The 260,630-nt window shown below is 44.6% G+C and overlaps 8 protein-coding genes and 2 long non-coding RNA genes across 22 annotated transcripts; 7 read left to right on the top strand and 3 right to left on the bottom strand.

Annotated features, from left to right (window-relative positions):
• The first annotated feature begins 31,599 nt into the window (after positions 1 to 31,599).
• LOC101389288 (polyunsaturated fatty acid (12S)/(13S)-lipoxygenase, epidermal-type-like) lies at positions 31,600 to 63,408 on the top strand. Its single transcript, XM_087440243.1, is given in 26 exon segments — positions 31,600 to 31,634; positions 32,436 to 32,489; positions 32,491 to 32,574; positions 32,798 to 32,808; positions 33,015 to 33,121; positions 33,124 to 33,217; positions 33,424 to 33,482; positions 33,484 to 33,506; positions 33,593 to 33,719; positions 33,812 to 33,908; positions 34,053 to 34,213; positions 35,037 to 35,180; positions 35,917 to 36,049; positions 36,052 to 36,125; positions 43,579 to 43,585; positions 45,006 to 45,085; positions 45,365 to 45,407; positions 45,410 to 45,533; positions 45,654 to 45,760; positions 55,177 to 55,334; positions 55,777 to 56,155; positions 56,892 to 56,896; positions 58,548 to 58,604; positions 62,639 to 62,749; positions 62,851 to 62,973; positions 63,394 to 63,408. Coding segments are annotated over 26 exon segments (2,412 nt in total).
• Positions 63,409 to 64,841: 1,433 nt separating this feature from the next.
• On the bottom strand, positions 64,842 to 150,125 carry LOC106802266 (uncharacterized). 2 transcript variants are annotated; one of them, XR_015554641.1, is made up of 4 exons: positions 149,762 to 150,125; positions 147,543 to 147,623; positions 69,408 to 69,543; positions 64,842 to 65,231 (listed from the first exon to the last, which is right to left on the bottom strand). It is a non-coding gene; the product is annotated as an uncharacterized LOC106802266 (long non-coding RNA). The 2 variants fall into 2 exon arrangements; XR_015554642.1 differs by lacking the exon at positions 69,408 to 69,543.
• ALOX12 (arachidonate 12-lipoxygenase, 12S type) lies at positions 136,216 to 149,319 on the top strand. 4 transcript variants are annotated; one of them, XM_014789605.2, is made up of 14 exons: positions 136,216 to 136,448; positions 137,076 to 137,277; positions 138,395 to 138,476; positions 138,576 to 138,698; positions 138,815 to 138,918; positions 139,156 to 139,316; positions 140,528 to 140,671; positions 141,493 to 141,702; positions 144,211 to 144,297; positions 144,515 to 144,684; positions 145,194 to 145,315; positions 147,217 to 147,317; positions 147,557 to 147,610; positions 147,733 to 149,319. In XM_014789605.2, exons 1-14 carry the CDS (start codon positions 136,314 to 136,316, stop codon positions 147,910 to 147,912), a joined length of 1,875 nt encoding a protein of 624 aa, XP_014645091.1. In that variant the 5' UTR covers positions 136,216 to 136,313; the 3' UTR covers positions 147,913 to 149,319. The 4 variants fall into 4 exon arrangements, with proteins under 4 accessions (XP_014645091.1, XP_087296674.1, XP_087296676.1 ...); XM_087440548.1 differs by having other exon boundaries at positions 145,230 to 145,315; positions 147,440 to 147,610; positions 147,733 to 149,318; XM_004433182.3 differs by having other exon boundaries at positions 136,217 to 136,448; positions 147,440 to 147,610; positions 147,733 to 149,318.
• Positions 150,126 to 150,127: 2 nt separating the features above from the next.
• Positions 150,128 to 151,841, top strand: RNASEK (ribonuclease K). The gene is made up of 3 exons (XM_004433181.3): positions 150,128 to 150,326; positions 151,013 to 151,089; positions 151,500 to 151,841. The coding sequence occupies exons 1-3, from the start codon at positions 150,249 to 150,251 to the stop codon at positions 151,639 to 151,641; spliced, it is 297 nt and encodes a 98-aa protein (XP_004433238.1). The 5' UTR covers positions 150,128 to 150,248; the 3' UTR covers positions 151,642 to 151,841.
• Positions 151,842 to 151,924: 83 nt separating this feature from the next.
• BACC1 (BPTF associated chromatin complex component 1) lies at positions 151,925 to 154,888 on the top strand. 4 transcript variants are annotated; one of them, XM_014789603.2, is made up of 6 exons: positions 151,925 to 152,173; positions 152,358 to 152,452; positions 153,078 to 153,179; positions 153,870 to 154,060; positions 154,274 to 154,378; positions 154,626 to 154,888. In XM_014789603.2, exons 1-6 carry the CDS (start codon positions 152,153 to 152,155, stop codon positions 154,628 to 154,630), a joined length of 519 nt encoding a protein of 172 aa, XP_014645089.1. In that variant the 5' UTR covers positions 151,925 to 152,152; the 3' UTR covers positions 154,631 to 154,888. The 4 variants fall into 4 exon arrangements, with proteins under 4 accessions (XP_014645089.1, XP_004433236.1, XP_014645090.1 ...); XM_004433179.2 differs by having other exon boundaries at positions 154,622 to 154,888; XM_014789604.2 differs by lacking the exon at positions 153,078 to 153,179 and having other exon boundaries at positions 154,622 to 154,888.
• A 6,133-nt stretch (positions 154,889 to 161,021) lies between these two features.
• On the top strand, positions 161,022 to 166,330 carry BCL6B (BCL6B transcription repressor). Of its 2 annotated transcripts, none has more exons than XM_004433178.3 (8): positions 161,022 to 161,266; positions 161,490 to 161,711; positions 161,821 to 162,171; positions 162,480 to 162,604; positions 163,166 to 163,330; positions 163,424 to 163,554; positions 163,670 to 163,807; positions 164,206 to 166,330. In XM_004433178.3, exons 1-8 carry the CDS (start codon positions 161,088 to 161,090, stop codon positions 164,320 to 164,322), a joined length of 1,428 nt encoding a protein of 475 aa, XP_004433235.1. In that variant the 5' UTR covers positions 161,022 to 161,087; the 3' UTR covers positions 164,323 to 166,330. The 2 variants fall into 2 exon arrangements, with proteins under 2 accessions (XP_004433235.1, XP_087296672.1); XM_087440546.1 differs by having other exon boundaries at positions 161,050 to 161,266; positions 166,184 to 166,330.
• Positions 166,331 to 166,415: 85 nt separating this feature from the next.
• Positions 166,416 to 171,986, top strand: SLC16A13 (solute carrier family 16 member 13). Of its 2 annotated transcripts, XM_087440545.1 has the most exons (6): positions 166,416 to 166,589; positions 168,252 to 168,307; positions 168,918 to 169,116; positions 169,254 to 169,397; positions 170,058 to 170,795; positions 171,493 to 171,986. In XM_087440545.1, exons 3-6 carry the CDS (start codon positions 168,918 to 168,920, stop codon positions 171,690 to 171,692), a joined length of 1,281 nt encoding a protein of 426 aa, XP_087296671.1. In that variant the 5' UTR covers positions 166,416 to 166,589; positions 168,252 to 168,307; the 3' UTR covers positions 171,693 to 171,986. The 2 variants fall into 2 exon arrangements, with proteins under 2 accessions (XP_087296671.1, XP_087296670.1); XM_087440544.1 differs by lacking the exon at positions 166,416 to 166,589 and having other exon boundaries at positions 167,484 to 168,307.
• A 678-nt stretch (positions 171,987 to 172,664) lies between these two features.
• On the bottom strand, positions 172,665 to 174,580 carry SLC16A11 (solute carrier family 16 member 11). Of its 2 annotated transcripts, none has more exons than XM_087440547.1 (4): positions 174,331 to 174,580; positions 173,960 to 174,103; positions 173,028 to 173,795; positions 172,665 to 172,940 (listed from the first exon to the last, which is right to left on the bottom strand). In XM_087440547.1, exons 1-4 carry the CDS (start codon positions 174,563 to 174,565, stop codon positions 172,711 to 172,713), a joined length of 1,377 nt encoding a protein of 458 aa, XP_087296673.1. In that variant the 5' UTR covers positions 174,566 to 174,580; the 3' UTR covers positions 172,665 to 172,710. The 2 variants fall into 2 exon arrangements, with proteins under 2 accessions (XP_087296673.1, XP_004433233.3); XM_004433176.3 differs by having other exon boundaries at positions 174,364 to 174,580.
• LOC147914910 (uncharacterized) lies at positions 173,773 to 182,608 on the top strand. Its single transcript, XR_015554640.1, has 3 exons — positions 173,773 to 174,033; positions 174,249 to 174,294; positions 178,404 to 182,608. It is a non-coding gene; the product is annotated as an uncharacterized LOC147914910 (long non-coding RNA).
• A 37,910-nt stretch (positions 182,609 to 220,518) lies between these two features.
• On the bottom strand, positions 220,519 to 255,411 carry LOC101390671 (asialoglycoprotein receptor 2). Of its 3 annotated transcripts, none has more exons than XM_087440179.1 (8): positions 255,345 to 255,411; positions 250,656 to 250,775; positions 250,401 to 250,496; positions 249,655 to 249,726; positions 249,410 to 249,496; positions 249,180 to 249,325; positions 244,876 to 244,982; positions 220,519 to 220,675 (listed from the first exon to the last, which is right to left on the bottom strand). In XM_087440179.1, exons 1-8 carry the CDS (start codon positions 255,409 to 255,411, stop codon positions 220,519 to 220,521), a joined length of 852 nt encoding a protein of 283 aa, XP_087296305.1. The 3 variants fall into 3 exon arrangements, with proteins under 3 accessions (XP_087296305.1, XP_087296304.1, XP_004433232.1); XM_087440178.1 differs by lacking the exon at positions 220,519 to 220,675 and adding an exon at positions 244,494 to 244,650 and having other exon boundaries at positions 249,108 to 249,325; positions 255,288 to 255,411; XM_004433175.3 differs by lacking the exon at positions 220,519 to 220,675 and adding an exon at positions 244,494 to 244,650 and having other exon boundaries at positions 255,288 to 255,411.
• Positions 255,412 to 260,630: the final 5,219 nt, after the last annotated feature.

The raw sequence follows: 260,630 nt of genomic DNA, 5'->3' as shown, positions 1-260,630 counted from the left end.
TCTCTTAGCAACTTGCAAGTGTATAGTACAGTACTGTTATCCGTAATCACAACGCTGTGCATTAGAACCACGGAACTCATTCATCTTCTAACTGGAAGTTTGTACTGTTTAACCAACATCTCCCCATTTCCCCCACTCCCCAACCCCTGGTAACCACCATTCTATTCTTTGTTTCTATGAGTTCAGCTTTTTTAGATTCCACATATAAGTGATATCATACAGTACTTGTTTCTTCTGTCTGACTTATCTCACTTAGCATAATGTCCTCTAGGACCATCCATGTTGTCATAAATGGCAGGATTTCATTCTTTCTCATGGCTGAATAATATTCCATTGTGTGTGTATGTATAGATACTCTTTCTGTATTTTTATTCGGAACCATTCTTTTCTGCCTGAAAAAATCCCTTCAGTATTTGTTTTTGAGCAGATATGATAGTGATGAATTCTTTGTTTCTATATGCCTAAAAATATCTTTACTTTGTATTTGTTTTTGAAGGATATTTTCACTGGGTATAGACTTAGAGGTGGGAGTTATTTTCTATAAGCACTTTATAAATATTCTGTTGTCCCCTGGTTTCTATCATTCTGTTGAGAAATGGAGATAGCACCTCAATTATTGCTCCTATAGTTACGTGTCTTTTTTCTCTGGCTGCTCTTGCAGTTTTCTATTTGTCTTTGTTGTTTTTTTTTTTAGCACTTTTGCCATTATTTGCCTGGGAGTAGTTTTCTTTGTACTTATTCTGCTTGGGGTTCACAGACATTCTTGAATCTGAGGGTTGATATTTTTAATCAGTTTTGGGAAATTTTTGGCCATTACTTTTTCAAATTGCTTCTGCCTTCCCTTTTCTTCTCCTGCAATTCCACGCGTTAGACTTCTTCATGGTGTTCAACATACTTAGGGTCTTTATTTTCTATTTTTTCTTCTTTTTCTACTTCTTTGTGGTTATTTTCAATGGACTTGTCTTCTGGTTTATTAATCCAATTCTATGCTAGGTTTATTCTGCTATAAATCCACCTATTGACGTCTTTCTCTCAGCTGCTGTGTTGTTCAGTTCTAGAGTTTCCATTTGATTTGTTTTTATTGATTACAGTTCTCTGGTGAAATTTTTTATAATTTCACCTATTTTCTTCATCTTTTCCTCTATTTTCTTGAACACATTAATCCATTATTTTACAGTCTTTGTTTTGTTAACTCTAGTATCTGTGTCATCTGAGGTTCTCTTTCTTTGACTTTTTCCTCTTGTACTTTTGTCTATAGTCCTGTCTCTTGGCTTGACTAGTACTTATTGACTGAATGCTGGATAGTGTGTATAAAAATTGCAGAGACCCCAGATGATGATATCTTCTTCTAGAGAAAGTCCACCTTTTCCTTTGCTAGGCAGATAGTTCCAAATTGTTTTTTAAAAAATGGGACAATCATGCAATTTGAACTCTGTCAAATAGCTCTTATCATTGCTCTTTTAAGAGTAGCTGTAAGAAATAAATAATGCTGTGGGTGCAATTTCTGTACAAGTCTCTTCATTGTTGTTTATTGCCATTTTAGCTTTTGGGAAGCTCAGTTCCTGCCTCGGATGACACCTATCCAGAAATAGAAAACTTCTTGCCCTTCATGGGGCCGGCCCCGTGGCTTAGCGGTTAAGTGCCTGCGCTCCGCTACTGGCGGCCCGGGTTCGGATCCCGGGCGCGCACCGAGGCATCGCTTCTCTGGCCATTCTGAGGCTGCATCCCACATACAGCAACTAGAAGGATGTGCAGCTGTGACATACAACTATCTACTGGGGCTTTGGGGAGAAAAAGGAGGAGGATTGGCAATAGATGTTAGCTCAGAGCCGGTCCTCCTCAGCAAAAAGAGGAGGATTAGCATGGATGTTAGCTCAGGGCTGATCTTCCTCACACACACAAAAAAATTCTTGCCCTCAATCCTTTACATTTTGAGAGTTTTGACCTGCCTGAAGAACACCAGATTGCACACCTCCCCTTGAATGGAGTGCCTCTCATGATCTCGAGGAGGAGAGAGAACTTGAAAAACTATTACAGCTGGGCCCCTCTTTGCCTAGGAAGATGCCCTCCCCACCGTGGGAGTCTTGTCTGTTCCTCCTTCAAGCGTTCTGTTGACCCTGGATGTTAAATTGCCATCTATTTGCTCTGACTTAGATATTTAAATTTATTAGTGCTTTATAGTTTTTGTGTTTGTATTAAGGAAGCAATTCTTTGCTTAAAAAAACTCCACCCCCCACCCCCCTACCTTTTAACTTAAGGGAGAATAAGATCTAAAATTATGAGTGTCTCTTTTAAGAATGTTGACAAACTTGTATCTTGCTTCCTGGCAAAATTACATATTAAAGAACAAAATTAATTTCAAAGGGAATATATTTCTCAGTTCCTCTGTGCAAGAAGCAGTTGTTTTTTCTTTTACGAAGAGAAGACTTTTTCTAATACCAAAATAATACCAAAGAAGTAATATTTTACTCTTCTATTCATGGACATTAAAGAGCTTTTGTTAGTTGTTTCAGATTAATGTTTAGAAATGTGTATCATTTAATGTAAAAACCCCCAACAGTAAGCTTATTCAGTTTTTCTTAAAGAAGACCTGTTGTATTCAAATCTTATAACAGCCAGTTTGTCTGGCAAGTTTAAGATGAACAATTTGAGATTCATCTCCCTCCTTCAGCAGAAATAAAAAGTGATTCTGATGGTGTTGAAAATGTTAAATACAATGCATAAGCTTATTTGCTTAATTGGTAACTCTGCCAGAGATATCCCTCAACCCTTTGCCCTCTCCCAGTCCCAGTGTATCCTTAGGGCTTTTTCTTTCAGGCCCGGAGTAGAGCTCCCTGGGCAGTGCTCACTAGCCTCTCAAAGCTTCCCTGGCACTGGGCAGGCTTCACCCACCGTTAGCCTCAGGGACTTCTCAAAGGCACCTGGGGGAGTTGTAGCAATGACTATCACACACTTGGACCAGCACACCTGGGTTCCCTGGCTGTACTGGATGAGGACCTTCAACCCACTTCCTGTTGGCAGTTCAGATGAGGAGGCAGAGATTTATTCAAAATTCACAGCACTCACTGTGGGAAGTAGGGTTCTTAGAGACAGAGCTGGACCACTCTGGAGCACCAGTGCCTCCCTGAGGGTGGGAAGCAGTCAAGGCTTGTAGAAAGTATTCAGACATCCCTTCTTCTACCCAGGATCTGTCCTCTTGACGCCAACGGGTTAGAACCCATGTTGAAGATCCAGGCAGAGACAGTCATCCACTGGCCATGGTGGCCCACTTCTAGTGGTGGCCCCAGAATGGAAGCTGATGCTCTGGGCGCCCAAGTTGGCTCCTTTAGGCATGATCTCTTGGTAATAGTGGCAGAAACACAGCTATCTGGGGACCAAGCTCCAAACAAAGCCGAGAAGCAGAAGCTAGGAGCCCAATGCCAGGATCTGAGAGGGAGAGAGGAAGCCACTGGGCATCATTGTTCAGAGACACGTCATCAACGTGCACAATGTTGGTCTCTGTCTAGGGAGTTCCATCCTTAACTAGTGAGCTGAATAGAGGCATTTGTGACTTGGGAGGAATAATAAAGGCAAGAAAAAGGGCAAAGTCTTCTCTATCTAAATATCCTGCTCACTCTGACCTTGGGCTGTAGACACACATACCCCTCATGCCTGAATTTCCACTGTTACTTGGACTTGAGTCTCTTCTCGGTTAAGAAGCAATTCCCCTGAGACAGGTGGCACATTGTGTCTCATCTCTGAGGTGTGCACTACTTGAATAGGGCACTTAACCATCCTTAAATTATTTGCCATAATTCATCGTTGAATTATTTGCACCATCCCCACCTCCCACCCTCCAGCACACAGTTTCCCACTTCTTTGCCTTTATACCTGCTGTTCCCTCTGTCTCTGGGAACAAAACCAGGCTGTGGGTCTCCTCCCTGTACAACATTCCCTGGACTTAACAGACTGAAGTAACCAAACCTTCTGTTCATGCTCTACCTTGATCTCTCCTTTGTGAGTGCATGAGGTTTACTGCCCCACCAGTGCCAGGCCCTCCTACCGTGTACTCCAAAAGGTCGGAGTCATATCTTACTCACTTTTTTCTTTGGTCTCTCCCTCCCCATTCCTCTATCCCCAACACCTAAGGCTTAGCAAAGAGCCAAGCATATAACAGGTACTCAGTAAATATCTAGTGAGTGAGAGAAGGAAGGAAAGGATGTCTTTTTCTCCGTCAGTGAGTTTGGATGATCTCCAGCCAGCTCCTCATCCCTGGCCCCCAGGCCTCCAGGCTTCTGCAGGTTGCAGCATGTGCACAGGGAAAGGCCCCTCTGGGTCTAGACTCCCTAGGGAGCAAGGGGCCTGCCAAACTCTGGGCAGAAGGTGAGAGAAAGGCAGGGATGCATGGCGTTGCTGGGAGCTTCTCAGCTGGGCTGTGGTCGCTGCCCTAGTAGAGTTTATTAATAACCCAGCTGTTGGCCCCGCCCTCCAAACAGTCCTGGTCCCAGCTGCCCCTTCCTCTTCCCCTTCTCCCCTCTCCCCGCAGAGTCCACCCTCTATCCCACTTGCCCACCCAGGGCAGCTGGTAGCACTTAGAATGCACAGAGGAGTGGCTGGCCACAGGGGCACTGGCATTTAGGGCTCGATGGGGCTGTATCAGAGCACCTTTTTTGTACAGATTCTGGCCTTGGACACTGGAGGCCACCCTAAAGCTCTCCTCCCCACTGCCCTCCAGCTTTGGGATGGGCTCTGGAGTCAGGGGTCCTGACACTGGGGCAAGGCTTGCCTCAGCCTAAGCCACTTAGATAGCAGAACGGTTCATCAGCTCAGGAAGATTTGTACTCCAAGATTCCGACTCAAAGACCTGGTTATATTTACACAGATTGACCCTCTGTACCTAGTGATGGAGGGAAGGGAGATGGAAGGGAGAGGGGCAGAAATGGAAACGACCTCTTTCTGGTGATTTGTTTTCCGTCTTCAGGCGATACCGGCGAATCCGGCTTGGCCCTTTAGCCTACTTTGAGCTTTGAGCGCCACCTGCTGGCCAGGAGGCAGTACTAGATGGAGGACCTGCCTGTGCCCATAAAGCCGAGAGAAACGGGCAAACTGTGGGAATCTCAGCGCTGGCCTAAGAACTTTGGAACACTTCCTCTCTCCAGCTCCTAAAGGCACTCAGGGCCTGTGGATAAAACAAGCGTGGCCAGAAGGGCCTGTGTTCTCCTTCTGCTGGTTATGGTTGGGCTGGGGACTCTCACCTCGTGATCAAAATTGCGGAGCAAAATGACAACAGCAGTATTGCATATCTATTTCATGAATTCTTGCATTTTATAAAAAGGCTTTGTTTTAAGAACATGAGTGACAAGATAGATATTTTAAATTCCAGAAGGAGGAGTGGATTCCCTGATGGGCTCAGAGGCTCCCCTCCCTAGAGTCTCCCGGGTACAGGATCCCTGTAGAGTGTGGGGGTTAAATACACCGACTCTGGACCTGTACTGCTGGGGTTCAAATCCTGGGTCCTGCACTTATCAGCTGTATGGCCCTAGGAAAGATTCGATTTAGTCCCCAGATAGCCTTGCCTATTGGTTGGGCTGATTAGACAACCATGATAAATAAAAGCAGCAGATATCTGTCCAAAGCATGGAAATGTGAATGGATTAGAGAAGTTCCCTTGATAGACAAGAACAGCACAAATCCCCTCATATGTTCATTTATTTAATACATGTGTATCGAGTGCCTACGGTTTACTGTCCTTGTGCTAGCTGCTGGGACGTGAAGATGAATTGAGACATGGTCTCTGCCACCACCAAGGAGCTTATAATCAAGTAGACGTCATTCCAATGGACTAAAACAAGACAAACCAACCAACAAACATTTGTTGGGAACCCACCATGGTATGTGCAAAACTCCTGGTAGAAGCTTTGGAAGACCAAGGTTTCCAAGAGTTTGTTCTAAAGCACTGAAAAGTCACCTAATCCTCACTTAATAACTTTAATTAGTTTCTGAAAACCTTGTGGCTAAACTTAAAAATCCCCATTACTTTTACGGTAAAAATTATGATGCATTCATCCCAACCCAAGATACCCAAATATTTTTCACAAATAGAAACATATATTAGCCAAACAATGGGAACAAGTTTATATAAACAGTAAAAAAGAATTTGAAAGCAAGTAAATGCAGTTTGCATATAAAATGAAATGTAATGAAGGCTAAAGAAATAAGAGAAGACTTGATCATGGGTGGGGCTAGTGGGGGGGGATGCTGAATTTAATTAACTTCCAGGAAGGCATTCAACATCACATGATAATTTTCTATTCCTTGAGACTGACAAAAAACATTAACATTATGATGCTTCAAAACACATGCAAACAGCATACACGTACCGCAGACTGAAGATTTGTAGAAGATGCTGCCTCCTCAGCCCTCTCTCTTAGACTTTGAATGCTAAGCAAAATTATTTGGGGTCATCTGAATATGGTGCAGAATTTAAACTTTCTCTATGCAATATTCTTTAACTGGAAACTGCTTTGTTGAGTAAATTAGTGAGTGGATCTTTACCTGATACTGTAATATCAAAATATTGTTTCTTATAGTATATTAATTTACCATGTTTTTGGGTGGAAAAGTCATCACACCAAAAGTAAAAAAATATATAAAAAAGGAGTCATTCCAAAAGTGGTATAACTTTTCAGGAGCTGTTATGGTGTAAACTGTTATTTGAACCAATGGTTTGTAAGGTAAGTTTGTGTAGGAAACAAGACCGTGCTTGTTCTTCCCCATTTGCCTATCCGCCCACCCTAATCGATTATCCATCTTCTTCTGTCCTGCCTTGTGCTCCAGGAGGCTGACGCTTACATACAGGTTGCATAATTGAAGTGCCTTTGCCTTCTGGCTTCTGACTAGGTTTTGTCGATGGGAGGCATCTGCAGGAGATGAAGAGTTGAGAGGAGAGGAGGACCTGGGTATTTATCTTACCTCCTCTCCCCAACTGCCTTGCCCCACTGTGGTTCTGGAGATGGTTGCTTCTCTTCTGGAGCCACAGCTCCTATTGGGCAGCTCCTTTTCCATGGGTCCAGCTCTCTCCAGGCTCCAGGAACACCTTCCCTCCCCTGCTAGTGGTGATATTGGCTCCCTCTGTTGCTAGTTTCTAGATGCTTCACCATCCTTGTCGATTCCATTATTCTGTACATTATCTTCAGTTAAGCCCTTTCAGTTGCCATCTGTTTCCTGCTAAAACCCAGACTGGTGCAAAGAGAGAGACACAAATTACTACAGTTGAGCAACACATGGTTGGAAACGTCGTGCTCGTGGGATAGAGAGGAGGGAGGGGCTGCTGACGGCTGGGGGTCAGGGAAGGCTTCACTGAGAGGCAGGCTGTGAGCTAGGTCTTGAAGGAAGGATGGGATTTCAACAGGGGGAGATGGTGTGGATGGATTCTGGGAGGAGGGATCAGCAAGAGTGAAGAACTGCTAAGGCCCAGATCTTGTTTGTCCCACATTGGCTGGACCAAAGGGATGGTGGAGAGAATAACTCCAATCAGTTGAAGATCCAGCTAGAAAGGTGGGCGAGAGAGCTTCAAATCTAGGCTTCATTCTGGAGTGAGTTGTTCAGTCAAGATGATACAATTTATAAATGTTGGTTTTAAATGGGTTTCATTGGGAGTTATGTCACCAAAAATGGCAGAGTCGGGAATTCCAGGGCTCCATCTCCTCCTCAAAAATAACCAATAACCTGGCAAAAACTGTCAGAATTAACTTTTGCAGAACTCTGGAATCTTGTCAGTGTTCAGAGAGAAATTTATAGCTGTAAACATCTATGTAAAAACAGAAGAAAGATCCCAAGTCTATAACCTAACTTGACACCTTAAGGAAAAGAGGAGCAAGCTAAACCAAAGCTAGCTTAAGGAAGGAAATAGAAGGGTTTCACCACGCCCCATCCAGGTGGGTTCTGACTCCCTGACTAGCTGGCCTGCTTCTCAGGGAACATGTTTATTTGTGCATCAATGGGTTACTCAGAAAAGGTCTGGGTGCACAGTTGGTATTCAGTAAAGACTGGGAATCTCATTCTGCTGGTTTCTTCCTGGTCAAGCGAGGGGGAGATCTACTTTGAAAATGCTTCTGTACTGCTAGCTTTACAAAAAACACCATGATTATTGGAATGCTAGGGCACGGAATCTTAGAGCGGGATGGGACCTTAGACATCATCTAATCCAATTCCTTAGTTTGTAGACAGAATGGCTACCCTGAGCACTCAGCTTCTCTCCTTGAATTAAATACAGTCAGTTACTGAGACCAGCCCATTCTTTGTTTCTTGCTTTCATACCTTTTCAGTTTTCACATCTGGATTTTTACGATGATCATCTTCCTTCAACAAAGACTTTATTTAGCGTCTCTTGTGAGTTAAGCACTCTCGAGTACATTATTTCATTAAAATATTCAGAACACCAGTTTTGAGGAAGGGGCCATCATCTCTATTTCACAGACAGGAAATGGTTCAGAAAGGCTCCGGGGTTTGTTTAAAGCAGGTCTACTATTTATGAGGCCGGGAGGTCTGCAGATCACACGTCCAAAAAGTTAAATTCACAAATCAAACCAGTAACTGTTAAATGAAATATGTTCTCCCATCTTGACAAATATTCCTTCATATGAACAGAATAAAAAATGAGAAAAGAAAAATGTGAAATGAGAAAGTCAGAAATATATTAAAGACACGAATTTAATTACTGTTGTGATGTCACGATAATGCATTGGTGGGCTGGCAATGTTTGCAAAAGTAATAGAATTAAAACATATATGATAAACAAATTATTATGAATTTATTTCATGTAATTTATTTTTCTTCCCTTATTTTCAGAAAAGTCACTAAGTATGTTTTTATCATCAAGATTTTACATAATTTGTGGTTTCAACATTTCGTAAGAGTGCAAATAAATTTTGTTTCTATGGCAAAAAGATTTTACATAATTTGTGTTTAATTGACAGCAACGCCAAATTAGACAATCTTTCTTGAGTCAATGTAGTTCTTAGATAATTTTTATCGATTTCAATTTGGAGAAACTTCGCTTTGTTGAGGCAGTAGTAATGGGAATTGTCAATTCTTAAAGGAATAATTACATTCAGAAATAAACCATGAATTTGGAGTGGGAAGACCAATTATGATGGTACTTTACCAGTCCAAATAGGAGATGATAATGAGGGAGAAGTGGGAGGGACTGGCAAGGGACAGACAAACGTGGGAAACACAATGTAGGCTGAATCAGGTGTCTTGGTGATGAGGGAGGAGTGAAGAAGAATTAGAGAGGAGTCAGTCAGCTAAGAATTCCCAGGATGAATGTCTAGGGCAATGCCATTGCCCCAACCATCAGTATAGATAAGGATGATGATGTGGTGACAGTGAGAGTGAGAGGGCTGAGGGAGAGGAATGACTGCTTTTTTGAAAACTTGAGCTTGATGAGTTAGGGGTACCTCAAGACAGAGATGCTGTGTGTGAATGCGTGGAGCTCGGGGAAAGATCCATGCCAGACACACAGACTGGGGAGTCATCTGCATAGTGCCCCTGAGGAAAAGACAGAACAAATGGCACTTAAAAAATATTCACAGAAAACTTATAAAAACTATTCCTGAAATGAAGGAAGTTCGCCTTTGCTCATTGAAAAGGTACACAGTGTTTCAAGGTAGCGATTATTAAAGGATCGAGATGAAGAACCCTCCTCAGGAAAGTATTAGCTATAAGAAGAAAGAACTGAAGCTCTGTGTGCACAGGCGGGGCTTATGGCTTTCTCTCAGAGTGGTTAGGTGGTGGTTATTGGGGCATCCCCAAATGTCAATATTTGGAGATATTTTCTCTGGGGCCATTCAGTTTCTCCATAAAAGAATCTTCCAATTGCCAGAATTCACACACCTGGCTCCTGGTGTTCTAGAAGCAGGGTGAGGGAAAAGGGGTGGGATCCCACCACTCATTGTGCAGACTTTCACCTTATCCCCACTTTAAGCCTTGCACCCCAACCCAACCGTCTCTGTAGTTAGTGCCTCAAGTTCAGATCTTTATTTCAATTTCTCCAGAGAAGAGAACCATGGGGTCTTGAGAGAGGTGTAGTCTGTCTGCGCAAGGTGGGGTATGCAGTCTAGGGATCGTTCCGTGTATAGACCGTCAACCAAGCCTCTGTGTTCTCACTTACACGTATTCCAGGGTAACTGGTTCCTCCAAGGCTTGGAGCTCTGAGGGGTTCTCTGGGGGCTATTCAGCATAGCACTTGTTGTTATTACCCCTTAATGTACCTTAAGTTATAGTGTCTACAATGTAAAGTTGGAATCCATTTCTCCACCCGCTTTCAATCTTTCAAAAACATGTTGAAATCTCTTATTTTGAGGTTGTCTCTCTTGTTCTTTTTCTCCCTGCTGAGTTATGCTTTTTATTCCCTTGCTGTCACTTGGTGAGAGTGTCAGGATGTAACATGTGTGGTCGGTTTGCCAGGTTTAAGCAATCTGCTGGTCAACAAGTCTGCTGAAGCATCGAGAGCTCCTTCTAGTGTTCCTCTGCTTTTGTAAATACAAACTGACTGCCGAGAATTACCAAATGTTTCAGGAAAAAATCTATCGTAGTAAGGACATGTTTAGTTGCCAGTAGTAACATCATCATCATCAACAAAAAACGAACCCATATTAAACTGGCTTAAACAATAAAGGGGGTTTATTAGTTTATACAATGAAATTCAATAGACATGGCAGGCTTTAGCATAAGTTGATTCAATGTTTTCAAAGTTGCAGTTTCTCTCTCTCTGCTCTGTCTTACACTAGGTCAGCTTCCTGCTCAGGCTGGCTTCTATCATGGTAGCAAAATGGTTGCACCTGCTCCAGGCTTCACATCTGAACCCCATGCTATCTAGGAAGGGAGAGCCCAGCATTCTAAGCAAGGATCCTGAGAATCACCCAGATTAGACCACATATATTACATGACCATTCTTCAATCAATGACTGTTTTCGGGCACAACACTGTGAAATTTCAGTACACCAGAGAGAAAGAGAACATTCTGAAAGCCTTCATTGACAAAAAGCAGATTACAATAAAATAAATTGGATTTGGAAAGGCATCGGACATTTCAATAGCACTATTGGAAGCCATAGACAATAAAGCAATGCCTATACTTACACCAAACTGTTAAATGTGAGGACGGACTAGGGACATTTTAAGATGCACAGGGAGGCATATCCATAAGAAAGCTACTGGAGCAAAATAAGGAAAAACCCAAGAAGAGAAAAACTTTGGATTTAGTGAAAGGAGGATCCAACATAGTACAGTAAAGGCAAATTCCAGAATAATAACTGTTCAGCAGATATGAAGACCAGCCAGTTCAGGTTGGAGCAGGAGGACAGAGGGATCCAAGAAAGGATAAAATGTAACTGATGTATTATCTCGTATATTTTATAATTAAATAATAAAATGGATAGGCATTTTATAGATCTGATGAAGCATATGTACAAGTTAAGGACGGGTACGTGGAAATTAAGCAAAGAAAAAACAAGGCCACTGTTAATTTCAAGGGAAACGATGCTGTGCAAGAAAGGAAATATAATCTTCTATTTTATTTGACTCTGCAGTGAGCAACATTTACATAGTCAAAATAATGTAAACTCTGAACGCTGACAACAAAAATTTAGATATAATCGTATGGGAGGCTGGGAAAAGTGAAAGAGGATGAGTCAGTCAAATAATCAGTAAATATTTCCTAATATTGACTGCTCAATAAACAGAACTATAAATATGTTATTAAGAAATGTGGTATAAATATCAGAAGAAATATTCTAAAAACTTTAAGTGTGGTTGCTTCTAGGGAGCAAGATTGGGGAGGTGAAGAGATGAAGGGCAGAGGGTCATCCTTTTTCTTCCTATGATTTTTTTCCCCTGTGATATTCTATTTATTTTATATAAAAATATATCTGAAGCAATAATGTTAACAGTTGATTATCCTGGGTAGTGAGTACATTGGTGTTTGTCACATTATTCTCTAACAAAATTTTTTTTAATTGAGGTAAAATTTACATAACATAAAATTAGCCATTTTAAAGTGTACAGTGTACAATTCAGTGGCATTTAGTAAATTCACAATGTTATGTAACCACCACTTCTATCTAGTTCCAGAACATTTTCATCACTCCAAAAGAAAATCTGTACCCATTAAGCAGTCCCTCCCCACTCACACTCCCCCCCCAGCCTCTGGCACCACCAACCTGCTTTCTGTCTCTATGGACTTCCCTACTCTGGATATTTCATATAAATGGAATCCTACAATAGCTGACTTTTTGTGTCTAGCTTCTTTCATAATTTTTTCCAGGTTCATCCATGTTTTAGTAGGTATCAGAACTCCATCCCTTTTTATGGATGAATAACATTCCATCGCATAGATATACCACATTTTGTTTATCCATTTATCAGTTGGTGTACATTTGGTTTGTCTCTACCTTTTGGCTGTTGTGAATAGTGCTGCTATGAACATTTGTGTACAAGTATTTGTTTGAATGCCTGTTTTCAATTCTTTTGAGTGTATACCTAGGAGCAGAATTGCTGGATCATATGTTTAACCTTTTAAGGAACCACCAAACTATTTTCCACAGCAGCTGTGCTATTTTACATTCCAACCAGCAATGTATGAGGGTTCCAACGTCTCTACATTCTCGCCAACACTTACTATTTTTCATTTAAAAAAATTACAGTCAGTTTAGCAGGTTTGAAGTACCTCATTGTGGTTTGGATTGGCATTTCTCTAATGACTAATGATGTTGAGCAATTTTTCATATGCTTGTTGACCATTTGTATATGTTCTTTGGACATGTCTATTCAATCTTTGTGCATTTAAAAAATTATATTGTTTGTCTTTTGTTGTTGAGTTGTAAGAATTCTTTATATATTCCAGAATATATCAAAATATATGATTTGCAAATATTTTTTCCTATTCTGTAGTTTGTCTTGTCACTTTCTTTTTTTGTGTGTGTGTGAGGAAGACCGGCCCTGAGCTAACATCTATTGCCAATCCTCCTTTTTCCCCTTTTTTCTCCCCAAAGCCCCAGTAGATAGTTGTATGTGGTAGTTGCACATCCTACTAGTTGCTGTATGTGGGACACGGCCTCAGCATGGCCGGACAAGTGGTGCGTCGGTGCACGCCCGGGATCCAAACCCAGGCCGCCAGTAGCGGAGTGCATGCACTTAACTGCTAAGAGACGGGGCCGGCCCCCAAGATTTACTTCAATGTTTTCTTCTAACAGTTTTATAGTTTTAGCTCTTATATTTAGGTCATTATCCATTTTAAGTTAATTTTATCTATGGTGTGAGATGAGTCCAACTTCAATCTTTTGCATGTGGATATCCAATTGTCCCAGCACCATTTATTGAAGAGATTATTCTTTCCTCATTGAATGATATTGGCACCCTTGTTAAAAATCAAATTGCCACAGATGTATGGGTTTATTTCTATTTCATTGATCTATATATCTATCCTTATGCCAGTACCACACTGTTTTGATTATTGGAGCTTTGTAGTAAGTTTTGAAATCAGGAAATGTGAGTCTTCCGAATTTGTTTTTCTTTTTCAATATTGCTTTGTCTATTCAAGGTCTCTTGCAATTCTTTAATTTTAATAGGAGTTTAAATATTGGCTTCTTCATTTCTGCAATTTTGGTGGGAATTGCATTGAATCTGTAGATAACTTTGCATAGTACTGCTGTCTTAACATATTAACTTTTCCAATCCATGAACATTGGATGCCTTTCTATTTGTTTAGGTCCTCTTTAATTCCTTTCAGTAATGTTTGTAGTTTTCAGTGAACAAGTCTATCACCTTCTCGGTTAAATCTATACCAAGGTATTTTATTCTTTTGGATGGTATTGTAAATATAATTGTTTTCTTAATTTCATTTTTGGATTTTTCATTGCTGATATATAGGAACACAACTGATTTCTGTTTATTGATTTTGTACTCTACAACTTTGCTGAATTAATTAGCTTTAGTAGCTTTTTTTTTGTAGATTCTTGGGACTTTCCATGTATGAGATCATGTCATCTGTGAATTGAAATAGTTCTACTACTTCCTTCCAATTTGGATGCCTTTCATTCCTTTTTCTTGCCTAATTGCTCTATCTAGAACGTTCAGTGCAATGCTGAATAGCAGTGGTAGAAGTGGGTATCCTTGTTTATTCTTGGTCTTAGGGGAAAGCTTTCATCTCTCACCATTGAGTATGAGCTGTGGGTATTTCATGGATGCCCTTTATCATTTTGAGGAAGTTCTCTTCTATTCCTAGTTTTCTGAGAGATTTTTTCAAAAATGGGTGTTGAATTTTGTCAAACGTTTTTTCTGCATCATTTGAGATGATCATGTTTTTTTCCTTCATTCTATTAATGTGTTATATCACGTTGGTTGATTTTCTTATGTTGAACCACCCTGCATTCCTGGGATAAATCACACTTGGTCATGGTGTATAATTCTTTGACTATGCTGTTGGATTTAGATTGTTAGCATTTTGTTGAGGGCTTTTGCATCTATATTTATAAGGGACATTGGTCTGTAGTTTTCTTGTAGTGTCCTTGGCTTTCGTATCACGGCAATACTAGTCTCATAAAATGAGTTAGGAAGTGTTTTCCTCTATTTTTTGGAGAATTTGAGAAGGGTTCATGTTAATTTTTCTTTAAATGTTTGGTAGAATTCACTAGGGAAGCCATTTGTTCTGGACTTTTCTGTGTTGGGAGATTTTTGATTACAGATTCAATCTCTTGTCATAATTCTGTTCAGATTTTATACTTCTTCCTGAGTCAGCTTTGGTAATTTGTGTGTTTCCAGGAATTTGTCCATTTCATCTAGGCTATCCAACTTGTTGATATAAATTATTCATAGTACTCTCTTATAATCCTTTTTTTCCCTGTAAAGTTGGTGGTAATGTTCGCAGCTTCATTTGCAATTTTAGTTATTTGTGTTTTCTCTCCTTTTTTCTTAGTCAGTCTAGTGAGTTTTGCCAATCTTGTTGACCTGTTCAAAGTATCCACTTTTGATTTCATTGATTCTTTCTATTGTTTTTCTATTCTCTATTCCATTTATCTCCACTCCAATCTTTATTATTTCTTTCCTTCTGCTAGGTTTGGGTTTAGTTTGCTCTTCTTCTTATTCCTTAAGGTGTAAAATTAGGTTAGATATTCTCACCATTCTGCACCCAAGGTAGAGCCTCTGTTCCATGAGTAGGGGCTGAGTGAAAGACGAAGGCCCCTCCTCTCAGCTGCACTGTCTGGAACTTACCCTCAGCAACAGGTAGTTGGGAGCACGATGAAAAATGCTGACATGTTTTTGGAAAAGTGCACCAAATGCAATGGCCCTCTGACTGGGACCTGGGGGAAAGGGAGCTCTGTGTTCTTGCCTTACCAGTCTTGAGATGAGTTTCCTTCTCACTGGAGGGGGAAGGGAGCGAGCAGATCTTGATTTAAGTAACGCAAACTCTCACTTTGTTAAAAAAAAACTGAGTTTTGGTAGATTTTCATGAATAAATGTTTCTTCATTTGCTGTACGCCCTTAGGACCATTTGCAGAGATTTTAAATAGTTGCTTTTTAAAAATACTTTTCAACAGTCTCACTGGAGAGCAGGCTCACAGAGCTCCTCATGCTGTCACATCAGGAGCTCCTCTCCTACACATTCTCCTCCATCTTTGTTTAGTTCCTTGTACACAAAAGTACTCTTTCTATTTCTTTCCCTTTACAATAGAGCTTTATGGCATGTTAGAAAGTGGTTGATTTCCATTAGCAACCTAACAAACTATTTACTTGACCAAAGGAAGTCTTCTGGTTGAATATGAAGAATTGAGTGCTCCTTTTCTCCTTTTCCTCCCAAGATGCTATAAAATGATTGTGAAGGAATAACAAAGGACCCAGAGTGAAAAGCAGTGGAGAAGACCTGAAGGGAATGGAAAATATCAACAAATTTTAGAAGATGGAAAGCAGATGGAAGGGTGTGGCTGATGAAGTGGGATAGAGGAAGCTGCTGACTAGAAAAGGTGAGGAGTAGTTTGTGTTTGGGGAGGAGCAGGTCTTTCTTTCAGGTCCTTAGATAGGGTCATGAATTCCAGATACAAAGTAAGATGAAAGAGAATTGAGAAGTGGGGCTAAAATTAGATGTTAACTTAAACACTGTGTTCAAGAGAGTTGATTTCTCCTCCTCCCATTCACAGAATACCCAGCAGCCAGATGTTCACTTCCTAGGCAAAAACCCCAAAGGGCTCTTCTCTACTGGAAATGAGCAAACTGTCTGGAAAGTACTTGGGAAAGTGTAGGTGGTGTTGCCCCAGAGTAAAGCTCTCTATCTTAAGGTGTTTCTGTTTGAGGCAGAGACTGCTAATTGCTCCTATCTAAGGACCTGAAAGAAAGACCTGCTCCTCCTCAAACACAAACTACTCTTCACCTTTTCTAGTCAGCAGCTTCCTCTATCCCACTTCATCAGCCACACCCCTCCATCTGCTTTCCATCTTCTAAAATTTGTTGATATTTTCCATTCCCTTCAGGTCTTCTCCACCGTTGCGTTGAGCAAAAGGAGCCAGACACAAAAAGGCACATATGCTGCGACTTCATTTATATAAAGTATGAAACAGGCAAAACTTATCCGTGGTGCTAGAGGTCAGAATAGTGGTTACCCCTTGGAGGAGGGTAGTGACTGGAAAGGTCATGAGAGAGGCTTCCGGGATGCTGGTTATTTTCTGGTTTTTGATCTGGGTGCTGATTACATGGGTGTGTTCAGCTTGAGAAAGCCACCAAGTCGTACATTTATAACACTTTTATATGTGTAAATTATACTTCAAAAAATTTTTAAAAGGAGAATTTCCAATATTTGAGCAACATAGATCTTCAGAGTGAAAGGATTACCCAGTGCCCAATACAATTAAGGAAAAAGACCCATTTGCCAACAGCATTGTTAAATAAAAACAAATCCAGACTTAAATAAGGAGAGATTTTATTCAAAAAGACTATTGCAATGGAGAGAACACTTTGACCACAAGATCTGCAAGTGTCTCAAAGGTCAAGCAGACAGAAATTTTCTGTAATAGGGAAAAGTAAACAAGCTAGGAAGAACAGAGGTGGCGGTGTGATCAAACCTTGGAGCAGGGACTATCTTTCCTTGAGCTTAGCTGGGAGGAGTTGTTCTGTGTCCCCATGTTTGTTTACCTTTGTGGATGAGTCAAAGTTCCAGGTCCTGTGGGGAGGTGATAAGTTTGGTCAAATCAGTAGATATTTTGCTCCAATTGATAAGTGAAGACAAATGGTTCAGATAATTATATATGAGACAAAGAATGGGAATTTGGAGGTTCTGTGTCTGGCTTTGTTCTAGGTAAGCAATGGGATTATCCATTAGTTTTATCTAAATCACATGCGGAAGGGTGCTTCTTTGCAGTAAACCTAGAACACTGAGGGAGATTTCTTTAATCATCCCTGTTTTCAAGGATCACAGTGATTGGGTGAAATTCAATATTGCCAGTACACTATTTTGTTAAAGATAAGTGAATGTCATTTGTTGCTGAACAACTCAGAGGCAATAAACCTCTTGAATGAGGAAAGGTAGGGTCTAAGTAATAACCTCCTGAGGACTCTTGTTGGTGTTCCAGCAAAATTAGTTGAGCAATCTGTTGAGCATGTTGTCAAACTGACAGCGGTTGGAGGGTCTTAGAAGTCAGGCACTTAATAAGAGAAATGACTAGAAAAATAACAAATAAAAATAATTATTAAAGATTGATTAAGGGAGTAAAACCAGGACTTAACGCATGAAGGGAGCCAATCAAGAGAGTCCCAGGACATTGATGCCGAAGTGTCCCTAGGCGGTGGAGTGAGAACAGCAGTGGTGATCTGATGAATTTCTCAGTTTGCTATCTGAGTATTTTTGGTGACAGAATAGATATCAGAGAGGCTTGGGGGAACATACGTACAGCAGCCACTACTGACCATTGCAAGTACCTCCTTGAGAAGCCAGAATCATGTCCAATGCCAGATGGCTGTGAAGGACCATTTATTGGAGTTTCTTTAGTTTTCTGGTGATGGTGTGGTGGTTTTGATGAGATTGTCCACAGTCTTGGTTACCTCCTGGAGCAAAGTATGAAAATATGGGAGTTTCAGGAATTTCCTGAGTGACCCACATGGTTGCAGTTCTGGGCAGGCCATGTATGGTCCATCATAGAGGTGGTTAAGTCCTCTAGGTTTACTCCTAGACATCTGGCTTTGTGTTTCACGGCCTCTTCTGAACAAGGTAGAAAGGGAGAATCATAGTTTCCTTTAGAAGTTGGAATCATATGCCAGAGCCTTTGACTGCAACACACTGTGGTTCTTGTAAATTGCTTAGGTTGCTTGGGAGCTGAAAAGCCTGAGTCAGAGGTAACAGAAAGATTAAGACGAAAGAAAAGGCCAGTCCGGTTAAAGATTTGCTAACAGCTAATAAGATTAGCTAGATAGAAGGATCTAGTGCATTAGCAGGTAGATACAAATAAGCCTGGTTTCCACAGACAAAGTATTATTGGAGTAAGTAAAAATAATTATTGAATAATTCTCTAGTCTCTTTGACTTCTGGAGAGGCAGGTTGGGGTTCTGTTAGTTTCATGGATGGGTCTGGGGATGTGGATTTTGAAGTAGAAAGCATCCAATTGTAAGTGAGTTTATGAATAGGGCGAGGAGGTTTGCCACTCTTTGAGGAAAAACTGGATCTCAGGTGGTTGGGTAACATTGAAAAAGGCAGAGATGTTAGGGCTTCACAGCTGATTGAGCAGTAAATTCCACCCTACAAAAAGACCATTAGTAAAAATGTGAGAGAAACAAAGGTGTCCATGAACTAAAAAGACAAGGATATTTTTTTAAAAATCAGGGCCCTCTTGCATTTTATGAATGTGATCATGAACGTGAGGGTGGAAGACTGTGTCTACAGTGTTGTTTGCAAGAGAATGGGTATTTTTAGAAAGCTGGATGACTTTAATGGGAAAGGAGTGCACAGCCAGCAGCTGGAGGTAAGGTTATGGGTTTGAGTTATGAATTGGGTGAAAGAATGCCATGTGTTTTGGGGTCTTTGGAAGAATGGAGAAATTATCAGAGAGGGAATTGCTTGAGTGAGGGGGCGAGTGAGAAGATAACACAGGTAGAGAATCATCATGGAAAACTGTGGTTGCAATGGGGATAATTCAGTGGATAGCAAAGATGATGTTGGAGGGGATAGAGAAGAAGAATGTAGCAGAGAAGGACAATAAGGGTAAGGATAGGAAACAGACAAGAAAATCATGGCAGAGGTGGGGTGGGGTGGGTGGGGAACTTGTTCCAACATCTTAGGCAGAAGTTGACCACCTCGTGGTCTCATCTGCTTGATCCAAAGCTTTTGGGAAAGTTGTCTACTTCATGAGGTCATCTGCTTCTGGGAGATCTTGAGAAAGCCTGTTTAAGATCGCCAGCTGTAGTAGATTGTCATTAAAAGTAGCTCTTGCAATTTTTTAGTTGTGAGATGTGCATCCCGGGTTGCATCTCCTGAAGTTTGGCTACAGTGTTAGTGGTAAGGAGAATAGTATAGAGGCCCTTCCGATGGCATGCAAGGTTAGTTTTTCAGTGATATCATTTCCAGAGAACTAATCTCTGATTTCTAGGTTGTGGAGTGCCTTAGGTGGAAGGACTGGAGGAAAAGCAGCCTTAACCTATTGGTAAATGTGGGTAGAGTTAGTCAGACCCTCACAACATTTAAGAATGCCTGAATTAACTCAATTGGAGTCTTATATTGCCTGTGTTGAGTATGGAATTCTCATAGTTCTGCCAGTAATTATTTCATAAGGTTGCTGTGGTCTAGTAGGGGAAGACTGGAGAGCAATCAGGGCCAAGGGCAAGACTTTGGGCCATGGAAGATTGAGTTCCTCTGAGAGTTTTGCAAATTTTAGTTTTAATTGTCTGCTTGCTCAGTCATTCCAGATGACTGGGGATGATAAGGACAATGTAATTTTGGGAACAGAGGAAGGACTTGTTGAATCTTTTTGAATGACTTTACTGGTGAAATGGGTTCCCTGGTCACTTGAGAGAGCAAGTGGAATTCCCCAGGATGGAAAATTTGTTCTAACAGAGATTTAGCACCAGTAGTAGTGGTTGCCCTCTTACCTGGGAAAGCTTCTAGCCAATGAGAGAACATGCAAATAAGGTCAGGGCATATTCATATCCATAAGATTTAGGGAGTTGAATATAAGGTAATTGCCAATGGAGACAGAGTCCTGCTGGAGGTGACTCTCTTCCTTGTCCCACCTTTACAGCTTTGCCAGGATTATGTTTTTGGCAGCCGGGACAAGAAGATACCACTTGTCTCAGGTAAGGAGTGAAGTTTCCCTACCAGTGATGGTGGGGGAATTAATTTAGTTTTTCTTTCCCATGATGAGTAACCTTGTGAAGACCGAATGTCAGAAGAGTGACTGAGGAGAGACCAAGTGACCTTCTGGGTATCTCCAAAGTCTACTGGAATGGATAAAACATCCACCTAGTTTCCAATTGGCTTTTTCATCTTCAGGGGCCTAGAAGTGAGGTATTTTGATTTCCTCAATTACAGGATCAAGTGGTAAGTCTAGCATATTTAATATCTTGTCTGATTGTGGTAGGATTGAGACAGATTTATAAACTGCTGGCTTAGCATATTTATCAGCTAGTGAGTTTCGCTTTGCCTCAGGGGTCTTGGTGCCCATATGAGCTTCTATTTTGAGTAAGGCACCTCTTGTGGTAAGAATAAAGCCTCTAGGAGGTCAGCCACCCATTTCTTATTTTAATTGGTGTTCCAGCTGTAGTCATAAATCTCTTGGCTTTCCATAACATACCAAAGTCATGTAATACCCTGAAACCATATCTACTCTCTATGTGGACATTCACCCTCTTATCCTTAGCTAAAATGCAGGCACTTGTGAGATTCACAGATTCTTCTATCTGAGCTGATTTTGCACTGAGTAGAAGCTCATATTCCATGGGGTTGTGGAAATCTGTAATGGCATATTCTGCCTGGAAATCTTCTGAGGTGTGGAGGTATGAACCATCCAGAAGGAGGGTGAGATTTGGATCTACAAGAAGAACTTCAGCAAGATCAGGATGGGGAAGGAATAAAGAGTTAAAGGGTGGCCACGATATGGTCATATGGTTGTTCTTCAGTCGGGAGAGGAAGAAGCGTAGCAGGATTAAGATTTTGACGATGGCAGATAATTATGTAAGAAGGAGAAAACAAAAGGATCTTGTAAGAGGTAAGGCAAGAGGTTGAAAAATGTTGGGTGTTTTCAGTCAGGAGAAGGGTTTGGATGGCATGGAGCACGTAAGTATTCAAAGTATGACCTAGCACAATATCAGTTGTGGCTTGAACCAATTTTGCTGTTGCTCAAGCAAGGAGGGAAGGCTTGAGGCTAAAATATCCAATGGGCCTCTGGTTCCTGTTAGTTTTTGAGATGGGACATCTAAAGTATGTCTTTCTCTCTCATGAATGTATAGAGAAAAGGGAAAGGAATAGTTTGGGAGTCCCAAGACAGGGGCAGAGGAAAGGGAAGTTTTTAAGGATCTAATGCCGTTATAGAGGATGAGTCCCATTGTAGGGGTTCAGATGCTATTTCTTTAGTCATATTCTATAAAGGGGGATGCTATAGCAAAGAAATTAGGAATCCACATTCTGCAATAGCCAATCAGTCTCAGAAAGTCCAGGAGTTGTCACATTGTTTTAGATAAAGGGTAATTGAGGACAGTCTTGATGCATCTTGGGACTAAGTTTTTCCCTCCTGGGAAATGTCATGTCCTAGATAATTAAACTGAGGACAACAAAATTGTATTTTGTCTCTTGAAACCTGTCCCTTTTGAGCCAGACCTTCTAATAGGTATTGGATATCTGTCAATGAGTTATCAAATGCACTGGGGCAAATAAGGAGGTCACCTACATATTGAATGAGGGTTCAATTACAAGGGAAACCAAATTCTTTAAATTTGCATTTAATGTTTGGGGGAAAATAGGCTGTAAACCCCTGGGGCATAGCAGTCCAAGTGTATTGTTGATTTTCCCAGGTGAGGGCAGATAGGCGTTGGGGGTCAGAGTGGAAGGATATACTGAAGAAGGTGGAAACAAAAGTCAGTAACAGTGTAGTAATTGGTATCAGGAGGTATTAAAGCAAGGATGATATGAGGGTTTGAAACTAAAGGGAATCTAGGCTTTATTAGTTCGTTTATGGCCCACAGGTCTTGGACTAATCAATATCTTTCCCACTAAGCTTTTTGTGTGTGTGTGTGAGGAAGATTAGCCCTGAGCTAACATCCGTGCCCATTTTCCTCTACTTTATATGTGGAACGCCCGCCACAGCATGGCTTGACAAGCGGTGTGTAGGTCTGTGCCTGGGATCCAAACCTGCAAACCCTGGGCTGCTGAAGCAGTGCACGCAAATTTAACCACTATGCCACTGGGTGGGCTCCAACCCCCACTAGGCTTTTGCAAAAATGAATAGACTTTTTTTTTAGAACAGTATTAGATTTACAGAAAAATTAAGTGGATAGTACAGAGATTTCCCACATACCCCTGCCCCTACTTGCATACAGTTTTCCTATTAATTTTGTACATTAATAATAATAAGTAATGCATCTTGCATTAATGTTGTACATTTGTTATAATCAGTGAATTGATATTGATATATCATTCTTAACTAAAGTCCATAGTTTACATTAAATTCACTGTGTGTTGTACAGTTTTAGATGTTTTGACAAATGCATAATGACTTGTATCTACCATTCCAGTATCATACAGGTTAATTTCATTGCCCTAAAACTCCCTGTGCTCCACCTGTTCATCCCTCTCCACCTCCCCCACTAACCTCCTTGGCAACCACTGATCTTTTTCCTGTCTCTATGGTTTTTGCCTTTTCCGAATGTCAGTGGTTGGAATCATACAGTATGTTGCCTTTTTAGACTGGCTTCTTTACTTGACAATATGCATTTAAGGTTCCTTTCTGTCTTTTTATGGCTTGATAGCTCATTTCGTTTTATCGCTGAATAATATTCCATTGTATGGATGTACCACAGTTTGTTTATCCATTCACCTATTGAAGGACATCTTGGTTACTTCCATTTTTTGATGATTATGAATAAAATTGCTATAGACATTTGTGTGCAGGTTTTTCTGTTGACATAATTGCAGAAATACCAGGGGTGCAGTTTCTGGATCATATGGTGAAACTATATTTAGCTTTGTAGGAAACTGTCAAACTGTCTTCCAAAGTGGCCGTACCATTTTGCCTTCTCATCAGCAATGAGTGAGTGTTCTTGTTGGTCCACATCCTGTCAACATTTAATATTGTCAGCTTTTTGGATTTTAGCCATCCCAATAGGTATGTAGTGGTACCTCATTGTTGTTTTAATTTTCAGTCTCCTAGTGACATATGATATTGAGCATCTCTTCATATGCTGATTTGCCATCTGTACATCTTCTTTGATGAGGTGTCTCTTCAGATCTTTGCCCATTTTAAAATTTTTATTTATTTATTTATTTCTGTTGAAGTATAATTGACATACAATATTATATTAGTTTCAGGTGCACAACATAATTATTCAATATTTTTATACATTATGAAATGATCACCAAGATATGTCTAGTTACCATCTGTCACCACACAAAGTTATTTGAATATTATTGACTATATTCCCTATGCTGTACCTTACATCTCTGTGACATTTATTTTATGACTAGAAGTTTGTACCTCTTAATCCCCTTCACCTATTTTGCCCATTCCCCCCACCCTCCTCTGGGGATCACCAGTTTGTTCTCTGTATCTATGAATCTGTTTCTGTTTTATTTTGTTTTTTTGTTTGTTTTGTTTTTTAGATTCCACATATAAGTAAAATCATACAGAATTTGTCTTTTCTGTCTAAATTTTTACTGTTAATTGTGGTAAAATATACATAATATAAAATTTACCATCTTAACCATGTTTTCAGTGTACGGTTCAGTAGCGTTAAGTACATTCACATTGTTGTGCGACCATCACCACCATCCATCTCCAGAACTCTCTTCATCTTGCAAAACTGGAAGAAACTCTATACTCATTAAACAAGACATCCCTATTCCCCTACTACTGGCCACCCACCACCCCAGCCTCTGGCAACCGCCATTCTACTTCTGTCTCTATGAATCTGACTCCTCTAGGTACTTCAGATAAATGGAATCATATAGTATTTGTCTATTTTTGCCCATTTTTTAAAGTTGAGTTGTTTGTTGTCTTATTATTGAGTTTTAAGAGTTCTTTGTATATTTTGGATACAAGTCTCTTATAATATATGTGTTTTGCAAATATTTTCTCCCAGTCTGTGGCTTGTCTTTTCATTCTTTTTAACAGTGTCTTTAGCAGAATGTAGGCTCTTAGGTTTTTTACACAGAAAATAAAGATGCTACAGGAGCTGCAAATCGAGATGAGGAGCTCTCCTCAAGGAGTCCTGGAATAATAGGTCTGAGACCTTCAACTGCTTCAGGTTTTAAAAGATACTGGGGTAGTTCAGGGAGGGGCATGGTGGGGTCTATTTCCACTTTTAAGGGCTCTGCTTTCCCAATATGTCCTATATCTGTTGATCTTGTAGCTGAAAGGGACTCAGGAATGTGAGTGCACATGTTCTGAATGAGGGATGTTGAGGGCTTAGGGAAGTGTGAGGGCAGCGAGGAAATGGAGGCGATCTATCAGAGCTGTTAGAGGACAAGGGTGAGTGGGGGAGGAGGTCCACGACTTCAAGGGTTAGTCCTTTGGGCACGCATAAAATATTAGCATTCCAGTTAGAAAGTAAATCTGTGCCTAACAGATTATCAGGGTTGTGGAAATTAACAAAAAGCTATGTCAGGCATCATGGGGTCCAAGAGATACCAAATAGGGCTTAGAGGTGAGGCAAATCATGTAGTAAGCTATCTAACTCCACTACTGAGGGAGGGAGTATGGTGGGGAATTGTGAGGTGTTAAGGGTGGAGAAGGTGGTCCTGGTGTCTATTGGAAAGGCGGTAGGGTGCCCACCGACTGGGATTATTTCACCCAGTGTGTTTAAGAGTATCTGGGGGAGACAGGAGCAGATTCCTCAGAGGGCAGTCATTGACACTTTGACATCTGTTGGATTCTTTTTCTTTTTGGACCACCTTTAACTCAATATCCCTTTCCTAGCAATATTTACAGGTGTCCCAGTCTACTCCAAGGTTGCAGGGAAGTCAAGGGTGGCTCCAAGGCCTTGGGTTGATTTCCCCGGAGTTGTTTCAGTTGGAGAGCCATGAGCTTGCACTGCTTAGATTCTTTAGCATTCTCAGCCTGTCCATCTTTATGGCGTTGTGCTAAGGCACGGATCTCAGAGAGAGGAGTATTCTGCTAAAATGATGTTTTAAAATAGCCTGTCTCAGTTCAGCGTGAAGCCCATTAACAATACCAGTAACTAAAGCAAATGTCATGCAATCATTTAGAGTTAAACCTGAAAATCCTTCCAGATGTTTTCTAAGTGGAGTTTATAGTTAGAGACTGATTCATCTCTTTGTTGTCTGCATTCTTGAATCTTTGACTAATCGATTTTAGATGCGAAGGCGATGGGCATAGACTCTAAAAGCTTTTCTCTGATCTCTCTAGCTCTGTGATAAGCCCCAGGTGTATTTTGGTTTAACTGTACATCTTTATTAATTTTGGTCTTCTCAAATCTTAGGGAGGCATCTCTGGGTCCTACAAGAAGTTGGACAAATTGATAGACATCTGGAAGCCATGGAAAATATGACCTACAACTAACCTAAATTGTATAGAAAATTCCCTCCACCAATATGGTTTCACTTTCAGATCTACCCCTTCAGAAAGCTGCAACACGATAACCATTACAACTGATGACTTCCAGGTGGTCCATCCTGTGCCGCATATCGGTCTCCTTCAGCTTTAGTCACAAGCTCTGCTTTCTCTTGGAGTCTTGAGGTTTCCTTGTGCATAATGATGATATCCACCATTTGTTGAACTTTATTAAGTGTTAGATACTCTGTAAAGAACAGTTTGCATAGTAACCTTTTTAATCCTCAAATAGTTCTATGATGTAGGTATTATTATTTTCACTTTATAGATGAGGTCACAGACTCTGAGAAGTTCAGTAATGTGTCACGGGTCACACAGCAAGTTAGAGGCAGGTCCAGAATTGGACTCAAGTCTGTCTGGCTCAAAAGCCTGTGCTCTTAACCACTACACCAGTCTTCCTCCATCATCTCACACTCTGAGTTTCTTCCCTTGAGGTGATCTCAAATTCTTAGGTCCAACTCAAAGCAATGGCCTTGTTTGAATATGATTTAATCCTATTTTGATTTGGAGTATTTTTCCCATTGCCTAAAAGTTTTGCAGCGATAAGGATGGGATGAGGATTCCCAAAGTCACCCTGACAAGTTTAATATCGTTATTTTGATTCACATTTTCTAATTTGAGATAATGGATGCAAATAACTGGTAGATTTTGTTCCTAGAGAGGACATTTGCTGAAGTTATAGTACCATGGTGATCTCTTGGCAGCCATGTTCATGTTCTTATGTTGTAGAGAAAAAAATTCTATATTCTTCCTATCTTTCTCTCTCTCTAGATAGATAAAGATATAGGCATAGATATAGATATCTATAGATCTATAGCTCCATATAGATCTATATCTATAGACATAGATATCTATCATCTATCTATCATCTCTCTATCATCTATCTATCTATCTATCTATCTATCTATCTATCTATCTATCTATCTATCTTTCTACCTACCTACCTACCTATTTATCTATCTTTAGCTGTATCCCTATATCTTTAACTATCTTCCCTATGATTCCTGTGTCTGAGAAAGAAATTCACATGGAAATTTAGTGTGCTATTTAGCATATGGGTCATCATCAGAGACTTAATGGCCAGAACTGAGCCATGTGGAGTTTCAGTTTCTTCGCAGCAAGCCTGAAAGCTCCACACATCTCTGCTGAACTCTTTGCTTTATTGCCTTGACCTCAAGGGCATAAATGAGGAATGAAGGGCAGCATGGAAATCCAGTCCTTAAATATTACCATCCTTTCCTCATATGCTGGATTCCCATATTAATGGTGGAAACCACTTTACAATGGAATATTGTAATATCTTTGGTCATAACTAGGGGGCACATATGGAGATAGTATTTGGTGGAGTGGTGAAGTGTGGGGGGAGAGCTCCCTAAAATCTCTTGTTCCTCCCAGACATCCTCTTCAGTTGCCAGGATTCTCCATTTTCCCCGGTATTATACCAACTTTACTGTTAGAAACCAGGTGCTGCAGATGATTTAGGTGCCACTATTCATTAAAACTCACAATTAATTTCTGGATTTGGCACCAGGGATCTCAAATCACCGATTGTAACAAACAAAAGTTTGCCATAACAGAGTTACATAAATATTCTGCTTTTCCCTGTCTTCTTTCAGCTGAGCAAACTTGAGCTTACATCTGTCTCTTCTGCTGTATCTTAGAGTCAAAAACTGAAATTGTTAGAGTTGGCTGTTGAATCTCCTAATGCCTTGCCCTTAGTGGTCATATGATATGAGCCCCAGAAGACAATTGGTGATTGCTTAATCAATAGCTTTTTCACTGCCTACTTCCTATCCTAGAATGGGGGACTCTCACTAGCCCCCACTTCATCTCAATTTTTCCACCCCATGCAGAGCTTACTGAAGGTGCCAGTTCAAAACTAGTTCTATTATAACCACCACATTTCGATCAGTATAAACAGAGAACAGATAAAACAGGTCACCAGTGTTCTGTGGAATTTAGTGAGGTTTTTTAATTGAGATATAATTGACATATAACATCATATTAGTTTCAGGTGTACAACACAATGATTTGATATTTGTATATATTGCAAAATGATCACCACAACAAGTCCAGTTAACATCCATCACCACATATAGTTACCAGTATTTTTCCTTGTGATGAGAACTTTTAAGATCTACTCTGTTAGCAACTCTCAAACATACAATACAGTATTATTAACTATAGTTACTATGCTGTACACTATATCCCTATGACATTTATTTTGTAACTGGAAGTTTGTACCTTTTGACGACCTTCACCCATTTTGCCCATCTGCACCCTGAAGTTTAGTGTTTTGAAGAGAACTATTTTCTTCCCTTTTACCAATATGAGAGAGGGGCAGGGTTCTTTTCTCTCTAAAGCCGAGGTGGGGGATGCAAGAGAGGCTCTCATAAAGGTTGAGGATGTCTACCATAAAGGCAATGTTCTGGATAAATTCTTTTTGTCTCTCCAGATCCATTTTCTACTCTTATGCACTCTTCTCTCTTCCCTAGGAGGATGATCTGATGGATTATATTAATGGGCTCTCATACTCTCTGGTTTCCAATTGAGTGTGCCTAATGGGGAGCCTCAGCAGGGGGATATAGGGAAGGAGGAGAGTGAGGTCAGGGTGTTTATTCCCCTAAATCCCTCCCTAAAAGTTCATTTCAGGCTGTGTGACTTGACAAAAGAGCACTCTTCCCTTCAAGGAATCCTTCTCTAGATAACTTTCTTTTTCTAGGTTCTAGTAACCTCTCCCTCTCATTTTCCCTTGGGCCTATACAGGTGGCAGCTACAGGACTGCTACCCTCAGCACTATCCCTTTGTAGTTTCTCACACCCTATCCATCCCTTTATACGTTGTCCCAGTGTAAATAAATTATCCTCTAATTATCCTAATTTAAGTGTGTCATCTGTCTTCTATTGGGTCCTTGGCTGATGCAGGAAAACTGGCAGAATATGAATCTCCTAGGGCCATCCCTGGAGTGTATAATAGCAAAATAAAAGTTATTATAAAAGAGTTCTGATGCCCTAGGAGTATGGAGCATTGTCCTTTTTAGTCCTCTTCCTCCATTATGGGGAAGAAGAGAGAGCTATTTGTCTTCTGAATTTGGGGGCATACTTTAATATAGAAACTCATGTTTGCTGTTGGTCTGGAGACTTTTGAACGAATCTCAGTGGAGATTTTTATCTTATTTGATTGGGTTCACATTGATTTATAACACTGTGTAAGTTTCAGGTGTACATCATTATATTTCGGCTTCTGTATAGCCTGCATCATGTTCATCAGCAAAAGTCTGGTTTCCATCCATCACTATGCATATGTACCCCTTTACCCCTTTTGCCCTCACCCCATCCCTGTCCCCTCTAGCAACCACCAATCTGTTCTCTGCGTCTATGTATTTGTTTGTTTATCTTCCACATATGTCACCAGAGATTTTGGAATGAGACACCTGTAAAGAGTTCCAAGAAGGCCTGAAAGAACTTAATAACCTAAGAAAATAATGTATTTTGTCTTGGAGGTACATGGGAGCCATTTTCAACTCACCCTGCTTCTCCGTAGCCCTTACAGGGTACAGAGGAGGGTATCAGTGATTCCGGTGGCTCCACATGGAGGGGCATGGAGGCTAGCAGAGGGGCAGAAGTCATGGGACTACAGTATTTCCAGGCCAAACAGTGGGACATCCAGCCTGAAAATGGTGTTGGGATTTTACACTGATGAAATATGGCTCCTGCTCTAGGAGGAGTGCTTTCGATAGAAAGGACAGGCAGGAAACTGAACGCTGTTCCAAGAACCAAACATTACTTATATGAACCATCATATCCACACAGGTAACCAGTAGTGGATGGCAGAGATACCTTTGATGAGTTACTTAGTGGAATTTCTTCATTCTGTCTTAGCTTCCTTCATAGAGGATGTGTGAGATTATGAAATACAAAGAGAGAGAAAAGGGAAAGTGTATGAAAAGCAGATCAGCCCTCTCATTTACTCTAAGCCTCTAGGTCCAAAAACAGGTGTAGCCTGAGTTAGGACGTTTAATTAGATAGGTGGAGGGAGCATAGTTTAGAAGTAGGTGGAGGCAAGGATATGAGCTTTGAAGGGACTTTGAGATGGAAGTTATAAAATAAGCAATCTTAAATATTGAAATAAGATTGTACTACTAAGCAAGAAGGATTGGAAAATTGTGGACTCAGGACAAGAAATCATTAAGTAAACAAACCACTACTCAGCAGGAAGGGGTGTCCACATACACAATGGGGAGGTGATTAGAGAAGGAACACAAGTTCACTGAGACTCAGCTCTTGAGACTCGTCACTACTTGGTGTCATAATTTATTTCTATGCATCTGTAACTTGGACTTACTCCTGATAGGATGTCTTTCACCCTAGAGACCCACTTCAAACTAACTTAAGCCATCAAGGGGGATTTCTTGGAAGGACACTTGATATCTCACAGAACCCAAAGAGAAGAACTGAGCTGGGTCTCCCAGGGGCTGAAGCAAGGGGCTGGAAATGCTCAGGAGCTCACAGTTGCTCTCTCTCTCCTCTCTCCAGTCACAATCTTCAGGAAAGGGAGAATGGTTCGTGGGCTGAGGAATTAAACCACCATAGGTATAATATACTGCCAGTGAGTTTTAAGTGATAATAAATGACGTCTAAGTCGTGATTGGATTAGCAACTGAAATGTGAAAAATAGGGATTTGGAGGCTCAGTCGGTGGAGGGAACGTGTTGCCAAAGTGTAAGAAGGGTCTTCTCTGAATACAAGTTGAGGCTATTGACAACAATGGCATTATCTCATACTTGTCCTCAACTGAAAGCCCTGCATCCTTGCCAAAGTGGTTTATTCACTGTTCACTGAAACCACTCCCACACTTCACAGAGTGGAGGTGAAGTTTCTTAGGTGTTAGAGTCAATGGGGAGGAAAGGAGAATGCTTGTAATTTTGAGGAAGAAGGAAAGAGGGTTTTATTGGTGAACAGCGTGAACTTCAGAAGGGAGTCACTGAGGGACAGCAGCGACACAACTCTGTGCACATGGCTGTGGGAGCAGAGAGCATTGTGACCACTCATGGTCCCCAGATTCTTGAGTATTGGGAGAGGTAGCTGCCGTGGACAGGGCAGCATCAGAGAAAAACTGGATTTGACAATAGAAGTTTCTAAATCACCTAAACTTAACCAAATGATCGGGTAACCAACGCTGTCCATCGCCTCCAAAAGAGACTGACATGCCCACAGTTTGCCAAGCGCACATAGCTAGTAGGCTAAGTCCTGACACGCCCGGCACTTCAATGCCCACCAGTTGAGCTTTATGTTTACCAAGAGTAGTTGTGTAAGCTTCCCAAACTGTTTATGTCAGGTGTATTTGTTATTGTAATTATGAAATTTTCAGACAAACTGATGGAATGAGTATACATAAGGGTATTGTTCTTATTAAAACCAAGTTGAACACTTTATGACTCTATAAACAAGAATCATTAAAAAGTCACTGTCAAGTTAATGATTAGGAGTAGGAAGACAACTGTGAAAGGTTTGGGGAAAACTATAAAGATCTGGAGAGATACTGCCTTTCATTTTTTTCCCACAAGAACCTTTAGGATTTAGCTCCATTTTAAATAAACGTCAACTTATTTGGGTGTGGTTTATGCAAGAAAGACCTAGAGAAGCTCTTATTATGGACCCACACTCAAAAAATTTCCATCCTAGATAAAAACATTCATGAGGGGCTATACATTTATGGTTTCACTTTAAAACAAAACGTTTATGGTATGTCTGTATACTCTTTGATTCCCACTTGAACCAACTATTTTGATTAACTATTTCGACATGAGGAGATGGAAGCGGGGTTTACGCAAAAAGCTGTGGGTTCAAGGCCTTTGCTCACAATAGAACAGAAGGTCCAGGAAAGAGGCAGCTGACTGGCGAGCAGGGGTGCCTGGGAAGGGGTGGATAGAAATGAACATCCAAAGAAGGAATCTAGGAGGATTCGTGCCTGGTACAGCAGTTGTCCCTAAAGAGGATGAGGAGAGCAAAAGATTGCGAGTAGGGTGGGCAGAATTGGTCCTGAAGGGAGCATGCTGATAGGGCCCATTATAGGTGCTCAGCCTGGGGTGCTGGCCCCAGAGAGCCCGTTTCAGGAAAGCCCAGTGGGAGCTTCATGACTGGAACTGATGAGGAATTCCAAACTCCCCCTCTTGGCTCCCCAGTGTGGACAGCAGACTCCTCTGCTTCGTCTGTCCAGCATTATCTCATACGTGTCCTCAACTGAGAGCCCTGCATCCTTGCCAAAATGGTTTACTCACTTTTCACTGAAAACACTCCCACACTTCAAACCATCCCACCTCCCTCATTTCTGTTGCTTGTTGCTCTTTTAGTCATTTATTCACCAAAATTTGGTGGAGGTGATGGCTAGTGTTTATCTGTCATCGTCTGGAGGCCGGTGTGTTCAGTCCTGGTTGGGCATGGAACCGGCCAGGGAGTGTTTGCCAAGTGAATAAGTGTGCGGTGCACACTCCGGAGCTGCTGTGAGAAACCCAGGGACAGGTGCATCTGAGTGGAGAGGAACCTATGGGCACCCTGGGACCCAACACAACAGACACTTGTCTAAGAGTGGCTTCCCGGGGCCTGGGCCTCAGATCCTCTTAATTGCTTAATTTCCCCAGGTTCCCTCCCAGTCCGGGCAAGCTGGGCAAGTACACGATCCGTATGGTCACCGGTCTTGGCGGGCTCCAGCGACCTGGTGCAGCTGTGGCTGCTGGGCGAGCACGGAGAGGCGGCCCTAGAGAAGCGGCTGGGGCCAGTGTGGGGCAAGGTCAATGCAGAGCACGGCCGGGCGCGGGGACCCGTGACCTTGCGGCGGCCACTGGGGAGCGGGGACGGGAAAAGGGGCCTGCGGGCGCCCGAGCCTCGGTCGCGGGAGAAGGGGGTCGGGCGCGGGTGGGTTGCCAGGTAGGAAAAGAGAAAGGGGGAGGCCCGGGAGAGAAGAGCGGCATTTTTCTGCCCGGGTGGAAGGAGCAGAGATGAGACGCCTGCTGGGCGCGCTGCGCTTTCCCGGACGCGGCGGGGACCGGGAGGCCGGAGACCCCAGAGTGGGCTGTTCCTCCTCACCACCAGGCGGGATTCGGCCTCTCCTGGGGAGTGCTCCGGGGGGGAAGCGGAGCCACGCTTCTCTGAAGGATCACTGACCCTGCCCACTCTGAGGACCCCCAAACCTGCCTCTGACCCGGGTCCTGTCCCGCCAGAGACAGAGTGTGACGTCGACGTCCCCCTACACCTGGGGCGCCCCCTGCTGGTGAAGCTACGCAAACACAAAGGCTTGTTAGATTTCGGCTGGTTATGCAGGTGGGTCACACCGTGACGGGCCCCGGAACCCAGGGCCAGGCCCTTTTCCCCTGCTATCGCCGGGTGCAGAGCGACGGGATCATCTGCCTGCCCGCGGGCACTGGTGACAGCAGTGGGGAAACGGGGGCGGCACCCGGCGGGCTGGGAGAAGAAGGGGTCCGGGAAACGCTATGATATAGGAGGGAAAGGCGAGAGAACTGGAGGAGGGGGAGAAGTGCAAGAGCGTGGGGCTGAGAGGATGGCTGACGGAAGAGGCCGAGCGCGGAGGGATGTCAAAGGAGGCGTCGGGCTCTTGTGTCCCCTCCCCAACCCGGACTGTGAGCTATGACCCCCAGAATCTGTTTAAGAAAGATCAGGAGCAGGAGCTCTAAGGCAAGAAGGAAGGTGAACCGGTGCGCCCAAGAAAGCCTTTGATCCCCTATCAGATCCCAGGAAACCCACGGCCTCACTTTCTCCCGACTCCGTGTTCTTCCTCCAGGTGGAGCTCCTGGAAAGACGGGATAATCCTGCCTATAGCAGGGAATACGCAGCGGGATATTCCCAGGAATGAGCAGTTCCTCGAGGATGAGGATTTGGACTTCACTCCCTTTCCGGCAAAAGTCTTAGTGCCAGGTGGAGGTCGGGCACTTGCATCCCAGATGCAAGGTGGGATCCTTTCTTGATCTTCTTGCATTGGCCTTCTCTCCACAGGTTGAAGGGCTTGGCCCTCAAGGAGACATTGGATCTCACAAATTCTGTGAAAAGACTGGAAGATTTCAAAAAAATATTCCCGTGTGGAAACACTGGCCTGGCTGGTCAGTTACCACAACCTCCTAAAACCTATATACATATTTCCAGCCCAAGGATTTGAAAGAAGAGGGAGAGAGGGTAGGAGAGTGATATGTTAGTAGGATCAGGAGCTCAGAGCTCACAGCATGCTCCCCAACTGATGTCCTTAGAGCAGGTTAGAAATTCCTGGAAGGATGATGCACTGTTTGGGTACCAGTTCCTCAACGGTGCAAACCCCATGCCCCTGAGGCATTCCACCAGCCTCCCAGCCCGGCTGGCACTGCCTCCAGGGGTGGAAGACTTAAAGACCCAGATGGAGAAAAAACTCCAGGTGCTGCACTCCCTCTGTTCACCCACCACCCCAGCCATGGTCATCTCGTTTCTCTCTGCTTCCTTCTCCTGCCTCCTGCCCCGCTTCCCTCATTTCCTCCACTGACACCTCTTTAATCTACACCCTCCTCCATCTACACTTAGGGTGTCTCAACTATGGTACTATTGATATTTTGAGTCAGATAACTCTTTGTTGTGGGGGGCTGTTGTTTGCATGTAGGATGGTTAGTAACATCTCTGTCCTCTACCCACTGGATGCCAGAAACATCCCCCCAGTTGTGACAACCAAAAGTGTCTCCAGACATTGCCAAATATCCTCTGGGGGGCAGAATCACCCCTGCTTGAGAGCCACTGATCTACACCGACTCCTGTTATCGCCTTCTTTTCCTCCTCCTCTTCCATTTCCACTTTCATGTCTTCCTTCCTCATTACATGTATTTAGCCTTAGGCAAGAGCTCAGGCTTCTGGAGGGAAACAGCAAGAGAGACTGAACAACGCCTCGGAGAGAGCTGGGGGCGGGGTAAAGGAACCATTTTGTGCTACATTTGGCTAAAGCCTGAGGGGGGGGGGTGATAAGGAAGGACTTTGGTTGCGGGGGATGGGTGTGCAGAGTGGAAACCCAGAAAGTTCACCTCAGGAGCTTCAAGTCTGATGGAAGACACTGAGCATGAAAACCTTGCATTTAGGGCTTGGTTATGGGGAGAGTGATTGTGTTTAAAGTAAAAGACTGGATGGGTAGAGGAAGGATCCAACCTGGCAAATGAGAGACGGGCAGGTCCAGAACCGACCCTACCCCTTTATCTATCCCTGCCCCCCGCCCTCAGGCTGGATCTCTGTTTGAAGCTGATTTCTCCCTGCTGGATGGGGTCAAGCCTAATGCCATCATTTTTAAGCACCAATATGTGGCAGCTCCTCTGGTCGTGTTGAAGCTTCAGCCTGATGGAAGACTCTTGCCCATGGTTATCCAGGTAAGAGACCCAGGTTTCCTGCCCCCAGACATTGACCCCCTTTAGGGACTTAGACCCACAGGCCCTCAGCCCCGACTCCCTCCTGTGCTAGTGAAGGGGAGGAAGACAATCCTCTACTTACTCTAGGTCCTTTCTGGCTGGCTACAAATTAAATTGACATGAGACTGAATAGTAGGAGAAAATCAAACAAAGCCTTATAACATGTATACATGGGAGAAACCAGCGAAACTGAGTAACTTGACAAAATGGCGGAGGTTCTCATCTCAAATACTATCTTCAGCTAAAGACAAAGGAGGATGTTGGGGGTGGGGGAAGTCAGTTATGGGGGATTACCAGAAAAGCACAGTAAACAAGAGTATGCAGATTTAAGTCCTGCCTTCCGCAATGATAAGAGTTTCTAGAGATAAGGTCATGCCCCCTTCTTCCCAGTACAGAGAGGGAGATACGTTTACAAATGGAGATTTCCCTTATGAATGTAAATGTTTCTTACAATGGTAACTTCTACTTTTACTTGGTTTTTAGAGCTTTGATAAGAATGGACTTAGCAAGGACCTTCCCAGTCTATCTATACCCAGAGTTATCTATGGTGATGGCCTGTCCTGGGGACAGGCCTTCTATCTTAAATTCTTTTGGGCAGTTAGTGTGGGGGGGGGGGGAGGTCAAAGTTTCTTTCAGAGAAAATAATCAAGGTAAAGAGAAATATTTTGAGGTGGCCAATTCTGATCCCCCATACTAGCTCCAGCCATCTTGTCTCAGATGCCTGCAACCTGTGCTGTTCCTGCCCTCGGATCCCCTCATGGCCTGGCTTTTGGCCAAGACCTGGGTCTCTAGCTTTGATTTCCAGCTGTACCTATTACAGTCACACCTGCTGAGGGACACCTGATGGCTGAGGTTATTTCTGTGGCCACAATGAGGAGCCTGCCCAGCCTGCATGCTATCTACAAGGTATTTCAGCATCTCTGTCATTCTGCATCTGACTGCCCTTCAGATCTCACACTTCTCACCTTGTGGCATCTACCCAGAATCTAAGCTTGTGGCATATTAGATCAGTAGCAGTCTCAGTTTATATGCACATGTGTGCACACATGTGCACACACACACAGTGCTATGGGAACACTCAGGGTTGGGGAAAGAGTGAGAATGGGTTTTAAATAGGAGTTGAAATTTGGGCTGAGGAGGTTGCCAGTTGGGTAGTGAGGGGTGGGGACATTCCAGTCAGAGGGATCTGCAGAGGAATATGGATAATGGCTGATATTAGCTGTGTCGGGGATCAGAATTAGCCACTCCAAAATGTGTCTCTTTGGCTTAATTATTTTTAAGAACAAAAGACTGCGAGAGAAGTCAAGACGGTGGCGTAGGCAGACTCGGAACTCGCCTCCTCCCGCGGACACAGCCAATTTACAACTACTTGTGGAAAAATTACCCCTGAGACAGAACTGAAAACTGGATAAGAGGAACTCCTGCAACAAAGGACAATCCTAATTGAGGTGGAAGAGGCAGAAACTCCCTTCTGAGAAAAAACACCGCCTTCACAAGCCGCCAGCTTCACGGACGCCTGGGAGCAGCCCAAAGGTAGGCAGCCCTCCCTGGAGGCGTGGGGCCCTGAGCTGGGGAGCGCCCCCGCTGTGGGCATTTTGTGGACCCAGCACAATCGAGACCAGTGGCATAATATCTGACTTTGCCTGCTACTAAAACATTGGGGAATACCCCCAGAAATCCTGGTTCACAAAGAAATTAAAACCGGCTCTTAAAGGGCCTGCGTGCAAACTCACCCGTTTCAGAAAGCATCCCAAAATCACCAGAAAGGTGCATAGTGCTTTGGTGAAAAGAGACTCACCTGATAGGCCCTGAGTGCATCTCAGTGAGAGGTGAGACCTCTCCAGGGACTGGGACATTGGCGGCGGCCACTGTTGTGTCCTGGTGTGGGCGTGCTGACACAGACGCCATTGGAGTTCTCCCTGGGGCCTGCTAGCCCAGGTCTGCCCAACCCACTAGAGCACCGATTTAATCCAGCTCAGCCAGGGCAGGCAGCCCACCCTAGAGACTGGCCCCACCCAACAACAAGCCCTCAGGCAACTTGTGGGCCTGCATATATTGGTGACTGGATTCTCTGCAGCCTGGCAACTGAGCCGACTTCAGTGGGGCAGGGCGTGCACAAGGAGCGGGTGGAGAGTGTGGGGCAGTGGTGGAGTGTATGGGGCTCCCGCCGTGGAGAGACTGGGTCCACTTCAGGAGCTTTGGGGCACACACATGGGGCAGGACTGTGTTGACTGTGTGTGTGGACCTGTGGGCGGCAGGGCTTGTCAACTGCAGAAGACTTCTCAAAGACTCACATAGGGGGTCTGCCCCACCTTCCAAAGTCTGAAACAGTGGGTGCTCCTGTGCCTGAGGCTAGCCCCACCCAGCTGCAATCCTCAGAGAGCTGACAAGAGACCTAAAGGCTGGAGGCTTATAGCAATTGTAAGCCCCTGAGCCTAACAACCTGCCACGCTGGGGGCCTACTCACTTAAAAGAAATACTGCAACACAAATGTGGTATTAGAACTTGCAGCCAACTGTGCTGGGGCTCCCCACACCTGATAAAGAGACTGAAGGGCCCACAACAACTACAAACAGCTGAGCATTACAACAGCTGACCACGAGCATAACTCGGCCTACCTGGGTGCATACAGGGAAAGCAAACAGGCCACAACAGAAGGACACACGTAGCCCACATAGGGGTCACCCCTGGAACACTGAGAACTGAGGGAAGCACACTGCAGGACTCCTAAGGCATCACTTGTATAAGGTCACCTATCCAAGAGCAGGAGACGTAGCTGACCTACCTAATACGTAGACATAAGCACAGGGAAAGAGGCAAAATGAGGAGGGAAAAGAATACATTCCAAGTAAGGGAACAGGACAAAACCCCAGAAAAGGAACTAAGTGAAACAGAAATGAGCAAGCTACCTGACAGGGAGTTCAAACTAAGAGTGTTAAGGATGCTCACTGATGTGGGGAGAAGAATAGATGAACTGAGTGAGAATGTCAGCAAAGAAATGGAAGACATAAAAAAGAACCAATCAGAAATGAAGAATACGATACTGGAAATGAAAAATTCGCTAGAGAGATTCAAAAGCAGAGTAGAGGATACAGAAGAATGGATCTGTGAGCTGGACGAAAGACTAGAAGAAATTACCCAAGCTGAACAGGTAAAAGAGAAAAGAATTAAAAAGAGTGAGGACAGTTTAAGGGACCTCTGGGACAACATCAAGCACACTAACATCCGTGTTATGGGTGTCCCAGAAGGAGAAGAGCGAGACAAAGGGGCAGAGAATCTATTTCAAGAAATAATAGATGAAAACTTCCCTAACCTAAGGAAGGAAACAGACATCCAGGTACAGGAAGCACAGAGAGCCCCAAACAAGATAAACCCAAAGAGGCCCACACCAAGACACATTATAATCAAAATGTCTAGAATTAAAGATAAAGAGAGAATCCTAAAAGCTGCCAGAGAAAGACAAGTTACATACAAAGGAAACCCCACAAGGCTATCAGCTGACTTCTCAGCAGAAACCTTACAGGCTAGAAGAGAGTGGCAAGATATATTTAAAGTGCTAAAAGGAAAAAACTTACAGCCAAGAATACTCTACCCAGCAAGATTATCATTCAAAATGGAAGGAGAGATCAAAAATTTCCCAGACAAGCAAAAATTAAAGGAGTTTGTCACCAAGAAACCAGTGCTACAAGAAATGTTAAAGGGACTGATTTAAGGGGAAAAGAGAAGACCACAAATAGGAAAAATTATCTATTTCCATAAGAGGGCAATGGATACAAATGCACAAAAAAGAGGTTAGATATGATATCAAAAACATAAGATGAGGGAGGAGGTAAGTTAAAGAGTAGAGTTTTCAGACAGAGGTCAAACTAAAGAGACCATCAATTCTGTATAGAAGGAGAAAGGAACAGAGAAGGACTACTAAAACACTGAGAAAAAAGTTAAAAAATGGCGGTAAATACATACTTATCAATAGCTACATTAAACGTCAATGGACTAAATGCCCCAATTAAAAGGCATAGAGTGGCTGATTGGATAAAACACCAAGACCCATATATATGCTGCATACAAGAAACACACTTCAGACCTAAAGACACTCACAAACTGAAAGTGAAGGGATGGAAAAAGATACTCCACGCAAATGGCAATGAAAAGAAAGCTGGGGTAGCAGTACTCATATCAGACAAAATAGACTTTAAAACAAAAACTGTAAAAAGAGACAAAGAAGGGCATTACATAATGATCAAGGGAACAATCCAACAAGAGGATATAACACTTGTAAATATCTACGCACCCAATGTAGGGGCACCTAAATATATAAAGCAATTATTAACAGACATAAAAAGAGAAATAGACAGTAACACAATAATAGTAGGGGACTTTACACTCCACTTACACCAACGGATAGATCATCCAAACAGAATATCAATAAGGAAACATTGGCCTTAAATGACACACTAGAACAGATGGACCTAGTAGATATATACAGAGCATTCCATCCAAAAACCGAAGAATACATGTTCTTTTCAAATGCACATGGAACATTCTCCAGGATTGATCACATATTAGGCCACAAAATGAGTCTCCATAAATTTAAGAAGATTGAAATAATACCAAGCATCTTTTCTGACCACAACGGTATGAAACTGGAAATCAACTATAGGAAGAAAACCAGAAAAGCCACAAATACATGGAGATTAAACAAAATGCTACTGAACAACGACTGGGTCAACGAAGAAATCAAAGAAGAAATAAAAAAATACCTGGAGACAAATGAAAATGAAAATACGACATGCCGGAATTTATGGGATACAGCAAAGGCAAAGGGAAGTTTATAGCAATACAGGCCTATCTCAACAAACAAGAAAAATCTCAAATAAACAATCTAACAATGCACCTAAAGGAACTGGAAAAAGAAGAACAAACAAAGCCCAAAATCAGTAGAAGAAGGGAAACAATAAAAATCAGAGCAGAAATAAATGAAATAGAGATTAAAAAAACAATAGAGAAAATTAATAAAACCAAGAGCTGGTTCTTTGAAAAGATAAACAAAATTGACAAACCTTTAGCTAGACTCACCAAGAAAAAAAGAGAGAAGGCACAAATAAGTAAACTCAGAAATGAAAGAGGAGAAATTACAACACACACCTCAGAAATACAAAAGATTCTAAGAGAATACTATGAAAAGCTACATGCCAACCAATTTGACAATCTGGAAGAAATGGATAAATTCTTAGAATCATACAACCTTCCAAAACTGGATCAAGAAGAAGTAGAGAATTTGAATAGACCAATCACCAGTAAGGAGATCGAAACAGTAATCACAAACCTCCCCAAAAATAAAAGTCCAGGACCAGATGGCTTCCCTGGTGAATTCTACCAAACATTCAAAGAAGACTTAATACCTATCCTTTTCAAACTCTCAAAAAATTGAGGAGGGAGGGAAGCTCCCTAACTCATTCTACGAAGCCAACATTACCGTGATACGAAAACCAGACAAGGACAACACAAAAAAAGAAAATTACAGGCCAATATCACTGATGAACATTGATGCAAAAATCCTCAACAAAATACTAGCAAATCGCATACAACAATACGTTAAAAAGATTATACACCATGATCAAGTGGGATTTATTCCAGGTATGCAGGGATGGTTCAACATTCACAAATCAATCAACGTAATACACCACATTAATAAAATGAAGAATAAAAATCACATGATCATCTCAATAGATGCAGAGAAAGCATTGGACAAGATACAGCATCCATTTATGATAAAAACTCTGAATAAAATGGGTATAGAAGGAAAGTACCTCCACATAATAAAGGCCATATATGACAAACCCACAGCTAATATCATCCTCAATGGTGAAAAACTGAAAGCTATCCCTCTAAGAACAGGAACCAGACAAGGATGCCCACTGTCACCCCTCCTATTTAACATAGTACTGGAAGTCCTAGCCACAGCAATCAGGCAAGAGAAAGAAATAAAAGGGATCCAAATTGGAAAGGAAGAAGTGAAACTGTCACTATTTGCAGATGACATGACTTTATATATAGAAAACCCTAAAGAATCCACCAGAAAACTTTTAGAAGTAATAAACGAATATGGTAAAGTTGCAGGATACAAAATCAACATACAAAAATCAGTTGCATTTCTATACACTAACAACGAAGTAGCAGAAAGAGAAATTAAGAATACCATCCCATTTACAATTGCAACAAAAAGAATAAAATACCTAGGAATAAACTTAACCAAAGAGGGGAAAGAGCTGTACACGGAAAACCATAAAACATTGCTGAAAGATATTGAAGAAGACACAAAGAAATGGAAAGATATTCCGTGCTCTTGCATTGGAAGAATTAACATAGTTACGATGTCCATACTTCCTAAAGCAATCTATAGATTCAATGCAATCCCTATCAAAGTTCCAACAACATTTTTCACAGAAATAGAACAAAGAATCCTAAAATTTATATGGAACAACAAAAGACCCCGAATAGCTAAAGGAATCCTGAGAAAAAAGAACAAAGCTTGGAGGTATCACACTCCCTGATTTCAAAATATACTACAAAGCTATAGTAACCAAAACAGCATGGTACTGGCACAAAAACAGACACACAGATCAATGGAATAGAATCGAAAGCCCAGAAATAAACCCACACATCTATGGACAGCTAATCTTTGACAAAGGAGCCAAGAACATACAATGGAGAAAAGAAAGTCTCTTCAACAAATGGCGTTGGGAAAACTGGATAGCCATATGCAAAAAAATGAAAGTAGACCCTTACCTTACACCATACACAAAAATTAACTCCACATGGATCAAAGACTTGAATGTAAGACCTGAAACTATGAAACTTCTAGAAGAAAACATAGGCAGTACGCTCTTTGACATCGGTCTTAGCAACATATTTTCAAGCACCATGTCTGACCAGGCAAGAGAAACAATAGAAAAAATAAACAAATGGGACTACATCAAACTAAAAAGCTTCTGTACAGCAAAGGAAACCATCAACAAAACGAAAAGACAACCTAACAATTGGGAGAAGATATTTGCAAACCATAAATCTGATAAGGGGTTAATCTCCAAAATATATAAAGAACTCATGCATCTCAACAACAAAAAAACTAACAACCCAATTAAAAAATGGGCAAAAGACCTGAACAGACATTTCTCCAAAGAAGATTTACAGATGGCCAACAGACACATGAAAAGATGTTCAAAATCATTAATTATCAGGGAAATGCAAATCAAAACTACAATGAGATATCACCTCACGCCTGTCAGAATGGCTATAATTAACAAGACAGGAAACAACATGTGTTGGAGAGGATGTGGAGAGAAGGGAACTCTCATACACTGCTGGTGGGAGTGCAAACTGGTGCAGCCACTATGGAAAACAGTATGGAGATTCCTCAAAAAATCAACGATAGAACTACCATATGATCCAGCTATTCCACTGCTGGGTATTTATCCAAAGAACTTGAAAACACGAATGCATAAAGATACATGCACCCCTGTGTTCATTGCAGTGTTATTCACAATAGCCAAGACTTGGAAGCAACCTAAGTGCCCATCAAGGGATGAATGGGTAAAGAAGATGTGGTATATATACACAATGGAATACTACTCAGTCATAAGAAATGATGAAATCCAGCCATTTGTGACAACATGGATGGACATTGAGGGTATTATGCAAAGTGAAATAAGTCAGAGGGAGAAGGTCAAATACCATATGATTTCCTTCATTAAGTAGTAGATAATAACAACAATAAACAAACACATAGAGACAGAGATTGGATTGGTGGTTCCCAGAGGGGAAGGGGGGAGGGAGGAGGGCGAAAGGGATAATTCAGCACATGTGTGTGGTGATGGGTTGTAATTAGTATTTGGGTGGTGAACATGATGTAATCTATGCAGAAATAGAAGTATAATGATGTACACCTGAAATTTATACAATGTTATAAACCAATGTTATTGCAATAAACAAAAAATTAAACAACAACAAAAAAAAGACTCTGAAAGAAACTTTGACATTCCCCCTACCTGCCTAAAAGGATTTAGATAGAAGGTCTGTTCCAGGAAGGACCTAATACCATAAAATAACTATAGTATAATATAAAATAGATGTGATCAACAGAAAGGCACGAGCAAGCCATTTTTATCAAAGGTCTGTCTCTCGGGTCACATTGTCTATAGATGGCCCAGCAAACACTTGTTTATCAAATATTTGCATTTCCCTTTCCATGTAAATTGCCTTTCTCCCCTTTGAAATCCCAAACCACTACCCCCAACATCTTCCTTTGTCTTTAGCTGAAGATGGTATTTAAGGTGGCGGCTTCCGCCATTTTGGCAAGTTGCTCAGTTTTCCTGGGTTTCTTTCATGTATACATGTTGTTAAACTTTGTTTTATTTTCTCCTGTTATTCTGTCTCATGTCAATTTAATTCTTAGACCAGCCAGAAGGACGTAGAAGGTAGAGGAATTGTTTTCCTCTCCTACAGGTGTGATTGAAGAGTAGGGTGTGAGTGACTGAAGCATTGGGTAGGAGGAAAGGGAGGTGGGAAAAGGTGAGAGAGGAAGCCATGTTACTTGGTGGGGAGAAGAATCAAGAGTTCTGTTTTGACCATGTGAGGTTTCCAGTGCTGCTAGAAGTCCATTTGGAAATGTCAGGAGGGCAATTAGATATATGAGCCTGGAGTTCTTGGAACAGGTCAGGGTTGAAGATATAGATTTTAGAGTTATCAGAAAACAGAAGTATCTAAAGCCATTGTACTAGATAAAGTTGTCTAGGGTTTGTAGCTACCGCAGAGAATTTGGCCCAGGTTATAACTCTAGTGTGCCCCAACCTCTCTAAGTTGAGAGGAGGGAGTGAAGTAAGAAAAGGAGCAAGAGAAGGGATGTCCATTGAGGTAGGAGGGAAACAAAAAGTGTGATGTCATGGCAGCCAGGAGGAGAAAGTGCTTTAAGAAGGAGACATGATTATCTGTGTCAAATGCTGCTAAGAAGTCAACAAAGTTACAAACAGAGACGTGACACTTGGATTTGTCAATATGGAAGTTGTTGGTTAACATACTGATGAATGCTATCTCAGGGGAGTGGAGGTGGGGCAAGTCTGATGGGTGTGGGCTGAGCAGGAAAATGTGAGGTGAGGAAGCAGAGACAGCACAGGGTGACTCTTTTAAGAACACTTTTTGTGAAAGGGGAAGCAATAAATGAGAGGGGTCTGGGGTCAAGTGAGGGTTTTCTTTCTCAGGGTATCAAATATTAAGTGCGTGTGTGTGTGTGTGTGTGAGACAGAGAGAGAGAGGGAGAGGGAGAGAGGGAGATTAATTGATTGCAGGAGTGATGTCCTGGGGAAGGCAAAAGGTATTGGGCTCCTGATCACAAGTGGAGGAATTTGCCTTTGAAGGGAGTAGAGATACTTTATCGATAGCGATAAGAGAGAGGCATAAGATATGGTTTCATATGTGGGCAGCTTGCTGGTTTTTGTGGTGGGAGATAAGGGATTCTTAGAATTCTTACAAATAACATGAGACAGTGCAAATAAGTAACTCCTAAAACCCTTGACCCTGGGAGGCCCTGGGAAGACATTTCCCCATCTCTCTTCTCCCAGATCTTAACCTGACACAACCCAATCCAACGGGAAGTCAGTCATATTCATGAAGACCCATCCTCTCCTTTCTTCTCTCTCCCGGGTTCTTTACTTTCCGCTCCCCTCATGGATCCTGAGATCCTCTTATTTGACTATGTACCATTTCTTTCTCCCACAATCAGCTCCTGAGCCCCCTACTTTCACTATACTTTGGCAATCAATGTCCCGGCTCAGAGTAATCTTGTCTCTGAATGGGGAATTTCTGATCTGGTATGGAAAGGGATGGGTAACGAGGGAGGAGGGTTCAGTGATGAAAGAATCCCAAGGGTTGTTTCACTTACCCACTCCTCCCCCGAGCTCTGCTTCCTCCACCAAGGCCTCTCCCTGATCTGCCTCACAGCTGTGTAGCCTTCTCCCTTAGAGAGGCCTGAGTAGGACGATGAACCTGGAATCTCCTGATGCTGATCTCCCTCCTCCCCTACCTGTTATGGCTAACCCTAGTTTATCTGCTGTGGGGTTGTGAGCCCCACAGTGGGGTTGTGAGTTCAGGTGGCCAGCACTGGTAGGGGAGGCCATGTGGACATTCTCCAGAGACCACAACTTGTTTGACCTATTGTTCCTTCTGCCCTCCTGATGACCTGGCTGATTGTGGGCTCTTGGATGTGAAATCTTCTCTCTGTGGCCAAGATGCCCTCGGGCTGTGGAGAAACATCAGCTGGTGAGGGTGACACAGAGAGGGAGGACCCAGTGGGCCTGTTGGAGAGAACGAGGGGAACCATACATCCAGAAGGTCCTACATTGGCTGCCTGAGACCCAGTGCCTTCTTCCCTGGGAGCAGGTACATGGAGGGGATGGCTGGTCTTTTCCACAAGAATGATGAAGCCGTGAAGGATGATCCAGAGCTGCAGGCCACTGAGACTGGCCCAGGGTTGTCCAGGACGGGAAGTAAAGCACAGACTCCTCCTCATTGACCTTGTGTCAACTCACACCATCTGTCAACAATCCACACCTTCTCACATCATGAAAAGTTACCCTATCTTGGGGGCCCTGAGAATTTCTGGACCTCTCCAGAAATCTAGTGATCACTCCTGATTCCTCAGCCCCCTTCCTTTCTCACCCTCCCATACAGCATTCCCCATCTGCATGCACTAAGAACTTCCTCTGGAACCAGATACACTTCTCTTAGGCATTTTCTCTCACCCTTTCCTACCCTCTCCCCATAGCACAAGGTTCATCCAAGTCCATCAAGATCTGAGTACACACCATGTGTGAGCCATCAAGTCTGGAGGCCACAACCACAGACAGAAATTCTTTTCTGTATCTCCAAATATCTTTCACTGCCTGAGATCTGTCTCATGTCCTGGTCTCAAAGCCTCTAATTCTTTTCATTTCACCCAGGTTCCCCTGTTTCTTTTATACCTTTAATTCTGAAAACCTCATTTCTGACCCTTTATCTAGTATGCCAAGATTCTCCAGCTCTTCTTCCATACCTCAAGACCTATCAACTCTCTTGAGTTGATCCCAGCACGGTTTATTGAAGAGCCCATCCTCTCTCCCTGATCTATAATGCTAACATAAATCAAGTTGCCATATCTGAATGGGAGTATTTTTGAGCTTCCTATCCTGTTCCAATCACATGTTTGTCTTACGCTGCACCACACTGACATATTACACAACTTATATATTTATTTATGTATTTATTTTTAAAGATTTTATTTATTTTCCCCCCAAAGCCCCAGTAGATAGTTGTATGTCATAGTTGCACATCCTTCTAGTTGCGGCCTCAGCATGGCCGGAGAAGCGGTGCGTCGTGCGCACCCAGGATCCGAACCCGGGCCGCCAGCAGCGGAGCACGCGCACCTAACTGCCAAGCCACAGGGCCGGCCCTACACAACTTTATAGTTAACATAATCTACTATTTCATAAGACATATTTTTCCAATTTGTCCTTGAGAGGTGCCTCGGCTTCTCTTGGACTCTTGGCCTTTCACACAAGTATTATATCAGCTTGTCATTCTCCACATAAAACCTATGGTGACTTTTATTGGACGTGCATCTAAATAAAGTTTTTAATCTTTATTTAAACCAACTTTGCATTCTTGAGCTATATCCCATTTGTCATTTTATACATTGTTGAATTCCAAAATTATTAATATTTTGATGACAATTTTTGCATGTATGTTCTTATTTTGGTTAGCTTATAATGATCATTTCTTGAGCAATCCTTTTCTGGTTTAAGATCCTTATAATTACCCTTAGTGAGTTGGATAGTCTTTCTCATTTTTTTGCGTTTTTCTCTAGAAGATCACCTCTATGGTATTATCTTTTCATTAAATGTTTTATAGAACTCATCTTTACAATTGTCTCTTTGTGATGGGGTTTTTTTGGTGGGAATATTTTTAACTACCTATGAATATTCTTTGTAGAACCATTCAAATTGTATTTTTTCTTTAGTCAGATTTAGTTCTACTCTTTCTAGGAAGTTTAAAAAATTTCATCAAATGTATTGTCATGTTCAAAATATTCTCTTATTTATTAATTATCTGCAGCAACTGTAATTCGGGCTACATTTCATTGCTAATCTGGTTTATTTGTACATTCTTCCTTTTTTTTTCTTGATCAATCCTGCCAGGAGTTTGGAGTTTGGAGATTACAGTCTGAGTACAAGAGATGAAATGGAGACCTGGGCTTCTTATAATAACTGATATCAACAGGGACAAAGGGCTTGGAGATATTAGTTCCGATGATCCCAAGTCAGATAAGGATGATGAAGTTAAAAACCCTAAAAGGATATGGGGTGAATGAATGATTTCTTTTTTTATCATGAAAGGATGTTGCTTTTTCTGCTTCTATTGAGATTATCATGTGGTGTTTTTCCTTCATTCTATTAATATGGTGTATATCGTTTGATTTTCACATGTTAAAACAACCTTGCATTCCTGAGATAAACCCCATTTGGTCATAGTGTAAAATCCATTTAATATGCTGCGGAACTTGATTTGCTAGAATTTTGTTGAGGATTTTTGCACCTGGATTCATAAGGAATATTGGGTCTCTAGCTTTCTTTTCTTCCAAGGTCTTTCTCAGGCTTTGGTATCAAGGTAATAATGATTTCACAGAATGAGTTGGGAAGTGTTCCCTCCTCTTCTATTTTTTGGAAGAGTTTGACAAGGATTAGTGTTAATTCTTTTTACTTTTGGTAGAATTCACCAGTGAAGCCATCTGGTCCTGGGTTTTTCTTTGTTGGAAGATTTTTTATTAGTGTCTCAATCCCTTTATTTTTTATAGGTCTATTCAGATTTTCTATTCCTTCTTCAGTGTTATTTGTGTGTTTTTAGGAATTTGTCCATTTCATCTAGGATTTCCATTTTTGTCGACATGCAATTGTGCATAGTATTTAATGCTTTTTATTCCTGTAAATTCAGTGGTAATGTCCTTCTTTCATTCCTGGTTTTAATAATTTGAGTCTCCTTTCTTTTTTTCTTAGTCACTTTAGCTAAAGATTGTCACTTTCATTGAACTTTTCAGGGAACCAACTTTTGGTTTCATTGATTTTCTAATTGGAATTTTAATACACAGCCTTCTGATTTTAATAGACTCTCCACTTTTCGGGTAAAATAATTACTTTAGTTATTGTTTTGGATCCAGTGATTTCATGGGAGGATAGAAGCCTCTATCCCACTTTTTTCCTTTGCATCCCCAAATTCAATTAAAAAAATGAGAAAATGGACTCTTAAGCCCTCCCTTTCTTATTATTACTTTTGCTGGGCTCAGCAATATAGTCTGAGGCCTGATATGTGAAATTTGTGAGGTATAGGGGAACCAGTGAGGTACCATGAAATAGAGTATAGATTTGGGCCAAAGAGAACACCTCAGCTATAAGATGTCCCCATTGTGGATATGACTCTAACAGGTGCAGCTGGAAATCACAGCCAAGCACCCAGGTCATGGGCAAGAGCCGGGCCATGGGATGCTCTGAGATCTGAGAGTGGTGTGATTAAGGCTTGGTTGAGGTGCTGGACCAACTGGAGCTATAGCAAGAAGATGTGGATGCTAGATGATAGGAGACAAAGGAAATTAACACTATAATGCTGAGTATTGACCCCATTTTTAAGAGGGGGAAACTAAGAGTGTGATATTAAGAACACTGTTCAAAACCATAAAGTTTAAGAGGCAGATAAGGACTTAAAACCACATTTTCCTGAGTCTAAAGCCTCATTATTTGATATCAGTACAGCCTTCTGGGTCTCCTCACCACGTGACCGTAGATAAGAGTGTCCCACTGTGCTAAGATGTCAGCATGACCAAGTCTTGCTGGCCATGGGCCAGATCCCATCAGTCAAAGAGAGCTTAACCTCAAATAGGAGCCCTGCCTACGGTGGGAACGTGGAGTGTGAGCGACAGAGCGGTGGTGTTGGAGGGAGCTCCAATGTGGCTGGCCGGGTAAAAGCTGATTCCCCAAGTTTCCAGGTTAATTTTTTCATTAGTGATATCAGTCTTCCCCAGAGGTGCTGGGTCATCCAGTTCTAGTAATAGCACACAGAAATGTGCCTTAGAGGAAATGACTGTGTGTGTGCATGCGTGTGTCTGTGTGTGCATTGGTAAAAGCTGTGTCAGCTATGGCCATCACTTTGGGGTCCCAAGCTTACTCTGGCATGGAGAGCCCATATCTGAGCATAACCCTGAGGAGAGGAGTGTTCTAAGAAGGCTTTGATCATCCCACGGCGTCTTGAAGCTGTCATTGTGGTGAAGTCATCTGTAAGGGTGCAAAACAGGCCCTTTAACAGACCAGACTTTCTGGATTCTTCCTTTTTGAGGTCAGTCATTGTAAACATGGCTGACCCTTTGGGCAGAGTGGGAATCCCTACAAGTCACAGAGTAGACATCTTGCAGTCAGAAGGATGTGCTCAGATGCTCAGAATAATCATAATTTATACAGTAATAGACAGATGCCCTTATTCCGCAGCTCATGGTTGAAACTCGAAACATGTTAAATAATTCTTTCTACAGCATGATTCACTTTACCTGGGAAGAAAATCTTGGCTTTTTGCCCCTATACGTAAAGCTCTTGGGCTGCTACTGCTTCCCTTTTCTTCTTAAGATCACCCAAAAGCACAGAAAGCCAGGTCTGCCTTACGTTGTTTTATCAGGGGGCAATGAAAGAGAAAAGTAGGGTGGACCTGAGGATTTCATGAAGCTAGGTCTTTGGAAATCCTCTAGTTCAATCATCCGAGGTCAGTCTGGAGGTGGGCGTGGTGTAATCTAAGGGAAGTGGGCGGGAGATTGGGAAACACTTGGTCACACCTTGATTCAGTCACCCTGTTCTAGAATTTGACCCTCAGATTTTTAAAACCTGGATCAGACAAAGAGAAACTGATGCACACACTTCAAATGCCAAGTCCCTTTCTCTGAAAACAAAGGTGAAAATAATGCCCACTTTATCTCACAGCTATTAAGATTACATGAGCACAGATATGAAACGGGGTTTGAGATGAATCACCAGTTGGGGTTCCAATTAACACAGTCACATATCCTTTAATGCCCACAGTGCCAAAGTCACCTGATGTGCTGAGAACCAGTTCTCCCTGTGACAACCTAGGTCTTGGTATGGACCCCATCCAGACACCTGTTCAGAGCCCTGATCCTTTATGCTTCTGAGTTTCCCTGTTGTCCTTTCCCTGCCAGCTGACTTCAGAACAACCCAAATCTCTCAAAATGTTCAAGAACTTTGAACCTCAAAGGAAAAGGATTTGTGTCCTTTTCTTCCTCCCTGAAGGCTCTTTGCCCCCTTTGTAAAATCATGTATGCTGATAGATGTATTGGGGAAAATATCAATTAAATATATCCATCATTAACATTTAAACTCCAAGACACTGTAATATCAAAAAATTCCATTATTAGAACTATATCCATATCCATATCTCCCCAAATAGTGGGTGGATGATTGCTCTAAGTTGAATAAGAAATAACCATTCTGGGACATTCTCTGATACAAAGAAGAGCAATCTTGAAGTGACATTATTGCTCTAGTGCTAACAGCAGAAATGGTTTGCAATTGATAGAAATGGCTACCAGTTTTCCTACAAAGAAAAAAAATGCTTCCAAATAAATGTACAGCCCTGCCAGGAAATTTCATTTCATGACCACTCTGATTCTTTCCCCAATGTACAACCAAGGAGGAACTATAGAAATAAGACCACCAAAAACCTGTGAGAGACTCACTAGCTGACAGGGGCACTGTTTTGGACTGGTGTGGCTAGGATGGTGAGTTAGGCCTGGAGGGAACTGTCCTGCTTAGTTGCGGGCATATCAATTAGGAGAGAAATTGCTGAAGTTCTGCTCTTGTTTATCCCCTGAATGACTTTGGGATAAACACCCACTGTCCCCAACTCACATTAACTCAAACCTCTAGTCCAGGTGAACATAGGAATAAAATCAAGGCAGAAGCAGAAGTCTTGTGCTTGTAAGGATATAAGAAAAACAGGTAAATACAACATGAATGTTTAGATTAGATTAGTATAAACTCCAAACGGTTGCATAAAGCATGATACTGTTTGTTTTTAAAAATTGGGTTAACATAATTGAAATATACTTTATGAATACATATAGGTGCAATACAACTATGAAAAAGGGGAGGGAGTTTTTCTGCTTCCAGCCATGAGAAAGTAAGATGTTTCAGAGTTACCTTCCCACCATAAACAAATAGAAAACTGTACAAAATATAGAAAACAATTTTTTTAGGCACTGAAAAATAGTCAATGTGGTACTGTGATGCCTGAGGAAAGGGAAATGAAACGAGCTCTCTCATCATCCAGATTTTCTTCATGGAGTTAATTCCTAGACTGTGCACAGTGAGGGAGAGCCCAAACTGGGTCAGACAATCTTACTGAGTTGAGGAGACAGAGATTGGAGTCAGGGAGGCCAAGAGGGCTAGAAATTGCAGGGCTACATATACAAGAGGGGCAAGCTACACAAAGAACTCCAGATATCCACATAGGAGTCCTTTTGATCCTTTGGCTGAATACCAGTGTGCACGTGTGTGAAGTGAAACCCTCTGAGACCAGAAAAGAAAAACTTCCTGGGAAGAACATTTACCATGTTTTCTCCTAAGTCATCTTTGAGGAGTTTTATAGTTTTGCTTTTTATATTTAAGTCTGTGATCCATTTTGAGTTAATTTTTGTGAATGGTGTAAGGTCTGTGTCTAGTTGTTCCAGCACTATTTGTAGAAAAGACTGTCTTTGCTCCATTGTTTTGCCTTTGCTCCTTTGTCAAAGATCAGTTGATTTTATGTATGTGGATCTATTTCTGGGATCCCTGTTCTGTTCCACTGATCTATTTGTCTATTCTTTCACTAGTGTCATATCATCTTGATTACTATAGCTTTGTAGTAAGTCTTGAAGTTGGGTAGTGGCTACAACTTTATTCTTCCCCTTCAGCATTGAGTTAGCTATTCTGGGTCTTTTGTCTCTTCTTATAAACTTTGGAATCAATCTGTTGATATTCACAAAACAACTTCCTGATATTTTGATTAGGATTGTATTTAATCTATAGATCTAGTTGGGAAGAACTGACATCTTGACAAGATTGAGTCTTCCTATCCATGAACATGGACTATCTCACTATTTATTTAGTTCTCTTTTAATTTCATTCATTAGTTTTGTAGTTTTCCTCATATAGATCTTGTACATATTTTGTTACATTTATATCTAACTATTTCACTTTAGGGGGTGCTAACATAAATGGTATTGAGTTTTTAATTTCAAGTTCCACTTGTTCATTGCTGGTACATAAGAAAGTAATTGACTTTGGTATATTAACCTTGTATCCTGCAACCTTACTATAATTACTTATTAGTTCTAGGAGTTATTTTTGTCAATTCTTTTGGATTTTCTACATAGATGATCATGTCGTTGATGATAAAGACAGTTTTATTTCATCCTTCCCATATATGCCTTTTATTTCCTTTTCTTATGTTACTGCATTAGCTAGAAAATCCAGTATGAAATTGAAAAGGAGTGGTCAGAGGGGACATGCCTGCCCTGTATCTGATCTTATGGGAAAGCTCCAAGTCTCTCACTATTAATTAGGATGTTAGCTGTAGGGGTTTTTTTTTTGTAGATGTTCTTTGTCTAGTTGAGGAAATTCCCTTATTATTTCTTGTAATTTATTTTGATGACACAAGTTGTTTGTCTCTCATTCTGGATTTTTCTGGTTGTATCTATGTGGTGTTATTTAATATGTTCCTTTGTCCTCTATATTTCCTGTGATCTGCATTTCTACAGATTTGATGAAAATAACAAATAATTTTTTTTTCCCCCAAAGCCCCAGTAGATAGTTGCATGTCATAGTTGCACATCCCTCTAGTTGCTGTATGTGGGACGCGGCCTCATCGTGGCCGGAGAAGCGGTGCGTCGGTGCCCACCCGGGATCCGAACCCGGGCCGCCAGCAGTGGAGCGCGCGCACTTAACCGCTAAGCAACGGGGCCGGCCCTGAAAAAATAACAAATAATTTATTTTTTTTTTTGGCAAAATGACTTCGAAGGCATTGCTAAATATTCCATCATAAAGGACATAGTCTGTAGCAGTCTCTTTTTTTGAATTCAGCCACCATAGATAACCACTTCCTGGATTTATTCTTTTATTAGAAGATGCAAGGTGTTGGTATTCTAATTCCATCAGCTTACTTCATTTACTACCTGGAATGTATCTAAGAAGAGAAATTCCACATAAGACTGCTTGGATTGGAAATGAACAAGAATGTTGACTTGAACATGGTTTAAGGTTTATTTTCACACTTAGTTTATTGTCAAATCAGCAAGAATAGGGTAAAAGATATAGATCAGGCATAGCAGTCGAGGTAGACAAAGTAGCTACAGTTTCACGATAATTCTTTTCCTTTTGCTTGTGGAGGCTTGCTGGATGTTCAGTGGTCATACAAAGTGAAGATGCATCAGGGCAGTGAAGTCTGGAATAGTAAGCTTGCTGCCTTCTGTAGCATTAGATTGGTGAAATAGTGTAAGGTATGCTCTGTCAGCACTCAGGGATTCATGTCATTACCACGTAAAGAAATTCTTGCTGTACTACAGTTATACACTGTTATATATACTTCCTGTTCAACTTATTTATTCATCGTTAAGCCCAGAGCAGACTTGACCATGGATGGCATACCACACCTGTGTGAGGGACTTAGATTTTATTTTATGTTTAATAGGAAGTTATAGAAGGTATTAAGCAGCTAAGACACTACTTTCTATTAGGAGGGGAAATCTGCCATGAGCCCTGAGTGCCCCCGAACATTCCTGCTGGGTATTCTAGGAATGCAAGACCTTTATTGCTCTTTATGTGGGCTATTTCTCAAGAGTTGTGTTTGTAGCAAGCAACCTTGAGGGATGAGGTAATATCACCCCCAGACAGAGAACAGACTTCCTTCCACTTAGTGTAAAAAATGGTGAATCCCCCAAACTCAGTGGTCCTCTCCTGTAATGCAACCTGCAGTAGGTGCAGGCATCCATCCAGGCCACCTGAGTCACCACCATGGAACTTAGGGGCAGGAGGAACTGATGGAATATGAACCTCCGGCTCTTGCTTTTGCTGTGAGTAATAACGTTCTTTAGGACTTTGAATAGGAGTCTTGTGTCTTCTGCCACCATCTCTCAAACAGTAGCAGGCTAACTGGCTAGCTTTTAAGTAAAGTAAAATCCGAGATTTCTCATAGTTCTTGACACTTTTCACCCACCAGACTGGCAAAAATTTTTTAAATGATAATTCCCCGTGCAGGTGAGAATGCAGAGAAAGAGCACTCTGATAACATGCTACAGGCTTTTTGGAAAATATTTGATCATATCTGTTAATATATATTGATATCATGTCACTCAGCAATCTCACTTCTGGGAATCAATCCTATAAATATAAAAGCTCCTGCATATAAAGGTGTACATAGAAAGGTGTTGATTAAAGCACTCATCATGGCTAATACTCCTGGGAACAACCTGGACGCTCATCAAGAGGCGAATCCTTAGAGCTAATGAAGAGTGTAGTTGGTTCTCTATCTATTGATCTGAAGATATTCCCATCATGTACTGTTAACTGTGGAAAGCAACTTCCAAGGAAAAAAATTTTATAGCGTGACCTCACCTTCCTCAAAGCCCCACTTCTCAGCATTGAGCTGAGAGGAACAGCCTGTCCACACCCCATGGGCTAATCACATGCTCTTGTCTGGGGTGGGGACCTAGGAGTGCCCCGAATCCTGGAGTGAGCAGGCTCGCAGAGTCCTGCTTTATTAAGTCCTGGACTGGTCCTGCTGGCAACACAAGACCTGGCTGCGGAATTCTTGCTCGGTATCATTAACTGAACCTCTGAAGCTCGGGCAAACTCACCCACTGCCGTGGGCCGCTACCGCATCCGCGTGGCCACCGGGGCCTCGCTCTTCTCCGGGTCGCACAACCGCGTGCAGCTGTGGCTGGTCGGGGCGCGCGGGGAGGCGGAGCTGGAGCTGCAGCTGCAGCCGGCGCGGGGCCAGGTCAGCGGACGGGAGCGGGGACCCCGACCCTGGCCCGGGCTGGGCTCGCGGCGGGAGGGCGGCCCGGACGCGGGAGGCCGGGGGCCAGTGACAGCGCGACCGCGCCGGCTGGGACTTCCAGGGAGTTGGGACTCCGGCGTCAGGAGCGGGAAGAGGGTCGGGACGCAGGGCCAGGCTGGTCTCAAACCCTTCTCCCTTCCCGACTCTGGTCCTCGCAGCCTCCAACTCCTTCCCCAAATGACCCCAGAGCCAGTGGCACTATAGGATCCATGTAGGGTCAGTGGTCGAACGTGAAGCTCCCGGGAGAGCGCGGGCGCAGTGAGAGCTCAGTAAACGGACCGATGCGGGTGATGATGCTCAGTCATCAATTCCAGACACTGCGGGCCACGCCCCGCGCTCCCTTGTCCTCCCCGCGATCGGGCGTCCGAGGCCCACCGCGCAGGTGTCGGGAGGAGGGAACGCTGTCGTTGGAGGCCTTGTCAACGGAGACTCCACAAAGGTCCCCGCCTCTCTTCGGCCCCACCCCGCCTTTGACCCCCCCAACCCCAGCCCCAACCCCCGACAAAACGGCCTCTCCCGGTCCCTGCTACTAAGTCCCGCCGGGTTGTGGCCTCCGCAGGACGAGGAGTTTGATCACGACGTTGCGGAGGACTTGGGGCCACTGCAGTTCGTGAAGTTGCGCAAACACCACTCCCTGGTGGACGACGCGTGGTTCTGCGACCGCATCACGGTGCAGGGCCCGGGAGCCTGCGCGGAGGCCGCCTTCCCGTGTTACCGCTGGGTGCAGGGCGAGGGCGTGCTGAGCCTGCCCGAGGGCACCGGTGAGGGGCAGTGTCTGGGGAGAGGGGGTAAGGCCTCGGGAACTGCCTGGGGTTGCGGGTGGGATAGGGCTGAAAAGGGAACTTAAGGAGGGGATAGACTCAGGGCAGATTAATGTAGGGAAACAAAGGAAGCAAGAAAGGGAAGAGAGAAATAGTTATAAAGTCCTGAAGTAAAATATAGACTAAAAGAGGCTGCCGGTGAGGCTGTGGCCAGAAAATAAGTGATCTGGAGATCTGGTCTTCCGAGAAGGTGAGGACAGGGAATGGGAGTTGCGGCAATGATGGAGAACTGAAGAATGAAGTAAAAGTGGAAAGGAGACCTCTGTGTGATGGAGAACAAGTTAGGGCAGTGACAGGTCAGGGTGTACATGGCATAGGAGATGGTGGGTGACCCCCAAGAGGAGACAGTTAGGGAAGCAAACGATATAAACTCGGAGAGCTGGAATGTTAGAAAAACATGGAAGACCAGTGTGAGAGACAGGGAGCACACGGCAGGAGGTGGGAATGAGTAAGTGCAGAAAATACAGAATCTTTTACCTTAGGAAATAAGTAGGAGAGACAATTGAGAGAAAGGACAGGTAAGAATGGAAACATGAAATAGGCGTCTTTGAAAAGCAAGTATAATTACAGGTGAGGGCAGGAACAGGTCAGGTTAACAAATGTAGACAATGTGGTGTTGAGGACAAGTGAGATAGAGCCAGGGAAAGGTAGCAACATGAAACCATTTGTTCTCCAGGACAGGTGGGATGGTACGTTTGAGGATGGCACATACAGAATATCTTATCCCAGGGAACAGGGGAAGGTGGAGACAGGCGAGGTCAGTGTGTGTAAGTGCACCTACCTGGAAATGTGTCATTTGGTTTTTTTGGGTTTTTTTGTGTGTGTGTGAGGAGGCCAGCCCTGAGCTAACATCCGATGCCAATCCTCCCCCTTTTTCCTTGAGGAAGAGTGGCCCTGAGCCAACATCCGTGCCCATCTTCGTCTACTTTATATGACACCGCCACAGCATGGCTTACCAAGGGGTGCGTCAGTGCGCGCCCGGGATATGAACCTGCGAATCCTGGGCTGCCGAAGCGGAGCGCGCACACTTAACTGCTTGCGCCACCGGGCCAGCCCCTGGAAATGTGTCATTTTGGAGGACAAGTTAAGGTGTGGACAGGGGAGGACCAAGACAGGGGAGATTAACAAAGTGATATGGGATAATGTGGGATAGGTGTGGACATTTCAAGTGATTAAGCATTAAATTCATACACAATGAAGAATAGGGAAATTCGAGTTAAGGGTTAAGAAAAGGTGTCAAAAATGAGATTTTTGTCTCAGGACGAATATGAGATCTGAGATTGGTGAAATCAAGAAACGGGAGTGGGCAAAGATGAAATAAATTGCCAGGGAATTAATCAGGAGAGCCAGCCAGAGAAAAAGGCAAAAGAGTCTGATGCAATACAGTTAAGAAATAGGAGACTGGGATAAGCCAGGGCATAGCGCGAGATTGGACAAAGCAGTGTGGTCAATTGCATTAATGTCTCCCTAGCCCACCTGGCAGGAAACAATGCCTTGGACGTGTTCTGGAAGCATCGAGAGAAAGAACTGTAGGAAAGACAGCAGATCTACCAGTGACTACCCTCCCATGAGCCTCCCAATTGCCCCACACCTTCCCTGACACTTCCTCCATCGCTGACTTCTACCCTCTCCATTAACTTTTGTCCCCATCTCCTAGCAGGGCCACCTAGAAGCAAGAGTTACCCCTGACAATAGCTGCGGAGTGTAAGGATGATCTATGTCCAAATATGAGATTCCACGAGGAGAAGGGACAGGACTTTGAATGGGCAGTTAAGGCAAGGTGAGGAAATGGTCAGAGTGGAGTGGGGCCGGTGGATCCAGCAACAGTAGGATTTGGTAAATTGATGGTTTCATCCTCAATATCTGTTCTAAGGTTATGGAAATTGCCATCAAACATGTTTATACCCTCCCGAGCTCCTGGAAATGCCTGGAGGTTTTTGATCAGATCTTCTGAGGACAAAAGAGTGCCCTGGCTGGTCAGTGGTTTCTCCAGGTCTCCATAACACCTTGATGGCCCTTTTAATTACCTATCTGTCACACTCCATAGTCCCCAAAACTGCTTGCCAAAAAAGACCTTATTGTGCCTGGTGATCTCACAGAGGCCTCAAGAATGAGAAGCGGGGGCTGGGTACAGAGCAGTCATGTGACTAAACCCCTGAAGTAGAGGCTAGAGGAGAGGAATATCAGGGTAAATATCCTCCGTCCACACCACAACCCAACCCCCACAGAGAGGGTTCACTGGTGCCGGCAGGATGATGAACTTTTTGGCTACCAGTTCCTCAATGGCCCCAACCGCATGCTGTTGAGACGCTCCACCTCTCTGCCCTCCTAGTTGGTGCTGCCCATGGGGATGGAGGAGCTTCAGGCCCAGTTGGAGAAAGAACTCCAGGTACATCCTCCCACCCTGCATTGTTCTTTTCTTGGCAGTGTGGAAGGAAAATTGGTGAAGGGGGGTTACCAAAGATGAGTCAGGGAAGGGACCTGCGCTAAGCCACTGCCCCTGGGTGCAGAGTCCTGTGCTGGAAAAACCTAGAGATGATAAGGTATGTAGAGGAAAAGCTTTGAGGCTGGTTACAGCCAAACAAGGTAGACCATCAGGAGATGCCGGGGAAAGGAGCTTGGACAACTTGACAAGGGGAGAGCTTAATATACCTGTGGTGCAGAATCAATGTGCAGGCCTAGTTCTAAAACGACCTCTGCCACAAACAAGCTGCATGTCCCTAGGGAAGACTCCCCTCATTGGGTCTTATCCCTTACCATAAAATGAGAGGACTTGAACCTGATGCTCTGGATGCTTCCTTCAGCTCTGCCACTAGGACTCTGGTACGATGTGGGATAACGGCGAGGAACTAGACTGAATGTCTACATCTTCCCCTTTGCCTTGGCCCTCTGGAGGTATGCTTTCAAGTTTAACTATGGATACATTCCCCCTTTCCTCAGAACAGTTCCCTGTTTGAAGGTGACTTCATTCTGCTGGATGGAATTCCAGCCAACGCGATCTGAGGAGAAAAGCAGTACCTTGCTGCCCCCCTCCTGATACTGAAGATGGAACCCAACGGGAAGCTGCTACCCATAGTCATCCAGGTGAGGTGCCCTGGGAATCTCCCTCCCAAAACTGTTCTCTGTTCACCCCAACCTCTGCCCAGAGACAAAGACCACTGGCTCTTGTCCCCCAGTCTCACCTCATTCAGTGAGACCGTTTTGTCTCCCATCACTCCTTTCTTCTTTGCAGCCTGCTCACTACTCACCTGGAATCGCCTGTTTGAGAGTCATAATGGTCTCTGTTGGTTCTCACCCTAAGGCAACTCAATCTCTTTGTGACCTCTGAATCTGTGGAATACACCTTCTTTCTTAAATGTCTTTTTCCCTTGGCTTTAATGATTTTCCACTCCTACTATTCTCACAATTAGTTGACACGTACTATCAATTTCTCACTCTTACTTTCCCCTTCCCCTTCCCCCACCATAGCTCAGACCCCATCACTTTTTCCCCAGACCACTGTTAGGATCTTCTTACTGGACTCCCTGCTTCTGACTCTCCTGTATTCAACCTGATCATCATGGCGCTCACACGGTGCCACAGTTAGATAAGGCTGGGTGGAAGGGTTCTCAACCCTCCTACTAGATTATAACCTTCTGGAAGGCAGTAGTCTTACCTTAGCCATCTCTGTTTACCCCAGAATGCTGAGAATGGTGCCTTACACATGGTCAATGAATGTTTAATTCCTCTTTATTGCAGACCCAGCCTTCCACCCCCAGCACGCCACCCCACCACTGTTCCTGCCCTCAGATCCTCCACTTGTCTGGCTCCTGGCCAAACGCTGGGTCTGAAATTCAGATTTCCAACTGCAGGAGCTCCAATATCACTTGCTGAACAACCATCTGCTGGCTAAAGTCATCGCCGTGGCCACTGTGAGGTGCCTCCCAGGGCTGCACCCTGTGGCTTGTCCTCTCATTCTCTCGACAGTGTCTTTTGCATAGCAGAGGGTTTTTATTGTAATGAAGTCTAGTTTATCAATTATTTCTTTCATGGATCATGCCTTTGGTGTTGTATCTAAAAAGTCATCTCCAAATCCAAGGTCATCTAGATTGTCTCTTATGTTATCTTCTAGGAGTTTTATGTATACTTTACCATAATTTTGAAAAATAAAAAAAACAGATATAGGGCTCTTCAATTTTCTATTTCTTCTTGTGTCAATTTTGGTAAATTATATTTTTCAAAGAAGTTGTATATTTCATATAATTTATTAAACTTACTGCCATAAAGACATTGATAACATCTCATTATTTTTAATGGTAGTATGTATCTGTCCTTCCACCAATGCTACACAGTCTTGATTACCGTAGCTACAGAGTAAGGCTTAATATCGAGTAGAGTTATTCCTCTCACTCTATTCTTCCATGTCAAGATTGTTTTAGATATAGTAGGGCCTGTGCTTTCCCATATAAATTTTACAATAAGCTTGTCTATGTCTACAAAAAGCCTTATTGGGATATTGATAGGAATTTTATTAAACCTATTGATCAATTTGGGGAAAACTGACATATTCCATGAACACTATATATCTCTCTATAATTTGGATCTTCTTTGATTTCTTTCATTGGAATTTTGTAATTTTGAGCATCCATATCTTGTACATATTTTGCTAAGTGTATACCTAAGTATTTCATTTTATTTGGAGTGATTATAAATGTATTCCATTTTAAATTTCAGTTTCCATATACTTATTGTTATTATATAGATATTGGTTTATCTTTGTGTGTTGATATTTTTGCGTGTTGATATTGTATCCTGTGACCATGGTGAACACACTTATCAATTTTAGGAGGGTTTTTTTTGTGTGTAGATTCCTTAGGATTTTTTTTTTTTTTCCACGAGGAAGATCAGCCCTGAGCTAACATCCATGCTAATCCTCCTCTTTTTGCTGAGGAAGACCAGCTCTGAGCTAATGTCTATTGCCAATCCTCCTCCTTTTTTTTTTTTCCCCAAAGCCCCAGTAGATAGTTCAGTAGATAGTTGTACATCGTAGTTGCACATCCTTCTAGTTGCTGTATGTGGGACACCGCCTCAGCATGGCCGGAGAAGCGGTGCGTCGGTGCACGCCCAGGATCCGAAACAGGGCCACCAGTAGCAGAGCATGTGCACTTAACCACTAAGCCACAGGGCCAGCCCCTCCTTAGGATTTTCTATGGGGACAATATGTCATCTGCAAATAGAGATAATTTTATTTCTTCCTTCAAGTATGTATGATTTTTGTTTTTCTTGCCTTATTGCAGTGGTTAGAACTTTCAGTACTATGTTGGATAAGAATGGTTATAGTGGATATTTTGTTCCAGATCTAGAGGGGGAGCATTCAATCTTTACCCACTAACTGTGATGTTAGCTGTGGGTTTTCTGCAGATGCTCTTTATCAAGATATAGTAATTCCCTTCTGCCTTCTTTTTGAATCAAATATTTTTATTTCATTTTCCTTTTAGCCTGTGTGTGTGTGTGTGTGTGTGTGTGTGAGTGTGTACTGCAATTTTTGATGGTTATATGACGGATTACAACATTCATCTTTGATTTACTGTAATAAGATAAATTAGTACCTTGACCATATACCCAATAATACGAGTATCTCAGAAACATTTTAACTCCCTCCTCCTGCGTTATTGTCGTGCATTGTAATTTCAAGTATATTTTAAACTCTACAATATCAATATCATTCCAATATCAATATTCACTTATATTTGCCCACATATCTACTCTTGATATTTTCCTTTCTGTATTTCTGTGTTTTCCTCTAGGATCATTTTCCTTCTTATAATTTTGTGTGTCCTTCATGAAACATTTTCCTTCTGCTAAGGAATTCTCTTTATTATTATTTACAGACCATGTCTGTTAGAGATAAATTCTCTTACTTTTGTTTGTCTTAAAATGTCTTTATTTTTACTTCATTTTGTAGAATATTCTCACTGAGTATAGAATTCTAGGTTTAAAAGTTACTCTGTTGTAGAACTTGTCTTTTGCTTTCCATTGTTTCTGTTGAGAAATTGGCTGTCAGTCTTATTGCTCCTCTGAAATTAATGTGTCTTTCTCTGGCATCTTTTAACATTTTCTCTTTCTTTGGTTTTCAGTGGTTTGATTATGATGTGTGCAGATATGGTTTTCTTTGCATGTACCTGTACTACATATCTCTTATACTCTTTTAAGTGTTTTTACCTGTCTCAGATAATTTCTCTCACCCTTTCCTACATAGTTCCAGTATGTTCCATAGTTTCCCATAGTTCCAAGTTTCATTCCATGTTGACAAACATTCAAATACTCACTATGAATGAGCCACATAATCCAAAGGCCCGGACACCCAGGACTTTATTCCCTCTCTGTATATCTACATTTGCGGCCTTTTGCATCCTTTTTGCTGTCTGAGCTCTGGTCTCTCAGCCTCTAACTCTTCTGATATTACCCAGTTTCCCCCATCTCCAGTTCAGCCATTTTGCCTCCATGTGCATCTTCATATACACCGGTCAGTGTGCTTCTGCCAACCTGGGCCAGGTAATCTGTAAAGGGGGGGGGGGTGTCCCTCAGAACACAGAACAGGAGGATAGAATGCATGTGTCAGCAGCCTGGATCCCTGAGTGGTTCTCCTATTGCAGCTGGACTATCACTCCTGGAACCCAGGTACCACGCAGAAGCCACCACACATCTCCAAGGATATGACAAAAAAGGGTATTGTAGACTCACTGCTCTGTCTCCACCAGGCCCATATGCTCAAAAAGGTCAAGAAAAGCAGGACATATAACCAAATATAACATGATCAAGGGCCGGTTGAGAGGAAGAATCAAAGCTAGGATTAAGAACATGAGCAAAACAGTGCATAAAAAGATAAATCTTAAAATGTAGAGACCAAAGGACCAATCTGGAAATTACTGCTGTCATCTCAGTGTGAGGAGATGGGAGTCTGGCCCGGGGTAGGGGTTGTGGGGTAGCAAAGGAAAGGATTGATAAAGAGAGTCTGAATCCTTAAAACATCTTACACATTCAGTTTCTCTATGCCCCACCGCTTTCTACAAATACTTGCGGGAATTTAAATAAGATTAACATAATATAGTTAATAAGATAAAAACAGACATAAAAACAGACGTATGAGCCATCCAAATTCACCAGTTGATGCCGCCAGTCCCTGTCTCACCAAGCAGGACGTGGAGTTTTAGCCCAGAGCTTGCCTTCTCAGGTGGATAGTAAACGACAGTCTCAGAGATCACAGACTTCCAGAATCTTTGCACTGGTCACTTAGAAGTTTTTTAGAGAGACTTTGTGAGGTAAAGATTGAAAGAACTAGAAGATTGAGTTTCAGAAGAGAAGGAAGGAATGAGGGAGATTAAAAGATGAGTCTGAGGTTATGAGTGTGGGCACGATTGGCCTAGACAGGTTTGGAAGGAAAAGTGTAAGTTTGAGTAATAGTAGGACACTTACGGGAAGAAATTAAGCAGACAACTGGACAAGGGGTCGTTGAGATCCAGATCGGACTATCAAGATTGATTGTGGGTGGGCCAAGGACTCTTAGGGCACACCTACAGTTAGGGATTTGAGACAGACATGTGGAGCTTGGGAAGGAGAAGGATCAGTTTATGAGAAAAAACAGGATATCTCCCCAGTGTCTTATCTCTCCTTCAACTCTGTTCTCTAATCCTCCCTCTTATCTTCCCCTGGAGTCTTCTCAGCAAGTATTCTAACCTCCCCCACAGGACATTTTGAATTTACTCAGTCCTGCCTTCAAAGCATTCCACCCTAATCTGCCAGGAGAGTCTGGTACGGCCACTCTTCTTTACTGAGGCAATCTGCCCGGCACCACTGCACAGGAGGGGCCTCTGAGTGTGGGCATCTAAAACCGTTGCCTCTAAATCTTAATGGACTGCACACTTCTAACTTCCCCATCAATCATCTCTCTCCCCTCCTTTTATACCAGGCTCGAAACACCTTCAGGAATCTTGGTCAGACTTGTTTGAGCTGACTTTGATCAGTTCTTCCCTCTTACTCCATCTGTACCTGTGGGGCTGCACAACTCCAGAGTGGGCACTCACATGGAATTCTCTGAGAATGGTTTCCGCAGCAGTTTTGAGACATGGTGGCCATCTGTAAATGGTAAGAGAAAGGATCAAGAGTTCTGATGCCAAGTCTTCTCTTTTGGCTGGAAGCTCCAGATTAGAGGTCTCGCCTTCTCTCCACAATAGCCAAACAGCAGCTCCTATTATTCCATTGCTGGCCTCTAGAGGGCTCTCTATTTAAACCTTGGGCAATAATCCAAGGAATTAAAATGTGTGGTCCTAGAGTGTCTCACCTCCACACTAGGTGGGTGACATTTTCCACTTTACGGATTGGCTGAAATCAAAGCAACAATCCCATTTACTTAAAAAGAGGACAGTTGACACTTTTAACTGAAAGGATAAACTGTTACAGCATGGACACGGCACGTGTCAGGTAATGATGAGGTTCAAAGAGTAGGCTCTATAAATTATCAGGGATTCCCAGAGCACTCCCCTCTTTATCCCTGCTGTAGAGTTCTTACAATTTTTTTTAAAACCTGTACTGTATAAGTAATTGTGTTTCTTTTATTCCTTCTTAATATGGTTTAGTTTTACTCTGTCATTTTGTAAAAAAATAAAGCTTGCTTGAGATTTGCTTATTTTATTGACTATTTTTAAATATTTTATGTGTATTCTTATTGTTTCTCCATTTTCTACAATATTAATTTCTATTTGCTTCCTTCTACTCTCTTTATGTTTAAACTGTACTTCTTCTAGTTTTGAAAAATTGAATAGTTAAACCACGAGTTGAGGTGGCTTTCAGCTTCAGGTAAGAATGGCTCCAGGAGACAAGGGGTTCATTTTTCTTTTGTAACCTGTCTGTAGTAGGCTGTCCAAGGCTGACGTCGTGGCTCCTTCTCTCTTCCAGATCTGTCGTCCTTTGTGGCTTTCATCTTCATGATTACAAATGGCTTCTGAATCTATAGGCATCCTGTGCATGTTCCAGGCAGCTAGAAAGAGTAAAGGAGATAGGGGTCTGTTCTTATCTCTTTTCTTGGCATTGACTTTGTCAAGTAACTGTTTTCTGATGATTTCTGTCTCTTCTTGATAAAATCTTACTGCTGTATAACATACAGAAAAGCACACAGATCATAAGTGCACAGGTCAGTGAATTATCACAGGGTGAACACACCCATGTAACTAATATTTATTCAAGACATAGAAATTTCCAGCATCCCAAAAGCTCCCTCATGGCGTCTCCTCCGATCACTTCTCCTTCCTTTCTCCCCAAAGGTAACTGTTATTTGGACTTTTAATACCGTGTATAGTCTTGTCTGTTTTTTTAAATTTATATTAATGAATCATACAGTATATACTCTTTTACTCTGGCTTGTTTTGCTTAACATTCGTTTGTGCGAGTCATCTATTTGTTGCATTTAGCAATAGTTTGTTCATTTTTGTTATTATGTAAGTTTTGTCTGTGTTGTCAATTTTATCAGTATTTTAAAGTAACAAACTGTTGCTTTTTTGATGTTCCCTGTTATGAGTTTGTTTCTATTTCATCAATTTCTGCTCTTTATTATTTGCTTTTTTCTACTTTCTTTGAGTTTATTTGCTATTATTCTTCTAACTTGATGAGATGATACTCAAATAATTGCTATTGAGCCTGGGACTTTTTTCTGATATTTTCATTTAATGCTATAAGTCTTGCTCTAAGCATGGTTCTAACTGCAGTGCACAAGTTTTGACATATATTTTCATTTACATTTAGTTAAAATATGTTTTAATTTTCATTATTTCTTTATAGACCCACGGTTTTTTGATAGTTCCTTTTGAGTGTATTGCTTCATTTCCACACATTTGAGATTTTCTAATTATCTTTATATTACTTGATTTCAAACAATACCATTGTGGTCAGAAAATTTACTCTGCATGATTTTAAATAGTTTGAAATTTATTGAGGTTTACTTTATGGCCCTGTATGATCAATTATGGTAAATGTTCCATGTGCACTTGGATATAATGTGTTTGAGGTCAAATTGGCTAATTACATTGTTCAAATCTTCTACAACCTCACAGAAGTCCACTTGTTACATCAGTTACTGAGATAGGTGTGGTATAATTTCCCTCTAAAACTGAGGATGTGTATGTTTTTCATTATAGTTATGTCAATTTTTGCATTATATATTTCAGACGATGTTATTAGGTGCAAAGCAAATTTGGAATTGTTATGTCTTCCTTGTGGATTGTCAGGCCAGATCAGTATTTTTGTTGTTGTTGTTAATGACTAACGTATATTTTCTATATTTTTACTTTTGACATTTCCATATCCATGAGGCAGTCCCCTATTGAAGGATATTTGCGTTGTTTCCAGTCCTTTGGTATTACAAGGAGTGCTACAATTAATAGTTTTATGCTTACATCATTTCTCATTTTTGCCCAGGTATTTTTGGGATAGAGTGCTAGAAGTGGAATTGCTGTTTCAAAAGGTAAATTCATGTGTAATTTTGCTGCATATTACCAAATCTCCATTTTGCATTCACACCAACAATGTATAAGTGTGTCTGTTTCCCCAGAAACAGAAAGTGTTGTCAAGCTTTTGGATCTTTGCGAATTTGAGAGGTGGGAAATGACATCTCAGTATAATTCTCATTTGCATTTCTCTTATTATGAGCAAGGTTGAGAATCTTTTCTTATGTCTAAGGGCCATTTTAATTTCTTTTTCTATGAACTATCTGTTTATATCTTTTGATCATTTTTTTCTATGGAGTTATTGGTCTTTTTCTTATCAAATTTTGGAAGTTCATTATATATTAAAGATAATAGCCCTTTGTGGTGAAAGTTGCTAATTATTTCCCAGTTTACCATTTGTCTTTTTCGTTCATTTGTGGGGTTTTGCCATGCAAAAGACTTGTTTGTTTGTTTTGTATTTATATAGTCAAGTTCATCTTCTTTCTCTATGGCTTCTAGAATTTTGGTCATAGAAGAGTTTTCCCACTGCCAGATTCTACAAGAATTCACCCACATTTTCCATTACCACATAATGGGGGGGGGGGTTGTTTGTTATTGTTTTTTCACATTTAGGTACTTGACTCTTTTGGAAATTCCCTACTTTATGGTTTAAAGAATGGTTTCAATTTTATCTTTTTCCATATGGCTATCCAACTGTGTCAACGTCACTTATGTAAAAGCCCTTCTTTTCCACAACAAGAGTAAGTGATATCTTTAATATATACTATTTGTCATATGCTCTTATATCTATTTCTAGATTTGTATAATGTTTCATTGATCTGTCTATTTACTCGTGCACCAACACCCCAATTTTCATAATGGAGACTTTAAAATCTATTTAGTACTCGACTGGGCTGTGACTATGGCCCCACAGCCCTTCCTTCTCAGAGATCTCCTGGGTGTTTTTGCTAGTTTATTCTTCCAAATAAACTTTAAAATCAATCTTTTAGGTCTAGAAAAAAAATTAACCGTACATTTATTGGGATTGCATTACCTTTCAAAATTAATTTAAGGAGAATCAACATGGTGTTGAATCTGTCTATTCATAAACATGACATGTTCTTCCACTTGGTCAAGTCTAACTTTTATCTTTGGAGAGTGTTTTATAATTTTCTCATGTTGGTTGTGTACATTTATTGTTAAGTTTATGCCTAGAAATTTTTCTTTATTTATTGCTATTGTAAATGTGGTCTTTCATTGTTTTTTCCACCTCACTGTTTTCTTTTCTTTTTTTTTTTTTTTTGTGAGGAAGATCAGCCCTGAGCTAACATCCATGCCAATCCTCCTCTTTTTGCTGAGGAAGACTGGCCCTGGGCTAACAGTCGTGCAGATCTTCCTCCATTTTATGTGGGACGCTGCCACAGCATGGCCTGACAATCGGTGTGTCAGTGCGCACTGGGATCCGAACCCGGGCCGCCGTAGTGGAGCGTGCACATTTCACCGCTATGCCACGGGGCCAGCCCCTCGTTGTTGTTTTCTATACGAAGACTTCTGATTTTTGTGTTTAATTTTGTATTCTGTTACTTTACTAAATTTTCATTTTGTTTTTAGTAGTTATCCATTTACTCTTTTGGATTTTCCAGATATATAATGATATAATCTACAAAAAAGATAAATTTACTTCTTTCTTTTTTTTTTTTTAATTTCTCTATTATACCTCCCCACTCCCTATGCTGGCTAATACCCCCAATACACTGTTAAATTATAATGGAGATAGTGAACAATCTTTCCTTTTCTCTGACTACTAGGAATGCCTCTATTTTTGCCCCAGTAAGAAAGATGGCTTTATATTTATGTATTTTTTCCATGTTAAAGAGGTATTAATTCCTATGTTAATTTTTAAGTCTGCTTAATCTACCAAATTCTCAAAGAGGTATGCCTAAATGCTCCCACAGAGATTGAGGATTTATCCATTAATCCTTCCAATTTTGTTAGTTTTTGCCTTATATATTTCAAGTGTTGAGTCTATATAAGTTTATAGTTGTTACGTTATTTTGGCATTTGTTCCTTTTGGCATTATATAGTGTCTCTCTTTATCCTTAGTGCTTTTTTGCCTTCTGCTTTGCATGACATTAAAATGGTTATGACAAGTATTTTTTGGTTAGTGTTTACATGGTATATCTTTTGCCATCCATTTTTTATTTTCAGCACTTCAGTGGTTTTGTTCCAGATGTCTCTTCTAAATAGCATATAAATAGATTTTATTTTTATAATCCCACATAAATCATCTCTAATTTTTTGCAGGTAAATTTATGTGTATTGGAAATACTGAGATATTTGGACTTATTTCTCCATCTTATCATGAGTATAATGTTTTACCACCTTTTCTTTAATTTTTATTCTCCTCTGTTTTCTGTTTAATTGACAATGTTTTTATTACATTTTCCCCTCTTCTAAATTAGAAGCCATCAATTGGATTTCTTTTGTGTGTGTGTGTGGTTACTTTTACATTTTTTTTAAATCATAAATCTAACTATAAATTTTTCTATAAAATCTAAAAATATTATATATATGTATGTATTCTTCCTACCAAACCAGAAAACAACTTTTTATTGTCTGGAGTTTTAGGTCACATCTTTATTTTAAAACAGTGATTATGATTGTTTCCTTATAGTTAATAGTTAATCAAATCCTTTAAGTGAATAAATTAATTAAACTGAACAACATATTTATACATTTTTGTGTTCTTGGTATTCCATGCCTTTCTTCTGAGATCCTATTTTTTCTCAATGAGGTACATCTTTCAGTAGTTCTTTCTTTGAGGATTTCAAGTGGTTAAATCATATAAATTCCCATTCCTCCTCTTGGAAACTACAAAGAACAACAAAAGGAATTTAAAACTTAATTTTCTTTTTTTAAAGATTTTATTTATTTATTTATTTTGCCCCCAAAGCCCCAGTAGATAGTTGTATGTCATAGCTGCACATCCTTCTAGTTGCTGTATGTGGGACGCGGCCTCAGCATGGCCGGAGAAGCGGCGTGTCGGTGCGCGCCCGGGATCCGAACCCGGGCCGCCAGCAGCAGAGCGCGAGCACTTAACCGCTAAGCCATGGGGCCGGCCCTAAAACTTAATTTTCCATAATCTAGGAGACAGACACATGCTTTGAACTCAAAATTATGTGCAAACATGTCCAAAAGTAGTTGATACCAAAAGAGCTACACAGAAGGCTCTGCAGGAAGATAGAGTAGTGTATAGGGTTCTATGAGTGGCAGAATTCAAAAATAACTGTTTGGAAGGTGAGGAGATGGAACTGAAAGACATTGGCTGGGCCCGGTGGTGGCAGTGCTCAGTGAAAGGGCCAAGTCCTCTGGAACTTGCTTAGGTTTGGGGAAACTGAGGATGTGTGGATATATAAAAGCAGCATATTTAAAAGGAAACAACCCATCTTTCTAGATCCAGGAAAGGGAATCCTTGAGCTGCACATCATGGAAGGCTATTCTTGTCCCTTCATAACCCAAGACCAACAGGAAATTCCTGCAAACAGCTGATAGAGAAAAATCTAACTCACTCAAATATGAATTTTAAAAAGGAATTACTACAACATTCAAATAGATATAGTATATATTTTTAAACATAAAAGTAGCACAAAACATTTCTACAGAAAACATTTACCAGAAATATGTTTTCATGTATTGGATAAAAATGTATATCCAAATATTTCACCATGAGTTAAAAAATACTTGAGCAATTGTTACTGTGAAAAAACACTACAAAGTAGAAAATACAATAATTCAGTAATGATATGACCAGACAATAGCAGGAATTAAAATGAGAATTGGTAGAAATCAGAAAAGAAATAGAAGAAAAAGCAAAATCATCACAGAAATGAAGATAAAATTAAAAAGAGTACAATGGGGAAGAGATATCACAGAAAGCACAGTAATGGAGATGATAAAACGAGGTAAGTAAACATAATGAAGCAAATCAAGAAAGAGATTGGGAGATTAAGAGGATTAAGAGGTACAGTTGCAAGTACAAGCTTGTCAACATACACATAATCAAGGTCCCTGAAGAGGAAACCATGGGAACAATCTGTAGGAAGATAATAAATGTTTTAAAACTTAATTCAAGCAAATGTGCCTTAAAAAAAAAACCCAAAACGCTCAAATCTACATTTTGAAAGGGCACACCATGTCCCAGGGAAAATTGATCCAACATGTAAGCACCAAGATACAGCATAGTAAAGTCACTGGACTTTAAGATAAAGATAGAATCCTTTGGCTAGCTAGTCCAAAAGATCAAATCACTTATAATTCTCCACACCAGCATCCCATGCCAGAATACACTGAGCAACTATACAAGATAAGCAAGAAAATAAAGAGTGAGTCAAGGATTTTATATCCAGCCATATTGCACTTCTAGTATAAGAGCTTCAGACAGTTTTGAATACATAAGAAATCAAGGAATACTGTTCTCATTAGCTCTTCTTGTGGAAACTACCAGAGGACAAATTCCAGTCAACCAAGAGAAACTTGGGCAAAAAGACGGGTGGTAAGCGCTGAATACTACAGAACTAAGAGGAAAGCAATTCTGGGGAGAAAGATTATATAATAGAATGTAAATATTTTGTTTTGATAATGTGGAAATTATATAACCAATAAAATGAGAGAACAGGGAGAGAAGTTGAAAAGCTGAGTAAGGCTCAAGTAGTAAAAATACGAGCATATTTAACAGTAAAAAGACAACCAATAAAAAAAGTTAATATTGGCTAAAATTGGGTGCTAGTGAAAATGTAAGAGGAATGGTACACAAGCTAATTTTAGCATTGCTCATAGTAAGAACTAATAACTATTGTCTGAATTAATTGAGATATAATTATACTAGTAATTAGTAGGACAAAAATACAAACTTTCCTGAATATCTATAAAACTACAACGAAAAGCAAAGCAAGCAGGCCACATAGTGAAATAATTTAAATATCTCTATGTCTCTGTGTGTGTGAGTGTAGATAGATAGAGAGATATGTAGACATAAAATTGAGATATATAAACAAATACATATAATAACAAAAATCATATGACAGAATCAGAGACAAATATATATGACTAAATATAAATCAACTTATGTACCAATTACTAGAAAACGTGTTTACATTGGCTCTAAAAATAATACTCTTCTGCTGTATACAAGAAATATACCTAAAACAAAATTAATCAGAAATGCTAAAAATAAGGGGCCTGTCCGGTGGTACAAGCGGTTAAGTGTGCGTGCTCCGCTGAGGCGGCCCAGGGTTCGCCAGTTCGGATCCCGGGCGCACACTGACACACTGCTTGGTAAAACATGTTGTGGCGGCCTCCCATATAAAGTGGAGGAAGATGGGCACAGATGTTAGCCCAGGGCCGGTCTTCCTCAGCAAAAGAAAAAGAGGAGGATTGGCAGATGTTAGCACAGGGCTGATCTTCCTCAAAGAAAAAAAAAGAAATGCTAAAAATAAAAGGATTGGAGGTCACGGATTAGAGTTTGAGATATTGGTATATATATAATTGTAGTATCACCTGCGAGGGCCTAGAAGCAATGCCACTCCAGTAGCAGTGAGCACACCTAGTGCTCAAATCACAGTGTTTTTGTTTTTGTGAGGAAGATCAACCCTGAGCTAACATCCATGCCAATCCTCCTCTTTTTTCTTTTTTTTTTTTGCTGAGGAAGACCGGCCCTGAGCTAACATCTATTGCCAATCCTTCTCCTTTTTTTTTTTAATATTTATTTATTTATTTTTTTGTGTGTGTGTGTGAGGAAGATCAGCCCTGAGCTAACATCCATACTAATCCTCCTCTGTTTGCTGAGGAAGACTGGCTCTGAGCTAACATCTATTGCCAATCCTCCTCCCTTTTTTTTTCCCCAAAGCCCCAGTAGATAGTTGTATGTCATGGATGCACATCCTTCTAGTTGCTGTAGGTACCTCCTCCTTTTTTAGTCCCTTTTTCTCCCCAAAGCCCCAGTAGATAGTTGTATGTCATAGTTGCACATCCTGCTAGTTGCTGTATGTGGGACGCAGCCTCAGCATGGCTGGACAAGCAGTGCATTGGTGCATGCCCGGATCCGAAGCCAGGCCGCCAGTAGCAGAGCACGAGCACTTAACCGCTAAGCCATGGGGCTGGCCCCAAATCACAGTTTTTAATACCATTCTCCAATAAAAAGAATTAGGGCTCCTTAGGGAGGTGGCTGATTCTAGGACTGGAGCAGAAATTATAAGATGAGCCTGGAGTATCTTGTAATGGCAGAAAGTAAGGAAATATTCATACATACATGCACACACACACACACACACACACACACACACAGAGGTATACACATAAAACCACAATGATGGGGGTATGTTTAAGGGATACAGGAACCTACTGAAAATGATCCCAATGGCCAAAGCTGGAACAATTTGAACAATAAATTAAATAAAGCAGTACTGAGATTATAGCCCAAAGCATAAAATAAATATCTATGAGTCCATACTCATGATGCAAATAAATGATCAAATAAATAAATGAGGGAAGATACAAATTTTCCATGCAGAAAAATTTCAAAAATTTATGTAGATACTCTGCCCTCAAGAAGGTAGAGCATAACTCCCCATTCTTTAAGTGTGGACTGCTCTTAGTAACTTCCTTCCAAATAGTACAATATTGAAAAGGGGAAAAAAGAGTAACTTGACAATGGAGAAAACTGACAAACACTCCTCCAGCCAGGTGATCAGTAGTGATAAGTCATGTTGATAGTGTGTACCCCTGACATGATGTGATGAGAATGGCATTTTACCTCTGTGGTCTTCCTCCCAAAAACACATAATCTCCATCTAATCATGAGAAAAACTATCAGACAAATCCCAATAGAGGAGTATTCTACAAAATGCCTGACCAGTACTTCTCAAAACTGTCAAGGTCATCAAAAGCAAGGAAAGTCTGAGAAACTTACAGCCAAGAGGAGCCTAAGGAGACATAATGATTAAATGTAATATGGTATCTTGGATAGCATCCTGGAACAGGAAAAGGACATTAGGTAAAAACTAGGTAAATGGAATAACGTATGGACTTTAGTTAATAACAATGTATCAGTCTGGGCTCATTAATAGTAACAAATGTACCATTCTAGTATAAGATGTTAACAACAGAAGAAACTAGGTGTGGAGTATATGAAAACTCTCAGCACAATCTTCACAATTTTTCTATATATCTAAAACCATTCTTAAAAATAAAGTTTATTTTAAAAAATAAGATTGGCAAGGGTATATAATGAAAATTTTTTAAAGCAGAAGCCATGATTTTAATAATAGACAACATGGAATTTGAGCCAAAAAGCAAGGTTACTTTATAAAGCTAAAGGGTCTAATTGGCAATGGAAATATAATAATTATAAATATTGATGCACCAAATAACATAAAAGTAACTTTCATAAAGTAGAAATCACAAGAAAGCAAGAAGTAAACAGAAATATGCTAATAAAAAGAGGCTTTAATTTACTTGTCTCCATCCAAAAAAGATCAAATAATAATAAATCTAAATAACTAAAAATATAGTTGACCTAAATAATATAATTAACAAAGTAGACCTCACTGATATATATCAATCATTTGCATCCCAAAAGTAGAGAATATTCCATACTTTCCAGTGTCCAATAATATTCATGAAAATTCTTCATACTTAAGACCTCAAGGAATATCTCAATAATCCACCCCCAAATGGAAATAACAGAAAATATTCTCTTATCACACTGCAACAAACTAGAATTTAATAAGAAAATCAATGAGTCCTCTCTCTCTATCTGGAAGTTAAAAATAAAACTCTCTTTATATAAGGCTTAGGTCAAAAAGGAAACATAATCCAAAACTAAAGAATTAATGGAAAATAATAACAACAACAACAATGTAAAGAATGTATACCAGAATCTATGGAATGCAGCTAAAGTAGTACTCAGAGGAAAATCACCTTAAATACATATTTCAATACCAAATAAAGAAATAAGCATCTTAAAAAGTTAGAAAGATAAAATAAACCAAAGGAAAGCTTTAGAAAGGAATAAATAAGAAAAAAAACAAATTATAATAAATTAGAAGACAGGAAAGAAAAAACAAACTAATATATAAAAGATTTTTTTTTAATTTTTTATTTGTTTATTTGTTCCCCCAAAGCCCCAGTAGATAGTTGTATGTCATAGCTGCACATCCTTCTAGTTGCTGTATGTGGGACACGGCCTCAGCATGGCCGGAGAAGCGGTGCATTGGTGCGTGCCTGGGATCTGAACCCGGGCCGCCAGCAGCGGAGCGAGCGCACTTAACCGCTAAGCCAGGGGGCCGGCCCTAAAAGATTTTTTTTAAAAGGCAAACAACTCATTAGCCTAATCAAAAATGAGGAAGTGAGAAAGTACAAATACACTAAGGAACAAATAATAGAGGGAAATAAAGAGACAGAGGACATTTAAAATATTATAAATGACTTACTTTGCTCAATGCTATGCAAATAAATTTGAAAACTTGTATTGAGTGATAATTTTCTAAGAAAATAAACTGTTTCCAGTATAGAACTTATTCTTTACAGTGTTTTGGTTTTCAGTGAGTATAAATTTCATTTCCAGCAGGGAGTTAGAACGGTGAGGAGAAAGAGAGGCAAGTTTCCAGCCTGTGTGGACAGGCAGCCAGGAAAGGCAGTGATGCACAGAGCTCAGATTTCTAGAGGAACAATGTTGTGGGGGATATTTAACCTTGGAATAGCAGCAAGTTGGGGAAGCTGAGCATGCAACTTCTATCTGAGCCAATACCTTCAAAGGAAGAATAAAGTGGGCTTACACTGGGAGCACTCCCTGACTACTCCAGATGCCAAAGCAAACACTCCCCAGAAGAAAGCTGCTCCCATATCTTAAGATCAAGCAATGGGTTCACAAAGATTATCAAACACACAAGGGAGCAGAAAATCAGAAGCAGCAAAAAAAAAAATACATTTAGATCCCAAAGTAATGAAGCTATTAGAAGTGATAAATACATAACATAGAAGATATAAATCTGAAATGCTTAAAGAGTAAAAAGAGTTGTATTTACAAATGTAACCATATAATAAGAAGTGATCTAGGTTCAATGGATAGATCAGGAGAAAAACATATTTTGGAAACAAGAAAAAATAAAATCGTGGAAATTAAAGTCTCAAAGGATGGCTTAAACAGAAGATTTGGAACAACTGAAGAAAGAATTAGAGAATTGGAAGATTCGTCAAAAGGATATATCCAGAATATGACAAAGATAGATATAGACACGAAAAATATAAAAGAGAGAGTTAGATACATAGAGGATAAAATGAGAAGGTATAATACAGAAATAATTGCAGTTTCAGAAGGAAAGTATAGTGATAGACAAAAGGAAATATTTAAACCAATAATGATTAACAATACTCCAGAACAAACGAAACATCAAAACCCACAGATCAGTGTATCCCAAGCAGAAAAAATGAGTATAAATCCATAACCAGATACATCAGAGTAAAACTTCAGAACACCATAGATGAAAAGACCTTGAAAACAGCCAGAAAGAAAGGAAATATCACCCACAAAGGAAAAAGAGTTGCCATGACACAAAAATCTCAATCAGGTATTTGGCTCACTGAACGAAAATATTGGTCAACCAAGATATGTGGACCCGGGCCGGCCCCGTGGCTTAGCAGTTAAGTGCGCGCGCTCTGCTACTGGTGGCCCGGGTTCCGAACCCCAGGTGCGCACCAACCACCGCTTCTCCGGCCATGCTGAGGCCGCGTCCCACATACAACAACTAGAAGAATGTGCAACTATGACGTACAACTATCTACTGGGGCTTTGGGGGGAAAAAAAAAAAAAGGAGGAGGATTGGCAATAGATGTTAGCTCAGAGCCGGTCTTCCTCAGCAAAAAGAGGAGGATTAGCATGGATGTTAGCTCAGGGCTGATCTTCCTCACAAAAAAAAAAAAAAAGAAATGTGGACCCAGCAAAACTCAAATAAAAGTGTTTTCAAATTAAAAAAAAAATTAATGAGGAAACTTACTTCTAAGGATCTGCTTTAAAGAAACTTTTGAGGGCTAGCCCCGTGGCGTAGCTGTTAAGTTTTCACACTCCGATTCGGCGGCCCAGGGTTCGCAGGTTCAGATCCCGGGCGCAGACTGACACACCGCTTGTCAGGCCACGCTGTGGCGGAGTCCCATATAAAGTGGAGGAAGATGGGCACGGATGTTAGCCCAGGGCCAGTCTTCCTCAGCAAAGAGAGGAGGATTGGCAACAGATGTTAGCTCAGAGCTAGTCTTCCTCACACACACAAAAAAAGAAAAAGAAACTTCTGAGAATGTACTCCAAAAAAGAAGGAAAATAATCCCATAAGAATTATTTGAGATACTAGAACATAGTAACGTGTAAGGAAACCAAAACAAACATTTCTGGGTTAAAATAATCATGCTTTATCATTTGTAGGTTTTTTTTTTAAAAGACGGGAGTTCTGTTTCCTCTCTTCCACTGAATGAAGCTATAAAGACCTGGATAGAATGTACGGAGCAGCTTTTTAAGGACGCTGAAAAGTAGTAGTAGCAGGTGGATTGGGGGAAAAGACTAGAATGCAAACTGGCAGTGAGTTTACTATTTTTTTCCCTCCAGTAACCTGTAGGCTGACTTCGAGGCAGCCTAAAACCCAGAGGTGTGTATCAGCATGGACAGAGAGCACTTCAGGGGAAGCTGTTAGTTCTGGCTTAGCAAGTGGGAAAGGGGTCTTCTGGAAAAAACAACAGCAGCGGCAGGGACCTGTAGACACCTGTAGCCCCAAAGAAGGGGAACCTTCCTTTCCAGTCAGAAGAAGCATGGTCCCAAAAGGATGGGGAAAACTCACACTGACTTTTTTCCCTCTCTCTATCCTCTTGCCACCTGAACCCAGAGGAGGGCACAGTTGCAATAAGTGTACAGCAGAGCAGGGTAAATTATGCCCAACTTTCTGGCTGGAGGACCAAAAAGGGAAATGCCAGGGAACTGGAAAGCACTGGGGAGATCAAAGAGAAGGAGGAGCTCATGAAAGGAACCCCAAAATGTTGTTTATGAATTCCTGGCCCACTCCGGAACTGCACATGCAAAAATCAGATCACAAACAAACTACCAAAGACCTTGAGAACTGAAGTAAGAGACAGGCCACCACCCAGGCTCCAGACTGGCCACTGGGTGGCACACACACAGGACAGATCCAAATAGCATTGCAAAGGCTTGGAAAACTGAACTGGCACTGAAACCACAACCATGGAAGACTGACTGGAATTTTTGATCTGAACCCAACCAGCTCAATTGCCTAATAAAACAAAAATACCAGCATTCTCTATAGGATTTAAACAAGATTGAGTGTCAGACCAAAGTATCCAGAATACAATCCAAAATTACTCATAATATGAAGAACCAGGAATATCTCAACTCACAGAAGAAGAGTCAATAGATGCCAACGTGAAGATAACACAGATGTGGGGGTTATTTGATAAAGACTTTAAAGGGGTGATTATAAAATACTCCAATGAGTAACGGCAAATGTTGAAATGAATGAAAAGATAGAAAGTCTCAGAAAATAAATAGAAAATATAAAGAAGAAACAAATGAATATTTAGAACTGAAAAATACAAAGAGTAAAATTTTTTTAATTTACTGAATGAGCTCAACTACAGAATGGAGATGACAAAGGAAAGATTCAGTGAACATGAATATAGATAATAGAAACTATGCAATTTGAATAACATAGAGGAAAAAGGTTAAAAAAAGTGAACAGAGCCTCAAGGATATGTAGGACAATGCCAAAATACTTATGTCATCAGAGTCCAAGCAGGACAAAAAAGAGAGTGTAGTGCAGAAAAAAAATTTAAGAAAATTTTTATAATGCCTTAAAAATTCTCAAATTTCATGAAAGACATAGACCTACAGATTTAAAAAGCTCAACAAATCACCAACAGGATTAAACAAACAAACAAAAAATCCTCACCCAGGCATATCACAATCAAACTACTGAAAACTACAGACAAAGAAAAAATCTTGAAAGCAGCCAGAGAAAAGTGACACATTTCCTATAGAGAAACAATGATACAAATGATTGTGGAGTTCTCATCAGAAACAACGGAGGTCAGAAGGAAGTAGAATAATATTTTTAAAGGGCTGAAAGAAAAGAGCTGTCAACTCAGAATTCCACATCCAACTAAAATATCCTGGTGAATTATGGTGAAATAAAGACATTCTCAGATGAAGAAAAACAAAGAGAATCCATTGCCAGCAGATTTGCTCCAAAAGAATTGCTAACGGAAGTTCTTCAGATAGAAGGAAAAGGATAAAAGGAAACTCGAAACACCAGGAATAAAGGAAGAACAACAGAAAATGTAAATATCTGGGTAAATATAATAGACTATTCCTCTCCTAATGAATCATTAAATGTTTAATGGTTGACAGAAAATATTATAACATTAATGGGTTTTTAATATATGTAGCTGTGATATAATGGGCTGATCTCTGATTCCATCTGACTCACTCTGAACACAACTGCTTCTTATCCCTCTGCTCAGCATGTCTTTTCCCTACCATGTGGCTTCTGCTTCTTTGTAACTTCGTTTTCCTATGGCCATCTTGGCCCCTCTGGTTTCTCTCCATCTTGTTCCTATGGCTAACTGCCTGATTCTCTCTGTATTTTCCAGATCCACACATGCACACTCACATCACAGTGAGAAACTGGCCCTGCTCCTTCCAGTTTGGGTTCTACTCAAGTATCCCTCTTGGGCTGTTAGACAGCCTATGATTTGTCTGTCCTTGGGTAAGTGGCCACCTGTGGCTGAACAGCAGTTTTATTTTGTGTAAAGCAAGTATCCCCAGAGCTTCCCCTCAGCAGGAGCTGTGGATGGGGCAGATTTCCTCATAAGGGGATGGCAGGTATAATGATGGCCATGTGCAGTACAGCTGCACTAAACTGTTAGTCTGAGAACCGTGCCATACACTTCGGCCCTCTAAGCCATTATTTGGTGTATTCCTTCTTCATGGAATGTCTTTTTCTCTTCTCTGCCTAGAAAACTTGTATATGTCCTTTAAAACCCAGCACAAGGACTAAGTCACCCCCTTCCTCCCCTGAGCCTCCTTGCTCTTACATCCAACCTGTATTCAAGCATTTACTATGCTGTTTGACACTGGTTGTCTATGCATTTGTCTCCCCAACCAGACAGCAAGCTCCCAAAGAGAGGGATTCAGGAGATGCTCATTGTTATAGTCCCATTACCATGCATCTTCATTCATGCAGTTAGTCATTCTCAACAAATATGAATGAAATGTCCACTGCGTATCAGTCACTGTACCAGGCACTGGGATGTAATTCAGATAGTGTCCCTGCCCCCTTGGAGATTAGAGTGTGTTGCACTGTGTCTGGCACATGGTAAATGTTCAATAACTTATTTTGAATTGGATTTCACTTGCTTACAGTTCCTCTACCAATGATTCCTCTGATCTTTCACAGACATCAGAGCTTTCACATGTGCAAAACAGTGAAGTGGGCCGTGAGGAGCAATTCTACAATTCCCAGAGGCACCTCTAACTTGGTTTCTCAAAAACTGAGTTTATCATATTTTCCAATCCTTCCACTCATTAAGTGTCCCGCATCTCAGTAAATAACACCACCACATACCTAGCTGCCCCAGCCAAGATGCAGGGAGTCATAGCGCATCAATCTCTCTCTCTCTCTCTCTCTCTCTCTCACATTCTTCTCTCCCTCTTTCTCTTCCTGTCACCACCAGTTGAATAACAGTCTCGACAATTCCACTCTCTTAGCATCTCTTTACCCTCCTCCATCTCTATTCCTGCTGACACAGCCTAGTTGCAGGCCCATATCATCTCTTACCAGCATCCAAAGAAGTTTCCTCATGGGTCTGTTTACTCTGTAACCACATCACTTATCTCTTCCTGGCCCCAACCTCATGAATTTTCCTGAAATTTCACCAGCTCCCTGCAACTCTTGCTGCCTTTTTGCCCACAGTGCCCTCCGTCTCCCCAACTCTCCTCTGTTCCCATCAACCTGACAGATGCCTACTCAGATTTCAAGACTCAATTCAAGTTGCTTCCCCTGAGAAGTGTTTTATGTCTCCCCAAGGTAAACCGACCCCTCCCTGCCTTGTGCCCCACAACACACCATACAGAATTCTTTCTTCAAGTAACACATTGTTGCATTTATCTTTATGTCTTTGTTTCCCCCACTAGACTCAGAACTCCTTGAGGGCAAAATCTCTGTATTCTCAGTGCCTAGTGTATAACAGGGGCTCAACAAATACTTTTGAACGAATCCAGTAGACAAACAAAATACTTTCCTATCTTTACCCTTCTTTTTCTGTGAAATAAGCAACAGGCCTTCCAGCAGGGGCTTCTTTGAGCCTCTGTAAGAGTTAAATTAATTCATTGGTTGCCTGCCATAGTAGAGCTGAGGAAGCCAACCCTATAATTTCCTCTGGTCTGAGGCCCATCTGGGGCGTCCCCCAGCCACCTGGTGACCACATCTAGATGGGGCCTCTAACCCAGGCCCTACAAATGACAGGTGGGAGAGGGACCTTCACTCAATCTCATGCTCTTATACCAAACACCCATTGCCGCCTCTCCATCAACCTGCTCCCTTCATCCCTTGCCACAATTTATCTCTCATCTCATCTCATCTCCCCATACTTTATCTTCTTTGTCTCCAAACCATCAACCTAACCATCCTATCCCTAAGCACAGTCATTGTACATAAAAGCTATTGAACATTGATGACATCTAGGCCCTGTGCCAGCACTGAGGGTAAACCGAGGAATAAGGCACAGTCTCTGCACATGGGAAAATCAGGGAGGCTATACATGTATCTAAAGTTATAATATATAAAGACCAATCCAGTCCATCAGTGATTTGTGTCTTCAGGCTCGGAAGGGGCAGTATGACGGATGGTCAGAAAATGCTTCTTGGAGGAGATAGGGCTTGACTAATTTTTGAGCTGAGAAGAAAAGTTCTTGGACAAGTTAAAAAAAGGGAATCCGAATTTCAGATTGAGGGGCTGGCCCCCACGGCGTAGCAGTTAAGTGCGCGCGCTCTGCTGCTGGCGGCCCGGGTTAGGATCCCGGGCGTGCACCCATGCATCGCTTGTCAGGCCATGCTGTGGTGGCGTCCCATATAAAGTGGAGGAAGACGGGCACGGATGTTAGCCCAGGGCCAGTCTTCCTCAGCAAAAAAAGAGGAGGATTGGCATGGATGTCAGCTCAGGGCTGATCTTCCTCACAAAAATAAAAAAATAAAAAAAAGAATTTCAGATCCAGTCAGTGGCTTGAGCAAAGATCCAGGAGTCAGCAGGTACAGGTGATTTAAAAGAACAAAAATTAAATTATTTGGGCTGGCATGGAAAGGGGGTATAGAAAAGTCATGGAGATGAGATTGGAAAGATTATTTGGGACTAGACTGTGAGAGGTATAATTGGCAGGTTGAGGAATTGGGACAGTGGCAGGTAAGCAAGAAGGTGGGAATTCTACACTGAGGAGGAACAGAGGATTAAGATGTAAATAGTGTTTTATAAAGGTTGGCATGGCAGCTATGAGGAGACAGGTTAGAGTGGGGAGAGATTTGTGGCTGGACGATTGTCATGGTCTAAGTGGTGAAAATAGAGAATGAAAAGATGGGATGGAGGAGAAAGATATTACGAGAGAAGAAACAATTGGGGCTGGATGCTAGTGAGAGAGAGAAGTCCAAGATAAAGCCATGGTTTTGAGCACATGACTTTAAGGGTATGTAAACCATAAACACAGGAAAGCTTGAAGGACATCTTTTAAGATAAATTGTTGACTTTGATTATAGACAAGGTCCCAGTGAGAGGTCGGGGTGAGAGATCAAGGAAGAGATGTCCAGCAGGTAGTAGGAAATACACACTTGGGATTCTTGAGAGATGTCAGGTATTGAAGAGGAGACTGGGAAGTCATCCACATGGAGATCTTCAAGAGCAAAGAATGTAGCAGAAGAAGGACTGAGCCTGGAGACACATCTCCTCTTAGGGGTGAGAAAGAGAAAGCAAGAAAGCTAACCTGGGGGTTAGGAGGAGAACTAGCACAGGGACTAACAAGCCAATGGCAGGGGGAGTTCAACGCTTAGGGAGTTAATTGTCATCTGGTGTGAATGTAAGTTTGTATTTATATGTTGTGAAAGTGTGAAAGGATATACACCAAATTATTAGGATCAGTCACCTCTCCTAAGTGAAAAAGAGTTGAGGACCTTTCTTTCTGTTGTGCGTGAAATTTTACAATTAGTAGGCATTACTTTTACAATTACACTCACTCCCACTCCAGCCAAAGAACGGTGGTGATAAACCACTTTTCTCTCCCACATCTTCCTATCTCTCTCTCCAGCCATCCCTCTTAGCTCCTTCTCAGCCAGTGTCCTCACCTCTCCCTCAGCACACCCCTAATCTCCCCACTCCAGCCTGTAAGCTCTCTGCTCTAATTTCCTCAAAGTGTCAGTCAGCTACCCTTTGTGGAGGGAGGTTAAACTGTCCCAGGGGCCAACATAAAAAGAGAGCTTGTTTCTGCCTCTAAAGTTTTGTTTATGGTGGTTACCATACTGGTTCCTTCCTACCTAGTTATTATTTCTATCTTTAATGACACTTCCTACAGGAAGACCTCCAAGATCACAACCATCTGGCTTTGATCAAAGCTTTACTCTGACTGTCTGCATCTTGATATTTACTAAGCAAAATAATAACAATCATACAGTGATACCTTACCCCTGGATCATGCGAGTGGTTTACAAAGCACTCTCATTTGTATTATTTCATTTGAGCCTCTCCTGGGAGGTAGGCATGACAGATATTTTTTCCATGGAACAAGGAAACTAAGGTTCAGATAGGCTACATGCTGCACAGCCTGCAATGACAGAACAGGAACTAAAACCCAGAATTTCTGATTCCCAGTTCAGTGCTTTTTATATAACATCTCAGTGTTTATATAGTGTTATTGCTTTAATATTGTCACGTCTTCTTTGGATATGTACCTTCATCTTCATACTCTAAATGTAAAAAAATAATAATAATAAATGACATTACCTCAAGATGAAGGATGAGGACAACATCTTCTCATTTGGCTGAAGGCCTTATTTTCAGTGTCACTACCATTTTTATTATAACTTTAGGTAATCTTTAACATTTCGTTATTTTTAGACAAACAAACACATACCCCATGTGCAATGACCAGATCCCTATACTTGTTCCTATTGCAAACAACCATTTTCAAACATTGGAAAACAGGGAGTGTAGGACCGTGAACCGAAACAAATGAGATGAACTCTATAATTGCCTAGGCCTTCTGCCTAGAGGCAATTTCTGGACTGCAACACAAGGAGAGGAATCTCAAATAGAGCCTCACTGAATTGAGGAAACAGAGATCAGAGTTCAGGGAGGTCCAGGCAGAATTAGGGGCAGAATACCAGGGAGGGGGGATATACTCAGAGAAAGAGCTCCAGAAATCTGCAAGGGAGACTCCTTGAGTGTTGGACTTAAAATTAATCCAACTAAGGGTGAAATTCCATGAGGCCGGGCAAAGAACGGCCAGAAAGAGAGCAACTACTTGTGGATCTGTAAGCTGAAAATTCCCTGGGCTCACACAGGTCTGGAAATTATTTAAGTGCCCATTAGGCAGAGTGGAGAGATCTCATTAAAAACGTGGGGCATTCAGCAAAGACCCCAGGAGAGTCTTCTACAGTAATGGGGCTAAATTAGCCTTGAGTACAGGCTATCCTAGATTTATCCTAAAAAAAATGCTTAGAAACAAGCCTCAAAATGATCAAGGAGATCCACAAATAAATTAATTACCTGACAGAATAAAGTCTGACACTCTTTAAAGGGATACAACAAAATCAAGCACTCAACAATATAAAATTCAGAATATCTGGCATCTAATCAAAAATTACTAGCAATGCAAAGTAGGAAAGTGTGACCCATAACCCAGAGAAAATATGGTCAATAGAAACAGATCAGATATGACAGAGATGATGGAATTGGCAGACAAGGACTTTAAAACAGCTATTACAAATATTATAAAAAGATATTAAGAATAAAAATGAAGGATATAAAAAACAACCAAATGGAACTTCTAGAGATGATAAATATAGTATCTAAATATAGTAAATATAAATATAGTATCTACAGCATCTATCTATCCGGATGCAATCAACAGCAGATAAGACTGTCAAAGACCAGACTCTTCACACTGAATAAAACAAAGCAGAATGATGAGTTCATTGCAAGGCTTTCGACCAGGAAGCCAGGAAACTCAAGGCTATGGGAACAATAAGTTCTGAGTCACTCACAGACTAAGGGGTTTTTATGGGGTAAATGCAGAGGTTATGTGGCTTTTTCAGCTGATGGGTTGCCTAGTGGTCTTCTTTCTTATTTGGACGAGGGTAGCTGAGTCAGGGGAACAAGGAAGTCCAGAAACAGTGTGAACAGACTTGGTGCTTGGGGATTGGCTGGTGTTCTAGAAGAGCTGCCAATTCCTGTAAGGTTAGGTTCAGTTTCCTCTATACACTTGCTGTTGATGGTCTCCATTTTGTCCCTGACATAAGTGACTCCATTTTAGTTTGGTTCTATACGACACTGTAGATCGATGAAGTTGAAGACATAGCAACAGGAACAATCCAAAATGAGGGGTAAATATTTAATGTATAAAAAGCTAAAACTGTGTGGAATATAGTAAATATAAAAAGACAAAAATAGGCTGGGAAAAATATTTGCAATAAATATATGAACACTGTCAATATTGTATACAGAATACTTGCAAGTTGGTAAGAAAATTATTGAGATTCCAAAGATTAGTGTATGAAAAAGTAGGTGCAAACCATTCACTTGAGATGAAATACAATCAGAAAAAAAATGCAGAGAATAATGTTCCACCTCACCAATAATCAAATAAATGCAGAGAAATATCACCGAGGTACTAATTTACAGCTATTACGTTAACAAAAATTTAAAACATTCCAAACCTCATACCATCTGCCAGGATATATTCCAAAAGAATAAAATAGTTAAAATGCAAAAATGGAAACCTTAGGCTTTCTAACTATGACTCAAAATTCAGAATCCATAAAAGCAAAGATTGACAAGACAAATGACAAACTGGGAATAAATATTTGCCATTCATATCACAAAGGGCTAGTCTCCCTAATATTTCCAGAACTCCTATGAAATAAGAAAAAAAAAAAAAAAAGAGATCATCAACCCAATAAACAAATGGCAAAAGACATGCAAGATAGATCACAGAAAAAGGACTACAAACAGCTTTTAAACACGTGAAAAGAGATTCAGCCTCACTTGCAATAAGACAAAAGCAAATGGGGGCCGGCCCCATGGCTTAGCGGTTAAGTGCACGCGCTCAGCTACTGGCGGCCCGGGTTTGGATCCCGGGCGCACACCGACGCACCGCTTCTCCGGCCATGCTGAGGCCGCGTCCCACATACAGCAACTAGAAGGATGTGCAACTATGACATACAACTACCTGCTGGGGCTTCGGGGAGAAAAAGGAGGAGGATTGGCAATAGATGTTAGCTCAGAGCCAGTCTTCCTCAGCAAAAAGAGGAGGATTGGCATGGATGTTAGCTCAGGGCTGATCTTCCTCACCAAAAAAAAAAAAAAAAAAGAGAGAGAGAAAAGCAAATGAAGGACACCGAGGTACCCTTCTTCACCAGTTGGAGTGACAAAAATCTAATAATAACAATCGTAAAAGTAATTAACACTCTCTTGCTATGTTTCATTCACTGTGCAAAGTGCTTTAGACACCTTCACTCAAGTGTTCAATAGCACGCTCTTTTGCAGGTAATAGGATAATAGGGTAATCAAAGTGGCATACATTGCTAGTGGGTATGTAAATTGTATATAACCCCTGTGGAGGGCAATTTGGGAATATCTAACACCCTCTGATCCAGCAGTAATGTTACTGAGAATTCATTATTCAAATAGACTTGCACACAGGCAAAATAATGTGAGTAGAAGGTTAATCATTGCCTCATTGTTTGCTTTAGTAAAAGATTAGGAAAAGATCTAAATGTTCATCAGTAGATGACTGGCTAAATACATTACAGTGAATTCATACTGCAGCATTGTGATTTATAAGAAATATATATGTATTTGGTCATTCAGATGACCAAAATATATTTCTCAGATATATCTGGTCTTCCTCCACAGTTCCTGGCTCGCAGCTCCCAAAACCCTTAGAATTTCCTGAGCATGAGAGCAATGGGAGCCTCTTTTGTTATATTTGGTCTCTTGTTCTCAGTTCCTGGGAACCCTTCAGGGTCATAAAGGTGAAATGGGTGTCTGCTTTTTGGGTTTTTTCTTTTTTTTTCGGTGAGGAAGATCCGCCCTTAGCTAACATCTGTTGCCAATCTTCCTCTTTATGGTGAGGAAGATTAGGCCTGAGCTAACATGAGTGCCCATCTTCCTCTATTGTTTTGTATTTGGGATGCTGCCACAGCATGGCTTCATGAGTGGTACGTATGTCTGTGCCTGGGGTTCCAATCCTGTGAACCCCGGGCCGCCAAAGCAGAGTACCCGAACTTAACCACTACACTACCGGGAAGGCCCCAAGGGTGTCTTGTTTATGTTAATGAAGGATACTTTTGGATCCCACCCAAGGGTGGGGGCTGGTTGTCAGAAGAACCAGCCATGTGATCAGGGGATTAGAACTTTCAGTCCTGCCCCATGATTTCTGAGAAGGGGAGGGGGGCTTAAGGTTGAATCAATTGCCAATGGCCAAAGACTTAATCAATCATGACTACGTAATGAAGCCTCCATAAAACCCCAAAAGGCTAGCTCATAGGCCCTTTTTTCAGAGAGCTTCCACATTGGGGAACCAGAATGCTTCCGCATGCCACTGTGCAGGGCCCCGAGCTCCACGAGGACAGAAGCTCCTTTGTTTAAGACCTCGCCCCATCTATCTCTTCATGTGGCTGTTGATTCATATCCTTTAATATTGTGGGGGATCAGAATTTGATAGCTCAAATGTATTTCTCTGGTTTGATTATTTTTAAGAAAAAAAGACTCAGAAAGAAACTTTGACCTTCCCCCTAACTGCCTAAAAGAATTTAAGATAGAAGGCCTGTTTCAGGAAGGAGCTATCACCATAGATAACTATGATGGTAGACAGGAAGGAACCTAGCAAGGCCCATTTAATCAAAGTCCTCCCCATGTCACATTGTCTCTGCAAGGCATGGCAAACCTTTGCTTACCAAACATTTGCTTTTCCATCTCCATGTGAATTGCCTTCCTCCCCTTTGAGTTCCAAAACCACTACCCCCAACATCCTTCTGTGTCTTTAGCTGAAGATGGTATTTAAAGTTGTGGTTTTGGCCATTTTAGCGAGTTACTCAGTTTTCCTGGGTTTCTCCCATGTATACCTGTTATTAAATTTGTTTGATTTTCTCCTATTATTTTGTCTCATGTCAATTTAATTCTTAGACCAGCCAGAAGAACCTAGAGGGTAGAGGAATATGTCTTCCTCCTCTACAATATCTTTTGTAATAAATTGGTAATCTAGTGAGTAAACAGGTTTTCTTGAGTTCTGTGAGCCATTCTCACAAATGAATCGAACCTGAGGAGGAGATCGTGGAAACCTCTGATTTATAGCCAGTTGGTCAGAAGTACAGGTAATATTCTGGACTTGTGATTGGCATCCTGAGTAGGAGGGGGTAGTTGGAACCTCCAGTTTATAGCCAGTTGGTCAGAAGCACAGGTAACAACCTGGGCTCGTGCTGGCATCTGAAGTGGGGGGCAATCTTGTGGGACTGAGCCCTTTACCTGTGGAATATGATTCTATCTCCAGGTAGACAGTGTCAGAATTGAGTTGAATTCTCAGACACCCTGCTGGCCTCCAAGAACTGATTATTGGTGTGGGAAAGCCTACACACACACAAACACACACACACACTTTGGAATTGGGTCCAGGAACACTTTGCACAGACAATGGAATATTTTGCCCCCATAAAAAGAATGAAGAAGTTCTCTGTGTTGATATAGAAATATTTGCAAAGTACAAATTAAAAAGGTAAGATTACGAACAGTGTGTTTATTATGCCCTCTTTTTTTTTTTTTTTTGATTTTATTTATTTTTTCCCCCCAAAGCCCCAGTAGATAGTTGTATGTCACAGCTGCACATCCCTCCAGCCGCTGTATGTGGGACGCGGCCTCAGCATGGCCGGAGAAGCGGTGCGTTGGTGCACGCCCGGGATCCGAACCCAGGTTGCCAGCAGCGGAGTGCGCGCACTTAACCACCAAGCCACGGGGCCGGCCCTATTATGCCCTCTTTTGCATGCATTCATTTTGCTGGTTTGTTCATAAGGAAACTCTAAAAGAATATACAAGAAACTAATACCATGGTGTCTGGGAAGGAAGAGTGTGGGAATTGGAAAAAGGGCGACAGGAAGATTTTTCATTCTATACCTTTCTACTTATTCTAAACATTGAGGTCAAACTAGTGCATTTATAAGTTCTTGGAGACAGTATGTATTAGTACCATATTTAGGGGATCGATTTGCCTCCAAGTATCTAGAAACATAAAAATATTCATGACCTTGTCCTCATTAATTCTTCTCCTGGAAACTTACTCTCCAGAAAGAAGTCAATAGAAGGGAAAATTTGCAAAATGATTTTTTAACACTAAAAATAATTACTACTAAATGTAAAATTCAGAGTGGCTGAATTAATCATTGTAATCTACTAAATGGAATAAACAAATGAAAATCATAGTTATAAAAACCACGTAGCTATGCCTAACACCCAGATCTTGGTTCTAAATACTATCCTCCAATCAAAGAAACCAGGGCTGTTTGAAGAAATGGCTGAAGTAAGGAAGTGCCAGAAGTAAGGAAGTGCTCAAAAAAATAAAAGGATGGATCATGTCACATGGGCACAGGATCCAACCTGAAAGAGCCACCAACGGCCAAAGCTGGAATAATTTGGGCACAAAATAATGTAGTATTGGATTATAACATGAAGTCCAATATAGGTATACATACTGATATAAAGGATTCCATAAATAAATAAATGGGGAGAAGAAATAAATTTTCCTTACAGAATTCCAAATAATTTATGAAGATACTACCCCTCCAGGAAGAGGAGCATAGTTTCCTCCTCTTCTTTTGAGTGTGGGTTGAACTTAGTGACTCACTTCCAAAGAATGGAGTAGGGAAAGGGAAAAACAGTAACTTTACTGGTGGAGAAAACTGGCCAACACTGCCTTAACCAAGTGACCAAGGTTCACATCTCCAGTAACGTCACATGGATATCACACACCCCCTGATGTGATGGGATAAGGGCACATCACCTCTGTGGTATTCTTTCCAAAAACACATAACCCCATTCTAATCAAGAGAAAAATATCAGGGGCCAGCCTGGTGGCGCAAGCCGTTAAGTGTGCACGCTCTGCTTCGGCAGCGGCCCGGGGTTTGCCAGTTCGGATCCCAGGCGCGCATCGACACACTGCTTGGCAAGCCATGCTGCGGTGGCGTCCCATATAAAGTGGAGGAAGATGGGCACAGATGTTAGCCCAAGGCCAGTCTTCCTCAGCAAAAAAAACAGGAGGATTGGCAGATGTTAGCACAGGGCTGATCTCCTCACCAAAAAAAAAAAAAAAAAAGAGAAAAATATCAGACAAACCCAATGTGAGGGACATTCTAGAAAACACTTGACCAGGACTCCCCCAAACTATCAAGGTCATGAAAATTAAGGAACAACTAAGAAAATGTCACAGAGACTAAGGCAACATAACAACTAAATGCAATGTGGTGTCCTGGGTTAAATCCTGAAATTTAAAAAGGATATTAATGGAAAAACTGGTAAAATCCAAAAAAAAAAACTGGAGTTTAGTTAATAGTAATGTACCAATAGTGGTTTCTTAGTTTTGACAAATGGGCCACAGTAATGTAAGATGATAGCATTGGGAGACAAACCCTGGGTGAGGGGAGCATGCAAACTCTCTTTGCAAATTCTCTGTAAATCTAACAGGATTCCACAATAAAAATTTCATTAAGAAAACATATTAGCGATATGGAAAATGCTTACAATGCAATATTAAATAAAAAAGGATCACAAAGATGTATCTGCCCAGGGGAAAACGGAAGGCAAGTGAGAACAGAGGAGGAAGTGAAATTTGGCTCCCTCCTGCCTGTGCCACCTGGTCTCAACTCCACATTTCCAATTTTGCGATGCAGCCACTCAAATGCCCATAGGAATGCCTACCCCTTTCTTTTCTGCCAATTCGAATCCTATTCCATCATCTCCCACCGACGGAGTTCTGCCTTGTTTGAATGGACCCTTCCCTTTGCTCTGAATTCGCTCAGCCTCTGGATATTCTGCATCTTAACATTGCTGTAAGAGAAGTCACATTCTCCTTCCCAAGAGCTTGAACTAGCATTGCTTCTGCCTCCTTCCCAACAAAAATGCAGGCTTTCATTTGATTTGCTTTTCATTTCAAACTTTTATTGAAGGGGCTCCTGTGTTCAAAGACCTGTGTGAAGCAGTGCAGCAGGTACAAATACAATGGCACAGGGTTGTCTAGGTCCACTAAGGGCTGGATGCCCATATGGATCTCTTTCCCATCCCCCTACTTGTCAACACCTGTGCATCTGTGTAGCTGGGTCTCAGGCTGGTCCCCTTGAGCCTTGAGAATCCCAAATGAGGCCATGAGGAGGCAGCAGTGAGGCTGAGGCCCATCAGCAAGTAAGCTCAGGGTGTATGGGGAACCCTGGAACTCTGCATCTGGGTGTGGAGAGGAGGACTGGGCCCTGAGTCAGGATCCTTCTTTCAAAGCCCCTGACTGGGGACCAGATCTCCCTCAACATTCCAGCTCACTGTTTCCCTGCCCATCTAGCAGTGTACTGAAAACTCGACATCCCAGTTCTCCTTGGTCAGTTTTCTCCAACTGTAGGGTAGGGATGCAGGATGTAGGAGAGATGGGATAGAAGGTGGAGGGGACATTATTGACCCCAGATATCAAGGCCACACAAGCAGTGTGAGGTGAAAGCTGGAACTTGGGTCTCTAAGAAGAAGGCAGGTACAAAGAACATGTAGGGCAGCGGCTAGGAGGTTCCAGCAGCTTGAGATCCCTCTTCTCTGCATCCCAAGTGGCCCTGGGACAGTGCATCAAGGAGTATTTCTCACCTAGGTTGTGTTGAAGTGGAGCTGCCTGCCCTGGACAGAGATAAAGTCTAGGACCTGGGTGCCAGACCTGTCCTATGAGTGCCCCACCCCCCAGCCCCAAAGTCCGTAAAACATTATGGTTCACTCCTGGTGTACATTCTGTGGGTATGGGCAAATGTATAATGACATGTATCCATCATTATGGTAACATGCAGAGTATTTTTGCTGCCCTAAAAATCTTCTGTGCTCTGCCTATTCGTCCCCCCTCCCCTCAACCCCTGGCAACCACTGACGTTTTTATTGTCTCCAAAGTTCTGCCTTTTCCAGAATGTCATATAGTTGGAATCATACAGTATGTAGCCAAGAAAGATTGTCTTCTTTTACTTAGTAATATACATTTAAGATTCTCCGTGTCTTTTCATGCCTCCATAGCTCATTTTTTAATTTATTTTTTGTGAGGAAGATTAGCCCTGAGCCAACATCCAATGCCAATCCTCCTCTTTTTGCTGAGGAAGATTGGCCCTGGGCTAACAGCTGTGCCCATCTTCCTCTACTTTATATGGGATGCTGCCACAGCGTGGCTTGACAAGCGGTGCGTCAGTGAGCACCTGGGATCAGAACCTGCGAACCCCGGGCCACCAAAGAGGAGCGTGTGCACTTAACCGCTGTGCCATCGGGCCAGCCCCGATAGCTCATTTATTTTTAGCACTGAATAATATTTCATTGTCTGGATGTACCACAGTTCACTTATCCACTTACCTGCTGAAGGACATCTTAGTTATTTCCAGCTTTTGGTAATTATGAATAAAGCTGCTATAAACTGTGTGCAGGTTTTTGTGTAAACATAAGTTTTCAACTCTTTTGGGTAAATACCAAAGAGCATGATTGCTGGATCATATGGTAAGAGTATGTTTAAATTTTGTAAGAAACTTGCGAAACTGTCTTCCAAAGTGGCTGTACCATTTTGCGTTCCCGCCAGCAATGAATGAGAGTTCCTGTTGCTCCACAGCATCACCAGCATTTGCTATTGTCAGTGCTCTGAATTTTGGCCATTATAATAGGCGTAATGGTATATCATTGTTGTTTTAATTTGCAAATCCCTAATGACATATGATGTGGAGCATCATTTCATATGCTTATTGTCAGCTGTATATCTTTATTGGTGAGGTGTCTGGTTAAAGTCTTTGGCACCTATTTTAATCAGGTTTGTTTTCTTATTGTTCAGTTTTTAATGTTCTTCGTATATTTTGAATAACAGCCCTTTATTAGATTTTTTGGCAAATATTTTCTCCCAGTCTGTCACAAAATTATATGCTATGAATTACATGCAATAACATGCATTCATCTCAAAAAATATGGTGGGGCAAAAGAAGCAAGACCAAAAGAGTATATACAGTATAATTGCATTTATATGAAGTTCAAGAACAGACGGGGGCCGGCCCAGTGGCTCAGCAATTAAGTGCGCGCACTCCGCTTCGGCGGCCTGAGGGTTTGCAGGTTCGGATCCTAGGCTCACACCCGATGCACCGCTGTTCAAGCCATGCTGTGGCAGCGTCCCATATAAAATAGAGGAAGATGGGCACGGATGTTAGCCCAGGGCTGGTCTTCCTCAGCAAAAAGAAGAGGATTGGCATGGATGTTAGCTCAGGGCTGATCTTCCTCACACACACACAAAAAAGGACAGAGCTAATCTAAAGGGATAAAAGCTACATTGATGGTTATTTCTGGAAGTAGGAATATGGACAGGAGGGAATACTGACAGGTGATTGAAATAGTCTATATTTTGATTTGGATAGTGGTAAACAGGTGTATAAATATGTAAAAAAAACTAATCAAACTTAAGATCCATGCACTTAATCAATATAAAATACACCACAAAAAACAACAACAAAAAATGTGATCGTATTTTTTTGTACCACAAGATGGTGAATTGGCCTGAATTAGTGTCAAATGTTATTTTATATAATCCCGACATCAATAAAATAAGATAGAGATTATTGACACTATGGCATTCCAAGTATGTGAATCAGCGTCTCATGGCTTGATTTGGATCTTACACCCTCAGGGTCAGGGAGGAGCCTGAAGATCCTTTAGAAGGTGGGAAAGGAAAGTGCTTATGTATGGACCTCAGATAGAGCTGTGTTCAAGATTCTCTTACCACTCACTAGCTGTGTTACCATGGCAACTGACTTAAACCCTCTGAGTATCCATTTCCTCAATAGGAAAAATGAGGTAACATAATAACCTCACAGGTTTGTTGTGACAATTAGATGAGATAATGTACATAAAGAGTTCAGCAGAATGCCTCCTAGGAAAGGTAAGTCTAGGTGGACAATGATGATTGGCAAAACAGAACTTGGATTCGGGGGAAGTTTTCTTCTTTCTCTCAGAACCTATTCTTGTCTCAGTGTGGGTGGTGAAGACAACCAGGTCTAACTCTGACTGGATACTTTCTTCTGTGTTCATAAAAGATAACAACATTAAATACGCAATACTAAGAGGTCGTAATAATTCATATAAAGTGTCAACTCTTCTAATTATTCACTTGCTTCATTTCAGACAGGATTAACAATCTTATTCTTCTCACCTACAGCACTTTGTGAGTCCAGTGAATAAACTCTTGAGAGAGCCATAATTAGACCATGACTGCCTACAGGTTTGGGCAGATAGAAGCAGGTTGAAGTCAAAAGTGTGTTGCTATGACTCGCTGATGGTCATTGAAGCAATTAAGCATCTAGGAAAACGTCGTCTTCTGACTCTTTAAGACACTTTGTACCAGACTATATTGGATTATATGTAGAATGGAAGCAGGTTTTGCTGTGTTCTCACTTACAAAGCACGTTGCTATGTTAGGCTTTTCGGGTAAAACAGCTTGCTAATTATTCAAATCCGGCACTGTTCAATTAACCCTATAACTTTTTCCTTTGGTTTTCTCATTTCCAACAGTTCATTTTGTCTCCAATGACCCGTCTGTCCTCCTTGTTGTGGGTTTATTTTAACTTTGCATCCTATTTAATCTTCCTACTGCTATTTCTTTAGCCTTTTTAAACTCATTTTCTCAGAATTCTAACCTATGCCTCCACTATTTTAATATCCCTTTAAATCCTACAGTCTCTCAGTTAATAAATTTTCCATAACACCTAAGATTATTAGATTAAGTAATTAAACACTGAAAAAATGGCTCCAATTCTTATAAACAATCACACAAGTCACTTGTTAAATGTAAACACATTCATATGAACCAGCGTGGATTTCCTCCTGATCACTAGAGACTTCCCCATTTGTGGGCTTGAGTGATTATGTGAAAAACCTCAACAACTGAGCTGTTTCTCCTTTTTACGGTTACAGCACCAGATTTTTTAAATTATTAAATTATATTATGAACTATATCAAACATACAAAAAAGTATAAGCATTTTATATTAATCTCACAAGAGAAATCTCTTGTTACTCTCATATACCTTCATATATTATATTGAATGACTCTTTTTTTTTATTTAAAAGATGTGGGGAGCCAGACAAAGACAAATACTGCATGGTATCACTTAAATGTGGAATCCAAAAAAATTTTTTTTTCCTGAGGAAGATTCGCCCTGAGCTAACATCTGTGCCAATCGTCCTCTATTTGGTTGGCCACCACAGAATGGCCCCCAACAAGCGGAGTAGGTCCACGCCCAGGAACCGAACCAGTGAGCCCAGCCCACTGAAGTGGAGCATACCGAACTTAACCACTAGGCTACCGGGGCTGGCCCTAAAAAATTTTTGTAAAAGTTGTACTCATAGAAACAGAGAATAGAATGTGGTGGTTCCCGGGGGCTGGGGGTTGGGACAAGTGGGCAGAGGTTGGTAAAGGGTACACACTTTCAGTTATAAGATGAATAAGGTCTGAAGATCTAATGTATAACATGGTGACTAGAGTTGATAATACTGCATTGAACAATTGAAATTTGCTAAGAGAGTAAAACTTAAGTGTTCACAACAAAAAAAAATAAAAGGTAAATATGTGAGAAAGGTCAATCGTGAGAATCCTTTCACAATGTATGTGTACATCAAATCATCAAGGTGTACACTTTAAATATATTACAATTTTATTTGTCAATGATACCTCAATAAGGCTGAAAAAAATATTTGGGGGCCAAAGTACTTTTATGGGGGTGAGCCACTTCCATATTCTCTAATATACCTTATTGTACACAACATGTTCACCATTCTCTTTCATTTGTTTACTAAATATGGCATACTAGCAATTTTTCTTCATGCCAAAACAATCCATGTCCATTGCAGAAAATTTAGGTAATTTGGATAAACAAAAAAGAAGAAAAAATAAGATAAAAATCATCCAAAATTCTACCACCTAGAGATGTTACCTTTTTGTACATTTCCTTTCTGTGTAACCAGGGAGGAGGCCTACAGCGTTCACTCCACCTTCCACAGGAATTTCCCCTCTTACAGCCTCTGCTGCTAATGCTGCCTTAGTTTATACCACGTAACCCCATTCCACAAGTCACTCGGATTAGACCAAGGGTGAGCGCTGTAACTATATTAGTCAGGGTTTAGTCAGGAAAACAGACACCACCCTGGGTTTTTCAAACCAAATAAAGGAAATTGGTTACACAGGAAATGGAAAAGCTGAGAGGCCAAACACAGGATGGTGAAGCAACTAAGAGGTTAGCAACAGCCAGAAGCAACTGCTACCCCCGGGCCTGAAGGGACAAGAGGAGGAGGTTTCATCACAGCACAGAAGTTGGGGCCTGGCAGAAGGAGCCAGAACTAAGCAGGGGGATTCCAGGGAGCTGGAACCATAGAGGGATGGTGTGTGTGAGGGGAACAGGAGACTTCATAGAAGAGAAGCAGCCACAGTCAAGGACCTCACAGGAAAAGAGAAATGGGGGAAATATCCTAGCCTTTTCCCTTCTCCTACTCTCCGATCATCCGCAATTGTCTTCCCTTGGCAAACTTACCCAGAAGCCTCCGGGCTAAGGAGCCTGGGAAATGATGGGGGAGGGGAAAGGAGGAAGGAGGGATAGGAGTAAGCACAAATAGGCAATTGGCCAGCAATTGTGTAAGAACAGCCAACCAACTAGCCAGCCACACAACATCACCTATGTAGTATTCTTACCAAAAACGTTTAAGCTGAATCTAATCATGAGGAAATAATCAGGCAAATCCAAACTGAAAGACATTGTGCAAAACAACTGGCCTAGATTCTCCAAAAGGTCAATGTTATAAAAGATGAAAAAATGGCCAGGGAGAGGGAGGAGGGCAAAAGGGGAGATTAGGCACATGTGTGTGGTGAGGGATTGTAATTGGTCTTTGGATGGTGAACATGAGGTAGTCTACACAGAAATCAAAATATGATGTACATCTGAAATTTATATAATGTTATAAACCAATGTTACTGCAATAAAAAAATAAATTCAAAAAAAAGAAAAGGCCAGGGAATTTATCTAAATTAAAGTACATTAGGGAGACATGACAACTAATTTCTATGTGTGATCATAGTTTGAACACTGGATTAAAAAAAATCATATATAAAGGACATTATTGGGGCAATTACGAAAATACGAATATGGGTAGTACATTATATTATAGTTGTATATAATTGTTAAATTTCTTGAGTGTGATCATTTGATTGTGGTTATGGAAGAGAATGCTCTTGTTCTCAGGAGGTATATGCTAAAGCATTTAAAGATAAAATGTTGGGGCTGGCCCCATGGCATAGCGGTTAAGTGCGCACTCCGCTGCTGGCGGCCCGGGTTCAGATCCTGGGCACACACCGACGCACCGCTTGTTAAGCCATGCTGTGGCGGCGTCCCACATAAAGTGGAGGAAGATCGGCACCGATGTTAGCCCAGGGCCAGTCTTCCTCAGCAAAAAAAGAGGAGGATTGGCATGGATGTTAGCTCAGGGCTGATCTCCCTCACCAAAAAATAAATAAATAAATAAATAAAAATTTAATAAAGGTCAAATGTCATGATGTCTCCAACCAACTCCATACATATATGCACGGAGAGAGAAAGTGTGACCAAGCAAATGTGTCAAATGTGAAGTGTCTATAAGGGAAGGGTCTATAGGCATTTGGTATATTATTCTTGCAACTACTCTGAAGGCTTAAGTTTTTCAAACTAAAAACCTGACAAAAAAATAGCTTGGCCTCTGACCTTTGACCACCGGCATGAAGTAAAAAGATGAACTGAACCAACCAGTTCTTAGGAATTTGAACCTAAAAACACAAAAAGAATTTGCTAGTTAGCAGCAAAGTCAGAGGTGATAGCAAAACATGAGTGGAGTTAAGGCAATAGCAAGCTAAAATTATATGCAAACCAAAATTGAGTGTTGCAGAAAAGATATGGCAACTTGTTTGCAAAAATAGCCACTAAGTATTCTTCCCGTCTCTGTAAGCACATGCCACCTCTCCCATCAAGAAGTGAAGTCTATTTCTCCTCCTCGTGATATGGACTTGCTTTGACCAACAAAATGCAGCAGAAATGACACGGTGCCAATTCTAGACCTAGTGCTTAAGGGGCTTGAGAGCTTCTGCTCGACTTCTCTTGGAGCCCTGAGCCACCACATAAAGAAGCCCTGCTGGAGAGATTGACCCAGCCAGCCCCTAGCTGTTCTAGACACTTTAGCTGATGAGCCACATACGTGAGTGAAGCCATCCACATCCTTCAGCCCCAGTCAAGCTGGCCCAGCCAAACTTCACGAAGCAGAGATGAGCTGTTCCTGCCAATCCTTTCCCAAATTACAGCATCATAAGCCAATAAATAAATGGCGATTGTTGTTTTAAGCCAATGAATTTTGGGAAGGTTTACTATACAGCCAATAGGGAATAGACCAGAGAGACAGACACACAGAGATGCCTGTAGGGAGAGTGAAAAACTGCCTGAGTTTCATAGTTCCAGTTCATTCCACAGGTAGGCTCAAAACAACCCCTACTCCTTTCTTGAGTTAAATTTAGCAGGTCTCTGTCCCTTGCAACAAACAGAGCCAGACACAAATGTCCCTTCCTGTCCTTTCTCTTTGCAGGTGTTTTCATTTTCCAAAGATTCTGGATGAACGTCTCTTATTTCTGCTTGTCTCCATTCATTTCCCTTTTTATTGAGTAACAGCATCTGATTTTTAAAATGGTTTGTTGTGAAATGCATCATACAAATAGAGGGGGGCATAAAATCATTTGCGCAGTTTAAATATAATACGGTAAACACTCATCCACCCAGTTTGAGATGTAAAACAGAGCCAGTCATTTTGAAGCCTCTGTTCACTCCTCCTCAGTTGTAGTCTCTTCTCTACATGCAGTGGTAACCACTGTGGTGACTTTCGTGTTGATCATTCCCATTTTTCCTTTTTAGTTTTCCACCTGTGCATCCCTAAACATCACTCAGCTTTGAAAATGTGAGCAGCAAGCGCCAATCAAGGAGGTCAAAGAGAGGGTGATGCTGCCATTGTTGGAGGAAGGCTCCGGGGGAGAAGGTAAACTGAACAGTCTCTGCGTTGTTGTCTGCCTTCAGCTTCCCTGAGCATTTACAAGAGGCTTTTATGGGAAAATCATTGAGTGAGATGATGAGTAACACTGGGCATCAGGCTCAGCACAGTTGAGACATGTGGCAGCTCTGTAGCATGGGCCAGATTTTACATGTTTGTCCAGGAAAGAGTCAGAGCTGTTCTGTATTTTCTGTTTACCATGACTTCCCCTCCAACTCTCAGGAGAGATCAAAGCAGAACATTTCTAGACGATATCCACAGCAGATCAGGCAGAAGGGCATGCAAGAATGAGCAGGAATTTTATCAGCATGTGGTCAAAATAAGATAAGTACGGAGAAAAACTTGGGCCAGACACTTGGGAATTTTGTCCTTGATATAAAACTTAGCCTGATGGTAGTGGGGGTAATGCTGGTGGCGGCCCTCAGTGTCTCTCTCTGGAGTCACATTGCTTCAGTCTGAACTTGTTTCTGTCTGCATCTAGTGCACAGCTGTCATCCCAGAATCTCCCATCACCCTCACCCTAAGGGTTCCCTTTACCTCTCTCCTGTGTCAGGTTTCTATTTGTTGTATCCCATGCCTTCCTCTTTCTTGGTTTATTCTCTTGTTCAAGAAGCACAGCCTCCAGTAGCTTCTTGAGAAAAGATGCATGGGAGGTAAATGCTTTGAAATCTTGCATGTCTGAGAATGTCCTTATTTACTCTCATATTTCATGGATCATTTAGTTGGGTGCAGAATTCTAGGCTGGAAATCACTCTTCTTCAGAATTTTGAAGGCCCTGTTCTGTTGTCTTCTTGCTTCCAGTGTTTGTTGAAAAATGCAAAGCCAAATCTGATTCCCAGTCTCTTGTATATGATCTTTGTGTGCACATGCTGTCTCTCTCTCTCTCTCACTCGCTCACTCACTCACTCTCCCTCTGTCTATTTTTCTCTCTCAAAGATTTTAAGATCACCTTGCCATGGTGTTCTGAAATTTCATGATGATGTGTCTTGGTGGGTCTCTTTTTATCCTTTTTTTCTGGGCATTTGAAGGACCCTTTCAATCTAGAAACACATGTCCTTCCATTTTGGTAAATTTTTCTGTGTTGTTTATTTATGACTGCCTCTCTAAATGTTCTCTCTTTCCAGAACTCCTATTATTCAGGTATTGAATCTCCCAGGCTTATTCTCTAATCTTATCTTTTCTCTTCTATTTTCCATCTCTTCATCTTCTTCAGGGATTTCCTCAAGTTTATCTTCCAACTCTTCTATTACATTTTTCAGGTCTACTATCCTGCTTTAACTTTTAAGGGCTCTTTTTTATTCTCTTTATAATTATATTCTGCTCTTATAACATGAATGCAATATATTCTCTTACCTTTATGAGTATATTGATAGATTTTTTATTTATTTTTTTAACATTTTTTTTCCCCCCAAAGCCCCAGTAGATAGTTGTATGTCATAGCTGCACATCCTTCTAGTTGCTGTATGTGGGACGCGGCCTCAGCATGGCCGGAGAAGCAGTGCATTGGTGTGCGCCCGGGATCCGAACCTGGGCCGCCAGCAGTGGAGCTCGCGCACTTAACCACTAAGCCACCGGGCCGGCCCAATGATAGATTTTTTTAAATCCTTGTGTATTCTGTGGGGTTGTTTGTTTTGTTTTGTTTCTATTTGGGGTTCTATCTTCAATGTCAGAAGCAGCAGCATCTGATTCTTCTGTGGGGAACTGCCTCATCTCACATTCTCAATCCAAATGAATAGACACACCATTTGCTAATTCTTTTTTTCAGTGAGGAAGATTGACCCTGAGCTAACATCCGTTGCCAATCTTCCTCTTTTTGCTGAGGAAGATTAGCCCTGAGCTACCATCTGTGCCATCCTTCCACAGCATGGCTTGATCAGGGGTGCATAGGTCCATGCCCGGGATCCAAACCAGCAAACCCCAGGCCGCTGAAGCGGAGTGCGCGAACTTAACCACTACACCACCGGGCTGGCCCCCGCTAATTCTTTTGTCATGTGTAATATACTTAACCCGCCTCAGCCTTACTTTCTTCATCTATTTATTTATTTTTTATAATTTAATTTATTTATTTTCCCCCCCAAAGCCCCAGTAGATAGCTGTATGTCATAGCCGCACATCCTTCCAGTTGCTGTATGTGGGACGCGGCCTCAGCATGGCCGGAGAAGCGGTGCGTCGGTGCGTGCCCAGGATCCAAACCCAGGCCGCCAGCAGCGGAGCGCGCGCACCCAACCGCCAAGCCACCGGGCCAGCTCTCTTCATCTATTTAAAATGAGGATGGCGATAGAATCTATTTTATTGGGGTTGTCAAGAGGATTAAGTAAAATAACACAAAGGACACTGATTGTGTGTCCCTTTCAGGCTTGGGGAGATTACATTGCCCAAGGCTACATATCTAATCATAGAACCCAAACTCAGATTCATAATCTGACACTTAATTAGTACTCAATAAATATCAGCGATCATCATTATTACATAGTTCATTATTACAGTCTTCCTCTCGGATGAAGAGAGGAATACATGACTCAGGCTTGGCCAAAGAGATTTGCCACTGGGATTTTTGCTGGAATGGTTTGGAAGGAAAGACTCTTTTTTTGTTAGGTTATTAAATTGGTAAAACATAATCCCAGAGCTGCTAGTAGACCTCTGTGATGGTTAATTTTATGTGTCAACTTGACTGGGCCATAGGATGCCCAGGTAGCTGGTTAAATATTATTTCTGGGTGCGTGTGTGAGGGTGTTTCCAGAAGAGATCAACATTTGAATCAGTGGAATGAGTAAAGCAGATGGCCCTCCCCGATGTGAGTGGGCCCAAATAGAACAAAAAGGTGGAGGATGGTTGAATTTACTCCCTGCCTGACTACTGAAACTGGGACATCAATCTTCTCTTGCCCTCAGCCCTCCTGGTTCTCAAGCCTTCAGACTCAACTGAAATCTACACCATCAGCTCTCTGGCTCTCAGGCCTTTGAACTACACCATCAGCTTCCTGGGTCTCCAGCTTGCAGATGGCAGATTGTGGGACTACTCAGCCTCCACAATCACATGAGCCAATACCTATTGGCTCTGTGTCTCTGGAGAACCCTATTACATATTTTGGTACCAGGAATGGTTCTAGAGGAACAGAATTATAAGGATGAGTTTTCTGAACTGTTTCTGGGATTTCTGGAATTGACTCTCTAATCTGATTAAAGATGTTATGATTCTATTTCCAGTAGTAAAGAGAACACTGATAGTCCATGGCATGATCTGGCAATAGAGAGAGAGAAAACATCTGCACTGGGTACTCCTAATCAGCCACTTATAAAAAACAAAGAGCTGGGTGACTATGCATGTGATACTTTTTGGAAAACTAACAAATATAATAAGGTTGGCTGATTGTTCCTAATGTCACTGGACAAAGTGGTAAAAGAAAAGGATAAGCTCAGGAATTTTGTTACCAAACCAGGTTTGTTTTGTCCGCTGCATGATTATGCCAGTCACCGGGACAACAAGTTTGCAAAGAGAAAGGATTTAATCACAAGGCAGCCAAGCAAGGAGGTGGAAGAATCGATCTCAGATCCACCTCCTTGAAAATAGGGACTCAGGGATATGTATGGGATAAGGGGGCAGGGCAGTCTGAAGTGTGGGAATAGATAATTGGGGGTAAGGAGAGGTGAGGTAATTGATGATTGGCACAAGCGTAGTCGAGCTTCTTGCCTCTTCATAGGACGCATGTTCATAAAACGTTACCATGATCCGAGGATGGAGGTTTTAGCTCCTTGACGTCAAAAAGGGCACTTGTCGAGCATTTGAGCAGGCCCAGTTGATAGGCTGGTGGTCTCAACTGGCCTGACCTGGACAAGGGGTCCGACTCCCAGTTCCTGAAAAACTCAAGCACTCTACCCGTTACCATGGTGACCCAAGCCTCAGAGATGTTATCTATAGGGTGGGTTTTTTTTTTTTTCCTTAGGGTACAGGGTGGCTTTTAGTAATGCCTTATCTAACTACTCTTGCAAACAAATAAGTGAGTATAGTTACAGCAAATTGCTCCCCCCGCCCCTCCCCACCCCCCCATCTCATTTGAATTCCCAGCTCAAGTGCTGTATAAATGACCTGAAGGCTTCTATGTGTGCGCTGAAGGAGACCCTTATCTCCTATAGCCACAGGGCTGAGAGTGCTGAAAATCAAACACAGAATCTTGTCCTGCAGCTGGCTGAATGACAATGCAAGTTGAACTCCCAACCTTGCAGTGTCTACCGTTAAAATGAGGACATTAATTGGGATCCTGTAAATTGGGATAGAAACATGTGGGGAGACTTTGATGAGGCTGGAGACATTGAGCCACTAAATTTTTTTTTTTTTGGTGAGGAAGACTGGCCCTGAGCTAACATCTCTTGCCAATCCTCCTCTTTTTGCTGAGGAAGATTGGCCCTGAGCTAACATCTGTGCCCACCTTCCTCCATTTTGTATGTGGGACACCACTACAGCATGACTTGATGAGCAGTGCATTGGTCCACGCCCGGGATCTGAACCTGCAAACCCTAGGCCGTCAAAGCGGAGCACGTGAATTTAACCACTACACCACCGGGCTGCCCCCCGGAGCTTCTAAATTCGGATGAGTCTTCTTTGCCAGGGGAAGAAGTCTCTCCACCCCAGTGCTACCAGCCTTTCCACCTCCGTCTGAGGGGATTAACCCTTCATTGCCTGAGGAAACTGTTATGGCCTCTCCTGAGGCAGTTGCCATGCAAGATAATGCTGATTCTCCTCAGCACCCCTCTTTGCTTCTAGACCTATAACTAGACAAGTCCCAGCAGGCCTCTAAAGGTGAGGTAAAGTGTGACCCGCGAGGAGGTGTGCTAAACTCCAAAAGAACTACTTGAGTTTTCTAGTTTATACAGACAGAAATCCAGGGAACATGTGAGGGATGGACGCTAAGAGTGTGAGATGATAGTGGAAGGAATATAAAGTTGGGTCAGGCCAAATTTATTGATATGGGCTCACTAAGCAGAGATTCTACATTTAATAATGCAGCTCGGGGAGTTAGGAACGGCTCTAACAGTTTGGTTGGTTGGTTGGCTGAAATATGGACCAAAAGTTGCCCCACAGTGAGCAAACTGGAAATGCCAGACATGCCCTGGTTTAATGTAGAGAAAAAGGTTCCAAGGCTGAGGGAGATTGGAATGTTAGAGTGGATTAGTCATTTAAGACCTACTCACCCACCTTGGGAACATCCAGAAGACAAACTTTTCACCACTACTGTGAGAAATAAATTTGTGAGGGGAGCCTGGCATCCTGGAAGAGCTCTGTGATTGCCCTTCTCTGTAGGCCAGACCTTACAGTGGGAACTGCAGCCACTGAATTGGGAAATCTAAATGCAATGGGAGTAATTGGATCCCAGGGTAGCAGAGGCCAAGTGGCAGCATTCAACTGCCAAAGGCAAGGTGGGCACGGTGGTTGTAATGGAAAGCAGAGTCAAAGCAGTAATCAGAATAGTCTCTCACAGACCTATGGTGTTGGCTAGTTGATCATGATGTTCCAGAAGCGAAACAGATAGGAAACCTTCTAAATTCTTACTTGATTTGTATAAGCAGAAAAGTTCTAGGTCAAGTGCACAAAAGTCTAACTGGAATAATAAACACAGAGAGCCATGGTCCCTCAATCAATTCCCATACTTGAGCCAGTTTACAGATGCAGAACTCCTTGAATGAGGAGGAGACCAGGTCCCCTTGAGGAAAGGCCTTGATAACATTACCAAATATTTATACTGTTAATCTTTCTCCCAGCCTTCCCCAAAGGGACCTACAGCCTTTACCAGAGTAACTATACATTGGGGAAAAGGAAATAATCAGACCTCTTGGACTACTGAACAGTGGCTGTGAACTGACACTAATTCTAGGAGACCCAAAATGTCACCGTGGCCCACCAGTCAGAGTAGAGGCTGATATGAGCCAGGAGATCAATGGAGTTTTAGCTCAGGTCTGTCTTAGAGGACTCAGTGGGTCCGCAAACCCATCTTGTGGTTATTTCCTCAGTCCCAGAATGCATAATTGGGATAGATATACTTAGCAGCTGACAGAATCCCCACATTGGTTCCCTGACCTGTGGAATGAGGGCTATTATGGTGGGAAAGGCCAGATGGAAGCCACTAGAGCTGCCTCTACCTGGGAAAATAGTAAACCAAAAGCAGTACTGCATTCCTGGAGGGATTGCAGATTAGTACCACCATCAAGGATACCAAGGATAGAGAAGTGTTGATTCCTACCACATTCCCATTCAACTTGCCTATCTGGCCTGTGCAGAAGACAGATGGGTCTTGGAGAATGACAGTCAATTGTCGTCAGCTTAACCAAGTGGCAACTGCAATTGCAGCTGCTGTACCACATGTAGTTTCATTCCTTGAGCAAAGTAAGACATCCCCCTGGCACCTGGTATGCAGCTATTGATCACAGGAATCTTGTTTGCCTTTCCCTTCCACAAGATATCACACTGGTCCATTACATAGATGACATTATGTTGATTGGACCTAGTAAGCAAGAAGTAGCAAGTAGTCTAGACTTATTGGTAAGACATTTACATGCCAAAAGGTGGGAAATAAATCCAACAAAAATTCAGGGGCCTTCCAACTCAGTGAAATTTCTTGGGGTTCAGTGATATAGGGCATGTCAAGATATTCCTTTTTTTTTTTTCTTGTGAGAAAGATCAGCCCTGAGCTAACATCCACACCAATCCTCCTCTTTTTGCTGAGGAAGACTGGCCCTGGGCTAACATCTGTGCCTATCTTCCTCCACTTTATATGGGAGGCCACCACAGCACGGCCTGACAAGCAGTGCATTGGTGCGCGCCCGGGATCTGAACCCGGGCCACTAGCAGCGGAGCGTGCGCACTTAACTGCTACGCCACAGGCCCAGCCCCAAGATACTCCTTCTAAGGTAAGGAATATCTCCTTCTTCATAAGTTGTTGCATCTGGCCCCTCCCAACAACCAAACAAGAAGCACAATGCCTAGTGGGCCTCTTTGGACTTTGGAGGCAACAAATTCCTCATTTAGGTGTGTTACTATGACCCATTTAACAAGTGACTCAAAAAGTTGCTAGTTTTGAGTGGGGCCCAGAATAGGAGAAGGCTCTGCAACAGGTCCAGACTGCTGCGTAAGCTTCCCTGACAGTTGGGCCATATGATCCAGCAGATCCAGTGATGCTTGAAGTGTCAGTGGCAGATAGGGATGATGTTTGGAGCATTTGGCTGGCCCCCATAGGTGAATTGCAGTGCAAGACCTTAGGATTTTGGAGCAAAGCCCTGCCATCCTCTGCAGATAACTACTCTCCTTTTGTGAAACAGCTCTTGGCCTGCTACTGGGCCTTAGTAGAAACTACATGCTTGACCATGGACCCTCAAGTTACCATGCAACCTAAGATGTCCATCATGAGCTGGGTGTTGTGTGACCCACAAAGCCATAAAGTTGGGCATGCACAGCAGCACTCCATCATCAAATGGAAATAGTATATATATGAACAGGCCGGAGCATGCTCTGAAAGCACAAGTAAAATTACATGAAGAACTGGCCCAAATGTGATCCCATTCCTGCCACACTGCCTTCCCTCTCCCAGCCTGTACCTATGGCCTCCTGAGGAGTTCCCTATGATCAGTTGACAGAGGAAGAGAAGACTCAGGTCTGGTTTATAGATGGTCCTGCACAATATGCAGGCACCACTCAATAGGGGCCAGCTGCAGCACAACAGGCCCTTTCTGGAACATCCCTGAAGGATAGTGGTGAAGGGAAATCCTCACAGTGGGCAGAACTTCAAACATGCACCTGGTTGTTCACCTTGCTTAGAAGGAGAAACGGCCAGACATGCAATTATATACCAATATATGTGTCCAATGGTTTGGCTGGATGGTTAGGGACTTGGAAGAAACATGATTGGAAAATTGGTGACAAGGAAATTTGGCAAAGAGATACACAGATAGACCTCTCCGAATAGGCAAAAAAACATGAAGATAACCGTGTCCCATGTGAATATTCACCAAAGGGTGACCTCAGCAGAGGAGTATATTAATAATCAAGTGAATAGGATAACCCATTCTATGGACACCAGTCAGCCTTCTTCCACAGCCCAACAGGCTCATGAACAAAGTGACCATGGTGGCAAGGATGGAGGTTATGCATGCATAGCAACATGGACTTCCACTCACCAAGGCCAACCTGGCTATGGCCACTGCTGAGTGCCCAATCCGGCAGCAGCAGAGACCAACACTGAGTCCTCGATATAGCACCATTCTCCAAGTTGATCTGCCAGTTACCTGGTGGCATGTTGATTACACTGGGTAACTTCCATCATGGAAGGGGCAGCATTTTGTTCTTACTGGAATAGACACTTATTCTGAATATGGATTTGCCTTCCTTGCATGCAATGCTTCTGCCAGAACTATCATCTGGATTTACAGAACGCCTTATCCACCACTACGGTATTCCACACCACATTGCTTCTTATCAAGGAACTCACTTCACAGCAAAAGAATTGCAGCAATGGACCCATGTTCATGGAATGTATTGGTCTTACCAAATTCCCCATCATCCTGAAGCAGCTGGTTTGACAGAACTGTGGAATGGCCTTTTGAAGACTCAGTTACAGCACCAGCTAGGTGGCAATACCTTGCAGGGCTAGGCAAGGTTCTCCAGAAGGCTGTATATGCTCTGAATCAGCATCCAATATATGGTGCTGTTTCTCTGATAGCCAGGATTCACGGTTCCAGGACTCAGGGGTGGAAATGGGAGTGGCACCATCACTACTATCCCTAGTGACCCACTAGCAAAATTTCTCCTTCCTGTTTACGTTCTGCTGGCCTAGAGGTCTTAGTTCCAGAGGGAAGAATGCTTCTACCAGGAGATACAACGATTCCATTGAACTGGAGGTTAAGACTGCCACCCAGCCACTTTGGGCTCCTCACGCCTCTGAATCAACAGGCAAGAAGGGAGTTACTGTGCTGGCTGGGGTGATTGATCCTGACTACAAAGGAGAAACTGGACTATTACTCCACAATGGAGGTAAGGAGAGTATGTCTGAAATACAGGAGATGCCTTAGGGCATCTCATAGTAGTACCATGCCCTGTGATTAAGGTCAATGGAAAACCACAACAATCCAATCCAGGCAGGACTACTAATGGCCCAGACCCTTGAGGCATGAAAGTTTGGTCACCCTACTAGGTAAATAACTATAGGCTGAGGTGCTTGCTGAAGGCAAAGGGAATGCAGATTGGGTAGTACAAGTTAGTTAAAAACACCAGCCACATAACCAGTTAGAGAAATGAGGACTATAATTGTCTTAAGTATAATTATTGCCTCCTTATTTTGTTATGAATACATTCGAGTGTGTATACATATCTATTTTCGTTTTCTTTTCTCCCTTATTCCCTTATCATGTAACATAAGATGTATTGACTTCCTATCACAGTATTTAAGTATTGTTAATTTTACATTATAGTATTTAAGTTACAGGATATCAAGAAGAGTAAACATCTCTCAAGGACTTTACCTTCTGGAGAACTCTTCTGGGGAATGGGTTAGTATGTTTTCAGTTGTACGCAGGACAACTGTATCATGTTAGGTGGAATTATGACGTTATTGTCTTCACCTGGAGATTAAGATGGTTTAAGGAGATACGTATGGGTGCCAAGTTGACAAGGGGTGGACTTGTGCTGGTTAATTTTGTGTGTTAAATTGACTGGGCCACAGGATGCCCAGATAGCTGGTTAAGCATGATTTGTGGGTGTGTCTGTGAGGGTGTTTCCAGAAGAGATTAGCATTTGAATTAGTAGACTGAGTAAAGCAGATGGTCTTCCCCAACGTGGGTGGGCCTTATCCAATCCACTGAGGGCCCCCCCCCAATAGAACAAAAAGGTGAAGGATGGTTGAATTTGCTCTTAGGCTGACTGTTTAAGTTGGGACATCAATCTTCCGCCCTCAGAGCTCCTGATTCTCAGGCCTTCAGAACCCGACTGGGATCCACACCACTGGCTCTCTGGCTTTCAGGCCTTTGAACTACACCACCAATGTTCCTGGGTCTCCTTGGCTCTGCTTCTCCGGAGAACCCTGACTAATACACCCTGCTTAACAACACTGGTGGACAGTCTATGTGAAAGTAAAACCAACACAAAATAAAGCTGAGCTAAGAGACGGAAACAGATTACTAATGATGATCCTTGAGCACCTGCATCCCGCTTGCCTGAAGGCATTATGCTTCCTGACTTTGCAGTACTATGAATCAACACGTTCCTTTCTTTTTTGTGTGTGTGTGAGGAAGATCAGCCCTGAGCTAACATCCGTTGCCAATCCTCCTCTTTTTGCTGAGGAAGACTGGCCCTGAGCTAACACCCATGACGATCTTCCTCCACTTTACATGGGACGCCACCACAGCATGGCCCGACAAGCGGTGCATTGGTGCGCGCCCAGGATCCGAACCCGGGTCACCAGCAGCAGAGCGCGAGCACTTAACCGCTACGCCACGGGGCCGGCCCTGAATCAACACATTTCTTTTCTTTCTCTTAAGCCATTTTTAGTTGAGTTTTCGTCACTTGCAACAGAAAGAATCCCTTATAAAACAAAAAATTGAGAACATACTGTTTTGAATCTATGTATTTCACTTAATATATCATTATCATATTTTCATTTTATTAAAATTATTCAACATTTTATATCTAATATATTTTATCAAGCCCATATTAGTGCACAAATTGTTATTAATTTTCTAATATTATAAATAACACTGAAACGAATATCCCCATAGCTACATTTTTGTGCACATCACAAGTATTTCCTGAAAGTAAACTCCTAGAACTTTTTTTTTTGTGTGAGGAAGATCAGCCCTGAGCTAACATCTGATGCCATTCCTCCTCTTTATTCTGAGGAAGATTGGCCCTGGGCTAACATCCATGCCCATCTTCCTCTACTTTATATGGGACGCCGCCACAGCATGGCTTGACAAGCAGTGCATCAGTGTGCGCCTGGGATCCAAACCTTGGAACCCCAGGCTGCAGAAGTGGAGGGCACGCACTTGACCGCTGCGCCACGGGGCCAGCCCCTAGTTCCTGATAATCTTTTGTTTTACAGGATATGCATCAGAGACTGGAGCAACTGCCCTATACCCAGATCTTTGTCATTGATGATGGCTATCAGCATAGACTCTCTGCACCCGGGTCATCACATTCCTAAGGAACTCAAAAGAAAAAAGTTATTGGGGCCCGCCCGGTGGCACAAGCAGTTAAGTACCTTGCTCCACTGTGGGGGCCCAGGGTTTGACGCACCACTTATCAAGCCATGCTGTGGCGGCCTCCCATATAAAGTGGAGGAAGATGGGCATGCATGTTAGCCCAGGGCCAGTCTTCCTCAGCAAAAAGAAGAGGATTGGCAGATGTTAGCTCAGGGCAGATCTTCCTCACAAAAAAAAAAAAAAAAGAAAAGAAAAAAGTTATCGACTTATTGTAGCTGGGAGGGGCCATAAAATCTACAAAGCATGTATTTCTCCTGGAGGGTGCATATCCAGCTGGGTTAATCAGAGGTCATTCAAAGTTACAATATGTTTTTTTCCCTACAATATGGCTTCCCCTTTGTCAACCTTGTGTTGAGCCAGTATCAAAGGTACCACAAAAGCTGTAGGTGGGGGGCCGGCCTGGTGGTGTAGTGGTTAAGTTCGTGCGCTCTGCTTCAGCGCCCCAGGGTTCACAGGTTCGAATCCTGGGCACCGTTCATCAAGCCATGCTGTGGCAGAGTCCCACATACAAGATAGGGGAAGATGGGCACAGATGTTAGCTCAGGGCCAACCTTCCTCACCAAAAAATAAATTAATTAAATTAATTAAAAAGCTGTAGGTAGGACATGAGGCTGAAATGAGATGGTGCTTGAAAGTGTGTTACTGAGGGATCAGACCACTAAATCCTCTCATACCCCACACATGTAGGCTAGCACCCTTCCACACAGCGAGAGATGGTAGGTTTATCCTTTGAAGAAATGAGATGCTCTGGACTTGGGGAGAACAGGTAGGGTAGATGGAGTAGGATGAGCTATAGGACTGAAAACAGGGAGATTAAATGAAACTTAACACTGAATGATGGGGACCTCAGGCCTTCCTCAACCTGCACCTAGATTTTCGAGCAGCTCATAATACCAAAGCAGGAGACGGGGCAGTTCTTTTCTGCAGAATTAAACCACTCCAGAGAAAGGGCCTCCTTGTTCTAACTAACCTTTGGGGGTATACCCAATGACAGAGCACATGCACCTCCCAGTTTCCCTGTGTGAGGCCCCAAATCCACAAACCCCGCCCACGCATTCAGGGCTTCCAGTCAGCTGTGTCATGCCTCACGCTTCCATGAAGAGGTAGCCAAGGAACACAAAACATTGGAAGAGAACCTCTAAAATGAGAGAGAACAAAATAACAAAAGCAAACAAATAAAAGCATTTTTATTCTTTTAGTATAACATATTGTATTATAACTTTATTACAACTTTTTATTATATAATTATATAACATAAATTTATTAAAACTTTTTGTCATAACCATTCTTTTATTTAACTTCACTATAATTTATATTATTACACTATAACAAAACAAAAAGAAATAAAAGAATAAACTGAATAATTTGGAGAGGGGGGATGCAGAAGAAAGTCTTTAAAATACCCTCTTGACAGAGGTGAACACTTATTCCCCTCTCCTGATGTTTTTTTGATGAGGAGGAGGCTTAATCCGTGTAGGGTTCCAGGTCTCAGGGGCAAGAGAAGGACATATCTCATTGGTATTAATGGCAAGAATAAAATGGGAATGCTTGACTCGCCTCCTCCATTTATTTTCTTCTTGGGAGCCAGCCTGCCTAAGAGGCCATGAGTTCTCCAGTACTGCCCTCCAAGATCTTAGTTGTACAGGGGAGTGGGGAGGCTCAGTTTGGGAGTGTGGTCTGAATACTACCGCTGCATAACAAGTTAACCCAAAATATAAAGGCTTAAGATAATCATTTTACTTTGCTCACGGATTCTGTGGGTCAGGAACGCAGATGGTGCCACAGCAGAAAAGACCTGTCTCTGCTCCATGAGCTCTAGGGCCTCAGCTGGGAAGGCTCCTCAACTTGGGAAGACCAACTGCTAGAGGCTGGGTTCACGTGGAAGTGCCTTCACTTCCGTGTCTGGTGTTTGCCGCCGGCTGTCTGCTGAGACCTTTGCTGGAGCTATGGACCATACGGCCTCTCCCTACGGCCTGGGCTCAGACTTCTTACCTTGTAGCTCAAGGCTCCCAAAATGGGTGTTCTGCCAACAAGGTGGAAGCTGTGGCATCCTTTCTGACCTGGCCTCAGAATTCACACACCATTTCCATCACACTCTGTTGGTTACAAGTGAGTTAAAAACCTGCCCAGGTTCAGGACAAGAGGAGGACACAGACCCCACCTTTCGACGGACAGGGTGTCAAACAATTTGTGGACATGTTCTAAAACCACCCCAGGGCATAATCATAAGACCCTAACATCTGATACAAAGGACAAGAATGTTAAGCAAGAAACTAGGAGTAAAACTGAAGAGGAATTGGGCTTCTCCTGACTATACTTCCAAGCAACTGTGGGCTCCAATGAAAGGGAACTCAACTGTCTCCCACAGCAAAAACACACAGTGGGCAGTGGGGGCAGAATCTCCCCCAGGGCCCCCGCCCACCCTTCTCATACTATCTTCCTGGCCTCAGCAATCCCCCAGCAGAAGGAGTCCCACAACCAATCCCAACTCCAGTTTCTTTTAGAAAACAATAAAACAAGAAAATCTCCCTCCCTGAGCTGGAGCTAAATTTCAGAACAAAAAAGGACAGGTACGAGACAAAGGTTCTTTCTCTCTAATATTCTCCCCTTTATCACCAAGCTAAATCAGAACGAAGAGATGTTCAAACAATATCCACATAAGTTTTAACCCTCCACTGCCGAGATAAATTTCTTTCTTGCAACCCTTCCAGAATTCTTGATGTTCCACTTTCTTGAAGATTGCCCTTGGGCTCAGGAGGAACAAGCATGCAAATCCTTCAAAGGGACAGAAATGACAGCAGTGACAGCCACCTGATTTCATGTGTGAACATCTGTTCATAACTGTTCTCTCATTGGAGACACTGAGGGGCAGGTTCAAGGGCACTCTCTCTTATTCTTGAATAGCAACTATAAAGTGTAAGTAGGCATAGCTGAATAGGATTTATAGTCAAAGAAAGAGTTCCAGTAAGAACTCTGCAAACAGTGAAGTTCTTCCTGTATTGCAACATTTATCTTTTACAACATTTCTCTTGCAAGAAAGAACTCTGTGGTAATTTGTTTAATATATACAGTCTCTTATCTCCATCTTTTTCTCCAGGAGGGAAAAAAACCAATGTCATTCATGACTAATGTCAGGCAGTCTTTAGGCTCTTAAAAAAGAATTTAAACAATGTTCTCTGAGAGTCATCAAGCAGGATTATTTTGAGTCCCAGTAGCAGAAACCCACTTAAGCCATCTTAAATTTGTAAGGGAAATCGTATTGTAAGGAACCTGGGGTTTCTCACAGAACACAAGGACAAAGATATGTCTGGGCCTCAGAAACAGGCTCAGAAAAGGCTGGAACTAGGGACCAGAGCACTTCAGGGACACAGGAAGTCCTCTTTAACTCATCAGTCCGAGCTGAAGTCTCTTAGCCTTACTTCCAAATTCCTGGGAATGACTGATCCAGCCTTAGTCAGGCACTTATCTCCGGAGCAATCAACTACGCCCAGGAAGCAGAGGAAATTTTGAGAAACCTGGGGATGGGAACAAAGCAACAGATGACTGATTCCTTTGAGTAACTCAGAGACCCTAAGCCTCACAGAAATAAAAATTAGAGAAGGAAAAAAAAAAAGTGGGGAAGGGATAGATTTCTTGATTTGGCCAAATATTCTGTGCACTCCGTTTTGGGCAGATGAAGATGGACTGGGTCCTAGGAGCAACAAGCATCCTGGCTGTTTCTGTAACCTAGCAACCAGGTGCAGCCAGTGCCCCAAGGATTCTGCCCACGGTCATATTCTCTTCACATAACCATCCCTGGCAAAGCTTATCTATTCCAATGCCTTCAAATACCATCTCTATGTTGACAGTGGCATCACTCATCTAGAAGGGTATAAGCCTGGAGGAACTGGGGGCTGCCACATGGGAAAAAACCTTCTTGAGAATGGATCCAGCCATAGAATCCTGAATAATGCAGATTAATCAGCTTCAGTGTAGTGAATGAATTGGATGCAGGTCAGAGTGGGCAAAGGTGGACGGATTAGGATCCTATTGCAACAGCCCAGACAGGTTCAACAGGGGTAAAGATCATGGAGATGTAGAGAAACTAAAGGATTCTAGAGGCATTTAAGAGATAAGATCAGCAGGGCTTGGCAAAGGGGAGGAGGAGGTAAGAGTGACTTCTAGATTCTGGCTTGCATAACTAGATATATGGTGGAAGTGATTCACAGCGATTGGGAACACTGGAATGGAACTAGGTTTGGGGAGGAAGATCCCGAGTTCAGGCTGAATGTGTTGAGATTGAGGTGCCTTTTAATATCTAAAAATTGATACATAGAGGCAATTGTGTACAGGGATCCTCAGAGGAGGGGTAGGGGCTGGAGGTGTAAATGCGATCTTAATCCCCATCCCCATGTAGCACTCTATTCCAGCCTCAACTTCCACTACAGCCTCTTGATCACCCTGCCTAACTCCACTGGTCTCCAATCTACTGACACATTGACTACACTGAATATTCCAAAATGTCACTCCCCAGCTTGACACCCTTTCCATCAACTTCATGATAAAATGTCCCAGCAAGGCACACATACCTGGTGTTTCCCCAGCTACATCAGACTGCGGATATAGTAGAGGGTCACTGGTATAAACCAGCAGGACTCAATGGGGCACAATCGTAAAATCTCTTCATTTTTAACTCTCTACTGTCCTCAAACCTGCTGTCTGATCCCCCTTCTGTACCTCTAGATTATATTACAACCTGTAGCTTTCTTTTAATTTTTATTGACATATAAGATACATATAGAAAAGTATCATGAGTATACAGTTCAATGAATTTTCACAAACTGAATAGACTTGCATAAGTAGCATCTAAGATCCTCTAGTTTTGTGTGTCACTTCGGCTGTTAGAATAACAATAATTTCAGATATTAAAAGCTCTAGTCTAATCTATTATCAAATTTGCTTTTCTCATCCAACTCAAAGCTTAGTCCCTTTCCCCCAGTTCAGGCATGACTGAGACTCGAAAATCTTGCAAAGGGGAAAATGGAGGCAGTGGTCTGTGTCTTTAAATATTTTCTTCCTTATTTTCCTCTCCTTCCTCTCCCCCATTTACAATACAACTCTGGCTCCTCCAAAAGCAGGAGAGAAGAGATGAGAGGTGAAAAATCAAGGATCAGGCTCCTCTCTGTGGACCTCCCCAATCTCCAGATGGTACAGCTCAAGCCGTCCCAAGAACTCTTTCACACACTTGCTTCACACTCAGTGAACAGCACAGGGCAGGCTCATCTCTGCTGCTCAACCAGCATCCAGCTGGGAAGCAGAGGCTGGGCTCTCCTTCTGGAAAGCACCCCAAGTCTTTATAAATGGTTCTCTCAATACCACCTAACTTGACTACACGGGGCCAGAAACTCCTCAAAGCAATGCTTGCACACTTTCTTCCTGATTAATCCCTTTCTTCTATTAAATGTAGACTGGAATAGAAGAATTATAGTCAATAAATGTAAAAGAAATGACAGAATTAGAAAATCACCATGTTGTAATCCCTAATGAAATAACAAATTTAGTAACGGCCATTGGGTGAATGGTGAATGGGGTGCTCTATAATGGATGCGTCAAGCTAATAACAAGTGAACACAAGGACGAATCTCAGAATCACTAGAAGTGATTCAACCAGATATTATGTTCCTCCAAATATGATGCAATAGGAAAATCACAGCACCATCTATAAGTATTCTTGCCAAAAAAAAAAAAAAAGAAAATTGGACCTGAATCTAATCAAACCTCTAGATCTACCTACCAGTTTACAGAAAATAAAGGAAAGAGAGAAACATGCTAAACCACATCGTAAGAGTGCTATCAGCCAAATCCAGACCGTGGGAAGTTCTACAGAACAAACGCCTCAGTCTTCCAACACAAAATAGCATGAAAGGTGTGACTTAAAAGGGATAGCGCCAGGGTGTTCTGGGGGGGTGAAGGAATTGTTCTGTATCCTGATTGTGGTAGTAGTTACATGGATCTATACATGTGTTAAAATTTGTAGAATTATACATCAAAGAGTCAATTTTACGGTATGATAATTTAAAAATAAAAAAATTTTAAGTGGCATGAAAGTTTACAAAAGGAAGTATAGAGAACTGTTAGAGATTAATGGAAAAGACAGGTCAACCAAGTACAATGTGCAGCCCTTGTCTGAATCTGGATTCAAAGAAAGCAACTTTAAAAAAGACATTTTTAAAACACTGAGGAAAATGTGAACATGTACCAACTATTAAATGATATGATGCTATTATACAGCATGGTATGACAAATGATATGGTGATATTAATATGGTGGTTAAGTTTTTTAAAGTCCTTATCAGTAAGAAATACAAACTAACTATTTAAAGGTAAAATGATATGATATCTGAGATTTGCTTTAAAATACTCCAGAAGGGGCCGGCCCCACGGCTTAGCGGTTAAGTGCGTGCGCTCTGCTGCTGGCGGCCCGGGTTCGGATCCCGGGTGTGCACCGACACACCGCTTCTCCGGCCATGCTGAGGCCACGTCCCACATACAGCAACTAGAAGGATGTGCAACTATGACATACAACTATCTACTGGGGCTTTGGGGGGAACATAAATAAATAAATAAATAAATAAATAAATAAATAAATAAATAAATAAATAAAAAATTAAAAAATAAAATAAAATAAAATAAAATACTCCAGAAAAAAATACATATAATATAGCAAATATATAGTGGATGATGACAGTAAGAGTGGGATTTTGTCTCTTTGCTCACTGCTGTGTCCTCAATATCTACAAGTACTGGGGTATGTGGCACATAGTAGATACTTAGGAAATATTAGTTGAATGAATGAAGGAATGAAGAAAAGGACCATTCAACATTATGTTACTCCTATTATTGCCTGTCTCACAACTGCCACCACATATACTCTTACTGATGCCTCTGCCTCTCAGCTCTCCCATGACTCCTAACTTCCCTGGTATATAGTTCTGCCACTGCTTGTTGATGAACTCATGTCTAAAGTCCTGCTCAGACAGGAAAAAAAACAACTCATTGTCTTCACTGGTACTATCTCTTCCCAAAGTTCAACGAGCAGGTTCAACACAAGTTTTGCATTTTCTTTTATGGCTTTCACCATACATATGAGGCCATGGTAATCTGGCTCCTGCCTCCCTTTCCAATTGCACCCTCCCGCTGTCTTCTTCCATGAATTCTACACTCCAGCCTCACAAACTACTTACTGTTCACCTCAAACACTTTGATGTATCAGACTTCTCTGCCTTTGTACCTGAACTTCCCTCTGCCTAGGATGCTCCTTTCTCCTTAGATATTGAGTGAGTTACGTTCATTCTTCAAGAGTCAGTCCAAATATCATTCCCCATTGAAGACTTCCCTGACCCTTTTGATCTCCGTGCTCCTAGGCCTCAGTTAGAATTCTTATGCATCTTATTATTGTTGTCACTACAGGGCTGCTTCTCCCAGTAGACAATGGGTCATAATAATAATAGTATCATCATACACGAATCCAGGGCTTACTAGTCACTATTCTAATCACTTCACATATATTGACCTTTAATCCTCCAAAAAGTCATAGTGTAGGCACTATTATTTTTGCAACTTTACAAATGAAGAACTTGAAGTACAAAGGAGATGAGGTAATTTTCCTAAGATCACACATCTAGTAACGGTGGAGCCAGGACTGCAAACAGAGTGGTCTGGCTCCACAGTCTGGGCTCTGAATGACTATCCTATACTGCCTCTTCACACAGGACTGCTGTGTGCTTGGCTGCAACCTCCGGCTCACTCTATTTTAAGGTATCCCAAATATATTTATCTACAGAACACATTTTAAATTTTAATAAATTCATGAAATGACCACAGGATTCAAGATATGTATTATATGGCTGAATTTAAAAAGGAAAAAACAATGAAAGACTAAAAGGAAGAAAGGGATGAATGAACAAACAAAGGGAGGAAAGAAGGGAGGGAGGGAGGAAGGGAGAGATAAAGAGAAATAGAGGGAGTGAGGAAGGAAGGAGGGAAAACTGGTCTCAAAATTACAAGAAGTGACCAAAACTGAAAATTAAAAGCTACAGAACAGGGGCCGGCCCCATGGCATAGTGGTTAAGTGGGCGCGCTCTGCTGCTGGGGACCCGGGTTCTGATCCTGGGCGCGCACTGATGCACTGCTTGTCAGGCCATGCTGTGGCGGCGTCCCATATAAAGTAGAGGAAGATGGGCACGGATGTTAGCCCAGGGCCAGTCCTCCTCAGAAAAAAAGAGGAGGGTTGGCATGGATGTTAGCTCAGAGCTGATCTTCCTCAAAAAAAAAAAATCTACAGAACATTGCAAGAAACATTAAAGAACATCTAAATAAATGAAGAGCTATACCATGTTCATAGATCAGAAGACTCAGTATAAAGATGTCAATGCTCCCTAAAATGATCTATAGATTAACACAATATCAATAAAAATACCAGACAGATATTTTGTAGAAACGGACAGGCTGAATCTCAAATTTAAATAGAAAAGCAAAGGATCTAGAATATCCAAAACAATCTGGATAAATAAGAACAAAGTTGGAGGATTTATACTACCTCACTTTCAACACTTACTGCAGAACTAGCTAACCATAAAGCTAGTCTACTCTATTATTACCTATTAATATACGAAATGGTAACATATAGTATTAACAGTGTGATATTGGCATAAGGATAGACATAAAAATAAAGACAACAGAGTCCAGAAATAGACCCACACATAGGTAGTCAACTGATCATCAACAAAGGTTCCAAGGTATTATAGGATAGTCTTTTCAACAAAAGATCAGTCTTCTCAACAAAAGGTGCTGGAATAATTGCATATGGATCTCAACCCTTACCTCATACCATATACAAAAATAACTCAAAATAAAATATAAACCCAAATATAAGAGTTGAAACTATAACACTTTTAGACAAAAACATTGGAGAAATTTTTTTTACTTTGGTTTGGGTAGTCTTCTTAGCACAAAAAAATAGCAACTGCAAAAGAAAAAAATTGATAAACGAGACTTCATTGAAATTAAAAACTTGTTCTCTTCAAAAGACACTGTTAACACAATGAAAAGATAAGCCACAGACTGGGAGAAAATATCTGCAAAACATATATCTAATAAAAGAATTGTATCCAGAATATATACAGAACTTTTACAACTCCATAATAAGAAGACAGACAACCCAATAAAACAAAATAGGTCAAATATTTTAACAGGCATATTACCGAAGAAGATATATGAATGGCACATAAGCATATGAAAAGATGTTCAACGTCATCAGTCACCAGGGAAATGCAAATTAAAACTAGAATGACTAAAACTTAAAAGACTGCCAATACCAAATACTGGTGAGGATGGAGAGGAACTGGAACACTGCTAGTGGGAAAGTAAAACGGTACAACTACTTTGGAAAAGTTCTTATAAAGTTAAACATATAATTAGCATATTACTCAGCAATTCCACCCCTAGGTGAATATACAAGAGAAATGAAAACATATGCCCACACAAAGACTTGATGATGTATGTTCATAGGAGCAGTAAATCATTTTCAAAGCAGCATTATTCATAAAGCCAAAAACTGGAAACAATCCAAATGTGCATCAACAGGTAACTGGATAAACAATTTGTGGTTTGTCCGATGGAATACTACTAAGCAAAAAAAAAAGGAATGAACTGAAGATGAACTAGATACACTTCTTCCTGTAGCTCCCACTAAGTACAGCTAAAAACTACGGACATTATATATAAAACAAACACAAGAAGACTCTAAAAGGTAGAGACACGAAGACAGACCTGCTAGGGACTTTGGGACCTTAGGAATGACATGGCGGTGAGTTCCCTGGGTTTTCTTTTTGCCCCATATATATGGGTCTGGATGCTGGAGAAGCTGCCAATCTGAGAACCCCAATGGAGGCAATCAAAAAAAGTCCCCAAGAAATCTCTCTGGCCAAAGGAAGAGGAAAGGGGCAAATTAGCAAGAGAGAAAAATTTGGACATAATCACTCTATCCTAGCCAAACACCACAGAAAGACCCACAGCCCCATCACCACCCGCATCAACAAATGCTGAATGGGGAGCCTAGACTTCCACTTTGAGTGGCTGTAACAAGGCACCTCTAACATCCCGTTGCCAGGGTAGTATCAGAGAAGAGTGGGTGGAGATCTGGGACTTTCATCTCCACTTGGTGTTGATGAGGCCTCCCTTCCAAAACATCAGGGGAGACCTCATGGGGATCCTAGACTGCCATCCCCACCCAGCAATAACAAGGTGCCACTCTCCCTCCCTACCAGAGTCAGAAGAGGCCAAGTGGATGGGCAGAGTGGACTAAAAAACAGGCCCCAATATGCAAGAGCACTATGCTAAAGGAAAAAAAGCCAATGTCAAAAGACCGCATACTGTATGATTCCATTTATATAACATTCTAGAAATGACAAAATTATAGAGATGGAGAACAGATTGGTGGTTGTCAGGAGGTAGGGACAGTGAGGGGAGGAGGGAGAGTGTGAAACCAGGGAGATCTTGTGGTAATGGAATAGTTCTCTGTCTCACTTGCAATGGTGGTTACACAAATCTACACGTGATAAAATGGCATAGAACTATACACACCCATTGTACCAGCATCAATTCCCCAGTTTTGATATTGTACTAGAGTTAACATTAAGATGTACACGGGACATTTTTGTCCTATCTTTCACAATTTCCTGTGAATCTATACATATTTCAAAATAAAAACGGATAACTACTGATACCCATAATAAAGTGGATAAATCAGAAAGACATTATGCAGAGTGGATAAAGCCAGATACAAAAAGAGTATATGATGTATGATTCCATTTACGTATAACTCTAGAAAAGACAAATCTAATCTATGGCGACAGAAAGCAAACCAGTGGTTGCCTGGGGCCAGGGAGGTTGACTGGTATGGGGCACAAAGGAACATTTTTGGGGTAATGAAAATGTTCCATATATTTATGTGGTCATGGATATAAGGATGTATAAACCTAGCAAAACTCATGGGAATACACATTTAAAATGAATGCATTTTATTGTATACAAACTATACCTCACTAAGGTTGATTTAAAATCACTTCACAACAAAAAAAAAGATCATTGAATCATATAATTTTATGAATAAGAACAAAATATTTATTTATTTATTTTTGTGTGTGTGAGGAAGATCAGCCCTGAGCTAACATCCATGCTAATCCTCCTCTTTCTGCCGAGGAAGACCGGCTCTGAGCTAACATCTATTGCCAATCCTCCTCCTTTTTTTTTTTGTCCCCTAAAGCCCCAGTACATAGTTGTACGTCATAGTTGCACATCCTTCTAGTTGCTGTATGTGGGACGCGGCCTCAGCATAGCCGGAGAAGCGGTGCGTCAGTGCGCGCCCGGGATCCGAACCAGGGCTGCCAGTAGCGGAGCGCGCGCACTTAACCGCTAAGCCACGGGGCCGGCCCAGAACAAAATATTTTAATATACAATATTTAGTTGTATGTTTTTGTTATAAAATATGGCATAGTTGGCCATTTGGGTGTAAGATGGCTGAGAAAGTCAAATCCAATTGTAATACCCAATACGTACACAAAAGCCTTGCTAACACCAATGCTTTGTCTGTATATGCCCTTTAAAATAATATTCATAAATTGTATATCCTCATATTATCCTCAAAGACTGATAGGTGGAAACTTAAAGGCCTATTTGTGTTGATCAATTACTTCACTGACCATGTAGAAGCGTATCCCACCAGAAACCAGAAAGTGACCACGGTTGCAAAAATATAAAGAGAAGGAAATGATTTTTCAATATAAGAGTTTCTTGATATAATTCACTCAGATTACAAGAGAGACTGAGACCCAGCTACTGCCTGAAATACTCTACTTAGCCAGTATACAAAAGCACAGGGTCACCACCAAATAAAGTGAGGGAACCTCCCACCTAGAAATTCTCAAACAAATTTCAAAACATTGGTGACAAATTCTCTGTACTGTCTTTGCAATTTTCCTGTAAATCTAAAACTATTCTAAAATTAACAGTTTATTTAAAAAAATATTCCTTTGTAAAATAAATCACTGATTTTTTTTTAATGTTGGTGACACGGTGGCCTGAGCAAGAGTTTGACATTTCTGGAATATGCATTAGCGAAACCTTAATGATGTCACTGGCTTTACAGGCCACTTTTTGATGTTAGGTAGAGACCACAACTGCTCACAAATTAACGCTTTAGAGTGGATTTGTGGAAGGGAGATTTAGAAAACTGCACCCAAAATACACCCTCAAAAACGGATTTGGTTAACTATTGCCACTGCTCAGAAAAACACTTCCAGATGCCAGGCACTATGGAAAAGATAACAAATCTTACTATAAAGTTAATATAAACCAGTTGGCCAGTGGACAGGTGCTCTCTATTTAGTGATGGAAAGATTTGGAATATTATCCGTGAATAAACACAAATTGAATAGGAGAGGCCAATTCAAGGTGACCTACTTTACAGTATCTCCTCTAGGAGAAGTGGTGGACAGAAGTGTCTTGCCACCCCTCGTAAGCTTAGTGGGCAGGCACCAGGACAAAACTCAACCCCCAAAAAACAATTCTCCAGAAAAAAACAGACGATTTCTACTTCCAACCATATAAGGAAAAAAAAAAGAAATATTAAATAGTAAGTCAAAGTGAAAATATAAGGCCAATCACTGGGCAGACAGTCTTCCCACACCCAGATCAGTGCCCTTTAAACTGGCTGACTCACCCAGAGAGATTGTGGAAATGTGAAAAACGCCAGGAAATGCTAAGCTACAACCTCTGAGAGGAGAAGGTCTCAGCAATTAAAAGAGTATCATCTGGAAAAGGACCCTAGGACGATAGCGAGAAATTCACTCCGCATCCAAACTCACTTCCACAGATCCTGGGCTGCTTGCGGCAAACACTGCTCCCAGGATGTCACATTGTTTTAAGTCACTCTCTCTCGGACACAGACCACAGGTGCCAAGGTGCTCCAGCCTAGAGACTGTGCCACTGCCTTGTCCCTTGCATTATTCAAGATTCTTTGTTCATATGTAACAGAAAGTCAATTCAAAGCGGCTTTAAAAAAAAAAAGACATTTATTCGTCCCTGTAATTTAAAAAGTTAGGTGCAGTCTGAACTGAGATGTGGCTGGATCAAGGGGCTCAAACAATATCATCAGGACTCAAGTCTCTCTCTCTCTCTCCATGACCCAACTTTGCTTTCCTCTATGTTGGCTTTATTCTCTGACAGGCTTTCTTCAACTGGAGGCCACTAGAGTCAACAGGCCTATAGTCTACAAACTTGGCAGCCACAGTGGAAATACAAAGACTTCATTCTCTGTATTTCCATCAAAGCCCCAGAAAGAGGCTTCTTTGGCTCTGATTAGCCCATCCTGGGCCATGTGTCCACTTCTTAACCAATCACCGTCCAAGAAGATGTAATACTCTCATCGACCAGCATACAATGGATCATTTATCAGTAGACAAGGAGCAAAATCATTAGGCAACCTGAGATTCACCAGCAATCCATATTCAAATAAAAGCAACAACAGTCAAAAGAAACAAGCCAAAAAACCAGGAATCTCTGGCACACTGAGCAAGTTTTCAGATTTTGTTCTACTCAAGATAATAATAACAAATACCAAACAATTTAATTTAATAAGCTTCCCTGAGGAGTCGGAGTTATTACGAGTTAATAGAGGTAAAAAGCATCTTACAAGAATGTCTGGCTCAAAGTAAATACTACAGAACTGTTAACTATCATCATGGAAAAAGGATCCTGGAGAAGGAAAAAGAACATATCCTACCAGGCAGGGTGGCGGTAAAGAATAGTTTAATCTAAATATTGAAAGGAGTGTAACCTGATTTTGTGACAAACTGGTGAGGCAGGATGCATTGGTTAAACTACATTTTGCTTATTTGATTCACAGTTTGAGAATCACAGGACTTTTTTTTTTTTTTTGAGGAAGATTGGCCCTGCGCTAACATCCGTTGCCAGTCTTTCTTTTTCTTTTTTCTCCCCAAAGCCCCAGTAGATAGTCACATGTCATAGTCGTACATCCTTCTAGTTGCTCTATGTGGGACGCCACCTCACCACGGCTTAAAGATCGGTGAGTAGGTCAGCACCCAGGATCCAAACCAGCAAACCTGGGGCCGCCCAAGTGGAACGTGTGAACTTAACCACTATGCCACCAGGCTGGCCCGAGAATCACAAGACTTTTAAAATATATTTTCAGTCACCAATACAAGGAGATTTGGTATAGAATAAATATCTAATACTGATTTCAAGATAGTGAACTGATAAATACTGGACTCTACCCTCCTACACCAGACTCTAACTATAGAAACCGTAGGAAACATATTATAAATAAATTAATAACTATGCTCCAAAATTAGAAAGTGAATGCTTGGTGGAATAGAAGGAGAGAACTTGCAAAGGAAATCACACTAGATTAGATTGAAAAGGAAAACTGTAGCCTAAAACATCAGAAGGAATAGAGAGGAATATATTCCTCTCCCTCAGGAGGAAACAAGACCAACGCCCTGCAGGTGGTAGCCACATGGAAGCCATCCACAGGGAATAAGAAGCAGTCACACTATGCACTCCAACTTCGCATGTACCGCACCAGCAGCACATCTCATCCACGTCCAGCTTTTAGTGACAACAAATAGAGAGTGCAACTGTGACAGCAACGCCAGCCCCTCTCCCTAGTTGGGCTCTGAAAGCCAAGACAGTAGACAGTCTGGTAAATAACATCAACTATGAAGAGAAGAGCACGAAAAAGAATTACCAGACAGCTGAGAAGTTTCTGACATCATAAGAGAGACACAAACCAAAAAATTTGAAAGAACTTAAACCCAATGAAATAGAGTTAATAGGGTATCAGAATAGGACTTTACAATAAAGATAATTAATATCTTCAAAGAGATAAGGATGGGTAGTGCAATCATAAAAGAGGAACGAGAAGTTATTAAATGAAGCAATTAAAGAACTAGGAAATAAAAAAATTATAATTGTTGAGATTAAAACTCAATGACAAATGGACACAGCTCAAGAGTGAACTGGTGAGTTGGAAGACTCAGCCAAGGAATTCTCTCAAAGTACAAAACATACAAATAAGACTTTGTAAAGTGAGGAAGAAACATTGAGGAACATGGAGAATAAATCCAGAAGTTCTAACATCCATCTAAAAGTTCAAGAAGAAGAGACTAGAAAAAAATGGAAGAGTGGCACTAGTTAAAGAAAAAGCGCTCTTGCAACTAATCATGAAGAACTGAACCTCTGCCCCTTCTTGGCTTTCACTCCTCTCTCCACTTAAATGCCAGTTAAGGTATTTTTTAAAAAGCGTAATTATAAAGAGAATTGGAGATGATACAAGAGTAGATAAGAGATGACATCTATATTTTGGAAGCTGAAAGCAGATGGACAAGTGGTAATTAATTTAGCAGACCAGAGAAAGTTAAGAGTCAAAAGCCTACAGGCTCTGGGTGGGCCAATCAGCACAGATCCCCAGAAAGGCTCAGGAACTGCAGTACCAATGATCCCTGAAGACAGGGGTGTAGATGAGACTGAACACAGCAGAACTGATTGAAGATCTGTATGAGAAGCAAGCAAATGGCCCCCATATTCCTTTAATAACCCACTCAGGCAATTCTCCCTCCTTCTCCCCAACAGAAGACTAAAAGTTTATCCTCTGATAGAGCAAGGGGACTCTGGATTTGAGACATCAGGTGGATGTGTCCTATTGAAAACAGAAAATCTAAGTGAAAGCCAATACACTAAACAGTGAGTCCCTAGTCCTCTTTCTCCAAATGCTGCCAAGAATGCTGATGGCCAGGCTTATGCACTCCAAACAGGAAAGTGGAATGTTGTCTCTGGAGAAACCAAGCATCCCAAGAGGAAACACCTGAAGGTACTGACACCATGTGTCCTGTACCAAGGGCTAGACCTCTTCCCCTTCCTTTGAAAAGCCCCACGAATGGGCACAATCACTTTTTTAGTGACTCACTCTTAAATATGAAGAGAAAGCCAAGATCACTAGACACTTAGAAAGGGACTCAAGAAAACAGAAGGGTGCAGGAATAGAAGGGCTTTTTTTTAACTATAATTACCATGTTCGGAAATATTAGAGAAGATTTAGTATTCTTGAAACAAGAGCAAGGTGTTTTCTAAAAGTAACAACAAGATAGAGAAGATTCAGTAGCAGAAAGAATTTTAATGTAATAAAAGAGGTGGAGATGAAGTTGAGGAAATCTCCAAGAAAGTAGCGAAAAAGAGCTGAAAATTAGAAGAGGCAATATAGGAACTATTAATCAGATGTTGAAATCACTGTATTTTGGGGTTTTTTTGTTAAAGAACTTAGCCTATACTTTCACTAACAAAAGTCCCTTCAAAATTCTGAGGGAAGTTAATTTCCCCTCCAGGATTTATTCCTAGGCAAATTACCATGCAAGTGCGAGTTGAATAAACACATTTTCAAATATGCAAGATCTCAAAAAATGTACCTCTTAAGTACTCCTTCTCAGAAAACTAATAGAGCAAAAGCTCATGCCAGGGGGCTGGCCCCGGAGCATAGTGGTTGAGTTCGGCACCTTCCACTTTGGTGGCCCCGGTCTGCAGGTTCAGATCCCAGGTGCGGACCTGCACCACTCATCAGCCATGCTGTGGCGGCGACCCACATATAAAGTAGAGGAAGATGGGTCACAGATGTTAGCTCAGGGCTGATCTTCCTCAAGGAAAAAAAAAAAAAAAAGCTCATGCCAGGCTCCTTGTGCACTGGACGCACAACAAATAAGTACATAAGTACGACCTCACTAATCATTATTCCATATATTTGTTAATAAATCACCACACCTCACATGGGCCCAGGAATTCCGTAATACATTTTTAATCATATTGTTTATATAGTTAGGGGGCCCGCAAAAAATTATTTGCTTGAGGCCCTAGGGGTACACACAGGGGCGGTCCTAGTCAAAGCAGTAGAGACTTTTACAGCAACGATCACCTAGGGATTTAAGAATGAAGAGGTCATAAATAAGCTCTGGGAGTGGATTCATTATAGTGATCAGGGCAGGTGACACTGAAGTGTCAAAGAGAGAATGGGTGATGAGAACATGAATCATACCCATGACACTTTCTGGGCTATTCCACCTACATGTTACTTGTGTGACTTTGAGAACATCTCTTCCCTTCTTTGTGCTTAATGCACTCATTTATGAAATAGGGATAATAATATCTACTTCTCAGAGTTTTATAGGATTAGATACTTTTTTTTTTTTTTTGCTGAGGAAGATTAGCCTTGAGCTAACATCTCTTGCCAATCTTCCTCTTTTTTCTTTTTATCGCTTGAGGAAGATTAGCCCTGAACTAACATCTGTGCCAATCTTCCTCCACTCTATATGTGCGTTGCTGCCACAGTATGGCTGACGAGCGGTGTGGGTCCCTGCCCGGGATCTGAACCTGTGAACCTGGGCTGCCGAAGTGGAGTGCACCTAACTTAACCACTATGCCATGGGGCCAGCCCCTCATTCATTTTCTTACTTTCATCACACACACACACACATGCACACTCCTGATTATAGCCAACTGTTCTTTGGGGATGGGGATGGCAGTGTATGAATCTTAAAAGAGTCAATCTCTGCTTTCTTAAATTTACAGACACTGGTGGAAAAGACAATGACGCCTGAGAATTTGATTTTGGAAAATCATTTATTTATGTTGTTAAAGTAGCAGATGGCCTATCATTTACAAAACACCTTGACGAGTCATTTGGGTCTTGGAAAGCCAGGAGGCAGAGCAGTGTTTGGAAAGGAGATGAGACTATGAGAGAGAAGTTGTTTTACAATAAAATAAGAATACTGATTTTCATCAAGTATGCCATTGCTGGGGAGAAGGTGGAAGTGGAGAGAGGAGATTAGAGGGCCTGAGAATAACAGAAAGAAGATAAAATAAGAAAATTCCACAACAAGTCACCCGTGGGTTGAGTAATGGGGTTCTGGGGGTCAAGTCAATCAGACAGAAATTTCTGGTGGCAGGAATGGTTGCAAAAAATGTTAAGAATACAGATGGCTAATATTAAGTCTTACGACTGATCCTGTCTTAAAATTTTGATATTTTGGGGCCAGCCCAGTGGCGCAGTGGTTAAGTGCAAGCACTCCGCTTCAGCAGCCTGGGGTTTGCAGGTTCAGATCCTGGGCGCAGACCTATGCACCGCTCATCAAGCCATGCTGTGGCAGGCGTCCCACATAAAGTAGAGGAAGATGGGCAAGGATGTTAGCCCAGGGCCAATCTTCCTCAGCAAAAAAGAGGAGGATTGGCATCGGATGTTAGCTCAGGGCTGATCTTCCTCACCAAAAAAATATATATATATATTTTGATATTTTGTTCATCATGGATTTTTTGCATTAATGTTGATTTTTTGAAAATCATTAAATTATTAAATTAATTATTAAAATATTATTTTAAATATTTTGCATTAAAATATTATTTATCTTGATTACTGGGTTTTTGGGGGGCCCCTCAATGTTGCACCCGAGGTAAGTGCCTCACTCGTCTCATCCTAGCCCCTGCCCTGGCTATTACCCTTCCAAACCATCAGGACAAGTCTGTTACATGGAACAGCTTTGGGTGAGTGCTGGTTTTTAAATACAGTTCAGCACAGGGTGGAGGAAAGAGGTCAGCAACAGTAGGCAAGATGCGAAAATTATCTAGAAACCAGTGTGAATAAGAAATTTGAATAATATAGGTTTACAAGGTAAACATTAGAACAAAGAGAAAGATAAACAGAGTTTGGGATGGTTAAGGGGTACTGGCAGGGATCCCAGAGAAGGAGTGGAATTTCTGTATCCCCCATATGCTCTGGTGGACCCCCAACTCATTTGTTCTTTAACCTTTGCTTCTCCAGACGAAAAAAAGAGGCCCAAGATGCCGTGGGTCTGGCCTTGCAGTTCAGTCCTGAAAAGAGAGGCCAGGAGTTGGATGTTGGGTCCCTGAGGAATACAGACTAGCAGTGGGGGCTGGAGGGAGGGACCAGGATTAACCTCTCAACCTCTTTACAGAAATGCTGAGAAGAGCCAGCTTCAGAACAAGTCAACCCAAGCAGTTTAGAGATGCCAATCTCATGGAAAGGGGGTCTCGGACACCCTTGTCTTGACACCATTTTGGCTTAAAATGCAAACTGATAACACGTACAAATGGGGCCTAGTGTCCATACCTGCTCCACCACTGATGTTGGGGAGATAAGAACAAGAGAGGGGCTCACGTCATCCTGGGCCAGATGGAGCCTCAGGATCCTTGTTCCACTCCTTAACATCCTGGATGAATCCAACCTTTTATTTGTCTTGTGTCAGCAAACAAGCAGGGAGTACTGCTAAGGAAATCACATCCCTGCGCCATGTTTCTCTACCTTTTTCCATTATTGCCCCCTTAACAAAGCCGTTAAGACATTTTTTTCCTAATGGCTTTCTGCCTCTGTCCCATGAAATTTTAATTCCTTAATATATCTGCTTATGTCCATGGCCCTTTGGAGGGCCACAAACCACTGCAATATCTAAGATGTTGTTGCCCCGCCCCCTTTGAGAATGCATGCTCCAAGGCCAGTTCCTCCACTAGTTTTCGGATTTCATCTCCTCCCTCAAGTCTTCCTCTCATCACTTACCCTTGTTCTCCTTTATCTCCACCACTCCCTCTCACCGGCTCTACCGGTGACCCATCTCCAGCTACAGCTCTCTGTTCTCTTTAAGGCCTTATTCCTTACAAGGCATGCTACACTCAGATCTGCATGCTGCCTCCATCTCTCTACCGCACCTGTTCTCCATGATATCACAAATGAACTCCGTGTCCCCACACACACTCCCTTTCACCCAGCGATCCCATGTAAAAGAACTCGTAGCAGCACTTGCCTAGGAGATAGCAAAACTGAATGCTCTGTTTCACAACTGTTTCTAACCAGCTGAAGATTTTCAATGATCATGAACACTGAGTAACACTGGTATGCCCAATCCTTAGTGGACCTAAGACGCCTCTAACTAAAGAACAACTTCAGTTATTTGTTTGGGACTTGTTTCAACGAACGGTGTACAAACCTGTGGACTCAATCCAGCCTCTCCAGGGAACAAGCTTTCAACTTTTAACTCGCATAAACATTATGAACACCCCTTTCTAGCAGTTAAAAATTCCTGACTTATCCCCCTCCATGAATGACTCAGTCAATAGCTTGTCTGGTGTATTCCTCCATCTGAGTAAAGACACTCAGCTTTGTTAATTTGTTTTTTTTCATTCTTGTTTTGGAGTTTTTTTTATTCTGATGGTCTTTTATCCTTCTACCTTTGTCTTGGACTCTAACCCATAGAAACAAAACCACCAGTGCATAAGGATATAAGTACAAACATGCCCTTTGTAGCACTCATCATATGTCCCAAAACTGGAAACTACTTAATGCTCATCAACAGAGGAAAGACTGAATGCACTGTGGAGCACCATGCAGTTGTGTAAAAGAATGAACCAGATGTATGGCAGCCCCCATTATCCGCAGGGGATATGTTCCAACACCCCCAGCAGATGCCAGAAACCCCGGATAGTACCAAAACCTATGTGTACTATGTTTTTTCCCATACATACATACCTATGATAAAGTTTAATTTATAAATTAGGCACAGAGGTTAACAACAACTAATAATAAAATAGAACAATTATAACAATATACTCTAATAAAATTACCATAGATCTTAGCAACCTCAGCATATGATTCTTTTTCTTTCCTTATTAAGTAAAGAACTTGCACCTTTTCACTTAAAGGAAGCACCTTACTGCTTCTCTTTGGCATATCAGAATTGCCAGCATCACTACCCTTGTGTTTTGAAGTCATGATTAAGTAAAATAAGGGTTACCTGAACACAAGCACTGCGATACCTCGACAGTCTATCTGATAACTGAGATGGCTACTAAGTGACTAATGGGTGGGTAGCGCGCACAGCGTGGATATGCTTGACAAAGGGGTGATTCACGTCTTGGGCGAGACGGAGCAGGATTTCATCACACTACTCGGGATGGCATGCAATTTAAAACTTATGAACTGTTTATTTCTGGAATTTTCCATTTAATATTTTCAGACCACGGTTGACTGCAGGCAACCGAAACCATGGAAAGTGAAACCGCAGATAAGGGGGGACTACTGTGTAACTATTGAACTACAGAGATTTCCATGAGATGTATTTCTTAAGTGAGAAAAGCAAGCTGCAGGAAACTGTATATGGGGCAGAACGGATTTTTCAAACAACCCAAACCAACCACTCCCAGGAGTGTATTCATGATTGCAGATGACTCTATGAACCCACAGAAATCTGAGCAGTCTCTTTGGGCTAACTTGGGCATACCTGCTAGGACTGGGTTGGCAGAGGCGGGAGGAAGAGCACAGGCAGCAAAGGGGCAAGAATCTGACAGTTTTTTTCTCTCTGAATGGACATAGCTCCCTGGGAGCAAAGTGTCTTTGACTGTTCCCTGAGCCTTGAATGTCACCTCTCCAGCATCCTTTTGAGGGCCCACAAAGGCTCTCCCTTCCCTGCCACATCCTCCCATCTCCCACTCCCACCCCAATACTCCTTTGGAATGCAGAGCTGGTGGAAGAGGAGTGGGTAAATTGCCTAAAGGGCCCAAGACACTACCTGGAAGAAAAAAGATGGAGACTTGAATTCTTTTTGACATTGTTAATGTTAATAGGTCCTCTCTGAAAGACTGAGAAGGTTCTACTAGAGATCTACCAGCAGGAAAGAATACTAAGGGTCCCAAAAGGGAACCCTCTGTGAGGAAAGTGGTCTGGTCAACACCAAGGCCTAAAGCTTTAAGAGGCTGAGGTTGGACAGCCCTGGCACAGGCCCCTAGCACCACAGTCACACTTGAGGACCCTGCCCGAGCCCACGTGAACTAAGAGTTGGGAAGCCCAAGTTATGTCACTGTCATGGCCTATGCAGGGATCCCTGCAGCACTAGAAAACAACCCATTAGATTGTGCAGGACAGTTTCCCAGGTTACACCATTGAACAAGGACAGAAGAAAGTGACAGCACTCAGAGAGGGAAGTGCTGGACGTCCTGCAAATAGGGACGGGTGGGTACCGAAATTACTAATTGGAAAAATAGATGATGCAATGTCCACTCTGAAATTAGATCCTATATTTACATAGTTTATAACGCCACGGTTGTATGTCCAATTTGTCCTCAAGGAACAAATACAAATTTATATAGCCCTGTGCCAACTATGGGCTCTAAACACTCACGCAGCAAGGCCAAGAGTTATCCCCTAAACCAAGTGCACTTTGAGCCACCCTGACGTAGGATAAAAGGATGAAATCATTCTTGTGTTTACAAAAACACTTTAACAAGCCTTTGGCTATGAAATGTAATGTTCATCCCCCTCACCCACACCCTCTGGGGAATAACCTGGTTCTAGAAGCTTTGATCAAGAAGTTAAATTGCTCTGCAAAAAAGAGGTAATGGGAATGTCGGCTCCTGGCACAGAGAACAGGGCCCTGGGAGTCTGGAAGAAGAGGAGAGTTGAGCTTTGGCATGCACACGTGGCAAATGTGGGCTTCCTACCGCAAAGGGCCTGGACAAAACGAAGCCCTCGGTCCATCCTGTGGCATACAAAAGAACAAAATGGTCATTGTGAGGACAAATAAAAATTTTAAATTAAGAGGCTTAATTCTCCCTGTTGAAATTAAGACACTTCTCCCTCCCTCCCTTTTCTTAGAGCATTTCCTCTAGAAAACTAATCATTGTTAAGTTCTTTCTCTGTCTCTTTGAAATGTGTGTCAATCTTTTTAGAAACTCAACAAGCTTCTTGCCAGCTTTATGATCCAGGAATGTCTTTCCCAAGGACCTGGGAGCCCTCTCTTTGAAATGTCAACATCAAGAGAGATAGCACCCCTCTCTCCCAGTTTCTGTGGGAGGGTAGGAGCCTTAGGGGAGCTCCTTGCTCCAAGTTACAAAACCACCTCCTGTCATAAATATTCGAGGACTTTGTTTTTCCTATGATTAAGCTTGTTAATAACAGAGATGGTCACCAATTACCAGGTAAAATTAGGATGCACTATGTGTGACGAATAGTGCCGTCAAGCCTCTCACTTGACGACTAGTTATTGTTTATCTTGAGAACATGTGTGTCATGGCTTGTATATGCTTGAGTGTATGTAAGAGTAAGATTTCCTTCTGTCTTTGTCTTCACGGTCTCTCAGCGGATTGTCTGTGAGGCACATCACATTCTGGTTTAATGTTTATTCAATAATAAAGCTGTTTTCTTTCTCTACTACCTTTATGGAGAGGTTTTTGTGGGAGGGGAATTTTGTTTTTAATTACATTCCCCCAACATAATGCATGGGTTTAAAAAGGAAAAAGGGGGCCGGCCCTGTGGCTTGGTGGTTAAGTGCGCGCGCTGCGATGCTGGCAGCCCGGGTTCGGATCCCGGGTGCACATCGAGGCACCACTTCTCCGTTCATCCTGAGGCCGAGTCCCACATACAGCAACTAGAAGGATGTGCAGCTACGACAAACAACTATCCACTGGAGCTTTGGGGGGGAAAAAATAAAATAAATAAAATCTTTAAAAAAAAAAAAAAAAAAGAAGCTGCACCATAAAAAAAAAAAAAAAGGAAAAAGGAAAAAAAAAGTGGGAGGAAGGGTCTTAAGGAGTAAGACCTCTAGTGAGAGGCTGGGGGCTTTAGAGGGACATGGAAAAACAGTATGTGGTGGGGAAAGGCAGAGGAATTTCTAGAAGTGATGCTGATATTCAGTTGGAATTTGCTTCCAGTCTGTAAATAACAGAATAATAGCAGCTAATGCATACTGGCATTGTTCTAAGTGTTTTAAACATATTAACTCATTTAGCATATGCAGTAAGTTATTTTTCTTAATTATTCATTCTCCCCCTTTGCCGTGTGACCTTGAAGTACCAAGACTGGGCAGAAAAGGTGTAACAAACCAGCAGAGAAGCAGGCTCAGGTATGGACCGATTTTGGAAGTAAGGACGAGACAAACTCTCTTTTCTAGGCAAAAGTGACCCTTGGGCAAAAAAAAGTGACACTTGAAGGGTATGTGTCGACAAGGCCAGATCCAGCTACTACATAGGATGGGACTGTAAGCCATTTAATTTGCATATTACAGAATAGGGTGACACCAAAAACTGGAGGAACTGGGGGCTGGCACATGGCAGACACCCAGTCCTGAGCACAGAGGATGTAGGTAGGAGTGGGTCTAGAAAATAGGGGAATGGCACCAAGTAAGGACCAGACACTTCCGTGAGGTTTGGAGGTTGGAAGGCAGGTCTTGAACCCCTCTTATCCCCACCAATAACCAACAGGCCAGGTCATTTTTGAGGCTCTGGCTCAAGAAAGCAGATTTACTTTGCCCTGCCCCAGCCCAGGCCACCAGACACAGACACTGTGAACCAAAGGCTTATAATGATCTGGATCAAGATCTGGACGGGGACCTGCAGGAGGCTTCAACTGACTCCTGGGTGGGTGACAAAGCCTGAGCCCTGAATCATCCTTCCAATGCTCACCAAGTCCCTAACCAGCACTGGCCTCACTGCTGTTCCCTGGTTTCCTGCCCTGAGAGCCTTGAAGGAAATAGCTTGGGGGTGGGGAGGAGGGAGAGAGGGATAAGGACGAGAGAGAAGAGGAAAGAAGTAGAACTTCATGCCTAATAAAAGCTGTTTGCATATAATTTTTTAGGAGAAAACTGAATTCTGGTAGGGGAAGCAGGCACCAAGGTCAGTGAGATGAGGCCAAATAAAAATTAACCTGGAACATACTGAAGAGGAAGGGGCTGTGCTCACCTGGAAAGGACAAAGTTCATGGGGAATGCCCATGTATGCTGGGTCCCCACGTGACTCCACACTGCACGGGAACACCTGAGTCCTTGACATTTTCTGCACCCACTATAAAGGCTAGACAAAAGGAGGCTTTCACTGCCCTGCCTCATTTAGGCCTCTCTCGGTTTCTGGGGTACTAGGGTCCTAATGCCCGTATGTGTGAAACCCGGTTCAGGGAGAGTGGGGGAGCAAGTCTTTGAGCTGTTACTTTTCCAGGTTCTCCGCAGCCTGGGGAACTCCTGGTCATTTTTTTAAGGGCTGGGCTCAAATTCGTAGAAATCAGGAGCTGAAGGACTTACTGGGCCATACCGCGACTAGCAGCAGGACATCCACCGGAGCCCAGCGCAGCCTCCCAGGCCCGCCTTCTACAAGTCGGCCGACGGCCTTCCCCAGGTCCCAGCCCAGAAAAGCGGAGACTTTCTCCTCGGTTGGGAAGACCGACTCACCTCCTCTTCCTCCTAGCTCTCCAAAAGGCCTGAAGACCTCGGGAAGTGTCCTCACCCTTGCTGCCTCCAAGCCGGAGGCGCCTGGCCCCCCCCGCCTCCCCGGGAGGTCCAGAGCAGCCCGGCGCATCCATCCCGCCGGCCTCGCCCAGGCCAGGGTCCCTTTAATCTTCCCGCAGCTACGCTCGGACGGGGAGGCACGGCCCTTCCCCACAGCCTGCTCTACGGCTCGCAGGTTCGGGCTAGTCTGGGGCGGAGACTTGGGAGGGAGCGCCTGAAAGTTGTGAGGAGGGCGGGGACGCAGACCCATCTTTAAAGGCCGGGAACTCGCCCTAAGGCACCTCGACACCCGCCGGCGGCCCTGGGCGGTCCCGAGAAGCGCGCAGGACGCGGCTCCCCTTCACCTAAGCTACCGGGGGCCGCCATGGGCCGCTACCGCATCCGCGTGGCCACCGGGGCCTCGCTCTTCTCCGGGTCGCACAACCGCGTGCAGCTGTGGCTGGTCGGGGCGCGCGGGGAGGCGGAGCTGGAGCTGCAGCTGCAGCCGGCGCGGGGCCAGGTCAGCGGACGGGAGCGGGGACCCCGACCCTGGCCCGGGCTGGGCTCGCGGCGGGAGGGCGGCCCGGACGCGGGAGGCCGGGGGCCAGTGACAGCGCGACCGCGCCGGCTGGGACTTCCAGGGAGTTGGGACTCCGGCGTCAGGAGCGGGAAGAGGGTCGGGACGCAGGGCCAGGCTGGTCTCAAACCCTTCTCCCTTCCCGACTCTGGTCCTCGCAGCCTCCAACTCCTTCCCCAAATGACCCCAGAGCCAGTGGCACTATAGGATCCATGTAGGGTCAGTGGTCGAACGTGAAGCTCCCGGGAGAGCGCGGGCGCAGTGAGAGCTCAGTAAACGGACCGATGCGGGTGATGATGCTCAGTCATCAATTCCAGACACTGCGGGCCACGCCCCGCGCTCCCTTGTCCTCCCGGCGATCGGGCGTCCGAGGCCCACCGCGCAGGTGTCGGGAGGAGGGAACGAGGGGATGCTGTCGTTGGAGGCCTTGTCAACGGAGACTCCACAAAGGTCCCCGCCTCTCTTCGGCCCCACCCCGCCTTTGACCCCCCCAACCCCAGCCCCAACCCCCGACAAAACGGCCTCTCCCGGTCCCTGCTACTAAGTCCCGCCGGGTTGTGGCCTCCGCAGGACGAGGAGTTTGATCACGACGTTGCGGAGGACTTGGGGCCACTGCAGTTCGTGAAGTTGCGCAAACACCACTCCCTGGTGGACGACGCGTGGTTCTGCGACCGCATCACGGTGCAGGGCCCGGGAGCCTGCGCGGAGGCCGCCTTCCCGTGTTACCGCTGGGTGCAGGGCGAGGGCGTGCTGAGCCTGCCCGAGGGCACCGGTGAGGGGCAGTGTCGGGGGAGAGGGGGTAGGGCCTCAGGAACTACGGGGGCGGGGGATGAGGAAGGTCAGAAGAGACTAGAAAAACTGGCTGCTCAGCAGGTTAAGGGTGGAAAATTCAGGGTGCTTGAAACGGAGCAAAAAATTTATGAAGTCCTGAAGTTATACATAGACTAGGCGGGCACAGAGAAGTGATCTGAAAGTTTCCTCTTCCAAGAAGGTGAGAACAGGGAATAGGAGTTGCAGCAATGATAGAAAACTGAAGAGCAAAGTAAAAGTGGAAAGGAGACCTCTATGTGACAGGGAAGGGACCAGGGTAGCACATGGCATGGGAGATGGCGGGTGACCCCTGAGAGAAGACAGCTAAGAGAAGAAACGATATAACCTTGGAGAGCTGAAAAGTTAGAAAAACAAGGAAGACCACTGTGAGAGACAGGGATCACATGGCAGGGGGTGGGGATGAATGAGGACGGCATACAGAATTTGCTACTGTGGGAAATGAGAGATGAATACAGAGACAAATGAGGGCAAGGACAGTAAGGATGGAAATATGACATATATGACTTTGAGACAGGTAAGTAAAAGATAAGAGCAGGAACAAAAATATAGACTATGATGGTTAAGTCTAAGAAAGATGAAATCAGGCAAAGAAAGCAAACACAGCTGTTCCTCAATGGTTTTTGAGGACAGCTGAAGGTGTGGCAGGTGAGGGTCAAGACGTGAAATTAACCAAAGCAATACATAATAGAAAACAGGTGTGGGCACATGGGTGCCTAAGATTTTATCACCTTAATTAAGGTGATTTATCCAAGCACAGATATTGATGAAATAGGATCAGGTAGGGAAAGATGAGTTAAGGGATGAGACAGGGTGGCAAACATGAGATTTCTGTCTGAAGGCAAGCAATGAGGGCTGAGGTAAGTGCAACCAGGAGTGGAAAGTTGGCAAAGATGGGATAAATGTGTCTGGGGAACCAATCAAGTGAGGCATAGCCAGAGATAAAAGCAACAGAGCATGACTGAACACAAATGGACTGACTACGAAAGGGAAGATGAGGACAAGCAGGGAGAGCACAGGACCACACAAAACTGTGGCCAATCGTCTTAATGTCTTCCTAGCCCGCCTGGCAGGAGACAATGCATTGGACATGTTCCAGAAACATCGAGAGAAGGAACTGAAGGAAAGACAACAGATATATCGGTGACCACCAACCCACCCCAACTGTACCTCCCTTCTCTGGCCCTGCCCCCTGACCACTGACCTGGACACCCTCCCTGAAGCCTTGTCCCCATCTCCTAGCTGGGCCACCTGGAAGGAAGGGTTACCCCTGACAATAGCTGCGGGGTGTAAGGATGATCTACCTCCAAATATGAGATTCCACGAGGAGAAGAGACGGGACTTCGAGTGGACAATGAAGGCAGGGTGAGAAAAAGCCTGGAGCTCAGAGTGGAAAAAGGGCTGGGAGATCCAAGAATGGTGGTAAATGGTCAGGGCCTGAGGGATCAGCAAATGGGTTTATGCCTCAACTCCTGTCCTAGGGCTCTGGAGATGGTCCTCAAACGTGTTTATACCTTCCTGAGCTCCTGGAATCGCCTAGAGGATTTTGATCAGATCTTCTGGGGCCAGAAGAGCACTCTGGCTGGTCAGTGGTTCCCCCAGGTCTCTATAATCCCTTGATGACCCCTTCTGATGCCCTGACCTTCACACTCCACAGTCCCCCATAACTCCTTGCCAAATGAGACCTTATTGTACCTGATCATCTCACAGGGGCCTCAAGAAAGAAAAGCCAGGGGCTAGATACAGGGTCACTGGGGTAGGGCCTGAAGAGAGGCGTATCTGGGCTGTGGTAAATTTCCTACACTTCACTCCTACCCCACAGAGAAGGTTCACCAGTACTGGCAGGATGATGAGTTTTTTGGCTACCAGTTCCTCAATGGCGCCAACCCCATGCTGCTGAGACGCTCTACCTCTGTGCCCTCCCGGCTAGTGCTGCCCAAGGGGATGGAGGAGCTTCAGGCCCAGTTGGAGAAAGAACTCCAGGTACATCCTCCCGCTGCCCTCCATTGTTCTCTCCTTGGCAGTGTCGGGAGGAGAAGCAGTGAAGGGGAGGGGTCAAAGACGAGTCAGGGGAAGGGAGGCTGTGGTAACCCACTGTCCTTTGGTGCAGAGTCCTGTGTGGAAAAACCTAGAGATGGGGGCCGGCCCTGTGGCTTAGCGGTTAAGTGCGCGTGCTCCGCTACTGGCGCCCAGGGTTCGGATCCCGGGCACACACTGACGCACTGCTTCTCTGGCCATGCTGAGGCTGTGTCCCACATATAGCAACTAGAAGGACATACATATAGCAACTATGACATACAACTATCTACTGGGGCTTTGGGGAAAAAAAAAAAGGAGGAGGATTGGCAATAGATGTTAGCTCAGAGCCTGTCTTCCTTAGCAAAAAGAGGAGGATTAGCATGGATGTTAGCTCAGGGCTGATCTTCCTCACACACACACAAAAAAAACCTAGAGATGATGAAGTATGTAGGGAAAACTACAAGGAGCTTCCATGGAAGGGGAAACAGGATGGATTCCCAGGGCACAGATAGGGCCAGCGATGCTAGCAGAGACAATAACAGTCCCTGTCAGTGCTCCCAACACCAGTGTTTCTGGGCAAGGAGAAAGGTGAAGAATATGCCATCAGGTGGGGAGAATTGTGGAGGTTTCCTGGAGGAGGAAAGCTGGGTTTGGAAGAGATGAGCTGGATATGAGGAGGATGAGCAAGGTGGGGTATAAACATGTGCGTGTGCATGCTGGATGCAGTGGCAGTGGTAGTTAGGAGAACCTCTGTGGATTACTTGGCAGAGAAGGTGAGATTTGGACAGGGAGCGAACGAGCATTTGGAGGGAGCAGGAAGGGACCACAGGCAGAAGACCACTGAGGGATGACGGGGAACAGGCCATGCCGTCTTGACAAGAGGACAGCTTAGAATGCCTGTAATGCAAACTGGACTGAGCAGCCCTGGTTCTAAATCCAGATCTGCTACCACACATCCCTGCACAAGACATCTACCCTCACTAGGCTGTTTCTTCACTTATTTAAAATAACAGGAATTAGACTAGATGCTCTGGTTCTGCCAGTAGGACTCTGGTTCTGATACAGGATGACGGCAAGAAACTAGATAAAGGTCTTTAAATGTCTTCCCCCTTTGTGCTGGCCCTCTGGGGGTAGACTTTGAACTCTAATGATGGATACATTCCTCCTTTCCCCAGAACGGTTCCCTGTTTGAGGCTGACTTCATCCTTTTGGATGGAATTCCAGCCAACGTGATCCGAGGCGAGAAGCAGTACCTGGCTGCCCCCCTCATCATGCTGAAGATGGAACCCAATGGGAAGCTGCTACCCATGGTCATCCAGGTGAGGCACCCTGGGCACCCCCCTCCCAACACTGTTCTCTGTTCACCCCAACCTCTGCTCCCAGGGACCCAGCCCCCTGGTTCTTGGCTCCCAAACTCCATCCTCACGCAGTGAGGTCTGTCCTCATGTCACTCTTTATTTGCCTGCAGCCTGGTTTCCCCTGAACTCACCCAACTGGAAGTACTTGTTCAAGAGTCATAATGACCTTTTGGAGTTCGCATCCTGTACCCCGTGCTCTCAAACTTTAGTGTGTATCAGAGTCACCTGAAGGGCTTATTAAAACACAGGTTGCTGGGTCCTACCACCAGACTTGCTGATTCAGTAGATCTGGGGTGGGACTGAGAATCTGCATTTCTAACAAGTTCCAAAGTGATGCCGATGTTGCTAGTTTGGGAACACACTTTGAGAATCACTATTTAATCTCTCTCAGTAGCCTCTGACTCTGAATACATATCATCTCTTAAATATCTTTTCTCCCACAGTTCTCAACAGTCAGTTAACAAGTACTGTCAATTATATCACACATTCAGCTTCCCCTTCCCCTACCCTAACTCAGACCCCATCACTTTTCTCTCAAACCACTGTTAGGATCTCCTTACTGGATTCCCTGCTTCTGACCCTCCTGCATTCAACCCAACCATTATGGCACTCGCACAGCACCACAGCTAGTGAGAGGCAGGTGGAAGGGTCCTCATTCCTCCTCCTAGATGATACTCTCCTGGAAGGCAATAATCTTACTCATCTCTGTTTCCCCAAGGATGCTGACCATAATGTCATATACAAATTGGGAGTTCAATAAATGCTTAATTTATTTTTCCCAGATCCAGCCTCCCAACCCCAGCTCCCCCACCCCACCACTGTTCCTGCCCTCAGATCCTCCACTTGCCTGGCTCCTGGCAAAGTCCTGGGTCCGAAATTCAGATTTCCAACTGCACCAGCTCCAATATCATTTGCTGAACACTCATCTGGTGGCTGAAGTCATCGCTGTTGCCACCATGAGGTGCCTCCCAGGGCTGCACCCTGTCTTCAAGGTACATCCTCTACCCGCCCTGTCCCATCTCATTCAGATGCCAGAGAGAGGAAACTGCCCAATATCAAGTGATATTGCATCAGAAAATACTTATAGCAATTTGTGAAAGAAAGAGGAGAGAAGGAAGACTGTATCAATATCTTTGAGACATATTTTAATTAAGTCAAGTCACTTAACGTTTCTTTGGGACATATTATTAAAGGAACCCTCTGAAATTCTCAGAGATCTGACAATCTAGCAATGGGCCTGGAGTATGGCTGGAATATGGTTAGTAGAACAAAAGCCTGGTTTCCTGCCTTAGGAGATTTACTATTGAGCCAGGAAGACAAGTGATGCATATAAGAACCAACCACAGAACAATATCTGGAACTAGAATTTGAAATCAAAAGAGACAGCCTATAAACACTACAGTATTGATGGAGAATGTTCCACCCAAACTGAGAAGGCTGCTAAGTAGGCAAGGAGAGCACCCCAGCAGGCTACTTATACTTGCAGGAGAGAGGTGGAAAAAGACATGCATTGGCAAGGTGGTGACGGGAACAAAAAGGAAAACAAAGACGTGGCGAGGGGAGGAAACAGTAGCTGCAGCAGGCCTGGGTACAAGACTGGAGAGAGAAAGGTCAGCGGTCTAAGCTTCTGCAACACCTAGGAGCCCACTGGGTGGGTGGATTGTACCGACCTAGAAATACTGTAATTTTATTAAAAAGTGAATCCAGAATCTGTTGCTAGGCAGAAGGCAGCAAGATGACTTGTGCTTGCTTAGAAATGTTCTCAGAATCTTGATGACATCTTACATGTAGGGAACATGGGAGAGGAGGGACAAAACTGATACAAGCTTATGAACCAGAGTAACTGTCAGGAACACGAAAGTCAGACCAAGCCAGTTTGGAAGCAAAGATAAGGTGTTCAGTTTTAAGTACAAGGAGTTTGAAATGTTGGCAAGATATGCAAGTGAGTAGCTGGTAAGGAGAACAACTGAACTGTGTTTCAGCTGGGGGGTCTCCACCCTGACCCCTCAAGCCTGGCCAGTAGTCGCTGTGGCCTCTTTGAGTCTGGGGTAACATTGGCAAGATGGAAACCAGTGTGATTAACAGAATCTTGGATTTGACTGATTTCATGGTGCTCCTACATCACCATCTTCTGCTCATCTTGAATAGGTTAAGCCTCTATTCACACTTGACTAGTTCAGTCCTCTATCTCCACTCACCATAACAACTTCATCCCATGGCAAACAGCTGAGTTGTTATCAGGACGCCCAGGAAGGCTAAGCCTGCAAATGTCACCAAGGCTACGTGTGCAGACTCTGGATTCAGACTGCCGGAGTCAGAATCCTGAATCCTAGCCTCAGTCCTTACCAGATGTGTGCTCGCTGTCCTCATCTCTAAATGGGGATAACAGGATCTCCATCGTGGGGTTGACAAGGATAAAACGACATAACACAACAGTGTGACACAGGCTAAAAGCTGCAAAAAACATTAGTTCTCGCAATTATTATGACTATTATTAGGGATTGTTTGTCCTCAGGTATCTTCTCTCCTCGTGTGGACTTTGGGCTTTCTGTGACACTCAGCATCTTTCATAAATTTTCTGAGAAATGTCAAACCAATGTGAGCTGCTTTGACATCTTGACACCACAGGTATCACTCAGGTCATTCCCTGTGTCCAGCATCACCAACTCAGATAAACAGCAACACTGCATGAAACCTGCATACAAACTGGGTGGAAATGAAGACAAAATAGTCTGAGATGAAAAGAAATGCATGTGAGGATCAGATGGCCTTTTGTAATAGCTAAGGAAAAGCTATTTTTTAAAAAGTTATTAAAAGTAGAGGGGGCCTAACTGCCTAATTAGGGGTGGGGGCAGATTTGACGACAGCCCCTCTGCTGCTTAAGCAGGTAGCTCAATATGGCTCCTCTAATTCTGACTAATTCCAACTGACAAAAAGCCCAACAGTGAAGCAACCAGAGGATGGAGGTGTGGCTTTGATAATGAGTATAGGGGCTAATTTAAGCTATGAGGATGTAAACAATAGAAGTATAAAAGAAAATCAAAAGGAGCTGATTCTTAAAGGACACCTACACTCAAGGTGGAAATAATAAAGATAAATGATAACAGCTTCTGTGTGTACTAAATACATATATCACTCAGTTAAGCATCACCACAGACTTCTGAGATGAGACCCTATTATCACTCTATTGACAGATGAGTTGCTAGATAGGAGATGAGACAGATTAACACTTAGAGGGTCCACTACCCTGGATGAGTATCACAGTGAGTAGTGAAGTGTAGACTGAAACCCAGCTCAGTCTGGCTCCAGGCCTGAATCACAGGGGAGTAAAGAGCATGAGAGGGAGTGATCACAGAAGCAGAAGGAGACCAGCCTGTGAAGGCAGCAGCAGGGAGGAAAGCATCAAGAGGAGAGCAGGCCACCCTGCTGGGTGGCACTCCCTACAAGGAAGGACCCAAGCATGTCCTCCATAAACCACCCCCTTCCAATCTCCATCCCAGCTCCTGATCCCACACATCCGCTACACCATGGAAATCAACACCCGGGCACGGACCCAACTCATTTCAGAAGGTGGTATATTTGATAAGGTAAGGAGGAAATGGGGCGTGGGGCTGCCTAATCATCCAACTCTCTACGATCTGTCACTTTCAAGATCTCAGACCAACCTGTGTGAATGTCCTGACCCTTAAAATCATAAGCCTGTCCCTTTATACCCATGTCTTTAAATGTGAAAACCCCACATCTGACTCCTTATATACTATGCTCTATCTTCTCCCTCAAAGCCTCTCATCTCTCTTGTCCCAGGCAGTGAGCACAGGTGGAGGGGGCCATGTGCAGTTGGTCCGTCGGGCCATGGCTCAGCTGACCTACTGCTCCCTCTGTCCTCCTGATGATCTGGCTAACCGGGGCCTGCTGAGAATCCCAAGTGCTCTCTATGCCCACGATGCTTTACGGCTCTGGCAGATCATTGCCCGGTGGGTGAGAGGGGGAGCTGAGAAATGGAGGGGCATCAGGGAGAGGGAGAGTGGGGCTCTGACCTGAGGTCAGCATGAAGCAAAAGAAACACATGAAAACAAGAAGATCCAGATAGGAGGAGCAGAGGACCCAATCCTGGGGAGATGAGGGGGAGGGTGGAGTCAGCGGGCAGGGTCTGAAAAGGAGGAAAGTGGAATAGAGGGGTAGACAGCCTAGGCTGGGAAAGCTGGGGAGTGGGAGACTGAGGGATCTGGACAAATCAGGCTTTTTGTCAGGAGGAAAGGCTAGCAACCACGTGTAGGGAATTCCTAGAACTAATGACCCACATTTCATTCCTTTCTACACTAGTGTGTAGAAAGAGCTGGGGAAGGTCCCAAAAGGCAAGTCTTGTAAGATCTGTCCCCAGAAATAGTAGAAGCAGCTGGGCAGAGGCCACAGAAAAGGAGCAGAGGTCAGAGGCTGGAGCCTTCTACCCTCAAGGAGCTCCCCTCCCTTCTCCTCTGGGCAGGTACGTGGAGGGGATCGTCCACCTCTTCTACCACAGGGATGACATCGTGAGAGGGGACCCTGAGCTGCAGGCCTGGTGTCGGGAGATCACTGAGGTGGGGCTGTGCCAGGCCCAGGACCGAGGTAAAATCCCTCCCCAGAGACAGGAGGTCCTCAGACACTCTGCCCAGAGCCCCTTCTCAGCGCTGCCCTTCTGAGTTCCGGACCCCATTCCCTCATCGCAACCCCCTCTGCAGCCACACACGAAGCATCTGAATCCCACTCCCACCTCCTAAGACTCAGGACACTTCTAGATACCCAAGATTGTCCTCCTCAGAGACCCTGGCCATCAACCTCTACTATCACCCCACATTCCAAGTCACAGAAGCCCCAAACCCGCCACAGCATGGAATCCAGTAAGGCCAGAACCACAGAAGTGAGAGATCTGCCCAGGCCCTGCAGGGGTTCACATTCTCTTCACAGTTGTATGTTTTCCTACCTGAGGATATAAACGGGAAGATTTTTCCACCAAAGCCCATGATGACCCACTCTGTTTTCCCTCCTTTCTCCTCCTGCCTGCTACTATCCAGCACACACAGATGGTCCAGGCATATTGCACACTTCCACAGTGCAAGGTCATTCTAGGTACAAACCCAATACAGTCCATGCTTTGGCTCAAACCCAAACACAGTGCCCTGCCCCTTGGGGCTCACGTTTCTTTGGCTAATCCAGCCTCTCACCCCTGTTAGGATCTAGCCTCTATCTTTAGCACCCTCTACCACATTTCAAACTCTGGGGAAGAAAGAGCCTTTCTTGAGCTCTTCCTAGATTCATCCTCCCCTCTCTAACACACATGGGCCAGCCTGGACTGCTTCACATCGACCTTCAGTCCCTGCCCCTCTTCACACCAACATCTCTGCCTCTGTGGGGCAACTACAGACGTTTGTAGAGGAAGCCTGGGGAGGCTGGAGAGCCATTCCCTGGAAAGCCTGGGGATGCAGCGAGCAATAAACCAACCCGTGCTCTCTGGAGGGAGCCTCTCCCTGGGGAATCTGTGGCTGCACTATCCCCACCCTTCCAGGACCAAACTTGCTCTACTACGTCTCAGCACTGTCCTTTAGGCTTCACATGCCCCCAAAAGACCCTTCCTCCTCTTCCTGGCCATCTTTTCCCCAACCAGTATCCACATTTGGAAAATGAAAATATTCACGTTAACTTTCATCTCCACTAACTGCCTCTCATTCTCTTCCTCCACTCTCCCTCAGTTCTCATGGCTCACCTTTGCCTAATTTTCCCAACAGACCTTTTAGAGGAAATGTGCTGAAATTAAAAACAGCCTCAGATTAGCAGTCAGGAACCCGAGTTCAAGGTCAGCCTCTGCCTTTTCCCAACTACTCAATCCTGACACGCAGTTTAATCTCTCTGGTCTTTGATTTTTTTTTTTTAATCTATAAAAGGGAAGTGATTATATTTGTTCCACTTAACTGATAAGATTATTGGGTCTCTGAGCCCCCACCTCCACTGTAAAATGAGTGGCCCGGGAAAACCTTTGTGGAAAGCCTCTCTTGGCTGTGACACTATAAATCCATGACTTCTCTTATTCCTTACCTTATTACTTAGACAATTCTAATTCCCTGTCTGGGAATAGGAGGAAGCTCCCTAAATTCTTAACCACTTTTTGAGGCAGAGGATATCTGATCACCCAGAGCTTTTCAGCCGCCCCCCCACACTTCCATAATAACAATAATAATTATTTATTGAGCACTTGTTACATACCAGGTGATTTCAATACATTATCTCATTTATAAGGTAGGTATCATCTACATGTTACAGGTGAAGAAATTGAGGTTCAGAGAGATTAAGTGATTGGCCTAAGGTAACCAAACTATATGGCCTGAGCCTGAATTGAAACCCATGTCTATACAAATATTTTAAATAAATGAACCAACACCCCTCAATTCCAAAATATAGACAGCCCAAGACATCAGCCTTTATTTCTCTCCTCTCGTGCTGTAACCTCAAAATCTTGTTCCTTCCCTGCCCAGGTTTCCCTGTCTCCTTCCAGTCCCAGAATCAGCTCTGCCATTTCCTTACCATGTGTGTCTTCACATGTACTGCCCAGCATGCAGCCATCAACCAGGGCCAGGTATGGATGGCTGAAAGCCCGGGTCCCAGAAGGCAAGTGTCTGGACCTTGGGATGCCCAAGGGAGAGATGGGGGTTCAAACCCTACGTACCAGGATCCTAGGGTTGCAGTTTCTTCCCCCAGCTGGACTGGTATGCCTGGGTCCCTAATGCCCCATGTACAATGCGGATGCCCCCACCCACCACCAAGGAAGATGTGACAATGGCCACAGTGATGGGCTCACTACCTGATGTCCGACAGGCCTGTCTTCAAATGACCATCACATGGCATCTGGGTCGCCGCCAGCCAGACATGGTAAGAGAGGACTCTGGGGAAAGGGAAATGACAGTTGGAAGGGAGACATCAGACTGAGGGGCTAGGCTCTTGTGGCTTCTGCCTTCCGACTAGAAACTGACTCATCCTTTGTTCTTTCTTAGGTGCCTCTGGGGCATCACAAAGAAAAGTATTTTTCAGGTCCCAAGGCCAAGGCTGTACTAAACCAATTCCAAACAGATTTGGAAAACTTGGAAAGGGAGATTACAGCCCGGAATGAGCAACTTGACCTGCCCTATGAATACCTGAAGCCCAGCCACATAGAGAACAGTGTCACTATCTGAGCTCTAAGGTGCCCCCACCTGGAAGACTTTCAGATCAGCTCTAGGACTGACATCTCCACCTTGAATTTCATGGCTTCCTAAGTCTCTGCTGCTAAGGCTCTATTTCCTCCCCCAACTAAATCCCCTACATCGGTATCCCACTAGCCCAAGGGAGGCAGCAAACCTTTTCTGTAAAGGGCCAGATAGAGGCCAGCCCCGTGGCGCAGCGGTTAAGTGCCTGCGCTCCGCTGCTGGCGGCCTGGGTTCAGATCCTGGGTGCGCACCAAGGCACCGCTTGTCAAGCCATGCTATGGTGGCGTCCCATATAAAGTGGAGGAAGAGGGGCAAAGATGTTAGCCCAGGGCCAGTCTTCCTCAGCAAAAAGAGGAGGATTGGCATGGATGTTAACTCAGGGCTGATCTTCCTCTCACACACACAAAAAAGGGCCAGATAATAAATATCTTAGGCATTGTAGGCCACACAGTCCCTGTCACATCTATAGGTACTCAACTCTCCTGTTGTAGCACAAAAGCAGCCACAGACAATATGTAAAAGAATGTGACTGTGTTCCAATAAAACTTTATTTATGGACAGTGAAATAGGAACTTCACGTGTCACAAAATATTCTTCTTTTGGTTTAGTCAACCATTTAAAAATGCAAAAATCCCTGTGCTTTGCTAGAGGGACATGCACAGGCTGCGGGCTGCATCTGGCCTTCTGTGGCAGTACCTGCACAAGGGTCCCCTGCACTAGCCTGGGACACTGACCCTACTTGCAAAACATCCAAAGAATGCTCTCAGGGAGGGTGCAGAAGATTTCTCGGAAAAATCAACTACCTCAACTAATTCTCCTTTCCCAGGAGCTAGACTTCATGCTTGGTGGCCAACTTAAAAATTCCTGACTCTGTTCTTTGGCAACTTTCCCTCCACCCCTATTCCTCCTATTTAAACACCTACTCCAAAAGTCCTTGAATAAGAATGGTGCTCCTAGGGCAGAATAAAAACCTTTGCCCCAAAATGGCTTCCTTCCCTAGACAGTCTCAAACAACAAAGACGTGAAATTCATGTCTCAAGGCCCCTTTCCCAGCCCCTTTAGTACCCTGGGGTCTCTGTTTCCCAGGTTCCAAGTTCTCTTTCACAACCCTTTTGAGAACAATATAAACAAAATAAATGGGAAAATACCGCAAAGTTATGCTAACCACTGACAGCGTTTGCCTGGTTCTGGGGCTTTGGGATCCAAATGATCCCTCTCAATTATGCTGTGATCACTGTCCTCACTAGAATGGGTACAAATTCAGTGCAAAATTGTGTTCTTCAAACACTCCTATTTTCCTGAATAATTATTACAAATCTGTCTCTTGCCAATGAAGTATACAAACTTTTTCTTTGGAAAGGATGATCTATTGGTACTTTTAAAATCTTGTACCCTTCCTTATTCAAACAACCTATAGTCAGTTTCCTTACTTTACAGTAGGGAAGCAAAGTGACATTCCTTTCTCCAGTACATTTAGCAGGACCACTCACTTTCACAACTTGCTCATTGAGTCCGCTTTCCCTGGACTTTTCCTAATGCCCGTATTTTACCTGGATCTGGCATCCAGTATTCCATGTTTGGTAACAAAACTTTAATTATTTCCAATGCCAAGACCCCTCAGCAATGTTAAAGCGTTTTAGCCACAACAGCACGCCTGTCCTCGAGAAGGGGCTCCTGTCTCCTTTTACTGTGTCAGAATATCTATTTTAAAAGGTAGGGATGAGTAGAAAAGAGATAGAGGCGTTCTCTCTTGGTGTAAATCTCCATGCCTAACTATTTTCTCATCACACGCTAGCACCCGAAACTAAGGTATCCGAAGGAAAAATCAGTTCCAAACCTCTGCTCCTAAGCGCCCACCGCCAAGGTTACCAGCAGCGCCGCCAGAGCTGACTCTTTCCCGAGGCCCAGCTGCGGCTAGCACCTCGTCACGTGACTTGCCAAACTTGGTCACGTGACACGCCGGCTCCTCTCATTCCAACATGGAGAGGGGGGAGCCAAGAAACCGGAGGCCCTTGCTCCTGCACCACTCGCACCCCATCTACACAGGTCAATAATGGATTCCGAGGGGCTTCTTCAGACTTCAGGCACAGCCTCTTCCCGCCGAAGTCCCGGGAGGAGCCGGAGGCGCTCAGCGTTCTCCGCCTAGCGCCCCCCCGGCACGATGGTTGGGTCCGGAGGCCACGCCCCCTCGGCCGCCCTCCGCGCTCTCTGTCCTCCGCCGCGCGAGCCCCCTAGGCCAGCTCGCTTTTCCCGGTCGCCTCTGGGAGTCCTCTCACCGCCTTTCCACTCGGCACACATCTAGGCGATCCCCAGCTCCCTTCTTCATGGCGTCGCTTCTGTGCTGTGGGCCCAAGCTGGCGGCCTGCGGCATCGTTCTCAGCGCCTGGGGAGTGATCATGTTGGTGAGGGGACTGCCCGGCGAGAACCGGAGAGGGCCTCAGGGCCCCCGGGGTTGGAGGGCTGGAAAGCTAGATGAATCCAGGCCTTAGAAAGCTGCAGGCAGGCTAGAGGGGGTTGTTGATTAGCCGCTGGGAAACGAGACAGAACTGAGATTGAGAAATGGGGAACTGGAGTGGGGCGGGGGGGTGGGGATAGCTGAAGCTTAGAATGGGAGCCTGCGCTGGTAAATTTGGAGATCTTTCAAGGTAAGAGGAAAAGCTGGGCTCTTGAGAAATGCTTGAGTGAATGGAGGGCAGTGGGGAAAGGGAGCGCTTGTTCCCAAAATGGGTGGCCAGGGCCGAGTTTCCCCAGGACTCTACCCGTCCCACTCCAGGAAGAAATAGTATGAAGTGCCGATTCCCCCTGACTCCTTCCGCTCTGTCCCGTGATAATGACGCCTATGGAGACGAGGATAATCTGGGTTGCTCCTTATTTCTGCCCTTGCCCCAGCCAAGTCGTCTTTATGTCACCACCCCACGCCCTATTCCGGGTGACTGAGTCCGAATCTAGCAACAACCACCCTTAATCCCAGCTCATTCTGGTAATTCCCAAACCCAGGTGTTGTGGCAACATTAAAAGTGGGAGGAGTTTAGGGAGTAACCAAGTTAGGTGCCTGAGTTCGACAATTTACCTAATTCCCTTTTTTCAGATAATGCTTGGAATCTTTTTCAATGTCCATTCCGCTGTACTAATAGAGGACGTTCCCTTCACCGAGAAAGATTTTGAGTAAGTAGTCAGGTGGGAGAGGCGGGGCTGAGTGCAGGTGGGAGGTGGCTGAGCCTGTGGTCAGAATTTTGGGCGGGGAATTGCAGGAGGCTGGATGCTTGGGACCCGGAGGCTAGCGTGCGGAAAGCTGCTCTCTTTGGCCTACAGTTAGGACCGGTCTTGGGAGTCAGACCTCAGCGGCCATCCTAAACCCACCACTTCAGGTGTGGCTTTAGGTATTTTACTTGACTTCTCTGTGCCTCCGTCCAACTCGACAAAGTGGATGCTATAAGAGAACTCACCCCATAGGGTTATGAAGAAGACTGAGTAAGATAGTATACGTAAAAGCGCTTAGAACGGTACCTGGCACGTAGTAAGTGTTGGCTGCTATTAATGTTTCTGACACTTCTCTGCCTAATCCCCACCCCTAGGCGTGGCCCCCAGAACATATACAGCCTGTATGAGCAAGTCAGCTACAACTGTTTCATCGCCGCGGGCCTTTACCTCCTCCTCGGAGGCTTCTCTTTCTGCCAAGTTCGGCTCAATAAGCGCAAGGAATACATGGTGCGCTAGCGCACCGTCGCGTTTCCCCTCTCCAGCCCACTCCTCTATTTAAAAACTCTCCCCCCTGATCCCCCATTCTGGCGCCCTCTGCGGGACGGGGTTTCCCTGGCCCCCGGCCCCGGTGGAGAGAGGCTGGGGCTGGCCGTTCCCCGTCCCTTTGGCCCCCTCGCCTTGTCCCGTACCACAATAAACAGAAACTGCTCTCTTAAGACTGGTGTCTGTGCTTGGCTGGGGGGTAGGCATGGGGGCTTGAGATCGGCCGCCAGATAGGCAGTCCCGACCCCTCGACGGAAGCGGAGTGCAGCAGCGCCGGAAGTGAGGCGGCGTCGTCCACTCTCCGCCGAGGCGGCCTAAGTAACTGCAGCTGCTGAGGCGGGGGTCCGAGCCAATCAGCTGCAGGAAGGGGCGGGACTTCCTGCTCGGGGGCCGGAGCGGTGCGGTCTCCCGGCTCTCCGAGGTCCCAGCTCCGTGGCGGCGGCAGCGGTAGCGGCGGCGTCTCCGTGAGGAGGCGTGCGGAGCCATGACGTCAGCGTCCACAAAGGTTCGACCTCCCTCGCGGACAGCGCTCCCTGGCGGCCACGGGAGGGCGGACCCCCCAGTTGGCTCCCGACTCTTCCGCCTGGGGCGGGGAGCGGGCGGGAGCCGAGCTGGGGTGGGGCTAGGGGCTCCGGGCGGGCTGGCGCGGGGCTGTGCGCCGGCCCCCCGTAATGCTGCCCCGCCCCCAGGTCGGAGAGATCTTCTCCGCGGCGGGCGCCGCTTTCACGAAGCTCGGAGAGCTGACGATGCAACTGCATCCCGTGGCCGACTCTTCCCCCGCGGGGTACGTGAGCGCGGGCTGGGACGTGGACCCGCAGAGTGGATGCTTGGACTCGATCACAGACACGGACACTCTCTAGGGCAGGGACAGATGTTAGTTTCCCTTTGTGCCTGACAGCGCAGAATAGGTGTTAATAAATGATTGTTGAATGAATGAATGAATGACAGATAAAACCACAGACTGAGGCTCATAACCCCGACTCATTTCACAGCTCTACTCGGCTGCGAACCGGTAGACTATAGACCACCACCACGACCCACCCACCCCAAATTATGTGAAATTCCCTCAGACTGCTGCAGAATGTGTTCAGGGGTTCTGTTTGTTAAGACCCCTACTTGTTGAATGGGTTTCAGTGGGCTGTTTACAGCAGCTGTTTCACGCTGATGGGGCAGAGGCTTTTTCCTAAGGTGGGAATATTGTTGCGATATCATGTGGTTGGGGTCCTCGGGGTTCCCACAGGGCCTTAGGAGCTTTTTTTTTTTCTTTAAGGAGTACCTCTTTATGGATTCATGGAAGGGGCCCCAGGGATTGGGGGGAGGAGGTTGGTTGCTGTGGAATGCATGCCGGTGAGCTGGCTCCACACCCCTCTTCCTCCCACTTTCGCTATTCCCCTCTCCCCTTCTGACAGTGCCAAGTGGACCGAGACGGAGATAGAGATGCTGAGGGCTGCTGTGAAGCGATTTGGGGACGATCTTAATCACATCAGCTGTATCATCAAGGAACGGACAGTGTGAGGGAGGGTTGGCTGGCAGAAAAGGGAGGGTGGGCAGCTTTCTTCCTCCATACCCGTTGTTCCGTTTTCCTCAGAAGTCCCAGCTCAACGTCTTTTCCTACTTTGTTGCTAGTTTTGTTAGCATCCCCTTGAGGACCAAAAGAATAAAAGAATTGTCACAATTGGCCAGAAGTTACTAAAACGCTATGGTAATAGGACCTTCCAAGAATTTGGTTTTAGGTTGCCTTAGATACCCAACAATTGAATTTGGTAATGGTAGTTCCCTGGTGATTTATACAGGTTATTTATACAGCTCTTTTGAGACTCTACTGCAGTGTTTCCAGGGATATTGTGATTCTGAATTAGTTGATCAGGATCTACTATTAAGTCTCAATCTACCTGTAGATCACCAAGGCTTACCTCGTAGCCTTCCACATCCACACATCTCTCCTAGAAGAGAATTAGGAGATGGGCCTTTTCCACTACTTAGTTCAGGGCCTCCACTCTTCACACTCCATCTGGCCTCAGTGAGTGCAAAGCTTCAGGAAAATGAGAACCCTGCCAAAGAGTTGGGTCTCTAACCTGGCTTCTTATGAAGGGGCTCCTCAGTATTCCTTCAGGATAGCACATTACCCCTGCCCCTCCCCTCCCTTCTTCCCTCAGTATCTCTGATGACTCCCTTCCTAACCTGCTTTCTCTTCTCCTCAGGGCTCAGATAAAGGCCACCGTGAAGCGCAAGGTATATGAAGACTCTGGCATCCCCCTTCCAGCTGAGTCGCCTAAGAAAGGGCCCAAGAAGGTGGCATCTGGTGTCTTGTCGCCTCCTTCAGCTGCCCCTCCACCAAGCAGCTCCAGTGTCCCTGAGGCCGGGGGTCCCCCCATAAAGAAACAGAAGGCTGGTGAGGCCTGTGGAGTTGCTCCCTAGGGGTTAAAGCTTCCATCTGAGCTTCAGTGAGAGAATTGGGCTTGGGTCAAAGGACAAATCTCTCTTCCTCTCCCAGTGAAGGTTCCCAGAGAGTGGCTCGAGTCGGGAAGGGAGGGGGAGCGCGAAGCTTTGGAAAGCCTGGGGGGCAGTCAGGGAACCTAGAACCTAGCTTATGCCCCCCTCCCAGATGTGACACTCAGTGCTCTGAACGACTCCGACGCCAACAGTGACCTGGTGGATATTGAAGGGCTAGGAGAAACTCCTCCAGCCAAGAAACTCAACTTCGACCAGGGTAGGAGTCCTCCTCCTCCCACACCAGCTGAAGGGGTGGGGGAGGAAGCACTCACTTGGACGGTAGGGGAGGGTCTCAGCAGGAGCCTCCCCCCTTGTACGGGGGCTTTGGAAGAGAAGGTTCTCTCATACATAGTGCAGGGGATTGGGTCAGTAACGAGCTGGGTGCTTTGGGGAGGTGGGAGTTGTCTTGGAAGCATACTTGGGGGTCGCTCCATCTCGCCCATTTTACTTCCTGTTCCAGACAGCCTGACCCTGGATTCTGGCCTTCTCATGACCTCTGCTGATCCTCCTCTGCTCTCTCGCTGACCTTCCACCTCTTACCCCTCTCACTGTTCATCTTGGACCTGTGGATCACCTGGGACTCTGAGCAAGGCCTGCATGACAGAGGGTCGAAAGGCTGCTGGGGCTGCCCACCTTGCTGTTCCTGTATAAGCATCTGCCCCCAACCCCTTTGACCTCCGTCGGATGGACACTTTTATACAGAAAACAATAAAGATTTCCCTCTCAGCTTGGTGCCTTCATCCTAACTTATTGGAGTGCAAGGGGCGGTTCCCTCTCTCCTTAGCCCCCAGGGGCTCAGCCCCTCCTGGCAGCTCTCACCACCCTGCCTGGAGCAGCACAGCCAATATTGGCAGACTCTCTTCCCAGTGCCAATATTTCTGTGCTGCTAGAGCCAGGGGAGCTGGGTGTGGGCAACAAAGACTCCACTTTGCTCTCTGGAGGCAGAACTTACTCCCAAGGTCTCTGGCAGTCAGTATTCCTGCGACTACCCTGGGGATTTTAGAGGGGCTGTTTCCAGTGCTTTCAAACCTCCCTCCCACCCCCTCCCCCCAACCTCGCAAGAAGGCCCCAGATGTTTTTTGTGTCGCTTCTCCAGGGTGGCCTCCCTGGGCCAAGCCTCAGCGGTGCCTCCCCCACCCTCGCTCTAACACCACAGTGTGGTTTGGACGTGGCCACAGTGCCGTACAAACCACAGTGTGCTGCTGGGGCGGGAGCAGGACTGGGGTGGGTTGAGAGGAAGGGAGCACAAGACAGTGCTGTGAAGACCCCCATCACCAAGAGCAGGGAGATAGAGAAGGCTTAAAAGGCAAACATGGCCCCAAGAAGGGTTGGGGAAAACAAGAGACCAGGGCTAGGAGCTGAGCAGGCAACTGGAGGGAGAGAGGCCTAAGGGGTGAGCTCGAAGTGTAGTAAGACTGGAACCATCTTCCCTCTAGGAGCTCAGCTCAGGGGATCCCTAGGGTGGGGTCAGAGGCGGAGGAAATGAGGAAATAGGGAATGACTGTGGGGGACCAAGGAACTGCCTCCCGACTCAGCGAGGGCAGGGACCCAAGGCTTCCTGTGTCTGTTCCTCCCCTCCCTGGGTCAGAACCCCAGAGAAAGCAAGGAGAGACAGAAGGCCAAGGCCAGCAGGGTTGGGAGTTGGCAGTCCAGAGGTGGTGGGGCCGGAACATGGTTGGGAGAGGGGGGCCGGAAGTCGCCCTGGGCCCTGGGCCTGCCACAAAATGGAGGCCAAAGGCAGGAAATGGAGGCCAGGGGGAAAGGGGAGCAACAGGGACCAGGAGGAGGGCCATCTGGACCTGGGGGCCAGGTATTCAACCCCCAGGACTGTTCCCACTTCCCACGGCCCCCCAGGACCCAAGTCCCACCCTCCGCAACAACCCCCATCAGCCCATCCACCAGGCCCAGGAAGGCGGGCCCACCCCAGAAAGCCACGTTTAAGCTGAGACAAACATGTCTCTCCCCACCCCCACCCTAGGCCTTCCCTCAGCCTTTTCCTCCTGTCCAGGACTTGATTTTTAAAAAGCGCCCTCCAGAAAGCAAAATCCAAGGGCCAAAATCCCTTCCGCAAATCAAAATAATATCTTCTAAAACCCAAAAGTTATCTTCCTACCTCGCATCCCACCCCCCCTTCCGACACACCCCCCAAAACTCTTAGCAATCAAAAAGATCTAAGATGGTGGTGTAAGCAGTCTTTTTAGGCCCCGGGGAATGTCGGACCCCCTTCCTTGAGACCCCTATCTGTCCTACATCAAATCCTGCCAAGGCCTCCTGCTCCTCACTCCACCCTCCGTAGCCCCCAAACTGAACAGCTGCCCCCAGCTCCCATCCTCGGCAGAGCCTTTGTGGGGGTGAAACAGAAATCAAACACTATACTAACGGCTGGGGATGTTGGGGGCCCTCTGGTCTCAGTCTTTGGTTTCCATCTGAGGGACTGCAGTTTAGGGGCATAAGAGAAAGCCTCTCCAGTCATCCCCCCAGTTCCAAGACTGACAAAGCACAACCCCACCCCAGCACGCACCTCCAAACCTCCCCCCCAACCGCCACGTCTCTCCTGAAAACAGGGGACACTTTCCTCCCCACTTACCTCAGCTACTCTCCCCTGAGATCCTGGTCCCCTATTTTGAAGGGATCAAAATTTGGGGTGCATCCCTCACATTTGGGGTGCAGGAGAAAGGAGCCGCCCCAGTCGCATCGCTGGCCTCCTTCCTCTCGCTGGCTCAGGGAGTGGGGAGTGCTCTAGGGAGGGAGGACCCCCACAAGAGAGCTCAGGAGGGGGCTCCTCCACTCCCAGTCAGAATTGGGGACACCCCCCCCCCAAACCCGTCCCAGCCCATCCGTCTCCAACTCGGCGGGAGAGGCAGCTGCAATGCCCCAGTCAGATTCCCCCAACACTACATTCCTCACCCCATCTAGAGGGGCCCCGGGGGCTCCAAAAAATCCCAAAAAAATCTGGGATGTTGGCAGGACGGTCCTGGACTAGCTCCCCAAATTTGGGGTCCTCAGATACCCCCGTTTTTTCAGGAAAATTCCGTCTTTCACCTGCCTCCCGCCAGCCCTGCTCTGTCCCGATGCCAATTTTGGAAGTCACTCCCTCCTTCCTCCTCCCCGTTTCTCCAGGCCCCCCCGCTCGGGGGCTAGGGTCCAGGACACCTGGCTTCCAGACCGGGGGGCACTCCTCGAAGGGCTAGGGGCCAGGAGGTCAAGCTCATAGCCCCAGTCTTAGGGAAGCAGGAAAGCACGATCCTCTCTTCCCCTCCCCCCTGGCTGGTCTCGGTGGTGGTTTAGGAAAGCCTGGAGGATTGGAATCTGCCATTGCTGTTGCACAGGCAGTTTTTTTTCCTTGGGTTGGGGGGGTGGGCGGTGGGAGGGAGAGAGGGGAGGAGAGCCGAAGAGAGCAGGGACCCAGGCGTGCAGAGCTGGCCTGGCTTACCCCCTAGCCCCTGCTGCCGTGGGGAACCCCTCCCCCCAACTCACCCACACTCCCAGTCCTCTGTCTGCTTTCTGTTTGGGGCTCTTATCCTAGAAAATCAGGGTATGAGAATCACCTCCTTGTACCCCACCACCACCTCTCCTTGCCACAGTTCCAACAGTACTGCCCTAGTCAGGGGTGTCCACTTTACCACAAGACACCCCATTTTCTCCCACCTTCCCCAAACTGAGGCATGTTCACTTAAGAAATTGGGGTTCTGAATCTGAAACCACCTTTTCTCCCTCAGATCTATCCAGGCCACATAGAAATAAGAGGAGATGCACTCCCTTTCCAAATTTCTGCCTTCAAATCTCAGGTATATTTGGGGGTTCACTAAAGAGATTTCTAGAATCTGGGGTGAGAGGGAGCTATAAGCAAAGGACTCCAAACCAGCATTGTGCTCCAAATGAGATGAACCCCCAAATCAATCTCATGATCCATCTATCAGCTTCACCAAATGTACCCAAAGAGTGATGAAACACCCCAAAATAAGGATACCCCAAAACTTTAGTCCCCTGGGCCCTCCCTTGTTTCTCTCCCTGGAAAAAGCTTCTTGGCTATCTCTGCATACACAGGCGTATCCCCCCCTCAAAGTAAGTTTCCACAACATTCAAATATAAAGCTTTGCTCCCCCTCAAGGACCCACAATCACAGAAGGCCTTCAAACTTGCTCCCAAGTTCCTATTATGTTCCACCTCAAGCTAATAAAAAACTCCAAATTGAATTTCATGTCCCCCAAAATCTAATCTGAGCCTTGAAGCTGATATGATACCCCAAAACAGACTGCACCCCAAAATCAGCATGACTGCTGTACTTGAAATCAGATTGTCCATAGACACCAATGACTATGAATCCCCAAAACAAAACTCTTACCCACCTCCCAAAGAACACTCCCTCCTTCTCCTGATATTCCAAGATGACAACCTCCAAGCTGTCGGTATCAGAATCCTCAGAATTAATGTGGCTTCAAAATCAGCTCCATTGGCCCTCAAGCCTGAATGCCGCCCCCAGAACCCAGAGCGATCAAACCAACTCAACACCCCATGATAAACATGCACCCCGCAGTTGACCAGATAACACAAAATCAACTCCATCCTGATACCAAAGGGAGCCTCTGGTCTAACTCCCACCTCCAAACTGGGCAGAGACCAAAGTAACCCTCACGTGCAAAAGCCACCTCATCATCCTGAATCTCCATTGGTCCCCAATTCCCAGTTTCTCAGCAGTTCTTTAGTGCCCCCAAATAAAGACACCCTCAAATCTGAAAGGGAGGGCCCCAGGCCTGGGTATGCAGCTCCATGGATAATGGTCAGTCATTCCTGGCAACTGTAGACTCTCCTGAGCCCAAATGCAAGTCCTGCTTTGCAGCTGGACTCAGCCCTTCCCACCCCCCCCCCCCGCAAATGAACTTTGTCCTCCCCACCCCCAACGTCTCCCCAAACAAAATATGAGGGTGTAACCTGTGCCTATCTCCCAGATCAGGGACTTAAAATTAGGGTTATCACGCCCCTCCTGCCCTCTCTCCCTTCTTTTACTCTGAGACCCTCCCTGTTTTCCCTTTTCTCTATTCACCCCACTCTCCTTTCGGATTAATGTTCACTACAAATTCACCTCTAACGACAGATAATAGTGTCTATCTTGATTAGAAAAGAAAACCCTGTGCTCCCAGGGCTCAGACCCCACTCCCTGTCCCACCCATTTACCTTGCTCCCAAAGCCCGCGGATTTCTCACCCCAGGTAGGAACCCCAGCCTCGGAGGAAAGTCCCCTCTGTCGCCTAACTCTCCCTCCCTCCGACCAACCCTAGTCCCCTCTTAGAAGACAGAGGGATAAAATAAACCAGCGCAAAGGGGAGGAGGACGAAGGTTTCAGCCGCCCAGACTGAATCCATCCTGCGCCCCCGTCTAAGAGGACCCCCAGCCGGGTGGAGACGACGGGGCGAGGCGAGGCTAGTGCTCGTCCGCCCCCTCGTGGAAGGAGCCAAACATTGCCGAGCTTTGCCTACTTGCCGCGCTGGACCCCGGCGTCCCGCCAGCCTCCAAGCGTAGCCGACGGGCGGGTGCCCGAGGCCCTAGTGAGCTGGGATTGGGGGAGGGCAAGCGGGCTTTGGGCGGGAGTCTGTCTCTCCGGATCCCTAAAAGGATTCAGAAGAGAGTCGGGAGCCAGAGTCTGGACGCCTAGGTCTCCTGAGCGTCTCTCGACCCCCACTCGGGGCTTTCCCCACCTCCTCGAGGGGAAGCAGCTGGTGGAGCCGTCCGGTCGCAGGACAATGGAAGGAAACGGACTAGAAATCATATCCGCCCCCCCTCTACCCCGCCCGGTCAGAGCCCCCCTTTTGTAGGCCCCGCTAGAGGAGCCTGTCATTCACACCACACCCTCCCGCTGTCTGAGACCCTACGGGAGCCCACTATCGCCTCCCCAAACCTGGTTCCTCGTTGGGCTCCCCTTTATCTCCCTTAATACCGTACATTGGAAAGGGGAGTTTTTCTGTATTCACTCTCCTATAACAGGCTCCTGACACCCCCTTCCAGAAGCCAACACACCAATTTTCGCTGTCCCAGGCCCTCCGACGACCCAGGTCACCTATATTTCCGATCTCGATATTCCCAACCTCATCCCCAATTCCAATGTCCCATCCTCGGTTCCACTTTCAGTGTCCCAAGACCCCTTAAGTTACGACCACCCAGCGTTTCTGAGGTCCCGCCCTGGAGCCGGGGACCCCGCCCTGGGCTTGCCATCTGGAGAGTGAGGGAGGAAGGAAGGATACAGACCCAGGCGTTCACCCCACCTCCACCCCCCGCCCCCGACATCCCGGCCAGATAAAGGGGCCGAGGCCAAGAGGGAGAGAGACCCCGCCCCCCTTGAGAAGACAAGCCGCAGCCCCTGCAGGACGGGGGTAAGAACGAGAGACTGAGGGAGCCAGACTCCTGAGTCCCCGAAGAGGTTTGGGGCTTGTTGATGGTAGGAGGTCCAGAAATTGGGCTAAACCAGGGATCGGGGACTGGATGGTACTCGTAGAATTCCGTAGTTCGGGGAGGGGAGCTTCAATTGGGATTTGGGGGGGTGTGGACGGCAGGTCGTCCGGGGTCTCTAGGCAGGGTCGGACACCTGAGACTCGGGCGCGCAGTGAAGCAGAGGGGAGTGGGGGTGCTGGAAGGGCACTAGGAGTCGAACTAAGAGCGCTGCGGGCCGATTCCCCACGCTCGCCATCGACGCCGCGGTGTGGGAACCTTCAGCGCGCTCCGAGAACTGTGGAATCTAGAGGAGGAAAGCGAGCGCTGGTGTGGTCGAGGGCGGAAAGAACAAGATGAATTAAGCGAGGCTGCGGGAGCCGGGGCCGGGGGCTTGGCTCTAGCTGCACCTCAGGAGGAAGAGGCAAACTGCGGGAGGGAAGGCGTCTGAGGACTGCCTGGATCCCCGACCCCTTGCTTTGGCACCCGCAGGCCTGCGTCGCTATGGGTTCCACCGCTACTGCGGAGGGAGCGCTGGGCTACGTCCGCGAGTTCACTCGCCACTCCTCCGACGTGCTCGGCAACCTGAATGAGCTGCGCCTGCGCGGGATCCTCACTGACGTCACGCTGCTGGTTGGCGGGCAACCCCTTCGAGCTCACAAGGCAATTCTTATCGCCTGCAGGTTCGAGGGGTGGCTCATCGGCTGGGGTGGGACCAAATGGGAAAGGGGCGGAGCCATAAGGTCTTTGGGAGGGAATCCGAAGCCAAGCCTTCCAGAAGCAGAAGGCGGAGCGTCCCTGTATTGGGGGCGGGGTGATAGTGGCGAGGAGGCGGGGCTTTCTACTGTGGCCCGTGTCTCCCTTGGTTCCCTAGCCCCTAACGTGACTTATCTGCCCTCTCTCCAGTGGCTTCTTCTATTCAATTTTCCGGGGCCGTGCAGGAGTGGGAGTGGACGTGCTCTCCCTACCGGGGGGCCCTGAAGCCGGAGGCTTCGCTCCTCTTCTGGACTTCATGTACACTTCGCGCCTACGCCTCTCTCCGGCCACTGCACCAGCGGTCCTTGCGGCGGCCACCTATTTGCAGATGGAACACGTGGTTCAGGCATGCCACCGCTTCATCCAGGCCAGGTGAGGGAGCCCCAGCTTGGTGTTCTCCGTGGGTGAGGTGGCATCCCAGGTGTCAAGGGCAGAGGCCAAGATTAGGAAATAGCACTAATGTCCATCACTCTTTTCCCAGCTATGAACCTCTGGGCATCTCCCTGCGGCCCGTGGAAGCAGAACCTCCTACGCCCCCAACGGTCCCTCCACCAGGCAGTCCCAGGCGCTCCGAAGGGCACCCAGACCCACCTACTGAGTCTCGCAGCTGCAGTCAAGGCCCCCCCAGTCCAGGCAGCCCAGATCCCAAGGCCTGCAACTGGAAAAAGTACAAGTTCATCGTGCTAAACTCTCAAGCCTCCCAAGCAGGGAGCCTGGCAGGGGAGAGGAATTCTGGTCAACTTTGCCCCCAGGCCGGGCTCCCCAGTGGAGATGAAGCTTCCAGCAGCAGCAGCAGCAGCGAAGAAGGACCCATTCCTGGTCCCCAGAGCAGGTACAGAAACTGGAACCCCAAGAAGTTGTAGATGCTAGCCTCAGTTAGGAGGCAGAGCCATTGGGCCTGGGTAGTCAGGAGAAGGGAGTGAGGGGGTGGTTTCAGAGACACAGCCCACCTTAGAGAGTTGGCCAGAGGCCAGGCTTATTCATTGGGGTGGGACTTTGGCAACACAGTTGGATATGGCTCATTGGTCAAAACTGACTCATCCGCAGAGGGTAGGCCTTTGGCTCCAAGTTCTCCAGGGGAGAACCCGCCTGTATACAATCTTTCCTAACCCTTTTCTCTGGGTCTTGCCATCTGCCTAGGCTTTCTCCAACTGCTGCCACTGTACAGTTCAAATGTGGGGCTCCAATCAATACCTCCCATCTCCTCATACCCCGGGCCCAAGAGACCATTGGATCACCCTCTGGGCAGGCTCGTCCACTACCACGTAAGAACCTCTCTTTCTACCTCCTTCTTGGCTTTTCTCCTGTGGCTGCTCAAGGCCAGTTTGGGCCAAAAGGCCTATTCCAATTACTGCAAATTAGAATCTCTGAGGGAGCTTTTAAAAATTCCATTGCCCAGGTCACACCCCATAGATCAGAATGTCTGGAAGTGAAAGCCAGGCATCAGTATTTTTTTAAAGCTTCCAGTGAGCAACAAAGTTTGGGAACTTCTGGCCCATTCCCATCCAGGGCTGAGCGGTAGGCCCAGGGCTTGGCAAGGCCTCTCTGGCAAGCTGTCATCAGGAGTGGTGCAAGAGAGGAGAGAGAAACAGAAACTTCCACCTACTAGTGGGGGCCTCCACCTACCACTACCACTATTAGCAGAGAGCTCTGGAGTCAGACAGACATGGAGTCAGATCTTGGCTTGTCCTCTTATTAACCTTGTGACTTTGAGCAAGTTAAATGAGCCCCAGAAGCCTTAATAGTAAACTGGGAAAAAGAAAACCTACTACTGTGTCATCTGAGGATTCACTGGTGGTGGTGTCATTACCCACCCCACTTCCCAGGAAGTGAATTTTTCAGCTGCCAGAACTGTGAGGCTGTGGCTGGGTGCTCATCGGGGCTGGACCCCTTGGCTCCTGGGGATCAGGACAAGCCCTACAAGTGTCAACTCTGCCGGTCTGCCTTCCGCTACAAGGGCAACCTGGCCAGTCACCGCACCGTGCACACAGGTAGGGGAGGAGCAGGGAGGAGAGGGCCCTGGCCTTCATGCCCACAGGTGGCCTGGGACAGAGTCCCTGACCTCCCTTGCTCCCTGCCTCCAGGGGAAAAGCCCTACCACTGCTCCATCTGCGGAGCCCGCTTTAACCGGCCGGCTAACCTAAAAACGCACAGCCGCATCCACTCGGGAGAGAAGCCCTATAAGTGTGAGACGTGCGGCTCGCGCTTTGTGCAGGTACGAAGCCAGTCGCAGAGCGGGCTCAGGCAAATTTGCAAGAAGGCGGGGCGGGCCGTGTGGAGAGGGTTCTGTCCCTCCCAGAGGCGCGGTCTGAGGTCCCCTCCCCTCCCAGGTAGCGCATCTGCGCGCGCACGTGCTGATCCACACCGGGGAGAAGCCTTATCCTTGCCCCACCTGCGGGACTCGCTTCCGCCACTTACAGACCCTCAAGAGCCACGTTCGCATCCACACGGGAGAGAAGCCTTACCACGTGAGTACCCGACCTAGCCTGGCCCAAAGCCTTAGAATTACCTCCCGTTCACCTAGGGGCGGGGCCCTGAGAGGAGCGGGCCTGGCCATCCCTAGATCTTTTCAAAATGGGCGGTGGCCTGGAAGAGCCCGTGTGAATAAGGGGCGGGGCCGGGGCTAGGACGGGCGGGTATAGAAGTTAGGCTCCTGGACTGGGCACTGTACTGGAGAGGGGCTAACCGGTGGAAAAACCTTTGCTGAAGAGGGCGGAGCCTATCTCCTTGGCCTCCCCCAGAGGATGTGGGAGGACCTGAGGACTAAAGAGCTTCTTTCAGCGGAGAGCTGAACAATTCTCCCTCGCTCAACACGTAAAGGGTGGTTGTGGATGGGGAGGGACCTGACCCGGCCGTTCTCCCACAGTGCGACCCCTGCGGCCTGCATTTCCGGCACAAGAGTCAACTACGGCTCCATCTGCGCCAGAAACACGGAGCTGCTACCAACACCAAAGTGCACTACCACATTCTAGGGGGGCCATAGCAGAGCGCCGGCCCAGACCCCACTGCTTCCCGGAAGTGGGGAAGCTGCGAGCTCACGCCTGGCTTCCCTGTCAGGCTTGGGTATGGGGGTGTGCAAGGCCCCTCCAGTATCAGAAACTGCCACCACCTTAATTTCTCTCTGGGGAGAGCAGGGGTGGCAGATCCTGGCTTGATCTGCCTCTGTTTTGCTGGTCAAAACCTCTTCCCCACAATCAAAATTGTTTCTGAGGAGACAGCAAGCTAGGAGCTGGGGGAGGGGAGAGACTGGAAGCCTAGTTTCCTTGAGGAAACAGTCCTTCACAGGCAGCCCCCATCTCATTCGGTTTATCTATAAATATAATTTATTGAGGCCTTTGAGTGGCACCAGGGCCTTCATTCTATTGCATTTCCCACTTCCTCTTCCACAAGTGTGATCAAAAGTGACCTGAAACACAGAATGTGAGGTCACAACTCTGCTGGCAGAGATTGGCACTTGGCTGTCTCCTTTGGCCTTTGTGTTTTATATTATTATTGTCATAACTTTTATCTTTTAGAATTGTTCTTTCTCCTGTTTGCTTGTTGGCTTGTTTAAAATGGAGAAAGGGGTTCTCTGTGTCCTGCCCCTCCAATTCTAGGTCTGGAACCTTTATTTGTTCTAGGGCAGCTCTGGGAACATGTGGGTTTGTGGAATTGGGTCAGGAACCCTCTCTGGTATTCTGGATATCGTAGGTTCTCTAGCGGGCTAGAACTAGAATACAGACTTTTCTTTGTTCTTCCAGGGTTATAGGAACATTTATAGTGAGCCTGAAATGGAGGGAATAAATGCCTCCTGGAGGCTGTGCGTGTGAGGGCTTTGTCAGTGTTGGAACTGGGAGGATGACTGAAGTGGCTCTCTTATGCCCCTAACTGTCCCATTAGTCTGGTCACCTTGGTTTGGCTCTGCTGTATCTATCTGTCATGATAGAGCCCACCCAGGGGCTTGAGTTGAGCCCATAATCCTCCCACTAGGGCCTGTTCTTAGCACTAAGTTGATCCCTCTATAGGGGAGAGATCTGAAATTCCTTATTGGAGATGATGCAACCTTTTCTGATTCCATCCAGTCTCTAAGAATGTTATCATCTAGGGGAGAATTACGAAACACTTTATCTTGACTAAAGGATAAAGAGTCATGACCCGTCCTTTACTGCAGAGGCATCTGGGTTTGAATGTACCTTGGGGTTCTCTCTGAGAGAAACCCCTTCTTCCTTTAGTGGGTTTTTGGACATCTTCTGGCAAGTGTCCAGATTCCAGAAACTTCTTTGCCTCTAGAAGTCACAGGTGCTTCGTAACTTTCTTACCTTAGAAAAGCTGGGTCTGTGACCTGGTCTTCCCATCACTGCATTCCTGTCTGGAACCAGTGAATGCACTAGAACCTTCCACAGGGAGAAAAAAGGGGCTGAGTTCCATTCTGGATTTGCTGCAGTTTGTGATTATGATTGGGATTACTGTTGGGATTGGGATTACTGTTGGGATTACAGATTTAGAAGATTTAAAAGACTGACTGATGGACCCTCTAGTTGACCAAGTATTCAGGTAGGATTAAGAGGTTGCTTGAGGGGCGCTGTCTCTGGTGTAGGCCAAGTAGATAGAAAGTTAGGAATGAGGTTGCCTTTTAACTGGGTGGAATGTTTGGAATGTTAGAATATACTCTGAAGCCTTGATTTACAGACCTGCCCCCATTGTCCTGGGGCCTGTTTGATTGTGGGGCATGGGGTGGAAGGTAAGAAGCACTTTGAATTTGTGGGGTGGAGCTTCCTCAACATAGGTCAGTACTAGTGGCTTTCACTTGGGAACTGGTGAGAAAGCTACTATTCTCCCTCTTTCCCTCTTATTCCTCACTGCAGAACCGAAGGAGGGAAAGCAGAGGAGAGATGTGAGAAGGAACCACGATTTTTATTTAGCAGATTGGATGGGCAGGTGGAGAGTGCCTAGGGGTGGAGACGTTAGATCCTGCAAGATCAGATTCTTGGAATAAAGAAGCCTCTCTGTGCTGCCTGCTGTGTCCTGGGTTCTTGCCTGGGGAGATCTGGGGACTGGTTGAAGCTGGGGAAAAGAGGGTTCCTCCCTCCTGGATACCATCTTGGATTCTGTGCCCATTCCACTGTCCCATCCCACCAGACATTTTAGATGGCCCTTGTTCTCCTTTTCCCTGCCATTGCCTTCCGGCTCATTGTGTAGGAACCAGTGACTTCATGAAGTTTCTCCGGAGCCACCTGCATCCTGCTGCTCTGAAGTCACTTCCTGTCTGAGGTGTGGAGGCGGCAGGGAAAAACCAGGAAGCCACTAATAATACCATGAGGCTGGGGGATGCATCTGTGCTGGGGATCTTAATGCTTGGGTCACCACCTACCACCACCACCACCACTACCACCAAGGAAAATGGATAAGACTTGGGTCCCATGAGGATAAGAGGGGCTGGAGGTGGCATTGAGAAGGCTGTGTGGTTAAAGCCAACATGCCAACTCCACCCCACCCCCAGCAATGGTGTCTTGGAATCTATCCAGTGCCCAGTGTATGCTTCTCTCCCTCCCTTTCCCCTGTCCTGTGTGTGTCTTGGGTGCACAGCTCTGCTCTGTCCCATGGGCAGAAGGTAGAAGGTCACTAATTCTTATGTTACCTCCCTTTTGGACTTAAATTCCTCATCTGTGAAATAAGTCCATTAACATGACCTCTGCAGGTCCTTAGAACATTTACAGTTTGTGGTTGTGTTTCTCAATCTTTTAAAACCCATGACCTGGATTAGATTTTAAAAAAGCAAAAAATGAAACAAAAAAACTAAACTAAACCCTTCCTTCCCCTCCCGCTATAGCTTATCCCCTGTTGAAAATGAGTCCAGCTAATATTACTTATCTCCTGCTACATGTAAGGCCCTAATAAGCATTTTAGTGCATAAATTTTCAAATTCAACTCCCCTGAGAACTCTGAAAAGTGGGTACTATTATTATGCCCAACTTACAGACAGGGAAGCCAGCTGAGAGGTTCAGTATCTTGGCCAAGTTAATAAGTGATAAAGCCAAGATTGGAACTAGGACTTGATTCTAAAGACTATCCACTAGTTATATCCACTATCCACTATGTTATACAGCGACACCAATTCTACATCTTTGGCATATTCCCCACCAGCCAAAGTTTTGACTCTACTTACAAAAAAAAAAAAAAAAAGTTTTTTGGGTATGATTATTTTTATTTCCCATATAAAATTATAAGGCTCAACAGGCTTTTAAAAATTACACAGCCACACACACACACACACACACACACACACACACACACGTCTAGTATGAACCCTGGAGCCCAAGTTTCAAGGTCCGAGTTCTGGGAAGCTTGAATTACAATGAAGAAACAAGAAGCCAAGCCATTAGTGCTATATAAGCGGAGGGACTGGGTACTGGTTGGGTAGGACAGGCTGACTGCTCCAGTGGTCATGGCTTATCTCTTTAGTCTATCCCATCAGTAGATCAAAAAACTTGGTTCGGAAGTGGTTGTTACTAGAGGGCAGAAGAAAAGATTCCAGCCCCACTGAAGAAAGGGTAGGTGGTGCTCGTAGAGCCCTGAGTGAGCTCAGAGCCGCCCTTCCTCTCGCCAGTTATTTTTGGTCTCTGTGACCTGTAGGTTTCCTGTTAGTGGGAACAGAAGCGGTAGGAACGAGTTCCCATTACAGAAATGAGTGCCAGAAGTCCAACAACCCATTCCCCTTGTCTCCTCCCTTGGTCTCTGAACTCCTCAGGTATCCAGGAATCTAGATTCCAGGGGCCTCAGGCTCTTGGCCAGGTATTTTGTTTGAGTCTCATCTCATAAGCCCTCCGCTCGCCCGCACCTGGCCTTGCAACTCCTGGGCCCCTCATTAAGCAAGTGAGTGTTTTCCTGAAGCAGTGTACCCACCACCAACCCCCATGGGCTCCTTACGTGCAGGCTTGGTGCTGAAATCTGGACCCGCTAGGCGGATTGGAGACGGAAGCCGCCTCGGGGTAGGTTCCTGCATCACGTGGGGCCCATCTAGTCGGCCTCCTAATAGCCCCTCCTTACGCATGCGCCCCTGTCCTGAACAATGCTCTAAACCCCGCCCTGCCCTTCTGGCTCCGCCCCCTTCCAGGGAGTCCCGCTCCTCATTGGCGATCTAGGGTCAGGATGTTAGCCTGGCTGGGCCAGGTGCGGACACTTCCAATGATAAAATAGATAATCCACGCGGAGACTGGCGCCCCTCGGGGGTGGGGCCCAAACCCAGTGCCGCCCCCTGGCTCCTAAACCGAACGTGGGCCCCCGCCCGGATCTGTCCGGTTCGGGCTTGGACTCTCGACTCCCAGCCAGCGGGGGCACGCCCCCGGGCGCTGATCGCCGGGGCCAGCGCCGGCCGGCTCTCCACAGCTATATCGCCCCCCTAGGGGAAAGGCGCAGGCGCCTCACGCAGCCTCTCTGCAGCTTTCAAGCCCTCGTCGGCACCTTCCTCGCTAGCAGCCTCTCCTCAGCGCGGCCCCGAGCCGTCCGGTTGGGTGGGGGGTGGGGGGTGGGCAGAGGTGGAGCGTCCTGAGCCCTGCTCTCGCAGGGGCTCTTAGTGGCGGCAGCTCTGTTACCTCCCAGATGGCGCGTAGGTCCGAGCCCCCCGACGGAGGCTGGGGATGGATGGTGGTGCTCTCAGCGTTCTTCCAGTCGGCGCTGGTGTTTGGGGTGCTCCGCTCCTTCGGCGTCTTCTTCGTGGAGTTTGTGGCGGCGTTCGAGGAGCAGGCAGCGCGCGTCTCCTGGATCGCCTCCATAGGAATCGCGGTGCAGCAGTTTGGGAGTGAGTGCCACGCCTGGGTCCGGCGTCCTGCGACCCTCGGAAGGGAGAGGGGAAGTGGGGACAGTAAAGGGGAAGCTGGGGATGGGGAGGATGCTGGAGAAATCTGAGATCTTGCAGAACCCCTTCCTCTTCCCCAGGCCCCGTGGGCAGTGCCCTGAGCACGAAGTTCGGTCCCAGGCCCGTGGTGATGGCTGGGGGCATCTTGGCTGCGTTGGGCATGCTGCTCGCCTCCTTTGCTACCTCCTTGATCCATCTCTACCTGAGTATTGGGCTGCTCTCAGGTGAGACCCGGGGCACAGGCAGCAGTAGAGTCAAATGCCTGAGTCTTTGGCCTCTGGACTTCCTCCTCCTTCCTGCTCCTTCCAAAAGGCTTAGGGAGAAACTGAGAGAAAGTTTTGGACGGCACCTGTGCCCAGAGGGGAGTTCTGAAGAAGGGTGACTAAATTGATAAACATATTGGGGACATTAGGAAATTCAAAGATGATGAATCCAGAATACACAAGCCCAGGGCTAGTGGGACTGGAGTATAAAAGGAAGAATTACTGTCAAGTTGTGCCAGGTACTGTGGAGATGAAATAGCTATTATTATCCTATTTACATATGAAGAAAGTCTTGAGAAGCTTATGCAACTCGGCAAAAGAGGCTCACAAGGCCAGAAATGGTAAAGCCCAGGTCCAACTCCAAAGTTCTGTGCTAGTTACTTTACAAACATTGTCTCTAAGCCTCCACAGTCCCATGAGGTATCCTACCCCCATTTTGCAGATGAGGAGATTGAGGCTGGGAGATTAAGTAAAATACACAAGGTCACATAGCTAGAAAGTATCAAAGCTAGGATTATAACCCAGGCCTGTGCTATATTCCGCTGTTGGGCAGTGTTGGGATTACTGGGTGCCCTGAGCTCCCTAAGAGTCCCCCAACCCTCATTTCTTCCTTTTTGACAGGCTCTGGCTGGGCTTTGACCTTCACTCCCACCCTGGCCTGCCTGTCCCGTTACTTCTCTCGCCGGCGATCCCTGGCCACAGGGCTAGCGCTGACAGGCGTGGGCCTCTCCTCCTTTGCCTTTGCCCCACTCTTCCAATGGCTGCTCAGCCACTATGCCTGGCGGGGAGCCCTTTTGCTGGTGTCTGCCCTCTCCCTCCACCTGGTGGCCTGTGGTGCTCTCCTCCGCCCACTCTTCCTGACTGAGGACCCTGCCGTGGGTGGCCCTGGGGCCCAGCTTGCCTCCCTTCTCCATCATGGCCCCTTTCTCCGTTACACTATTGCCCTCACCTTGATCAACACTGGCTTCTTCATTCCCTACGTGCACCTGGTGGCCCATCTCCAGGACCTGAATTGGGACCCATTGCCTGCTGCCTTCCTAGTCTCAGTGGCTGCTATTTCTGACCTCGTAGGGCGTGTGGCCTCTGGGTGGCTAGGGGATGCAGTCCCAGGGCCTGTGACACGACTCCTGACACTCTGGACCACTCTGACTGGGGTGTCACTGGCCCTGTTCCCCATGGCTCAGGCTCCCACAGCCCTGGTGGCTCTGGCTGTGGCCTATGGCTTCACATCAGGGGCCCTGACTCCAGTGGCCTTCTCTGTGCTGCCTGAACTGGTGGGGACTGGAAGGATATACTGTGGCCTGGGACTGCTGCAGATGGTAGAGAGCATCGGAGGGCTGCTGGGAGCTCCTCTGTCAGGTAAGGGGAATGGGATTTCCGGGTGGGCCAGGGCTGCCATGTCATACAATTCAAGGAGGGGACTATCCACATTACAGTGTATGTGAATATTGCCCACTGGTATGGTACAGTACATGGCCTGCATGGCGAATCATAGCAGCCCTGAAGTGGGTCCAGGGGGCAAAGAAATTGGGGCTGTGCAAAGACTAGGAGCCATGTGGAACCCTTGGCAGGGTACCTACAGCTTGGGTTTTTAGAGGACCTGGCTGGACCTGGCCAGACATAGCATGCCAGTGTCTGTCCTTTCCCTTGGCCCACTAGGTGTCTGAGCCACATGGTCAAAGTTCTCTAGGCTCCAGATGCCAGGACTTTCAGATCCTTAACACTGTCCTCTTGACTACTAACTGGAGGTGTAGAAGGGAGGGCCACAGTTGCCAGAAAGAAAGGCACAGGTGTGCCTGACTCGATCTGGATCCCCATATCCCCACTGGCTGCTTTGGAGATCCCTTCTGAAGGCAGAAAGGTGGTCAGAATTACCTCTTGAAACCCTTTGGGAAACCAGAGTTCTCAAGCTCCTCCAGGCCTACCTTGGGAGTTCTAACTCTCCCAAGATGATGGGTTAAGGATTATTTTCTTCCCTTCACCCAAAAATGTGTCTGAGCCATCAGTCCCAGGAAACAGATCACCCATGTGTATTCTTTTTCTCTCTTGGACCTAGGCTACCTCCGGGATGTGACAGGCAACTACACAGCTTCTTTTGTGGTGGCTGGGGCCTTCCTTCTGGCAGGGAGTGGAGTTCTCATCACTCTGCCCCACTTCTTCTGCTTCTCAGCTCCTACCTTAAAGCCCCAGGAGCTTGTAACAGAGGCATTGGATACCAAAGTCCCCCTGCCCAAGGAAGGGCTGGGAGAGGACTGAACTCCAAAAAGGGGCTGTCAGACCCAGAAAGCCAGAGGTTGGCAGCCCAAGTCTTCTCCTTGGCGCCCACAGAACCACAGTGCCTTAAACATCTTGATCTGCCTCCCCCCAGAGCAGGCCTGGGGCTCCTGCAATGTGTCTGCCAACCCTTGGTATTTTGTTGAGGATTCTCATCTCTTCTTTGCTCCCACAACCTTTTCTGAGGGATTCAGGAGTTCAGCCTGCTCTACTGAGCTGTGGATCAACTGAAAATCAAAGGCCAACAGACTTATCATGTTTTACACGTGCTCTCTACTGTTGCCTACTGAGTTTCTTCTCTGAAGACAGATGTTTGGGAAAGAAGGATGCCCCTTTGAGATAAAACTGAGTAAGCAAACTGGATAATAATCAGAACTTCAAAAAGAGCTGGGGCCCATATGCTTGGGTTGGCTGAATGGGTCATGGCTGGGGAGTAGAGGGGAGGTGTCCAGGAGCTCTGGTGACCCAGAGCTGGACTCTGTTCTCTGGACCACAGTACCTCTTGCCCACTGACCTCCCTCTTGCCCACTATCCCCTGTGACTTAGAAAAGACATTAACAGAATGGTGGGGGACACAGTGGGGGGGAGTTTGGGAGGGGGAGCTAAAGCTGAGAGAACTGAAGTCTGGGTCTAAGGCTCTTTTATTTCCCTCAGGCCAGTAGGAGGATACTGAAATGCAGGAAAGAGTTTTCTGGGATGGGGAGGGGGCAGATAGCACCCATGAGTCGTCCCCCCAACAACAAACTGAAGCTGACAGGCAGACAGCTTCTCAAAGATTCCCTGTTATAATGGCAACAACTTGGGCAAAGAGAAATGGACCGGCTGGACAGACAGACACCCTTCCCCTCCCCCAGGGCTTAGTGGGATCATGTTCCTTTGAACCAGCCTTTCTGGGTATCTTAAGTAGAATGTTTTCAGCGTCCTAGATTGGCTAACATTTGGAGCTTGCAGGAAAACCGGATAGAAATTCTTTATTGGGGGAGGGGCTCAAACAAAATAGTCAACAAGTGGTGTCCGGGGTGGAGTGAGGGCCTCCTGCGGAGAGCAGGGCAACCTGAGGAGCGGGGAGCAGCTCCCCGCTCTCAGGGGGAGGGGCCGCTGGTTGTGAGGCTGCACCGCAGGAGGGCAGCGCCCCGGGCAGCCCCGTGTAGATGAAGCTGCCAGAGAGGATGAAGGAGCCGCACACGAGGAAGGAGGCGGTGAAGTCGCCGGTCTCATCCCTTAGGAAGCCTGAAGGGAAGGGGAAAGGAATTTGGAGGCCTCGGACTCCAGGGGCAGAGGATGGTTGCGAACGGGTCGGCTGGCTCAGGCCCTTACCTGACAGAGGAGGGCCCAAAAGCCCCCCGAGGCTCATCAGCATCAGCATCAGCCCCGTTCCCTGTACAACACCTCCAATGCCCACCAGCCCCGGGATCACGCCGAAAACCAGCGGGGCGTAACTTCCGGCGCTCAGCCCGTAGGCCCCAGCCGCGGCCAGCAGGGGGCCCCCCCAGCCCTCCTTGCTGCGCGCCACAGGCACCAGTCCCACGGCCAGCAGCCCCAGCCCGGTTAGAGCCCCGAACACCGCCAGCAGCCGCGAAAGGGGCACCCAGCCCTGGTCCGCCAGCCACCCGCAGACCAGCCGGGCGCCCGCATCCCCCACCGCAGCCACCGCCACCACCAGCGCTGCCCCATACCCCTCCAGACCCCGGTCTAAAGCGTGAGGGGCCAAGTGCACGTAGGGGACGAAGTAGCCGCCCCCCACCAGGGCCGTGCCCAGAGCAAAAACTGAGAAGGCCCGGCGTGTGAAGAGACCCAGGCCGAGGGCAGCTAGGGGTCCGCGGGGTGGGGCCTGGGGGTCGCCAGGGAGCGTCAGGGGGCGCAGCAGAGCGCCACAGGCGATAAGGTGAAGGGTAATGGCGCCAAGGAGGAGCAGGGCGCCCCGCCAGCCGAAAGTATCAAGGAGGAACTGCAATGCGGGCGCCAGGAGCAGCGAGGAGACCCCGTTGCCCGTGAGTGCCAGCCCCATGGCCAAGACTCGACGGCGGGAGAAGTAACGCGAAAGGGTCCCCAGGGCAGGGGCGAACACCAGGGCCCAGCCGGAGCCTGCGAATGGACAGGACGGGGTAAGGGCACCGGCCGGGGATGCCTGCCCCAGCAATCCCAGCCCGGCGCCTCGCGGGAGGCCCCCACCCGTTAGCCTCCAGCCCCCAACAAGCTCCTATCTCCACCATCACACGTTAAGGACCCCAGTATCCCTCTCCCCTCACCAGCAAGGACACCCAGGCCGAAGTAGAGATGCAGCAGACTGCGGGCGAAAGCCGAAAAGACGAAGCCGAGCGAGGTGAGGACGCCCCCAACCATCACCACGGGGCGTGCCCCCCAGCGGGTACTCAGGGCGCTGCCCACTGGGCCTAGAAGGGGGCGGAGTCAACGGAAGACACGCCCCTGGACCCCCAAACTCGCTCCAACAGTTCTCCTTGGCTGTTTGTCTGGCCTAAAACCCCTCCCCCAGCCTAATAGCTCCTTCCTTTGACCTCAAGACACACTCTTTTCTAGAACGTGGTTCCACCAGTCTCCCTTTCTCAGCTTGTCTGGTAATCAGGTGAGTCCCCCACCACTACGCTCACGGCCCTTCCACCCCAGTTCCCGCCTCCCTCGGGGCGCCCCTCACTGGCTGCCTGCTGCACGGCCAGGGCCAGGGCGCTGACCCACGCAGTGTCCTGAGCGCTTCGGTCAAAGTGCTCCGCGAGGTCAGGGAGAGCAAGGCCCAGGGAGCGTAACAGCCCGTAGGAGAGCCCGTTCACCGCGAAGGCTGCGGCCGCCACCACCCAGCCCCAGCCCCCGTCAGGGGGTCCGGCCGGCTTGGGGGTCATCGCCGTCTGGGGGAGGAGGAACACCTGTGAGTGAAGTCTCCACATCTGTGCCTCCTCTAGGGACCTGGCATCCCTGAGATCCAGCTTCTGGCTGCCTGCCCAGGGTGGGCACGTCACCCTGAGCACGACAGGGCGGGGAGAGGGAGCGGGAGCTAGGCCTAGGGATAGAACTCCTGGGTCCGCGCGAGGTACTGGGAGGGGGAGACAGCCGGTTCCCCCAGGCCTGGGACTCCCTCTCCCGCGCACACCTCTTCCCCCTTACCCGACCTCTCTGCGCGGTGAGGGGTAGGGGAAGGACGAGGAATGGCACGGCCTGGTTTTCTCCCCGCTTCCCGGGCGGGCGGGGCCCCGGAGGGGAGCGAGTGCAGAGATGGAGCCCAACTTGGACGGGCTCTCTCCGTAAACAGAGAACACCGCAGGGGGCCTGAGCCACCTGGGACGCGGAGGGAAGGAGGGCGGGGGCGAGCTGAGACCGTCAGCCAATCTGCCGAGCCGCGGGTGAGGCCAGACTCCGGATCCCACGGGGATTGAATTATATATACACACACACACACACACACCCAGCCCCCGGGAATGAAGCGGCGAGGAATGACTGCCGCCCCGCCCGCCCCGCTCACGTCCACGCACCTGCCGCCTGCTGCGCACGGAGGAGACGCGTGGATTGCAATCCCCAGCAAGCCCAAGGTCTGTAGGCAACGCACGAAAATAGGGGTGGTCCCTCGAAGCCTGAAGGGATGAGTAGTTTTGTTCTCAGGGAATGTTGCTGGAGGACCAGGTAAATCTCGGATATCAAATCACAGACCTCCAGTGAGTGCTTGTTGGGTGCTCAACAATGTGCCCTGAGGACGGAAGGGAAGGAGGAGGACTACCTTATTATGAGGAGTTGTGATGTACCAGGCAGTCTACACGTGTCGTCTTTCCATCCTCACAATAACCCTGTGGAGAAGGTGTCATCCTCATTATACAGATGAAGTGACTGAAGTTTGGAGAGGTTAAGTGACTTGCCCAAAATTACCCAGCTAAAAAATGGGGGAAATATTTGAATTTGGATCTGTCCAACTGCTGAGCCATACAAAGAGGACAGACCTAGGACTGAAATAGAATCTGCCAGTTGAGGGAAATGGCCTGGAGACAGTCTGATGCCAAACTGACCTGGAGATAGTGGAGTCTTTGCAGGGCCAGAGAGTATGGTTCTAAGATAGGGGTTACTGGGAGTAGAAAGGATCCTTGCAATCAGAATCACTAAAGATTTAGATTAGAATTTTGAAAACAAAGTAAGAAATCCAAGAATTGAACCCAGGTATTGATTTCCTGAAAAGCTTTATGAAAAGCATCCTTTTTACATTAGGATTAAGGTTACCATTGCTTTACTTCAACTATTGAATCAAGAGATGTGTTCTTTGGTTTAACTGCGTGTTAAATGGTATCAGAGAAAATTGGTCAATCTACAGTTTGGGGTATGCATCACCCAGCAGCCACATGATGGCAGTGTTTCCTAATTGTTGAGAAAGTAGAGTTGAATAAAGAGAAACAGCTTAAGTAGTGACACTGTAAACCTAACAAACCTTCGATGGCTCTCCACTGCCTATAGGAGGAAGAAAATCAAATTTCTCTACTGTGGGTTTAAGGCCTTTCACAAGCAAAAGTAGAGCCAGGCTACCTGTCCATTCCATCTCCCTCCCCTCTCTCCAAACCCTAGCATCTCACCTGCTCCATGGACAGGCCTAGCTTTTTCTCACTCCTGCATTTTTGCATATGTCATGACCTCTGCTTGAAATGTCCTGGATGGGATACAGGAATCCATGAAGGTTTAAGGTCCACCCCACATACCCTAGGAAAGTGGTCTCACCAGTTTCCCTAGCCTGGGGTGCTGTTGTGAAAGGCACCTGGGAGGTAGAGCCAGCAGATCCTCAGCCACCCAAGATGGCAGGGAGCCCACTTCCCGAGATGGCTGGTGAGGACTCTGCTGAACAAAGCCAACTGAAACAAATAGCTCCCTCTCCGTGGTGAAGTAAAAATGCAGGGCAAAGAGGAGACTGGGCCTCTGGGCCTGGGAGTTGTACAAAGTGAGCACCTTTACAGGACACTTATGAACCCAGAGGGCACCCCAGAGCCCGAGACTGGGGCGATTGGTTGTGAAAGGGCACATTCCTCTTCTACCTCTTGTTCCCTGTATTCTTAGAACAAATTACCATCACTGTCCATCTTTTGCTCATGGAGCTACTATAGGCTTGAGGTTGGGAGAATAAATTCTCAAGCTAGACTTCCTGGGTTTGAATCCTCTCTCTGCCACTCGTTAGCGGTATTATTGTGAGCAAGTTACTCAACCTGTCTGTGCCTCAGTTTCCTCATCTCTAAAATGGGGATAGGGCCTGCCCGGTGGTGCAAGTGGTTAAGTGCACACGCTCCCCTTTGGTGGCCCGGGATTCACAGGTTCGAAACCGGGCGCGTACCAACGCACCACGCGGCACCCCATGCTGTGGGGGTGTCCCATATAGAGTAGAGGAAGACGGGCACGGATGTTGGCTCAGGGCCAGTCTTCCTCGGCAAAAAAGAGGAGGATTGGCATCGGATGTTAGCGCAGAGCTGATGTTCCCCACCAAAAAATAAATAAATAAATAAAATAAAATGGGGTAATAGTAGTAGCTACCTGATAGGGTTGTTATGAGGATTAAGAGTCACTGTGTATACATGTATAGTAAGGGACTTAGAACAGTGCCTGGAACGTGATAGGTGTCAGCCCCCATTGCTGCTATTGCTCTGCCTCGGAGGAACCTGGCTAGACCCTACAGCACCGCTGCCCCTTTCCTACCTGGCTCTGTTTACTAATGCCTCAAGGTCAAAGAACCACAGCGGGTTGGTGAGTTCTCAGGAGAACTACATGAGCTATAAGAAGTGAATGGCTACAAAAAGAGGTTAAATGGAAATTTTTTTCTTTGTGGTGTGTGGTTTTCTTAGCATTTTCCAAAGTCTATGAGAAAATGCTGGTCTCCTATCTTGACTCTAAAAGCAAAAGAGAAGAAAGGAGTCAAAATAAGTTTTGTTCATTTGCTCCTTTATGCAAAATATTTATAGACACCTACCATGCCAGATGCTGTGCTTAGGGCTAGAGATACAAATATAAATCATACAGTCTTTCCCCTCCAAGCCCCCACAATCAAGTTAGAGAAAAAGTGAAATAAATAAATCTCAGCACAAGGAGAGGGCCACAGACACCATAGAGTGGTGCTTGGGAGGAACTGACTCATTGCACTTGGGCCTGCTGGGAAGGCTTCACAGAAGAGGAGCCCTTTGAGCTGGGTATAGAAGGATGAGTAGGAGTTTGCCAGATGGATGCGTGGGCAGGGACATTCCAGGCAAAGAGCAGCTTGTGAAAAATCACAAAGGCATGAACCAGCTTGGCACATTGTTTACTGTTTGGGGAGGTGTAAATAGCTGCTGGGTGGAGAACAGAGAGTGTGTAGGAGAATAATGTCAGAGAAAGCTGCTAGGGCAGAGGGTCCCATCATGAAAGGTCTTGTAGGCCAAGCTAAGGAATTTAGATGTTTTCCCAGAGATAGATGCTTCTCAAAAATTTCCACTAACGTAGCATTCACTAATCTTCACTAATATTGGAAGCTGACCACAGAGGAGAGAAGATTCATACCACAGTCAGAGGGGTCAGGAGGGTCTGGGGTTGTAGACCTTTTGCACTTGGGAAATTTCTTTGAAATAGCTTGTTTTACATTGAAAATTCATGTGGAATGTTGCATCCTACTTCATAATCTTCGATGCATACTTTCATAGGAAAATAATGCTTTAAATGACTAGGTAAATTATTTAAGTTTTTCTCCTTAAGTCTTCACAGATAATGCAGCAAGGTCTCCTCTGGGAAGTCGTCTGACCACACCCACTCCTAATCTGCATTAGATGCCCCCACTCTGCCTGCTTAACCCCCATCAGAGTACTTCTCAGCCTGCAGTGAAATCATCCATTTGTCTTCTGCCCCTCACCCCCACGTTGCCCTGGAGGTGGGACTTTGCATTATTGATCTCTGGATCTTTGACACCCAAAGATGCCAAAGGTAAATGATGAATGACTGAATGAAAGAAACACTCAACAAGGGGCTCATTGAATGAGTGGACTCGGGGCCCAGTGCTCCATGGGATGTGGCAGTACCACAAGAAGGAGTTACTAATGGACCAAATTGGTAATGCCTGCCCACCTGGAGAAAGCCCCAGGAGCAGATGTTGAGCTGGGTCAGGTCTTTACGGACATCTAAAGAGAGGGTCACGCTCTGTACATAATTTGCTTTGGGGACCACGAGATCTGAGAGTGTGTCTATGTTTGTGAACTTTAAAACTGCTCTGGCACTTTCTCATGGGAGCCCCTGCAAGAGGTTGTTGGGGCCTCAGGGGTCTACAACCTCGAGGAAGCCCTGAGCTGAGCCCAGCCATTCCCTGGGTACACCCACTGGGGGCTCCGTCTGCAGAAGGTGGATGGGAGGGAAGAGGGCAGACAAGGATGGATGGTGTTACCCACAGGAGTGGGTATTTATCGTATATTGAGTGGTATATTGAGCTCTATTTGAGGTAAACAAAAATAGGAGGCTTTCTGGTGTTTGGCCCAGCTGATCTTGGGCTTCTAAGTGCCTAATAGAGTTGCCTCTCACCCTCACCCCCCAGAATCCTCTCCTTCCCCGGCTCACCCAGAGACCAGGCCATGGGAAGTCGGTGTACACCTCAAAGCCCAGGCCCAGGGCTCGGAAAAGCGGAAGAACATGACCCAGGAATGAGATGAGGATGCAAAGGTTGGGGTTTGTGGTTCAGGGCCAGGGAAGCACATTGTTGAGACGCTCTGAAATGGGGGTAGGTAGTGAAGCGGGAAGATAAAGGCGCCCACTCAGGACAGTGGGGCTCATTGTATGCAGGGAACAAGTCTGCCTGGATGACCACACGTGAATGGAGAACCTCACTGAGTCCCCTGAACCTTGTGTTAGAACTGGAACTGGGTAAGGAGCTTGCTGAGTCTGGGGCTGGGGGAGGCTGGTGGTGGGGCTGAAGTTGGCACATGTCAACCAATAAGAGGCATAAACTACAAGAGAAGCAAAAAGTTTATTTGAGGTCTCAAGAATGGCAATTTTGGGGCTGGCCCAGTGGCGCAAGCGGTTAAGTGCTCGCGCTCCACTGCAGCGGCCCGGAGTTCGCCGGTTCGGATCCCGGGCGTGCACCAACGCACTGCTTGGCAAGCCATGCTGCGGCAGCGGCCCATATAAAGTGGAGGAAGATGGGCACGGATGTTAGCCCAGGGCCAGTCTTCCTCAGCAGAAAAAGAGGAGGATTGGCAGATGTTAGCACAGGGCTGATCTCCTCACACACACACAAAAAAAGAATGGCAATTTGGGGAGCACAGATTCAGGTAGAAACCAAAATAGTGTCCTGCTAGGGAGTAAAAAGTCAGAGGTTTTTAAAAGCAAAGGAGGGAGTTTGTATTACAAAGAATTTTAATTGGAGTTGGAGGCAGAGAGCTAATCTTGGCTGAATGTTGATTGGCTATTGATTCCATCTTCAGCAAGTCCACAATCCTCAGTCTTTGTGATCAGGATGTCTGTTCTCTGGCTGGCTTCTCAAACAATTGCTTGCAAAAAAATTGCAATTTTGGCCCAGTCCAAAGTTCAAGACAGCAAGGCAGTTTCTCTGGAAAGGCAGTTCCAACTCCATTTTAAAATGGCTTCGCTATAGTCACTTTTGACACACAGACAAGACCTGGGATGGGGGTGGAATGGGATGGGAGTCCTACCCCACATCACTCCTTGCTTGCTCCCTCTAGCAGGTCTGTCTCCAGTGCCTCTCCCAATCCAGTCCCCATCCCTTCTCTGCCACCACCCTTCACCCCCCACCAGCTTACATGCTGAAGGCCTGAAGCCTCTGGCCGTTGGACCTCTCTGGACAGCCCAGTCTCCAGGGCCCAGTCTCCAGGACAGTGGGGGAAGCACCCAACTAGAGTCTTTGAGCCTGGTCTGTGTGTCAAAATACCCAAATGTGTGTTATCTGGCATTTTCTGGTTCTGGAACTTTGGCCAACATCTTTGTCAAGGTTCTTAGTTGTAAGCCATGTGCACTCACTCTGACTTATTTAAGGAGAAAAATGATTGATTACAGGATACTGGGGAGCTCTCAGAATTACCAAGAAGGCTGCAGAACTAGGTTTGGCAGGAACACCAACTACCACAGGCCTAAATGGGTTGCCAAGGCCACTGCTGTCACCATTGGACGCTAGATGTCACTGCTGGCCCTTTGTGGCCACTTGGCCTTGAAACTGCTGCTGCTGCTCAGAAACATTCTCTGCTTCATTCACCACGAGCTCCAAATTCAAGCCCAGGGTCAGTGTTCCTGACGGCCTGAACCTCGGTCATGTGCTCTCATCCTAGAGGAAGGGACACGAGGAAAGTAAGCACCTGGTATTTTCAGTGTCTACAGGTAGATGAGTTCTGCCTCCCATCAAAAATAATGAGGGACGTGTCAATCATAATAAAGTGGGATGATGAGGATGATGGGAATTTCTCAAAGGAAGAGGTTCAGACACAAGGCACCCCAAAACATCCACTAAAAACAGGTTATCAGGATGGGAATGGGACTCAAATTGAGGCAGCCGTGTGTGTGCATCCTGCAAAAGCAACTTAGGCCTGGCGAATTGTTAAAAGCATAGTTCTTGAGTCCCAACTCCAAGGCTTTCTAGTCATCTATTAAAAGGTGGTAATACTTCAAAGGATTGTTGGTGAGACAAGTGAAATAAAGCTTGGAAAGGACCAGCACAACTGCAAGCACGTAGTAGCTACTCTACAAATGTAGGTTCCCTTCCATTTCATTTCCTCCCATTTTCTGGCCACAGGTAGTCAGCCCTTCATCTCTACTCCTGTCCAATCTCTACTCCAGTTCCCTGTGCTCCTTATGTCTTGATTTGATAGGGGAGTCACACCAGAAGGGGCCAGAGGTAATGTCTGTCATTTCCCTTGTGCAGTACCCAATCTTTTAGCTACCTCAGAATTTTCTGGGCCTGTTGTCTGCCTTCCCAGCCCCCTCCCGAGACCTCACATCTGACTTAAAGGACCCAGCCTCTTAGAGAACTCAGTTGACAACCCCCAGGTCGGCCCTAGGGCTGCAGCAGCCCTGCCTGGCCGGAATCTGCTTCCCAGCTGAAAAATGTCAACCAGGACCAGAAGCCACAGTAGGAAACAGAATCAGACAACAGTGTTCCTACAGCTGTAGGGATGGATGTAAATTAGACGTTCTGAAGGTCTAGCATGTCAGGCAAAGTTTTCGGGGCCTGTTCTCTTTCCCCAAGGAAAAGACACAGGGAGGACACAGGGAGGAGTGGAGCGGGGACTGACCAAGCCCGGGGAATGTCTCGAAGCCACCGGGGGTCCGTGAACTGAAGAGGCTGTGACTGGCTGCTACTGATCCCACACAAACCTCTTGTCCGTGCACGGGGTGGGTCTTTTCCCTTTCCGCGCCCTCGCTTCTGAACAGAGTTCCTCCTGTCTGGCACAAATCTTCTTTGCCCCTGCCCACACTTCAATGTCATTTCCTCTGCAAAGCCTTCTGCCTCTCTCCTACTTGCAAAACATTTTAAATCCTAGGCAGCCTCTCTTCCTAAGCATTCCTTCTCTATCCCATTCAACCAAATAGCTTCATCCAACTTGATCCACTTCTGTCTCAAGCTCTGGTCGTATCTCTTTCTTCATTCACAACCAGAAGTCTCTCGCAGTGGGGCTGATCCAGTTTAAAGCACGTTTGTGAGCCTGATACCTACTGCCTAACTAGAAGGGTGCGGGCGCGGAGTCTGGGCTGGGGGGGAAGTCACATCTGGGTAGGCCTGCAGAGAGGTGAGGGCGAGGACTTGGGCGTCTGGCCGACTGGCTGCCTAGGAGGGGCATCCTGATTTATGGGTTATGAGCTTGCCCCTCCTGGACCCAGGGATCTGGGAGGTGGGAAGTTGGTGCCAAAGGCTCAAGTGCAGATGTTTCATGATAGTGGCCAGTGAAGGCTGAGAGCAGTGAGCAGCGGGGGGGGGGGGGGGGGGGAGGCGTAGATCGGAGCCTGAGCTCTGCGATATACAAAGCCAGGCTGTTCTTAGGTGGCTTGCGGTTTCTGGGTTTATTTTCCTGTTGTCCTTGAAGAGAGTTGAGTTCTCCCCTGAGTACAGAGGGCTTAGGGCTAAAAGCTTTCCAAGTGCTTACAGAAATGTTACAGACCTGAAAAAGTTTATTAACTCCAAAATACAAAAAGTAAACTGTAAAAATCTAAAATAATGAATGCTTAAATGTTTAAATAAATGTCTGCAAAACACTATTAGTCAATCACCTTCTTGGTTAAATTTCTTTTTTTTTTTTTTGTGAGGAAGATCAGCCCTGAGCTAACATCTGCCAATCCTCCTCTTTTTGCTGAGGAAGACTGGCCCTGGGCTAACATCCGTGCCCATCTTCCTCCACTTTATATGGGACGCCGCCACAGCATGGCTTGACAAGCGGTGCGTCGGTGCACGCCCGGGATCCGAACCGGCGAACCCCAGGCTGCCACAGCGGAATGCCCGCACTTAACCGCTTGCGCCACCGGGCCGGCCCTTGGTTAAATTTCATATTCCTAAAATTTCATTACATTGGAAAACAATTTGTAGGTTAATTTTTCTCACTTCCTAGAATTTCCTAAATATTCATAATGATTGCTGAGAAATCAGAGCCAATCATAGATTTTTTTTTTTTTTTTTTTTTTTGGTGAGGAAGATAACCCTGAGCTAACATCCATGCCAATCCTCCGTTTGCTGAGGAAGACCGGCCCTGAGCTAACATCTATTGCCAATCCTCCTCCTTTTTTTCCCCTTTTTCTCCCCCAAAGCCCCAGTAGATAGTTGTATGTCATAGCTGCACATCCTTCTAGTTGCTGTATGTGGGACGCGGCCTCAGCATGGCTGGAGAAGCGGTGCGTCGGTGCGCGCCTGGGATCCGAACCCAGGCTGCCAGTAGCGGAGCATGTGCACTTAACCGCTAAGCCATGGGGCCGGCCCAAAGAACCAATCATAGATTTAATGAGTTCCTTGTAGACAAATAATTCTAAAAAAGAATAGCCTCTCAAAAATCTTATTGTATTTAGTGTGGAACATGAGCGCATTTTGATACACTCAATGTTGAGAGGTAATATAGCATAGTAGTAGGAACATGGATCCTGGAACCAGACTGCCTGGGTTCAAATTCTGGCTTTGCCACTTACCAGCTATATGACCTGGAACAAATTATTTAACCTACCTGTGCAATGGTTCCCTCATCCATAAAACAGATGATGATAAAATAGCACCTACTTCTGAGGAAAAAAAAGATGATGATGATAATAACACCTTGTTACTATTAGCACAACTTCTTAGGCATTGTTGTGAGGAATGAGTTAATATTTGTAAAGTGTTTAGAACAATTCCTACCAAGAAGGAAACACTATTTAAGGGTTTGTTTGTCTAAATAAATAAGCAAATGTAGGGGGGCTTTTAATCCCTGAGTGTTTGCTTACGTCTTTAAGAAAGTTCCATCCCCAGTTCACCTGTGCTAGTGAACCTAAGGAGAGTGTTGTGTGCAGCTTTAGGCCACAGCTGTGAGAGGAACCACGTACACCTGGGCCTTCAGGATGGAGGCAGAGCATAAAGGACCCCAAGGAGAAGGGAAAACTCAGACCAGAGAAAACTGCTGTCCAGTTTTCATGCTTCTCCTACCTGGGCTAACCCGTGGAGTTTCCAGTTTGGTTTTATTAAGGAAGCTGTCTTCCTGACTCCTCCTCAATCTAATCATCCATTTTGGCACTGACCTGCTGGACTCTTGAGCGGCCTTTGGCTCTGCTGACCACCCCCACCCTACAAAATACGTACACCTCCTTGACTCTACCTGTTACCCCTCCAATCTCTGATGGTCTCTCTCTTTCACTTTTGTCTTTGTCTCCAGTTATGGGTCCAACTTCTCATGATGCCATCCAGCATTGGGGATGGTGATGAGAAGTGACAGTGCCCAGAAACCTCAGTGGATGGCGGTTCCCGGTAATGCCAGCCCAGAAGGAAGGGAAGATCGTGTTGGCTGTGAGTCACCAGCCCTTTGGGAGAGCATAAGCAGTGTGCTCATTGGCAGCACAAACCATCTCTATTAGTTATGATGTTTCTGGCTGTAAGAAACAAAAGAATCCAAACCAACTTGGCTTAAATGATACGAAAGTATATTATCTCATGTATCAATAAAACTAGAGGTAGGAATGCCCAAGGCTAGCTAATCATGACCCAACAACATCATCAAGAAGTCAGGTTCTCCCCATATTTTCAGTCTGTTGCCCTCAGTGTTTTAGCTTTTTCCTCTTAAGGTTGCAACACTGCTGCAGCAGTTGCAGAATGGCATCCAGGCATAACAATGTGCAGAGGATGATGAGCATGCCTTTTTCAGTGTGTCCCTCTTAGCAGTAAGGAAGTCTTTCCCTATAGCTCCCAGAAAGCGGCCCCTCATCCGTGGCAGAATTGTATCCCATGTCCGTGATTAAACTGGCCACTGACAAGGGGGATGGGACTACCATGACTGACTACCTTTGGGAATGGGCTGGAGCCAGACGCACCTGAAGCACATGACTGTATGGAGTAGGGTGGATTCCTAAATACCATGTAGGGTCAGTTAGGAAGGAGGAAAAAGTTAGAATCGATGTTGGGTACGAAACAAAAGAGCGTTGGCCAAACCATCTACCAACTTCCCGTTGGTGCCTGAAGGGACTGGAGGAGGTTGGAAAACCAGAGATTACTCTGGAGGGGTCCATTCCTGGGACTCTGGTGTTTTTTCATTTTGTAGTTACTATTAATGGGATTTGTTCCCTCTGATTTTTACCACGAACTTTTCTCTCCTCCACCACACATGCACACAAGGAGCAGGAAGAAACTCCTACACTATGTGTAAAGGCCCTGACATAATGTCTGATGTGAAGAAGCAATAAATAAACGCATATCTCTCCTCCACCAGTCTAGATGACAGCACCCACGTCCTAATTGGTCTCCCTACCTCCAGTTGGCCCCAGCAATCCATTTACTTCAGTGCAGCAGAGTGATTTGTTTCAAAATTCAAATCTGATCTACCCACAAAGGCTCCCCACTGCCCTCAGGACAAAGCCCCGACTCCGTAGCCAGGAGCACCAGGCCCTTTATCCTTTGAACCCAGCCCGGAAACTGCACCCTCAGAATCCTCAGCTTCAGCACAAACAGGCACGGCATGGGCAAAAGCTGCATGTAGCATCACACCAATAAATTCTGAGGAGGCATTGCGGGAGCTTCAGCCGCCATTTTCTAATTTAAAAAAATTCCAAGTAAAATAGGAATATAAAGAAACTTCTTTAATAAAGGCCATTTCTCAAAAAAGTCAAATATTCTAAACAGAAAATCATTAAATCTATTTCATTAAAAAGAGTAATCAAGCAGAGAAAGACAAATACTGTATGACCTCACTTATATATGGAATCTAAAAAAATCAAACTCATAAATACAGATGAACAGATTGGTGGTTACCAGAGGCCGGGGGTAGGGGGTGACTAAAATGGGTGAAGGTGGCCAAAAGGTACAGACTTCCAATTAAAGATAAATAAGGGGCCGGCCCCGTGGCTTAGGGGTTAAGCGCATGCGCTCCGCTACTGGTGGCCCGGGTTTGGATCCCGGGTGCGCACCGATGCACCACTTCTCCGGCCATGGTGAGGCGGCATCCCACATACAGCAACTAGAAGGATGTGCAACTATGACATACAACTATCTACTGGGGCTTTGGGGAAAAAAAGGAGGAGGATTGGCAATAGATGTTAGCTCAGGGCTGGTCTTCCTCAGCAAAAAGAGGAGGATTAGCATGGATGTTAGCTCAGGGCTGATCTTCCTCACAAAAAAAAAAAAGATAAGTCCTAGGGATGTAATGTACAGCATGGTGACTATAGTTAACAATATTATATTGTATATTTGACAGTTGTTAAAAGAATATATCTTAAATGAGAGTTCTCATCACAAGAAAAATACCCTGTAACTGTGTGGTGATGGAAGTTAACTAAACGTATTGTAGTAATCATTTTGCAATATATACACCTGAAACTAATACAATATTATATGTCATTTATATCTCAATTTAGAAAAAAGTAAGCAGGGATACTCATTATCCCTGTTAGTACTCAGAAATGCCCAGAGGTTCTAGTAAGTGCAAAAAAGCAAGTACATGTTGGTAAGAGTAAATACTTAGAAGACACAAGAGGCTCTCGTATAAAAAATTATCAGAATTAGAAAATTTGACAAGGTGGCTGGATACAAGATATATAAATGTAAAATGGTAGCTTTAAGTTCTTTTTATGGCAATAGGGCAGTTAAATATCCTGAAACCCTCCCACTATAAGATACCTAAAAGTGCTGGATAAAAAAAGAAAAATTTCCTTTTAAAGTAGTGACTTAGCAAGAAAGAAAATAAGGGAGATTCTTGGAGCTGAAGCATGAATCCAGAGAGGAAAGCAAGGGCTAAAGCAGAGAGCGAGCTGAAGAGAGTAATATGGAACTTCAAACTGAATGCCCGCGTGGGTGGCAGGCACGAAGCCTGGGGCTCACAGTAGGTGAGGAGTCAGATCGTAACAGCAGCCTCAGGAAGAACCACAAAAAAGACAAGAAGGAAGCTGGGCTGTCTTGGCCTCAGCTCTGGGTTGAGAAGAAAAGACAACTCCCATAAAAATTCATAATCACAAGCTTGCCCTCAAGCAGGATCAGGGCCCAAATACACACTACATTTGAGGTTCCAGAAACGTCCAGCTGAGCATTTTATTTAAAGTAGTTCTGGATCAGAAGGCCCTCAGGTGCCTGGCAGAAGCAAACACAAATCTTTTCTGGAGGAATGTACCATCAGACCAGAGCTGAAAGAACTTTGGGAGACAAAGTTCCAAAAACTAAGAGCTTATAGCATCAAAGAGAAAAAAAAAAAAAAAGAAAAACACACACAAAAGAAAATGGGGCATCAGGAATGAAAGTGCATAGAAATAGCAAACAGCGGGGTCCCGCCCCGTGGCTTAATGGTTAAGTGTGTGCGCTCTGCTACTGGCGCCCCGGGTTCGGATCCCCGGCGCACACCGACGCACTGCTTGTCCAGCCATGCTGAGGCCCTGTCCCACATACGGCAACTAGAAGAATGTGCAACTATGACATACAACTATCTACTGGGGCTTTGGGGAGAAAAAGGGGAAAAAAAGGAGGATTGGCAATAGATGTTAGCTCAGGGCCAGTCTTCCTCAGCAAAAAGAAGAGGATTGGCATGGATGTTAGCTCAGGGCTGATCTTCCTCACAAAAAAAGAAATAGCAAACAGCAGATTTAGACCTGTGTGGAGTTTAGATGTTGGAATTAATGGGAAAATATGAAATAAATATATCTAATATGTTTAAATAAGTAGAAGAGAGTTTGAAGATATGAATAAGAAAAAAGAAACTATCAAAATAACTAGAGAGATTTCCAGTGCCCGGGGGGTGCCTATAGCTGTCGCTGCCATTCCAGGCACCATAGTGAGGCTGAGACCTTACGGGTCCACTGCTCAGTGGGTGCTGGGGCTGGCGGGGCTGTGCATGACCAGTGTCTCAGCACATCGGTGCAGAGGTGGCCAACGTGGGCGACTTCCACTCAGAGGAGCGGGCTAGCTGGACTGAGTCCCCTCAGATTCCAAACAGAGGATCAGGAGTTTGATTCATTGCCTACTTTACTGGAATTCTACAAAATGCACTTTTGGACGCTACAGTGTTGACAGAACCAGCTTCCAAGGCCAGGCAGGAAAGTGAGGTGATTCTCAGGGGGGACGAGCCAGGGGGCGTGTGACCCAGCCTCTCTTTGACTTTAATGAGTGTGATGGAGAGGATCTTGCCTTTAAGAAGGAAGACATCCTGAGAATCCAGGAAAGGCCTGAAGCACAGTGGCAAAAGGAGGACCACAAAGGCAGGAGGGGGTTAATCCCCATCCCCTGTGTTGAGAAGCATGACCCTGCCTCCCTCTCAGGATTGGCTCCCATCGGTGGCCAGTGAACTGGTAAAGGTCTCAGGATTAACATGAGTGGTCAGGTGACAGGGGCGTGTAATGCAAACGAGTCCACTTCCCATTCAGTCATGTCCCCCTGAGGGATCAACAGGACCCGATGAGGACTCCAGCAGCATACAGCTCAACCAGCAGTTTTGCTGACAGAAGGGAACAGTCTTTTTGAGTTTTTTGTGACTGCCATCTATACAATTTCGTACAGATGTCAAAGGCAGTCTAGTTTATATAAGCATTCTGTTCCTTATGATCTTCTGAGACAGAATTACTCCAGTCCCAGTCGCAGTTCACCACGGTCAAGCTATGAAACTGGAGAGTTTGTGTGTTAGCTTCTGAATTGGCTAATTTTAGGTGGTGGTGGCTGTGCCCACGGGTACAGAAGGGATAGGTGTCTTGCCCCTTATTCTCAGGCACTGCAAATCAACTTGTGGACAACTGATGGAGCTAGGAGGGTTGTGCACTGCTTACTCTGATTTATTTAATGGTTTTCTTTTCTCATTCTGAAACCATTCTATCAAATGGCAATAGACTGTTCTCATCCACCCCCATGAAGTAATCATGCACCACGTGAATAATACACAATGGGATTGCTTTTTCACTTATAAAACATGACCCGTTATGACTCATTCTGACATTTTAAATCCTAATAATTCTGGGGGCACTGCTAGAGGCGTTCGTCTTCCTTTCTGGCCAGTGATTCATACATTTTCTTCAGATTCTGTTCGGATTCTTGTCCTTCTTTTTTCCCAAGTCTACAAGTAGGTTTACTTTAAGAGGAGTGTATATTTTCGTTCTAGATGAGAAGCAGGATGTGCAGAGCATTAAGCCAGTATTGGTTCCAGTTCTCTGCCTTCCCCCAAGGAGTCATAGTAGGTTCACTCTGCCACAGCAGTTGAAGAGACTCCTTACTCTTGGCTTTCCCTCTATAGTCATGAGACAGCTGCCACTGCTCCAAACATCATGTTCTCAACAGGGAAACATCCAAAGCAGGAAGGCAACAAGCAAGGTTCCTCCCTTAGACATCTTTCTTTTTTCATCAGGGAAGAAAATCTTTCACAGAAGTCTCAGCAGGTTTCCAGATCCTCAAGTGTCATTGGTCAGAACTGAGTCACATGTCTATCTGTAAACCAATCACCTACAAAAGAGAGTGGGCATGCCCTAATAGGCTCAAGCCAATCATAATTCAGCCCTCAGTAGTGAAGGGTGGAAGGGTCTACCCAGGCCTGGTTGCTGCCCCACCTGCATAGCTAACAAAGGAAGGGGCGGGAACTTGACCTCAGGGAGTATTTGCAAAAGAGGCAGAGAAGGAGGGTCTGCCCTGAGAAAGAGGAATGAAGCAGATGGTGAACAGACACAAGAGACCCTCAGAGTTCCAATTCCCCTTTCTAACCTATCTCAGGACTTCAGTGACATCCCTGCTGTTGGGGTTGCTTATTGGTTTCCTAGGGCTGCCTTAACAGAGTACCACAAAAACAACAGAAATGTATTGTCTCACATTTCAGACTAGAAGTCTGAAATCAAGGTGTCGGCAGAGCCGTGCTCCCTCTGAAACCTGTAGGAGAGAGCCGTTCCTTGCTCTTCCTAGCTTCTGGTGGTTTGTGGGCAATCTTTGACATTCCTTGGCTTGTAGCTGCAGCACTTCAATCTCTGTGGTCACCTGTCTTTCTCCCCTGCGTGCCTGTGTCTCTTCTTTCTTTATGTGGACACCAGTCATTTTAGATTAAAGGCCCGCCTTACTCTAATATGACTTAACTGATTACATCTGTAACTACCCTATTTCCAAAGTATGTCACAGTCACAGGTACTGGGAGTTTAACATATCTTTTTGGAGGACACAATTCAACCCATAACAGGTTGTGTGAGACACCTTTGTATAACGAATGGTCTTTTTGCGTTACCTAAATCCAGAGATTTTCTGTAGTTTATAAGCAGAGTCCTTCTAATATAGGGACTGTAATAGGGGTCCAACTAGTCCAAACAGACAAGAGTCATACCATGCCTTCCTTGGTCTCATCCCCTCCTTACCTAAGACCCTAAGACTCCTTGTTTCCAGAAGCAACTTAAAAAAGCTTATATGATCACCCCAGAGCAGTGTTATCTCCTTTGAACCAAAGTCCTTTTTCAGAAGAAGGTCTCACAAAACTTTGAATAACAGAGGGTTTGTTAGCATAGAGAGGAAGTTTCCTAAAATTAAGGAACAGTCTTCTTTTAAAATATATTCTTGCCAGACAGGAGAAAATTCAGGGTTGTTGTTGTTGTTGTTTTAATTTGTGAAAATGTAGCTTTTTTGTGTGTGTGTGTGTGAGGAAGATCGGCCCTGAGCTAACATCCATGCCAATCCTCCTCTTTTTGCTGAGGAAGACTGGCCCTGAGCTAACGTCTATTGCCAATCCTCCTTTTTTTTCCCCGTTTTCTCCCCAAAGCCCTAGTAGATAGTTGTATGTCATAGCTGCACATCCTTCTAGTTGCTGTATGTGGGACACCGCCTCAGCATAGCCAGACAAGCGGTGCGTCGATGCGCGCCCAGGATCTGAACCCGGGCCACCAGTTGCAGAGTGCAAGCACTTAACCACTAAGCCACAGGGCGGGTCCAGAAAGTGTAGCTTTTAAATAACACTTTTTTGTTCAATTTGTGAGCCTCCTGATGCATCAGCTGTTCCAGATTAGTTTCCAGCTTCGTCCCAGTCCCTGGCCGCTTTCTGGATGTTGATACTCTTAACATTCGGAACCTGTCGCAGTTGCACACCTCGTCTAACCCAAGCCCACCCAAAGCGTTCTGACTTCAGAGCTGGGACAGCCTCCCCTTTGTGGGGCCTGTGACCCTGCCACACCCCAGTCCTCACCCCGACCTGTTTGATTTTGTCTTTGCCATGGGGTGACAATTACAGCATGACCTTGACTTGTTCATTCCAAACTTGGAGAGCTTGTGCGAGTTGGAGTCCCTAATTAGATATTTTTTAATGTCATTTATTGGTTGTTTTTTTTTTTAATTAAAAAAATACACTTTATGCAGTTAGAAAATCCAAGCAGTGCAGAAAGATATTAAATGAGGAGCATGCAATAGGTAATATTTGGAGCAGTAGATGAAGCTTCTTTGTTCCCAGTGTCAAACCTCGTGTAACCACTGTCCTGCCCACCACTCAGGCAACAGTGGCCACTCTCCCCAGTCCCTGCCCTGAGTTGGGGCGGGAATGCACATAAACCAAGACAAAAAATTCAACTGGATCTCTGAATGGATTTTCAAAACTCATGACAGAGCAACATTCTGCAAGCCAAGGTGATTGATTCTAGATTTGCAAGAGCCAGGCTGTGGGGGAGAGAAGAGATTTTTCTAATTCCAAAAGTTTCACTCTTCAAATCAACAGCCAAAGCCTCAGTGATGCAAGTCATAGAGCTGACTCCATAAACCCAAGTCCAGAGAGGAGACAGTGGTGAGGGTGCCAGCCTCCTTGGCCTTGCAGAGAGAGAGAGTTCCACTGGGGGAGGGGACTAGATAGATAGAGGAGAGTCAAAGGGTAAGTCATCAGTGTGGTTCCTGTAAAGGAGACTGGAGCTCAGACCATTGACGGGGTCAAACTTCTGGGAAAAGGGAAGATTGGGTCAGAGTTCAACAGAATACAGAGGATCTGAGTTTTGCTTCTCAGATGAAGGGCTGGCCAAAGACCTCAGGGAGAAGCCCTCACACCAGCAGGCCCTGCTGACAGAAAGTAGAAATGGCAGCTGGTGTGTGTGGGCAGAGGAAGCCGAAGGGAGACAAACCTTGAAACTCCCATCAAGAGAGTTATCCAAAGATTCCTGTGTCCTTGGAGGAATGTGCCAGAGGCTAAGAGTGAGCCACCACCCCCAGAGGCAGGGAGATTTGGGGCAGGGAGAATACAAGGTGGTCTGTGTGGGTTAGGAACCTGCAGAACAGAGAGGGCTGTGGACACCTCCGCAGAGGAAGATGAAGAAGGAGAAGCAGACACCTGTGAGGAAAACATGAAGCCCCACTCCAACAAGAGAGATCCACTCCAGGACAAGTAGAAGCAGAAGAGGGAATGGAGAATCCAGAATTGACCAAGCCTGAAAAGGGCAGACAATCCAGAAGCAACTGGGTTATTCAGAATTGGCAAGGTGGCATTCTGCCATTCGAGAGAATGTGTGCTCCAGAGCATTGCCAGGATCGGTTATAGAGAACTAAGTAAAATTCCATTTTAGATGTCTGATTCATATAACTGTGAAATATTGTGTCTACTCCTTGGGAAACCTCCTTCCTCTTCCCTCTATCCTGCCCCAGTTGCTGAGACAACTCAGTGAGGGACAGGTGTGGGCCCTCCCTGCTGGGGCTCCATCCATGAGGTGGGACAGACGTTTTAACTAGGAGTTGCAAGTGGTTGACAGCCCAAAGGAGGAAACACCGAGTTATAGAAGGACTTAAACTGGGGGTTGGGTGGTGGGGTGGGGGAGGATTCCTTATTCCACAGGGGATGGGGCAGCGTACCCTGAAGAAGTGATGTTTAAACTGAGATGGGAGGGGTGAGTAGATTTTAATCAAGGGAAGGAGGAGGATGACAAAGATGGCCAGAAAGGCCAATGGCACAGAATTCAGGTCTGGGGTAAAGGAGAGAAGATTAGACCATGAGGGGCAAAGCTGAGCAGAGAGAGCAAGCCACAGGAGCATGGGGCTCACTCCCTTGAAGTTTGTCTTACAGTCTGATCCATCCGCTCATGTTCACTGAGGTCCATCCAGGCATATATGCTGCCTTTGAAGCTCTGGACAAATGTCTGGGGACACTATGGGTGGTCTTGACTCTTCCCCACCCCACCCATCCCCCAAGATCAGGTGCTCTTGGACTGGGGACTCAGGGCCCTCACCTGCTCATCCTTGGAGTTGATGGAGACCAGGTGGGCATTCTCCAGCTGACAGTAATTCTCAGCGTCAAGCCAAGATGTCTCAAAGTGGGACAACCAGTAGCAGCTGCCTTTGTGTCCACCCAGCTCACGAGCAGCAGGTCCTTTCAGAGCCTGATGGACAGAGGCAGGGTGGAAGGGCTGCGGTGCCTCAGTGGAGGAGGGCGACATGGCAGGAGTGTGGGCTGGGCAGCAGCCCCTCTTCCCTGTGGCTCTTGAGGGCAGCCACGTTACAAGTAGGAAGTACAGGTCACTCACCAGCTGCTGGACTTGCGGAAACATAGTCATCTGTCCAGAGACACACACAGATGGGCAGTGGAGGTCAGTGAGGGTCCTGGGACATCAGATATCCCTCATCCCATGCCCTGGCTTTGCCCTGGAGCCCTCAAGCTCTCCCTCACACAGCATCCAAGGGTGGTCTCTGATCTTCTTTGAGTTTCTGATTCTATTTCTCCAGCTTGTCCTCCACTGCCAGCGTCATCCAGCTTATCATATAACTCACACACTGCTCCCAATACCACTTTTGTCCTGGGGTCCCCACCAGACACTTCCACACACACTCCTAGGTGGTCCTTCACCTTCTTGCAGTTCCTGATCATGTCCCCATACCTTGGTTTCCAGAGAAGTTATCTTTCCTTGCAAGCTTCCACCTGAGGGACAGGGGAACTCAGTCCCCAAGAGTCAGTTCCCACCTACTCCCCAACCCAGCCTCACCCAAGCCTAGAGCTCAGCACCTGCAAATTCAGTGCCTGGGCCTCAGCCATGTTGCTTGATGTGACGTTGCTAAAAATTTTTCAGGGCCAACAGGTCCCTCTGATGTGGGGATCCTGATTAGGTAGGGAATGTGTTTGGGACAATCACAGCTGAGACTTATCAGGTCCTCTCTCTGTCGAGCAGGGCACTTGACAGGCATTGTCTCATTTAATCCTCATAGAGACGTAACACAGAGGGCACTATTGTAGTCCTAATGATACAGAGAATGAAACGAACGCTTAAAGAGGTGAGATAATTTGTCCACATTACACAACTAGTAACTAAAAGAGGATTCAAGACCCAAGTGTGTCCTACTCCAGAACACCCTAGTGGTCCTTATCATGATCCAACACTGTCCCCATCACTGCTCTTGTGATGGCCCAACTACTCCTTTGTCACTGCCAAATACTGCCTTCATGTCTGTCCCATAAGCGCCACGCAACTCATCCAAAACTGCCCTCATCACTGTCCCCAGACACTCTGCCATAACTGCCTCGCCATTGCCCCAACGCTTTTCCAAGATTTCTTCCTTATCTCAACACTTTTCCTCTTGACCATCCATCATTAACCTCATGACCCCACCATCACTGACCCATCACTGTATCCCACTATTACCCACATCCTTGCCCACCCTGTGACCTTCACTTTGGGATCCAATCACACAGACGCCGACCAGCAGGACGAGGCTGAGGCGCAGGGAGGGAAGGAGGGGGGAGGGGCCAAAGCAGAGTTGCTACAGGAAGGGCTGAAGGGGAGGTGGCCCTGCAAGAGGAGAGAGGGTGTCAGGACAAGGAGGGTCCAGGGCATGAGAGAGACAGGGGAGGAGAGGGCCACGGGGACCTGTCACGGATCAAGGTTCACACAGGTAATCCTGCGGGGAGACTGCACGAGGAGGATTATGGGGCAGGGAATGCCCAGGCTTCTGACCCCCCATGGACCAGCACAAGTCTCCAGTCACATGAGCCCCTCACACCCCTGGGGACACACATACACAAGGACACACAGGGGACAATGGCGATATGAAAGGTCCTATCATCAGAGCTGGGGGAGGTGGTAGGAGGACCCAGGGAGAGTTGAGGCAGCCAGGCCCGTAGCAGACTCGCACTCTTCAGTGAAAGCAGGGTAGCAAATGGGTTTGCCTTCCAAGACTATCCTAAAGAGCCTGGACAACTTATGTGTTTCCTTTCCCTGTGTTGTGGAGGACCCCAAATCCCCTTCAGACTGGGACCACCAGAGGCTAGGACCTGACCACCTCAAAGAGGAGACCCCCACAGGCACATATTAGAGTCACAGAAATGAGCAAAACCAGGACCCCCAGGGATACAGCCCAGTGAAGACACCACACCAGAAACCCTTCATGCACATGGGGAGAGATGTCGTGTTTAGAGCAGGACGATCCTCAGACTCTGGCAATTGGAACCCCCGGGGTTCACGTTTTAGAGGGCCCTTGCCAGCCCTCCTCCAACTCCATCCCTTCCCATGGAAGGAGGAATCTGCAGGGCCAAGGGGGCAAGCCTGCCCTTCTAGGCCACCCTCTGGGAGCCCGATCACTCACCCCAAATGCCTTGAGCCTGTTTTAGGGGGCTGTGTGAATCTCCTTCCCGGGACCATCCTCTTGGGCTGACCATGCTGCTGGTGTGCGCACCCTGAGCCCCTGAGGGGCAGCAGTCAGGTGGTGAGTGGGGTGTGGCCTGTGCTCTGGGGGTGTCCTCACGTGTGCCCCCAGGCTCCTTGAGGGGCAGGACTGAGCCAGGGGAGTGGGGCGAAGGGGGGTGACCTTAAGAAGAAGTAGCTCAGACTCTGTAAGCTTCAGGGACAGGCCTGTCTCCACTTGTCATCTAACCTTTCTAAGCCCCTGTTCATTCTCACTGTCCAAGCAGTGAGGTCTTCAGACTTCACTGACGTCCGTGGGCCAAAGTGGTCTCTGAGGCAGGCGGAGCTGAGATGGAGGCAGAGAGGGGCTGGCTGGGGCAGGTGTTGGGGCCTCTTTGGGAGGAGCCTGGGATGAGTGCCGCAGGTGGGTCTAGAGCTGGTTTTGAGGTAGAAAATGAGGGCAGGTGGAGACTGAGCCTGGCGCTGGGACTAGGAGTGGGGATGGGGCTGGGTTTGCAGCTGAGGTGGAAACAGGGATCTGGATTGGGGTTGGATCCAGGGTTGGGACGAGGTTGGAGTTGAAGTTAGAATTAAAATGAGAGTAGGATTAGGTATGGTGTCCAAAGCTAAAAGTGAAATGGGGTCTCTGGCTAAAATTGCACAGAAGGCTCATGTGGGTCTGGGACTGGGCTTGGGGCTGAGGTCGGAGGTGGGGCCGGGCTGGAGCTGCATTTGGGAATGAGCTTGACTCTAGTGATGTATTTAGAGCCAAGGTTGGGACTGAAATTGGGGCTGGGGGTTGGGTTCAGGCTGGGGCTGAGCCTGAAGCTGGAGTTGGAGCCGCAATTGTGCTGATTTGGGAACGTCTAACTCGATCTAGAAGTCAGTGGAGAGGGACTCTCAATCTCCTCCAGTTAGTGGTTCAGTCTGTGATCTATACTCCCATTTATTCCCACCTAAAACACAAAGTTGCACTCCTCTACCTTCCCTCATAGCCTCCCTGCCTCCCCAGTCCAGTTACCTGCAGGAAGTTGGAGAATGTGATTCTTGGTTTCCTCGGGCAGCCCAGGTACCGGGGTCAGGAAGTTCTGAATGGAGAGCCGTAAGGTTGAGAGATTCCACACAGGTGACGGGATCCTTCGTGTGTGTGTGTGTGTGTGCGTGCCCAGCATCCTGTACCCTGAGATCTCCTAGCCCCTGGCTGTGGACCGTAAATCAGAAGGGGGTTAGAACACAGGCAGAGGTCTATGTAGGTGGCAGTAGGGGCTGAGCACCACTTGGCACCCCTCCTCCAGGGTGTTTCCTCTCCTTTCCCCTTCTTTCCAGCGCCCTGACTCCCTCATTTTTACCATTTGGGAGGAGGAACATGACCAGAAGTGATCAGAGGTACAGTTTTTCGTTTCTCCTCTGCCACATCCTTTTTCACTTCCTGCCTCTGAATTCCCCAGAATTGTTGATGTCTCCAGATATTTTTGACTTGGGTCTAGAAAAGCCCATTTCTCTTCTCTTGCCCAGTGCAGACCTGGCCTCCTAGAATCTGAGCCCCTGACCCAACTTCATCAGGCAGCTCAGCCATGAGGCTCTCCCAGCGCTGGCCTTCCCTCCACTCAGAAGTAAAAGTCAACCAAGGACTTGGACCATGGGGGAAGGAAGAGAGAGGGTGATGGAGAGTAGGATTTCCTGGCTGGAAGAGGAGGGGAGGAGACGGGGACAGGAGCATACTTTTGACTGAGTGTCAAATCTCTGATGGGGATTGTGTCAGACACTTGCCTTACATTAACCATTCGATTCCCAGAAGAACCTTGGGAGGCAGTTTGGATGGTGCATTGAGGCTCATTGTGTGATGTGGTCAAACTCTCATAAGGGAGAGAGCCAGGGCTCAAGCCCAGTGCTGCCCGACCCCCTGGCCTGGGCTCTCCACACACACGCTGTCTTCACGAAGGAGTCAGCTTCTACCAGTGAGCCCTGTAAATCCCCCTACAAGGGCAGCTCTGAGTCCATGCACACATCCCTTTCAATAGCAAAGAACCTTAGTCTCTCGAAAGGTAGAGAAGGAAAGCAAATATATGGTAGCTTATGTATTATATGTCAATAGGATCATCTTCTGCACTGTGCCTTTGTAAAATTAACAATACGGCATAAACTTCCTTCCATATCAGAAATAAAGATCTGGGCCGGCCCCGTGGCTTGGTGGTTAAGTGCGCGCGCTCCGATGCTGGTGGCCCGGGTTCGGATCCCGGGCGCGCACCGAGGCACCACTTCTCTGTCCATCCTGAGGCCGAGTCCCACATACAGCAACTAGAAGGATGTGCAGTTATGACATACAACTATCTACTGGGGCTTTGGGGGAAAAAAATAAATAAATAAAATCTTTAAAAAAAAAAAAGAAATAAAGATCTATTCCATTCATTTCAGCATCTGTATAGTCTCTTATTTATTCTCTGTCAGGCAGGGAGATGACTGTTGTGTTCAGGGGACGGCAAGGAGGCTGGTGTGGCTGGGTGGAGTGAGCAGGAGGAAAGGAGCAGATGAGTTTGCAAGGTCAAGGAGTGTGGAGTAACTGGGCCTTGTAGACCCCTGTAAAGGGCTTGTCTTTACTCTCAGTCTGGCAGGAAGACTTTGGAAAGTTTTGACCTAGGATGTCCAGGACATCAAGGCTCACATGATGAGGCTCAAGTTTTAACAGGATGGGTCTGCCTGTGGGGTTGACTCATAGGAAGGGCAGCAAGGACAGCATGAAGATCAGGCGCGGCCACTGCAATATTCCAGGTGAGAGGCAATGATGGTTTGACCAGGGTGATAGAAGTGGAGTGGGGAAAAGCATTCACATTCTGAATGTAGAGCTGTCAGGATTTGCTGATCGGTTGGATGAGAGGTTTGAGAGAATGAGAGAGTCAAGGATAATTCCAGGTTTGGGGCTTGAGAAACTAGAAGGCTGGAGTTCCAGTTAACTGAGACGGGGAAGATTGTGAGAGAAGCTGGTTCTGTGGGTGGGATGGGAAGTAAGATTTAGACATGTTGAAATTGAGAAGCCTGTTGACTTCCAAATGGAAATTTCTTCTTCTTTTTTTTTTGTGTCCTTTGGTAAATGTTTATAATTTCTTCAAAAAGCTTTCGTCAGTCCCAACAAGATGCCGATGGCAACACAAAAGGATTTCACTGAAAAGAGTTTAATGAAGGGACATTTACAGAGCACGAATGAGAACAAAGGTGGGTAAAGCCATCAGGAGCAGTGGGGAGCCATTACCAACCCGAGGGGGAAAGCAGGAGAGGAAGGAACAAGATACTGGAGCCCTGAGAAGTTTTAGAGCAGGGACGAGGGCCACCTGGCCAGAGCACTAGAGTGCAGTTCCACCAGAGCCATAGCAACCAGAGGGGAGCAGGAAAACCAATCCACAGCAGTTCTCTCTTCCTGCTGAGCTCTGACCAGGGCCTCCAGCTGGAAGGATCCAAAAGGAGGTCATATGGCAAGCGAGTCATCGTGATGTGGTCCATAGCAATCAGCTTCCTGAAGCACAGCAGGGCAGAAACGAGTGGAGAATATTTCCGGAGGGAGACTCAAAGGATAACGAGCACAGTCCCCTACTTTCGCCACTCAGCGTTCATTCTTGTTCTTTGCTTGGATCAAGACATTCACGTCCCCAATGACAGGGGCTAAAGGCAAGTGGTTTATATATCATTAAAGGGTGATGATTATTCAGTCATACTTTCAGCAGGAACTTCAATGTAATGTTAGCCTTGACAAGCATGTGTCATATAAGTTGGCGGGAGAAATGAACATGAAATGCAATTCTACTGTCTCTTTCAGTAGCTGGTCACGAGGCATAAAATGGTACACAGAGCTTCTTTCTTCCACCCTCTTTTCCATGGTCCATTTATCCTCTGCTAGAACCTCAGTTTATCAGGGTTGTTTTTCACCTGGTGGGCTGACCAAACTTTCATTCTCACGCAACACAAGCCCTTAGAGTTCCTGTCTTGCCTCGGTTGCCACTCACCATTATTACGGGTCATAGAAATACCAAAGCCATTCCAGTAACTCCTCTGGGTTTCAGGTATAGTCTTCCTTGCCCCCGTGATGTAACAGCCTCCCATTTTCCCCTTGGTCATTGGAATCAATCTCTTTGACCAGAATAGGAACTCTCTTCTCTGCCTGTTGGTTCGGTGACATAAGGAGCCCAAAATGAACAGGAGTTGTTCTTAGATGTGAATTTAATGGAACAATGACTATTGTCCTCATGGGAACATTATTTCTTTGGGCACTAAGATCTCCAAACCCACTGAGCCTAAGATAGTGGGATAGGAAGCAAAAAAAATCCGTAAGTGGAGTATTAGGTATAGTCGTGCGAGGCCACACTCCCACCTCCATACCTTGGTTCCCAGACCTATGCACTGTTCCGTGAGGGATATGGCATCATATATTGTATAAGGCATATACCATATCCTATAGGAAAGCACCTCAACCTCATAGGGTATTGTCTCCCAGCTGGTGCTGTAACTGAACCTTTAAAAAACTATCCCACCACTCAATCCAGCTATCTGCATCTGAGTACTAGACACGTAGTAATACCATAGGTATCAGTCTACTACTGCACTTCCTTTGTTATAAACTGAGTTCCTCAGTTGGAGGTGATAGTGTGAGGGATAATATGGTCCATATAAGTCCATGAATGGAGGTGTTGGCAGAAGCATTGTGGGAAAGGAAGTCATCCAGTATGGATTGCTGCTCCCTTCTGCATATTCTGAATTGCTGCTCCCTTCATGTTGCAAGGGATCCAATGAAAGTAACCTGCCATAAGGTAAACGGCTAGTCCCCCTGAGTAATGATGTCATATCAGGGCTCGGTGTTAGTCTCTGGGCAGGTTGGGCACTGAGCAGTAGCAATAGCCACGTCAGCCTTGGAAAAGAAAATCTGTGTTGAGCTAATGTATAGCCTTCATCCCTGCTGCTATGGTAACTTTCTACTTGGGCCAATTCAGTAAGCCCCAGGGTGGCTGGATAAAGTTGACTGGCATCCACAAAACAAGTCATCTGATCCACCTGATTATTGAGAGCCTTTTCCTCTGTGGCTGTCCTTTGGTGGGCGTTTACATGGGATACAAATATCTTCATGCTCTATGCCCATTCTGAGATGGTCAGCCACATATCTCTCCCCCAAAACAACTTGCTAACAATTTTCCAGTCTTATTCTTCGCCAGGCACTGACCAGCTAGTGAACTCATTAAACCACTGCCTATAAATCAGTGTAGATCCATGCTCAGGCCATATCTCCTTCTACCTAAAATGGACAACCAGATATACTGCCCAAAGATCTGCCTATTGAGAGGAGTTCTCTTCACCATTGCCTTTCAGGGCATCTCCCAAGTAAGGCTGTACTGCAGCAGCATACACTTGTGCATAGTTGCTAACACAGCTTGAAAAGCCATCTTCAAATCAGGACTACAGTTTTACTCTTCTGTTAACTGATTATATGGAACTCCCCGTGAGGTCCTAGGTATGAACTGAAGAAGCAGCCACAAAGCATTAGGAACAGGTATCATGGGAATATGAGACACTTACCAATGCAGTAGTGCCCTCCGGACTCCTCTTGTATGTATGAAACATTTCTATTTTACAATTTATTGCAATCCATGTCTAAATTCTGTGATTTTGATTACCAAATAGAATCTAGATCGTGATGGACATTTTGGGTTGCATAGTTACTGAAAGTCTAGTAGCTAGATATTGACTCTCTACCAAGCCCTAGGAACAAGCCCAGGAGCTGCTTTTCAAATGGAGAATAGTGGTCAACAAAAGAGGACATAATCTTATTCAAAAATCCTGGGGGTCTACACTGTGATTGTCATGCTGGTGTTTGCCAGAGGCCCAACACAGTACCCCTACTTGCCCTAGACATTTCCAATACCATTGGGTCTGCTCAGTTATAAGGCCTAAATAGTAGAAAATCTAACCTTGCAGCCTGGATCTAATACAAAGCCTTTTCTTGCTCTAGGCCTATCGTAAAACTAGTAGCCTTATAGGTTACTCAGTAAATCAGTCAGAGCAACAAACCCACAGGTGCTATATATTTTCTCAAAAATTCAAAGACATTCAAAGCATTTTGCCTCTTTCCTCCTGATAGGCAGGGCAAGTTGTGGCAACTTGGGTCTAACTTTTGAAGTGCAGCCTGACATACCCAAGACCGCTGGAATGTTAGCAGAGTTATCTTCCTCCTCTAGCATGCACGTGCCTTACAAAGACATCGAGGGTGCTTTCTGCTTCCTCCTCATCTGGTCAAATTAGTATAATGTTATCAATATGATATATTACTATGATATTTTGTACAACAGTAGGGTGATAAAAGTCCCAGATGCCCTCCAGACTATATCGTGATAGAGAACAGTAGAGTTGGCATAGAGTTGACATAGCCCTTATATTATGATAGAGAACAGTAGCATTGACATAGGTAAGAGAGTGAATGTGCACTGCTGTCCTTGTCACGTAAAGGGAAATTGTTTCTGATTATCTTTGTGGATAGAAATTTAAAAGAAAGCGTTTGATACATGAATAACTGCATACTAGGTGCCAGTGAATGTGTTGAATTGCTTTAGTAAAGACAATTCATCTTGGACCTTATCTACAATTGTATCACAACTTAAGTTTTGTAATGCTAACAGTCATTCTCAAAGACCTATCTGAATTTTGCAGTGGCCAAATAGGCAACTTAATTGAAGATGTGGCAGGAATCACCATGCCTGCATTTTCTTGTCTTGTTTTTGTTTTTGTTTTTTTATTGAGATGTAATTGACATCTAACATTGTATTAGTTTTAGGTGTACAACATAATCATTTGATATATGTATTATGAAATGATTCCCACAATAAATTTAGTTAATATCTATCACTACACAGTTATAATTTTTTTCCTTGTGATGAGAGAACATTTAAGATCTACTCTCTTAGCAACTTTCAAACATACAATACAATATTGTCAATTATAATCACCATGCTGTACATTACATCCCCAGGACTTATTTATCTTATAACTGGAAGTTTGTACCTTTTGACCCCCTTCACCCATTTCTCCCACCCACTACTCCTTGCCTCTGGCAACCACCAATGAGTTCTCTGTATCTGTGAGTTCAGGTTTTTTTCAGATTCTACGTATAAGTGAGATCATATAGTATTTGTCTTTCTCTGTCTGACTTATTTCACTTAGCATAATGCCCTCAAGGTCCGCCCATGTTGTCACAATGGGAGGATTTCTTTGTTTCTCAGAGCTGAATAGTATTCCATTGTATATATATGCCATATATTCTTTATCCATTCATGACCATCCATTGATGGACACTTAGGTTGTTTCCATGTCTTGGTTATTGTAAATAATGCTGCTATGAACATAGGGGTACAGAATTTCTTCAAGATAGTGATTTTGTTTCTTTCAGATATATATCCAGAAGTAGAATTGCTGGGTCATATGGTAGTTCTATTTTTAATTTTTTGAGGAACTCCATACTGTTTTTCATAGTGGCTGCACCAATTTACATGCCCACCAACAGTGTAAAGGGTTCCCTTTTCTTCACATCCTCCCCTACACTTGTTATTTCTTGTCTTTTTGATAATAGCCATTCTAACAGGTGTGAGGTGATATATCATTGCCATTTTGATTTGCATTTCCCTAATGATTAGTGATGTTTAGCACCTTTTCATGTACTTGTTGGCCATTTGTATGTCTTCTTTGGAAAAATGTCTATTCAGCTTCTCTGCCCATTATTATTTTTTTTTTTTTTTGGTGAGGAAGATCAGCCCTGAGCTAACATCCATGCCAATCCTCCTTTTTTTGCTGAGGAAGACTGGCCCTGGGCTAACATCCGTGCCCATCTTCCTCCATTTTATGTGGGATGCCGCCACAGCATGGCCTGACAAGTGGTGCATCAGTGTGTGCCCGGGATCCGAACCCGGGCCGCCAGCAGCGGAGTGAGTGCACTTAGCTGCTATGCCACGGGGCCGGCCCCTCCTCTGCCCATTTTTTAATTGAATTTTTTTTCTGTTGAGTTGTGTGAGTTCTTTATATATTTTGGATATTAACCCTTTATCAAATATATGATTTGCAAATATTTTCTCCCGTTCCATAGGTTGCCTTTTCATTTTGTTGATCATTTCCTTTGCTCTGCAGAAGCTTTAGTTTGATGTAGTCCCACTTGTTTATTTTTGCTTTTGTTGCCTTTGATTTGGTGTCAAACCTAAAAACTCATCACATTACCAAGACTGCTGCCAAGGCGCTTACCCTCTGTTTTCTTCTAGGAGTTTTATGGTTTCAGGTCTTACATTCAAGTCTTTAATCCATTTTGAGTTTATTTTTGTGTATGGTGTAAGATAGTGGTCCAGTTTCATTCTTTTGCATGTGGCTGTCCAATTTTCCCAGTACCATTTATTGAAGAGATTTTCCTTTCCCAATTGTATATTCTTGGCTCCTTCGTCATGAATCAATTGACCATATATGCATGGGTTTATTTCTGGGATCTTTATTCTGTTCCATTGATCTATGTGTCTGTTTTATGCCAATACCACACTGTTTTGATTACTTCAGCTTTGTAGCATAGTTTGAAATCAGGAAGTGTGATGCCTCCAGCTTTGTTCTTCTTTCTCAAGATTGCTTTGGCTACTTGGTGTCTTTTGTGGTTTCTAAGACTTTTAATATTATTACTTCCCTCGGGGATGTGGTATTGGTTTGGTCTAATATCTTGGTACTTCCAAGGGCTTCCACTTGGCTCTTCTTTCCACAATGTGAAGCAGACTTAACCAAGTAGTAGCTATCAGGGGCCGGCCCCGTGGCGTAGCAGTTAAGTGCGCGCGCCCCGCTGCTGGCGGCCTGGGTTCGGATCCCGGGTGCACACCAATGCACCGCTTGTCAGGCCATGCTGTGGTGGCGTCCCATATAAAGTGGAGGAAGATGGGCATGGATGTTAGCCCAGGGCCAGTCTTTCTCAGCAAAAAGAGGAGGATTGGCATGGATGTTAGCTCAGGGCTGATCTTCCTCACACACACACACAAAAAAACCAAAAAACATATCCAAGTAGTAGCTATCATTTCAGCTGCTGTGCTGGATGTGCATCATTGCAAAAGCAGATTTATCAGCCCTCGGGTACCTGGTATGCGGCCATTGATTTGGTGAATGCATTCTTTTCCATTCCAATTAGAAAAGAGGATCAAAAATAGTTCATATTCACATGAGACAGACAATATTCACTTATAGTTTTGCCTCAGGGCTATTTAACTCTCCCACCCTCTATCTTAATCTAGTCCAGAAAGATCTGGATCTCCTTGACATTCCACAGACATCACACTAATCTGTTACATTGATGACATCATGGTGACCGGATAGGAAGGACAAAAGTTAGCCAGGACATTGGAGGCCTTGGTAAGGCACATGCAATCTACAGGGTGTGGGGAGATGAACACAAATTCAGGGATTAGCCACTTCAGTGAAGTTGTTAGGGTTCTTGTGCTTAGGGGATTTCTGGGATATCCCCTCCAAAATAAAAGATAAATTGCTGCTGTTTGCATTCCATCACCATCACAAAGAAGAAAGCACAGTGCCTGGTGGGCTTCTTTGGGTTCTGGAGGCAGAACATTCCACACCTAGGAATCTGCCTCTGGCCCATATACTAGGTGACACAGAAGACTGCCAGCTTTGAATGGGATCTGGTGCTGGAACAGGCACTGCAGCAGGTCAAGGCTGCAATGCAGTCAGCTCTGCTGTTTGCGCCATATGACCCACAGACCCTAGGTTTTGGAGGTGGTAGATGCAGAATGGAGCTTATGGAAAGCTCCAGTAGGAGAATCACAACAGAAGCCTCTGGGATTCTGGATAAGACCATGCCATTGGCAGCAGAGAATTAGATGCCCCTTGAGAATAGTTCTTGACGTGTTACTGGACCCCGGAAGAGATGGACAATGGACGGCAACGGTCCATTGTCAGATGGAAATTGAATCAAGCCTAAGCAGGACCAGATCAAAGGGCACAAGTGTGCTACATGAGCAAGTAGCCACACCCCCATATCACCCACCAAGTTTGCATCAGTCCCCTTCCGTAGTTTTCATCTGAAGGAGGAGAAAAGGCCCAAGCTTAGTTTATGGTTGGGTCAGCTTGATGCTTAGGTACAAGCTGAAAATGGACAGTGGCTGTGTTACAACTGCATTGAGGGATGGTTCTAAAAGACAGGTGAGAAGGAAAGTCTTCCCAATGGACATAGCTATAAGCAGTGCAACTAGTCATTCACTTTGTAAGGAGAAGTGGCCTGAGGTAAGAAAATTTATGGATCCTTGGGCAGTGGCCGATGGCCTGGCTATCTGGTTGGAGGTCTGGATAGAAAAGACTTGAAGATCAGAGACAAGGAGATCTCAGGTAGAGGCATGTGGATGAACATACTGGAGTGAACACAAAGTGTATCACGTGCTAACGCCCCCCAGAAAGTGTCATCAGGGAAGAGGTACTGGACAACTAAGCAGACAAAATGCCTCATCCAGTTGACTTTAGCCAGCCTTCATCATTGGCCACCCCAGAACTGGCAGGATAGGCACATGAACAGAGTGGCTATATATGGCTCCAACATAATGACTCCCATTTCCCAAGGCTGATCTAGCTACCAGTATGTCTGAAAGTCCAACTTGTCAGAAACAGAAACCAATACTGAGCCCCCAATATAGCCCAATATCTCAAGAAAAACAACTAGAAATCAAAGGATAAAATCTTTATGACCTTAGATTAAGCAAAGATTTCTTAGATATGACACCAAAAGCAAAATATATAAAAGAAAAAGACATAAATTGGACTTTATCAAAATTAAAACTTTCATTCTGGATAATCAATTGTGTAATCAAGATCAAGCATGGAATATCATATTTGAGAGAATCATTCTTATTTGATCAGATATGATGGGACACAGCCCAGTGGCCAACTGGTTAAAGTTCCACGCACTCCACTGCAGTGGCCCAGGTTTGCGGGGTCGGATCCCAGACGTGGACCTACTTCACTCACCAGCCATACTGGAGAGGAAAGAGAAAGGGCTTTATTATAAAACTGTCCAAAATAGAACATTAAAACAATACCGATAATCTTCCAAACCAGTCACTGCAAGTTTATTTCCCTCATCAGTTTATGTGGTCCGACTTAATTCTTGTTCTGCTGGATGTTGTATGTCCCACATACAAAAAATAGAGAAAGATTGGCACAGATGTTAGCTCCGGGCTGATCTTCCTTGGGGAAAAAAAAAAGGTGTGATAAACCCACCATTAAGGATCAAGACTTGGACTTCCTATGTAGACCCAATGCCCACAGTTTTCCTAGACTTTGGAGTTGTCTAACACCCCATGGCTCTAGATTTGCTGACCACATTACAGGAGATTTATATATATTCATTACCACTTCGTGCTGCACCAATGTAAATGAATCAGAACAAATGCCAGCCTTTTTTAGCGGTCAAGAAAAATGTTTCAAGATTATTTATGATCACAATGAGGGACTTTTTAGAAAAAAATATCCAAAACTTAAAGATAGGCAAAACAGCAAGTGCATGTCTTTAATTGTCTAGGAGACTCACTCAAAAATTATCTAACCCTTTAGGGAAATATATCTTTGTTTGACTTACTATGTAATATTGGTTAGTATATGTTAAGACTCTGTAGAGGGGCTGGCCCGTGGCATAGCAGTTAAGTGCGTGCGCTCCGCTGCTGGCGGCCCGGGTTCAGATCCTGAGGGTGCACTGATGCACCGCTTGTCAGGCCAGGCTGTGGCAGCATCCCATATAAAGTGGAGGAACATCGCCATGGATGTTAGCTCAGGGTCGGTCTTCCTCAGCAAAAAGAGGAGGATTGGCACGGATGTTAGCTCAGGGCTGATGTTCCTCACAAAAAAAAAAAAAAAAGAAAGACTGTAGAAAAGCTGATAGCAAGGCAAATGATTCTTGTCCAATAGCAATGCAAATGAATTCTGTCTGGTAGAATAGATTACTGTTTTATTGTTCTGTAGGGCAAAGAAGTTTTGCCTATAATTTAGCAATCTTATCCCAGCAATCTTTTTTTCCATTACTGTCAATATTTCTGTCTCTTATACTTCCCTTAACCAACTTTGCCATCCTATTGACTCCCTCATTAATGAGTTAAATAAATTTTAACTGACTTTAAAAACACAATGTATAAGTTAGAAAATTGAATACACGCAGAAAGATACAAAATAAAATGTTGAAAAGAAAAAACATAATTTTCTGTAGTTGTTGATGTTATGATGGACACCTGAAAATGCGAGAAGCATTTCGCCTTAAGAATCTAAGTCCACATCGTCAGATTGGTTTAATAATTTGGGCTTAAGAGCTGCCGTATTTCTTTTCCCTAATTTGATCAGTGTAGAGTATAATATAAGCATTTAATATTTGAAAAAAATTATTCAATTAAATCAAATTATAATTCTGAAAAAAATTTTTTTTTAATTTTTTGTTTATTGCAGTAACATTGGTTTATAACATTGTAAAAATTTCAGGTGTACATCATTGTACTTCTATTTCTGCATAGATTACATCATGTTCACCACCAAAATACTAATTACAACCCATCACCACACACATGTACCGAATTATCCCTTTCACCCTCCTCCCTCCCCCCTTCCCCTCTGGTAACCACCAATCCAATCTCTGTCCCTATGTGTTTGTTTATTGTTGTTATTATCTACTACTTAATGAAGGAAATCATGCGGTATTTGACCTTCTCCCTCTGACTTATTTCACTTTGCATTATACCCTCAATGCCCATCCATGATGTCACAAATGGCTGGATTTCATCGTTTCTTATGGCTGAGTAGTATTCCATTGTGTATATATACCACAGCTTCTTTATCCATTTGTCCCTTGATGGGCACTTAGGTTGCTTCCAAGTCTTGGCTATTGTGAATAACGCTGCAATGAACACATGGGTGCATGTACCTTTACAAATTGGTGTTTTCAAGTTCTTTGGATAAATACCCAGCAGTGGGATGGCTGGATCATATGGTAGTTCTATCCTTGATTTTTTGAGGAATCTCCATACTGTTTTCCATAGTGGCTGCACCAGTTTGCACTCCCACCAGCAGTGTATGAGAGTTCCCTTCTCTCCACATCCTCTCCAACACATGTTGTTTCCTGTCTTGTTAATTATAGCCATTCTGACGGGCGTGAGGTGATATCTCATTGTAGTTTTGATTTGCATTTCCCTGATAGTTAGTGATTTTGAACATCTTTTCATGTGTCTGTTGGCCATCTGTATATCTTCGTTGGAGAAATGTCTGTTCAGGTCATTTGCCCATTTTTTAATTGGGTTGGTAGTTTTTTTGTTGGTAAGATGCATGAGTTCTTCATATATTTTGGAGATTAAGCCCTTATCAGAAGTATGGTTTGCAAATATCTTCTCCCAATTGTTAGGTTGTCTTTTCGTTTTGTTGATGGTTTCCTTTGCTGTGCAGAAGATTTTTAGTTTGATGTAGTCCCATTTGTTTATTTTTTCTATTGTTTCTCTTGCCCGGTCAGACGTGGTGTTTGAGAAGATGTTGCTAAGACTGATGTCGAAGAGCGTACTGCCTATGTTTTCTTCTAGAAGTTTCACAGTTTCAGGTCTTACATTCAAGTCTTTAATCCATTTGGAGTTAATTTTTGTGTATGGTGTAAGGTGAGGGTCTACTTTCATTTTTTTGCATATGGCTATCCAGTTTTCCCAACACCATTTGTTGAAGAGACTTTCTTTTCCCCATTGTATGTTCTTGGCTCCTTTGTCAAAGATTAGCTGTCCATAGATGTGTGGGTTTATTTCTGGGCTTTCGATTCTATTCCATTGATCTGTGTGTCTGTTTTTGTGCCAGTACCATGCTGTTTTGGTTACTACAGCTTTGTAGTATATTTTGAAATCAGGGAGTGTGATACCTCCAGCTTTGTTCTTTTTTCTCAGGATTCCTTTAGCTATTCGGGGTCTTTTGTTGTTCCATATAAATTTTAGGATTCTTTGTTCTATTTCTGTGAAAAATGTTGTTGGAACTTTGATAGGGATTACATTGAATCTATAGATGGCTTTAGGAAGTATGGACATCTTAATATGTTAATTCTTCCACTCCAAGAGCACGGAATATCTTTCCATTTCTTTGTGTCTTCTTCAATTTCTTTCAGAAATGTTTTATAGTTTTCGGTGTACAGATCTTTCACCTCTTTGGTTAAGTTTATTCCTAGGTATTTTATTCTTTTTGTTGCAATTGTAAATGGGATGGTATTCTTAATTTCTCTTTCTGCTACTTCGTTGTTAGTGTACAGAAATGCAACTGATTTTTGTATGTTGATTTTGTATCCTGCAACTTTACCATATTCGTTTATTACTTCTAAAAGTTTTCTGGTGGATTCTTCGGGGTTTTCTATATATAAAATCATGTCATCTGCAAATAGTGACAGTTTCACTTCTTCCTTTCCAATTTGGATCCCTTTTATTTCTTTCTCTTGCCTGATTGCTCTGGCTAGGACTTCCAGTACTATGTTAAATAGGAGTGGTGACAGTGGGCATCCTTGTCTGGTTCCTGTTCTTAGAGGGATGGCTTTCAGTTTTTCACCATTGAGAATGATATTAGCTGTGGGTTTCTCATATATGGTCTTTATTATGTTGAGGTACTTTCCTTCTATACCCATTTTATTCAGAGTTTTTATCATAAATGGATGCTGTATCTTGTCAAATGCTTTCTCCGCATCTATTGAGAAGATCATGTGATTTTTATTCTTCATTTTATTAATGTGGTGTATTACATTGATTGATTTGCGAATGTTAAACCATCCCTGCATCCCTGGAATAAATCCCACTTGATCATGGTGTATAATCTTTTTAACGTATTGTTGTATGCGATTTGCTAGTATTTTATTGAGGATTTTTGCATCGATGTTCATCAGTGATATTGGCCTGTAATTTTCTTTTTTTGTGTTGTCCTTGTCTGGTTTTGGTATCAGGGTAATGTCAGCTTCGTAGAATGAGTTAGGGAGCTTCCCCCCTCCTCAATTTTTTGGAAGAGTTTGAGAAGGATAGGTATTAAGTCTTCTTTGAATGTGTGGTAGAATTCACCAGGGAAGCCGTCTGGTCCTGGACTTTTATTTTTGGGGAGGTTTTTGATTACTGTTTCGATCTCCTTACTGGTGATTGGTCTATTCAAATTCTCTACTTCTTCTTGATCCAGTTTTGGAAGGTTGTATGATTCTAAGAATTTATCCATTTCTTCCAGATTGTCGAATTGGTTGGCATATAGCTTTTCATAGTATTCTCTTATAATCTTTTGTATTTCTGAGGTGTCTGTTGTAACCTCTCCTCTTTCATTTCTGATTTTACTTATTTGTGCCTTCTCTCTTTTTCTTGGTGAGTTTAGCTAAAGGTTTGTCAATTTTGTTGATCTTTTCAAAGAACCAGCTCTTGGTTTTATTAATTTTTTCTATTTTTTTTGGTCTCTATTTCATTTATTTCTGCTCTGATTTTTATTATTTCCCTTCTTCTACTGATTTTGGGCTTTGTTTGTTCTTCTTTTTCCAGTCCCTTCAGGTGCATTGTTAGATTGTTTATTTGAGATTTTTCTTGTTTGTTGAGATAGGCCTGTATCGCTATAAACTTCCCTCTTAGAACTGCTTTTGCTGTATCCCATAAATTCTGGCATGTCGTATTTTCATTTTCATTTGTCTCCAGGTATTTTTTGATTTCTTCTTTGATTTCTTTGTTAACCCAGTCGTTGTTCAGTAGCATTTTGTTTAATCTCCACGTATTTGTGGCTTTTCTGATTTTCTTCCTATAGTTGATTTCTAGTTTCATACCGTTGTGGTCAGAAAAGATGCTTGGTATTATTTCAATCTTCTTAAATTTATGGAGACTTGTTTTGTGGCCTAATATGTGATCAATCCTGGAGAATGTTCCATGTGCCTTTGAAAAGAACGTGTATTCTTCGGTTTTTGGATGGAATGCTCTGTATATATCTACTAGGTCCATCTGTTCTAGTGTGTCGTTTAAGGCCAATGTTTCCTTATTGATCTTCTGTTTGGATGATCTATCCGTTGGTGTAAGTGGAGTGTTAAAGTCCCCTACTATTATTGTGTTACTGTCTATTTCTGTTTTTATGTCTGTTAATAATTGCTTTATATATTTAGGTGCACCTACATTGGGTGCGTAGATATTTACAAGTGTTATATCCTCTTGTTGGATTGTTCCCTTGATCAGTGTAGAGTATAATATAAGCATTTAATATTTGAAAAAAATTATTCAATTAAATCAAATTATAATTCTGAAAAAATTTTTATGTCAGTAGTGATTCAATTTTATGGTGTGTCAACGCAAACATAATTTTCAAGATCCTTAGTTAACTTTAAGACCTTAATCAAATTAATTAGTAGGCAATCTTTGGATACCTGGATAATTTCTAAGTAAGATAAGATATAGAAACATTGATCAGCAAACATTCTTTTCATATATATATATATATACATTTGTTTGTTATTTGTATCAGTTGTAGAGGAACTGTATCTTTAGGTTCTTGGAAGAAAATTTTCCATAGGTCTCTCGTGTTTGTGCACATCTTGTGTGCAGAGACACTGTCTGTGTTCTAGACTGTCTTTTCAAGAATATTTGTATAGCAAACAGCCTTGGAAAATAGAAATAGGGTCTGCCTCCAGAGCAAAGAGTAAATTTGTTTACTGTCTAGTATAATAAAAATTAGATCTCCCTCCAGGGCAAAGGACAGGCAAGCTAACTGCCTGTGATAAAAGATTGGAGTTCCCTACACTCAGGGCTCATCAGCTGTGACGCAAATCCACTGCATGCACAGCACTCACTGGGCCCCTCTGCGTCACCCCCTTGGGCTTGAGAGACAGGGGAACTGAGACGAACACGATGCTCATGCTGTTTGCCGTATCGTGAGTGATAAAGTTCTTCGCATCTGACCTAGGGGTGTCAGATCTTCTGTTAGCAACCATGAAATGATGGCGGACTAGGTCATTAGCTTGCATCTAGGGTAAAATTTCAGACCCTTCAAAGAAAATCTCACATTCTTCATGTTTCTTGATATGGGTTATGTTAAAAAAAAAAAAAACATTTTGCCACTTTAAAAAGGTGTAAAAGGAATGTATGTTGCTATAGGAATTTATATTTGTGTGATCATGAGCCTTGTTGGATTTCTAGGTCCTGGTATGTGACGGTTCTCAATTAGCTACCTCCCAGCTTTCCGTGTGTAAGAGAAATTTATTACCTTGATTAACAGTTATGATTAATCAAAGTGGTTGAGACTATGCTGAAACAATGATGGCAAAGAAATAGGAATGTGTATGCAAGAAAATATGTGATATTTTTGTTTATCAAGGAAGAAGAGAGTAGTTTTTTCCCTAAAGTGTTCTGTTGTTCTGGAATGTGCAAGGTAAGAGTGAAGGACAAAGCTGAATGGATATAGAAAGTTGTAGAAGGTTTCCAGAAATGAAATGTATTTTCCTTGGACTGTAAATAATGACTCTAAAAAGAAGGAATGAAGTGTATTAAAACTCTGGCAGCATTGGTTTAATTTTGATGAGTTTATTAATAACATTTTTTTAAAGCATGAGAATCCTTTCCTGCCAATTATTACATTAATGCAAGACTAAAATTGTTTTATTTCTATTAAAATAATAAATTGGTTTTGGAGTGTTCAGCCTCCTTTAAACAAGAAATATTCAAAGTTATTCTTTATCACCTATAAAGTCTGCTCAGACAGAAGAGATTCTATATCTTATCATAATAACTTTTTGTGCTTTGTGCTGAATTTGTTATGTCGTTGATTATTAAAACAAATAAGCAAAAGTTCCTCACTGCTGAATGTGTTAAGATTTCTTACAATTGTGTTACGTTCTGGTGTTTGTATTTTTTAAATATTGCACTGTCACTCTTATACAAGCTACAACCAATGCTTATTTCTGGCATTCATGCTACTGTCCTAATCAAATGATCAATTTCTCTGATAACTTTTAATTTTACCTTTTCAAGATCAGACCCTAAATTCAGAAAAATAAAATTTTGAAGATGTCTTTTACCCTAAACTAGTTTTGGGGATTCCCAGAAGGCCACTGGACAACCATAAAGATTTTTTTCTTTTACTTTATAGGAAGAGGAATGCTAAAAAAAAAAAAAAAAGAAGTTTATTTGGTGTGCTCCATATTCTTAATGATCTCAACACTATTTTAAGAGCTGTCCAATCAAAAGAGGAATTCAGCCATCCCTAGGTTAATTATATTTTGACAAACTGTTAATAATATAAACATGTTTCAGAGATTGTACACTCTACACAATAGATTGGAAGGTGCTGGAGATTTGTCAATGCCCTCCTTGTCCATAAAATGTTCTTACTTTTTGTGAAACATCCATCAAATTGTCACAAAATAGTTCTGTACTACTTTTCAATAGAAAACATTACCCTTCTCCATTATGATATTGCTGGTTATTGAAATAAGTGAGCTGTAGCCATTCAACCTTATCAATATGTAAAGTTTCTCTTTCTTTCTATGCTTGCCTACAGCCCCTGTTACAGGCTACGTGGGGAAAAAAATGGTCTTCAACAAAGCCTGATGAAAGGCATAGACCAAGTATTTTTAGATACTATTATTTCAAGGAACAAACTCACGAGTATGGGCTTCTGAGCAGACATTGCTTAGACAATTGTCAGTTCTATCATCAGACTGAGTTAGGATTTCCAGGACTATTCTAGTCCAGATCCAGAGAACTTCATGAAACCTGAATGCTGACCCAACATCCAGCAGAACAAGAATTAAGTCGGACCACATAAACTGATGAGGGAAATAAACTTGCAGTGACTGGTTTGGAAGATTATTGGTATTGTTTTAATGTTCTATTTTGGACAGTTTTATAATAAAGCCCTTTCTCATTCCTCTCCAGTCTTTAATTTAGTAAAATATCCTTTAAACATTTATGTTCTCACTGATCTCTCAGTATTCAGTGGAAAATACTCTTATTAAATCTCTTTACTTTTAATGACAATGTAATTATTTGCATAGATGCAATGAGATTACTCCTTGCTTTTTACCGGGATATAGTTTGAAAATTCAATTGCCATAAAACCGTTAGAATTTTCTGGAGTGTCACATTTGAAAATACATGTTATTTAATCAGGTATTTTAAGTCCATTGTTAAGGACCAAGGTGCTTACAAAGCCCACCGAGCAAGTTGATCTGGTACCTGTTCCATGTAAAGGAGATCATTTCCTCATGGACCAGGAACCTTAGCAGATTTGGAGGACCTTGGGGAAAACAGAATTCACCCACATTTATAGGTACTACAGGCAAAAGCTGATGGAAATAAATTTCTTTGGTTTGGTTTTGTAAGCTGATAATAAAAGAGCAATAATTTTCTTTGAATCTCTGAAGTGATAGAGGCTATTGAAATAAACTATATATAAATAGAATACAACACAACACAAAGAGACAAGGATGGGTTGGCTGGTTGGTCAGTTGGTTGGTTTTGATGATAAAGAACAATCATTCTAAATTATTTCTCCTCACAAAGTAGAGCTGATAAGAAAACCTTAGAGGAGAGCTCGAGGATGGCTGCATATCTTTTCAGGTCTCCTGCAGGGCATTGTCTCATTGGTCTGCCCAAGGATTCTCTAATTCTGTAGGGACACGTACCTTCATCTGACTATTTATTTGTGAATACGATATTTTTTTTTAATTCTGAAGGAAAACCTGTAGCCAAGCAAATGATTCTTGTCTGATAGCAAATGCAAAGGGATTTTGTCTAGTAGACATCAAATTATTTCTGTGTAGTAGAAGATAACCCGAAATGTTCAATTTTATTGGCTGTAGGACATTAACTAGTTTTGCCTCCAATTTAGCAATCTTATTCCTGCATTCTTTTTTTTTCTTTTTTTTGGGGGGGGGTTATTAAAAAATCATTTTTGTTTATTGTGGTAAAAAACACATAACATTAAATTTACCATCTTAATCATTTTTAAGTGTACACTTCAGTGGTATTAAGTATATTCACATTGTTGGGCAACAGATCTTCAGAACTTTTTCACCTCCCAACACTGAGACTCTATACCCACTAAACACTAATTTCCCCTTCTCCCCTTTCTTTAGCCCTTGGCAACCACCTTTCTACTTTCTGTTTCTATGATTTTGACTACTTTAAATACTTCATATGAGTGGAATCATGCAGTATTTGTCCTTTTGTGACTGGCTTATTTAGCTTAGCATAATGTCCTCAAGTATGTGACAAGATTTCCTTCTTTTTAAAGGTTGCATAATATTCCATTGTACGAATTTACCACATTTTCTTTTTTTCTTTTTTTTTTTTTTTGTTCAAGGCAGGGTTCTTTTTATTTTATTTTATTTTATTTTTAATTTTTTGTTTATTGCAGTAACATTGGTTTATAACATTGTAAAAGTTTCAGGTGTACATCATTGTACTTCTATTTCTGCATAGATTACATCATGTTCACCACCAAAATACTAATTACAACCTATCACCACACACATGTACCGAATTATCCCTTTCACCCTCCTCCCTCCCCCCTTCCCCTCTGGTAACCACCAATCCAATCTCTGTCCCTATGTGTTTGTTTATTGTTGTTATTATCTACTACTTAATGAAGGAAATCATACGGTATTTGACCTTCTCCCTCTGACTTATTTCACTTTGCATTATACCCTCAATGTCCATCCATGTTGTCACAAATGGCTGGATTTCATCGTTTCTTATGGCTGAGTAGTATTCCATTGTGTATATATACCACAGCTTCTTTATCCATTCGTCCCTTGATGGGCACTTAGGTTGCTTCCAAGTCTTGGCTATTGTGAATAATGCTGCAATGAACACAGGGGTGCATGTACCTTTGCAAATTGGTGTTTTCAAGTTCTTTGGATAAATACCCAACAGTGGAATAGCTGGATCATATGGTAGTTCTATCCTTGATTTTTTGAGGAATCTCCATGCTGTTTTCCATAGTGGCTGCACCAGTTTGCACTCCCACCAGCAGTGTATGAGAGTTCCCTTCTCTCCACATCCTCTCCAACACATGTTGTTTCCTGTCTTGTTAATTATAGCCATTCTGACGGGCGTGAGGTGATATCTCATTGTAGTTTTGATTTGCATTTCCCTGATAGTTAGTGATTTTGAACATCTTTTCATGTGTCTGTTGGCCATCTGTATATCTTCGTTGGAGAAATGTCTGTTCAGGTCTTTTGCCCATTTTTTAATTGGGTTGTTAGTTTTTTTGTTGTTGAGATGCATGAGTTCTTTATATATTTTGGAGATTAAGCCCTTATCAGATGTATGGTTTGCAAATATCTTCTCCCAATTCCTGCATTCTTTATTTCAATAACTAAAAATACTTGTGCCTCCCCTACACTCCTCTGAGCAAGCTTTACCATTCTATGGTTCCCTCATTATTGAGTTAGATAAATCTTAAACTCACTTTGAAAAGCACAGTGCATAAGGTAGGAAATTAAAGGGGAAAAATACAAAATAATAATATGCAGTAGATAATATTGGGAGCACTAAATTGTGGTATCTCTTCCCCCATCATCAAATCTCTGGGTACCCCCTACCCTTCCCCACCTTGCGGACAGCAGTTATGGTCTCTCTGATGGTGGGCCCCATGCTGTGCTCACTAGTGCCCACTGCCCACTTTAAAGAACCGACAAGAGCACCTGTACCCTTAGGGGCACAGCCTAAGTGCCGCCTCTGCTCCTGGAGTGTTGGCTCCCCATGGTCATGACAACATCAGGTCTCCAGGCTGGGAAGGTTTCCTGATGTTCTTCATTCTCTTTGCAAACCATCAGCCTAACTCTGACCACAGATGACTGACTGGAGTCTGTTGTGGTGCTAGTGACAGACCTGGGGCCACCTGAGGACTCGTGGACGTGTGCGCTTGGCTGCACTGGGTTCCAATAGTTGGTGCCCACAGAACCAGCCAGGCACCACTGATCCTTATGGGACCTCTTGCACCCTGGGCAGTGCCCTCCAGATCCCATCAGTTTCGGGTCCCCTCTGAGCACTTCCACCCAAGACCTCTCTCTGCTCCAGCCTGATTTTCATGTGACGCTGGTAGGCAGGGAGAAGTAAAAGCGTGCTGCCTCCTGGGAGCTAAATTTTGTCCTTCTCATACTTTCCCTCTTTATTTTTAATTAACACTAATTTATACCCTCATATATGCCAGGGAGTTTTCTGAGTGGAAGTAACACAGCAGTGAATGGATCCTGCCCTCTCTTAATAAGCACTCTTCCCTATGGGCTGATTCTTTATAACTGAAATGCTTCTCCTGGTATGCTAGATTCATTGAAAAAACAGCAATCTCCACTCCTCCCCATATCCATCCTCTACACATAGGACTTTTTAGTTCCTCCCATCAAAAGGTAGATTCTATTTCCCCACTCCTCGAATCTGGGATGCATTGTGATCTACTTGGGCCAATAGGATGCAGGAGAAGTGATGCTTCAGTTCTAAAACAAAGCCTCCAGAGTCCTTGCATGCTTCCAATGACTCTCTTGGAACCCTGCCCAGACTATGGGAATAAGCCCAGGCTAGCCTAGTATGGCACAGGCATCCCCATTGTCCCAGGCTATAGCCAGCCAAATGTCAGACTAGGGAGGGGGACTATCCTAGACCAGCCAGCTCCCAGCCAACCCCCCACATGACCACAAATGCATGAACAAGCCCAGCTAAGACAAGACAAGCCTGGCCTGACCTGAAAAACACCCAGCTGATTTATAGACTCATGAGCTACAATAAATGCTTATTATTTTAAGCCTCTGAACTTTGGAGTAGTTTGTTACACAGCAATAGCTAAGAAATACACTTGGGGATCTCATCTACTTTTTCCAATGACTCTGTCATCTTGAAAGAAATTAAAAAATTGCCTTTCATTATCACCCTAAGTTTACAAAGCTTTTAAGAGACAGAAAAGGGACCGGCCCCGTGGCATAGTGGTTAAGTTTGATGCACTCCACTATGGTGGCCCGGGTTCCCAGGATCAGATCTGGGGCATGGACCTACACCACTTGTCAGCCATGCTGTGGCAACGTCCACACATAAAAACTGGAGGAAGATAGGCACAGATGTTAGCTTAGGTCTAATCTTCCTCAAGTAAAAAAAAAGGAGGAAGATTGGCAACAGATGTTAGCTCAGGGCTAATCTTCCTCAGCTTGAAGGGAAAAAAAAAAGATTTCAACTGAAATCTATACGAAAAGAAAACGCTCTTTTCACAATAACATAGGACTTTCCAAGGCCTCACCTACCTTCTTCATTCTGCCATTTTAAGGTTGCTAAAAATTAGGCAACATGAAATACATAAGGTTTCATAAAAGAGTATGTACTGTGTGCTTTCATTTATGTGAAATTCTAGAATAGGCAAAACTCATCGTCGTGAAAGAAAGCAGATCATTAGCTGCCGGGGTGCAAGGAAGGGGGCTGGACCACAAAGGGGCAAAGGAAAGCTTTGAGGTGATGGAAATGTCCTATATTTGACTGGAGTGAGAGTTGCCTAGGTATTTACATTTGTCAAAAGTCATCTCTACTATAAATGGGTGCATTTTATTGTGTAAGAATTATACCTCAATAAAGTTGATTTTTAAGATTAAAAGAACTTAGGATGTGGAGAAAAGGGAACCTGTGTGCACTGTTGGGGGGAATGCAAATTGGTGCAGCCACTATGGCAAACAGTATGGAGGTTCCTCAAATAATTAAGAATAGAACTACCATATGATCCAGTGATCCCACTGCTGGGTATATGCTCAGAGGAAATGAAAACAGGATATTAAAGAGATATCTGCCCTGCCATGTTCACTGCAGCGTTATTCACAATAGCCAAGATATTGAAACAACCTGTGTCCATCAACAGATGAGTGGATAAAGATGTGGTGCATATATATACACACAATGGAATATTATTCAGCCATGAGAAAGAAGGAAATCTTGCCATGTGCAACAACATGGATGGAGCTGGAGGGCACTGTGCTAAGTGACATCAGCCAGACAGAGAAAGACAAAGACTGCATAGTATCACTTATATGTGAAATCTAAAATAAATAAATAAGGCAAATTCACAGAAACAGAGAGTAGAAAAGTGGTTGCCAGAGGCTGAGAGGTGGGGGCAATGGGGAGAGGTTGGTAAAAGTGTACAAACTTTCAGCACTAAGATGAATAAGGTCTGAGGATCTAATGTATAACATGGCGACCGTAGTTGATAACACCGTATTGTGAAAGTGAAATTAGCTAAGAGAGTAGAGCTTAAATGTTCTCACCAAAAAGAAAAGGATAAATATGTGAGGTGACATATGTGTTAATTAACTAGATGAGGGCAACCTTTTCACAATGTATTCCTATATGAAATCACCACAAAGTACACTTTAAATATCTTACAATTTTATATGTCAATTATACTTCAATAAAGCTGAAATTTAAAAAAAAACAGAAAACCTTATAAACTTTGTATAGTCGTTCCACAGTTAAGGAGAAAAAAATTCAAAATGATGGCAGTGCTCCAATCTCAGGGCTATTGCTCTAGCACAGAGGTCTCGTTAGGGGTCTCTGGGGAAGGACCCGTCTACCCCCTCCCTGCCATTCCTGTGGCTGAGCGGTCTACAGGAAGCAGCTCTGCCACTCTCCTAGCTGGCCTTGTCCAACTTGGTCTCACAGACCCAGGGGAGGAGACTCTGGCAGACAATGTCATTCCACTGGCCATCAGGGCAGAAGTGGGCACAGTCCTCACCTCCGCCCAGCCCGTGTCCGTCCCAGTCATCTGGCTGGCCTGGACTCCAGTTCCTGAGGAGAGAGGACAACGGCAAGCTGGGAAGGTCAGGAGGCACAGAATCCAGGTCTGAGAAGGGGCTGTGGGTCAGATGCTGAGGAGCAGAGCTGAAGGAGGAGGTAGGGCACAGAAAGCCAGGGGGTACTCACTGGAAGTTGGTCTTGTAGTCTGTCCCATCCACCCATTTCCAGACTCCTTCAGGATCACTGAGGCCCATCCAGGTGTCTGAGGAGGCTATATGTTCCTGGACAAAATTCTGGGACGACACAAGGGCGATGGTGACTTCTCCCCATTGCAGCCAACTCCTTGGACTAGCAGTTCTAGACTTGACATGCTCGTTACAGCAGTGAGGAGATTTGGGGTGTTTACCCCAATGCCCGGGCCACTTACATCTCTGAGGGTGCGGCTCAGATGGCAGTAGCTGTTAAAGCTGCCCGGGTGATTCCAGTGTGCAGCGAAGTTGGAGAAGCATTTCCTTAGAGGGGACAGGTCTTGCCCCTGAGCACCAGAGGCCCTCACCTGCTCCTCCCTGGAGTTGATGACCACCAGGTGGGCGTTCTGCAGCCGGCAGTTCTTCTCAGCCTCGGGCCAGGACTTCACAGAGTGAGAGAACCAGTAGCAGCCACCTTCGTGCTCCAGCCAGTTCGGGGGGCAGCAGGCCCTGTCTGAGCCTGGGGGCCGGGAGTGGGGGCGGCTCTGAGAGGCTGCCCAGTGGGACGTGGGCAGGACACGAGGCCAGGCGCCCCCACACAGCCCTTACCGTTGCTCTTGAGGGCAGCCATCTGGCAAGCCAGGAATTTCAGGCCTTTGGCCTGCTGCTGGACCAGCAGGAGTATTCGGAATAATCTGGGACACACACAGATGGGCAGTGGGGACGGCGCCCTGGGTGTGGATTCTGCTGCGTGATCCCTGCACGGGGCCCAGCCTAGGAACCCGCCTGCCCTCCCCGACACGTCATGCCCGGGCAGCGGCGAGCAGGGGCCTGACCTGCTTTCAGCTCCTGCTGCTCTTTCTCCAGCTTCTTCTCCAGAGAAAACACCTTGTCGTTCGTGCTACGGGCTGGAGGGGAGGCCGCTCAGCACCACGGGGCTCCCCCACCTCTGTCCTGAGCCCCAGCCCCGCCCTCGCACACACTCCTGCACAGTCTCACCCGCTTCCAGCTCCTGCTTGTGATTCCCCACCTCCGCTCGCAGAGGTGTTATCAGTTTTTGCAAACTGTCACCTGGGGGCCATGGGGACTCAGTGCTCCAGAGTCAGCTCCCACCCCCTCCTCCACTGCACCCCACCCCGTCCAGAGCCCCTTCCATGCCAAGCTCACGCTGGGACATCAGCGACTTGACCTGATCCTCAGTGTGTGACGTGGAGTTGTTCAGGGCCACCAGGTCCCTCTGAAACTTGGACTCTGATGGGGCAGATGGGACAATCAGAGCTAAGAGTGGCCAGCGCTGAGCAGGCCACTTGACAGGCACTGTCTCCTTGCTTCCTCACAGCAGCCCAACCCAAAGGGACAGACACTGCTGTTATCCAGTATTGCAGATGAGGAAACCCAGGACTGGAGAGGATACGTAACTTGACTACATCACCCAACTAACAAGTGACAGAGCCAGCAGCCACCCTTATCCATCACCAACTCCATCAGTGACCCACCCATGCACCCCTTTATTTCTCTCTTCCCTGCCCACCCTGTGCCCCTTACTTTGGGATCCGATCACGCAGACGCCAACCAGCAGAGGCAGGGCCCAGGGAGAGCAGGAGGCGGGAGCTGGAGCAGAGTGGCTGCAGGAAGGGCTGGAGGGGAGGCAGCCCTGCAAGAGGAGAAAGGGCGTCAGGACAAGGAGTGTCCAGGGCATGAGAGAGACAGCGGAGGAGTGGGTCACAGGGACCTGTCTGGGACCAAGGCTGGCAGAGGTAATGCTGGGGGAATACTGCACAAGGAGGATCATGGGATGGGAGAGGCCCAGCCCTCTGACCCCTTGTGGACCAGCACAAGTCCCCAGGCACGCAGGCCCCTCATACCTCTCGGAACACACGTACACAAGGACACACAGACAGGGGACGTGGCGATATGTAAGGTCCTATCATCAGGGCTGGGGGAGGTGGCAGGAGGACCCAGGGAGAATTGGGCAGCCAGGCCCGTAGCAGCTCACACTCATCTGTACTATCGGGGAGGCTAATGGGTTTCCCTCCCAAATCCGATCACTCAACCCGCCACCAGGGCAAACCCTCATGCCCTCCCCAGAGCGCGGGAGCCTGGCCCGCCGTGGTCTTCCCTGTCCTTGTCTTTCTGAGGACCCTGAATCCTCTTCATACTGGGGCCCCTGAGTCTGGGGCTTGACCTTCTCAGAGTGGGGGAACCCACCGCTGCACATGGTAGAGGTGCAGACGTGACACGACAGCAGAAATCCTTCTAAACATGTTAAGGGGGTATTTTAGGAGAGACCATTTCTCCTTTCCTCCTACCATTTCTAAACCCCTGGCTTTTCTTCTCACTCCCCATGTCCTGAAATTTTTCATACATCGTTGACATGCTGGGACCAACACGACCGCTGAGGCTGTCAGAGCTGAAATGGAGACAGGGCCAGCGGCCAGGCTGTGGCAGGAGCTGGGGCAAAGGGGAGGCTGGGACTAGGTTGGAGCCGAGGTCAGGGGTAAGGGATGAGGCTGGGATTGAGAAGGAACCCAGCGTTAGGGTAGGAGTGGGAAGGGGCCTGGCTTTGCAGCTGAGGTTGGAAGTGGGGTCAGAATGAGGCTTTGGGCTGGGGTTGGCTTGAGTTTGGGATTGAAGATGGAGGTAAGGTTGGAGCTAAATATATCGCTAGGACTGGGTCTAACACTGGGGCTGGAATTGAGGTTGTGTCTCTTGCTAGGATTCAGGTCAGTACTCACGTTGGAGCCATGGATGGGGCGGGGCCTACACTTGGGCTGAAGCTGGAAATAGAACAGAGTTGGGGGTCAACCTTGGGTTGGTGCTGGTGTTAACATTCAAGTTGACTCTGGGGTTGAAGCTGCGGTTGGAGTTAAAGGAGGAGGTCGGGTTACTATGGGGGTTGGAGCTGTGGCTGGGGTAGTTGCAGGGGACAGGGCTGGAACTGGGCTAGAGACGGGGCTGAGTTTGAGTCTCTGGTTGTGACTGAGGTTCGGCTGCCACGCTTCAATCTGAATCCAGTGCAGGGAATAGAGTCTAAAGTCTTCACTGGTCATTAAATCCCCAAGCTGCCCCCTCATATTTCTTCCCATTTGGTCCCACCTAAGCCCCACAGTCCCCTCTCCTGGCTTTCTCTAGCATCCTCCCTGTCCCCTTGGTCTCACCTTGTGAGACCAGCCCCGTTACCTGTGGAAAGTCTGGAGGCTGTGATTCTTGGGTTCGTTGTGCAGCGATCACCAGAGTTTGAAAAAACTAAATCTTGGAGAGTTGGGATAGAGGTGATAGAAAGAGGAGTCACGTATGTGACCAGGGTCCTGCTGGTCTTCATGTCTGAAAGCCCAGGAGTCTACAATCTGGGATCTTCTGCTTCCTCGACTTTGGACAGAAAATAATAAGAAGAAGGAAATGATATCGGAACAGAGTCAGAGATTGCACGTGGAGAGGAGTTGGATATGGGACCAGCTCTGCTCTCCTCCTCCAGAGTGTGTCTACTCCCTTTCTGCTTCTTTTAAGTTCCCTTAACTTCCTCAATTTTACCATTTGGGAGAGGGCAGCCAGACCAGAAGGGACCAGAGGTACATCTGTTGTTTTTTTTCTGCCCCCCACCCCCTTTCACTTCCTGAGTCATAATTTCCCAGAATTGTTGGTGTCTCCATCGTTGCACACCCAGATCCAGAGGAACCCATCTCTGCTCGTGTTCAACCCCAACCCAAGTCCTCTGGGGCAACAGCCACTAAGCTCCCCCAGCTGTGGCCTAGCTCCCTCACTCCACTCAGAAGGAGGGAAGAGGGTGATGGAGAGCAGGATTCCCGGCCGGAATGGAAGAGGAGGAGCTGGGGAAAGGAACAAAATGTATTGAGCCTCAAATCTGTGACAGAGATTGTGCAGACCCTTGCCATACATCAACCACTCAATTCTCACAAGAAACTCAGGAGGCATCTGGGGTGATGGACTGAGGCTCAGAGCCATTGTGTGACTTGACCAAGATTACACACCTCGTAAGTGAAAGAGCCAGAATTCAAGCCCAGTGCTGCCCGACACCCTAGCCTGGCTGGACTCTCTCCACATGCACTGTCTTCACCAAAGGGATTCGATTTAACCCAGTAAACCCTGTAAATCCCTCTAAGGGGGCCGCCCTGAGTTCATACACACGTCCTTTCCAATAGGAAGGAAACTTGGTGTCTTAAGAAGTGAAGAAGGAAAGCAAATACATTTTAGATCATATTTTCTAGTTAAATGGGATTGTGTTCTGCTACTTACTTTTTGTATTCAATTAACAATGTATCAGGAACATTTTTCCACATCAGCTCATAAAATGTCCTTTATTCATTTCTTATCTTTCTCTCATTTCATATGTACTATAATTTACTTGTTAGGCATTTCCCTATTGATAGACATTTAGCTTGTTTCCAGTTTTGTTTTATTTTCTGGTTTTGCTTTTATTTGTTCTTTTGATTAGTATTTGTCACTAACAGGCTAGGTTTTGGGAAGCCAATACTGAGAATGAATTTGGGGGACAAGCTATTTATTAGGGATCAACACTTGTGAAAGGAAGGGGGAAGAAGGAGGAGTGGGCAGAGGGAGAAGTTCAACAGCGGTGAAGACCCCACAAAGCTTCAGCCACTCCCCCAGGGTGTTCTGGGAGTTCAAACAGCATTGCCTATGGGAGCTGTCCAGCATGGGGCTGAACCGGGGCCTTCATAAGCCCCCTGGCTCAGTCACCAGATGCGGATCACTCCAGCAGGGGCGTGACCTCAGGGGCGGTGGTTGTCTGCACAGGTCACACTCCCCACAGCGGGACACCAAGTCCTTCCCGGAAAGGGGGTTCTGGGTAGCTCATCTGTGGGTCTACCCCAGTATTGCATTGGATTCACACATTAATTTGGGGATAATCAACATATTTGCATTGTTGAATCTTTCCCACAAAGAACATGATATTTTTCTCCATTCACTCATACATGCATTTGTTTATCCCCTCAACAGGTACTTACTGGGTGTCTACAACATGCTAGGCCCTCTCCTTCAGAAGAGGCATCCTTCAGAAAGGAACCAACAGACAAAAAAGGCCCTGCCCTCATAGGGCTTACATTCTAGTGGATGACAGATAAACAAAATAAATGAGTGAAATACACATAATGTCACATGGTGGTAAGTTCTATGGAGGAAAATATAGCAGGGAAGTGAGATAAGATCAATTTTTAACAGGGTGTTAAGAATAGGGTGTCAAGAAAGGCTTTACTGGGGGACTGGCCCCATGGCATAGTGGTTGAGTTTGGCTCGCGTTCCACTTCTGTGGCCCAGGTTCACAGGTTCGGAACCCGGGAGCAGACCTGCACCAATCTTTGGCAACGTTGGGCAGTGACCCACATATAAAGTAGAGGAAGACTGGCACAGATGTTAGCTCAGGGCTAATCTTCTTCAAGCCAAAAAAAAAAAAAAAGGGAGGATTGGCAACACATGCTGGCTCAGGGCTAATCTTCCTCAGCAAAAAAAAGAAGAAAGGCCTTCCTGGGAGGGTGATATCTGAGCAAAAGTCTGAAGGGAGGGAGCAAATAATGAGGAGCTCCGGGAGGAAGAGTGTTCCAGACAGAGTGCACAGCGAGTGCAAAGGCCCTGGGAGGGGAGAACGTCTAGTGTGTACATGGATCATTCATTTGCCAGAGATGCCAGAGAGTTTATAAAAAAGTGAGCTAGAGAGAAGAGGAGTAGATGAGTCAGAGGGAAAACGTGGAGCACCAATTCTTTACGGGCTTGTAGCCTACTGTTAAGGATTTGTTTTTACTCTGAGTTAGAGAGGCAGACTTTGGAGGGGTCGGAGCAGAGGAGTGAATGACCCAACTCATATGTGAACTGTAACAATGTGATTATTGTGTTGTGAATTTCAAGAACAGGGACAAGGGTGGAAACAGAGAGTCCAGGTAAGGAGCTATTGTAATGTCTAGGTGAGAGACGAGGGTGGTTTGTGCATGCAGGTGGTGAGAAGCGTTCGATTCTGGATCTATTGTGAAGGTAGAGTTGACACAGGATTTTGCTGATAAATTGGATGTGAGTTTCTCAAGAAGATAATTCTCCTTCTAGTCCCCAAAATAATTAAACTTTGAGCATTTCCCATAAATTGCTGACTTCCTAGGAAAAACAGCCACATCCTTTTGTGAATACGATAATCATGTGAGAGAAGTGCTGTTTTGCTGTCATGAGCAGACTGATTAAGAACTTGTTAACACTGGCAATCTTGCAGACTTTTCCCTTGAATATCCGTTGTCGTTTTGTTCGGTAAGCTTGTCCTCCAAAGTCTAATTACCTTGCAACTTCTTTGCAAGTAAGCCTTCTTTTCTTTCCTAAATGCTTTTGACGCTGAGACATCTTTCACAGTTAACAATCACGGCTTCCTTCTTCCACTGTCTTTTCCCTGATCCCTTACCCTCTCCCAGTACCTCAGTTGGCCAGGATTCTTTTACCTGGTGGGGTGACTCAAAACTTTATTTCCACAGCATCCAAGTCCTTAGTGGTCCTATCTTTCCTGGGTCACCACAGTTCGCCACTGATCATTATATGATTGGGCACGGGAGTGCTAGGTGGCACCCCAGAGAGTCTCGTGGATTTCAGACTCAGTCCTCCTTTCCCCCACTGGGAAGCAGCAGACCCATTTCCCTTCTTTTTTTTTTTTTTTTTTTTTTTGTGAGGAACATCAGCCCTGAGCTAACATCTGCCAATCCTCCTCATTTTGCTGAGGAAGACTGGCCCTGGGCTAACATCCGTGCCCATCTTCCTCCACTTTAGATGGGACGCCGCCACAGCATGGCTCAACAAGCCGCACGTCGGTGCGCGCCCGGGATCTGAACCAGCGAACCCTGGGCCGCCGCAGCCGAGCGCGCGCACTTAACCACTTGCACCACCGGGCCGGCCCCCCATTTCCCTTCTTAATCAGAATCAATCACCCCCAAAAGTACTGTTATCCCCATCCCCTATCTAGTAGTATATGAGGAGCCCAAATCAGCCAGGACTCAGTCTCATCTTCAAATTTAAACAGAACCAAGGCTGTCTTCCCTGGTGGGTGGGTTCTTTCCTTGGGCACTTAGAACTTCCAAAATCCAATGATCCCAGATTGTGCAGACGAAGAGAAAAAATTCCATAGGTGGATTATTAGGTGTCGTGTGAGAGGAGACACTACCTTCCTCTGACCCTTGGTTATACATATGGCTGTCGGGGAGATGGCACCACATTGGCCACTGATTTGAGATGTATACCCACCGATAGCTTGGGCGTGAGAGGTGAGGGAAAGGGAGTAAAATAAGACATTTACCCCATCCCCAGTCCCCAAGCCCAGAGATAGCAATTTGATGTGTTTCTTTTTGGATATACTTCTGTGCATATTTATATATCTGTAAGCAAATACACACATATGTAATGGGGGTGTTTTTACACACATTATTCTCTGTAACATGCTTCTGCCTAAAAATGAGTCTCGAGGATTTTCCTGTGTCGCTGCCCACCTCCTTCTCTTTAAAGACTGCCTGGTGTTTCAGAGCATAGGTGTGCCAGACCCTATCTAATGACTCCCTTAGTGATGCATTTTTGGGATGCTTGCTTCTTTTGCTTTTGTAAATAACACTGATGTGAATAGGCTCGTATATGCCTATTTGTGCTAAGAAGTAAGAATTTCTCTTGGTTAGATATCTAGAAGTAGAATTGCTCAGTAGAAATATCTATCTTAAAATTAAAAATTGTTTAGACACTGCTAAATTGCTCTGAAAAGACATGACCAATTTATCTTCTCTCCAATCATGTATAAGGATATTCATGTATCCACACCGTCACCAACAAACCTATAAATACTCGCCAATACAATGTTCGAGAAGTATCTTCCATCTCGTTATTTCAGTTATCACTTAGCTGATTACTGGTTTGGAAAAAACAAAGCTTTGCATTATATTTTAGGTTTAGAAACTGTCAGAAGCTCTTTCATTTAATTCAAGTTTATTATGAACAACTGCTATTGGAAGACAGAAATGTGTACCAGCTATTTCAAAACAGTTGACGTGTGTTAGACATTGAACTGAGCTTATAGAGTGTGTGAAACCAGGGATTGAGTTTCAAGAGCTTAAAGGAAAGTTTTTTCAAAGTGAATTCATTTTAAATTCACTTATATCTACAGGGATTAACAATAAGTACACTTTAAGAAAATTACCATTTCCTACATTAGCACATTATGACTTCCCATCATTCCCTTAATATTTCTCTCAAACCTTGAGGTTCCTACAAACGGAAAGGTTTACATTTCATATGGGAAAAGGCAGGCTCCTGAGTAAGATGATTTGACAAGAGAATCTTTATCTCTTTACATCGAATGGCTAAAAAACAAAAAGAAATCTATCACTTACAAAAGGATGCAGAGTAGAGTCGAATTTAATCTCACCTTGGTAACATTTGCCCTGACCTGAGTTTTCACAAATAATTTGTTTGTTTGTTTAGCTCATGAGGTGGTAAATATCCAGGTTCTCAGAATAAAGCATTTAAAGGAAAACATCAGTATTTTAAGTCCAAGTAATTTGCTTTCTGGCTCACCTTTAATTCAAGCGATTTTCTTTGTAAAGCAAGACTTCTGTTTCTGATTTCAGATTCTCCTTTCTCAAAGATGGCTTACATCGTTCTGTTTCCATGTAAGTGAGTTCCTCTTCAACAAATTGTGACTTTGTCAATTTCTCTTTATATTTCCATAAACTTTTGCTCTGTACGATTTAGATCTACTCCTTTAAACACACAATTATCCATGACTCATTTTGGGTGCATTTTACCTCTTATCAATATGTGATACCTACCTCGACCCCTTTTAATGCTTTTCATCTGAAAGTCTGTTTTGTCATAGAATGTTTCACTTGCTCTATTTTTATTAGCATTTGTCTAGAATATATTTTCCTTTCTTTATTTAACATATTTGTGTTGTTTTGTTTTAGATGTATGACCATAGCTTATAAGCAGCATATAACTGGATTTTTTTTTTCCCTATGTGTTTGTTTATTGTTGTTATTATCTACTACTTAATGAAGGAAATCATACGGTATTTGACCTTCTCCCTCTGACTTATTTCACTTTGCATTATACCCTCAATGTCCATCCATGTTGTCACAAATGCCTGGATTTCATCGACTGGATTTTTTTTTAAATCAAAGAGTTTCTGTTATTTATTAATAGAACTAAACCTAGTCACATGTATTATAATTATTGATATATTTGGATTTATTCCTGCCACATAATTTCATGTTCTCAGTCTACGATATTTTCTTGGCTTTTTTTTCTTTCCTGACTTTTGACAGACTTATTGTTGTTTTCTTTCTTCTAACGGTTTAGAAATTATGCATCCTGTTTCTGTTCTTTCAGTGATTACCTTCAAATTTTTCTCTCTGGAAATCTTTCATTATGTTATTTCCCTACATAATGCTCTGAAATTCATAGTAATGATTCTACGTATGGGCCTTTTTTGACCCATTATGCAGAGAATTTGCTGGGCTTTTTCCATTTGAGATCTATGTCATTCAGCTCTGGGGGATTCTCTTCTATTTCTTTTTTAGTAGTTTTTTTTATTATCAAAGTATATACACATAAAAACATAAGGGGAAAGTAAAAATTGTAACCAAAATGAGTGACTTAGTAGAAGAACTGGAAGATAAAAGTTGAAGAAATTTCCCAGGAGTAAAATGAAGCATTTCTTTAAAGCTAGGAACAAGATAAAGGATGTCATTGTCACCAATTCTTTGTGAGGTTGTACTAGACAGTGCAGAAAGACAAAACAAATAAATAAATATATGAGGACTGAAAGAGAAAGAAAGCTGTGATTATTGGTAAATGATATGATTGTCTACTTTAAAAATCCCAGAGAATCAACACACAAACAATTAAATCTTTAAAATGCTAAGGTTTATATCTTTTATTTTCAAATCTCCACTTTACAAAGTTTACGTCAGATGTTTGAAAACCTTTCCAGTTTGGATGTTGCTGGAGTAACTTGGGCTGTTTGTAGTGGTGGTGATTTTGTTCACTTCATCAGGCTTTAGAAAAGATAGTTTGTGAGAATGTGCCTCATTTTGCCTTATGCCCCAGGAAGTCCCAGTGGGGTATGTCTTTTGGCATACGTCCCCACCCCATTTTTATGTAATCAAAAAGGATTGCCATTTCTTTCATGGCTTCTGGATTTCTAGTCTTGCTTAGAAAGAGCTCCTTATCCCAATTTTATACATTCTCCTAAATTTCTTTCCAATATTTTTTGATGATTAATGCATGCTTATTTTTAAATATTGATCCATCGGGAGTTTGTTATTTCTGTATAGGGTATAACAGTCTGGATTTGTTTTATTCCAAATGAATAACTGATTACAGTTTTATGTTTTTGTTTTCTTGTGTTTTATGTTTTCTTCCAGTGAATTGAAATAAGGCTTTTGTCACATATTAAGTTCATAACTATATTTGTATATATTTTTAGACTTGTAGTCTGTTCCATTGATTTAATTTCTTTTCTTGTGCTAATATACTGATCTGATTTCAGCAGATTTAGAGTAAGTTATCTCTCACAATTTCTTGACTGTAAAATTATATATGTGTTTAGACTTGTATTCTTCTATATGAACAATAAAATTATTTTATCCTGTTCCAAAAAAAGTTTGTTGGCATTCAGATCAAAATTGCATTGTGTTTATATATAATTTCTGTTATACATAATTCTGACATATTTATTATATTTTATCTTCCTATCCAGAAACACAACGTGGCTTATCATGCTGTCAGGTCTAGCTGATGTTTCCAAATGTTTGACAGATACTAATCTTTGGGATTCAGGAGCAAGAAATCAGAATTCCAGGAAGTTCTCAGGAATTACTAAAATCGTGTTATTCCAAATTTTTCATAATGCTTTATTTATGTGATTGAAGTGATAATGAGTAACTTTGCTAATACAAAGAGAATCTTCTTTGTTGACAGAGTAATACTAAACATTTCAGAAGTTTAATAAAACAAAAATACATAATAACAGACACATGGCTTGTTATTATTATGAACCAATATATTGTGACAAGATTATATATTTCAAAAACATGTACAAATGCCCCCAAAACTCTACTGTTGAAAATAAAAGAAAAAGAAAAGATCTTGAAAGCATCCCCCTATAGGGGAAGAAGGATTCCAATGACAGCTGATTTCTCATCAGAAACCATGAAGCCAGAAGGAAATGGCACATTTTTCAAGTGATGAAAGATAAGAACTGTCAACCCGAACTCTACGTCCAGTGAAAATGTCCTTCAGGTAATAAGGTGAAATAAAGACATTCTCATATGAAGGAAAACTAAGAAAATTTGATGCCAGCAGATCTGCTCTAAAAGAATGACTAAGGTAAGTGACTCAACCTGGAGGGAAATGACACCAGAAGAAGACATGGAACATCAGGAACAAAAAGCAACAAAAATGGTAAATGTCTGGACAAAATAATGGACTCTTGATGTCTTCTTGAGATATTTAAAATATTTTTGATGGTTAAAAGCAAAAAAAAGTAACCTTGCCTACTGGCACCTTCAATGTATATAGATGTAAAATATGACAACATAATACATATATTATACGTATAACTACTATATGTAATATATAACTATATTTTGTATATATGCCTTTTTAGTGCTCTTCGAGTCTTCCCTGGCTGTGTGCCACCCACTGGTCATTCTGGGACGTGTGCAGTAGTTTATTAGTTCAGTTCTCAAAGTCTTTGGCTAATTAGGACTATGTCCTCACATGGGTAGCTCAGGGGTGAGCCCTGGAGTTCATAGGAGTTGCTAGGGCTACCATAACAAAATACCACAGACTGAGTGCTTAAACAACAGAAATTTATTTTCTTACAGTTCTGGAGGCTAGAAGTCCATGAGCAAGGTGTCAGTGGGTTTGGTTTCATCTGAGGCCTCTCTCCTTGGCTGGCAGATGACCACCTTCTCACTGTGTCCTCACATGGTCTTTCCTCTGTGCATGCACATCCCTGGTGCCTCTTTTTGCATGTCTAAATTTCTTCTTCTTATAAGGATACCAGTCAGCTTGGATTAGGGCCCACCATAACAGCCTAATTTTAATTTAATCACCACTTTAAAGGCCCTATCCTCCCATTAAAAAAGCCATATTCTAAGATACCAGAGGTTAGGGCTTCAACATATAAATTTTGAGGGGACACAATTCAGCCCATAACAGAGGAGAAGAAAAAAGGATCTATACAGTGGTAAAGTGTCTGCATTCCAATTAAAGTAATAAAGCACTGATTCTAGGTAGACTGTAAAAAGTTAAGTATGTATTTTGTAATCCCTAGATCAATTATTTTTAAAAACTACACAAAGAGATATCGTCAAAATCACAATAGACAAGTTAAAATGGAGCACTAAAAAATATTTAAATAACCCGAAAGTAGACGAGAAAAGGGAAACAGAGGAATTAAAAACAGAAGGAAGAAACAGAAAACAACGTTAGACCTAAATCCAAACATATCAACAATGACATTAACTGTAAATGGTCTAAACACACCAATTTAAAGACAGAGACTCTCAGAATAGGTTTTTAAAATGACTCAACTTTATACTGTCGACAAGAACCTCACTTCAAATATAATAATATAAATAGGATAAAAGTGAAAACATGGGAAAAGATGAGTAGGCAAACACTAATCAAAAGAAAGCTGGAGTGGCTATATTAACATCAAAGTAAAATTCAGAGCAAATACAACTACTGGGGATAATTATGGACATTATGTAATGATAAAAGAGTTAATTCACCAATAAGACATAATAATCCTAAATGTGTATGCACTTAATAACAGTATTTCAAAATTCAAGATGCAAAAACTGACAGAACTGGAAGAAGAAAGAAACGAATCTACCATTATGGTTGAAAACTTCAACACTCCTTTCTGAACAATAGACAGAACACGTAGACATAAAAATAAGCAAAAATATAGAAGAACTGAAACCCGCCATCAACAAACTATATCTAATGGACGTTTATAGACCACTCCACCCCACAGCAGCAGAATACACATTATTTTCAAGTGCACGTGGAACTTTCACCAAGATATACCATATCATGGATCACAAAACAAACTTAAACAAATTGAAATTTTGCAACATATGTCCTCAGATCAAAATGGAATTAAACTGGAAATCAATAACAAAAAGATAATTTAAAAATCTCCAAAATCCAAAACTTAAACATCACATTTCTAAACAATGCATGGGTCAAAGAGAAAGTCTCAAGAGAAATTAGAAACTATTTTGAACTGAACTACATTTAAAATACAACATATCAAAATTTGTGGGATGCAGCTAAAGAAATGTTTAGAGAGAAATTTATAACATTAAAGGCATATTAAACAGGAGAAAGGTCTTAAGTCAACAACCTAAGCTCCCACCTTAAGAAATGAGAAAAAGAACAAAACAAACCCAAAGCAAGCAGAAGAAAGGAAATAATGAAGATAAGAGCAGAAATCAATAAAATTGAAAACAGAAAAACAATAGAGAAAATCAGTGAAACCAAAAGTTGGTTCTTTGAAAAGATCAGTTTAACTGATAAACCTCTAACAAGACTGACAAAGAGAAAAAGGGAAAAAATACAAATTATTAATATCAGGAATAAAAGAGGTTATCACTACAGACTCTGAAGAGATTCAAAGGATAACAAAGAAACATTATGAATAATTCCATGCACAAAAGTTTAACGACTTAAATAAAATGGAACAATTCTCCAAAAACCACAAATTATCAAAATTTACTTAAGATAAAATAAGTAAACTGATAGTTCCACTCATTTTATTAGGCTAGCGTTTTCCCTGCTACCAAAACCAGACAAAGATAACACAAGAAAAGAAAACTACAGACTAATATCTCTCAGGGCCATAGATATAAAAATTCTCAACAAAATATTAGCAATTTGAATCTAGCAACATACAAAAAGAATACACTATGACCAAGTGAGGACTGTCCCAGGACTGTGAGGTTGGCTCAATATTCAGAAATCAATCAATGTAATCCACCATACTAACAACTTAAGAAGAAAATCCATATAATTGTATCAGTTCCTTCAGAATAGGCATGACACAAAAATTCAATACCCATTCATGATTAAAAAAAAAAACACGAAAAAAAAAAAAACCTCTCAGCACACTAGGAATAGAAGGGAACTTCCTCAACCTGCTAAAGGGCATCGTATACTAATATGTCATTCCATTGTTATTAAATGGACTTCCTTGGATTTTTCTTTCCTATATATAGGAAAGGCTATAAAATCAGTCTTAATTTCAGGTCTCAAAAGTCCAGTTGGGTCGGCCCCGTGGCTTAGGGGTTGTGTGCGCTCCGCTGCTGGCGGCCCGGGTTCAGATCCCGGGCGCGCACAGACGCACCACTTCTCCGGCCATGCTGAGGCCGTGTCCCACATACAGCAACTAGAAGGATGTGCAGCTATGACATACAACTGTCTACTGGGGCTTTGGGTGAAAAATAAATAAATAAATAAAATTATTAAAAAAAAAATGTCCAGTCAAGACTAAAGCAAAACTTTAATCTCACATCTAATCAAAGCTTTATGCAGCACCGCCTCAGAATCTGCAATGGACTGGGCTATAGCAGACACCGTCAGGGCTTTGCTCAGCTCCCTTCACATCTCTTTGCTCTTTCCATGCAAATTGGTATCCAGTGTGAGTTTATTCTTAACAACCAGCAGCTGTGTCTCTTTGTCAGAAGACTGCCCGCCAGCTACTGGAAAATGTTTTTTGTGGACACACAGAAAGCAGGAAGTATCTTGAAATTTACGTTCTTGCCAACCACAGGCAGCCCTTAAGCAATGACTGTGGGTGCAAGGATATAAATACTTCAGACACCTTGTTCCTGATTGGGACAACTCTGAGATGTGAGCTTTTTGTCGCAATTGCTCCACTATGGGATTGAGCTGGATACACTACCACCACTGCAGGACTTTTCTTGATAGTGCCTAAAAACACCTCCTCATGAATCACTTTCACAAGAATCCTCATCTCACTGTCAATTTCTATTGCACCCTTGCTTGATCTCCTTCCCTTCTTCATTCTGCTTCCCCATTTCCTGATCAATTTTTCCCAGGAACATCTTCTAATGACTCACTTTCCCAAGGATCCTCACCCCAGGGTCTGCTTCCAGAGAACCTAGGACAAGAGTCATGGACTGTTCTGTTCATTCTTTCTCTTTCTTTTCTCCTTGTGGATCCTCAAAGTTTGGGGCAAAGGAGAGGAGAACTCAAGGAAAAGAGGCCCATTATCTGATGCAACTGTGGTGTCTAGATGCTCTTCACAGCAGGCCCTCAACACTAGCCTTTTGTGGAGTCTATTGGTGGTGCCTCAAAGACCCCTGTGGGATCCTCTGTGCCATTATCAGTCCCTCACAAGGATGAGGAGCTCCCTGGCTATCCTCTGTGCTGATCACCATCAGCCGCTGCCCGAGATTGCAGCTGTACACCCACAGCCTCTTCCAGCCTCATTCTGCCACGTAGTCCTCTTGGGCAGGGTCCTTCTTCGATGACTCAAGCCTGATATCCATGGAGTCCACTAGGCTCACAGATTCTCTGACAGGCAACCAAGTGCCCAATGATCAACTGATGAACAGGGCAGCTCCAGCCCAGGTTTTTGCCTTCAGACTTCTCCTGTCAAGGATGAGTCTATTTCTTCATGATTGCCCCAAAACTCCTGAGCACACATCCACAGCCTCCTCCAACATTTTTCTTGCCCCTCTCAAACAGCAGTCCACGATGCTTCCAACAGTACCGCAGCTCAACTACCATCTGGCCTGGTAGTGAGGTGCCTGTCTTATCCCCTTGGAGACAACCCTAGTTTCTACAGTGGTTCCTTTTGGACTCCATCATCTGGCTCGTGGGGTGTGGAGAAGCATCCCCCTTTGCCATATGAAGAGAAAAGAGTTGAATCTCACTACATCTAAGAATTCCCTTGAACTAATCTCCTTAACTCCCTACTTTTCTCTAGCAGAGGCTGAGAAGAGTGGTGGTTGTTTGTTTTGCCACCTCTTAGTAAGTCCTAACTAGATGCATTCAGAGTCTCTAGGTTTTTTTCCCAGCTTTATTGAGATATAATTAACACATAACATTGTGTAAATATAAGATGTACAATGTGTTGATTTGATATATTTATATATTGCGAAATGACTGTCACCATATTATTAGCTATTACCTCCATCCCATCCCATAGTTACCATTTCTTTTTTATGGTGAGTACATTTAAGATCTACTCTCTTAGCAACATTCAAGTATATGATACAGTATCATTAGTGAAAATCACCAAGCTGTACATTGGATCCCCAAACTTGTTAATCTTCTAACTGGAAGTTTGTACACTTTGACCAACATCTTCCCTTTTCCCCACCACCCCCCGCTCCAGCTCCTCTCTGTTTTAAACATGTAGGCACTTATCAACAATTATTCTCAGCTTTGGGAATCCAGCAAAATTTCTACAAAAACAGGAAAAGTGTCATTTAACCTCCTATTCTATGTAGTCATGTCACTTTTCCCAGTTCCTTAACTGAGCTTGCCAAGATTTTATTTATCACATTAGTTTCTTTGGAAATCCGTTTTTATTAACAGGATAGAAAAACAAGCTACAGATTTGGAGAAAATATTTGCAAACCACATACCCAGGCAAAGCCTAGTACTAGAATATATAAAGAATTCTCAAAACTCAACAGTAAGAAAAAAAAATCCAGTTAGAAAATTGACAAAAGACATGAAGAAACATTTTGTCAAAGAGGATGTACAGATGGAAAATAAGCACGTGAAAAGATATACAATGTCATTAACCATCAGGGAAATGAAAATTAAAATTATAGTAATATATCACTACACACCTACCAGAACGGTTAAAATAATAATAATAATAAAAATAGTGACAGCAACCAAACCCAGGTGAGGATATGGACAAAACTGGGTCATTCATACATTGCTGGTGGGAATACAAAACGGTAAAACTATTCTGGAAAACAGTCTGGCAGTTTCTTCTAAAAGTAAACATGTAACCACTATGTGACCCAGCAACTGTACTTATGGGCATTTATCCCAGAGAAAAGAAAATTTTTGTTCACACAAAAACTTGTACATGAATGTTCATAGCAGCTTTATTTTTAATAGCCAAAAACTAGAAACAACCTAGATAGCCTTCAATGGTCCATGGTTAAACAAACTGTGGTACATCTATCCCGTGGAATACTACTCAGCAACAAAAAGAAGGAACAACTGACACATGCAAGGACTTGAATGAATCTCCAGGGAATGATGGTGAGTGAAAAAAGCCAGTCCCACAGGGATTGGAATACTGTGTGGTTCTATTTATACAAAATTCTTGAAATTACAAAATTATAGAAATAGAGAACAGATTAGTGGTTGTCAAGGGTTAGGAACTGGATGGGGGGTGGGATGGGGGATGGAGGTGGATGGGGCTATAAGAGAGCAGCACGAGGGATCTTTGTGGTGACGGGAATGTTCTATGTCTGGACTGGATCAATGTCAATATTCTGGTCGTGATATTATACAATAGTTGTGCAAGATGTTACCATTGGGGGAAACCGAGTAAAGGTTACATGAGATCTCTCTGCATTATTTCATACAACTGTGTGTGAGTCTCCAATTACCTAAAAATAAAATGTTTAATTTTTTCAATGGGTTTTACTTTTATTCATTCTACTAATTTTTGGAATCTTATAATATTCTGTCTTTATTAATTCTCTCTTCCTGCTACATTTTGGGTGATTTTGTAGGTGATTTTTCTTAATTTTAAGTTGAATACTTGGCTTATTTATTTTTAGTCTTTAGTTTTTAGTTATAAAAACATGAGGCTGTACATTTTCCTCTGAGTCCAGCTTTAGCTGTATCCCGTAGGTTTCAATATATTTCATTTTTCTAGATAATTTTCACTTCGAATCATGGTCATATGGGAGAGTATTTCTTCATTTACAAATAGCTAAGACATTTTGGTCCTGTTTTTATTACACATATATAACTTTAACTTAACTGTACTATAATAAGGGAATGTGACCTTAAAAATCTCTCCTTTTTGGCACTTATTAAGGTCTTTCTTTGATAGATTGCTGTGGCAAAATTACTTCTGAAAGCCCTGTACAAACAACTTTTGTTTTTGTGTATTATTATTATAGGAAGCTATTGGCTTCCACAAGTTGTTCCACTTCCAGAGGCGATTTTGCTTTATCTGATATTCAGTTTACAGCCATAGAATGTGCTTACGTTTACTTCCTCCTACAGTGAGTCATCCCAATAACTCAAAAGAACAGAAAATCATATAGATTGCAATTTTCATTTTATTCTTCCCTTCCTTTTATTCCATCTTGCATTAGTGGCACATTTGATACAACTGATGAGCCAATCTTGATACATTATTATTAACTAAAGTCCATAGTTCACATAGGGTTCACTCTTGGTGGTGTGCATTCTATGGGTTTTGACAAATGTATCATATAGATAGTTTCACCATCCTAAAAATCCCGTGCTTCCCCTATTCATCCATCCCTTTCTCCCACTGAGCCCCTGGCAACCACTGACCTTTTTACTGTCTCCATAGTTTTGCCTTTTCCAGAATTTCATATAATTGGAATCGTATAAAATGTAGCCTTTTTCAGATTGGCTTCTTTTTTTTGTTGGTGAGGAAGATCAGCCCTGAGCTAACATCCATGCCAATCCTCCTCTTTTTGCTGAGGAAGACCGGCCCTGAACTAACATCTATTGCCAATCCTCCTCCTTTTTTTTCCCCTTTTACTCCCCAAAGCCCCAGTAGATAGTTTTATGTCATAGCTGCACATCCTTCTAGTTGCTGTATGTGGGACACCGCCTCAGCATGGCCGGAGAAGCGGTGCATCGGTGCGCGCCCGGGATCCGAACCCGGGCCACCAGTAGCGGAGCGCGTGCACTTAACCCTAAGCCACGGGGTGGGCCACCAGATTGGCTTCTTTCACTTAGCCATAACTAGCACTTACTTTTAATGTAATAATTTAAAAGTTATATTTTCAATTCAGAATATAAATCAATGGTTGAGAGAGTAAGTTTGGAGCATAAAAGACTGACATCTAAGATTCGGAGGAAAATACAAATCAACAGTGTGAGGTCACGTTGCACGTCGGACCCGAGTCTCCTGAGGTTTTCCCGAGGAACCTGGGGACACTGAGCGGGGAGAAAGGCAGCGCCTGACACAGCCAGCAGATTTCGAGCAAATAGCAGCAGGATCCTCACCACAGCCCAAAAGACCAACCACCCGGCTCTCAGCTGCTTCTCTTACATCATCTCCTCCCCAAATTAAACAAGCCTCGCGAGGGCCGGCCGTGGCTTAGCGGTTAAGTGCGCGCTCCGCTGCTGGCGGCCGCGGTTCAGATGCGGGGCGCGCACCGACGCACCGCTTGTCCGGCCATGCTGAGGCCGAGTCCCACATACAGCAACTAGAAGGATGTGCAATTGTGACATAAAGCTATCTACTGGGGCTTTGGGGGAAAATAAATAAATAAATAAAATTATTTAAAAAAAAAAAAAGCCTCGTGAGAGCCATGTAATGATTGAGAGGCCCCCTCCAGGGGACATCAGTAGTGATTTTCAGACACTGGGGGTTAAGGGGAACGTCCTAAAGAAGGGGGGAAAGTTCACCTACAAAGGATCAGGTCTGGAGGAGGGTCAGACCTCTCAACAGCATGTTGAAAGCTAGAAACACAGAGTGAGGCCTATGAAACAGTGAAAGAAGGTTATTTTCAATCTAGAATTCTATATTCCCACAAATGATCAATCAATCTATCAAAAAATGTCTCTCTATACACTTTTTCAGAAAGCTACTGGAGGAGATGCTTCAACAAAAAAAAAGGAATAAGCCAAGAAAGAAGACAGGGATCCAGGGAAGAGAGGATCCAACCCAGGGGAAAGAGAAAGGATGAGTGGGAAATCCTGAGAAAACTGCTCTGCCGCAGGCTGAGAGAGCAACCTCTCTGGTGGGAGCTGAGAACAGAGACTAGTGGGCAGGGCAGGGGACGAAATACATGAGTGGACTGACCAGGAGCCGAAGGGAGCTTGATCTCAAGGGCCCTACGTGGGTCCCCTACAAGCCCTCAAGGGCCCTAGCAATGCCTTCAGATGATCGTAAGTTTTTGTAAATTATGAAAAGAAGTTATTTTAACTACAATCAGCTAAGATGACCCCTCTCACTTTCCACTCCAACTCCCCCCCTTCACACTCCCCTTGGTGTCAGGTGGCTTTTCTCATCCGACTAAGAAGTTAGGTCGGAAATAGGTTTGGCTTGAGTCGAGAGGGACACAGATGTGTGGTTTGCAGTCACATCGTGGATCCACGTGGTTGGCCCACCAGCACGGGAATGGCTCTCAGGTGCTTCTGCCACTCACCATGCAGACTCACTTGGGAGGTGACGTGAAGGTGGGATGTGAGCACCCTGAAGCACTTGACATCAGTAACAGAGAAGAGACATGGAAGAGGAGACGCTCCATTATCTTTCTCTTCTCTCTACGGAAAGTCACTTTACAACCTTTTTGTCACATGCAGAAGTCAAGAATGAGTATGCAGCAAAAAAGTATCGGGAAAATGGATTTTAGATTTTAATAATCTTCCAAATCTTCTTGTGGCAGATTATTAAAAATATACCATTTTTCTGGATTTTGTGATGTTTATGGTAGCTTTCAGTTTTTTAATTTGTTTTTTTCTAATTTAAATATTACCTTTTATGTTTAATTTTGTATTCATAGTTTTGCATTTTTTCCTAAGTAGGGCTCGCCAAAATTATGTACACTTCAGGCCCCATAAAACTTGGATTCACCTCTGTGGCTCTAGGAAAAAAGGACAACTGAAATACTGGTTATATGACCAGTTTGCATGCACAGAAAATTATGTTGTCAGGCTTTCTTACAGTTAAGGAAGATTTTACAATAGGTTCAAAGAATATGAAGCAAATTTTTTTTGTGTGTGTGTGAGGAAGATCAGCCCTGAGCTAACATCCGATGCCAATCCTCCTCTTTCTGCTGAGGAAGACTAGCCCTGAGCTAACATCCGATGCCAATCCTCCTCTTTCTGCTGAGGAAGACTGGCCCTGGGCTAACATCTGTGCCCATCTTCCTCTACTTTATATGGGACGCCGCCGCAGCATGGTTTCACAAGCAGTGCGTCGGTGTGCGCCCGGGATCCGAACCTGTGAACCCCGGGCCGCAGAAGCGGAGCACCAGAACTTAACCACTACGCCACCGGGCCAGCCCCTGAAGCAAAGTTTTAAATGAAACAATTATTAACTTCAGAAGAAACAAAAGTTGTGCAAGAAAGGAAAAGTAATCACATTATGCTACTTGGCTCAGTGGTTAACAACATTGACACAGCCTTAACTGATACAGATTCCGAGCTAGGATTTAAATAAAAAAATCGTGGTAGACTAAATGGGAAGATTGTACGCATCTACATGATAAAGAGTGACTGAATAATGTCAACAGTTGATAAATCAAGAAATATTTGTTTATGTGTATTATTTAGAACTTCAGATGTCAATAATGGAAGAAACAGCTAAAATACTGAAAGCAGTTTCTCTGAACAGCAGGAGTGGCTGCTTCTTAGCCCTTTAAGACTTTAAATTGCATGTATTAATACATTCATAATTTTTTTATTTAATGCCAATCATATACATTTTGTAGGCGAAATCCTAGAAAATTTTCCAACTAAAAATTGGAAAGTCTTGACCCAGCACAAGATTAGAAGCAAAAATGGCTTGAAATATATGTGAAAACCAACATAAATGGCCATTACTTGCCCACCACAGAGAAGGAATAAATAAGATATGACACATACGTACTTGGAATTCTCTACCCCTGCTAGATTCAATGAGGTAAAACCTGTCGGGGAAGAGCATAGAGTGGATCAATGTCCGCAAGACACTGTAAAGTGACAAAAGCAAGGTCCATCATGATACGTCGTGTTGCATATATGCACGTCTGCAGGAAACATCCTGACAGGAAACCTGTAATGGTTAATTTCACGTGTCAGCTTGACTGGGTCACAGGGCACCCAGATATTTGGTCAAACATTATGCTGGGTGTGTCTGTGAGGGTGTTTTTGGATGAGATGACCATTTGAATTGGTAAAGCAGATTGTCCTCCCTGATGTGGTGGGCCTCATCCAATCAGTTGAAGCCCCGAGTAGAACAAGAAGGCTAAACCTCCAGTGAGTAAGAGAGTTCTTCCTGTCTGACCCCTTTCAAACCGGGACGTCGGCTTTTTTCCTGCTTTTGGACTTGAACAGAAACACCGGCTCTTCCTGGGTCTTGAGCCTGCCACCCTCGCATGGAACTATACCATCGGCTCTCTCGGTTCTCAGGCCTTTGGACTCAGACTGGAACTTGCACCATGGGCTCTCCTGTGTCTCCAGCCTGCCTACTCACCTGCAGGACTTGGGACTTGTCAGCCTCCATCATCACATGAGCCAATTCCCTGTAATAAATCTCTTTCTATAGATAGATAGATGATAGATAGATAGATAATAGATAGATAGATAGATAGATAGATAGATAGATAGATAGATGATAGATAGATGACAGATACATTAGACAGATAGATAGATAGATAGATTAGATAGATTAGATAGATAGATTAGATAGATAGACAGACAGACAGATAGATAGATTAGATAGATAGATGATAGATAGATAGAGAGATAGATAGATAGATAGATAGATAGATATACATACACATTCTATTGGTTCTGTTTCTTTGTAAAACTATGAGTAATATAAAATCCATGAAATTGTTAACTCTGGGGAGAAGTGGGTGGGGCGAGGGAAGGACACTCCCTGTGTGCATGGGATGTGTGTGTATTTGAAATATTTTTTACCAATAATATATTTTACTTTTATAATAAAAATAAAACAAAAAATCTAGTTGCTTAAAGACCCTTTTAAGGTCGGTTTCAGAATGACCTGGAAGGTGAAGTTTACCCATTGTGGAAATTGTTGGTGACGCCATGTGCTGGAGATATGTCTAGATCTGTTTGGGATCAAAAAGAGACAGCCACGCTGGAAATCCTCTTTCTCTTGGCAAACCTTTTCCACTGGCCTCTGCCAGCCCAGTCCACAGTTCCCAAGCTGAGAGCGGAGCAGGATGCTCCCTGAAACCTCTTCAGGAGGACATCCCAACTGCAGGGAAAGCTGCTTCCTTCAGGAACCCCTCGGGGTGTCACAGACCCTCCAGCCCAGCCCAGCCAGCTCCTTCCCTCCAACCCCGAGTGCCTGCCACTGACCTGCGTCCCTCTGGACGGGGTGTCAAGGAGCAGCTGGCTAGGACTTCAACTTTCTCTCTTCCAGACCCCCTCCCCTCCCTCTTCTTTGCACCCTACATTTCCCAGTTCCAAATAACCAGTCCACGCAGAGTTTCACATATTTGTTTCTTCTTTCCTACTCCATCGTGGAGGCTGAAAATTCTAATAATTACAGTGACTTGTAGAAGGAGGCAGGACCTCAGTCTCCCCAGGGTCTGAGATTCTTAAACCACCTTCTTCTGTCTTTCCTCCACCCCTCCCCATGGCTCTGACTCTCTTCTTCCTTTCTTCAAAATCCCCAATAGAGAAGCTGGGGGCAGGGAGGGGGGCTTAGAGGTCTGCGGAGCTCAGGGCTCCTAGATGGTGAGGTTCCGCTTCATCTCACACCCCCAGCGATGCACCTGCTGGCAGAAGTCATCGTTCCAGCGGCCATCAGGATGAATTTCAACACAGTCTTCACCTCCTCCCTGTTCGTGCCCTTGCCAGTTATCTGGCTGAGTGACAGCCCAGTTCCTAGGAAGGCAGGACAAAGCTCCAGCTCTGGCCTCCCCCCAAACCAGCAACTCTCATCCCCACCTCAGAAAAGCACAGCCTTGGAGGGGTGTAGCCTTGGAGTTTGGGAGTCTGGGGGATAAGGGTTGGGGAATTTGGTCCCTGAGTGACAGGTGGGAGTGTACTGGGGCAAAAGACCATGTGGCCATCCCCAGGCCAAACTAACGGGGCAGGGGGAGCACTTACTTGTAGCTACTCTTATAGTCTGTGCCATCCACCCATCTCCAGGGGCCTTCGCTGTCGGTGAGACCTATCCAGATACGAAACGGGCTCGTGTGCTGTACAATGAATTTCTGGAAAACAGGCAGGAGGGAAGTTTCTAGTCCCTGTACCTCCATCCAGGCATTAGCTACGCTTCCGTCAGCCTTCCCCAGCCTGATCTGCCCCCAGGCGGACCCATCAGCCCTCAACTCAACTAGTTCCTTGCTTTTTCTTCTGTAAAGGTACGGGGCTAGACCTCATGCTAAGTGCTTTACAAGGATTACCTTATTTAGTTCTCATAAAGCCCTTTAAATTGGGTGCCCGAATGATCCACACTTTACACATGAAGTTAAGGAACTTACGGTAGTTGGTAAAGCCCAGAAAGTTAACCCAGTGCCTGAGTTTGTGAACGCTGCCCCTGACCTGGCCTCCCACTTTATTCCCAACTCATGGTCGCTGTCCCGACTCTAGTCCTCTCCCTGTCTTTGCCCAAAACCTCAAACTCTCAGAATCCTGACTCTCGCCCCTGCCCCTGGTGCCCCCATGACCCCAGCAGCCATTAAGGATCTCGGTTTTACTCGCCTCTCAGGTACATCTGCCCCACTCCTGCTTTATGTGTAGTTGTCACTTCTGGAGGTTTGCCAGGCCCTGGAGCTTCCAAGCTTGGACCCACTGCCCAGAGTGTCATTATGACTTGGCTACATGAGGTCTGGCAGTCCGTACTGAGAAGAGAGGCTGCCCTCGGTGTGAGGGCCAGCCCAGTCACTCAGCTGGCAGGGGCTGGGGTGAAAGTGGTCTCTGAGATAGCGCCACAGGACTCATGCACACCCCCTAGGACAATACCCTCAAGTGGCTTTCTCTTAGGGATATGGCTCTTCCTGGGGACTTAAGCCCCACGGTTTGGGAGGGTAGCAGGGGGAGGGGGAGGAGGAAGCAGAGGAATGGGCTGACCAGCGTGCAAACCTAGCAGTTCCCTTTGACAGCATGGGAAGGGTCTCCAAGTGCGTGTGGAGGAAAATTTCCTAATCCGTCTCTCACTTCTTAGAGACACAACTAGGCTTGCAGTTAGTCGCCTCGTCTGAGGGCAGATACTACAGCATCCTTGACTTCTAGAATCCTGATAATAAGACAAAGTCCTGTGCTTGAAGGGGCATCCCTCAGAGGCTGGTAGGGCTACTCCCCAAATTCAGAGGAGTCAACAGAGCCTGAAAACAAGATATTGTATTTGCTGCTGCCTGCTACCCCAGTCCTCTCTTCCCATCACCACAAGAAGCTGAATAACTGAACAAAGAATACAAATCATCAATATCCAGGCCTCTATGCTGAAGACTGAGGGGAGGAATCAAGTAGTGCCAGGTGATAAGAGAAGATGGCCCAGGAGAATTCCTCTCCCCTTTTCATGGGTAAATAACAGGCAAGAAAGAATTGCCCCCATTCACAAAAGTAGCAGAGGGGGAATATTGTCATGGAACTTATGCAAAAATAGTGAGAATGAAGAGGAAGAGGAGGAGGAAGAAAGAACTGTGATATCAAAAAGAGAGGTGAAAAGCATACTTTGAAAAGAAGGCATGCTCCAGAACATAAGGGGATGTTGGGCAACAACTTCTTTACAGCCTCAAAAAAATTAAAGAGGAGCTGAATGACATAAAATATCCAAGAAGATGTCAAAGAAGAAAGATAACACAATGATAAGTAAAGAAATTGAAGAGAAAAATTTGAGCCAAATAAAAAAAAACCCCAGCAACTCAGCAGAAAACCAAGTCTGAGATATGAAAGATGGGCCTGAGGAAAGGATCCAGAATGCAGAGGAAAGGAGAGAAAGATCAAAGTAAATAGCAACAAGATGATGGCTGTGTGGGGCAGAAAATGGAGATATTTTTGGAAGACGAGCTCCAGAGGAAAAGAGAAAAAATGGACAAGAAAAAAAATTCAAACATATGATTTAAGAAAGTCTTCTAAAATGTTAGAAAACCTGATTTTATGTATTAAAAGGACTCTCCTGGCCTCAGAGCAAAAATATAGAAAGAATGAGCAACACCGAGATATATCTGAATGAGGTTAATGAAATTCAAAGATAGAAAAGATTCCAACTATTTGGGCAAAACACTTGAGTCTAGGAGAGAAAAAGAGGAGGCATTATAAACTTCAAAGTTGCTGAAAGACTAGATCTTAATTGTTCTCAACACAAAAAAGAAATGATAATCATGTGACATGATAAAGGTGTTAGCTAACACTACTGCAGCAATCATATTGTAATATATCAATGTATCAAACCAACACGTCATGTACCTTAAACTTACACGATGCTATATGTCAATTAGATCTCAATTTTAAAAAGTAGAAGAATGAAGCATGTGAAGAAGAATAAGTGTGCTGGTTTACTCATCTTTCATGTGGAAGGTTATATAAACTCTTATTTTTTGAAGCCAATAAGTTTTAGCCCATCATTTAAAGCTATGAAAGTAATCACTAGTATAAATAAATATATGCTACATCTAGTCCAAAATACCACAGAGGAGAAAACAAAAAGAATACATCTCACAGAGCAAATGTGAGAAAACAAAAGAAGCACATAAAACAGGAAAAAATACAGGATTAAAATTAAAGATATTTAAAAATAAATGTAAATGAGATACATTCACCTATTAAAATAAAAAAGACTCTCATTCAATTTTTAAAAATCAAAAACAAGGGCCGGCCCTGTGGCTTGGTGGTTAAGTGCGCGCGCTGCGATGCTGGTGGCCCGGGTTCGGATCCCGGGTGCGCATCGAGGCACCACTTCTCCGTTCATCCTGAGGCCGAGTCCCACATACAGCAACTAGAAGGATGTGCAGCTACGACACACAACTATCCAATGGGGCTTTGGGGGGAAAAAATAAAAAATAAATAAAATCTTTAAAAAAAAAAAAATCAAAAACAAAATTTATACACAACCTATAGAAGAAATACCTTAGGCTTGGCTGCCCAGTAGCATCACTTGGGGGAACTTTTAAAAATCTCAATGCCCAGGATGAATCCAAGATTAATTAAATCAGAATCTTTGAGTGTGAGATCAGGTGTCAATATTTTTTAAACTCCTCAAGAGCTTACAAGATACAGCCAAGGCTGAGAATCACTACTCTAAAACGGAGACTCAAAAAGGTTGGAAATGAAGGGATGGACAGAGATTAAGCAAATGCAAGTGAAAAGAAATCAAGGACCATTCTATAAAGATGAATTCAAGGCAAAAATCACTGAACGGGACACTGACGTTCACTTCATAAGGATGAAAGTACAATCAGATCCACCTTGAAGTTGTAGCCGTCATGACTTTGCTGTGGGCCAAATCATAGAGCGCTGAAATCTTAGGTTGACCCACATGAAACTGACATTTTTATAGGTCAATATTAAGTGAATATTGACAATTTCAACCTGATCAACAAAGCAAAATATGTTTGTAATCATTCCACCATGTAAATATATATATTCGATATATTATTAAATAAATTATATATAAATATATATATTAAATATATTATATAAATATATATGTATTCGATAAATATGTTCTCGCGTCATGTAGTAGTTGAAAACACTGGCTAAGGAGGCAGAGTGGCTCTGAATTCTGGCTCCATCCTTACTCACTGGCTGTGCGGTAAGTTACTCAACCTCTCTGTTCCTTAGTTCCCCATCTCTCCCTCCCTCAAAGTGTGCCTACCCCACAGCGTTGTGAGGATTAAAGAAGTGAATATATGAAAGTGCCTGGCACAGAGTAAGGACTCAGCAAATGTTATGTTAATATCCTCCTTTTCCAAAAAACGCCCCACCTGACTTCGGGGTTCGGGGTTGTGGTCTGGTGGCAGCAGTGGGCGGGGGGACCTGGGGCACTTTGGAGAGACACAGTAACCCATGGCAGGCTTGTCACCGGGAATCCCGCCCACTCTGCTCCTTTCACCCAAGTGACCACCACATTGCAGCACACAGCAAGTGGGGACTCAGTGCCTCCACTGTCTTCTCCACCCAAGTGGTGGCCCTGATCATCCTGTATCAAATTCTGTCTCCTGACCTGCTTCTCATCACCTGGTCACCTGGTCACCTGGCTCCTGCCCCTTTACCCGAGCTCCTGGCTATCATCTCCCACCTCTTAGAATCAACGGCTGCTCCACTATGAACATCCCAGAGCTCTTCCAGACTTCTGCTTCTGGACTCTTCCTTAGGTTAAAAAATAATAATAAAGCAAGCCTGATCCAGCCTCCCAGAGTTTGCCTTCCCGAGGTTTCCTCCTGCCTTTGGGAAGGGTATGGGCTCACCTGCTCGTCTCTGGAGTTGATGACCACCAGGTGGGCGTTCTCCAGCTGGCAGTACTTCTCAGCCTCGGGCCATGTCTTCCCAGAGCGAGAGAACCAGTAGCAGCTGCCTTCATGTTCCATCCAGTTAACGGGGCAGCATTCCGTGCCTGAGGGGATTGGGGGGCAGAGGGAGATGAGATCTAGCCGGAGGGCACAGGCGCAGAGGGACTGAAGGCTCCCTCTGTCCCTACCGTTGCTCTGGAGGGATGCCAGCTGACAAGTCAGGATGCGCAGATCCACTGGGAAGTGCTTCAGATGAAGGAGCAAGGTGTCATGGTCTAGGGGGACAGAGTGACAGACAATGGTGTGGGCAGGGTGAGTGTCCTACCTACTAGGACCCCACATGGGGCTCCAGCCTTTGGCTGGGGAAACAAAACACACAACACACCACACACATACACACTCACACACACACACTCAAGGGAGGGTGTCTGACCTGCTTTCAGGTTCTGCTGCTGTTTTTCCAGCTTGGCTTCCAGAGATGTCAGCTTGTCACCAGCACTGCCTCCTGAAAAAGAGGAAAGCTAACCCATTTTCCCTCTGTTCCGCTCCTTAATATCCCTGCATCCTCATGTCGCTGGGGCACCAGTCCAGGCCACCATCACCTTGACCTGGAACATTGCACCCTTGCCCCCAGCCTCCCTGACTCTGCCCAGTCTCCCTACACTGCCACAGTGGCTTTCTGAAGCACAAACCTTCTCCTGCTTAAATCCCTTCAGTAGGTCCCTACTTCCTCAGAACAAAGGCTCACTTCATTAGCACGGCTTGCCTGCGTGGCCTGGCCCCTACCCACCCCTCCGGCCCACCCTCACCACCTAGCAGGAGCTTCCTGCCGTGCTGGAAGTGTTTACAATCCCCAAATGTGCAGTGGTCTTCCTCACCCCCGGCCTTCGCAGATTCTGTTCTCTCTACCTGGCACTAACCCCCATCATCTTCACCTGCCTAACACCCATTCATCCTTCAGATACCTCAGCTCAGGGATCAGCGTCCCTGGAAGCTTTGCCCAGCTTCTCGGGCTGGGTTATCTGCCCCAGTCTGTGCCCTCACAGCACCCCAAACACACCCTACTGCAGACCCAGCACTGGGTGCCCAGCACGGAGCCCAGCAAACCCCTGCTGATAAAGAGGGGCCTCCACCGCCCAACCTCCCCCAGCCCCTCCCCTCAGGGCAGCACCCACTCACCGTGGGAGCTGAGAGCCCGGATCTCCACCAGGGTGCTCGAGGAGAAATTGCTGAAAGTTTCTTTTAGGGTCCACAGCTCCACTTGCAGCTGTGTTCCTGGTTAGGACACAGTGGGGACAGAACTAAGAGGAAGGGCTGTGTCCCATATGACAGCCCCCGTCACTGTCCATGTGACTGTCCCCTCACTGCCCCCAGCACTGCCCGTATGTCCTCCTCCATCCCTGCCGCACACCTGCTGGCCCCTGCGACACTCACTTTGGGACCCAATCACACAGATGGCCACCAGCAGCAAGACATTGACGCCCAGGACGAGCAGACTGAGGCGGAGCTCAGAGCAGAGACGCTGCAGCAGCAGGGGCTGCGGATGGGGTGTTCCTGCAAGAGAAGGGGTGTCAGGCCCAGGGCGTCAGGGGCAGGGGAGCTAGAGAGCAAAGGTAAGGGGGGCATCCAGGGGAACAGACGTCTGCGGGGGAGAGGGGAGGGGGGCGTTGGAGGAATCAGGAGGCTTTGACCCCAGTGTTCAGGCATTGCACACATGCTTATTTGCACACTCTCACCTGCATGAACACGTGCAAATATGCACACACACCTATACAGGTGCGTACAACACACATGCACATGGCACACGGTATCACATCGTCCATGTGCATAGCCCTGGTCTTGGACCTGGGAGACAGGGAGACACAGAAGGGGTGGAGGATAGACCTGGCCTTATTAGGCACACATCCTAAGAAAGGAGATGGATGAGTGGCTTCCCCCTCCTGCCCAACCACAGGAGAGGGCTCCCGTCACCTCTGGCCTTCTCAGTCTCAGCTCTTCTAAGTCCTTTGTGCCCTCAGACCCGGATCCCTAGAGGCCGGGCCCTGTGTTCTTCCCAAAACCCCAGCCCAGGCCCCTCAGACAAGTCCAAAACTGGAACTACTGCCCCGTGACCCCAAATTCCACTGCAATCCTTAAGTCCAGGTCATTCCACCACAGACCACTCCCCAAGGGCTGCCCTCCAAGCCCCGTCCTCTCTCCTCATGTCGCACTCTCAGGGCCTCCTCTCCCACTTCCTCTGCCTCGCCCCCCAGAAACCCTTGTTCTGCTGTAAACTCCCTCCCCTTAGCCAGCAGTCATCTCACAGAAACCTCTCCCTCCCCTCGATCAAGATGAACTCTGACCACACACACACTCACACACTCATTTTTCATTTTACTCTTACAAACACACACACTCATTAACACACATATTAACACGCACATTCTCTCATACACACTCTCTCACATACTGGAGCACACAAGCACACACCTCACACACATATACACACGACACACACACACACACCCACGTCTTCACACACACAGAGCTGGCCTCGCCCCGCCTGCCGGCTCTCCAGGCCTGGAGCAATGGCTCTCCTCCCAGCGCTGAGCTCCTGCTTTCTTCCCACCTTCTCTGCCTCAGACCCTGACCGCCCCTCTCTCCTCGTTGCTGTCACACCCAGGCAGCCCCACGGCCTGGGAGGCTCAGTCAGGGGCCCAAGATCTTCCTCCCAGTTCATCTCCTGCCACTATGCTGAGCTGGACACTGTCCCTGTGAGTGACCACCCAGAACTCTTGACCTCCTCACACCAATGACTATCACCTTCCTCCACGTCAGGATCTCACCTTGATCCCAAGAGGCCATGTCTCCAACACCTCCACTGCCCACCCCCCTCTCAGCACAGCCTCCCCCTTGCCTCTCTCTCTCCCCCACACATCTTCCCTGATCCCCTGCATTTCTCTCCATCCAGAAGCTCTCCCTAGTGGCGTTGGTGAGCATAGCTGCCTTCCGGAAGCTCTCCTTGACCACAGTCTTCCCCACCCACCTGGGACTCCATGGCCGAGTGGCTCGCTCCAGTACTGTCCACTCAGCAGGCCCTTGTCCTGTTTCCCAACCTGACCTATGACCTATAAATCCCCAACTCTGGGTCAGCAATCTGTCTCTGAACCTCTACCCTGAAACCAGACCGCCCACGGCTGAATCCAACTATGCCACCAACTAGCTCTGAGATTGTGGACAAGTCACTCAGCCTCTCGGTGCCTCAGTTTTCTCATGTCCACTCGCACAGGGAATCTAGAATAGTCACACTCATAGAAGTAGAGAGAACGGTGGTTGCCAGGGGCTGAGGAGGGGAAATGGGGAGTTGCTATTCAACGGGTATAAAGTTTCAGTTATGCGAGATGAATAAGTTCTAGAGATCTGCTGTACAACATTGCACCTATAGTTAACGATGCAGTATTGTGCATTAAAAAACTTGTTAAGAGGGCAGATCCCATATTAAGCATTCTTACCACAATAAGAAAAAAATAGGGATAAGGATAGAAGTAATCTATGCAGAAATAGAAGTATAATGATGTACACCTTAAATTTATATAATGTTGTAAACCAATGCTACTGCAATAAAAAGAAAAAAAGAATAGTAGCCATCTGATTGGGTTGTTCTGAGAATGAAATGAGTTAAAACATGTAAAGTGCTGCTTAGGCAAGTTTGAAAGTAAAAGAAAGGGTCTGCGCACGATGGAATAATAGGAACGAGATTTATCCTCCTCCCAGAGACAACCACAACAAAAAACAGGTAACTCTAAGAAAAGAGAAAGAACCGTTTTCAAGACACCAAACATCAGGCAACCAAGGGCAGTGATCTCTGAGAGACAGGAAACAAATGAGATGATCCCCACGATCGCCCCAGCCTAGTGCTGGGAGAAAGTTTCCAGGCCACAGGGCAGGGAGGAGAAGTCCAAGTAGAATCCAGCAGACTCCCTGGGTTGAGGAGATGGAGCTGCGAGTCTGAGGAGACCAAGGTAGTTAGACTTCACAGGACAGAGAAGCAGAGGAGAGGGCTGCACACAGAATCCCTGAGATCAGCAAAGGTTCCCTCAAGCCATCAGCTGAGTACTGATCAGCACAGGCGTGTAAGGAAAACTACCAAGGCAAGGAGAAAACCAATCGGACAGGATTAGGGAACAGTGCCTGGCACTCACACCCGGCCAGGAACAGTGCCTATTCCCAGGGCAGACTGGAAAACTCATAACCCACAGGCCATAGAGGAGAGGACCCCAGAAATTCTTGCCTCCGTGGTGCTCCAGACCCACCTAACAAATCATAAAAGTATGACCGAAAAGGATCAAATTGACTCCAAGTGATTTGTCCCAGAACAAGGCTCAAGAATATTTAGAGGAATACAAATATATCCAGCACCCAACCAGGTAAAATGCACAATGTCTGGCAACCAGTCAAAGATTACCAGGCACAGAAAGAAGCAGGAAAACACAGCTCACAATGAGGAGATTAATAAATCTATCCAAACTGAGCCAGAACCGATACAGATGTGAGAATTAGCAAACAAGGACATTAAAACAGATATTATAACCGTATTCCATATGTTCAAAAAATTAAGTAGATTATCAAGGAAGATATTTAAATGTCCCAAATTGAACTTCTAGAGATAAAAACTACAGTGTCTGAAATGAAAAATACACTGGGTAGAATTAATGGAAGATTACACATGCCTAAGAAAAGATTAGTGCGCTTAGAGACATGGCAATAACAACCATTTAAATAGAAATGCCAAGAGGAAAAAGAATCCAAAAATAAAAAAATAGAAAGAGCATCAATGAGCTGTGGGACGCTAATATGCGCATAATTGGAGTCCTTGGAGGAAAGGGGGGTGGGCAGCAGAAAAAATATAGAAGGAAACGATGGCCAAAACGTTTTGAGATTTGCTGAAAACTGTAGCTGTATGAAGGGCAAGGCAGAGTGGAAGGCGGCCCCTGGTAGCAGGTGACGGGTGTCGACTCACTTGAAGGCAGCGGAGGCTGCTGGAGGGAAATGCACTGCCGGGTGCCCCGCCTCAGACCTGCCCTGCCATGTTGTCCTCAGCCCTTCTGGGTGAGCTCCCTCTCCCGTGAAATCCAAAACCTCTGCACTCTCTCCAAGCCTCCGGCTTAAACTCTGAATCCTCTCGCCCTCAGAAGATTCAACAATATCCAAAGTCGTTTTTGAGTCTCTCTAGTACCAGGCATCACGCGCGCAATGAGGATGCAGAGGGAGTGATATGGGTCTGGCCTCTGCCCCATGCAGCCTACTGCCTGCCAGCCCACTACCCCGAGAAAGGAGACACCGTAGGTGGGAATGCCTGTCCCTCCTGCGGCTCCTGCCCTGCCCAGCTCCCACCCTCACCTGCAACAGCACCAGCCCTCCCTCCATCTGCCAGCCTCAGGAATGAGGGGTCCCTCCTCCCAGCCCAGGCTAACCAGTGCGCCTTCCTGAGCTCCGAGCCCCAACCCCTCCTGTTCCACAGAGCCTCGCTCCATCACCAGCACCCACACACCTGTCACCCACCCCCCAACCCCTGGCTCCTGCCCTTCAGCCTAGAACCACTCAGCTCTCTCTCACCTTAAAACCTTTTCCCAGACACTGGGGCCTTTGGTCAAGATGTGCTAGAGAAGGATCCAGACAGGTGGGTTGCGAGGAGCAGGAATCTTCCAGGATCCCTCTGTCCCCAGTCCCCCACCCATCCATCTCCATGCCCCCCACACGCACACATACACGATCTCCTGGCTAAATGTGCTTTCCTTGCACACACACGTGCACACACACAGCACACACTGCTCAGGTCAGAAGGAAGAAGGGAGGAAGTGGTCCCCAGCTTTCAGTTATCCCCTCACCTCTGGGCACACACCCTTTCCTGCGGTCCTGGGGGTGGAGAGGAAGGTGAGGTCAGGGGGCAAGCAGAAGTGTTGGGCACCTCATACCTAGAGGGGCCCCGCCCCTGGTCATGGAGTGAATGTGACAGACCTCAGAGAGACAGAGAGTGATCAGGAGCTAGAAAGAGGTGGGACCAAGCCCCAGAGACTGGACACTTGCCTTTCCAGAATGGATCTTCTCTCCTGGAATGGTGCCTCCAAGAGCCTGGCCCCTCACCTCTACCGAGCTGGTGGTCATTTTCCTCCGAGTCCAGCTGCTGGATGTCTTGAAAGTCCTTTGCCATGCTGGGTCCAGGGCTGGAGCTGGACCTGGAGTTGGGTCGAGGCTGCTCTTGGGGCTGAGGCTGAGCGCTGATGCTTGTGCTCAGATGCCAATTCAGGTTGAGGCTGAGGATGGGGTGGAATGTAGGGTCTGAGTAGGTTGAGGCGATGGCTTGGGTTGGGTCTGAGATTGGAGGTGAGTTTGGGGCTGAAACACAGCTGGATCCCATCGCGTCTCAGGAGATTGCTTAGACCTTGACATGGCCAGGAGCCTTCCCTCCACACTCTTCTGGACCAAACCACCCCGCATCTTCCCATCCGGCCCCCACTGTCCCTGAACTAGGGTCTCCTTAATCCCAAACATCCCCAATTCCACCTGCCACCCCAACCTTGGTTACCTGTTGGAGGTATGGAGAGCTGACTGCTGGGTCCCTCAGGCGGCCCAGGCCCCAGGGCAAAGGAGGGGCTGGAGCCAGGAGAAGTGCGGCAGGTGGTACTAGATGAGAAGAGGAGAGGCAGGGTTGGAGCTAGTCCTGGCGAGGGCCCTAAGCCCGTGTGTCTGAGTGTCCAAGTGGTTCTAACCTGGCGTCTCCTGCCCCCGGGACTTTGGACAGTAAATAGAAGAGGAAGCAGAGCTGGAACTCAGGCAAAGCATAGTGGGGGCGGGGGACAGGACTGCCTCTGTTCTTCCCAAAGAGGGTGTCTTGGTCTGTGCCCTCCCTCCCCACATGCTGGTCATCTCACTCATCGCACAGTTTGAGAGGGGGGCCAGGCCAGGAGGGGCCGGGGTGCAGTTCACTGTTACCCCTCTGCCCCTCCTCCTTTCACTTCCTGCCTCTACATTTCCCAGAATTGTTGGTGTCTCCAAATATCCCTGACTAGGATCAGAGGGGCCGGTTCTTTGCTCTTGCCCAATCTGGCGTCTGAGCCTAGGCCCCAACATCCTGCGGGCTCAGCCGCCAGGCTCCCCAGCTCTGGGCCAACTCGCTCCACTCTCCTGGGGAGTAAAGTCCCTCAAGAACTGGAAGCACAGGGGGAGGAGGGAAGAGCACTTCAGAAGGCAGCCCTCCTCAGGCAGAAGGAATTCAACCTCGATAAGCCCCTTCCACGGCCCTGGCAACACAAACCTTTGTCCTCGTGACCAGGCACCGCTCCCCATGCTCTACAGACATTTTCTCGTGTAACCCCCACAACACAACACACAGGACGCGGGTCCTTTTGTTGTTCCCACGTCACAGGGGAGGAAACGGAACCTCAGGGAGATTGTGACTTGCCCGGGGTGGAGAGGTCAGAGGGTAGGGAAATTGCCCCTAAGAGAGGGGTCTTCACAGTGCTATGAGGAAGGCGGGGTTCCATGAACTGAGGAATGTGGTTAACTCACCGTCTACATTTGCACTAACAATAGCTCGGGAAAGAAAATAGTTTTCATCCCCGATTTCCTGACCCTCCAAACTTGGGCTGCTGGCTGTGGGCGGAGTTTTCTTATAAAGTTGCCCATGTCTCCCCTGGTGCTGCAAAGGGGTTGGAACAGAGGCCTGTGCTGTTCTTGTGGTAACTTTCTGACACACACAGGAGGCAGCCACACACTCCAGTATGCTGACATTCCTAGGAAGCCACTGAGGCAGTGGTGGCTGCTTTGCGTTTTTGACTGTAACCCACAGTAAGAGATAATGTTTTCCAACGTGATCTCGAGCACACACGCACGCACCTGCGCCCACGCACGCATATTTGTACGTTTTCCTTTCTTCTGAACCCCCAGCGGCTGGCCCACAGCACGTGCTCAAGTGTTTATTGAATGAAGGACTGATTGAATGAATGAATTTGTAGATAATTGACATGAAAGTTTCATAAAACAATGTTTACCTTACTACTTGCATTCTATTTCATGACCAACTCAGTCGTTTCCCCATCCACTAATGGGTCACAATTCAAAGTTTGAAAAACACTGCCATGAAGCCCAGTCTTGGCAGGGATGAGGTTTTAGTTCCAAGACAACAGGCTAGAGCTTAACAAATGGATCACCTACTGCGTGTCAAGGTTCACCAACTGCCATCCGGGACGAGGGGATTCTCACTGGCCGCTGACCTCGGCTGAACCAATTGCATGTTTCAGGCTACAACCACCCTCCTGACTGGCAAGACAGGACTGAGAAAACAAGAAACATCCTCTGCATCCTTCCCTTTCTTCCTATTTGAAAGTCAGCATTTTAACATACCAAGAGTTGGCATATACTTGGACCATTTCTGAAGTTTTCATAATGTCTTGTTACTTTTTTGGTGGGGTTTTCTGATTTTGATTATGGAATCCTGTTTTATTTGGTTGATTTTGGTTTGGGGGTTTTTTGTACCTCAGGCACAGAAGGTAGATTAGTCACATTGCTGAGTTCATGACATCCAGTCTTCCTCAGAGATCTCAGCAACACCTTTCTCCTGTTTTATTACCTTCCCTCCTCCACCCTGTTTTCCCACACCAATTCCTCTACTCTCCACAGGCAACCAAAATGGCGTCTGCTACATGTGACATTCTCCAAAGATGGTGGCCGCCAACTTCCCTCACTGTATGCACAAGTCACACCACTTGTCCAAAAGTAGAGTCCGTTTCCCCTTCCCTTGAATCGGGCTGACCGTGTGACTTACCTTGACCAATAGAAAACTCTAGAAGTGACACTGCCAGTTCTGGGCCTAGCCTTCAAGAGACCTGGAAGTTTCAGTTTTCACTCTTGGAGACCAGCCACCATGCTATAAGGAAGTCCAGCTATCCTGCTGGAGAGAGAGACCTCGTGGAGAGGCCTGGGGTGCGGGGTGGGGGCAGACACAATATGGAGAAAGACAGACAGACAAAGACAGAGACAGATCACAGAAAGGAGCTCTGAGGCCTCCAGTATAAGAACAAAGCCTTCTAGGAGTTTTCAGCCCAGCCCGGCCACCAGCTGAATGCACCCAAGTATGTAATCCTAGCCAACACCACGTGGTCCACCTGGCCTAGCCCTGCCCAAATTTCTGACCCAGAGAATCTCGAGAAATAATAAATAGTTGTTTGTTTTAAACCACTGAAGTTTTGGGTTGGAATGTTATGGATCAATAGGTAATTGGAACAATATGTATTCTTAAATATGTATGCTTATAAAATATCTGGTGTAGCTTGTGTGTGTGTGTGTTTTATATCCATAAAAGGAACTTTTATAAATCTCATTTGTTCCTGACCTTTTTCTCCAAGAATAAATGTTTAGGATCTATCCCTGTTGCTATTTGTACATCTGGATTGTTGCTATGAACTGCTACAGAGTATTCAATGGCGTGTGTCCATCAGAGTCCATTAAGGAACCCTAGGTTGTTGCCAACACCCAACTGCCTCCACCAACTGTGATTAATGTTCTCATCATAGTCCCACGTGGACTGAGGTGAGAATTTCTCTTATAACTATATCCAAGAATGAAATTGCTAGGTCACAGAATATTCTCCTATATTCCAGGCACACACACATTTTTACACTGATGTGATCATATCCACAATGCTCTTTTTTAGTGCAATTTTTCTTCTCTTTCTTTCTTTGCTTGCCTCATCCTCCCCCTCCTCCTCTCTATCCCCTCACCACGTCTTCCATCTCTGCCCCTTCTATGAAAATATTAATAACCTAGAAATTATCTTCCTGTTTTCTCTCTGCTATTAACGCTTCATCATGTTCCCACATGGACCTAGGCGAGAATTTCCCTGTAAAATACATCCAGGAGTGAAATTGAGAGCTCACAAAGTATTCTCGTGCTTCATTTCATTGAGTCCTGCAAGACTGCACATTCTCCAGAATGGCTTGCCAGTGATGCTCCCACCACGGGCGCGTGAGGGCTCCCTCTTCTGATTCATCCCTCCCAACACTTGATACTATTCCACTTCTCAATTGCTGCCAGTCTGATGCTGTCTCACCGGCCTTTTGTTTTGCATTTTTGGTTACTAGTGGGTTTGAACATTTCTTCATCTGTTTGCTGGTCACTCAGGTTTCCCCTTGTGTGAACTGCCTTTTCATACCCTTTATCCCTTTTTCTATTGGGTTTCCTGAATTCACTTTGTTGATTAGCCAGAATTTCTTGTATATTCTAGATACTTGTTCAGAAAACAAGAAAGGACTTTTGAAAATAAAAAAATATTGTTAAAGCCAAAGAAAATTAACAAAAGCTATGGAAGGTAAATTTAGGAAATCTTCCAGAAAAAAAAAATAAAGAAACAAAGAGATTTAAAAAAAAATTTTTTTTTAATGAGAAAACAGATAGCTAAATTAGGGAGATTTTTTTTCCCCTGGCCTCATGTTTTGTGTATATTTCCCACTAGGGAAGCTCTCTGGGTCCTTCTCCAGACTGTGCCCCCTCCTCCCCAGGGGATGAAGCTTGACTCACTGAGCATGCCTGTCCCAGCCCTGTGGGGCTCTCTCGTGTCTCCCTGCCCACCTTGTAATCTACTTTCTGCCAGGCAGCACTGAGCCCATCCCTGCAGGGAAGGCCTGCTTTTCCCAGCTCTGCCCACGACAAAGTAGCTATGTCTGCCTAGTTCTTGAATGAAATATTAACAAGTCGTTTTGCTCTAAGGTTTTAAGCCAAATCCTCTTTCCCTGCTTATGAGCAATAAAGCTAATATCTTGATATCCATTTATCTGTCTACTGTGTCTCAGTTCTCAATTGGTTTCAAACTTAAAAGTAAAAGAAAGGGCTCTTTTTTATTAGCCTCATAAAATGTCCACAGCAACATAAAAGATCAATTTGGAGAACCAACATCCAACTAACAGGAGTTCTAGAAGATAAAACAGGAAGTGAAAGGGAGAAAATTATCAAAGAAATGATACAAGAATGTTACTTAGAGTTAAAAGCATGAGGTTCCAGATTTAGATAACCCACTATTGTCCAGCTTTTCATGAAGAATGACCCAAAGCACAGCATCGTGAAATTTCAGAATCCCAGAGACAAAAAGAAAATTCTAAAAGCTACTGGAGAGGGAAAAAAGTCACCGACAAAGAAACAAGAATGAGAATGGATTCCACTTCTCAGCTGTTACATTGAAGGCGGGCGTACGACAGGATGCCTTCACACTTCCAAGGGAGGCGTTTTTCAACCTAGAATCGTAATGTCAAATGGTTATTGGCATGAGACAGTGGAATAAAGGGCTTTCACACGTGCCAGTGCTCAGAATATTTATCTCCTTCTTCTTTTATGTTAGGAATTACCATAGAAAGTGAGAAAATAATCCAAACACAAGAC

This window comes from Ceratotherium simum, chromosome 16 (assembly GCF_057802395.1).
Source record: "Ceratotherium simum simum isolate JZ-2026a chromosome 16, ASM5780239v1, whole genome shotgun sequence".
In the NCBI taxonomy this organism is placed as follows: domain Eukaryota; kingdom Metazoa; phylum Chordata; class Mammalia; order Perissodactyla; family Rhinocerotidae; genus Ceratotherium; species Ceratotherium simum.
The sequence above is the reverse complement of the archived record's forward strand: the minus strand, read 5'-3'. Positions and strand labels throughout refer to the sequence as shown.

Bases quoted from the DNA above. Each gene is read 5' to 3' on its own strand.
- ALOX12 (XM_004433182.3), top strand. From the start codon at position 136,314: ATGGGCCGCTACCGCATCCGCGTGGCCACCGGGGCCTCGCTCTTCTCC. The intron at 138,477-138,575 runs GTGACCACCAAC...CCCATCTCCTAG, and splicing joins GAAAGACAACAGATATATCG to CTGGGCCACCTGGAAGGAAG. The intron at 144,298-144,514 runs GTAAGGAGGAAA...CTCTTGTCCCAG, and splicing joins AAGGTGGTATATTTGATAAG to GCAGTGAGCACAGGTGGAGG.
- RNASEK (XM_004433181.3), top strand. From the start codon at position 150,249: ATGGCGTCGCTTCTGTGCTGTGGGCCCAAGCTGGCGGCCTGCGGCATC. The intron at 150,327-151,012 runs GTGAGGGGACTG...CCCTTTTTTCAG, and splicing joins CCTGGGGAGTGATCATGTTG to ATAATGCTTGGAATCTTTTT. The intron at 151,090-151,499 runs GTAAGTAGTCAG...CCCCACCCCTAG, and splicing joins TTCACCGAGAAAGATTTTGA to GCGTGGCCCCCAGAACATAT.
- BACC1 (XM_004433179.2), top strand. From the start codon at position 152,153: ATGACGTCAGCGTCCACAAAG. The intron at 152,174-152,357 runs GTTCGACCTCCC...CCCCGCCCCCAG, and splicing joins TGACGTCAGCGTCCACAAAG to GTCGGAGAGATCTTCTCCGC. The intron at 154,061-154,273 runs GTGAGGCCTGTG...CCCCCCTCCCAG, and splicing joins CATAAAGAAACAGAAGGCTG to ATGTGACACTCAGTGCTCTG.
- BCL6B (XM_004433178.3), top strand. From the start codon at position 161,088: ATGGGTTCCACCGCTACTGCGGAGGGAGCGCTGGGCTACGTCCGCGAG. The intron at 161,712-161,820 runs GTGAGGGAGCCC...CTCTTTTCCCAG, and splicing joins CACCGCTTCATCCAGGCCAG to CTATGAACCTCTGGGCATCT. The intron at 162,172-162,479 runs GTACAGAAACTG...CCATCTGCCTAG, and splicing joins ATTCCTGGTCCCCAGAGCAG to GCTTTCTCCAACTGCTGCCA.
- SLC16A13 (XM_087440544.1), top strand. From the start codon at position 168,233: ATGGGCTCCTTACGTGCAGGCTTGGTGCTGAAATCTGGACCCGCTAGG. The intron at 169,117-169,253 runs GTGAGTGCCACG...CCTCTTCCCCAG, and splicing joins CGCGGTGCAGCAGTTTGGGA to GCCCCGTGGGCAGTGCCCTG. The intron at 169,398-170,057 runs GTGAGACCCGGG...CCTTTTTGACAG, and splicing joins GAGTATTGGGCTGCTCTCAG to GCTCTGGCTGGGCTTTGACC.
- SLC16A11 (XM_087440547.1), bottom strand. From the start codon at position 174,565: ATGACCCCCAAGCCGGCCGGACCCCCTGACGGGGGCTGGGGCTGGGTG. The intron at 173,796-173,959 runs GTGAGGGGAGAG...GTCCATTCGCAG, and splicing joins CGGCCTGGGTGTCCTTGCTG to GCTCCGGCTGGGCCCTGGTG. The intron at 172,941-173,027 runs GTAAGGGCCTGA...CCTTCCCTTCAG, and splicing joins TTTGGGCCCTCCTCTGTCAG to GCTTCCTAAGGGATGAGACC.
- LOC101390671 (XM_087440178.1), bottom strand. From the start codon at position 255,411: ATGGCAAAGGACTTTCAAGACATCCAGCAGCTGGACTCGGAGGAAAAT. The intron at 244,983-249,107 runs GCTTTATTATTA...CCTGTTTTCCAG, and splicing joins TGGGAGGCTGGATCAGGCTT to AAATTCATTGTACAGCACAC. The intron at 244,651-244,875 runs GTAAGTGCTCCC...CTGCCTTCCTAG, and splicing joins GACTATAAGAGTAGCTACAA to GAACTGGGCTGTCACTCAGC.